This window comes from Cheilinus undulatus, linkage group 20 (assembly GCF_018320785.1).
Source record: "Cheilinus undulatus linkage group 20, ASM1832078v1, whole genome shotgun sequence".
NCBI classification, from domain to species: domain Eukaryota; kingdom Metazoa; phylum Chordata; class Actinopteri; order Labriformes; family Labridae; genus Cheilinus; species Cheilinus undulatus.
Window position 1 is genome coordinate 34,397,118 of NC_054884.1, and position 288,358 is coordinate 34,685,475.

Genomic DNA, 288,358 nt, shown 5'->3' on the forward strand with positions numbered 1-288,358 from the left:
TTTGTCTGCAGGACATGGCATAAGTTGTTTCTAAAGAGAATTTCAAATTTTGATTTGTCTGACCACAGAACAGTTTTCCATTTATCCTCAATTCATTTTAATGACCTTTGGCTCATTAGGAGGTCTTTCTGGATTGTCTTCATGTATAACTTCTTCTTTGCATGATATAGCTTCAACATGCATTTGTGTATGGCATGGCCAAATGGTCAGACAGTGATTTTGGAAATGTTTCTGATGCCTGTTTTTAAGGCAGTGTGAGATCCAGAACATCCAATATTGACCTTCAGCCTTGTCCCTTGCACACAGAATTCTCCAGGTTCTTTGAATCTTTTTGTACTGTAGGTACCAGATAGTACAATTTTCAGAGTCTTCACACTTTTACATTGAGGAAAGTTTTCAGAAATTGTTCGTTTTTAGACAACTTTATGACTGGTGAACCTCTACCCATCTCTACTTCTGAAAGACTCTGCCTCTCTAAATTGTTCTTTTTATACCCAGTCATGTCACTGACTTGTTGCCAATCAACCTAATTAGTTGCAAAATGCTCCTCCAGCTGTTTTCCATTAGTGCCATTTACTTTTCCAGCCTTTTGCTTTGATATGTTTATGTTTTATTGTGGATAAAATATTACATTTTACAGAGCACTCCTACATTTTTGAAATTGAGATTGTGAAACAGCACAAGTTCACCTTTAGTTAGGGATGCACAGATGCATTGGTTTAACATCAGTATCTGTCAATAGATGTCAGCTACCAGTGTTGCTCTGTTATGTCCAATCACTTATATGCTGGGGTTTGATATATTTCGCTGCTGAATCAGATTAGATTTTTTATAGGAGAGAATGACATGTTTGACAAACTCTGATCTGATTTCATGGTCAAATGTGAAAGAAAATGCTGGCATACTGGGAGTGTTAGATCAACAATCAGAGCATCTGTACTTCCTATAATTTAAGTCTTACAAGGAAAAAAAACAAAAAGGAGTGGTCATGATGTATTTGTCTGTACATAACCCAGACATAAAAACATGTAAAATCTACCCTGATTAATTGGAAGGGGCTGCAGAAGAGAGCATGTTATTGAGATTAGTTTGAAATCATACAAAGACTCTCTGGCACCTTGCATGATAAATGTGTTGATGGTAAAAGTTGTAGTAGCTGTAGAGTATTTTAGAGACTTTAAACATATGAACCAGTCTTCTAACCATCGGCACTGTTACCATGTAAACTTCAAATTTTCTCAACTTGTAAGAGACAACACAAAATTCTTAAAATACAAAATATTTATTTTGAAAATGTCCTTTATAAGAGAAAAACAAACAAAAAAATTAAAACCAAATCAAAACCATACAAATTGTTTGGTTACTAGCATACCACACTAGTGCTAGGAACTAACAATGAAGAATTGCTCACTCAGGGATAACTCACAGACGTTCAGAGGCGATGATGAAAACATCTCCACCTCCGCCCTCCGATTTCATATTGCACCCAAAGAGTGAGGCAAACTGAAGCGCCGAAAAAGTGGCACTAGTGGTGAAATGGCATCCTGTCTGTTCAAGTGAACTGACACAAGTAGGGCGGGCAGACATGTGGCAACCATCTGATTCTTTCTTTTTTTTTTTAAACAAAAACACAAAACCAAAACAAATAAAGTGTTTAATACATATCTGAAATACAGCGGGTACTTAACTGTTGGCATTGATATGGTGAGAGGGGAAAATAAAAAAGCTAGAGGGCGCTCTTTGACAAAAATTCAGAATCCTAAGGAGTAACCCAACCTTCCAAAAAACTGAACAGTGTGCTTCTGAAAGTTATGAAGAAGAGGAAAGCCTCGTGTCCGCGTACACAGGTGGCAGCAGAGCATGAGGCCGCAGAGGTCTATGTTGAGCCTGTGAGGTTGCAGTGGAGTCAGCTTTAAGGCCTGGTTAGCCCAACCTTATAGCAGATATAAACATATATGTATTCTTAAACCTTTTAATCTTTTATTGTGGTTGTACAATATTCCCTGATGGCCTGATTTGGCCGCTGAGTGTTACACAGAATCCTGAAGAGATATCAAAATTAAAGAAGAAAAAAAAAAAACAGACAAGAAGTGATGACATTGTCCATAGAGGGGGAGAGGGGGGTTTGATGGGGGAATCCTGTTTGTTGCAGTTTGTGGGACTCTTTGTTGCTCTCCCTTGTCCCCTTCTTAAAATGTTACACACGCTGGTCAAACACACACAGTTCCTCCATCGTACTGCCATGGTAATCTGCTCTGTGGAGAAAGAAAAAACATTTAGTGAAGAAGAAATGACAGCAAAGAAGCTCGATCTCCTCCCTTAATGGGAATTCTTTGTACCTATGTCAGCTTCTTGGCTTTGTTGTAAAGTGAATCCACGACTTTGCTCATGTTCTGAATTGTTTCCAAGGCTGCTTCGTATGTTTTGTCCACTGGAGGTTCTTCAAATATGATCAACACGCCTTCCCCTTGGTCAAGGATTCCTGCAACAATGTCCAAAACACAAATTACAGCAGACTGATGACAGAATTTGACGTTCATTTTTATAGGGAAAGGATATTTCATTTACCGTGAAACTTTTTGTCCAGAATCATCTGTGATAATTTCCTCTCCACATCCCCCTAAAAAGAAAGCAACAAAGATATAGGAATAAAACACTTTCAATACATCCAAATACAAATATACCTTAGGACAAAGCTGTTTAGTGAAAACAGACATACCTTTGACAGTTTGATTAGACCTGATATGTGTTCTATCTGAAAACAGAAAGAAGTTTAGATTTAGTACAGGATTTCAAGCAGAAAATCTACAGATAATCAACATGGAACAAGCTCATTGTAAACCCTAATGAGAGCTCAGACTATGTAAATACACACAAGCTCGGCTCTTATAAAGAACAATAAAGTATGAACCAGAAGGCATCTTTAAAGAAAGATTACCACCGGGTAATTAACTGCGAATAGTAGTCTCAGTAGAGTGTGTTTATGTGGTGAAATGTTTATTAATTTGGCCTACAGTTGCATCTAAAAAATAGAATATCTTGTAAAAATTCATTTTTTTCCTGGGATCTACTTTAAAAAGTTACATTTTTATAAATTCTTGATACAGCTCATACAAATTGAAATATTCTAAGACTTTTTTTTTGTTTGAATCTTGACAATTCCTGCTTACATCTCAAAAAGATTTCTAAAATCCACCATCTTAAAATATTGTGGAAAAGTCCAATTTGCAAATGTTTTCCTCTCGCTCTGGTTTATTCCCCACAGCTGCAATCATGGGGAAGACTGCTGACTCGAGGACAATCACTGACACCCTCCATAAGGAGGGTAAGCCACAGAAGGTCACAGTTAAAAGGGCAGGCTGATTTTTGTGAGCTGTAAGCTGCAATTATCAATGGTAAAACACAAGAAGTCGTAAAATATTTTTGTTTGTATGAGATGGATCTAGATTATATGGAAGTTTCATTTCTTGAAATAAATCACAGGAAGATTACCTCTGTCATGATATTCTATTTTTTAAGATGCACCTGTACATGTTACCACACTGCATGCCAATTTAATGGCAAAGGTTACATCTATACACATAATTAGGATGCAGCGCTGTGTCCTACTACCAGAGTGTCCATAATAGCATTAAGAATGCTGACACACTTGTCATTAAAACTACAGGTACAGCCTACACCATCACACAATGCACATGACCTTGCACAGATGAAAATTCACATATGTTTGTAAAGTGCAAGTGGCCACTCTGCTGCTCAACATGTGCTAAGATACATAAAGACGCCACTTGTTAGACATATTTTCCCTCTAATTTGGTCATTATCCAGCATTTAAAGGTGGCATACTGTTTAGGAAATAATACTTGATGGTTGATCAAAAAGACTCTTCAGTTTACTTGCAGGATGTAACACAGGCAACCCAAAACATTTTTGGAGTTGGAAGTCACTGTTCTTTCTCAACTTATCTGGGCAACATTGGAACTGATGTTGCAGAATTATTATCTAATATAGATATTATTAGCAGCCAACAAAAAAACATTAACACAGAAATAATTTCAGTCCATACCTTCAACAAAGGCTGACTTGATAGTCAAATTGTATTTAAAGTATGGAAATAATGACTTTTCACTTACTCTAGGGGAAGAACATTTTTGCAAAACTGTGAGAAATTGATTGTTTTTGTAACTTTTGGAAATGCTAAATGTCCTTGTTTTGTATTAATAAAGTATGAAGAAAAGACTCCTCAGTTTACAACAGTTGATCAGTGAAGGTGGGCAAAACAACTTGCTACAGATCCAGGCACTATGTCTGTATTTTACAACTATCAACATTACTATTGGCTGAGCGTTTATCTACTGGAACTAGCAGGAGTACAAGCGCCACATGGTGGAAACGGATAGTACTAAAAGAGCTACATATCTGCAAAGAAACAGCATGTTGTAGACTTGCCTGAGCTTAATGGAAATGATCATGCAGTAAGACCCCTTGTACGTTTTTCTCTCTCTGAGAGACTCCTCAAAAGACTGTCTGATACACCAGTGCAACTTAAACTCCATGTTGTATGGTAATCAGTAAACATGATTTGTAAATGTAAGAATTCATAACCAGGTTATAAATATAATTCATATTTATGTATTATAGTAATAAATTTACTTTCCAAAGCTGGGATAGCCTTTGCTTACCTGTACTCTGGAAAAGGGTTCAATAACTCGGATGAGGTTCTGTTCCAGCAGGTTGTCGTACAGCTTGGCCAGGTGAGTGTTGATGATGGGATCGTCCCTCAGTTCTGCTCTGTACTCTGTGAGGGCCTGGAAGAAGTGAAACTCTGATTTACCCTTAAAGTCCTGTGTGCATACAAGCTAAAAACTTTTTTTCATTGAACCTATAATCGTTCGGCACGTGTCATCTCTGTTTGTTGCACATGAAGAAACAGTAATACACAGGAAAGAAGAGCCACAAAGGAAGTTTGTCCTTTCTGAAAACAATAAACACAGATGTGGTTGGACTAAAAGGATTCTTACCTTTTCAAAGTCTGCTAATGATCTGTTCTTGCTTGCTTGTGCGACACATTTCAGTGCTTCTGTCTGGATAGAAAATAACAGAACATCTCAATGTCAATCTATAGCCACAGCCGAATGCAACAGTTTACTCCATTAAAAAGAGAGCAAAAGTTAAGCTCAGTAAAACTAATTATCTTTGATAATGCTCAGGAAAGCTGTGATGTAGTGTTGTTCCCGTAGAGTGGTGCAGTAATGAGTCCTAAAACTCAGAAATGAGCGTGCATATTAGCACTTCTGGAGTCATTGTTGCAAAGACTATGGGATCCCTGAAATAAGGTCTGTGGCAAACACAAGCTTCAATGTTTTTCTTCAACATAAAAAAGTAGGTGCTTACAAACGACTAACTAGGACTGGAGAGTTCGTTGGGGATTTTAAACGTCATCACACCAAACATGTCAAGTCATCAACTAGTCCACTTTCAAGCTAAAAATTACTCAAACTGTGCATTTAAGGTGTCAAAATAAGAAGGAAGTCTTAAATAGAAAAGGGTCCATAATAAAAGTTGCAAGCTAATTGCTTTCTTTTTTAGCTTTTTACTTGAGCATATTGCATTTATGCTTCAAAAATCAGGAAAGTACTGTTCATTTGGGAAGATTATTTACAACAAAACATGTTAAGAGTTATAAAGTATTTATCCCAATTTTTAACTTTAGAAATAATCCAGAAACTTCTGGAAAAAAATAATCCACAGGCTTTTTGATGATGGAACCTGCATAATGCTAACGTATGGATTGGCCTTCAAATTACATCATTACTGCACCAATCTTGTAAGATAATCAAAATCAACCAAAGACAAAAATAAGTGAAAACTTTGGCTATTTTTCCAAGTCTAACTAAAGGCACAAATGAATGAAAACAAATTAAATACATTGCCTCGTCTTGTACAAGAAGAATATTTACCTGTCGGCCAGCGTATCGCAAAGCCAGTTTACCGCTGATCAGGGCTTGAACCTCCTCTGGTCTGAAACAGAAAAACAGTCAGATATTTTCACTTGGTTATGGTTGCATTTGAATGTATGAACACTCATATTCACATGAATTTTAGAGGGGGAAAAGGTGAAATGTTAGAAAAAGTAGGACTTACGAATTAAGAACGATTTTGCACAGAAGCATGTATTTGAGCGCCGTGATGGCTCTCGGGCTGTCGATGGAGTCGTAGCCCTCGAATGCCTCGAAGAAGTAAGAGTAGGCCGTCTTCCAATCCTTCTCCTCTGCTGCATGGATGATCCCTGCAATACACAGCATGATAGATAAAGCCTCTATAACCAAAACAAACTGCAGCAGTCAGTCGCCTTGAAATGTGAAATATCAACAGAAACAAGAGAAACGGCTTGGCTGCAGATCAACTCTGCAGCTGCTGTTTGAGAAATATTAGAACAATGTGCTGACTTTCACAAGGTCACCAAATGTCACAGAGTTATGAATCACAGAAGCAGGAGTAACAGGCTGGTTCTGCCTTCAAGTTCACCTAGAGCTGTGGTCATATGGAGTATGATACAATCAAGCCTTGCAGGTCGTTGACTTCAAACTGGCAAGATGAGATGATTATCAGAACAAGATTGCGTTTGAGTAAAATAAGTAGCTTCCTGTGCACTTTTAAAGTCTTTAAATATCTTTATTGTGACTAGTTACTTTTGCAACATTTTCTTAAATGCCTCTTCACTCAACTCTCACTACTCTGCAGGTGTTAAGTACTTCTTAACTGTGATTACTCAGATGTAAGAAGCAGATATTTTTAGTTGTCACTGTATAATCAAGTATAGATAATGTTAAAAATAGTACAGAACCTTGGGAGACAATTTATACGATTAGTGTGTAGAAGCTTCCTATAGTTTGCTTTGTGGGCACAGTCTGCCATTACAGGTGGCCACAATAACTACAGTGGAAACTGCAGTGACTCTACCACCCAACAGTGTGTGCTACCATCAGAGATAGTTGTATTAGAAACATCAGACAGCTACTGATAAGAAAAACTTAAATTATTTTATCTCGAGTTAGATTTACATATCAGACATGGTTTACAAATGCTTGATTCATGTAATATCTATTTCAGAAACTGAGAAAAATATAGCATGACTGCCCAACACATTCTTGTGATGAAGCAATATTGTATCTATGACTTTTTTTTTTTAATTCAACGCAATTCTCACTAAATTGACTGAATTTATCGACTTTTAATACTTTTTAAAGATCCTGTGGATACCTTGTGTCCCGGCTGTAATATATAATCGTAAGAAACTGCTATGAACTTTAATTTAACAGACATTTTTTTAATACTGCTTGGCGCTTCCTAGTGGGGTGATAAAAACAAGTAAATGTGATAAAATAAAATGATTACCTCATTTTCTTTAAAAGAGAGACTTTTGATGTCTAAAGAATCATGAAACATGGGACGTGATGTTAAGTCATTATTGGTTTAAAATCAATCAAAATATATTGGATTTATGATGAATACTCTCATCCTGATGTCACTGATGAATGGTGCACCTGCTCAGAGATTGGTATCTGACATTATTGGTTTCCATACATGAACCAGCAAGGCAAGAGATTAACTACTGCATTTTAGTGAGTAAAAATGAGCCCTTTTCCCTGCAGACAAAATCTGGACCACTTCACTGCAGCATTACCGAAGAATTTAAGAAAGGGAACACATCTGACCTGACTGCATGTCCAGAGCTGCCTGGAGCTTTGGAGGACAGTAGATGGCATTGGCGGTGGTCCTGGCTGAGGTGAGAGCTGCTCTGGCCTTCGGGAGGTTACTGAGAGCGTGGTACGTCTTACTTTCAAGCAGCTGAACCTCCACCAAGAGAGCTTTGTCATCCATCTTTTTTAGCTCCTGGAGCAACTGGGAGCCTGAGGGGGAGGAGAATGAATGAAAGCTTAAGTAAGAACTTTGTGCACCATCTAAAAAACAGCCATGGGGGACTTTTTTTTTCTTTTCTTTTAAAGTACAACGTGTCTGATTGATGTGCCAAGTCAGTTTGGCAGATTCTACAAAAATCCCCCAGATTTTAATAAAATAAAAATCCTCACACTTGTCACACTGCAGGGGCATAAGACTGTGACAATAAAATACAGATTTTAAAAACTTAAGTGTTTATAGCAGACTAAAAAACATATTTGTGGGTTGCATGTTTGAAAAACAACCCTGAGCCAATGGCTATGTCTTTTTTTTTGTAAAGTCACTGAAGCAGAAGATAGATGCTGCCAAAGATAAAAATGTACTGTATCAAAACACTCACCGAGCGCCAAGGCCTCCTGGTATCGTTTGGTGTCAAAATAGAGTGAGATCAGTCGAGCCTGAAAGAGAGGAAAGTGTTATTAGAGAATCAGAGAGCAGCTGGGCCCATCTGTTGCCGTGTAGAAAGGCTGCAAATAAATCACAGACCTCAAAGACACAAAGGTACCAGCACTTTGGTTATCATCAAATGTTAAAAGACAGCAACATTTCCTTGAAAATTCAGTATTAGAAAGACTAATGTTGGTCCTACTTTTGGGAGTTTTGCCTATTTTCTTAAACAATTCCCTTATTTTTCAAAAGCTGTATTATTGTTCATATTTTTCAGTCAAAGACGGTACAAATCCTTCATGTTTTTCTGGTTTGTAACATCCTTTTCGGTGTAGGTTCTTGCATTTAATTGTCAGCAACATACAAAAAATACTGATTTCATAAAAAGAGAAGATATGCATCAGGATAGGCCATGCAAATTCCCCTTGATGCTTTGTTTTAATCAGTGACATTTTAGACTATGCAGAGCTCAAACTAAGTGTCCTAAATTTAACTGAACATGATGCCGGTACATACACTTTTGTACCTGATGGAGTAAACACCTTTTAATAAGTCTCCTGGTGCTTTAAAATGTCAGTTGTTATGGAGGAATTCATGGGGAAAAGTATGTCGAAATGCCACTTTGTGAAAGAACATACTAAATTACAGTTCGCACATTTCCAAGAATCATTCTTTTACCTTAAGAGCAGAAAAGAGGAGGTGAAGCAGCTGCTCTCAAAGCTGGAACACTTACACATTTCTGTGATAACCACTTTACATGAGACACAGACTCCTGGGGTTACATTACATTTTGGTTAGCACATGTTTTTAAGAGTCAGCTGCTAAAGCATGAGCAGAAACTTTGGGTTCATGACTTTAGGAGGCAGCATCTTTACATAAACAGATGTGAGGGTATGTTCCAGTTTCTCAAAATCACAAAGAAGTATACTGGCCAAGCATAGAAAGTTAAAAGCAGGAAGGTTATGCATTTTTAGAGTAAGACTGCAGTGCCAAAATAGACTTAAAAACACCTGGCAAAAATTTAAACATTGTTAATAAAGCTGCATTCTGAGTGAGAAGAATCATGCTATTTGTGTTTATTCTAAATGTTCTAAACTATTTTGGAAGCTCTTAAAAATAATAAAAAATAGTACAAAAGGACTCTGCTCTTTTTCAATATGCAGCATGGTGCTATTAACAATGCCCAAAATCATTTGTACACTTCTCATATTGCTTATAAAGAGCATTACGAGTCGCAAAGCTAACCACAGCATGTCACTAAAGCATCAGCATCTCAGCTTTCACTCTTTCATGCAGACCAGTTTCATTTCTTAGTTTTTTCTTCTATATTCTAGTATCAATACTTACTCAAAATCTTCTTGATCCTGTATTTTGTAATTTAGCCAAAAGCTGCCGATATTGCCGGCTGTGAGTGTGAACCTGCTGGCAGTCACTTGGCCACAAAGCCCATTTTGGCTGCTCTAGCAGGATGATGTCATCTTGGATGGAAGCTACATTAGATGAATTAACATCTCCGGCTGTCATTCTGCTCAGGCAAAGTTAACGAATGTGCTTCATCACAATTCTCAAGCTTCCTGTTTTCAAATGGTTTTAAAACACAAAGTACTACCATAGCGGTGGTGTCATGTTTCTTAGTGCTGACAACCAAATGCTCTTCCATAATCTGCCTGAGATCACAGCATCTCCTACTTGATCTGTCAGAAAATGATAATATATGATCCTCCTAAATAAACGCTGATGCTTCTGTTTAAGGATATCACTTCTATTTTCACTAGCATTAATCATAATTAGTGATGTACACGGGTCTACACCAATCAGACACAAAAAGAAAATATTTAGCTAGCTTGGCAATATAAAATACTTCACTTAATACCTACTGCAAAAAGTAAATCTGTGTTGTGTGAAAGCTGTCACGAACTCAAACTGCAGCACTTCACAGTTGCTCCTGAAGATAAATGTTCTAACAATATTTATGTTCAGAATTCAATATCCCTCCTTAGAACTGATGAACAAATCCAGCCTTCTGATATCAATCCAGTTGATACTGATGTGATCTAATACCAGTGTTAAATCAATAACCTTAATTCTTCACTTTGCTGCTGAGACTAGGAATCATCTATGCGGGTGACAGCATCAGGTTGTACATTGTATTCACAATTTGCCCCACACTGCCCCACAATCTAAATGATAAACGAGGGGGCCACTGATTATTGACCTGGCCAATTAGCGAGACTGATATTTGACATTTGGCCTATTATCAGTATCGACATTTTATTTTACAGATAACCTGTGAAATTAATCAACCAAAAAGTGTGCTACTTTTGCCCCACTGCAAGGCGCGTCTTCCCCTATGGCTTTAGTTTCCCTCTCTATAGTCTCACCAAATGTCCTGCATAACAATCAGATTGGCTGGATGTCACATGAGCACTAGCCAAGAAACACTTAAGCCTGGAAGTCCCTGTGAGAGGATGGCATCACTTCCTTTTTTCCTGCTGCAACTGTGTTGCTGTCCCGTTTCTAGTGCCGACAGAGCTAGGGGTACATTGTTTGTCTTACTTCATTTTTACTTTTGGTGCATTAAATACATCTAATGTCCTGATAAATGCGGTTCAAAATATCGGTTAATGAACCCCTACGTTATACCTATATTCATAACATCACTCACCCTCTGCTGTCACCCCAAATCCTGGTTTAACAGTAGTGTATGTACAAAGCAGCCAGAGCTGCACACTCCTTTACTTTCCATAGTTTTTACATGTTGCTAACTTTGTCTCTCACACTTAAGTTAACCGGTAAAGTGTTTCCTTGATAGCAAGTGAAGTTTCTAGTGTGTGATTCTTGCAAGTTTTTAGCTTGTAGCACTTTACTGTACAGTAATGTCAAAGCTCTTGGTATCTGTTGTAATGCTTACAGCTTTCACATTAAACAATTCTGATGATAGATAATCTCATCAGTCTTGCAGAGGCCAAGCAGAACACTCAGGAAACATTAACGTGATATTGTAAGTGACTACTCATAAACGTGTTTGCATGCAAACATCATCTAAATCCAAACTACTTAGCCTTTCTAATCAGCTTTCTCCATGCTACGTTGGCTTCCCATAGCAACTTGGAAAGGCCTACCAGCACACATGAGCTTTCTGTCGCTACACATTATAGCATAGAACTGAGTTGTACAGATGGGCCTCAAGGACTGTCCAAATGGATCAACCCACCGTAACAGATATCTGATCTAGCTATCCGAGTCAAGAGCAGCCTAATATTTAACGCCAGTATTGGATAGAGCATTCCTATTCCATGACTTTATCCATATGAAGGAGTTGTAGTGGTCAGAAGACAAATTAGCTCAAATGCAGAATCCTAGTAATAAAGCATGTTTGTGTTGGAATGTTTGTTTGTTTGTTTTTTTCAGAAAATAAATCTGATTTTCATTTACACAATTTAATAGGAGTCTTAAATTTATTCTGTCTTACCTCCAGAGCCTGTCTGAGAAAGGTTCTCTTCTCTGCTTTCGCCCATTCAATGCACTCAAGACACAGCTCGACCTCCTGCCCTGTTGCTGCTTCCATGTCAAGGAAGAGGTCCAGTAAAGAGCGAACCAGTCGGGCTGCCTTGGCCTTGCTGATGGAAATCAGGAAAGGCCTCACAAATTTCAGCAGACCCCCAAGTTCTGGGGAGCACAAGAAAAGAAAATTGAATAAACAAATACTTCAAAAAGAAGAGACAAAAAAATAAATATCACTAAATTATCCAAAGCATTAGTTGAAAAAAAAAAAATCTTTACCTGCGGCCTGTCCGGTTTTGGCCAGGAGTGTCCCCAGCTCCAGGATGCTCTGTTCTTTGACCCTGACAGCTTCCTCATCATTCTCTTGAACGTCTCTCCTCACTGTTAAGGAAAGAAAGGGTGATTATTAAAACTGAACACCTAGCATAACAGTGCTAATATATGATAAAGATGTCATTTTACATGACATGACATAAAGTTCAGAAACTACAGACTTTCATGTTGGAAAATCCATTTAATTTGCATAATATAACTGTAACTCAAAACTGTGTCTATACATCCATCTTCCAGGTAAGACTATTCGTCACGTTTTGTCATTTTTAAAAAAGCCCAGTAAGGAAAACGAATACATATTAGATTTCTGCCAATATCTGATATACCGATATTTCAAAGTCATTCTTGCTAATTCCATTACCGGTGTCACACATTTGTGTTTGTAAAGTATGTCACTGTTCTTGTTAAATAATATATATGTTTTCGAGACAGACATAAAACAATACAAAACTATTCAATACTACAAGCAATGATGGATTAATTCTTTTCAAATACAGACCCTGTGAAATGGAAAACAAAAAGTTTTTGGACTATATAAACATTGTATAAATGTACTTTTAATGGTAAAAATAAGAACAAGTTTCATGGGCCTTTTCGAGAGCTACAAAAGCATTCCTACTGACACACAGTAAGCTTTGTAGAACACTGAATTAAACAGTGCCCCTTTGTATTGGTGCTCATACTTTCAAATTAAAATGATTTCTCCTGATCAAACGACCAGTTTTCAGGGTGGTTGAAAGAGACAATCCAGAACAAGTCCAAAAATTAAGCTATATACAGTTCAGGCCTAAAACTTTAGTCCTTAAAACCCAGCATAAGTTTAGGAAAAGAGGATTTAAAAAAAGGAAAACTCAGCTGAGTTAGGGTAATGATACCAATTTGTGCAACTGATATATGCAGAGAAATTCTCACAACAAGTATAGATAATTAACTCATGGAAGTATAATCTGCTGATACCAATATCACACAATAGTATCTTGCATTACTGCTTTTTTAACTTTAATTTTACAAAGTCAGGTCAGGTATGGAAGCCTCTGCTGGTTTGGCATTTAGCTGAAGTAAATTACTGTACTGGCAGATAAGAAAATTTCTGCCAATATTTACAACTGATATTTTGGTTATTACAAGCCACCTATATCAGCTGTAAATTTTGGTATTACAAACAAATGGGTTTGTGTCTTTCGGTAAGATCGTCAGACATACATCAGCTGAAATCTTTCTCTTTCTTTCATTCTTTACACTTTAAAAGTGTTTGAAGGACTGAAATTTTTTATTTGTTTGTCCTCAAACTTTAAATTGTGTGTTTTCATAAGGAAGTTTTAGGTGTGAACTACTTTTAAATATCAATATTGGCTAAAATTGAATTGTAAATATTGGCACATCAAATACAGGGAAAAATCTGATGTGAATCCCTACTTCTTTTCATTTAAAACATACTGATGAAAATACTGACATACTTTATATGCACAGAAAAGAATTATCATTTATTTTGACAGTCCAGCACTAACATTTAGTCTCATTCTAATCTGCTTGACGAATACTAAACTTACTTTTTGTCAGTTTTCATCACCAAAGCTCTAGTTGTAGCTTGTTTTAAGTCTTGTCTTCCTCATGGAAAAAGGTAGCCAACCAACATGTTAGTCATACCACTTTAGTCATACTTATAGTCTAACTAACACTGAAATAGCCTGTGTTTATTGCTCTTAGTTTGGACAACAGCCACTTTCTATGGCTTCTTGTTTATAAACCTCTTTCTCTGGGGAAACTTTAGCTAAAAGTTCATCACAAAAAGATATAATGTGGTTTATAAATGTGTAAAGTACACAAAATCAGATGATGACATTAAAACTTCAGTCATACTCTGTAAATATGTATTTAGAAAGTAAAACTACTACATGTTAAGGCACAGCATTAATATTTAAACAAGAAGTGTTGCAAAACCGCTTGACAGCTAGTGGACTGTAGTGACAAGGCAATTTGAGGACATGTCTATGGGAAATATAAGAACTGTTTACAGCAGTCTACAGTAACACAGCTTCAAATGACGTGATTTTACTCAACGATATATACACAACTGAACTTGGTTAAATAATCATAGACATCCTTTGGATAAGAAAAAATGTTATAAGTTTTGTCTCTGTGAGCGCTTTATCTTCCACTATGTTGATCAAATCGATAGTGACAACAAGCTAATGACGTTAGCCACAACAGCTAAGGTGACAGTCTTTCGTAAAGGTAACGGTTAAAATTTGTGGACAATGGCGCAGCAACAAAAGACCAAAATTCACTGACTAGGACACAAAATTTTATATAACTGCTTCAAATTATACGCATAGGCCTACGGTTAGCACAGCTGCTATCGTGCTAGCATCCATTAGCAGTTGCCGTTGCCCACCGTTCTACAGTGAGTCAGCACGGCTCACAACCGGCTCTCGCTATTCAACGCCACTAGCTAGTATGCTAACCTGGCTGCCCAACACCGAGCGAGTGATGACAAATCACCGAGGTGAGAGGACTAACGTCCATCTCAAAACCCGAGCCGAACACCTACCTATTGAATGGAGAATGTCGATAGAGGCGTTGCGGTCCGTGCTAATGAGAGACTGGGCTCTCTGAAATTCAACCACTGCTGCAGCCGCCATCTTCCTTATTCAAAATGCTGCCTGAATGAAACTTACGTGAGGCGACTACGTTACTTAGCGTGGGTGACGTCACGGTTCGGACGTTGGTGATTTTATTGCATTATGGGAGACGCAGTCATGTTGGAAAGAAGGTCACGAACGCTTTCATGGGAAGATCCCCTTTTTAATCAAATTTGGTATGAAGATATAAATACATTTTTATTTAGTTTTAAAGACGGTCTGCAGCATACACAAAATGAGTCCTTAAGTTTACAAAATGTGGCAGAGATAGTAAATATTTAAGTGGCCCAAACCATTTATGTCAAAATACGATAGATTAATGTGACAAAAAGCTAATATAATATATTAAATTTTATCATACATAATAACATAATAAAATAATAATATTTGACCTTATTGTTACCTTTATTTTTAAATGGAAAAAAGATATTTACTGAAAGGGGTAAACAGGATGAAATACCTTTTAATTTTGACCAAATGCTGATATATTACAATTTTTTAAATATATTATTATAAAATAATATAATATTTAAAATTATTTCATCTTTACTTTAAATTGACAAAAAATGTATACACAGTTAGGGGGACTGTTTTTCAATATATATATGATTATTATTATTATTACTTTTTTTTTTAAAGCAGCGATATCTGCCCAAATGGAAACAGCCTTAATGATGCAATCGTCTGACAATAATCACAATAGGGTATCACAGACACTCACCCACCAGAGAAGTAGAAAAATTACTATATTATCGTGATATTACAATGTTTAATAGGATTATATAGAAAAATAAACTTGTTAAATTGGCTCGAATTATTATATTATTATACAAAAGACTCATATGGAAAATTGTGAATTAAGGAATAAGAAATACACATGTCTAATAATATTGTTTGTTTCCCTCGTTAATAGTCTGTCTGCAGTCTACAGGGGTCAACTCCATCGTATTGATACTGGAGATTTAATTAATAAGCAGCGGTATCAGTATCATTACCTAGCAATGGTTATCAGTGCTGTAAGGAGACTATCATATTTGTTGAGATAGCTCTACTAGCCTGTAGAGGATCAGTCAGATGGTAAGGTGTGTCTGCCTGTAGAAATATAGATCCTGCCAACATGCTGCCTACATACGTAGTGCATATAGATGCCTGCTGGTTGGTGGTTATGGTGAAGAAAACCATCCTATGAGTTCACTGGGTTCAGTTTCCATGCATGCCTGTTGTGTGTGGCTATAGGCGGAGTAATTTCCCGGCAGAGACAGCAGCGCACACAGAGCACAGAGCGGCGCCCCACCACCGCCTTTGCGTCAACCAGCCCAACCACACAGCCAGTGACACAACACATCAGCCTGAGCTCGCAGCATCCGCATCTCACGGACCAGGGAGGACCAGGAGCACATCTTCATCCCAGCATCCATTCCACAACTGCCTGTCGTCGTCTGCGCACCGCAGACTCCAGGCGTGCTCATCCTCAGATCGCTTTTTTTTTTCCTCGCTCGATTGGGATTATTTTTCTTTGTTGCATTTGCATTTCTCCGAGATGGTTTGATGTTTTAATCGCGTTTTTGGGAGGAAACACGGGATCTGGACGCGGCACATCACCATTGCAGTACGATTAAATTCTCATCGAGAGGGAAATCTGGTGAGTTTGCTTTCATTTTGTGTGCGTAAACTCAAGAAGCTAAAACAGATTTGAGAATCTTTATACTTGAAAACAGAAAATACGCAGCGATCTAATTAGGAAATAAGACTTCAGAGTGGTAGATGATGTGGAATTGAAGATATGGACGATCAAATCCAGCAACATATTAACGGATTGAAGAGTAAAGATGACGATTTTAATGTTTTAATGCTACCTCTGTTTACGCCCATCGTTTCTGCTTCGACGCAGACGCTCAGTTTCAGCACCACGGAGAGCAACCAATGTGCACTACTCCTCCCAACAGCCAGAACCCCCCTGCATGCTTTAATTTATCCCCCTTAAGCCCCATTAAAAGCTGCTGTTTCGGAATCTCCCCCCCATAATAGATGAATGAGATTGATAAGAGGGTGAAGGAATGAAGGGTCGAGCTGCTTGAATCCTGCGCATGTCGATCCATCGTCTCTCTTTATAAATGCAGAGGTAGACTACTGCAGTGAGGGCGAAAACATGTCGTGCAAAGAAAGAAATCTCACATTTCTCTTTGCTGATCTATTTTTGTATCTACCGTACACGAAACGCCATCAGATTTGTATTCTAATGAGCCCAATTCCATCTGCACCAACTCGACCTTCACCTGGTATTAAGGTGTTTACGTTTCTGTCTCCCATTTTAGTGAGAAGGGTGGCTCACGCGTGGTTCACTCGTCGGCCATTGCCCATAAAATATGAATCTCTCATTATGAAATATTAATGAATTTACAATATAAGATCCATTTATACCCAATGTGCTGCAGTATTCCTTTAAATAGTTGATGCACAATCACACATTTATTATTTTCTCTATTTTCCTTGATGATTTTCTGCATTTTAACTTATAGATCGTGCATAAAATCAAACTAAAATGTTCATAATGTTAGTATTGATTGATGGAATACTGCTTGGAGGATCTATAATGTTTGAATTCATTAGCCTGAGCTAAAGGCTGATCCATTCCAGCGCTTACTGAGCCAGATCAATGCTGCTTATCAGCCGGAGATAGGGGAGACCGGGGACAACTGTGACACGTTTTCACCATTTCCCTCATAAAGCAAAGATTTATTCAGCTATACTCGTAATCTTTCAATGCAGGACTCACACAATTAACAAAGCTATTTCTGTCATTTTTAAGCTTATAAGGACATGACTGTTCAAATTTAGTGAAATAAGTCAATATGGTACAATTAAGGCAATTTCAACAGTGAAAATATACCATTTTTAGGTCAAAAATAAAAGCCTGCCCCATATTTATTACAATCATACCATTTTAAACAATATGTTACCTAAGATTTATTTTGCATTTGCTTGAAATTCTTGTTGATTTCAGATATTTTAGAAATTCAACGCAAAGTATATCAAATTTTGCAGATAGCCAGGCAACAACTTAAGCGTTTCCTATTTGAATTTAGTTCATTTTACTTAAAATGCATTGATTGGATGAATGGAAACCATCTCTGGCCAAAGTTTAAGGAAACGGTAAAGCCAGAGTTGTTTACAAAATAACACAGTAAGACTGTGTGAAGATAATTATTTTTTTAAGGGTAAGAAGTAACATATCCAGGCTGTTATTTCATTTAAAATATGTGATAAGGATATTTAATTTTCTTGGCATAATAATTATAATGCCTACCAGCAAAGAAAAAGCTAAACATAACTAAATATATTCAGTATTACTGTTACAAATGCCCTGATAAAATCTGTAAACTAGCTAGCACGAACCATGTTAGCATAACTGAAAATGCTAATTTGAAGATTAGATTGATTTCCCTCTAAACTCACAGCAATCTAACCTTCACAAATAACAAGAAAAAATACTTACTCTAGTGTTTTCCTGTCTTTCTCAAAGGAGGAAGTGAGTTTGTTGCAATTTGCGCCCTGTTACAGTCAACCCCGGTCTCCCCTACAGTCAGACAGAGCACACACTGGAGCTGATTACTGTAATATTATCTAATGTAAACTGGATGATTATGAATTTGATATAAATATCAGACACTTTTGAGTGTTATTTGTAAACACAAGTGATAATTAAAAGATAAAATTGAACTTTCATTGATTCTTTTTCTGATTATTGATGTTTTTTTGCCCCCAGCAGACGCAGACAGAGAGCTGACATCCAGCAGACACTGTTCAAAGGACACATCTCCTCAGCTTTAAATGCCCAGCTGCAGCCTGTAGCCCGGGACCTTCAGCTCCCACAAGCACCGAGGCTCTGAGACCCTCAGGACCCCCTCTGGTAGACGCTTCTCTGACCCAGTGCGGCTGAAGCCCCTGGACGTCCCCCCAGCTCCGCCATGGGAACCGTGCTGTCTTTGTCCCCCAGCTACAGGAAGGCGGCCCTGTTTGAGGATGGACCCGCCACAGTGGGCCACTACACGGCTGTCCAGAACAGCAAGAACGCCAAAGACAAGAACCTGAAGCGGCACTCGCTCATCAACGTGCTGCCATGGAAACGGATTGTAGCGGTGTCAGCCAAAAAGAAAGGCTCCAAGAAGGTGCAGCCCAACGGGACCTACCAGAACAATGTCACCCACCTGAACAACGAGAACCTGAAGAAGTCGCAGTCATGCGCCAATCTGTCCACCTTCACCCAGGATCAGAGCACCCCTGCTCTCACCAAGAACTCCAACAACACAGCTTCATCCGTGAAAAAGGCCCCTCTTACCAACTCTAATGTGGCCCCCGGGACCCCAAAGAGAGTGATTGTGCAGGCCTCTACCAGTGAGCTGCTGCGCTGCCTTGGGGAGTTCCTGTGCCGGCGCTGTTACCGGCTCAAACACCTGTCACCCACTGACCCGGTGTTGTGGCTGCGCAGCGTGGACCGCTCCCTGCTCCTGCAGGGTTGGCAGGACCAGGGCTTCATCACCCCCGCAAACGTGGTCTTTGTCTACATGCTGTGCCGCGACGTGGTCTCCTCTGAGGTGGCCACAGAGCATGAGCTGCAGGCCGTGCTGCTCACCTGCCTCTACCTGTCCTACTCCTACATGGGCAACGAGATCTCCTACCCACTGAAGCCCTTCCTGGTGGAGAGCTCCAAGGAGACCTTCTGGGACCGCTGCCTGTCCATCATCAACCTAATGAGCGCCAAGATGCTGCAGATCAACTCGGACCCGCACTACTTCACTCAGGTGTTTGCAGACCTGAAGAACGAGAGCCAGAAGGAGGAGGAGAGGAGCCGCCTGCTCATCGGCCTGGACCGGTGAGGGGATGCTGGGGGGAGGGGGGAGCACAGGGGCGCAGGGGAGGTGGGGCATACTCTAGTCTGGCATTTTTAGAAGTTTGGAAGGGTATTTGTGAGAATTTTTTTATAAATGTAGGAAGACAAGGACAGGTGGGAATATTTGACATTCATAACAAATTGGTAGCATACCCAGCTAGACTTAATAATGAAGAACATCATATAAAGCACTATTTTTACTAAGAGATGTAGCTCAAAGTGCTTAAAATGAGGGAAATGAACACACATGAGCAAAGAATGGGGTTAAAAACAAGGATAGAGTCCCCTTATAATTATAAATAGACTGAAACAAGTAAGACCAATTTGATTTGAACAATGACAACCTAGCATACTAGCATGGGAAAAACAACCTTACTCAGAATAATAATGACAAAAATTATATTAGGATACATAGCTTGGGCAAAGCCTTAAAAATAAGTATTTAAACAGTTCTGTAAACATCTAAAAACAGCATAATGGCTTTATGAGAGTCATAGCTAAGCTAGCCTACTGAGGCTGTGTCCAAAACCGTATCTATCAGACTGCCTATACTGCACACTGTGTACCAAGGCAGCCATTAGCAACATGCTAAACTACAGTTACATGACTTTGTCGGACATGTACTTACCGCCTTAGCATTGTTTGCTAAGCTAGCAACAAGTTAGCACAATCAATGGTCTGCTAATAGAATTAAAAAATACATGTTTAATACAGGTACTTAGTAATTTGAGTGTTAATTGACAGCAGTTAAAACTGAGATGAGCGCTATTAACTTAGCTAAACAGCTAAGTACAGATTCCTTTGTTATCTGCACCTGAATTATGAGTCGGATAAACCACTTATATATACATATATATTATTTATTTATTTATTTTTTCTTCAGTTCAGGCCCACAATGTAAGTCAAACACTTCATCTTCACTGTAAGGCAGCTACCACTCTTCTGAAATACTACCTGCCTTGCTGCCAACGAGCTTTAATCTGATGTAAACAACTGCTAGCATCCCGTAGGAACGGCATGGTTTTAGCCATGTTTGATCTAGAGAATGGGGAAGAGGCTGTACATAGGCTGTGTCAGGTACTGCTCACATATAACCAAAGTATTGTGTGATGATATTCTGCTCAGGAATGTGGAGGGTAACCTGCAAAAATGAATAAAGGCCTGTGGTGCTAGCACTGCTAACATCAGCCACATTCTGCTAACCAACTTCACTATGTTACGGTGACATTTTACTGTTGCAGTTTGAAACTGGTATTTACTTGATATAAACTAGCTGGCTAAACACTGTTTTATTTGGGTATTAATCAGATAATAAATTAAACACAAAGTAACATCGCTAATTTAAAACAGCAATGTTACTTTTACGCCGCTTGTTGGCTAGCTGGCTAGCTCTGTCTGAAGGCTGCAGTGCATTTAGGGCCAGTTTAGTATGACTAGTAAGATCATTTTTCATCTGAAAAATTCTGGAAACTCTAGGAAACATCCTAGGAGCCCTCACAAACACAAATTCGGAAACTATGACTTAAAATTCCTATCATACTTTTTATAAATGGTATGCTAGTATGCGGTTTTGGACATAGTCTTAGTCTTTTCCAAGGTCATATAGCATGCTAAGGTAAACGTGGAATATCACTAACATTCATGTTGGTGTGTTTTGTGTCATGCTAGCTATGTTGTTTTACATGGATAACATGGCTAACTGTTTTGAGGCTAGCTGTGTATCATTAAGATGCCTAAGTTAACTTTGTGCATCCATATTTAACGCTGAGGACGTCTCAGTCTGACACTGTGGGAAAGAACAGGTACAGCTAGCTAAAGTGAGGAGCTTTGTTTTAAGCTAGCTGGCCTCCCTGCAAGCATAAACAATTTTTAGAGTTTGCAGTGTTTGACTTTTAACAGTTTCTGTAGTGACCTAGAAATGAGAGGTGAGGTTTAAAGGCAGGTATTTGCCTCTTAAACACATAAAATAATCAAGGCCAAATTCTATTTTTAAGCAAGCAAAGAATGGATTATCTTTAGCCTGAGAATGAAAGCTTTTTTGACTGTTGAAAGAACAAAAAATGCCAGACTTGGGTAAATCCTTTGCTTACATACAGATATATATCTATTTAATCTTACAAAAACATTCAGACAAAAGACTGAGCAAAATAAACATTAGAAAAGGGAGTAAACATCAACAGCAATGAATGTGGACAGGACTGAGGCTGCAGCAGCCCACCAGTGACCTTCTGACTGTTTGACGATGTGATGTGCACTGCCTACTGCAGGAGGGTGAGGGCCATCGCCTGACTGGCTTTCTTCATGCATCACGGATGAGCGAGCATCCTCGGCTGCAAAACCCCGGCTCTCTGGAACACCAACACCAACGGCCCCCCCCTCCATTAACACGGATACGACTGGACATTTTCTGCTGCGATGCATATCTGAAAGAACAGCAGCGACCATTAATGCTGGATCCATGTTTTTGCTGGACTTTTACTGTACGAGGAAAGATTGGATGGACTTTAAGGGCACATTGCATTGTGGGACTTTTGATAAGAGGACAACAGCCGGAGGAGGTATGGCCAAAGTGAGTGGCCATACTGTGTGTCAGAACTTTATTTTCATCTAGAAAAAATACAAGTTAATGGATGTTTTACTCCCCAGAGGCTAACCCCGATGGAGGCTTATTTATTGCTTTTCTGGAACAAGTTTTCTTTCATTTTTGTTCTTTTTTACTTAGAAATGTAATGTTTTGCACGTGTGCCATGCATTTTTTTTTCCAGGAGGAGGGCAGGAGCAATTATTCTATCTCTTCTTTTTACTTGATTTTAAAACCAACTGCATCTGCATTAGAGAATGCTGTGAACAAAGTGACACTAGTTTTTTTTTTAGCTATGCTTGCTAAAATAGGCTATTTGTTTAACCAGGGAACTTCTTTTTGTACTTTTGTCGATAGGTTGTGTTGCAACCACTCTGGAATGATGTTTTTTTAATTTGTGCTTATGATTCAGCATAGAAAATGTTAAAAACAGTGCCATATCTTTGATGAAAACCCTGTAAGTCTGAGAACTACTGAACTGTTTGTCCTGCTGGTGGTTGATGGAGGGGATTTTCATCTACTAATAACTACTTACTGACACCTAATTTATTACCATTTATGTATTTATTTAGGCACATTTAATGTAAGTTAAAGGAGACTTTGCAAAGGGAAGGACATGACAAGGAGGTTAGGTGTGCTTATCTTTGGTGGGAATGAAGATTGATCTGGTTTATGCAAATGAACGTTGCAGGAATTTATTGATCGAAGTGTAATTGAAAAGCCCTTAGATCAAAACCAATGCTTAATCTGACCATCACCAAAGTGACATCATCAAGGACACCTTGAGGAACACAACTTTGACCTTAACGCCCTGAGAACATCTCTTAATCCTGCAACGCCGGATCTAACCCGACCTGCTGTCCCACATATCACAAACAGGAAGCACATGCATCTTTTTCATGGGAATTTTCAATGATGCTCGTTCTGCAGAAAAGCACAGCTTACCTTGAGGATAATCCATCTGCATCACCTCTTTAGGTGACATCACATTCGTGCAGAGGCTGTAGCAGATCAGGGGTAATCACATTTCAGAAAGCACTCGACTAAAATGATGAGCAGGAGTGTGAAATAGGGATGCCATTACAACTGAAATAGTAAGCATGCAGCTCGATTCAGATGTGTACTTTTGTTTGGAGCTCCTCTTCTGCAGCTTTTCTCTATCTCTATAATGTCTCTCAATCCTGGGGAACTTCAGTATTTCTATTACGAGGAAGCAGTTTTCCCTTATCATCTCCTAACAGGCTAATTCTGCAGACTCTTCAGCAGTGTTAATGGACTGGGCGTGCCAACAAAAGGCTTCTGTCATGTTTTTAAAGTTGTTCCAGGAGAGTGGAAGGCTTCCCCGTCTGCTGTGTTAGTGTGAGTCAGAGGAAATGAGCAGCTCAGATTGTCACATCCTGGAGTTAGATCAATAAAGGAAAGTTCATTTGGAGAGCTTTTACCGGCACAAAAGGGGGGCGGCACACTTTGGATGGGCGTCTGCTCTGGCAGGAAAAAGCAGGGCATTGGGGTAAAGGGCCTCAAAGGAAAAAAAGAGAATCCTTTTCTCTCTGTCCACCTGCCCCGACTCACTTGAAATGTGCCATTTTTTTCCACTTTGCATCATTGAGTAGTTGTTTGAGACTTTCAAAAGCTTATTAAATATGAAAAAAGACTCAAGTGATAGTTAAAGATTTCTGTCAAATTCTTTTCTGTATCTTGTTGCGTACTTTGTAGATAAAAACAGTGGTTAAGAAGTTCAAAAAGGGAGGCATTCGAGGGCTGCATGTGTGCGTGGATGTGCGTGAGCGTGTGTGAATGACAGCGTTTTATTTGTACAGAAGAATGTGTGACACATTGTTTTCTTATGGACTTGGAGCAAACACAGATCACACTGGTACTAGGACTTGGTTTTCCCTTCGCTGTGGTGAGGGAGGGGTGTCGATGCTGTTCAATAAAACTGTTCTTTTTGAAAAAGACAAAAAAGCTCTCGCTGTAATTGAACATTTTTTCAGTTAGTTTCTGCTTATTTTAATTTATTTTTGTACTGTGATGGAAAAATAAAAATGCACTGATCGTTCAAGACGTCCGTTTGTCTTTCTGTGCTTCAACCAGGGGCCATATTTATTTTCCTGTAGGTCTCTATAGAGTTCAACGGTGTGGTTCTGGGAGTAAAATTCCCATTCATTTTCTCTGTAGGGGATTTGATTATTTGCCTTGTTGTCAGAAGTAGCAAAGTTAGACTTACTCCGAGCTACCTGAGCGAGACATAAAGTACACAAAACTGTTTCTGGTAAAGGCTGATGTCAATTTTTGCTTAAAATAATGGACATCAGCAATCAGCAAGACAAGTATTTTGGAAAATTTTGTTATAAGAATAAAGAATCTAGTCTTAATCATCTTTATTATTGGGTCTTGTATTTAAACCACCCATGGAGTCCAGAAATCAGTGACATTGTTGGATAAGGATGGATACAGAAGCTAGGAGCTGGACCTGCATAACAAATGAGAGCCAGTAGATGTAAATGGGATGGCAACAGGTTGCACTGAAACCCAAATTAAACCAAAAGGTAACTATAAAGAAGCAAAATACAGTTTGAAATAGGCAAGATTATTGTCTGTTGGTGGCTAAAAAACAAAAACACCTTTGATCAGGAAAAATAGGAAGAGAAGAAAGAATGAATGATACATGCAGACACCGTTCCTGCTGCATCATAATTACTGTGACTGGAAAGTACAATTCTCTCAAGGCGCACTCACTCATCTTCATATTGTGTTCACTGCTAACAAATGACTCAGGTCTGTGGGAGGCTTTTCCTGTGCACTCAGCCTTAGCTGAAATCATATAAAATATTCAAAAGATCAAAGATAGATTATGCTCAACTGTGTTCCCATATGTGTATGTGTGTGCTTATATGTAAACGACACTCTGTCTTTTATCTCAAAAAGTATGCCCCGATTGGAAATGAGCACTAACATGTGGTTGGTTTCTGACAAAAGAGAAAGACAAACGACCTATACCAATTTAAACCATAGTCCTATGTATAGGTTCACTAATATGCAGACAATAAACTATTTTACATCTTCAAACATATTTTTCTGGTGGTATATCATCAAATACACTGAAATCCTCCATGCAGATAGACTATTATGGGCTAATTAAGTCTTTACCAATCACTTTCTGGCCATATATTCCAATATATCCAATTAACATGTCAACTAGTCCCTACAAGCATCAAATTAGACTGTATTATTGGATACGTGTTAGGCATGTAGGGTGCTAAGCATACACAGTGAGGCCTGACATGCCACAACCTGGGCTGGAGATGGGGGGCAGGGTCGAGCCCGATGCATGTCAACATGTGTCGCTTTGCAGCCAAGGTCAAGCTCAATGGTATCTCTTTTGTCCAGGCATTTTCATTCCTATAATAATATGCCTGGAGACCACTGGCATATTGGTGCATCCACAGCACATTTAGGGACTTGTGGCAACTCTACTACCCCATCATAAGGTACCCCAGGCCATGCTAACTCACCACATCCACCCCTTTCTGTGCCTTAAAGGTGTGGACTACGTCATTTATTCAACAGATTATTTTCATATGCCCCTGGAAATATGCAAGGACATCCAGAGCACAACTGGGGTTGTGTCAGTCCTAACTCATCACATCTACACATTCATTTAGCTAAATTTTTGGCCCAAACATGCCTTAAAGTTCTTCATAGCACTCTATGTATTTTAATATGCAGATGATACACTGTCTTACATTCAAGAACATCTTTCTGTCCACTAAGTGAAATTCATTTTATCACCAGGTCAGTCAGTCCCATTAAGGATCCTATTAAACTGTAATCTATCATATATATGTCTATATGCAGATGATACACTGCCCTTCTCTCCAAAAGTATTCCTCAGGTTGGTTGACTGTCAACATATTACTTTGCATTCTGGTTTATTCAGCGACCTGGCCAGTCTGTCTTTATCAAGACTTCATTGAACTGTAATCTTAAAAATGTGTTAATATGCAGACGATACACCGTCTTATATCACCAAAATATTTCCCAGGTAGTAAATCAGCACTTTATCTCAAAATTTACTGAGCACCCCCATGCAGGTAGATTATTTTGGGTCAGTTTATCTCTCACAAATCACTTCCTGTCCATGAATTCTAGTTCATTTTACCAGTCAGCTGGTCAGGCCCAATCAACGTCATATTTAAGTATAATTGTGCGTATGTCTAAGTTAGTTTGCAGATAATACACAGCCAAATCTCTTCAATATTATTCCTCAGGTTGAGAGTCACTGCTCTATCTCTGAGAGCCCCCATGCAGGCAGATTATTTTGGATCACTTCCTTCTCCACCTATCACTCTCCGTCTATTAATTCCAACTTATTTAACTGACTGCTCGGTCAGTCCCGCCTTACTTACAAACTGCCCTTTGGGAAAAGGAGTCATCCTACTCTTTGCCGCCAATGGTCATCCATCAGCAAGTGGATTAAAACCCCTGCTGAGGTAGCTCCCGATAGCTGACACAGTAGGAGTGGGAGGCGGCGTTGTCATGCCGACTGCAGGGGTTTAGTTCTTCACCACGTCACTCAGTAAAACAGCTGCTAGTGGGTGGATTAACTTTGAGCTTTGGCCAGCTATTACCACACTGCATGTTAAAGAGTACAGCCAACCTCGGGGAGAAAAGTCGACCTGACATTATATTAGTGTTTGCATCATAATCATATTAACATTTATCCACTCCCTACGCATAAATATTCACACATACAAATAGAAAACAGCATTTTAAGTCCCAAGATAAGAAAACGGCTTAAAGAGTCAGCTGTTGAAGCAAATAAATTTATTAATAAAACGATTAATGACATATTTTCCTTACTGAACATCATGGAATACATCATCTGCATTTATACAGAATACATTTGCACAAAAATAGTATTACAACAATGAAGTTCCCTTTAGTCTTCATCAGGATATTACAGTATATCTATGGAATGTAATCACAAAAATGCAAAATATAAACTTAATACAAAATAAGGCACTTATTGAATGAAAGGTGTGTGCATACATATTTTTCTCTAAGCAACAGAAATAAATTATTGAGAAGATAATGGAATGTGTTACCTTTGGCTAACAATGACGGGCATAATAATGTGGTTCTTGTGTAGGTATAGAACAAAAATCTCATATTAAACTGCACAGAACAGAGTAGGGCAGAAGACAATGGCACACCTCTCCTAGTGTTAACAATTACAATAGTCATTCTTTCATGCCTATTAGAAAATGGGTAATTGGGAACGGCTAGGGGGATAATTTGATTATTAAACTAGTGTTAAAGTGAATAATGGAGAAGGAAAAGTAATCATAGCTGAACAAAACAAATAATTTAAGAGTCAGTCTGGTGGTGTTCCATATTTAGGTCATAGTTAACATAAAAAACCTTGAATTGACTCAACTAATAAGAACTATGAGTGTATTTATTGATGCCAAAGAGCCATACAAAGCACAACATTCAGCCAAATCATGAACAAAGAGACATTTTTCTATACAGTCTTGAAATAAAACAATCCCACTGCCCTATACCTGTTCTAAATTTCGTGCATCCCTCACTCTGGCACTATATTTTAGATTACTTGAGGTCTAGATCGCCACAGCAACAAAAAAAGCTGGCCATTACAGGCTGTAATGGCTGCAATATATTCTGTCAAGGCCAATGCACCTGGACAAGCAATGCCCGCTACAGTTCAAGACAGTCTGGCAGCAGACAGTTCATCTCTGACTGCCACTCTCACACACCATCATCTGAGATGCTGTATATCTCTGAATGGAAATACACGCTAAAAATGTTGAAATAAAATTGGATTAAACTTTTAGGGAATGTTGAAAACTTGGCCTGCAAAACCTGATTTCAAAATTTTTGCTAAACTGAGTGAACAGTCTGCTTACAGGAAAATAGCTCATAAAACACTAACACAGCAAGCATAGCTTCATAACTCCATTAATTACGAAGATAACATAGCTACGTAGCTTACGCAGCTAAAGCTAAGCACACAAAGCAGAAATGTATCTATCTAGGTAAGTTAGCGTTGGCTATGTTTGTTAAAGCTCACATTACTGAAGGTAACATAGCTACATAGCTAATGTGGCAATGTTGCTAAAGTTAAGCTCACAAAGCAACTGTAGAAGCTACATAGATATGTTATCTACATAGCTACATGAGCTTTAGCCATGTTTGCTAAAGCTCATGTTGCTACAGCTAACTAATCATGTAGTTAGGGTAGCTATATGAGCTGTAGCTAAATCTAACAAAGCTACAGCGAGCCACCGCTTGTGTTATTACTCCTAAAGCGGGTCTTTTACAAAATTTAATTCTAGATGGAACCTCTCAGTTTCATTTATAAAATGTTTCTTAGTCTGTAATGTTTGCAACGTGGTTATTTCATGAATGAAACTACCAGACTTCGTTTATGAATAAAGCTGGTTTGACGATACGCCGTTAGAGTGAACTACATGGCACTTCCTTTCTGACATAGACGGTATCTCAGATGAACAGTCTGTGAGCGTGGCCAACAGAGATGTATGGTCTGCTGTCAGACCTTTCTCCTAAAGTTCTTGTGTTTTTTTTTTTTTTTTTTTAAACATTTACAGACTCATATTTAAGCTAAGTATCCAACAACAGTGCATAAAGGTTTGACATAACAGTGGACCTGATTTTAGAGAGTAAGATGCCTTCTTTGGAACTGGAAATGACCAACACATTGTGCTCTCTAAAGTCACCACAGCAACTTTGGTGTGATTTATAGTTCTACATCAAATCTAAACTGCAGTGGCCTCTGCTGTCATGATCGCTACATACTTGTGCGTTGAAGTGACTGTGTAACTCTTCAATCTCCTGCCCAAACTTCTAGTCAGAAGTGCAACTACTAGTTATGATTTTTGGTTTAAATGGAAAAAGGAAAATCTAAATATGAGCAGATTTTTTTCATGGTGATAGACAGAAAAAAACAGCTTTATGTTTAATGCAACTTAATCTATTACAATTCTCATATATTTTTAAATGTGTCTATAGAAAGTTAATTTCCTGATTTAGATCTTAGTAGAAAGATGAAGGCTGGATACTGAGATATAGATTAATGATGTGTTCAGATCAAACTTGGTGCCAGTTTTTCAGCCCACCTTAGTCTTTTAGAGAGTCAATGCAGACTTGGACAAGACACAGCTTAAGCATCTAGCATAGCATTAGTTCAGGCAGGCCACAGAGTCAAGCGCTGCCATATCACAGAGATCAGCTGATCTCTGCAAGACCTCATCAGCTGATGACCAGCTGATGTGCTCTAAGCATGCCATTGGTTAATTGCTATCATTCTGCCTTATTTAAACGGCTCTTGCCTGGCTATGCTCTGCCACCCCCTCTACGAGCTGCTATTGTTACCCTCCTCCACCCCAGCTCCTCCTTTATTCTCTTTCTGACTTACTCAGTGTGTTTCTGTCGTCATTGATGCCTGCTCTGCTCTGGAGATTTTGTGGCTTCTCTCCTTATGCTTTCCTTATTGGCAGGGAAGAGCAGGAACGTGTGCTGGTTCAGCCACAATGCCAAATACAAATAACAGTAATAGATGCTAATTAATAACTGCTAATAAAGAAATATTCATAGCTGCAAATCATGGGGGTTTCTTGACAAAGTGGTCCTGACTGAAATAGCCTCTATGAGAGGTGAAATTTTCTACTTCAGGGAAAAACTTGTGCATGCCCTTGCCAAGAAAGCCTATGTGGTTTTAAGTTCTGTCTTCAGGCACAGTGATACATCATCTTCATTGCACAAAGACTGAACAAAAAAGTCAGAGGGTTTAAAAGAGCGCAATCAAATATTGGCAGGTTGTAAAATACTCACTGATAATGGCATTTACATTTGATCTGAACATCCATTGGCACTTTTTGATGATTTCTTTTTACAATAATAAAGATTGGGATTAGCCTGTTCTTGATGCTAAATAGGTTTGAGATCAACTGGTTGAAATGAGCATTTTAGGTCTTATTTTTAAAGGTTTTCTTCCTCCCTGATCATCCTATTGTCTTATATGCTTTGTGTCTACTCAATACTCTTTTTGCTGGATATTTCTTGTTGCTGGTGTTGTTTCCCTTTTTATTTCCACGCCTCCCGGGCACAGGATGACTGAAGGAAGAGAAAAAACGAAAAATAGGAAAACCTTCAGTGCCCTGCAGGACGGTAGAGACAGCCCAAGTGGGCGAGGAGCGAAGTGATTTGACAGAGGAAGAAGAGTGGAAAAAAAGGGAAAGAGAAAGGGAGGGGTGGAGGAGAGAAGAAGAAGGGGAGGCCAAGTGAGGCTTTGTTCACAAACCCCCTTTAGCCTTAAGAAAGCAGAGAGGGAAGCGCTGAAGTGAGGAGTGACACGGAGTCCATCCTAATGATGAGCGGTGAATAGTTGAGCAGAGAGGAGGAGAGGCCCTGTGGGAGATTACACCGCTGAAGGGTACGGAGAAGCTGCAGCGTTCAAGTCCACACACACTTAAACACACACTCATCAAAAGCAGCCTCTGCGCCTGAGCTCCTCTGAAAATCGCCTATTAACGCTACCCATGTCACTTCCTTAATCCACACTATGAACGCACCAGTTTCCCCCAAACGACTCCTCTCTGCATCAAAGTGTTTCTTTAAGTCGAGCAACAGGACGAGGTCAGCCGCCGCCAGCGCGCTGCCAGGCAGGATGGAGATTTACTTCAGGAGCGCTCGCAAACTAATTAAGATAAACGACTTGTTCAGACAAACACTCAGGCACAATGCTACTGTGGCTAAAATGACTACAAATGCTCTGTCCTTCCTGGTGAATTAGAGTCAACTAGAGTGGCTCTGCCTCTTCAACTAGGCCACACATCAAGCGAGCTCTGATTTTTGACCTTGAGCTGTCGATCTCCAGCCCACAGTCGCTGCTCTTTATTCTGTCTTTCTGCACAGAGAGAACAGCAAATCTCTCCAGGGAATAAGAGAGACCATTTCTGCTTTCATGTCATCAGAATTCCTGTCATATGTCTGTCATAATATCACGAAGACTGCAGTAGGACTCAGTTTTTCAGTACTTTGGGCTTTTTAGCATTTCCACTTTTATGCTGACATCCATAAAACCGACTCTGAGCAGAGGAAAAGACAATAGACAATAGACAATATCTCACCTGCTATCAGGCTTTAAATTACTTTCAATTTACTTCTTCAGTTTGCTTTTAAGTGTAGATTTTTTAAATTTACATTTTAACTGAATTTTCTACTCAACTTCTAAGTCAGTGACCTGTTGCTTTTCAGTGGGTCTTGAAGGTGTGCCCTGGAGAAAAAATGTGCAAAAAAGTCAATGATACTATTTAAAACATGCTTGTTGTGTCCAGTTTCTTTGTTTTTCACATTCCAAACTGTACTCTGTATCATTTAAAAAATCTGATTGATCGAAACATTTCATAATTTTAGGTTGCTAATTCTCATTGAGGGGTTGACAGTTGGATCTGAGGCCTGACGAGGTGAGAACCATCGTTGCAGAAGCACTACCATGACTGATTCAAAAAGAGGAGTGTTGAGAAATGGCTTCATCAACCCAGTGAGTAACTGGGGTTACACTGGCATCACATTAATAAACCATTCTTCATAATGTTTGGATTGACAGACAAATACAGTATAATTTGAACAAATAACATTTGTGATGAGCCTCAAATTAGCAAGATCTGGCTGTAGACATCTAGAGTGGGGTGTTCTGCTGCAGACCTCTACAATGGGATGACCTCAACCATGGGGCGAGAGGTGATGTACATTACCCAGGCCAAAAGCCTTTCTGCTCGCTGTCGGAGGTTACGGTAAATGTCTATTTTTCACAACAGCAGAATTTTATGAACAAAAATCAAAAATAAAATGAGAGGGATCAATTTAAATTTCACATGCCACAAAACTAAGATGAACACAAAGACAGTTAGGGTTAAACACCCAAATCTTAAAGGTTAGAGTTCCCCTAAAGGTTAAGGTCAGAGGGATAAAATAAATAATAACACACCAGAAACTAAGGAAAAACCCAAACAGGGTTAGGATTAGGCCCCTAAACCCTAAAGGTAAGGGTTAAGGAGACAAAATAAATGATAAAACACCACAAAATAAGAAAAACCCAAAGAGGGTTAGGGTTAGGCACCCGAACCCTAAAATTTAGGGTAAGGCTCAGGCAAAGGAGGATAAGATTAAAAATAACACCATAAACTAAGGAAAACCCCAACAAGGGTTACTAGGTCACTTCCTACTCCACTGTCGAGGTCGCCCCATTGTGAAGGTCTACAACAGATGGGCCCAAATCTCCATCATAGAGGTCTCTCAATCCTAAAGTCAGACTTAAAATCACGTAGTGTGCGGCCAACATCAGCAGGGGTTTTTGACAGCAATCTCATCCTGATGTCTTTTAACAGTAGAAGGTATTCCTCACTTTGAATAGAAACCTGTTCCTGCAGTATGCTGTTAGTTGTCTCACCTTACACCTACCTCACAGCTGGGTGTGCAGCTCTTAAAAATAACTAGGCGATTTAGAAATGATCAGTCTTATTGCTGATGGCCTGGTTTGTTTCTTAAGGTCACAATGAGACATCAGTATCAATTTCAATACGTTTTATAACCACTTAGAAAGTCCTCAGAAGTCTTTTGGTCATTCTGTGTAAATGCTGCTCAAGCTCAAATATTACACAAATTTAGTAAGATTTCTGCACCAATTATGAATTGAAAATCATCTTGAAAGTGTTAACCTTTGGGAAAACCACAAACAAGTTTAGAGAGAGCACTATATAAATACTTTAAGCTGTTTTAACTTATTTGGTTCATCCAGAAAGAACTGTCAGCATACTTTTCAACCTCTGTAAAGCAGTCGTGGTCTGTTAGAGTTTTTCTCCCTCTGTCAGGATTACTGAATGAAATTAACAACAATCACTGGAGCAAAATGAAAGAGAAATCCCATAGCATTTAAAGTAAAATGAAGCTAGAGGGGCACATGGCGTAGTGTTACACGTGGCTCTTTGATGCTAACTCATAGTGAGTTTGTTTCTGAACTGATTAATAAGTGAATTAATCAAATAAGCTCCAGGACTAATGTGGCGCTGCATCACTGAGGAGTCTCAGTGCCTAAAATGTCACTTTGCTGCGCTTGATAATTCGGAGCCCTGGAGTGTTCAAGCTGTTTTTTGTTTTCTTCATTTTGCTCTCTTCGACTCTGCCCCTGCTCTGCTTGGTGTGGATGTGCGTGTTCCTGCCTTTCTGTGAACTTTTAACCTTGTAGTAAAGTCATGATGGTTATGAAGCAATGCAAAATGAGTAGTAACAAAGTTCTGCTGTCATTATGGGTTTGTTCTGACACACTGCATCCATAACAAGGTAATATTGGTGTCTCAGAGTGTGGTTTTAAATTGTGTTTCGGGGTTATGGAGGCATGTGAGGTGTAAACAAACATTGCAGGCTTCACAACTATGCAGTGCTGTTCCATCCTGCTGGCTCTGATGTTAAAATTTGTGACTATCTTGCTCCAATACATCTGTTACTTCCTCTGATAGTGGATGACAACTTTGCCCCACCATTCCAACCTCATTCTTTACAGAAAAAGACAAGACGTAGTAACAACCTTTGGTGTTTTTAACACTCAAAAATAAGCTCTTCTGGGCCTCGGTTGTGGGATTGATTCCTTATCTTGGTACATGTTTGATGCATGTCCTTAAAGGCAAAAAACCCAAACATAAAAAAAACCAAACATGTTTTTGTCCATCGTCTTATGTTACCTCTGTGATGACCTGTGGCTTGTGCAACTGGCTGGGGCATAATGTTAATTTTTCAAAGATTTACTTTTGGGCCTTTTTTGGATAGAGTCGGAAAGCGGGAAGAGAGCAGGGCAAAGGGCCACAGGCTGGATTTGAACCTGGCCGCCGCGTACATGGGAGGCGCCTTATACCACTAAGCCATCTGCTCGCCCGAAACATAATGTTAATTTAATGAGATTAACAACCTGGCGTCCATGCATCCTGTTGTATTTTGAAGCTGACTGGATGATCTGTGCCCTCTTGTTCCTGATTGGGCCAATGTGCCCTATGTAGATTGATACGTTTTGGCTGCAACCGCTGCAAAAAAAAGTAGGCATGCATCTCGACTATAGCAGAGAGGAGCAGTGCTTCTGGCACACACCAGAGACAGACCAGAGCACATGCTGTGAAACTGCAAAGACTGATTTGCATGTGCATCACTGTGGAGACCGAGTATGTGGAACTTGAGTTTGAGAGCTACATAACTGAAAGAAAAAGACTTCAGCTGATTTAGGTGTGTTGGTCCTTCCTAAAACTCCATGAACTTCTCCACACATAATGCTGATATTTACAGCTGATATAGGCCAATGATCACAGTTGATGTATTGGATTTAAATAAAGGTAGAAATGCTCATACCCACCAATACTGCAGCTATCATGATAATAATATCCTGCATCCTCATTTGAGACTGTGCATTGGCTTCAATATTGGGTGACACCACTCAGACTTTCTCCAAAACTTCCTCCAGTCTGCAGTGTGAATGTCCCAACTTGAACTGACAGTATGGAAAGGGCTACAGATTAAATCTGAACTCCTCCCTCTCACTAGTTACTGCACTGGTGGACATTTTTGTGCAATTGCAAAGAATGTATTGCAAAGTGCTTGCTCCCTGCAGAGTCGACAACCTGTGAGAACAAAATAAACCAAACTCTGAAGGTTCAAGTGCTGATGATAAGATTTTAGGTGAACTGGCTGCAGAAAAATGAATGGAGTTCAGCAGCGTCAGATGAAAATCTAGCCTCAAAGATCCTGTGTTCACACAGAAAGTCGCTCCCATCATTGAGCAGGGAGGTAAAGTAGGACAGCAGTCTGATTACAGGCTTCACAGCCGTCTGCCTGCACTGCTTCTCTGTGGCCATTAGCCAGACTCTCAGCGCCAGAGCCAAGAACAGGAGGGCTAATACACACATACAGTACACACTCTCACACACTCTGTTTTCTCTGGTGAAGGGGATATTTGTCAAATGGAGGTCTAGTCCAAACGACCGAGGGCCACTACAAGTCATTAGCCTATTCACGCAACACAAAGACAGCAAATGAGGTTGTGTTCAGGGGGTGGAGTTCACGTGGGATAACACAGTACTGACCACAAACACTCAGCTGCTAAACTAGAGAGGATGAACTTTGGTTATTGTCATATTTGTAGTCTGTCATTCAGGTGTATTTCAGCGCTGAATAAACTATTTTCTACCTTTAAATGTACAAGCAGTATCATAGAGTTTTATATAAAGTAAAGAGGCGGCAGTAGAGATTACAAAAAGCATGATTTAAATAATAATAATCAGGATTAAACTGCGATATTCAGGATATGCTCAACACATCCTCTAACTAACAAACTAACAATTAGACACTGACTGAAACCTCTGAATCACATTTTTATTCTGGCTGTTCTCACATGTGATTGTAAACATTTATTTAACGCTGCATTATCACACAGGAAGTCTTCAATTCTGGTCATTTACGCCATTATTCCTTAGAATATACTTCAAAAAAAGCTTTTTTTTGCTATTCTACTACACATGAATATCATCTCACTTCATTTTCAGGGATCATTTTTGATCTGGCTCCTGCACAGGGAGCTGCAGGGATTATAACTTCCTGCAAAGCCTTTGGATTTTTTTCCAATTATGCAACATCAGCGGTTCAGGGAACAGTTGCAGCGTAATCTCTTCTCACCTTGATGATATACCATCGAAACATTGCACGAATAAAACCTAAATTTGGGTTTTTAACTCAAAAGAAAGCTGCTTTGGTGGATTATCCTTTAGTGCATAAAAATCTATTTAGATTTTGAAAATAGGCATTTTTGCACACTTCCTGTTATTTCACATAGATATCTACAAAAAAAAAATAAAGATCAAATTTGGCATGGCTTTGCATTTTCGAGGATTCAATTAAACAAATCCTCCCCCAGAGCTGCTATCTGAGTCCTCAGATAATCAGCAGCTCTGCAAAAACACAAGTGAATCAGACATGAATCATCATCATCATCATCATCACCCTGTCTTGGTATGGATTTAGCTGTCGGCTATTTTTTCCCACTTTTGGCCCATCTCTAGTTGCCAGGGACGGCCAAGATGTAACCAGATCGGCTCTTGGTGAAGTCTGGCTGAGATTGGTTGATCTTGGGCTCCACGATGACCGTGCACTTCCTGCCGTTCATGCTGCACTGGATGGGGCTGGAGATGTTCACCTGCAGCTTCCTCTTCTCACTGCAGAAATGAAAGAAAAGACAGAAGGAAAAAAAGATGTTAATGGATACCTGAGGTTTATCAGTGTAATGCTTTCGGGTCTGTTTAGGAACTGGATTTTACATATGCAATAGAATGAATGGGAACAAACTCCCACAGAAACACCCCAAAACTTTGTGTAAAGCCTTCCAAGAAGAGTGGAGGCTGTTATAACAGAAAAAGGGGGTCCGACTCCATATTAAAGTAAATGTGGTTGAATACAGCGCTATCATAATCCCTATTGGTGTAACGGGCAGGCAGCAGAATACTTTTGTCCATATAGCGTACCTTTTATACTTTGCTGTTCTCGCTCTGAGAGTGCAAATCTTCACATGTGAAGGGTATGAGGCACAAGAATCTCCTGCTTTATATATAAATCCTATCTGATCGTGTCAGTGTGGAGATTTTAATAATAATTGAGTATCTCATGTGGAAGTCTTGACCTTGTTTTTTGGTCATTTCTAATGTTGTGGGAATGCTTCAGTGAACTAATACAGCATACTCAAGACAGTGCCCTGTGTGTGAAAGGAGACATCTTTGAACAACATTGCACTCCCTAGTATGTGTGCTTCCAAAACACACCCATGTATAACCAAGCCACTTAATTCAAGCTGTTTGTGCTCTGTGTCCGGGTTCATATATGAATATGCTTCAAATTGTTGTGTGCCACTCATTTTAGACAGCGCATCTGTGCTATGAAAATAGGACTCTAAATAGTGTAAGTCAATCTAAAAAAGTACATTTTTACTTCATACTCCACACAGAGCAGACCCAGAGCCACTGAAGCCTCTCATTTTGAAAGCACATATCAGATAACATCATTAGGGGCCATAATCAAAGTTTCTCATATAGTCTTATTACTGCAACTCTAATATATTCACAGCCTGCTTCAGTGGCTTCATATTACACTCAGTTATGGTTTAATGCACAGAAATAAAATATGCAGAGCCATTAGTGACCCTCCTGTATTTCTGTGTGCGTGAGAGAAAGAAAGAGTAAGAGCAAAACTAAGGGAGGCTGTTAAGGCCATAAATCATTCTGGCTCTCATGCAGCATCATAATCTCACAAATACAGCACATTCATCTCCACACAGGTTACAGTGTACACTTTCATATGCACAGTCATACTCAAGCATAGTCAGTGCTGCTCTGGGGCCATAAATCAGCCTTGCTCACACAAAGACACACAACTGCACTGTAATATAAATTCAATCTTCCTCAGCCATGCATACTATCACTCTCTTTCTTACATACAAACACTCTCAAATCATTTTACTCTTTAGAATTACAGTCAAACGGGGGATAATAAACAGGGAAGAGTGGTTTTGTTTGTGAATAGAGCTCTATGATGTGGGAGAAGAGTAGAGCAATAATGTGTGTGAAGGGAAGTTATCAGTATTTCAGTGGGGATCTTTTACACCTTTTATGAAAGTTGTTTTGCAATCATGTGATCCTAAATGTCCATCAGAGGTCAGGAAGAGAGGGAAAGGCATCAAGAAGGAATGGGAACGGAGAAAAGTAAGCACTTTACAGCTCTAGATGAACATGGAAATTTCTACATACATTGAGTAGGATCCCTACAATTTACAAAACAGTGTTTACCTAACATGGAGGGGATCAAAATCATAAATTACTCAGTCCTGCAGACCTCCTGGTGTCTGGCGTCATAAAGTCGGTGGGGGGGGACAAGAGTCTGGAGGAGCTAAGAGTCTAGCTGAGCCTCTTTAACATATAAAAACATCCTTATTTTGTCACAAACATGCTTTTAATTGAAACGGTGATATACTATAAACCCTGTTTGAGTGCCGGTTTCCTTTCCTCCATTCTTTGTCGTTACTTAATCAATGTTTAAAAGGCCAAAGTGGTACCAAATGAAGAGCCATTTAGGAGCCAAACAACCAGCTCCTAGTGGATTAAGGCGCACCCCACACGTTCACACGTTCCTGTTCTTCCTTTTGTGGCGATGTCGACTACTCTGGTTTTATTTTGGTGGTTTCCGGTTCCATTTTGCTGCCTGTTGGGCAACGTCACCATGCTGCTGCGAGGCTCTCTCCCTTCCCCCCGGAGGCGCTGAGGCTGATCTGACACACCTGAGGCTCATCTACAATCAGCTTACCCTGAAGTAGGCTGTAGACTCTCTCCTCGGCGCCAATCTATTACGACCTCTCACAGTGGTACGTTGGCTCCTCTGAGTTATCTCTTGTGATTAACTTTGAGTAATTTCTTGTGAATGTTTTTGACCTTTTGACTAACCGTGCCTCTCCTCCCTCTCTTCCAGTGCCTCACTCCTGCCTCTCGTCAGCCCCAAACCCAGCATGCTCTCATTGGATCCTCTCACTCCTCTGGACTCACAGATCCCCCCCACCTGCACTATATTATCTCCAATAAACCTGTTAAAACTATCTTCCTCCTCTGCAGCTGGGTTGAAATCACACTCCACACGTAACAAAAATAAAAGCATAAGGCACGGAGAGAAGCAGTAGAAACCCCAGAGCAGAGCAGGCAGAAAAGGTAACAGAATGACACTGACTAAGTCAGAAGCAGAATAAAGGAGGAGCTTGGGTGGAGGAGGGTCGCAAGAGCAGCTTGCAGAGAGAGTGGCAGAGCGTAGCCAGGCAAGAGCAGTTTAAATAAGGCAGAATGAGAGCGATTAGCCGATAGCGTACTGAGAACAAATTAGCTTGCCGTCGGCTGATGAGGGCTTGCGTCAGATCAGCTGATCTCAATTGTGGCAGAGCTTGACTCCATGGTCTGTCTGAACTAATGCTATACACTTAATTTAATGGCTAACAGGCAAATGGACAATAATTTCCAGGTTTTTAGGGATGCCAGTGAGATTGAAGAGGGCCCTGTTTGGCCCCAGCTATCAGGCTCAGCCCCTGGAATGTTATTGGTATTGCTATTTGCTGCTGAAGTGAGAAAACAAGATACTTGCCAATATGTTTACCATGTACAGTGTTGTTTCAATTTATACCGACCTTACACAAGAGGACTTCGCTAAAACTCTTAAAAGACTATAAAAGACTGACATCTGAGACTCTCTGACATCTAAACACAATTTGTTGGCAAGATTCCTTTTGAGATTATTTCCCATCATGCATCTGGTGCAGGATCTGACAGCAGCTCTGAGCAAAAAAGAGTTCTAAGCGGACATTCAGCTGCTCTAGAATGATCTACGCTCATGTTCATATTTTGAAGGATGAAGTGAATTAATATGCTTACGCACAACACCGGCTCCCATTGGTCATGGACGACAGTCGCTTCACTGAGAGACACAATATGCGTACGACCAGACTAAAGACTTATGACAAAATTAAACACATTTACTATTATCGTCACACCAAGACTGAAGAAAGACTACCTAAAAATGTCTAAAATCGAGTCTTATGACTGCCTTACACCTAATGACTGAGACAACAGACATGAGTTGCGACTTTAGCAAGACTCTCATGATTTTACAATGACCATGGGATATTGTCCGCGTCTTTGAAATCAGAGGAACAGTCTTTCAGTGTAGTGCTGCCTTAAGTCATGAAAAACAGCAATACATTCTTCCTGACAAGAAGAACAGCAATACATTCTTCTTGTCAAGATGTTTGTTTACAGAATTAGCATGGCAGCATGTTGCTAAAACGATGAAGTAAAGTACAATTAAGCGCAAGCTTCATTTTCAAATGTGGGCCATATTTCATTTTAGTCTTTGAATTTGTGGTGGGCCAATCAAAATTGGACCCTGGGCCATAGTTTGGACATCCCTGCTGTAATGGATTGAATTGATTTTGAGATAATGTGCAGTTTTTTTTTGTCTAAATACCCCTACAAGTTATCGATTGGTTGGTGCATGGATACAATTTTTCTCTGCTTGACTGCAGGCCTAGTATTCTGACTTTATAAATGGTGGTCTAGTCCATGACAGAGATCAGATTTAAGAGTCAATGATAAGTCAAGCTACACAGCTACAGTATTAGCCCTACAGTATTATTTACCTTACAGACATGGGAGTGATGTAAACTTTTAATCCAACCTTCTCTAAGAAAACTCCTGCTAGCATTATAGAGTTTAATCTTCACTTCCCGTTTGGCCCAAATCTTTCTTGAAAATAAAAGATAACCTGCTGAACAGCATGGTTAAAGCTTAAAGTTTATGATTCTGCATAACAAGAGATTACGTTATATATTTTTCTATGAGAATGTTTGTAGGAGAGTATGGTGGAGGTGTATGACGGTGCATGTGGATGTAGAAGTGAGTGGGAGAGAGGAAGCGTGAGAGCAGGATTATGCTAACGACCGTAAGGGCAGGGTGTATATATGTGTGTGCATGTTTCATCTCACAGAGTGAGAAAATTAAGATGAATACCAGCGGAGAAATGAAGCCTCAGAGCTGTTGGAGTAATGATCAGTGTGGCGTTGCCGGGCTGCAGAGCTGCAGAGGATTGGTTTTTAGTGGCTGTCACATCCAGTTAGAGGCTTTCTGGGTGAACGGCTGCTTTGCCTCGTTTGCTCTTAAACAGGATCGATGACGGGAATGAGAAAGAGAGAGTGAGGAGAAAACGAGAATGTAAAGTGAGATGATGACGGCGTGATGATTGGAAAAGAAAGAGAGAAGATGTAAATGTAAAGATACTCAGAGAGGAGGGCGTTTATTTCTGCACTGTCAACTTCTCTTGGTGACACACTTTCTCTTTGGCACAGTTTCCCATCATGGCCGCCTGTCTCATCAGTAAACAAATCCATTAACCGCAATTACTGTCGAAATCCCACAATGCCGCCAATTTTTTTTTTTTTCCACTTGAGTCTAAAGTTAGGAGACAAGCCGAGGACTTGATGACACAAACTGACTTGTTGCGCAACAACAATAAGTCATAAACAACAAGCAAACAGCTCATACTACCCACACGCACTCCTCTGCAGAGCATGTGTGCAGCTCTCTGCAGCTCGGCTTATGCAGAGCGTAGCACTGATGCTGGTTTCCATGGTAACCCCCCATGAACCAAACTCCCCCATCTGTCATGGCCGCCAGCCAGCCAATGGTACGCTGGCTCTGTGTGTGTTTGTGTGTGCATTTGTGTAGGGATCTGTCTCCTTCTCTGTGCGTCTCTCATCCTGTTACTTCTCCATCTCGCTGGAAATGCCAGAGGGGATTCTGCGCTTCGGTCTGTGTGAAGGGCAAACTGGGTTGGGCTCATATTCACAGAAATATACTCAAGAAACTGAAATACACACTTCAAAAATGCTACCAAACCCGGTCTTCAACACCTTCCCAATCTGTAAGCCAAAGCTCTCCTCTGACGTCCTGATCATCATCTCCGAATAAAAACCATCATCGGTGGAGTCTTAAGGTCACCGCTTGGCCTTTCCAATCCAGAGCTGGACCGAGCCGGTCTGAGCCCCGAGGGCAGACTTAGTCCTTCCACTGGACAGCCTCTCCAGCAGCACTGGAAAATCAATTCTTCCGTTTTTCCCCTGCCCCGCCCCCCCCGCTCCCTTTGTGAGTCTTTGCCCTTCATGCCATGTGAGTCCAGGCTCACTTGCTCCCAAAAGGACCTCCTCCTCGTTTTGGGAGGATGGAGAGTTTAAGAGGAGATGGGAGGATGGGATGAACAAGTGAAAGTAGAAGTTAAGGAGAGAAATCTCAGACTTGTGAAGGAGTTAGAAGGGATTTTTGGTTGAGCTTTAACCTTGAAGAAACAATGCTGAGGTGCCAGTTTATCTCAACAGACGTTGCAGTTTTTAAGACAATGGTCACATAGTTTCACTGCAAGACTCATCCTTTCAATGGATGTCTACCACAGCTATCAATCAGCTACCAAACCAAGCAAAGAAAGCCCAAAAAATAGTTTTGAAAGATACTATTATGGTCCCCAAAATTCTCCTTAGTGTTGCAGACAAAATCAGTCAAATAAGATGGAAATTAAATCTCTCCCTCACTGGTGGAATGTGGCTTTTTTATTACGTTGCATTTTTGTTCTTCTATTATCAATTCTTTATCACAGACTTTTGTTTTCAAACTTTCATTACCATATATTTTACTCTTAGTTATTTCATATTTCAATTTGGAAATATATTCAAACTTAAAAGGACAAATACAATGTTCACAAAATAAAGGGTACAGTTTGGACTTTTTGCTTCTTTTTTTGATTAATTCTTGTTTTATTTCCTTTACCAGATCGGAAAGTTAGAGATGAACAGTGTATATACACCATATTGCCAAAAGAATTCGCTCACCTGCCTTGACTCACATATGAACTTAAGTGACATCCCATTCTTAATCCATAGGGTTTAATATGAAGTCGGTCCACCCTTTGCAGCTATAACTGCTTCAACTCTTCTTGGAAGGCCACAAGGTTTAGGAGTGTGTTTATGGGGATTTTTGGCCATTCTTCCAGAAGTGCATTTGTGAGGTCACACACTGATGTTGGACAAGAAGGCCTGGCTCTCAGTCTCCACTCTAATTCATCCCAAAGGTGTTCTATCGGGTTTAAGTCAGGACTCTGTGCAGGCCAGTCAAGTTTATCCACACCAAACTCTCTCATCCATGTCTTTATGGACCTTGCTTTGTGCAATGTTGCACAGTCATGTTAGAACAGGAAGGGGCCATCCCCAAACTGTTCCCACAAAGTTGGGTGCATGGAATTGTCCAAAATCTCTTGGCATGCTGAAGCATTCAGAGTTCCTTTCACTGGAACTAAGGGGCCAAGCCCAGCTCCTGAAAAACAACCCCACACCATAATCCCCCCTCCACCAAACCCTACACTTGGCACAACGCAGTCAGACAAACACCGTTCACCCAGACTGGTCCATCAGATTGCCAGATGGAGAAGCGCGATTTGTCACTCTAGAGAACGCGTCTCCACTGCTCTAGAGTCCAGTGGCGGCGTGCTTTATACCACTGCATCCGACGCTTCGCATTGCACTTGGCGATGTATGGCTTGGATGCAGCTGCTCGGCCATGGAAACCCATTCCATAAAGCTCTCTATGCACTGTTCTTGAGCTAATCTGAAGGCCACATGAAGTTTGGAGGTCTGTAGTGACTGACTCTGCAGAAAGTTGGCCACCTCTGCGCACTATGCGCCTCAGCATTTGCTGAACCCACTCCATCATTTTACGTGGCCTACCACTTCATGGCTGAGTTTCTGTCATTCCCAATCGCTTCCACTTTGCTATAATACCACTGACAGTTGACTGTGGAATATTTAGGGGCGAGGAAATTTCAAAACTGGACTTGTTGCACAGATGGCATCCTATCGCAGTACCACGCTGGAATTCACTGAGCTCCTGAGAGTGACCCATTCTTTCACAAATGTTTAAAGAAACAGTCTGCATGCCTAGGTGCTTGATTTTATACACTTGTGGCCATGGAAGTGACTGGAATACTTTTGGCAATATAGTGTATGTAGCGAGAGAGTGGGGGAAGACATGCACCGGGACTGAGAATCAATCCCACTATGATTTTGAAGACTTCAGCCTCAGTATATGGGTGCCTCCTCTACAAACTGAGCTTAACCAGTGCCTCAGTTCAGATATTTTAAAACCAGGATTACTACGTAATGTCATTAGTGAGTTACTGATGACAGGTATCTAACATTATTATCTTCAGTAGATAACCCCACTGCAGCTGATTGGCCTTGAAACTCATTCCATGAAGCTCCCACTGCACAGTTTTGGTGTTTACATTAATGCCAGTGGAAGTTCAGAAGTTTTCAGCTATGGAATCAGTGGAGTGTTGATGACTTTTATTACCCATCCATCTTAGCACTTGTTGACCCTGCTCTTTGATTTCACATAGTCTTCTGCTTTGTTGCTGCTGTTCCTTAACACTTCCACTTTCTAATAACATCTCTTACAGTTGATTGTGGAATATCCAGCAGGGAAATTTCGCAAATTGTCTTATTGCAAAGGTGGCATCCATCACAGCGCTACGCTTAAAGTCACAAAGCTCTTCAGAACGACCCACTTAGTATCACCAATGTTTGCAAATAGAGTCTGCATGGATAGGTGCTCATTTCTATACACCTGTGGAAACAATTTACAGGTGTGGCACTGCTGTGGATGGGCTCTCAGGAAAAGAAAAGGCACCATGGAAATTCTTACTGTTTTGCTGATTTATCTTTCTTGTAGACAACTCTTTCCTCTGGAACTACATCATTTATCTGCACAAATTTTATGTTCTCACACAAACTTTTGTTTGGCTGATCTAATAATAGTTAGGATTTAGAACGGAGAGCGTTCCCTGTTTGGAGACAGTAGACATACAGAAGGATAGAAGCATGACATAATGTAATAACCCCCCAAAAAAGTGTCACCCATACATGTCAGCACCACCTGAGTGGTGCTTGGTGTTTTTGAACATTGACGTTGCCGTGCAATGCAGTAAGACAGCCCACATGTTGATTATCTTTATCTTAAGTTTGTGCTTTTTAATGCTTGTTGTGCACAGTTACATAGTAAAGTTGTATCTGTATGGGTCTGATACTGTTGTTTTTATATGGGCCTTTGTTCTTTAATATGCTTTGCTCCAACCCTGCACACAGCGGTGCATAGCTCAGCCTCTGTGTTGTTTCCTTGGCTGGATTTTTCAAACAGAAACTGACATCTATCTATTGTTGCTGTTAAATTAATTTACATAAGTATCTCATATAAAAACTCTGTACTATCCCTTTAATGGTGTCGGTAAAGAGTCTATACTTCTAGGACTTAGCACTCAAAAAGTATAGGATGAAAGAAATTGTGCACAGAGAAGTTTAAATGGTAAGAAATGAGCTGAGAGATGAGAATAGGGGCAGAGAAGCAGGAGAGGACGATCCCCGCTATTTCTCAGGTCGAGGACCCAGGATTACCTCCGGTCTGTGAAGCCATCCGTCCCTCCTCTGAGTCATCCCTCTAATAGTGTACCTGGCTCTCCCCCAAGCTCTCCACTGCTGAAAAATATATGAGCGCTGCAGGTGGGGAGGAGGAGAGGAGAGGAGAGGGACGCTCTGCAAAGATGACTGGCTATGAAGACTTTGAGGAGATGATCAAAGTCGGATCTTCTCTCACTTCTGAGTGTGATGACAGAGCGGTTTTAGGATGGGGGAAAATCACAGCTCGTTACATCAGCTACTAAAGGAGCCAAAACACTGAGAGGGGAAAAAATCTTGTTTCTAAAAAAGCTGGTTCATTCCCACTCTGATGAAAAACTTTTATAGCAGGGCTTGAAAACATCTGAAGACCAAATCTGGAGTTTGATGTTGAGCACACATTTGGTCAGAGCTCATGAGATGCAGTCATCTCATTTCCACTGCATCAACAGCTTTTGAGCCTCAGACTCTCTCTGTCTTACAGCCAAAGACGCCATTTATGTTATTGGAGTAATCCTATTTAATGCCTTTAATGGCATTTTCATAAAGCTTACCCTTTTATTTATATCTAGGCTTAAAGTTACTCCAAATGAAGAAAGAAGCCGCTTTAAGTGACATGCAGCTGCTGCTTTCACCTCAGCTGACATCTTTGTTCATCTTGTTCAAACAGACCATCTGAGAGCCATCTTTGCCACAACTTTTTCAGGAAGGGAAATTCTGTTATTTTTTACCCTTTAGCAAGTGCCTGTTCTGATAGGACACTAAGGTGTCCACTTTTTTATCCAGCTTATTACTCCCTCCCTCTCCCCAAAATATTGCGGCCCCAACGAGACAAGGTTTTGGTTTCATAGATGAATTTTTTATAAGGAGGGAGAAAAGCTGTTAAAAGTTTTCTTCCTGTTTTGCAAGTAGCTCGCAGAGTGAACCAAAAGGGCCATTTTTTCATTTTTAAGGATGTATTATTGGGCTTGTAATGCCTTTATTCATAGAGGAGGGCAGTGGCCAGAGTTAAAAACAGGGATCAGAGAGCGGGGGAAGGACATGCAGGAAAGGAGCCACAGGCTGGGCTTGGACATGGGGCGCAACCTAAACCCCTAGGCCAATGGATCCCAACCTTGGGGTCTTGGCATCCCGAGGGGTCAAAGATCTCAGGGGGGTGCAGGACTCTGTCTGCTCTGCAATGTCAAAATTACATGTATATATATTTTTTTAAGAATGATGACAAGAAAAAAAATATAATGGCATATTATGGCTCAAAAAAGTGAGAATCTGTTAATTCATATACAAATTTATACATACAAATAAAATGGGGAAAACTTAGAAATTTGTAAAATTTTTAAAGTTTGATATTCACAACAAAGCAAACTCAGAATTTCAGAGTTTAAAAAGTCAGATATTAATGAGAAAAACTCAAAATTTCCAAGTTTAAAAAGTCTTAAATACTGTCATTAGAAACTCAAATATTTATAGTTTTTTAAAATAGTAAATGTAGAACAGTGTAATGCCAAAAAATGTGCAAGAAACCAAACTGAAAACAGTTGTTGGATCTTTGACTTGTTGACTTTAAAATCTCAAAAATTCTAAGTGTTAGTTCACATTCAAATACAACTTTTAAAGTAAAAAAAGTATGTTTTTTCCTTGCAACTGAACAGCTTTTTAAACCTGACAATAAGTTTAAAAAGATTTTTTTATTGAAAATAAACAGCTCCCCTTATTATCATAGACTGTTGTGACAATGGATAGTTTATAGATCAGATATTTTGTCAAGTTCAAGTGTATGAAGGCCTGTTATGTTGGTATTTTGTAAATGAGAACAATTAAAACTGATGTTGAATTTTTCCATGTGGGTCCTTATCTTTTCTTAGATACAAGTAGGGGGGCCCTAAGAAAAAAAAGGTTACTCTAGGCCATCTCCACTCAGAAGGGTAACTTTTACCTGATTTTCTATAGAGATGGGTGGAGCTGAACAGTGCTGGTCTCTAATCATCATGTTATTTAACACACTACAGTGTTCCTCACACTCTTTTAAAGGTAGACAAGTTTAAGTTAGGACTGATTTAGTTTTATTTCACTCCACTACTGTGCATGTTGGTGTGCCTCAACTCTTGAATTTCTCACTCTCTTTTTTTAAAAAATCTGTTGAAAAAATAATCAAACAAGTAACAGATTCAAGAAGAATATCTGCTTGCTTCTGCTTTGTCTGGCAGTATTGTGAGACTGAAAGTCAAAACACTCCAATGTGCCAAAAATAGCTGAAAATAAGCACCCGTTTGGGATACATGGTGCATTGAGAATCTGAATGAACTGATAATGAATTTTGGATCAAATGGTGACCCTGAGAACCAAAATCCAATCATGAGATACTGAAAGAGTCACAAACTTGTTCAACGTGTTCTTATAGCATTTTTTCTAGCTACTGAAAATAACAACTTCAGTCAATCAGCACCAAAATGAGAATCCAAATCAAGCTCTTTGAGTACACAGAATCTTTGCAGCCAGTTTACTAATTAGCCTTGAACACAAACTGCATAGTCCTTCAAAACACACCTCCATTCCTTGCCTTTGCCATGTTGCGCTCTTTAACCGCTTTTCCTCAAACCGATGTTGCAATTTAAAATCTTTGTATGTCCTATTGTTTTAAATCAGTTTAAGTACTTTACCAGTGTTGTTCTGTACATTTTTGTACAGCACTTAAGTCATTTTTAGATATTTTAGAATGAGTTTTATTGGGTTGGATCTATTACTTTGCCAGCTAAGTGCCTTCACCACTATTTTTTCCCGATATTCTCACTCTCTTGTCAAAATTTGGTCACATGATGCCTCAGAAACCAAAACAAACCTTATAAAAGGACAACATAGATATGGCTGCTTCATACTTCTTCTGCAAAGTCTACAATCTGGACTTAAAAAGGATGCAGCTTTTGAGCCAAAGCATGCAGAAAGAAAGCAAGAATGCCCTCCAACCTGAAGAAATGGACTGTGGAAATACACAAAAGATGTCCAGGCTGGTGCAGACAGGCGATGAACCCTGACTGTTTAACTGTCAGAGACTCAGAGCTGATCTCAGCTCACAGATACAAACATGCACATCTCTGACCAAGAGTGCCACTTTCTCTTTTTAAGAAGAACCTACAGTGTGCTCGCATCAATATTTCAGCATGTGGGACCACACTGAGATAAAGACAGAAAAAGCTAGGAGTGAGGAGAGAGCAGACACACATGTACTGAATACTGTATATTTTCTCCTCTCAGAGAGAGTGTATGAAGGTCAGGCACCATGGGGCAGCGCTGTGAGAGCTCACACTGCAGAAGGAGCCATGCTGATTGATGGATGGATTTTCTGCAGACTCCTTGCGCAAATTACAGCCAACATCTCGACATGAATTTCCTCAGCGACAGTGGGATCAGATACACAAAATCTTTAAAACTATAAACACTGATATCATTAACAGGATGGACAAAGCTTATTTCAAAAGATAGGAGTCCTGTAAACCACATTAGAGGACATGGAAAGCAATATTGTAGTTAAACATTTGAGAAAGAAAGTTTCTCAAATTTGGAAGCTACACCAGATACATCGGTTTAAAAAAACAATTATGCTTTTCCTGCTTTCCTGAGCGAGGCCGGCATCAAGATGAATGACATAGTGACAGTCAGGACTTCCAAGTTAATTCTGAGCTGCTTCAGAGGAAGTACATGGCCGTCGATGTCCTGAACCCCAGAAATGCCACTGTCTCCAAGACTGAAACCAGGAAAACTCCTGCCAAGATGTACAAAACCACACCTCAGGTCGTGTTCATGTTTGGCTTCAGGACCCAGACAACAGGCTTTGCCATGGCCTACGACTCCTTAGACTATGCTAAGAATAAGAGCCCAAATACAGGCTGGTCAGGCACGGTCTCTATGAGAAAAAGAGGACTTCAAGAGAAAAACATAAAGAACACAGAACAGATTGATGAAAACATGAGGCATCAAGAAAGCCAGTATTCATAAAAAGTGATCTCGATCAGCCTGGAAAGGGTCTACTAGCTCCAGTGGGAGGGAGATGCAAGAGGAGAGATAAGATATGAGATAAATTAATGGCTGTCCTGGCCGTAACTCTCAGATCTTTTGTCTTGGATATGGCTATGATGTGAGTAAAAATGGTGCCAATATGTGAAGAATTCACCGTAATAGCCATGTTTGATAGAGGACTGAACATGCTACTATTAGCATTAGCAACTAAGAATACATTTAAATGGAGAAGGCTGGTACTGGTAACCTTGCAAAGCTGATGGATTGTCCAGATTCCATGTCTGTCATTGGACAAACCCATCTCGCTAACTGGACGACATCTGCACCTTTTGATATCGAACACTTACTTTTATACTGTTACTTTATTTCATTTTCTATCCATACCAAGTCCTTTTTTCCTGAGGTTAAGTTTCTTTCAAAATAAAAGCAAGGCAGTATCCAAAGAGGAAGTCAATTACCCTTTGTTTAAGACAGCAGAAAAATCCAAATTGAACAAAAAAGTTTCAAATTGCTGCCATTTGGCTGAAACCTCCTATCTCCATTTTTCATTACTGTAATTCTTTCAGTGAATCTGGAGTTTTGGTCATCCTTTACATCTGTCAGTGAGCTTTACAGACTTTAACCCAATAGGAAGTGTCAAAAAGGTGGTGACCATGACCATTTAGTGTTGAAAATACTTCTAAAAATACATTTTCCCCCTTCCCTTTAAAGTGGTGATTTTGGATACAGGAGGTACAAAATAGTGGAATTTCAAAATGCAACCAAATAGGAGATTAATCTCTTCTACAACAGAAATTCACAGATTCATTGTGATTTAAAAACTGAACCATTTGACAGCTCTAACTTTAACAATTGCAGATTATAATAAAGCACACCTCAGGCTGCTGATGTCTCCATTTGATCAGTTATTTTCTATTAATTTTCAATTCTGACCAACAAAATGAAAAGCCACTAAAATAATTAGAATTCATCCTGAGGGAAATCAGAATTTTTATCAGAAGTTTTGCAGCTAATTGTTCAAAAGGTTTACCACAAACTTAAAGCTACAAAAGCATGCAAGGTTTACTTCTTTTGATACATAAACCTATAAGTTTATGCTTGCTAAATATCCAGAAAATGCCACAAGCTTACAAAAGGGAAATGTGTCATTGTCTAGTAGTTTTGCATGTAAAAATGTGTTGTGCTTCTGGATACAAAGGTTTAAGCTTCCTTTGTTGATCACCGTCTGTATCTGTGTAAAGACAAAAGAAAAATTCTCTCCAAGTGTGGCTGGACCAACATATGGCATAAACAAAGAAGCAGTTCAGATACATTTACAGTCCTCATTCCTTCATCGTCTCTCTTCCTCTCTTCCTCCTTCCACCCACTCCACATGGATTTGCATTTAACACCAGACCTGACACAGCATCTCTTCCTCTCGCAGTCACACCCTTTCTGTGTCTCACATGGCTGCATCACACGTCTCACGTGCTCTGCTTTCGAACCGAGGAGGAAGATGCTCTGAGAGCGGCGAGAAGAAACAAACCTCCATTAGAGTGAAACTACACCTGAATGAGCTTTAATGATCATCACAGAGGGAGAATTCACTAGAAAACATCTTAACCACTGTAGATGGATGGCATGGAAATCAGTCCCAGTTTGAAGCAGCTGTGGTCGGACTGGTTCAAAGAATGAAAACTGCATCTCTGAGTGCAACGCTTTAATTAGCATTGCTGTGTGCAAGTTGTACAGTTTTGAAAGGTCTGCATCTGCAGATGTTGAGTATGAATAATAGAGAAAATGCAGCAGGACAGGCAGATCTGAAGCACATTGGCAGCACAGAGAGTACACTGAAGTTTGAGATGCTGTAAAATACAGAAAAACAAGTCAAAACCGCTGTGACCTAGAGATACTTTCTTTTTAATTCCTCCTGTTTACCTCTTTAAAAATGATCTGCAAACATTTTGAGACACGTTCTGACAGAAGCTTCTTAAATGTGCACACTTTTTCTCATTTCTCTTCACATCTACTAAGACTGGTGGTGCATCGCTGTAAATATAAGGTCAAGCTGAAGATGCTGGAACTATTTAGACCTGCAGACGCTTTCTTTTATGCCTTTGTCCCACTGCTAGCCAAGGCGAGAGGTGTTATGTTTACAGGTTGTCTGTTCAGACATCAGCACGTCCGTCTGGGCTTCAAAATATCTCAAGAATGCTTTGACAGAATTTCATCAAACTTTGCAGAAATAGTCACCCCGACCCAATGCTGAATTCAAGAGATTTTGAGGGACATAGGTCAAAGGTCATAGTCATGAGTCTCATGTTCAACCCTTGCTTCCCAGGTGATTCTTGTGAATACAATATCTTCTGACCATCTTCAGGAATTGTCTTAAAAATGTGCACAAATGCTCATCCTTTCTGTTGGTCTGCTTTCACGTTAGTAACATGGATCTGTGCCTGAGCACACGTGCACCTCTACACAGTCCCATAGTTGGTTTGAAAATCCACAAAGCAGTGTTAATTTCAACAACTAAAACTAAAGGTTACTAATGACTTGATGTCACTAAAACTACAGAACACTTCAATCTTAAGACCAAAACTAAATTTGAAATAGCTGCCACAAATTTACACTGCCACCAAAAATGTTCTTCTATTTTGAGACGCCAGCATTGACCCTCTTCCTTCTTCCAAATCTGCAGAGCACTTAAGAGGCCCGGTGCTCTGCAAGACAGAGGACATTTCTAATTGTCAATAAACCTCTTTGAACTAATTTAATCAGCCAAATCATAAAACATTCTGGGCACGTCCGGCTGGGAGGAGACTTCGGGGAAGACCCAGGACTCACTGGGGGGATTACGTATCCTGTCTGGTCTGGGAATGCCTAAGGATCCCCCAGCAGGAATTGGAAAGTGTCACTGGGGAAAGGGACATTTGGGTGGAATTGCTTAGCCTGTTAGCCCCACGACCCAGCTCCGGATAAGCAGATGAAGATGGATAGGAAGTTGAAATTATAAAACAAATACAAAATTTAGAACACTCGTATTAATACACTGACAATACTTTGATTGATTTAACCCTCTGAGCTCTCAGCTATTTTTAACCATTGTGTCTTACCTGGACTTTTTCTCTTAAAAGCCCTGTGGTACACAGTCAGGCTATAAACATCCTTTTCTTCAGGACAACCTGGGCTTAAAGAACATGTAATGCTCTTGAATTACATGTAGAACAGTAATGCCACTTGAATTTTTAAAAAAGTTATGAAACCATAAAGACAAAAGAAAAAACAAACAGAAACTCTAATAAACAAACAATGACTAAGACTTATTTGCTCTCCCATCTCTTTGGGATTAAAGAATTAAAAAAGAATCATTCTGTGACAAAAATTCCTCAAAATAATCACATTTTTACAAAAAAGTCCTTACTCTTTTGGGAATTTGAGTCATTATTCAAACTGCAGTGACTCTGGGCAACACACCACGGCCTCTCTGTGTCTCTTTCTCTCAGTGACGAGTCATTCAGGCTCTCTTCTCCAGTTTCTAAGTCTGTGCACATGCCGGTTCAGTGAATCATGATGTGAAGATGGTACAGCCTGCCATTGGTTGACACAACCCAGTCATAATGCATTCTGGGATACAAACAGACAATATGGTGGCAGGAAAATGGCCTACAGCAGGAACGATCTAAAAATGGATAATAAATGGATAAAAAGGCATCCAATATTGGAGTTAATGGTGTGGACTGAATCTTTAAGGACCCCAGAAAATCAGCCAAGTTCCAGGCTTGCTAGAAAACGTTCTCTAAGAGCTACTAAGGCGTGGACAGCATCATTAGAATGGCAAGTGAGTGTCTACAATTTACAATTCAAAAGTCACTTTAAAAAACACCTCTCTCTTCTCATTGTATATGACAATGCTGCCCTCAGATTTAAAAAAATATGGGACATAAAATTAATCATAACTTTGACTCAACAACACATAAGAAGACAAAAAATGCATTTTAAACACGCAGCCCCAGGATGTCCATATAAGGAGTGGTGCATTATTCCCATTGCAATTTACCAAGGGTGTACCTGGTACAGACCTGTTGGAGCTCTATGGGTTAATCATCAAAAAGCTATCCTGAGCTAGTGTTAAGTTTGTGAGATGCACATAATAGTGACAAAATGGCTTGATTGTCATTTGGCTGACATGTTAACAAATCAAAGCTTTCAGACTGCCTGTCTTAGCGTCCCAATCTTGGTGCATTGAGGAGAATCTAGAGAATAGAGGGCTCACATTTTTTCCCCACACTGTTTGTAGACAGGAGCGGACACGCAGTCTTCATGGGAAAAAAGGTAGTCTACAAACTTTTTCATCACAACTGCTTAAAAACACCTCTTAGGTCACACTTGAGCAGAGTGCCTGAGTCTGGTATGGGGTCAAGTGTTCTCAGATCCCAGTCAGAGCCCAAAACCAGCATTAATCTTGCAAGAAAAAAAAAGGTGTCTCTGCTCTTCTTCAAACAATTCAACTGAACATTGTGGCTTGGTGGCTTTTTAAAGTATTTTACCAACAATTTAATCCTCATACTTTCAAACTCCTTTGTTGGTAAAAGACATCTTCTTCAGTGTTGTAGATACAGAGGACACAGCTGCAAACTACAGAGGATAAAAATGTTTTAAAGGCAAGAAAAGCACCCCAAAGACCAGATCAAATACAGCACCAAAAGCCCTCTGCTGCAGCCATAAGGCAGACTTTTTCTCGCTGTATTTACTAAGCTGTGAAAGTACAACAAATCCAGCCACAGATATCTCTTTTAATGTCTTTTTACCCCCCTCCCTCTAATTGTGGGCTCCCCTTCTCCGCTGTTATCTCTTCTTTTGGCTGCTGCAAAAGAGCAGCTCTCACCACAGGAGAGATTACTAAGTAGGTCATTTAGAGAGCGGGGTAAAAATGCACTAACAGTGGGGAGGGTATCGATTAAAACGTGTTAAGAGGAGGGGGAGAAGAGAAGGGAGGTCAGTCTTTAGTGTGCGTGGAGAAGAGGAAGTCAGAGGTGGAGATGCCTGAGCGAGAATTACATCAAAGAAGAAGAGACTGAGCATCTGTGCAGCTGCAGGCCTCTGCAGCAGACAAAGAAAAAGGTCAGGAGTAAACCTACATGATCATCACACTCTCAAACATGTGAATCCCACCAGACGGAGTCTTCCTAACAATATTAGGAGTCTCAAGTGCTCCCATGAGCTTCCACTTGAAGCTGGATCCGGCAAAAACAAGCTTAAAGACGTCGTCTTGTTAATATTCTGAGCTGGTATTTTGCCATCTTTATGCACACTAAGCGAGATGAGAACTGCTGCAGAGAGGAAACAGAGGAGCTGACTATCGAGGGTCCCCGAGGTGTCTTAAATAAAATGCCTTTTGTGATCCTCAAGTGTGAATTAATAAATATTTCATACATTTCTTTCCCCAGTCGTCTGGTTTGGGTTGAAATGGCTGAAAGAGAAAACACATGCAGTGTGAAAGAAGTGATGTAGCTGCTGTGCTATCAGATGGAAGCAGTAAGAGCTCAGTTAGGCTGTTTTTTATCTGCTCTTCACCCGACATGCAGAGATTTAAAGATACTAAAGAGAGGACTACTGATGTGAAAAATGCAGCTAAGTACTGATAGCAGGCAGAATCTAACAAACAGGGATTCTAATCAGAGGTTATTATCTTATAAATGAATCTGCAGGAGAGAGGGGAGTTCTGAATCGAATCTATGCTGATGCAGACTGCAAGCCCTGACTCTTAGCTGTGCACAACAGGGGGTTCTCAACCTCTTCAGCCCCCCAAAATAAAGCTGCCAGAGACCGGGGACCCCCACTGTACCTGAAGGTGGTTGAAACAGCCATGCATATTCAAGAATAGTCATGTTCAGACAAGGTCGTCCATAAGGGGGGATAAAGGGGCGATCCCAATCCAAGTGTGGGCCCACTGAGGTCAGAAAAATCATAGCACATTGTAAAGTATATAGTATATACTGGCAATAATGGATCAAGAGAGGCAACAACAGGCGGAAAGAGGCAAAAATTGGTGTGGAAGTGGCAAAAACAGGAGAAAAAGCAATGGAAAGGGTTTAAAATTGACAAATAAGGGTTTAAAGTAGCAAGAATGTGTTAAACTTTGCAAAAACATGCATATAAAGTAGTAAAAGGGGATTAAAAGGGGCAGAACTGGGTGGAAAATTTGGTAAAAAGCGATTGAAGTGGAAAAAAGTGGTTTAAACTGGAACAAATGGGGTAACTGAGGCAGAAAAATAGGCAGAAGCTGGCAAAAATGGGCATAACAGACAATGAAATGTGGTCAAAATGGGCAAAAATGGGTTTAAAAAGACAGGCAACAACAGGCAGAAAGAGGCAAATTTGACATAGAAGTGGCAAAAACTGGAAAAAAGTAGCAAAAATGTATTAAAATGGTCAAAAATAGGTGGGAAAAAGTGATAAAAATTGGTTAAAATTTTGCAAAATTGGGTATAAAGTGGGAAAAATCAGTAAAAAAAGAAAAAATGGTCCGAATTCTGCAAAAACTGAAAAGTCAACCAAGTTGGAGGCCTGCTAGAAAAGCCTCTGTAAGGGATTTGAAGGCATGGGTAGCATTACTGGAAAGGAGCTTTCCTTGAAGCTAACTTTAAGAGGAGGAAAAAAGGAAGAAGCCATGGTTTATTGTTCAAAAGCCCCAGACAGGCCAACAGAGACGCTTTGCAAAGTGAGGACACTCACTACGTTACTGTTACAACAGACATCAGACTTGGAGAGAGAGGAGCATATAACTTACCTGTTACTGTCCTGCATGTTAAATACAACAGCATAACTAGGTGACATTTAGCTGCTCATAATGCTAGAAACATGCTGATGACCGGACTCAGACTGAGCTGTTGTCTGTCACTCTCCTGCTTTAATGGTGGCATCCATTATCCTTTTTGTGTGCAATACAACACATGTGTGATACATGTTATAAACATTGTCCACGAGCCGATGGTTCTGTTTTCATGCCTCCAGGGGCAGCCACAACTGTGCAACACATTCTATTATGCTGCGTTGTTTAGCATTTTACAGTGGGCTTTTGCCTGATTGATGCCATTTTACCTTTTTGTTTCTGCCTTTTGAGAGTGAGTTTTCCTTGCTACAGTAACTGCCTAATGTTGGGTCTTTATAAAAAATATACCAGAGAACAGTCTGGATGTGCCCTTATTTAAAGTGTCTTGAGATAACTTTATGATGCAGATAATGACTGATTTATTTCTGTCATCTCTTTGGCTTTCTCACTTTTCAAAGCAAGCATGGTACAGGCTGTGGCTCCAGCTGCTCCTCACTTAAATTAAAGTGAGAGCTAAGAAGGACAGGTGCACTCCATTTACCAAACACCAAAAAACATGTGGACAACGGGGGTAAAACAAGACAGCACAATGCTTTGATAATCTGGATGACCTTTTTCATGATCACGTGATGCTACAGTCGTATACAGAGGTACATTTTTTAATCAACAAATAAAGGTTTGCAAAAGAGGAAACTGGGGCCACGCACGTTTAAGATTTCATCTTGCTGAACCTGACAGAAATGGGATTAAAAAAGCACTGTTAAGCACCAGTATAAATCCTACAAATGTGGCACCTGCGCCAAAATTGCCTCTTAACACTGACCTCTTCTGGGGGCTTGGCAAAGATGAGCCTCTTTTGTCCAGACTACATAATTCCTTGTAACACTCAGGAGAACAGAAGAAGAATGGAATGGCAGCACATATAGCCCACATGACATCTGGAGGTAAATTCTCCCGATTCCCAGAGGATGCTGGGTAAATGATGGCTATCAATAACGTCTTCTAGTGCAAGCTGCTGAGTCCAGTGTTCACAGATGCTCTGGTCAAACAAAAGCACACAAATCTCACCTCCACTTTTCCCTGGTTAAAAGATCAGTGGGAGATGAAACAGAGGTGGAAATGTTCTAAGAACGGCCGCGGTCTCTAGGGGGAACTGCAGTTACTCCACAGATGGAGGAGGAGATCTCACACTGCTGAGCCATAATAGATGCACAGCAGGAGGGTTAAACAAGCCGGTGTTTATGTGCAGGAGGTCAGCTGAGTGCTCATTGTTCTGCTCCCTGTACTCAGGGAACCAGTGAGCTGGATCTTACTCACTCATCAGCTGTATCCTCAGCTTTACGGACGGACTGTGCAGCAGCTCAGGCCTGAATAAATCTGCCTTAAAAATACATCAGGAGGATCAATACGCTGCCTCGCAGTGAGTCACAACAAAAAGAGAGACAGGCTGCCTCAATTAGTTGCTCATTACTGAAGGGAGACCGCTCACTTCTCAAGTGGAGACGCCTCCAATTCTGTTCATTAAAGTGGATCAATACATCAATCAAAGGTTCATCTGTTCTCATCTGCTGACATCTTACTGATTTCTCTTCAGTGGTAGGAGGGTCAAACTGTTCAGATTCATCCTCTGGGAGAGACCAGACCAACAGTTCCTCCATCCCTCTCTCTCTGGGTGCTTCAACAGTGCATTTCCAGAGCAGTGCCACACTAAAGACACATTAAGACTGTTCTCACCTGTTCTAATTTCTGATAGTCTCTGTTACCACCTCTAAAGCCAGCACAGATGGGGATCATTTCATCCCCCTATTACACCTCACTTCAGTGAAAATGAAACAGCACAGCGGCGTTTATATAAGCCAGGCCCGCCCACAAAATTGGCTGAACCCCTGAAAAAACCCACAGAACGGGCTCTCCTCAGTTGGGATTTGTTGATAATACCAGTGACTGTGTTGAAACAGAAGCACTGGCGCTAGCATCCTGGCTAACAGTTCCCTCGTTTTGGAGCTGAAAAGTGTGTCAAACTATTACCGGGTTCTGACATTCAGATCTTTCATTCAAGCCGATTTCACACTCCTCTCCATCAGTGTTCAGTGTTTCATCAACTAATTTTGCTACTGTGGTCAATTTTCAATTCTTTTCAATCTCTTTCACTATTTTAACCACCCATTATTGCCCCTTTTAACCACTTTTTAACTGCTTTTCACCTTTTTTATTGCCTTTTTTGCTTTTACCCATTTTTTTCATCTTTTCAACAAATTTTGGCCACTTTTTTGACTGCTTTTCACCATTTTTACCACCTGTTTTTGCAACTTTTTCATTTGATTAACAACATTTTCTGCTTTAACCCCTATCAACCTCTTTTAACCTGTTTTTGCCACTCTTCAATCACTTTTTCTTTTGTTCCACATTTAACCAATTTTGCCTTTATTTTCCAATTATTTTTTCTTCCCATCTGACAGTCTGAAATCTGACAGTGTTTTCCAAATGCTTTCATCAGTGTGTTTGTCCACATTGTTAACATTACTAATAAAAAGGTAATTCTGTTTGAAGAAAATGGGTTTTAATCTTGGAAAAGGCTATATCATGCTACGCATAAATAAATTTAAAAATGTTTTGTTTCCTCACGTTGCTGTTATTACATATTAAACTTGGAGAGAATACATTTGACCTCGGTGCCTCATGTTAATTGAACTGACAAACACAGGATGTTTGGCTTGTTATCTGGCTGCTCTATAGGTCAGAGTGAAAGATGCTGATGACTGGACTCAGACTGAGCTGATGTCTATCAAATATCACTCTGCTACACTAAAGGCATTTGAACGGGTGATGACGGTATTACAAAAATCAATTCTGTGGCAGAAATTTTACTGTTACGAGTATTGATATCAGTTTACTGCCCACCAGATTCTTCAAATTCTAATTTTGTCTACTTTTACTGTTTTATGAAATTTCCTTACTGCTCACTTGACCTATTCACTGAGTGAATGATGTCCTGAAGAGTTAATGCTCTTATCTCTGGTTTAAAGTATTGTTAAACTGTCATTAATGGCAGCTACTAATGCAGCTGAAAGGGAGGTTGAGTTTCCTTTCCTACAGAGCCTCAGGGCTTGGGGTCTGTTCCTCGTTGCCCTTAAATCATTGCACATAAAAACACCTACGAATGAAAGATCTGTGCTGGGGTAGTACTCCTGACACTGCAGTGGTTACGCAAGCTGCATGTCACATGAAGGCGGCGGGGGAAGGCCCTTGGGGCCCTTGCTGCTGGATGAGGAGGAATTCCTTTGGCAACAAGTGTTGATCAGAAAAATCGAACAATGCTGTTGGTCTCTTGACCAGCTCTCTTGAGTCTTTGTGGGTCTTCGCCTGGAACGGGACACCTCTTCAGGAGAACCCTTGCATACCTGTGAACTTGAGGTAGGTGGCTCAGCTTAAGATTGCTGTTGTTGTCTGCGGTGAGGTGCCCTGGTACTGGCAGGACTAATGAGGGTGGATACGCTTCCTACTGGTCAGGTCGTGCTGATGGACGCCACACTGAGTGAGGTAGTGCTGGCAGTTCTGAGCCTACTGGGCCTTGATACTGGAGATAAGGCTGTCGATGACCGATTCATCGGGTCGGTCTCGTTTGTCGCGGTCTATGCTCCAACAAAGGTGAGTGACCTCTCTGCAAAGGAAGCCCTCTTCACCAGATGAAGTTAACTTTGTAAATCATAGTCCCATTTTAGGTAAAATACACAATTTAACAGGGTACCCTTTAGATAATACCGGATCTTTTGTTGTCCTTTGTGGTATATAAAACTGTCTGGATAAAATACACAAGTTTAGCAGTGCAACCCTGAAAAAACATTCCTCCAAAATCAACTAAATTAGAAAAAGTCCTGCATGTCATTTTTGTCGTCTCCATTATTTATTGTGTCGCTGAATTGCTGAGTAAAATGTCCCTGTGAACATTGTTATTTAAATAAAGTAGACTGAGTTTTCTAGCTTCAATGATGTGCTGATTGATGCAGAACAAGCAGTCTATACATCTCCTTTCTTCTCAAACTAGACAGCTTTGTGCAAGTAATAAACCTGGACTTTATTCTTTATTCCAGGGACAATAAGATGGCACTGAAGCACTTCTTCAGATCTTACAATCTTCAGAAAACCTAAACCATCCATTTAAATGTAATCTGTGATGTTTTCTGAATCTCTTTGTGCCTTCAGACGTAAATGTTTTAGTATTTGTCACATCAGCGTAGCGTTCTTTTGTTGTGAGGAGTTAATTTCCTGAAGGCTGGGCATGAAATAAAGTAAAAACTGAGAAAAGAAAAGATGAACTTGAAGGAAATGCTGCAGGGAGGCTGCAGGATGAGGTCAAAAAAGAAGAAGGGATAGATGGAGGTGTGATAATTGAGTGATGTGAAGGAGATTAAAGTAAAGCTGAAAGGATGGAGGGAGAAAAAGGGTGGAAGAGATGGAGGCTTGATGAAAAGACGTCAGGTGGGGAGATTAATGTCAAGTTGAAATTGAAGAGAGGATGCAGGGACAGAAAACCAGATCAAGAGGAGGAAAGGAAAGGAGAGGAAAGGAGGAGTTGTAGGAGGCCGAGGAGGGAGGAGAGAGCATGCTGAGGCTAATCATAATTGGCCTGACAGTGGGAGACAGCGTGGTGCTGTTGCTGGGTGGAACATGTGTGTTTGGGGGAGGGGATGGGGGTAAAAGTGGAGGTCAGGAAGGAGATGGAGACTATAAAATACCCCAGCTCCTTTTGCTATCATGTAAACTGTGGAGCACTTAACTGATGCTTTTATCCGGAGTGACGGGGCGATGGTGGACAGTACAGTAAGTGCAGACGTCATAGACGTGCACAGCTCCTGTGGGACTGCAGAAACAGATACTCTGACTCTAAATGGACGAACAGTGGATTAAAAATAGCCCACACCATCAAATGCACATCCATATACAGTATATGCATGCCATTTTAGTCACTATATATAGGACATTTTCTACAAAGAGGTTTAAGTGGAACTAAAAAAAGCTTAGGATAGACTGCCGTATATCTGTTGCATGGATATAATTCACATTCATCTGGGAAAGCTCTCATAAAAAGTGTTTGGGAAGGGCAGGACTTTTAAGAGAATTCTTGGTAGGTGATTGGATGAACATTCTGCCTGTCACTATTTATGAGCCAAACAGAACAAGATAAAATAAAGTTGTATAAGCAGCAAACACTGCCATAGTAAATGAACAGTGGAAAATGACTTATGCTGCATAGAAGGTTACAGTGTGGCTCTTAGCTCTAGATTTGATAAGGAAATGAGACACAATTCTGCTATAACTTTTCTACAGCTAAATCTGAGCTACAAGCTGTACTGAATCAAACCAGACTGTATGGGAATGCTCTCTGACTCTGTTTCTATGGATGCACAATATTAACTGCATGATATCAGAATCAGCAGATATTACCTTTAAAAGTCAAACATTATTATGAGAAGATATGAAAGATTCTGATGTTTAATGCTAAAATATATTGGCCTTGCATATCTACACAACTGTACCATCATTTTTGGTAGTTGTCTAGGGCACTACACACTCAAGGTGGTCCATCATGACCTCTGAACATTTTGAATGAAGCCCCAAATGTAACACAACTACCTGACTGTCTACTACCTACCTTCTTCTAGCTCTGCTTGGCTCAGCCTCTCTTTGCAGTGGAGACACTTGGTACTCGTTACAATAAAAAAAAAAAGTGTAAAATGAGCCAAAATGAGCTTAGAAATATTGGCATATGAGATATTGGCAAAACCTCCAAATCATGCATCATCTATTTCAAGTTGTTGTTTTTTCTCTGCAACTTGGGAAATGGTCTGATTTAAATAGCCATAGTACATACTGTTGTTTTTGCTTGTCCTCTTGTGTTCTTTTCTGCAAGTTTTGAAGAGTGCACATTTAAAAAAGGCTTTAGTGTACACATCCAGCATCTATGGAGCTCAATCATGAAAAAAAATCAATATTGTACTCCTCAGGAACATGCCTGGCTCTGTACGGAGAAGTTTAAGTATTTATGCAATGCAGCAGACCACATATAGCTCAAACCATCAAATACACACGTGCTATCTGTGCTGACGACTTTAGATGCAACAGAGAAGCTCATGTGGAACTAAAAATAACTTACATAGTGTGCACAGGCAGAATATATGTTTAGTCATTAAATATTTCTGATCTGATACAAGATATTTGTGTTCACTGATGTTTAAAAATTAAAATTAGCTAGCACCTGCTTGTGTTTGTGCAGATGGTTTTAAGTTTTTATGCTGCACTGAGTGGCCATGCAGCAGATTACATAGAGCTCAAAGCATTATATGCACATTTGCAATAATGCATACCACTTTAGATACTATATATAGTCCAGGCTACATGAAACGGTTCAAGTGGGACTAAAAAAAAGCTGCTTACATAGTGTGCACATGCAGCATTTATGGCAGTCGGTCAAGGAAATATCGTAATCTGAGGGAATTAGTGACTTGTGAGTTAGGATTAAATCATTTGTCTTAAAATGATCAAAAGTTGTAATTCCCTGAAACCTGCTTGTATTTGTGCAGAGGGTTTAAAGTTTTCATGAGGCTCTGAGTGGCCCTGCAGCAGATTACAAATAGCACAAACCATCATATATGCATGTGCACCATTTAAGACAGTAGGGAACATTCCCATAAAGAACTTCAAGTAGAGGTAAAAAAGCAGCTTATATAGTGTGCTCATGCAGCATTTATGATGTTAAATCTAGGAAAATTTCACATCCAGGGATGAGTGATGTAAGCATTAGAGTAGTCTGAGTTAAAATAATCACATTATGACTGTGCTGTAACTGTTTTACAGCTTCAATTTTGCCTTTTACGTCACACACCCTTACAAATATCTCATCTGAAATAAATAACTCATATTTAACAGGATAAAAGTTATTTGTGTTCAGAAATGTTTGCTGTAATTCCCTCTGGTCTGTGTGTTTGTACAGAGGATTTCTAGTTTAAATGCAGTGGGGGTTTTACTAAAGCAGAACACATATTTGCCTCCTCTGGCAGTGTGTTTGATTTGGAAACATGCCTATTTTGCCTGAAATTTACAGTAACAGCATCGTGAATACCTGCATCCATTAATAAATGGTGCTATTAATTATATATTGTGCAGATGTTGTACTCCTGTGAATGATTAAAGTGTACTCAGTGGTTAAAATAGACAACACTGTTACCACTTCACACCAATATTACCAAAAGTTAACCCTTTTTCATCAATTTTTAACACCAATTTTGCCAAATTTAACACATTTTTCCACTTAAAAACCATATTTTTCAATTTGAAACCCTTTCAATCACTTTTTTCTGCCTGTTTTTGCCACTTCTAAACCAATTCTTGTCACTTTCTGCCTATCGTTGCCTCTGTTGACCCATTATTGCCTCTATCAACCCTTTTGTACATCCCTTTTTACCCATTTTAACCACATACACCCATTTTTTGCCAATTTTTATCAATTTTTCAGTCCCATTCCACGTAATTTCCATAAATTTTTGCACTTAAAGGCCATTTCAGCCACTTTTAAATCCTCTCTCACCACTTTTTGTGCCAATTTTTGCCACTTCAACCCTTTTTTGGTTGTTTTTTGTTGCCACCTTTAACTCATTTATGTTCTTTAAAACCCAATTTCATCACATTTTTGCCATTGTTAACCATTTCTTAGCAATTTTAACCCATTTAGATTATTTTTTTAACAAAAGTCTTTTCACCTAAATCAGGCTAAATGAATGAATAAAGATTTTTGTTTCTTTGATAAGAGTGTTAATTATTCAGGTCAAACGTAAATATGGTTTTCACAGCTGTACTTCACAATGGTTTTGCTGACCTCATTGGGCCCCCAGTTTGGCTGAGTCCCAGAAACCTCCCCCTTTATCCCCCCTTATGGTTGGCCTTGTCTGCACACGACTATTCTTATGTATTCCTTGCTGTTCAACCACCTTCAGATACAGTGGGGGGGTCCCTGGTCTCTGGCACCTTTATTTTGGGGGTTGCATGCTGAAAATGTTAAGAACCACTGCCTTAGTTAATGTAACAGCATTTAAAGTATTGAGGAGTTTAGTTTCTCAAAGTTTCCACATAAGGGTTAACAAACATAGATTTTCAGAAGGAACTAGTCTTTTTTATTTCAAATTGTTCTGTCTTAAGCTAAGACTAATCTAATTCCTGTTTATATTAAAAAAAAAAAATCAGCTTTAATTGTGAAACTAAATTAAAAGAACATCTAGTAGTCACAGCATTAGCTTAACTCTTGAAAAAGAGTTTGCCATGGATGGAAAAGTGAAAGAAAATTGCTAAATTGAAAGGTAAAAAGTGTATGTTTGATATCATTAGGTGCAGAATACTTTTGATTTGTCCACTGAGCTGTCTTTAAAAGTGAAACGAGACAGTGAAAGGCGCCGTAGCATAAATGTAATAATCTTTTAGATCAAGATTAATGTGATGTATAAAAATAGGGGAATTAATCACCTCTTTCACATCAGAATCAATGCATCCATGCTGACACTCCTATTTAAAACACTCCCATCCAGTGTCAAAAACGAACAAACCCTCACATTTAAGACTCACATTCAAGAAGCTGAAATCTTAGCAGCTTGAATGGTTAGTACGTTATGTAATCCAGGATTCACAGCTGAATCTCAGAGGTGTTGGGGTTTATTGGCAAAACTTTGCAAAAGGCGGCTGCAAAGTTGATAAACCAGAAGACGCCATCGCTTATGGGACCACCCTACAAGTTTCATTAATACAACTGAGGAATAGCATCATTCTAATCGAACTGCTACTGTTTTCCTCATTATTTCCCCATGCAAAAAGGTCTAAATTATAACCTCAATTAGTTTTTAGACAATTAAATGCACTGCATACATATTAAAATCTGCAAAAACATGACTATTAACTCTTCATGCCATTAACTATTTATGCACAATAACTCTGAATTTAAATATCAACCAAATACTTCACGTTTGTTACAAAAGCAAACGAGTAGCTGATTAACTGCATAGAAGCATGAGTCAAATTTGCACTTCTTCCACTTTGCAATCTCTTAGTAATTAGACTTTGATTTACTGACACAGAAACTAATTATGCAATCAACAACTGAGACCTCGTTCAAAAGCATGTGAAGACTTTTAAAGGAGACCCGAAAAGGCCGAGATCAGAGTTGGAGTTTATCTTCAATCAACAAGCCCATAAAGGAGTAAAAAAGTCGTGAAAATCCATGAAACAGAAACGCTCATTAATGAAGTCACGGCCTGCTGAATAATCACGATAATAAATGCAAGGCTGCAATTAAACTTCAGAGGCGGAGGATTTTCCACGCAAAACTGATCCTCCCTAAGAGTGTGAGCTCGAGTAAATCCATCGACCCTTTTATCTCCTCCCATTAGTATGAATGTGAAATGAGGGTTCATAAATCTGTCCCCGAGTGCTGCATGTGTCAGAGGTTCATGGCTAATTACAAGTGTGCATTTTTCTTCTCATGTATCAGGAAATTTCAAGCATTAGGGCGATGTTTCAGACTGTAATGATGTCTGCAACACATGGCTGATAGGATGACTTCTGTGCAACATGATACTACAGATCTATCAGCTGTTTTATTGAATGTATTGTATTTGAATTATGTTGAATATGTTTGACATTCATGCACAGCGAATCACTTTGAAGATTAATCAATAACATGAATAGTTAGCCAGAAGCTTCTGTTTATGTTACAGATCATACATGGTATTCAGACATGCATTATCCCATCATTATTTCAATTTTTTTGCAGAAAAATATGCCCATATCATTAATTCTTGCACTTGTAAACTCTGATATTGATTAAAAGAAAGCACTCTCACACATTACAGTATGTAAAATAGAATTAGTTTTCTGTTTGACAAGAGCAAAAGCCCTACTGTGAAGTTCTTTTGTCCAAACTGCAGCAGCAGGGAAGGTGCATCAGGTTCAAGCCTGTCCTGTGGCTCCTTTCCAGCATGTTATTCCCTAGTCTATTATCTGTCTCTGACTCCATCCTCCTCTACATGTAGAATAAAAGCCCAAAAGCAGATCTTTTAAAAAACATATAATCATTTTGAGTCATCTTTGTTTGGTTTGAATTCATATAACATTTATTTGGCTCTTCAGGATCCATAATCAGGAGAGAGGAAGACATTCAGGAAAGCCAAAAACAAATCTTTGAACTAGAGGTAGGCAATTTAGTTTTAAGCCGTCGGTGCAAATTCTCTCTGGAGTTTCGCTTCTCCCAATATCTACTTAATGCCTCTCTCGTGGCATGCAGCACACCCCCTGGAAAACTCTCCTCAACAGCCAAACCAAGAAAACAAAGACAGTATTGTGTTCAGAAGTATTTGGTTCAGAAGAAGCACTGAATCTGTCACCTGCCGATGTTTCAGATTTCCAAAGGAAGACATCAAACAAACCGCTGTAATCAGTAAAATATGCCGCATGATTACGAGGAGATCACAGCAGCAGTAACAACACATCGCCAAAGGCATGTCCCCAGTAAATGTTGAGAACCCAGGATTTAAAAATCTCATAAAGACACTCAACACTATGTACGGTTTTGCTTTGGTACCATATTTTTAGCTGAAAACTCCCTGCCAGAGTTATCCATATCAGTAAGAGGAAAGGAGGCCCAGCAGCTACAGATGTGTAGTCTAAAATTGCATTACGTTGATAACTGGGGGAGATCCCTGCCCCTCCTCTTGGACCCAGGCCAGGTCAGGCTTGAGAGGAGTCAAAGACGTCCTTCAGCCATAGAAGCATCATTACATCAATCCTAGTTTTCTGAGGGTTTTTTTTGGTCTATTTTCTTGTAATACATTCATAACAACTTCCTTTGATACAGACCCACCACACCAGTTATTACTATGGATGAGCTTCTCAACTCAGCTGGTCCTGTTTCTTGAACTACAAGTTATTTTCATAAAAACTACACTAAAAAAAATTAATTTACTCCAAATTTACTGAAATTTACTTTCTTTCTGTAAATGTATGTTTTTTGACATAATGAGGGAGAAAAGCTGTTAAAAGCAGCGCTGAAGTCCACCCCACAACCACACAGTTGGGGACAAATGAAGGAGGAGAGCATAATTAAATACAAGAGGAGGAAAAGAAGCAAAGAAATTCAATTGATCATCTGTTTTAATGTGTGTTCAGTGCATGTTGACATCTTTGAATGCACTTAAAACAGAAATAGTACAAACTTCCCCTACCAGAACCCAGAACCCTTGACACAAGGTCTTAATTTCTACATACATCCGTGAATATAGAGATCAGCCACCGACTTGCTTGTACCTGCAGAAAGCCTCTGAAGAGAATGAAACTGTTTTCTTCCATCTGCAGCTTTCTGAGGTTAACCAGGGAGGATGAAAGGCAACAAAACAACCTCTTTAACTTTTAATCATGATGAATATTTAAATGTTGCTTCATTTGCTTGGCACGAGTGATTAAATGAATTATTCAGAGCACAAAGCACCTGAGTTCATTCACAAATTCACACGCCAGTAAGAACATATTACAAATCCTTTGTATCGTCTAATACCAGCGTTCCTTAGCTAGATGTTCGGTTGATTGCTGTGTGAAGTAAACATGACAAAAATCCAAATATAACCAGTGTATTGTTTACATTATCTGTTCAGTTATAGGAATAAGTGCTGAATATCTGCAAAACACTTGCTGTAAGTCAATCATCAGGAGAAGTTTATAAGCTTTGATTTAATTCTAGTAAGAATCAAATATCTGCGCCTGTTTTCATAGCACTTGGGGCACAATAGAAGTCTTACGAACCTTATATATTGGGTAATATCTTGCTTTTAATTATTAATACAAGGCAGACAAACTCCTGTGCACTTGCTACATTTTGCTAATTTTCCAGTACAGAATATTTTGCCACTTAATCTGTGAAGTTTAGACATGCTCTTTCACTTTCTCTGCAGATGTTGTTGCTATACAGTCCAGCAGTTTTGCTCCAACCAGAGGCGAGCAACCTTGCAGACAGCAAGCAGATTTAAGTGCAACCATGAGCAGGGTGAGACGAGAGGCCACAGGAGAACTACGAGTTCACACAGAGATAGGGATCAACAGTGGATTATTTTGCCTTTTGGGGTGAATTCTGTCATTTTGACATGACTCCATGATTTTATTGCTTCTGCCATGTTTATGTTTGCTACAAAGGATGTGTGGTTTCATGCAACTTTTTTCTCTTTTTCAGTGGCACTGTAGAAGCTCTGTGACCCACTGACCTCTCAATGACCTTTGTCGTGTGCTAAAGAATGGGACTTAATGCTGATATAGTGATGATTTCCAATCAGGAGTCCATGCATTGTGATGTATTTAGATGCTGGCCAGATATTTGCATGTTCTCCCAGCTGTTTGGATGGATCTGAGCTATGCGGACTGACGTGTTTTGTCAGCAGGTGGCGCTGAAAATAGACTTGCTGTATATTTCCAGTGAAGTAGACTGGGGTGGTCCTGAGCCAGACTGGAGTATGGGCAGTGACACTGCTCTGACTAACTTTGCTCTGCCATGCAATTCGCTGCTGGATCACGGTTCTATGTGGAAAATGGAGGTTTGGGCTTTTCTGTTTTGGTGACAAAAACATATTTCTAGTAATTAAAGTGCAGAGCTAAAAGCCTACAGCAATCTTCACAAAAACAAAAAAATGATCTAGGTACTCTAATGGATTATTTTTCAACAGGTTACGGCCAACTCTGGTCATAAGCATGAGTTCACCAGCAGAGCACTATATGTAATTGCAGCATGCCATGTAACAAAAACACAACATGGTATTTATAGTGAGGTTAAGACTTCTGTGACACATTCACCAGGTGTTTTTGTCCTTGTGTGTGTGAGGTAAATAGAAGAGAGAGAAAGGTCGTTTGGCAGAGAATCAGGCCGGCTGTAGAGGAAAAGTAGGTCAGAGCGAGTCGCACGGCAAGCGTACACACCCTTTTCTCTTCACTCAAACACAACCTCTGACACATATTGTGCAATTTTCACACCTTTTAATATTACCGGCGGTGTGTACTTCCACAGGCGGCAGGTGTAAACACATCCTCACAGTCACACAAGCACACTCAGGCCTGGCCACTCGCCATCCATCACTCCACCCAGCCAGCCCCTCCTCTTCCTCTGGGCTGCAGCGCGGTGCCAGAGAGATGAGCAGGACTCCCCTCAGGCCCACATAACAATGACTCTGAGTGTCTGCGTTTGTGAGTCTGCTGCTGCTGCATGTGTGGGGCTGAATCTGGGAACTTGCATGCTTCTTGGATTTGCAAATTGGAAGTTATATAACAATTATGCAGAAAGATTGTCCTTGAAGAATGCATATTTTCCTCTAGTTATGCATGAAAGTAAATGACAATGACTGACTGTGGTGTAAACATTCCTTTACTGTGGAAAGACAACTCTTTTTTATACTTTGCTTATAAATGAAAAACATGTTGTTTTGTTCTAAAGATGACAGTGATATTCTGTTGCATCCAAATAAGACATCTTTTCCAGAAACTAAAGTAGTTTATCTTTGATCATTCTAATGCTATAAAACAAAGGTCTGCATGCAAGTAGAATATAATTATTTCTAGTAGTGTCAAAACAATATCTTCAAAGGGTGCTTAGTCACATTGCCAATGTTTTGCATGAAAGTTACAGACATTTTTTGTCTATTTCACAAACAATTCCAACATATCTTTAAAAACCTTACTTTTAAAAAGGTACATATGAATACAGGTTATCTATCAAGATGTTTATTCCTCCACATTAGCAACAGCTGAGAGCAAAAAAATTCAGTAAACGGGTTGTCTGTAAGTCCATCTGAGCCTTTCTAGACACAGGTGATGCAGCACACTTTTTAAAACCAAACTTCAGACTTTTAAAGACATTTTAAGACTCAATCAAAGTCGAATTAAGACCATTTTTCCACAGCATGTGTCTTTTGGATTTCATGTGGGACTCAAGTGCTTTGATTTAATTTTTAAAGTTTAAATTTGTTTTCGTACATCATGCAAGTTGTCTAATAATTGTTTCCCCCTGCCATCCATAACCTGAATTATTCAACCTAAAGCAATATGTACTTTAACTTCCATTTCTTAGGCTTCCTTTCTTTTAATGAACTAGAGCAGTGGTTCTCAACTGGTCAGTCAGGACCCAAAAGTGGGTCGGGAAGCTCTTTTCAACGGGTCGTGAAAGTAGGCATAAAATGGCAAAAAGTGGGTGAAAAGTGAAAAAACAGGGAGAATACGTGGGAAAAATGTGGCAGAAAGTGGCAAAAATGGGTGAGAAGTTACCAAAAAATGAGTTACAGGCCAAAAAACAGCAAAAACATGGCAAAAAAAAGAGTGTACAAGTGACATAAATGGGCAAAAATGTGGGAAAAATGGTCAAAAAGCAACAGACTGGCAAGAATGCTTAAAACAGTAGCATTTAATGGCAAAAAGCAGATTAAATGGGTGAAAAGTGGAAAAATTGGCAAAAAAGGGAAAGAAATTGCAAATAGCAGATAGCAGGATAAAAGAGGCAAAAAAACTGGTGGCAAAAATAGATAGAAATAGTAAAAACAGGCAAAAAGGGGCAAAAAGAAATGGCAAACGTGGGCTTAAAGCAGTGAAAATGGATTCAAAGTGGCAAGAAATTGAAAAAAATTGGCCAAAATTTCCAATTAAGGGCAATGGAAATATACAGACAAAAAATAAATGTCGACAAATAAAGCCAACTGTATACATTTGGGGATTCAAACTGATTAATGTGACTTGCAATGGATAATTTCTGAGGTCAGAAGGTTTTCTGGGGGAATAATAATTCAAATTAAGACATAAAAGAGCCACAAATCATCACAAAAGAGCCACATGTGGCCTTAAGAATTATGCTGAGTATCACTGGTCTAAACCATACACTTCACTTATTTTACTAAACATCAGTATTTCTGGTGCAGAGATAGTAAACTGGTATCTTTATTGGTTGGGTTCAACCAGTATCACATCAAAGCTTAACATTCAGGTCACATGACAACTCCACCGTCTGAATCTACGAGGAGCTTGCCTGAATATAATCCTCTTCAGTTCGTATTTTAATTGGGAAGAAGCTAAAGAGAAAACACTTTCAGAAGACACAGACATCCCTCAAAGTTTTTGATGCAGTCAGCACCCAGAAGTAAAGAGGACTGAGATCCTGCCCTTCTCTCTGTGTCTTAGAACTCCTCTCTTTCTCATCGTTCTTTCTCTCTAATCTCCACATCCCTCCTCCTCTCCACTTTTTGGTTTCTTTCACGTGTCTCTGTGTTCCTCAGTCTGGGACGAGCTGTGCCGTTATTATCTCAAGCCAGCAGGGTTATTAATGGATCGCATACCGTATCAGACAAACATGGATCCAATGGTTGCCATGGGAACTGCATCCGCAGCGCCCCAGAAAGGAGGGAGAGAGGGAGATGAAGCTGGGGGGAGGGAAGGAGGGAGGGAGGAGAGGAGGAATGTGAAGTGAAAAACAAGAAGAGGGGGAGGGGGAGGAGAAGAAGGAGAGGAGGTGATTAATGGAAGAGGAGGAAATAGGGAAGGAGGGATGGAGAGAAAGAGGAGAAGAGAGGAGCCCACTTCTATCAGTCTGAAATATTTGATTCAGCAGAAAGAGGTGACCTTGAAGAGGAAGACAAAGGCAGCCTGGCTCTCTCTCTGTCTGAGCCTCCATCTCTCTCTCTCTCTCTGTAATAAACAATAACGTTAGTGCATCTCCAGATACACAGAGAGGGCTCTTTGGCACATTTATTGGCAACAGTTTTCTTCTTAAGTATTTATTTCTCTCAGCAGGAGCAACACTCATCAACAGTTATAATTATCTCACCAAGAGTGAAAACAGAAATGGAGAGAGATCATTATCTTCCAGCTTTTTATATCAGTGCTTTCTTTTAAATCAGGATCTGATACCTAATTTCTTCTTTCCATGTCCTAATGGTCTTGAATAATCCTCCTTGAGTACCTGATTTGGCAAAGCTGATGAACACTTCTATACATCTGTGTGGGAATTATGAACAAAACTGGAAAAACACCTTAACTAATCTATTATTCATTTTCATTTGCATGCTATGTCTCTTATTTGGGTGTCATTGCAGCAAGGTTCATTTTATTTATTCAGTAGAGGCTGAATGATTTAAAAAAATGTAATTGCTATGATCTTGACTCACATTGCAGATGCAGTATTAATTTTTGAATAAAAGGAAATGACTGCATAATGTGTAAAACATAATGTCTGTTCAGTCCAAAATTGTATTAAAGGAAAACTGCAGCAGGCTGTTTTGCAATTTAATCCTCATTCTGATTAACTGATAAGCCTTAATTCAGAGTTTAATCTCACAAAAAGAGAAACTATATATACGTTTAGGCATGTTTGGGCCAAAAAACTGAGGCTGGAGTAAGGTGTAGATGTGGTAAGTTGAAGCCTGGGGGCGCCATTGAAGGAAGAGGATCAACACAACCCCCAGTCATGCTCTGGACGTCCTTGCAAATTACCAGGGGAAATGATCTGTTAAAAGCCCACATCTTTAGGGTGGAGTAAGGGAGGTCCAAAGATATGGTCCCTGGTTGTGCTGTGGTTGGAGGTCACAAGGACCTGAACCACCAGCAGTCTCTGGGAGTTTTACCTCGGGCCTGGACAAAAAAGATGCTGTCGAGCTCGACCTTAGTGACGTGCGTGCCAACATGAGTCAAGCTTGACTCTAGCCACCTCCCACCCTCTCCAGCCCCGGGTTGTTACATCAGGGCGGCTGATATATCCTTAGTGACTTGCATGCATAAAACTTATGCACATTACTGTATATGATCCAAAACATTTATTTTCTTTTATGTTCTATATTGCTCTTTTTGGCACATAAGTAACTCAGCAGCAGATATAATTCTTCCTTCAACATCTCTGGCGTCCTTCTTCTAATAAACCACCGACTTTGTAAGCTGTTAAATAAAAATGCAACCTTGCAGGCTTTCAAATGAAAATCAATGATTATATATTGTGTAGCACTAACGCAGAAGGATCTCTGTGCAGGTAATGTAACTGCTTGTTAGATTTTCTTTTCATCAGTATGTTTTGCTCTGCTCTTTTGTTAATGAAATTGTGCTGAAGAAGAAGAAATATTAATTTAAAGGCATAAAATCTGATTTTAGCAGAGTAGAACAGACTGTATAGCTCATTCGCCATGTGCTGATTCCTCTGACCCACTCATAGCTAAGCAAAATGGCAAAAATACATTTTTGATACCAAAATAACACTCTCAAGAATGGCTTAGACGTATGGCTGTATGGATGGTAGAAAAAACTACAAAAGAAATCTTATTAACCCTATTTTTAATAAAATAAGTGACAATACTTCCTACACAATCCATTCAGCAAACTTTGTTTGAAAAATTGGGTTTAATTAATTTAAAATTAAGGTGGAAAATTCAATATCTAGTGCACTGGAGCTTTTTAAATAGGACGAGGCATGAGCCATGTCATCTTTTATCATGACTTTCTTTGTTGCTGTAATTATTAAATATCCTCTGCTCCTTTCAGTCACTGTGGGCTGCATACTCAGTTGTTTGTCACAACAATCACTGGCCTTATGTAACTTTAAATAAAAATAATTCCAATTAAGTCCAAGCAGTTATGTAAGCAGATTTAAAATTTGGGGAAAAGAGAGCAGTGGTGTTTTGGGATCAGCGTTCTGTATCTGCAGAGTTTAGAGCTATGATGAATAATTTCACAGAGGAGAAAATGCTGGATCAGTGCATCTCTCATCACAGGCTGCCTTTGGGTTTTCAGTGAGATCTCTACAGCATATTAATATGATGACATTATTGCTGTGTTTTACTGCAGATTTAAGGGCAACCAGTGTGTGGAGTCATCTTTATTGCTGTGAACAATGATGATTTTTCACTTCCATTGCTGGAGTTGCACACTTAATTTTGCAGGTTTTTTTAAACAACTACCAAGCAAGAGTGAGAGTTGTGACTGCAGTTTTAAGTTCTGGAAAGGCAGCAGGATGCTCCTTTTTATCTCTTATTAATTGTTGATGCGTGTGTGTTGATAAAGGAGTGTCCAGAGTGGTGTGAACATATCTTGAGCTTGCAGCTCCAGAGTGCATTCAAAGTGGCGTGCATGGTTCTGATTTAATCTGCTTTGTTTAATTAAACTAATATCTGTTTGCAGACTGCTAGCCTGACATTTTCTTACAAAACCTTGGCTCTCCTAATAGAACTCAAACAAAGCTGCATGCAATGAGCCACACCAAAAAAGTGAACTTGTAGTTTGATGAGAACAATAAAAAAAATTAGGGTTATAAGAAAAAGTAAAGTAAAACAGACAACATAGAGGTGTAATTGAAGATAAATAGTTAAAGAATTCTGTACTTGAATTCATAAATACCTCTGGAATTCTAAAAAATGCATTTCAATTTACATCTATTGCTCAGGACCTGTTTGAATGTTTGAAGTTGTAGGATCCTTAAGTTCTGCCTTTGCTGTATTTCTCTAAAATGATAAAGGCCATTATCGCAAATCAATGTGGATCAGGGTTTGGCAGTGATAAGGTAATACAGTATCCTTTCTTGAATAACATGGAAGTAGTATAACACAGAAAAATGTAGAGAGGGCATAATGGTTTCAAAAATGGGATACAGCCCAATCCTAAATGCTTATCAAGGTCAGATCAAATTAACCCAAAAAACTGGTTCCTATTACAGTTTTCTTACAGCTTGCAAACAAAGCAACGCAATGCAAAGAGCTGCTTCTGCCCGGATGCCCTGTTTGGTGAAGAAAAAGGAATGGAAAACCTGAAATTTAAGGAAAAAGAAAGATAAAGAGAAGGAAAGAAAGAAAAATTACACTGCACGCAACCCAACCTAAAAATGTGCACATGTTGCAAAAATAGCGACTTGGTCCTTTAAAATTCTTAATTCATGTTGGAGCATTGGAAGAAGGAAGAGGACAAACCCCGGAATGAAAAATGTGACAAAAACATCCGTCTGATTCTGACTAATCTGACAGGAAAATAACAAACAGAATGACGCCAACATGTCTGCGGTGAGTCTGATGACAACAGCTCACTGCTGCAGAGGTTACCTAAACCAGGAGTGAATCAGACTGGACTTAAGCCGATCAATAAGAGAGTGCTTCTTTCTTTCCCATACATAACATCCTCTACATCTCTGTGCATCGTTTGCAGTCTCTTTCTTCCCTCTCTGTCTCTCCTCCCTCCCTCTCCTAATGCTCACTATTCCTGTCACACTCCCCCCTAACACTTTCAGTGTTTCCTCCTCTGATATAAATCCACTTTTTCCCCTCGAGCAGTCTGGCTAACAATCCCCCTGATCCCCTCTGCAGTGTCAGAATGAGACAGGAGCGGGCTAAACGTTCACATCTTCGGGGGCAGAAACAGAATATGACCACATCACTCTGAGCGATCGATGCAGAGCTGTGTACTGCATGCTGCTGCTGACTCATACTGTAGCGAGGGTGGGGTTTATGGGCCGGGTGAGGATGGGGGGGAGGAGGAGAGGAGATGAAGTATGGGAGTGAGTGGGAGGTAGACAGAGAAGGACAAAGGGCGGTGGTGGAGGTTAGAGGAGAGTAAGACAGAGGAATTATGAATGGGTGTAGCTAGGGTTGGGCGGTATGGAGCTTGATTTTTTTTTAACTGTGCAGCCATGCATCATTTAAATCAATATTTTTATCTGTACAGTCAAAATACCGTAAGTCATAAATAGTTGTCAAAGTACCAAAATCATAAAGTATATAGTTCTAATAAAAGCAAACTATACTGAAACCTCAGCAGAGAAAAGGGAAGCCCTGACAACCAGAATAGAGAATTTTTTTTGTCTTTTATTATGAAAAGTTGCTCAAAAATTCCTACTCACTGTCTTCATTGCATATAAAGATTGGCAACAATTGCATATCATGGAGCTGGCAGAATTTACAACACACTTTAATACCAAATACTTAAATAACTTACATGCGTGTTTCAGAATGATGAAATTTCCATTAATTTACTGATCAGAAAAATCGCAAAAACATTAAAAATATTGGTTTAAATACTTTTATCTAACAGAGAAAGAGCACTGCCACATTGTCAAGAGCCCAGTTATGTTGGTAATGTTCGTAACAGTGCGTGGAAATAAGGAAACGTAGCAAAGAGTAAGGAAAACCCTCGCTCCTTGCTATGTTGCCAATGCATTTGTGCAATTTGGACAATGCAAGAGTTTGCCTGGTGATTAAAAACAATAAATTGCCCATAATTGGGTATCTAGGACTTCTATTTTTGTCACCTTGATGTCTGGCAGGTATCAACATCCTGTGATTTTTACAAAGAAAATAAATGCTCGAAAATCAAATATCAGGACAAACATTTCCGATGGATTACCCTGTGGTGAACAAGCAATAAGCACTACTGTTAGTAGTTTGTACTGTAAACAGTCCTTTCATTGTAAATCAGGTTTTAATAAGGATGTTTATGCATTGGCCAGTTGGTCTAATGGGCAGTGGGGTACAATAGAAACACAGGAATTAAAGCAACTTCCTGCTTTTTGGCGAATCCATCTTGCAAGCTTAAACACTTGTTCCCGGTCAGAAAATGACTGGACCAATCAGTGTCATTTAAGGACAAAGATGCTTTTAATTGTAAATCAGGTCTGCACAATTTGTTATCCCCATTACCATAAACATGAAGTTGTAATGGTTTAGGCCCACTTCAAACACAATTACCAGTGGTATTGCAATGTTTGGTCTGCGCCTGTAAGCTCTGAGAAAATGAACAAAATACAGACAAAATCATCAATCAATACATATGACTTAATTGTATGGCAATTTTGCCTCACCAATGATGGATTAGCTCTTAACATTGACATCTTTATCATAAAAAGGTATCTAGGAAACAAGAACTTGTACATCTCTTAATGTACAACCCCAATTCCAAAAAAGCTGGGGTGTTACTATGTAACTAGTAACTTGCTGTGGTAGATGTAAACAAAAACAGAATGCACTGATCTGCAAATCACAATAGAAGCTAAACAACATATAAGATGTTGAAACCGAGACATTTTATGAGTGCATTAAAAACATGAGCTCATTTTGAATTTCATGGCTGCATCGCGGCTCAAAAAAAGTAGGGACAGGGCAACAAAAGGCTGAACAAGCATCATTGCCTGTCAAAACGGTTCATCTCACCATCCACAAATGCAAGTTAAAGCTGTATCATGCAAAGAAGAAGCCACAGGTGGACATGATCCTGAAACACCGCAATTTTCTCTGGGTTAAAGCTTATTTAAAATGGACTGAGGCAAGGAAAACTGTTCTGTGGTCAGATGAGTCTAAATGTGAAATTCTTCTTGAAAACCATGGACGCTGTGCCATGTGGACTAAAGAGGAGAAGGACCATCCAGCGTGTTATCAGTGCATGGTTCAAAAGCCTGGATCTCTGATGGTATGGGGTTGTTAGTGTCTATGGCGTGGGCAGCTTATACATCTTTAAAGGCACTATCAATGCTGAAAAGCAGGTTTTAGAGCAACATATTTTCCCATCCAGACATCTCTTTCAGGGAGGGCCTTGCATATTTCAGCAAGACAAAGCTAAACTACATACCATATCTGTCACAACAGCATGGCTTCACTATACAGAAGAGTCCGGGTACTGAACTGGCCTGTCTGCAGTCCAGAATTTTCAATAATTGCAAATATTTACCCTGTCCCTAGTTTTTTGAGATGTGTTGCTGCCATCAAATTCAAAATGAACTAATATTTCTCATGAAGTGGTAAAATGTCTCAGTTTCAGCATCTGATATGTTGTTTATGCTCTATTCTATTACAATATGGGTTTATGAGATTTAACTCTATTTTGAATTACATTTTACACACCACCCTGACTTTTTTGGAAGCGGGCTGACTTTATTGTTCAATTACTCCTTAAAGGTTGCAGAATTTTCGTGTTAAAAATGTCCCAGAATTTCAAATAGATGCCATATAAAATGTGAATATAAGGTCATTGTTAAATTTGTTTTTCTAAACGTAAGTAATCTTGCTTTTTACGTGTTCTGAGATCATTAAATTGTGTTTTCTGACCCTGCTTATAAACGTATCTCTATAAATCCTCAGTGCATTGACAAATCAATTCATCATTTAAGCCAGAGAGCCATAAATCTATTGGATGCCCACAGAGGACAGCAGCCCAGGGTTAATGAAATCGTGTCAGTGACTCCTGTCACCCACCCACACGCGCACATGTGCACTCACAGACTCTCAATCTCTGCGCCAGCTTTTTCATTAGTCGCTGTGGACGCTGACAGCGGTGGTAACAGTCAAAACGAAGCTGTTGCTACAGAAACAATCCAGTGTTTCTTTTCTAAGAAACCAATTCCAGCTGCTTACACAACACAGAAACTACAAGAGGAAAACAGAGAAGATTAAAGGAGATTATAAGAGTTGGACACGGGGAAACTTTGTCATTAGGTCAAGCCTGAAAGAAAAACTGAGGAAAGAAGAGGAAGAAAATGCATTTGACCCATTTTTACATTTTAAAACACATTTAAAGTCACATTAACCAGTCTAAACATCTGCCTTGTCCTACTTTAAAGACAGCAGAACATTTCTGTATAGCAGTAAAGTTGTGTTACATTATACAGAGATCTAAATACAGCTTTACAGCAGCACCACCTGTGAGAATACAGACTGTAGATGAATAATTCATCACTGAACTATTTTTATAGTCAGATCTCAGAGGGAAAAGTGTGATACACAGCAGAAGGGTGTGATACAGAGCTGACTGACACATAAAACACCAGAAATGTTGCAAAAACTGAATGGCAAGAAACAAAAATAGTGGAGCCACACACAAAGAATCACAATTCAGGCACTACTTTAAGTTTGCTTCACTTGGACGTAGTTTTTCTTTATCTCCCTTGTCATCAATATTCCTTCTTTATTGGGCTGATCAGGTTAATTTGGCATCTATTTAAAAAATGTGGATGTTCATGTAAGAAATTCAGTAAGAAGTGGATGCAGCCTCTGCACTGACCAGTTGGTGACTGCATGCCTGTAAACAATAACGGCTGTTCAAGAGATTAGCATGAATGCAGTTAAAGTGGCAGTTTTATGACATTTCTTTATTGATGAAAGAGCAAAGAAAGCATGCATTACAGATGACTCACTACTGTTTATGATAATCAGAGCAGTCAGGATGAGGAGCAGATGCACAGACTCAACTATGCACTGAATGTGCATAGCTGTTTGGAAAGTATCAGTCTGTTAACAAAGACTACAGTCTTCTCTGCTCTTCACTCACTTCATTGGTTAACTGAGTTGCATTAAAACACATGATCAGTTGAAGTATTTGCTTCTTTTTCCTCCACTTGTGTGTGATTGCGCTTACCCAACCCCCTCCTGGTGTTTCCCTATCTGCTCGTGGAGTTGAGGAGGATGGCAGTGCAACTTTTTAACAGCTTTTCTCCCTCATTATGTCAAAGATATTTGGTTAAAAGGGAAATGGACTTGAGCTCTGCATTCACACACTGATGGTAAAGACTGCTAGGGAGAATTAGCTATCAGTATGAACAAATCCCAGTCATAATCCTCCACACACATTTTCACAGCACTGATACAAGGGGCAATTTGGAGGACACAACCACATGTGCCTGTAGAAGCTGGGGATCAATTTCACGACTTTCCAGATGCAATCACCAACTCTTCCTGCTGAGCCACAGCTGCCCCATTTAAAGAAAACAGGGATAAAACGCTTAGTAAATAAACCACTTGGGGTGTTGTTTTGAAAGGATTTTGAATTCAAGAACTCCGACCAGTGACCTGACCAGTGAGTCTCATAATTAGCAAATTAAAGGAAGGTTGTTCTGAAATAGAAAATTAATAATTAAAAAAAAAAAAAGAAAAACTGACCAGAACCCTCAATAATATAAGGTAAATACATAGTAATGCTCCCATGTCTGACTGGGCGTCTATGGCACCCCTCAAGCAGACCTGGCCAAGGCCTGAGGGTAGGGTTGGGGATCCAAGCCCAACCCAATTGTAGACAATGGGTCATGTTGGGCTAGTCTTGGGCAGCAAATCTAACCTCTACTTTCGGGTGATAGCACACACTTATAACTTATAACACTTATATTATACCACAAGCCGGGCTGGAGAGGGCAGAGAGTGTTGACACATGTTGACCTTGTTGTAGGTTTTTTTGGCCCTTAGAGCATCCACAGCCAACCAGGGGCTTGTGGAAACCCTCCTACCTACACTGACAGTACCAAAGGCTGTGCTAACTCCCCACATCCACCCCTTACTCCGCACATAGGGTGTGGACTTTGCTATTTTTTTTAACAGATAACTTTCCCATCCCCCCTGGTAATGGGCAAGGACTTCCAGAGCACAACTGGGGTTGTGTCAAGCCTCCATTCTACCTAATTGTGCCCTCAGATTAGGCTTGAGCCTGAAGATACGTTGTGTTTTGACGGATTTTCCAACAGCGGAGAAAAATCATGGACTTTAAATGTCTGATGAAAACTATATTACATTTTAGTCCTGTTTAAGTCTCCTTGATGAAAACTAAACTTAGTTTTATCACCTAAGACCTGATTTTAGCTGGTCTTAGTCTCGTCTTTCTCAGTAAGGACATGCACCTTACAGGGAAAGAAGATAGGGATGCACGTTTGACAAAGACACCAAAGCTAAAACAACAAATTAAATCTGTCTAAACTGGAGATAAAATCCTGCCTCCTTTATGTGGCTGACATCCTCTCTAACTGCAGACTTTACAGTAATCAATAGGAGAGGGTATGGAGGAACATATAGTCAGATTTAGTAGCTGGCATGAATGTCTTCATTGATTTTGCAGTTTGTGTGTGACAGACGCCAAGTGTCTGCTCTGCTATCCTGGCAGCGGATGGTGGGAGTGCTGCATTCGCTGCTGCGTGGGGTGCATGTCAACACACACAAGAGAGAGAGAGACGGTGAGAGAGGGGGGTGGCTCCGTCTCATCTAAATATAGGCCTCAGCAGCAGCAGCAGTCTTAAATATTTCATCGCCTCCTCTCCTGAAATGAAGACGAGGGGGAGCTGGGGGAGAAAAAGCGAAAGATTTGGAGAGAGGAGAGGAAGAGGAGGGGGCCGCAGGGGGTTCAAGTGAGACTGTGAAAAGCACAAAAGGGATGTAGTCAAAAATAGGAAGCATGAAAGAGGCAGAGGGGAAGAGGAAGGATGGAGGGGGGAGGCTGAAGGCATGGGAATCTAATCCTACCCCCCCTTTATTTATGCAAAACAAGAATGAGGTATTTCTGAATTTCTCTAGACAACTGGTGCGTCATGGCCGATAAGAGGGTTATCTTCTTATGTATGCAACTCTGAATCACTTGAATTTAAAGCAACTTTGTGTGCTATTGATAAATTTCTGCTTTAAAGGAAGTCAAAAATATGGCAGCTTTGACATAATCTCAAAATAAAAACCCACTCCACTCCTCAGTAAAAAAATCAGAATTCATAACAACATAAAAAAGCAGATTAATGCAGAGCAGATTTGGAAAGTGTCAAAAACAAATCGCTCCTCTAACAAAGTGAAGTATGGAGCCACGGCTCTGACAGGGAGAGGGTTTATTCCCAGCAGTGCTGTCGCTCTGCCTCGGCCTGGCTGTCACTGTGAGGAGGATAAAGTGTTGCTTTGTTGCTGCTGTAAGCTGCCCCTCTCACTGCTCGCTGCTTTTGTGCGTATTGTGCACTGTGCAGCATGTTGAAGGAGAGATAAAGGTTAAAGCCACATCTACGGGGAGCTGAAGCTGAGGACAATGCATGCAGAAGATTATACAATACCGATACACAAACATGAGCACAGTCACATGCAGGATGGCTCGCTGCTGTCCGCTATAATGCAAAAGTGTGTAAGGAAACAAGACCGAGTCTCTGATGACCCTTTAGTTTTGTTTAAAAAGAGCATAATGATCCACAGAGGTCCCCTCATGTCTAAAATAGACCAACCTGGGGATGAAGACTGTTTAATCACTAAGGAACCTGTTTCAGGTGAAAAGTCCATATTCTGAGAAATAAAAAAACATAGAAAGTACAACAAAAAAAAAAAAAGAAACAACAACATGGTAGACAGAGGTTTAGCTTCTCTAAATGTGGCTTTATTTTACTAGTACATCATGCCAAAATACAGCAACAACATTACGGCGGCTCATGTCTGCTGCACCTGCAGGATATTAGCTGTCAGCAGGAAGGGAAATATAAAGATGATTGTGTGCATCAAAGAAATACTTGTGCAACCATGGGTGGCTGGTGGCAGCTGCATCCAAGCCATACATCACCAAGTGCAATGCAAAGCGTCGGATGCAGTGGTGTAAAGCACACCGCCCCTGGACTCTAGAGCAGTGGAGACGCATTCTCTGGAGTGACCAATCACGTTTCTCCATCTGCCAATCTGATGGATGATTCCAGGTTCGGCGGTTGGCAGGAGAGCGGTACTTGTCTGACTGCATTGTGCCAAGTGTAAAGTTTGGTGGAGGGGGGATTATGGTGTGGGCTTGTTTTTCAGGAGCTGGGCTTGGCCCCTTAGTTCCAATGAACGGAACTCTGAATGCTTCAGCATACCAAGAGATTTTGGACAATTCCATGCTCCCAACTTTGTGGGAACAGTTTGGGGATGGTCCCTTCCTGTTCCAACATGACTGTGCACCAGTGCACAAAGCAAGGTCCATAAAGACTTGGATGAGAGAGTCTGGTGTGGATGAACTTGACTGGCCTGCACAGAGTCCTGACCTCAACCCAAGAGAACACCTTTGGGATGAATTAGAGTGGAGACTGAGAGCCAGGCCTTCTCATCCAACATCAGTGTGTGACCTCACAAATGCACTTCTGGAAGAATGGTCAAAAATTCCCATAAACACACTCCTAAACCTTGTGGAAAGCCTTCCCAGAAGAGTTGAAGCTGTTATAGCTGCAAAGGGTGGACCCACGTCATATTAAACCCTATGGATTAAGAATGGGATGTTACTTAAGTTCATGTGCGAGTCAAGGCAGGTGAGCCAATACTTTTGGCCATATGGTGTATAAAAATTGATAGTAGCATTTATCAAGGAGCTTTGAGACTTAGAGATCCTGACCTACAGTTAATTTCAGCTTCAGAAATGTTGTTCCTTTCTCATGACATTTTGCTGTCCTAACCTGCGGCTTCATCGGCAAATATTCCATCAAAGCACGTGAATCTGTGGGCAAAACAATAAACAAGATGCATGAACCATACCAATTTCTGTTAAAAAATTATTTTAAAATTTATCTTAAAAATAAATAAAGCTTTTATTTAGTTAAAGCTACTTTGAACAAATGACAACTACTGACATAGTGTATCAGTCAGAAGGGGGGACAAAAATGGTCCCCTATTTGTACTGGCCTGAGAAATAGAAACAGAGGCAAGAACAGGATCAGAGGAGCCAGCATGACTGTGTATATGGAGCTCTAGCTAGGCTGTGCTATCCCCCTTTCCTGCAACGGCAAAAAGCACTGTCAAGTGCAGTCAAGTTTATTCAAAAACTAAGAAAAGATAGCACCAACATATTCAATACAACATACAATTTTTTAAAGTGAGGTTTGAGGAAAAAAAAGACAATAAAACATGGTGAATTAATAGAGAGGGATACCAAGTATCAATAAAAATGTCTCGACACAGCTTTGTTGTGGCACTGCTGCAGGAATGCAATGAGGAAGCATCTCATATGATATCTGACAGACTTTTATTTTGAAGCGTAAAATAAGAAGTGCTGTTTTTTTTGTATTGTAAATAAGTTGATGGCAATGGAAAAATAAAGTTTGGACCATCTTCTCTCCACCTCTGCAAAGGCTTTCTTCATATTCACACAGTTTAGGAGTCACTAATAACCACTGGCTACATTATCATCTTGTTTCATTCAGAACTGGGATTAGAAGCACTGATTAGCAGCACACAGTGTGAAACATATTTGGCCTGAGTGTTATTTTTGCATCATCTTTCTGAATGTTCAGGTAAACTCCTTGTTTGCTGACACTCTAACCACCCCTGATGGAGCCACACCTTCATAAACATGACTACTTCCATGCATAAAGAAGGCAAAAAGGTGACAGTGATGAAGTATTCTCTCTGGGATTGTCGAGTCTATCGCACTAATGCAGTACTGAAACACTAACAGACAAAGATGACAGAAAGAAGCACATGCATATTTGCACATACTCTGTGCTCTTTGTTCTCTCTGTGTTTTACAGTGATGGATGAGTCGAGACGAAAAGCACATGGAGGGTCATTACACGAGGCCCACTGGAGGCCTTTCACAGCCCGACACCTACAGAGAAATGAGCTCCACAAAGGAGCGAGATACCATCACAGAATGGCAATGATGAAGCGAAGGCACACCTACCCCACATCCAGGCAAAGCTACACGCATCCATACTGAGACAAGTGGACTAAGACACACAGTTTGCTCTCTTTCTTTCTCTAACGCACATGCCACTATGCAAACAAAGGGAGACAAACATGAGCAAACAGATCAATAAATATGCCAGACTATTGTCCCAGAAGTCAATCCGATAACCAGTGAATGGAGTGATGTCAGCAATACAAAAACACGATTTATCAAAACAGCGATCAGAGCAGCAGAGTGATCAAATAAAGCGTGTTGAAAGGTCAGAAATCAACACAGACTAATTTTCAACTCACTGATCTGATTTTACAGATTGTTTTGGCAGAATTAGGCCATGTCTCATTCTGCAAGACTGGATTTGTCTTGGACTGTCTTATTTTGCTTTATATACTTTAGATAATCACTTCTTCTGTGTAAGTTATTGTTTATATAAAAAACTGTGGACTTTCATAAACAAGCATCTGTTCAAACACCTACATATGGAGAAGTGATGTTCTCGGGCGCACTGATTTGCATGTTTGTGGATCTAGAAAATCAATATTTTTCTACTGACTGTTGGAAAGGAAAAATGACTCCTAAACTAACATTCACTCTACCAAAAACTGTGCCTGAAATATGTTTGCAACGCCCAGTTAGCAACAAAGTTCTTGATGATGTTGTTCTTTCGATGGTGGGTTAACCACCACTCCAGACAGCTCTATATGCTTCTTTTAGATGATTTGCAAGTAAAGAAAGTCTAAAATGCCCATCTAAGAGCAACAGAAAGCAGCAGGATATAAATCAAATCAATGGCACACAACTGTAACACAAAATTAAAGTTAAGTCATGTACAAAGACTTGACAAACCCAAAAAAGCATGTTAAGTATCTAAATCTAAACCCTCATCAGCCATACAACCAATGCTAATGCTATTTCTGCACCATAAGCACTGAATAATGTTGCTAATTTTTGCATGCTAACATGCTAAATTCATATAATGATCATGATGAGCGACAGCTATAAATACAAAACTGCATTAAAGTATTAAACTTGCAATAAGAAGCATCGTAAATATAGTCATGTGCATACATTTTTAGCACTGTCCTGGCCTTTTGACCCCAGCCAGTGGTTTTTGGATCCTTGGGACATCCAAAGCATGACCAGAGTTCAAGGCAACCCTGTTACCTGCCCAGATAGTATCCTAGGCCATGCTTACTTGCCACATCCAAACCTTACTGTGACCTAAAGGGGTGGACCTTGTTATTTTTTCAACAGATTGTTTTCCCACTTCCCTGGTTATATGCAAGGACATCCAGAGCACGGCTGGCATTGTGTTAATCCTCCTTCCCACCTGATATTGCCCTAAGGCAGCCAACTTGCCACATTTATGCCTACTTTAGCCTTAATTTCTGGCACAAAAATGCCTAGAATTTCTGCACAGTATTGTAGTTGCTAACTTTCTTACCAGGTATCTTTTACACTACAGGGATGCACCGACCATGGTTAACTGAAAATTTTTATCAGCTGATATTGATTCCATGCATCAGTTTCATGCTGGCAAGCTAGTAATTACTTCCTGGTTGCCACACTGTGGAGATCTTCGAGGCACATCCAAGTGGGAGGAGACCTCTGGGAAGACTCAGAGCTTGCTGGAGAGACTATTTCAAAAATCTGAATATGTAAAAGTGATTTACTTTAGAAAGTCATAATCATTGACAACCTCCATGGGGAGGGTAAGCCACAGAAGGACAATCTGTTCTCAGAGGCTGTATCAAGCATATTCATGGAATGCTGACAGGAAGGGAAAAGTGTGGTAAGAAAAGGAGCAGAAGCAACAACAAAGAAGATTCAAGAACTTAGGGGAGCTTCACATGGAGTGGACTGAGGCTGGAGTCAGTGGATCAAGAGCCACCACACAGACGGATCCAGTAGATGGGTTACCAGTGTTGTGGTCCCAGTGTGGAGACACTCCTGAACCACAGATGACATCAGTGTCTCCCCTGGGCTAAAGAGAAAAAGAACTGGGCCAGTGCTCAGTGGTCCAACTTCCTGTTTTCAGATGAAACTAAATTCTGCATGTCATTTGAAAATCAAGGTCTTGGAAGAAAGAATGGATCAAAATTAATCCTGAACGTTGTGTATGTCTACCAGGAATGCTTGGTTGAGGTAATTGCTGCAATTAAAAATATTATAATATAATTATATTACAATTATTTAAGTGGTATTAGGTTAAGCATTGTTTGTCTTTACTTGTAACAGATATGATCACTTTTGACTACCAATTAATGCAGAAAAGAGATGCTTTTTGTTTTGCCACTGTATCTTAGTATTAGTCCCGCTGGTGAAAGTGTATTTTTAAATAATTTCAGATACAACAGATGAGTCCAAATCTGCTCTTAAACCTGGAATTTTGGGAGCAAAAACATGTAAAAAGGATGTGATATGTTTCCAACATCCTATAGTCAGAGCATATTTGAGTCACTATAGAGAAAGTGTAGCTTAAACTTGTCTGAACCGGCTTTGTTATGCAACTACAGCAGTCGCTGTCCATTGCAGACCCAATCTGTATCTGCAGCGTGCATGCATGTTTTCTGACCAACACCACATTTCCCACCTGCCGTCGTCTACACAGAGTCAAAAGGTCTAAACAAAATCAGTTAGAGCCTAAAGGGCAAATCAGCAAATTAAACAAGAATGAGGGGAGTCGACAACGGGTACATGTAATTAATTTTAGGCAGCACAGCTGGATTTAATCACAAATCCAATGCAATGAACCTAATAAAGAGCACTGGGTTTAATTGGGGACAAGAGGCCTAGCTGGTACAGTAACTTTTTTAATTCAGTGAATCAAAGCAGAAAAAGTGCCCTCCATCGAAGCCTCTCAACACAAACAGAGCATTTCAATCATCAAACATGACCCTGAAAGACCGATGCACAACATAAGGACTCTCAGAGAGGTCGATAGCGTTTATAAGTGCTATATTGTGCTCTATATAGCGCAGATTTTTCTTTCTTGCTATATTAGTTTGTCTTCTCTTTACCAATGCGTCAGGTCTCTGTATGTGTGTATTCACTGCTGCTAACTCAAGTGACAGTCATCTTCTCCTGGGATTAAACTCCAGCATTAAAGCGGAGAGAAAATGGATGAATGGAATAGCTTTTTATTCATATAATTTCTGCAGGAACTGCTTTTTTAAGTACCTTTCAAATGCTGTTAGAACTGAAAAGAACTGAAGAGATTATTCTAACATAAAGCCACGTGTAACGGGGAAACTATACTTCCCAACATGGGCCGAATATTTGAATAAGACAGTAAATATAATGTGGCAGCATCTTACTTTCTTACATAACAGAACAAAATTTACTTGAACTAAAAGGTCATTTTAGCCATCTATGACAAGAATAGAAAAGGTGCTCTGAGCACAACTCAGGGTCATTTAGGTGTAACAGGAAGTGTGTGGGTGTTTGATTTCACTGATTGAAAGTGTGGAGGATGAGCAGACACACTGCTGTGAGATAAACTTAGCTAAAGCTCAGGATAAATACACAAAATCAGCCCTTATTCACGTTTCAATATCCTTGATTATTGAAAGAGGACGTTTTGCAGACAGCACTCTGTCATCTAAAGTACAAAAACAAAATACTTGGGTCTTTGTGCCAGGATTGTGCATGTGATTATATCCAAAAGGATTATTTCATGATTATGTGTTTTATAATTTCTGGGACAAATATGACAAAGAGTTGTGAATAACACAGAAAAGAAACTGTTTGACTCAGTGCATCCATCTCTTTCACTTCCTAGGGAGCTTGGTGATGAAATTAATGGTTGCCTTCAGAGTGTCATGCCCTTAGGAGAGCTTTAACCTCAGATTAAATGAATGAAATCGTTCAAGTTAGGATGGCTGTGACTGTGCACTCCATCACGTCTCTTAATCCTGCTGCCACAGGTCATATCGGCTGTTAGCACACGAGTGTTTGGACGATGTTAGTAGGGGTGCGAGAGTGTCAGGAATTCTGTTATCCCCGCAAAAAAAACATTAGTGTGTCTGCAGGAATGTGTCATGTTCATTTTGACTTACCCAAAGGCATTACCTGCATTAACTAGGGCTGTCAAACGATTAATTTTTCATAGTGATTAATCTCAGAGTTTTGTGGTGATTAATCTTATTGTAATCGCATTTTGAAATACAACTGTTTGCATACAGATTCTGATTCCCCCTTGCAACCAAAGTCAACAAAAGACAGATCCTCTGATAATTCTAAAGATTATCCTGCAAGGTTGTCCAGAACTACTGGTTTTTATAATGACAGAAATCATTAATCATGACAGCTCACTAAAAAGCAAAGTTTTGGAGATATTCAACAAGAAAAACATATTTCCTATCATACTAGATGTTGTAAATGCACCACACAGGACTTACGTGTGGTAAATTTAAAACTCTTTTGGTCTGCTACCCTAGGAAACAATGGGTACTCAGTTTCAGTGGGGAGAGAAATATAAGACATCCTTGACCTTCACCTTGGTATCAAACACGCTGTTATTTACACTTTCTAAGCATTTCAGCAGATGGAAATACTAAGGCGGGGCTGCACGGTGGTGCAGGTATTAGTGCTGTTGCCTCACAGCAAGAAGGTTCCTGGTTTGCTTTCTGGTCAGGGCCTTTCTGTGCAGAGTTTACATGGCCTCCCTGTGCATGCGTGGGTTCTCTCTGGGTACTCCGGCTTCCTCCCACCACCAAAAACATGCTCATTAGGTTAATTGGGGACTCTTAAATTGGCTGTAGGTGTGTGTGTGAGTGTGCCTGGTTGTCTGTCTCTCTATGTCAGCCCTGCAATTGACTGGCAACAAGTCCAGGGCATACCCCCCCCCAGCCCACGACCCCGAACGGGATAAGCTGTACAGAACATGGATGGATGGAAATACCAAGGGCGACGACATTGTAATTCAGCTCCAAACACTTGTTCCTCCACCTCTTACCTCTTGAAGTGGCTGAGCAGGGTGCCAACCAGTTCCCCGATGCGACTCTCATTGGCGGGCACCATGCCCTGCAGGCACACCACCAGATCACGGCTGTCCTTGGTGTGGAACACGACCAGCTGGTCCTTCCCTGGAGACACACTCATGCCGGTCACCTGGGACAGAGAAAGAGAGAGACGATGCACAATTAAACACAGATAAACATGTGCATACGAGAAACACAAACATGTGAAGAGGCAGGAAACTTAATCATCTGTAAAGGAGATAAACACAGACAACATGCATGTCGAAATTTAATCTGTCAGAGAACATAAATTCACAGGGGATGTTCGAAAGGGAAAACCTGAGGTGTTAAAAATGAAACCGTTTCCAACAAAAGCCAAGAAATCCTTATTACAGAGATAAAGATTTGGCACCAAGAAGATGAGCCCAGGATACTGGGAGTCAGTGCGGATCCCTCTGGAGATATCGTGGGCTCATCAGTGAAACATTGAGGGCAGAAGGTGCCCACTTCATATCCTGTAAGGTGCCACCATTCACCGGAACAACCTGCAAGTCTAATGTGTTCAATTAAGAGATACTTAACAGACCCAATAAAATGGACCACTAAACCAATAGAAATTATATCACTGGAGACTGTCAAGTTTGAAACTTGTTTAAAAACTGGAGTGAAGAAAACATGAAAAACTGAAAAGAAGGGGCAAGTAACCCAAAACCTGGTGTCTATTGGTGCATTGAGTTTCTCCATCTCAAGGCTCAAATCAGCGGTTGCAGTAAAGATTTATTGATCAGCCTCCCAAAGCCACGATTGACTTCTTCCACTCCAAACGAAAAAAACCAGCAGAGAGAAGCTGGGGCTAAAAGGGGAATCCCAGTTTTTGTGGTTGGATTGTTTTCGCTTTAGAGGTCTCTGAAGCAGACACAACAGGAAGAAACCGATATCTTCACGTGTAAACACATCTAAGGAAGAGAGAAGCTCATTAACGTGTCTCTTCTATCCTCTTTAAAGTTGTTATTTCTCTCTCTTTAAGCCTCTTCAGCTCCTCCTTGTGCGTTTCAGCCGTTTATTTCTCTTTTAGTTTGTCTTTCAGGCGCCGTTTGTAGAGGAAACAGCCACAGGGCAAGCAGTCAGGTGCATTAATATCCTCTCAGCAGAGTGCGATGCTGAGACTAATTCACCATCAGCGGAGGACAGGTTGTTACCGCCGGCTAAACAACCAGCTAGCTTATTCAGCTCCAACATGTTGCCTGTGACTTCCCAAACAAACACTTCACATAATCACCATGAATTAGAGCCTGAAGCCGGGCCTCTCCGTCGAGCAATCCTCCCGCAGTTAATTACAAGGAGACGATTACATTTACATTTATATTAAAGGCTTAATTGATTGGAACGACAGTCGGTGTCCTAATGAGCTGCGTAATGATACGTTCTCATTCGTTTCCTTGTCTAATTTTTTGTCTTGATTCACCAAATTAGTTTTAGAAAGTTGGAAGTCTTTAAGAGGCATTTATCTGCCTGGCCATCTGTTCAAGTGTTTGTCTGTCCGAGACGCATAAATCCTGCAAAAATCAAGGACCATGATACGTTTCATCAGAGCAATCTGATTTATTTCTGCACATTTGTGTTGATAACTGAAGGCTTCTGCAGACTAAGGGAGTTATGATGGTGCAGGGGGCTTTTTCTGCTCTGATTGAGACGGATCTTGTTAAATATTTGTCTCTATCTGCATTAGCGGATGCAAATTTTGATTCACAGGCATTTAGATTAATAAGAGGTGGAGAAAAACAAACTATCTGAGACTGTTCCTGTTCATTTTCCAACAAATTTGCCACACATATTTCTATTTCAGCTTCTTAGTTCTGAGGATTATCTGCTTTTCTTTGCTTCTATAATAGTCTATTGAATAAATTTGGATTTTTTTACTTTGAAAGGCAGCTAAACTGAAGAAATCGCTAGTCATTTCACTACTTTTTACATGTCAAAGCAATTTTATGACCAAAAAAAGTATTTTTAAATTAATAAACATTAGGTTTACGCTGTTAAAGGGCTGCCCATGAGAATATTCTACATAAAATGGGACTTTATCCTTTATTTGGAATTCATTTTCAGTTTCCACTTTTTTGGGATTAGTAGGACCTGATAAATCTAAAACCTCAACCTTGACTTTAAATTTGTCTTTTTGAGAGAGGTATGCTGCTGTCATTTTCTTGTTGTTTGAACAATGGAAAACAAGGACTTGTGAAGGCCAAGCATGGACAAAATTTCCACTAAAAGGTTCTGAAATTTTCCTTAAAAAAAAAAACAACACAAATAAATACAATTTCTGTTAAAGTTCTTAAACACATTTTTAACTTATCCCTCAAAAAAGTACCCCAAAAATCTCTTCAAATATTACCAAAATATTTCAGTGAAACTTTATCATTTTGTCTAAACCTTTTAATAGTGATGTAGTACTCAAGAACGGTCTTGGTCTTGAGACCAGTCTCAAGACACATTTTGAATGCCTTGGTCTTGTCTCTGACTCAGACTGGCCGGAGTCGCGATTTTCCATCAAGACTGGTGGAGACCAGCACTGATCTGCTATTGTTTGACTTCATTAATGTGATAATAAGGAGAAAAACTTGCTAAAACAACAAATAGCTACACCTGCAAAAACTCAGCCGTCAGTCTTATCTTATTTCTAGTCACAAATACGTCTGAACACTTTATGCCTCATTCACCTGACAAATCTAGACAGGTCACTGGTTCGCTTCACAGTCAGGGCCTTTCTGTGTGGAGTTTGTATGTTCTCCCCGTGCACATGTGGTGTTTCTCCGGGTACTCCGGCTTCCTCCCACCATCAAAAACATGCTCATTAGGTTAATTCTTGATTCTAAAATTGGCCATAGGTGTGAGTGTGAGAGTGCCTGGTTGTCTGTCTCTCTATGTCAGCCCTGTGATTGACTGGCAACAAGTCCAGGGTGTATCCCCCCCGCGACCCCGAACGGGATAAGCAGTACAGAAAATGGATGGATGGAAATACCAAGGACGATGACATAGTAGTTCAGCTCCAATGCTCTTCAACTGTTCAACCTTGTCGTGGTTTTTAAAAATTGATTTTTATGGCCTTGGTCTCTGGCAAGTCTTGGTCTCTGATAGTGTGTTCTTGGGTACAACACTATATTCCAATAAAAAAAAAAATCCCCCAAATTCCACGTAAATTCCAGAAAATTTCAAAGCAAATTCATTGTACAATTGTACTTACTTTCCCAAAATTTACAAATACAACTCCCAAATTCCATGAAGAAATGGAAAATTCCCCCAAATATCCCAAAAAATTCCCAGAAACTTTCAAAGCAAATTCGCCCACAAAAATCTAAATTAAACTTCCAAAATTTACAAATACTTTTTCCAAATCTCTACGAAAAAGCATAAGGATTTCCAGAGAACTATTGGGTAACACTTTCTATGGCCCTCTCTATAATAAATAATAACATATTATAATTATACTTATAACTATGGTTATACAGCCCTATAGATGTGTTATGACACACAAGCATTCATGACTATTTGTCATGCCTTATAATAGTAATCATAATATTATAAGGCCAGTGTCTATAATGACTTATTATATGTTATAGTGTGCATTTAGTTATAAGTCATTATAAACACTGGCATTATAATAGTTATCATTACTGTTATACAGCATTATAAATAGTATTGCATGCTTATAACTCTGGTTATACAGCATTATAGATGTGTGATAACACATTATAAGTATACTTATATGTTATATTGCATTATAGAGGAGGGCAAAGAAAGTGTTACTAAAAAGTCCCTCAAACATCCAAATTCCCATGAAAAAAAAAAACCCAAAACTTCCAACTGAACTCCAAAACACAAACACAACCCCCATAATACTTTTAAAATTCCAAACAAATGACTTAAATATCTATGAAAATCTTAGTCAACTGTCTCAAAAATTCAAATCACAGAAATCATAGCGATGTTGTAAGAAAGTCAAAATATAATGTCCTCATGTGTACACATGGGGTCTTAAGAGGATACAACCTTCAGCCTTCACCTTCACACAGGCAAAAGCTGAGGCCTGAGGCACTATGTTTACATGTTCTAATATACAAGGATAAAATTTAAGCTTCACTCTAGCTACATCCAAGCTAATCGCTGAAGCTACCACCAAAATCTCCTCAAACGACACTGATTGGTCAGAACTGTTTCTGGTTTAGAACAAACGTTGTGGATTGGAGCTGACAGACTGGCAAATCCATCTGCTTTGCAAGGTTATAAGCATTGTGCATGCTATAAGATAATCAAGCCGATCTTTGTTCTTATTCCCTCTTTCCAACCAAAGTCAGCAAAGGCCTGATAATCTGATAGTTCTTAAGATTTTCTTAAATGATTTCCCTGTAGTGTGCCGTGTGTTAACAGTGATTGTTCCCTCTCCAATCTTCCCAGAGGATGATCAGAGCTGCTCTGACTTGAATATGAACGATCAGAAATCCTGTTGTGCGGGGGGAGAACACTGAGGACAGCCAAGCAAGCATGAGCAGGATTGTTTTTTGGAATAACCAATCAGGAAGCCAAATGACCAATGGAGGAAGCACAACAAACACAGCCAAGGCCATGACAGTAAACATGGAGACTAAAGATTAATGGATGTTGGGAAGTTTTTGATTTGTGGCAACATCACTAGTGTTTATATGGGATCTACAGAAAAACTACAATTAAATTAACAAACGGAGTTGGCTTGAATATTGCTACTATAATGGATGTAGCATGCTGCTAACAGCTAGCCACGTTTTACTTGTTTACTCAAAAGTCAGGTTTGACTATGCAAAAACTATTTTTGCCTTTATTTTGATAGGACAGCTGAAGACAGACAGGAAATATGGCAGAAAGAGTAGGGGAAGACATGCAACAAACAGCCAGGATCAGGAATTGATCTTGCTACAGCAGGTTGAGGACTGTAGTTTCTGCATACGTGTACCTGCTCTAACAACTGAGGTAAACCAGCACCCCAAAATCAGTTAAGACTTTACAAATCTTTCAGGGTGTACTGGGTTTGTATACAGGTTTTTGCTTCTTTATAAGATCAAAGTTTTAGATGGTAACCACAGATTTCTTGTTTCTCTCTCATGTCTGGAGTCTTTCAGAGCCTTAGGGCTCAACTTTTAGTTGTTTTTAACGGGTAGACTGTGTAGGCTGCAGCACAAATGCCTCTTATCTTTGTAATTTTTATTCTGTTCCTGTGTTGACCCTTGAGTAAACACAACGTTCAATGCCTTCTTGTTCTTGTAAACTATCTGATACTCAATGTTCAGAGAAGAAGAGATTACTATGCAGCTCACATCCTTGCTTTTTTCTCTTTAAGTCTTTGCTAAAGTGAGACACATGGTCTCAAAGAGGGTATTAAAGTTTCTATCCAAAACAAATTGACCCATGAGGACTGTTCGCTAATGTCTCGTTAGCATTTATAAATGCCACGATCCCAAACATTAACACCTGTGGGTCTACTTCGGTGAGAGCGCTTGTGAGTTAAATCCTTCCTACTGTTCAACGAGCCGACAGGAGCACAAAGGTTTAAGTCTTCTGCTCCCTGCTCTGAGCCGCTCAGCTCTGTTGTCATGAGGACTTTAATTTAAACAGCAGGTTCTCCCCTTGGAGTCTTGGGGGAACAACTTATTGGTTATATAACACCCACAACACAACAGTCCTGCTAAAATAGAAAGGGGAAAAAGCGGTTAAAGCAAAAAGCTGGGGGCTCTGCAATTAAATGATGACAATATAATGAGATATCCGAGGCTAAGAGGGCACCAGTGAGCTGGTTTGTCCTGTTTACAGGGCAAAAAATAGTCTCATTGCCCTTTAGATTTATGAATATTTTAACAAAATTGCTATTTATGCTTCATCACCTTCTAATTCTGATCTTTGTGTGCTGTTTGCATAATTATAGAGCTATTTTCAGACACTTGGAGCCTCTTTTGTTCAGCGTATTCTTTCTACAACCTGGTAAAGTATAACAAACCACGGCTGCACATGTGCAGCATTTATCTGATTTAATAAAGTCTATACAGTCGCCCTGCAGCTGTGGGTGGTAGGTGAAGAAAAGAAATCACCTATGTGAAAGGATAAATGTGGGGAACCAGTGAAAAGAAAGGCGAAGAAGAGTAAGCGCCACAGGGATCACAAACAAACCACACTGGGAAAAAAAGGGGGAGGAAGTTAAAAGAAGCAAGAGAGGGGGAGAGAGCGTGCACATGCCTGAACGACACCAGACATCAGCTGATCTGCCCTGCCGCTCGGTATCCATGACAACACTGTCTCCCGGGAAGTTGGCATGACAACAACGGGGATGGGAGAAGCGGCGGCAGGGAGGAAGACGAGAGAGGGAAAAAGAAGGGAGGGGGCGAGGTGAAGAGGCAGGAATATGAGGGATATAAAGGAATAAGAAAAGATGATTAAAAGCAGGGAGATGAGTCACACATGCATCATTTTATTTAACTGAATTTGTTTTATTTAACAACTAGAACCATAAACGAGTCTCCGTTTGGCTGCACAAGCAACTCTTAGTGCAGAAATCCCACTGCAGCAGCAGTAAATACACTTAGTAGGGCAGCCAGGGGATGCTGGGGTGTTAGCCTATCAATGCTAATCAACAACAAGCTAACAGCTTTCCCCTCTGGGTGACCTTCTTGGATCGATAACTCCTTGTCACGCTGCTGTGGCTCTCACCCTACAGCACATCTCTATCACTTCCTCCTCCACCTCTCTCTCTCTCTGCATGTTTTCTCACCCACCTTTGCACCTTTTCACCTCCAGACTCACTCTGAGTTTGACATTTCCCGAGTAAAGAATGGGCACAAGTAAGAAGGAAGTAAATGATGGTAAGGTGGTGACTTTAAAGATGAATCATAAAGTTATCAACATTTCTCAGATGTTTTAAACAATCCACAATGCCACTGGTTGACAGACCCTCACATAGGGAAAACAATATGATGGTTAGCATTCAAGCTAGCCGTAATAAATGATCGTAAATTGATTAAAATTGGACAAAAGACATTTAATATCGAGTTTACTGGTGTGGATTTCATATTCAAAGTCCCGAAAAGTCACCTGAGTTCCATGTCTGCTAGAAATGCTGCCACAAGGGATTCAGAGGCATGGAGAGCATCATTAGGATGGCACAATGGCTAGCTTCAAGAGGAAAAGCAAGTAAGACATTACCTTTGGTTATTGAGTTATTTTTATTTAACTCTTAATAAACTGTGTCACTTCCTGTCGTTTATGACAACACTGGTTTGGAAGGTTTTTAACAAACATTCAGAGAAAAACTGTCACGCAGCCTCCAAACTTTGCTGCAGCAGTGGATCCTTTGGTTCCTCTTTGCTGCTCTCAAACGGTAGCTCTTGCATGCAGTGATTTTTCTGCAGCTAGGAGGAACTGATTTCAGGTTAATAACACTAACATTTAGGATGGCTAAACAAAGCAAAATATAAAGTTAAAACGATATCGGATCGGTGCATCAACACGTGTACTCACTGATGTCAATACCTTCAATGCTGGTATCGGAACTACAACAACTCTAATCCTGGCAGCCCCATTGGAAACCCTCCAATGTGGATCAAAACTGAGTTTACAAACTAAATTATTTGTTTAAGTTGTACTATCAGATTTTAGATGATTAAAATGAATTTACTCCAGTATAAAAATGTTCTAAAAATAAATTCCTGCCACCTATCCTACTTTTAATTACCATAGCAAGAATTTCTTTACATCACTGTTAACTCCTAACCAACACACCTCTGTTATGATGTGGCCCCACTAGACATTTTACGAATCAAGTAGAGATGCACTGATCAGCACCACCTCAACTTGACCTTCTTGTGGTGCAAGAAATCCTAGAAAGCATTGCTTGTTCTTGATATTAGAGTCAGAAGGTGAAAAATGTTTCCACCCAATAGCAAATTTTGGTCACATTTCAAAATGCTAATCTCTGTGTCAAGTGTAAAACTTGTGTCATCCCCAATGTGTTAAATCTGCAAACCTCAAGTCGGGCCGCCCCATCCTCCTACAACACTGATGGCTCTCCATATGCCACATGAGCCTCATCCATCAGCTCAGTGTGTGTCTCAGTGAATGAACAATGACTAAAAACCCCTCTAACTCACGCTGCTCTCTCTCTCTGCCACCATCTGTCTGGTCTTCATCTCCACATTTCACCTGCAGCTGCAGACATTCAGACTTCAGGTGTGTCTCTAATTCCCTCCTGTCACTCTGCCAGGTTGAACACCAGGGCGCCGTGTCGCAGTCGTCACTGCACACAGAGCTTCATATCTCACTCATATCGGCTGACGACGGGGGCGTCCCCGCCTCAGAGATTAATGTATTACACCTTCACTTCCTCTCTCATCACAGGCTCACCTCCAAGGTCAAAGGAGCAGGGAGACTGCGTAAGCAATATTTGAGTCATATCAGAGCAGGAGAGGCTTGCTTCATGTCTCTTTTTCTGTCTTAAAGAAGATTCATTTACCTTCAGCAGCAAAATCAGTTTAAAAGTCTAATTCAGGATTATTTTTTTTGTTTATGTTTACCTTTAAAAGGAGATTTCAGAATTTTTGAAGTTGGGCCATATGAGGTACCTAGCAGTAGAAATGGCATTAGCCTCCAGGGACTTCAGTGAGCATTGTTTCTTTAAGAAGGACTTGCTGGTTGTACCGGCATGGAAGCTTGGCTATACAGCATAACAGATGGGTACAGTTTCTCCCCTGAATTTAGCGAGTTTTTGGTAAAAATGGGCCACAAATGGCCTTAAACGTCTGCACTAAGTACTTCATCTTGAATCCAGAAAGCCTCTGGGTTTGTCACTATTTTGCAATGCAGGTTTTTTGCTACCGGTTCCATGCTCTTGCATCTAGCATTTCTTTTTAAAAACAAGAGCATAGAGTCCCACCAAAAACTTGTCTTGGCAGAGAAGACATTCTTGCACATCTCCTGACCAGCCTTGGCATTAATTTTATTCATAGAGAAGCTCCGCCATCAAAGATCTACAGCAGCGGTAACCTATCAGCTCAAAAGTAGCACATGCGCACAACGTCATTTTGTTATGTCGCTCTGATTGGCCAGTCATGAATGTGACAGAAAGTTCCTCCAATCACCTTCAGAGAATCTTCTGAAAAGTTCTATGGGATCTTTCCCAGAATAACGTGAAATATACCCATGCAATGGATATTTGAAATAGTCTGTCTGGTGTGTCAGATTAGTTGATGACTGGACTCTGCCTGAGCTGTTGTCTGTCACATATCACTCTGCCATGCTAATGGTATGGCATCAGTTATGCCTTGTATATACTACAACACAATGCCTGCATTTACCAGTGATGATGGTGTTGCAAAAATCTATTCTTTGGCAGAAATTTTACCAGTGATGCTGATTAACCTTTTTTCCCTACTCAGCTTTGCAAATTTAGTAGATTTAGTAAATTTCCTACTGTTTATGGAGGGCTTGCAAAGAAATTAGATGAGAAGATTGATACTACTTTTTAATATATATTACATTTGCAGCTACAGCTAAAAAAAGGGGAAATATTGACATAAAAATAGGAGCTAACAGAGGATCAAACCCCTTGGCAAGTCCATTTAATTTACTCCTTAAATGCAACTGTTTTAATCTCCTTAGAAGCTGAAGTTTTCAGACAATAATTTTGTATTTTTTCCAAGAATTTTTCTAAGACAGGCAAATTGATTTCCTACCGTTGTTTCTTTTACCTGAAACCTCAAAACAACAAACTGGAGTTTTAATGAGAAAAATATCAATCTTTGCATTTAACTCTCAAATAGAAAGCGAACATGACTATGTCCTCAAACCTCAAACTATTTTTGCCTTTTCAGGTCACACTAAAGGGTATTATTGAAAAGGACATGCAATTAATTCACGTTTATATGAGGAAATATAAAAAAGGATAAACTAAAGTTAAAAAGAGAGAATTAAACCTTAAATGCAGCAAGTTTCATCAGTGCTTGTAAAAAACAAACAAGTATCATGAAGTCAACATGCACATAAAATCAGACACACAGGGACACATTTACCATAGAAACAGGCTTATGTGCAGGGTGCATGTGGCAGCCTTAATGGGCCTATCACAGACTGAACATGAATTAAAACCAGCCAATTGTGGAGCTGAATGCGATCCGTGCATATTGACATGCTGCTACACAATAAGAGGGTGGAGAGAGATAAGAGCACTGTCACCTCAAACACAGCTTCAGGAACATGCTACCTGAATACTGATGTAATGTCATATGTCATATACATGCTCATGCTGTTCATCTGAAACATATTTTTCACTTTTGGCCTTTTAAAAGCATCATATAGCCCTCTACAGTGGGCTTAAATGGACAAAAATTCATAGTACTGTACAGTATGGGAGGGTTATGGAACATAATCCTTTTACTTCACTGGATCTTCAATAATTAAACTGGACCATTCATACATTTTATTCCATTAGAGTTGACTCTAAGAGCTCTCAAGCTGATATTCAGTAAAGTCTGAGCATAATGAGATAGTCTTTGTAATTAATCTTCCCCAGCAGCAGTATAGTCCATAATATAGAGTAAATCCTAACCACTGATTACTGAAGTTAATTTATGAACTTCTTATAGCTGAGGATTAAAACACGTCTCTGCCTGTGGTTTATTGTTTTAGGATCAGACAGCAAACACTGACCAGCAGTATTTAGTTGTTAGAACTGGATCATACTGAAGATGTTGTACATTTTCATCTTGATTTGTACTCACTGTGCATTGATTTTTTCGGGCCCAGAATGCCCAAATATGGCATGTTTGCATTCACAACGACAAAATGGAGCAGGACTTTGGGGTTGAATTGTGCTCAGATCCGAACCTAGGCCCTCAATGTGAAACCACCCTGACTCAAGGGTAAACTGATTCAGTTTTGTAGGTCATAGGTCAAAGGTCAAGGTCATTAGGCCTCAAGATCAGCCCTTTCTTGTGAATTTGATAACTAATGAACTCTGAGGGATTTTCTTCAAACTGCAATAATCCACTTGGACTCAAGTATGACTGATGAGATTTTAAAGTCAAAGGCAGGCTACCTTAAACTTCCTACAAATTTTCAAAAGAGTGACTGTGTTTACTGAGGTTTAATGCAGGCTAAAAATAACTCATTTACCTTGTTGTTCATACATGAATATTTTGACATGAAAAACACTTTAAGAAAGCAGCCTTTCTGAGTAATACAATATAGGATATTTCATTTTAAAGCTGCTCAAGTGTGGGATACATTTTACAGCTCAAACTTTCATCAAACCTCTCTGACGTTGAAGATCAGTTCTGCATTTATAGTAACTACATTAGACTCCTGCTCTGCTGTGAAAATCTGCACTAAAATGTTGTTAAACGAAGATTTTATCAATGCACTCTGTTTACTATCCTGTTTGAGATAAATTAAGAAATGTGAAAGTAAAAGTTGCATCATACGTTGTAGAGCGGGATGCTCTTCATTGGTTTGTACTGCTTCAGGGGGTCCATCTTGTACAGGTGGCGGTCGGTGATGAGCACGGTCCGGTCCTCCGCCTTGTGGAAACGGTTGATCTGGGAAACACAAAGCTGTTCATTAATCACACTGCAGGATCAGAGCGAACATCCAAACACCCTGCAGGGAGAATGTGCCGGGCAGGAGCAGCATGGCTTGTTTGTTTGTTTGTGCAGACGAGTACGTGTGGTGACTCTGTGTGTGTGGTTAGTGGAGCCCTAAAGGACTCCTACCTTTCGCACGTTGCAGGAGAATAAAACCCTCATGAACTTGTCTTTCCGCTGCAGCTCGCTGGAGACGAGTGTGAACGACGACGCTGTGTCAGGACTGTCTCGCTTCTGGAGGCCGAAAAGGAAACAGAAAAGAGTTGAAGCACAAAATTTAAAGAGGCTTAATAACCTTCAAAGAGCTCCTCTCTTTATGTGCATTTTTTCAGCTTGGTTTCAAGTTAAAATTACTCTCACTGAAAAATTCATTTCCCTCACAGACTGCAAAAAACATTTAAACGTGAGTCTGTTTACATGGTTAGGAGCTAAACTTTAAGACAAAGAATAGTCTCAGCATTTTAACTGTGTATTCTATTAGTACCTTCTCTGACTATGTGCTGCATGACCTTGGATAAGTTGGCCTATGTTTGTAGCAACTTCGTGTTTTATGCCGTGTTTTAAGTGACATTTTTGTTCAAGCACACCTGTCTATATGCATAGTCTGATACAGTAGATGGTGAATATGCATGCATGGTTTGCAAATCCATCAAGAAGAAGAAAGAAGAAGAGGCAATCATGAGAACCACTTGTGTCAACATTTATCTAAGCTCCATGTGGAGATCTGAGTCCATCTTGCAGGCCTCTATAGATGTTTTTATCATTTTGGACATGCAAACAACAGTCCCTGTCATAATACAACATCTACCCTACAGCTCAGAGGATGGAATGGGTCCAGGCTATATGGATATGACATATAAGATATGTCAAGAGCTGCCTCTACAACTCTCTATCCGGTTCGGTCCACTTGCACTTACACTGACCAAAAGGAATCAAGCTTTGGGGTCAGTTGTACTTGGATCTGGGCCTGGGTCCTTAATGTGCAACCATGCTGATTGTTTTACACATTTGTTGCTTTGGGATGACTGTTTTGTGCATTTGCTTTGTTGCTTTATTTTTCCCAGCATTCTGGTTAATTTACCTATAAAGTCCTCAGGAGTATTATAACAGTGGTTGAATATCAATCTCTCTATTACTCACAGAAGTAAACGAGACATCATTGTAAGACTGACTATTTTTTATGATAATTTCTGATGCCTGAAAGCCCTGCTGGGGGTAGGTTTCAGGCAAAGTGATAAACAGCATGCTACCAAACACTTTTTTCTCATTCCAGCACAAAGATTTCTGATGTATGATGGTCACCAGCCAATCACAAATAAGCAAAACATAAATAAACAGTCATCTGCATGAGTTTTAGATATGGTTCACTGCAGGGCTGAGTGTGCCACAACAATCAGCCCTGGGGTAGACACAAGCTTCAAAAGGTCATGCTCAACAGCATCTCTTTTGTACATTTTTAAAGCTTGGCAATACACCAGCAGTTTTCAGGCTCCTGAAATGGGTTTTGTGGCAACCCATCTGGACAGTTCTCTAGGCTGTGCTTACTAGCCACATTCAGCTCTCTTACTTCACCTTAAAGGTCTAGACTTTGTAATTTTTTAAAAAAGATTATTTTCTCATGCCCCTGGCAATATGCAAGTACATCCAGAGCACGACCAGGGTTGTGTCTATCCTCCTTCCTGTCCTTTAGTTAGCTTACTGGCCACATCCATACCTTACTTCAGCCTCAATTTTTTGCCCAAACACACCTAAAAGTTCTGCACAGTACTGGATATTGAAGAAAAAGGAATACCACATTGGCAAGCAAGCTTTGCCAAGTTTTAGAACAGTGGTTCTCAGCTGGTCGGACATCAGGACTCATCACCACCTCCTCAAGAGAAATGGTGACCCAAATTTTAGAAAATTTTAAATCACTAAAATTTATCCAATAATGAATGTGGCAGTTTGGACTCTAAATGGATATACACAATCAATCAAAGAGCAAGGCCAAAATAACAATTTTCAAAAGAAGAGCAATACATAAGGGAATGTATGCATGCATTTAATTTTACCCCATTTTCCCAAGATAGCATGGAAATTTGGTAATTTCATCAATATCTTGTTTCATCAATACCTACTTGTTACTGAAAGAAACTGAGATAAATAAGTTGAAATCTTGCTTGGTTATTCCCTGGCACACATTTTGTGACCCACTTTTGGTTCCTGACCCACCAGTTGAGAACCACTGTTTTAGAAGATGAGAACTGACACTTTCATGTCCATGCAGTAGATATAATTGCACCACCAAAGCAGCTAGTCAGCTTAGCTTAGCACAAAAACTAGAAACAAGGAAAACAGATAGCCTGGATTTGTCCAAATTTGGAATAAAAAGCAAATTTTTGTATCTCAGAAGCACCGAAAGCCAGATAGCATTAATTATCTATGCATGGGTAACCTTGAAAATCTTGCTTCACAAAGAATAAGCCTGATAACATTTTCTCTTCATAAGCTCTTAAGCTATGGAAGTCACAAAAGTATATGCATCTATGAATTATATAATGGTTCTAATTTCTTGTGAGAAAAGACTAAGTTCATTTTTGTTTTCTTATGGTTCTGGGAAAAATTAACTCATTATCACAGGAAAAAAAAACAGAACTGTTATCCCAAGAATGAGTGAAGAGTCAAACTATTGAGGAAAAAACTACGACTGACTAATCATAGAATAAAAGGGTGAAATAAAATGTATGTATGCTTAGGGCTTCAGTAGAAAATCAAATTTCCATGTGAAGTGTGCATGGATTGGACCAGGTTATTTTCTAAACTTGTCTTTGTTTCTTTTTGCAATGCAAAGATGCACATATCACTGTTATTTACGTCTTCCAGACCACCTACTCACCAGGTAGTTTCCTTCCCAGGCTCTCTGCAGACCTAAATCAGCCCTGTGGCCCTTCAGAGCCTCGAGGCAGGCTACCTTGGCTCTCACCTGCAGGGCCTCTTCTGGAGACAGGCCTTTGATCATCGTCCACGCCCACCACCTGGAGGCAGACGCATCAAAACACACAAAAGGAAAAATGTCAGCGGAGGAAATCGACTTTCCTTTTTAAGACGACTGAACAGGGCCTCGACGTTTCAGTCCGCAGACCCCAGCTGTGCTCAGCTTATTGGCCTTTCACTCACGGGTCCTGACAGGCAACATCATTCTGTAGGAAGCCGGTTTTCTTACTGTGCTCGGCTTCAAATGAGGAAAAACAAACAAACATACTGGGATGAAAGGCAGTGATGAGTCTTTGAAGGAGGACGAGAAATCAATGCCCAGTGTGAGCCAGAGGCAGGAGGAAACATGTGGAAGTTTCTTCAAATGGACACATCTGGATGTGAAATAACACCAGAGGCTACACGCTCCCTCCTGTCTCTACTTTCAATTACTTTTGAATCCCCACCAGTCTGTGTTTTAATTTTGACATGAATTCAAAGGGCTCATGATCTAGCTCTGTTTTAACTACATATATGAGAGCAGCTGGATTATTGTCAAACACTGGAATGTAGTTCGATTTGAACTGTTAGATATTAAAGATATGGCATCCGTCCCATTTCCACAGAGTGCCACAGTTTCCTGCTTTCAGTACAGTGAAACTCTAGGATCAGACTGCAATTCTCTTCTCTTATTTCATTTAAAAATATGTCATTACAACTATGAAACTAGCAAAATTTTACTTGTTTAGTATCGTGAATTGAGGTATACACACTAATTTAGTACATTTTATTAAAGGAGACTTTTAGAAGTTTTGCTTGTTTCATCGGCAGATACTTTTTCAAGTACAAAAACACTTCTTGGCATGATTTTGTTATTGCTATATCATAAAATAAAATTTTTATTTTGGCATGCCTGGTAAATTTGGATTTTAACAAGAGTAATGAAACATTTTTTACTTTAAATAAGAACAATCCACTTGCTAAGATTCAAGATTTTGTTGATCTGTACCGGTGTTAATTGGTTATAAGTATCCCTTTGATTTTCCAACATATGTTCAATTTTAAGGTAAAATATCCGTGTCTAAACACTGCAGGTTGTCTGTGTACCTGTTATAGATGTTCCTGAGAGCTTCCTCAAATTTCCGCAGGACTTTCGGAGGTGTTGGCCACTTAACATGTCTGCCGTAGTCCTTCATAGATCGCACGTTCTTGAAGCGTCGGTTCACCTCCTTGATGTAGGACTTGACTTTGTAGCGTCGGTATGCTCGCAGGATGATAAGGGCTGCTTTCATCCGTCGGTATCTCATCCTGGCTAGGGTGCCCCTCCATACCTAGAGAAACAAGACAAAAAAAGAACTGGTATGTAACTGTTTCAAATATAGACTCTGTTTATAAGACGCTTTGGGCTTCTGCATGCTTCAAACTCAAGAGTTACACTGAATCAAGTCCTGATAGGCAGATCCATGTTACACAACAGGACCCTACCTACTCCAGGTAAATTTTTCAACCAATAGCATGTCCTGAAAGCTTGCAAGTGTCAGATCTGGCCTTGTATTACATAGCTTTTGATTCTTGCTGTAAACTTGTGGTGCTTTAGATCTACTTTCCTCATCAATGTCAACCCATGCAGTAAATAGAAACAGAGTGCAGGGGTAAAGATGGTGTGTTGCATCATTCTGCCTTGTGCTGCATTGCTGGTATGCTGTTAAGATGGCCTGTTTGGAATCCATTGAAAAAACCTGATTTTGTCATCAATGATGGCTTGCATAGCATGCTGTTCTCACACACTGTAAAGCTGTCAAGACATCATAACTTTAAACTTCAATGCAACATTAGTAAATAAAAATAGAAGTCCTAGGTTAAAAAAAAGTAAAACTACAAGTTTTCAACAATCAAAAATCTGCAATTCAAATCCTGCACACCGTCTAAATTGTACAAATACATTGGCACATATGGACACAATTTATTGGTGAAATTAAGACAGTTTAAGAGTTTACTTGCAATTTTTTTATCGATTCATTCCAATGTGTCTAACAAATAAAGATGCATTGTTTTTGAGGTTCAGTACTTTTACAGTCATTCATAAGAATGCCAGATTGTTTAGTTCAAAAACACGGCGTCAAAGTATCAAGAATGTTGACAATCCTTTTTTGAACAAAAGCTGCAACATCGTAAACTTTCAAAGCCAATGCATTGACCAGATTCCTTGTCTGCCATCAGTTGGATCCATCTTGCAAAGATGATCCATTTGTTTACAGTCAAAGAATGACTGGATAAATCAGCATCACTTGACGGGAGAAAGGCAGCAGCTTCTGGTGAGGGTTAAGTTTTGCACGCACGAAACCAATGGCAGCTGGTGAAGAGATTTGATAAATCTAAAGCAGAACTGGACAACATCTTTATCAAAGAAGAGCGGGGTGCAGGTGTGGGTAGAGCAGGTGCCCATATACTGAGGCTATAGTCCTCAACACACAGGTTGCAGGATTGATTCCAAGTCTTGGCACATGTTTGGTGCATGTGTTCCCCGTTCTCTGTCCCTATTATTCCTCTCTCTCTCGCTGGATGGCCTGTGTAATAAAGGCAACCCTGCCCCCTACTTCCAAAAAAAGAAGCGCAAAGAACCACATTGAAAACTTTTCTTGGAGAACACATGTTTTTGTGCTTCTTCTCACCAGCTTTGCAAGAGTTTGAGTCAGTAACTGGCTCCAAGAATCCTGAAAAGAACTACAGAAACTTCCTGTTGAGCTCCTACCATGTAGTTACTCTACTCCAGTGTAAATCTATTCTGCCATATTTAGTTGCACTGCCTGAAATAAATGTGACAGACTCTTCATCCAATAACTCTCTGAGATTTGTTTTTGAAAGGTTCTGCCCTGTAACCTGGCATGCCAGATGCATTTGTTTTACACATCCATCTGGTAAACTACTCATAGACGGCATTTGGGAAAGGGCAGAGCCCTTGAAAAAAAAAATCGAAGGGTGATTAGATGAACGTTCTGTCTGGCACATCTTTACGGGCCAATCAGAGCAACAAAGCACGTGATGTAGCTGCTACCGAAGGAGTAAACTCCATAAAGAAACAGATAACGCGAAGCATGGCAACTGTAGACATTTCAGTACACGACTTTTGTCATTTTTGAAAAGAAAACAACTCACTGCTGTTCTTTGTTCTTCTCTTACCGAAGAAAAGTTGTCAAGTTCCAATAAAACTGGCGCTTTAGCAGCATCCATGCTAATCTCTTCCACCATAATTGCACCGGCCTCTTGCTGCTGCTTGCTTATGTCATGACTCTGCTGCGCCCAAAAGTACTGCCCCTCGGCGCTGACTTGTCCTGTCACTTTCTAATCAGGCCCAAACGGTTCAGAGGGGAGTTTTGCAAGATGGATTCGCCAGTGAGAAACACGGAAACAGGCGAATCCATCTGCTTTGCGAGGTTATCTGCCCTGAGGAGAGTGAAAAATCCCATTAGCTATGCCAAACAGTCCATCTAGTGTGCCAGGTTAGCAACAATAAGTTAGACGATTAAATTAATATGTGAAACTTGTGAAATGGCCAAAAAACTACGAAATTTACTCAAAATTGTCTGTAGTGCGCCTCCTGGAAATTTTAGACTAAGGTACTAACGGACATTTTTTGTCATGGAGTCATGAAACACATGTGATCTAATTTTCATACAGGTAAATCAATCCAGTGGGCAGGGCCAAAGGGCCGTTTGGGGCCATTTATCGGCATGCACAAAACCACCAGAAAACAAAGGGTTTTTTTCCCAGAACCAAACAAGCTGTGAAATTTGGTGAGTTTTGGGGCCGGTTTAGGTCCCCATAATGGCATTTCAAAGTGTGGAATAATCAAACTAATAATAATTCCTTCAATTTCAATAGGGTCCTTGCTTCAGTGCTTGAGTCCTGGTAAATGTTAATGGAGCAAAGATCAGTTAATAACCAAATTTTCCACTGATCAATTCATCATTTCATTTTCTATCAGAAGAAATGAGCAAATCAGAAAGCTCCATCTTATAAACTGTAAGACTTATATGTTTTCTTATCTCACTACAGACTCTGAATATTGCAAAAAGCATTGTTGACACTAGTTTTGACAATTTGAGGACTTAATAACCGATATCTGCAGAAAACAAACCCAAACTGTAACTGTCTTTAATTATAAATACATTACAGTTAGTATCTTACTGCTCCCAGTTTAATTTAAGTGACTTTAGGGCACCTTTATCTCCTGTAAAAAATTTACAAGCACAAAGAGGTCAAAGAATATTTAGATCTACTGTATATTCATTTTATTGATGTGGTCATTTAAGGCCCTAAATGCTGTGATTAATAGCCCACTATAAAGAGGCTCAACTGCTGCACGTGAATAAGAATTATGAGGAGTGAAAGTACCAAATAAAGCCATAAATTCAGCTGGATATTGCTGTAATAAGTAATGTTTTAATGTTTGTTTCAGTGTGTCACAGGGCCATTTTCATTATTTACAGTTACTAAGAGAAAATGCCTCTAATAACTCAACATTAAAATATCCTTTTACACATTTATCTGTTATGCATCAACGAAAACATGGATGCAGACCAAAATAAAAGGTAAATAAAGGACCCCTGAGCCTGTCTGTGGCCATACATAGGCTGAGTGGCTATCAGACCCTCTAAAACATGAATAATAGATGTAAGTGGGACCCCAGGGAGCCATAACTCCTGATCCCCCACCTCAATAAAATCACCACCATATGCTGGCCCTTTTACTGTATCGTCCCCTCCTTTGCACGCACATTGTGTTAATTATTTACACGATTTCCTGGTTAAATGTAGTCAAACATCAGTAAAAGAGTGCATTTAGAGTCACAAACCCAGAGTCACAAATTAAAGCACACTGGAGGCTCACTGCTGTAAATTTAATCTAAGTGTGGAGCAAAATAATCAGGGAGAACAATTTAATCTCTCAGAGTGTGGGGGTGGCCAAAGGCTCTGAAAAGGATTTCTTGCATTTGCATATTAAAAGTGTGGAGGATTCAGTTTTCACGTGATGAGACTGGTACGGTAATAATTGGCAGAGAGGATGAGAAGTCATGCAGCAGTGGGTAAGAGACGCGTCAGGTTTATTCATGTGATTTATATAACCTTTTTCAAATCATGTCTGCAGCAGATATGTTGAAAGTTGGACTCTGAAAGGATGCTTTTTTTTATCTGCAGAAATAAAGCAAAAGGCTCCATCCAAGATCTAGTTCAGGTCATGTCATGTTGCTAAAAAAAAGATGGGTATTTGAATCTTTTATGCCTCAGAGTTTATGTAATAATGTGCTAAATCTACTAATCTTAGATCAGCTCTTACAGCCTACAAAGTTGAGAATGATGCCCTTGTGTTAACTCGGAAGATTAAAAGACGACTGACCTGCTTTCTGGTGCAGCAAACTCTCAACTCATTCACTTTTTTCGACTAAAACGTGTAAATTTCAGTGGGTAAAAGACAGAAATAGCAGGGCATGAGAAAGCACACTCCTGCTAAAGTATAAAGTCACCATATTCCTTGTGCTTGTTTGTATTTGTGGTAGTGGTTTGGCAGTAAACAGGGTAACAGGAATAGATATGGCTGTTCCCATTCCTTTTTTAAAATCAAATTTGATTAATCGGACAAAATCTTGCATCTCTGTTCTTTCCTCCTGTTTATAAGAATCTGTTCAAGTCTAAAAATAGCTCCTCCCTTGCTGTGTTACTGTAAGTCCTAAATGTTACTTCTCTGTTTAAAGGGCAGCAGACGACCTTCTCCTCCTCTTCCGCTTCCTCCTTGCTGCTCGTTCTCTAATACATAATGGATGAGAGTGAGAAAAGAGGAGCAGCTACATATGCATCACCAATCGACCCCTGCAATGACTCTCCCACATGCTCACGATGGCAGGAGAGAGAGGAGTGAGCAGGTTTTTACTGCTTAGACTGCTGATGACTTCGCCGTTTCACTGAACAAGGTGAAAAGTTACTCTCATTGAAATTCAGGCTATATCCGGAGGGTTACAGTAAATTAGGCAGAGTTTTAGAGAAGACAGTGGGTCAGGAATTACTGTCAGAAGGGCCTAGGAAGTGTGGTAGTCTCTGCCTGCCTGAAATATCCTGATTTTTTGTCTCAGAATCCTCATTAATCGGCCCGCCAATTAATCGGTCGGGCTCTAATCAGAAACTTTCCAATCCTGAAAGTCCTGCCCCAAATTTCTAAAATTGTGGAAATAACCAAAGCTCAAAAAAATATTGTTTGGACTTGATTTTGGCCCTCTTTCTTACCAATGTCTACGATGTCTGTCTAAAACTCTCAAATGGACACATTTTTATCATCAAAACTCCTAGGACTTAAAAAAATGGAAAATAATGACTTTTTTTGCAATTGCATGCTAGTTTTTTTTTATTACCTGGCAACTTGGTATTACCATTTGGGCATTTCACTTTGAAGTTTAAAATTAAACCTAAATACATTTAAATGGACGGACTGTTTGTAGTGGTATGTTTTTGAGCTCCATTATAAATTCATGTCACTATTTCAATCTTATCTTAATTCCTTTTTTTCCAATCATAAGCAGCTTTATAATCATAATTTCCACCTGGATTTCCAAAGATCATTTCCTCTTAATATCATGCTTCAGAAAGCAGCAGTTTGGGTGATTTATTTTTTAGGCATTAAAGAAAATTAGAAGGAAACCGGGCATCTACTTCACCTGCTGAACACCAACTCTATCAACAATAATCTAAGATATTGTATAAAAAAACACAATCACAGTTATATCTGTAATCTGTAACATTCTGTAGGCTGGAATTACCAATGACAATATTAATACAAAGCTTTATAATCACAAGTCTAATCTAACTTACTTAGTAAATGCATTCCAGTTTTTTTATTCACACAAAAAATCATATTTTGTGGTTGTCTTAGATTTTAATATCAACTATTTTAAATATTAATTTTTTTATTATTGTTTATCAGACAGGCTTGTTGCAACAAGTGAAAGATTTGACTGTGCCTTTTATTTATTCCTGAGTGTACTAAATCAAAGTTAGTAACAGAATAACCAGTTGATTTAACTTATTACTTGGGCTGTCAAGATTAATCACATTAATCAGGATCAAGGAAGTTCCACAATTAGAGCATTAATTTCTAAAATTGTGATAAATCTCATGCTTTATTGTCACTTTCAGCTCACTTTATGTAAGCCATTGTAGCCACAGTAATGTAAAACATGTCCACCACTGCTCCTTAATGTCTTATTTCTTTCAACCCCTCTACACCTTTAATTATCAAACATTTACATTTTACTTTTTACTTTCCATTTCAGTCCAGAACAGGTTCCTTTTTCTTTGGTTAAGTTAATTTAATAGTCTTTGATCTAACTATACAGGGAGTGTAAGTATCCAGACAGGAGGCATATTAGGTTTATTTTAAGATAGTAGAAAAATCTAATGTTACATAAACAGCTTTAAATGCAATAAAGTGACATTTTAAAATGAAACAAAAGGGGGTGAGTAATTGTGATTAACTGCATGAATTCTGAGATTAATTGCAATTTTTGAAAATTAATCTTTTGATATCCCTACATATTCATAACATGCAGATGTGAAAGACGTATGAGAATATTGTACTTCAGTAAAAGTACAGTAACTTTGGTCGAATTTTACTTAAGTAGAAGTAAAATTACAGGTCTCCAAATCTACTTTAGTAAAAGTATGGATCATTCAAAATTTTATCAAAGTACGGAGTACTGAATAGCTATTTTTGTTACCCAAGGGACATTTAAAGTGAAATATTATCTATTCTTAATGTGCATTAACTACAAGAGAATTCATATCTCCAACCAGGCTGTTTACTGTGAGATGCAACTTACCCCAAGGTAAAAAGCAACAGTTATTATGGGACAAAATGTGGAATCGATCCCTCTCTATGTGCTACTGACTATCATGTGTAATCCAAGTTTAACTACTTAGCATATTTATGCTGCTAACAGTATGCATTGACCTTCTCATGCTGGCTTTAAGTGTGTATTTTTTTACTAAGTACTTCATGCTAATAAAAACTGAGAAAATATACTCAAGTAAAGGTTGATTTTTGAAACTACTCAAAAAGTAAAGTTGCACAAAAATTTCTCAATCACAGTGATTTAGGCAAGTTAATTAAATTCCACTCCTGCTAATTTGTTTCTAAATGTTTGCCCAGTCAAATGTTGTGTCAAAGCTGTAACGCAGACACCCACCACTAGATGGCAGCAGCTCTGGTTAATGGGTCTGCTCTCTCAGTTCTACTGCTTGGCTCTAAAGCAGAAAAGAAGACAGACAGCATCTCTTAGAGTAAGGACGGTTCGGTAAAATCTTAATTCAGACACGGGAGAAAATGTATATCACACACTGCTAATGTTAGCCTTTCCATGAGGAAAATAAACACTGTATGGCTAAAGCCAGCAGCTGTGCAACTAAGCATATCACCCTAAATTTGTTCTTTAGCATGGACTACACCAACCCCTTGGGTTATGATCTTCTTGGGCTGCTGGGGTCACCCATACCTTCGGACTTTACAGAAAGAGCTTCAGATTGATCTACAAATCACGCAACTAAGAAAACTAAGACAACATGACACCCCAGATAGACTATTTCACACAACCATGGCATGGAATATGTTTCAAATTTATCCGAGAACACTCTGTAGGCTTGAGATTCATTATGGTCTATTAGAGCAACAAAATATATGACTCAGGAGGCTTATGCCACCCTTGGTAATAAACTACAAAATGCAAACTTGACAGGTAATCACTGTGAACTACCAGTGGAGCCAGCTGGTGAATCAAACTCTTGCTGAAGTGAGTCAGCAGACAGCAAAATAACATCTTTTCCTTCAAAGAAAGCTTTCAGTGCAGTTCTGATTAAACTGCTGCTTCTACTGCATCCATGCAAATCTCCACCCTGGCAGCCATTGTTTGCAGGCTTGCAGTCACTTCAGTTAAACCACGCCTGTAGCAGATGGATCCACCTGATGACGGACATGGAACCTTGACAATCCATCAGCTTTGAAAGACTACTTGTTTATAAGTCTGAATTTTAAATTCAGTTTCTGAAAAGAAAAATTCAGACACTAGGAACATCCATAGTTATTGCCTGCAGTGGCTCTTGTCTAAAGAGTTTGCTTCATGGTTTGGAGCTGTAAACTGTTGAAACAGCACAGGAATCAAACCTCTCTTCAGATGGTGAATAAAAACCTCATGACAGGTCATACTAACTGTTTTTTACATCTATTCAATCAAGTCAAAACCAGTAAACTACTCCATAATTGAGTTTTTCTTCCATTTAAACCCAGTTTTTCAGGATGAACTCATTTCCCTACCCCATTACCCCGACTCAGTGTCCCACCACATATGTGCTCATAGGAAACACTAGATAACAAAGCAAAAAAGTAGCCAAATGACATCTCCAGTGAGAGCTTGGCTATGATGTTGCCTGCATCATTTCCACATGGTGCACATGTCTGTGCCAGATCAACAACTGTGTTTGTCTTCACCACAAATCACTAATTGCACCATGAGGCTCTGAGGCTGAGGGAGGAGCCAGGAGGAGATAAAAACCTCCATAAAGACACAATGAATCACATAAAACATCTCCACTGTCTTCATTAAGGTGTGTGACAGGTGGAAAGTGGCGAGGGCTTGAAATTATGATGGAGCCGTGCCGCCGCCCACACACACACACACACACGTGCAATAAACACGTTTCCAAACAGGCTGCGATGACGCTGCTGAGCCGATGAAGATGACACTCGGGGGAACGCTGATAAATCAGGCCAATAACAAGGCCCCTGACGGTCTGCCCCCGTCCTCTCCAGGCCAATAAAGCCATCTGATCATCCTTTCAGAGGCTCTGCCATCATGAAGCCCGCCCTTGCCGCCGCCCCGGGATTTACGAGCTCATCAAAGCCAGATTGGGGGATCATACGTCGCAACAAAGCGGGACAGATTGCTGAGGTTATTATTTGAGGGGCCCGTTGGTTTGAAATGCATACTGGGTAAAAGAAAGCATTCACAAATCAAACACGTGCCAGGGCAACTGGTTTGTGCTGTCGAGCTGAGGAGGACACAGACGGGCTCCACTGACCATGTTCACACGGCAGCCATTTTCCTCACCTTCACTTTCCATTCATTTCCTCAGTAAATTGAAAGGTTGTAGGCAGTTATGCTGTCCTTCTGCTTTGCTCCAGATGTAAAGTTTAAAAATAACTAAAATCCAACAATTTATCATAATTTTTCAATTCAAAACAGACCTCTGACTGACAGACAGAGGATTTCAAAAGGAAGTCGTGGCCATATTTCAGTTAAAACCTGTCAAAACCTTGTCATCTATGAGAAGTTGGAGATCAGTTGGAGAGCAGTGACGCCAAAGTCAACAATAAAACAAAACAAAACAAAAAAAACAACATATCTATACTGCAAGGAGCTGGCTAACATTACATCCTGTTGAATCAACACTTCTGCAGTAGTTATTGGTACCAGGAAATCCTGGGATCCAGGAAAATTAAGAGAGGATCTACCATGCATGGGAGTAGGACCTATGATCCTCATGTTAAGAAAAATGGGTGACATAAGAATCAGGAAAGGTTGTCATTCTACTTAATAATAACACTAACAACATAATAACAAGGGTTTCCACTAGAAGTGAAAAAAAAGAAAGAAATGCTTTGAATTAATAACAGAAAATAAATCATATATTTCTTACTTTGCATGTGGTTATTGAGTAATGCTACACTGTTCTCATCTTATCTTCATATCATTCAGTCCATTTTTTCCAAACAATTCTGCCTTTGTATGACTAAAAAAAAAAAAATTAATAATAACTGATCAAACTACCTTTAAACAAAGTCTTAAATATAACTGTCATCAATATAATTAATGGAGTCATGGGGTAAATCAGTCTGGAGCTGTCAGCGACTCCACACTTCATCCAGATGTGTGGAGACAGTTAAGAGTCGTTATGCATAAAGCCATGCACTCCAGTCCATTGGTGTTTACTTCTATTGTTCTAATTCGTTACTGCAGGGGCAGCTAGCTGTGTGCAGTGATGGAGTCCAACACTATCATATTCTATCCAGTCCTGCGCACAGAACTGGATGGGCCTAAGACAAACCCAGTGAATGGACCCTCCCCAGTTGCAGTTTATTGATATGCATGTGTCTTAGATGAGTAGCGTTGTTGCCATCATCCTGGCAAACAGTTACTTCATTTTGGAGGCCATTTTTTCCATGGTTTTCCCCACATTTTTCTACTTCAATCCTATCATAGCCACTTTTAAGCCACTTTTCACCATTTTCCATTCCCATTTTGCCCTCCTTGACCTATTTTTACCTCTTTCAATCAAGTTTTGCCACTTTTTAACCACTTTTAACCATTTTCCCTCCCATTTTTTGCCCCTTTGTTTTGCCCTACCTGACAAATTTTTGCATCTTTTAACAATTTTCTGCACTTTTTATACTTTCCACCATTTCCCACAAGTTATTACCTTTCTGGGCCCATTTTTGCATCTTTTCAGCAATTGTTACCACTTTTCACCATTTTCAAGTTCATTTGTGCCCTTTTTTTGCATCTTAAAACCCATTTTTCTTACCAATGTTTAAACATTTTTTTCCTGCTTTTCAACATTTTCCATCCCTTTTTGCCTTTCTTGAAACCCTTTTTGCATCTTTCAACCCATCTGTACCAGCTTTTCACTGCTTTTCATCATTTTCTCATCCATGTCAGCCACTTTTTGCCTGTCTTAACCCATTTTTTCCACTTCTATCCAATTTAAGCCACATTGTAACCACTTGCCAAAATTTTCCTACCCATTTTTTGCCCCTTTATGACTTTCTTGACCCATTTTTTGTGTCTTAATCATTTTTTTCCATTTAACCCCAATTATTTCATTATCTGTCCCTTAAATATTTGAGCTCCCTCTACTTTATCTTCTTTATTTGTGCACATCATGGCTTACCTATGAAGTCTGACATTGCTTTCCAAAATTTTGATTAGACTATAATGATATAAAAATATACTAAAATAATGATAAAATAATTATATACTAATGCAAAAATAAAGGTAAGTGTTTGTTGCTTTGATAAGAATGGTTATCATTTATCATTTAGGTATATGAAAACAAGCAAACTTCTAATATTTTGCAAGTATGTAAAAAACTACAAACAGTTTTTGCTTCAAAATTTTTATTATCTACTTTTACAATAAGCATTAACCTTTAATCCAACAGCTGTGGTTAACAAAGACCATTGATTCCTCTTCAGGCTTGGCTTTTCAATCCAACACACACACACTAAAGCCCACTAAAAGGACCTTTAACCTTGCTGTCACCTCCACCTATATTCCAGCATGGAAAAGACAGATCGGTTGGCCTGTGCCATTGACACACTTGACTGCAATCCACTGCAGAACGCCTGACTTTCCACATCCTCTGGGGATATTGAGCCGGTTTTCCAGCAACATGCTCAATGCACACGGTGGGCGGAGGGGGCAGGGCCGAATCAAAAGTGTGTGACACAATTTAGTGAGGCTGCAACGTGCTCTGACCACGCGCTGTCACAGAGAGACACTGGGCCAAGGCTCAGGCCAGCAGCCATTAGCATAAATCAATACAGAGCTTCAATGAGCAGCATGCACCAGAAACGCCACCACGCTCACTGTGACGCTCGTTCCTTCAGTCAAGCTCTCAGTGTAATGTCATTTAAACATCAAGCTCTGCAGTAATGCACAGGACAGAGACATGAAAGTGTTCAAACAGATCTCTAACGCTACAGTCTAATTAGGAAGGACAGGACTGAGGCTATAATTGAATGGCTCTGAATGGCCCATCCATCAATTAGATGGGAGTGGACTGAATAGATCGGAGGAATATTGCCACCGGTCAGCAGGAAGAGCTTAAAGTTACACACATCATTCAAACATGTATGAAGGACAGACAATAACATCAAAGCAGGAGAACAGAAGAGCTGAAACCAGCAATAATTTCCATTGTATGTCACTCCAATATGTTTAGCATGATAAATCGATGTCTTGTTTTGTCTACAACCCAAATTTACTCAGTTTACAGTGATAGAAAGGGAATTAAAGTGTATATTCACATTAGAGAAGCCTGGATGGGATAATATAAATATTTTTGATATAAAAATGTTCTGTAGTGAGAAATGCATAATCAAAATGGTGATAAACTTAACATCAATCCATCCATTTTCTGTTTGTTAATCCAGGGTTGGGTCACACTGGCAGCGGGCTGAGCAAGTCAACCCAGGCATCCCTCTCCCCAGCAACCTTTTTGAGCTCTTCCTCTGGATTCCAAGGCATTCCCAGGCCAGATGAGGTATATAATCCCTCCAGCGAGTCCTGGTTCTACCCTGGGGGCTCCAGTCAGAGGTGCCCCCAGAAGGAATCCACTGGAAGGCATCCTAGTCAGACACCTGGACCACCTTAACTGGCTCCTTTGGACATGAAGGAACAGCAGGTCTACTCTAAGCTCCATCTGGATATCCGAGCTTCTCTAACTGAGGAGGGTGATCTCAGTCTTTGAGTCATTACCCAGACTTCATTACCATAGGTGAGGGTTGGAATGAAGATTGACTAGTAAATTGAGAGCTTTGCCTTCCAGCTCAGCTCCCTCTCCCGGTCTGGTACAACGCCTGCAGCACTGCTGATACTGTACCAATCAGCCTGTCAATCTCAAAGTCCATTCTACCCTAACATACTTGAACACCTTCACCTGAGGCAGAGACTCACTCCCCACCTAATTCATTGTTTCCCAGCAGAGAACCATGTCCTCAGACTTGGAGGTGCTGGCCCCATTACAACTGCTTCACATAAACTGCTCCAGTGCCTGCTGGAGATCCCCATCAGAAGAAGCTAACAGGACTACATCATCTGCAAAAAGCAGACATGAAATTCTGAGCTCACCGAACCAAAAATACTCCTCTCCCTGACTGAGCCTTGAGATCCTGACCATGAAAATCACAAACAGAATTGGAGAAAAGAGGCAGCCCTGGTGGGGACCAACACGCCAGCACCCTGGCACAGTGGATAGAACCAGAAACAGGGATGAGAAAGAAGGAAATGACATGCAATGAAAGAGCCAAAGACCGGACTTGGACCCTGGCTGATTGCATGGGATGCGACCTAACTACTAGGCAATCTGGGCCCCACTGTGTTGTATTTTGGAGATCTCTGCATGTTCTTCCTTCTTTTTGGGTCGATCTTCTCTTAATAAATGGCAGTTTTTCCAGTAGCCTCTGCCAAAAACAGAGCAGGCGGGTATTTTGAACAGAGCAGAGCTGAGTGGCAAGTACCAGAGACAGACCAGAGCACATGCAATGGAATTTGCTCCACAGTTCATTTTGTATGTGGATCGTTGAGTATGTAAAATTTGAGGCTCACTATTCTTTATAAATTTCTTAGCTATAAGACGCTGAATGCTATGGTGTATTTAACCCTGTTTCTTTGTGGAGCAATTTGGGCTCCATGCTGAAAATACTTAACCTTGCAAAGCAGATGGATTGGCCAGATGTCATGTCTGTCATTGGGCAAATCTTATTTTGTGCATAACAGAACACAGTTCAGGACAGGAGAAGAACAAGACGGTAGCTACAGCGGGGTTTAGTTGTACTGAAAGCCATTAGCAATGGCTGCCATTAGTGAGGTGATAAGCTCGGATGTAGCTGTAGCAGCAGTTTAATCAGAAATGGACTACATTTCTTTAGCAGGGAGCCACATAGAAACCTTTACTTGGTGGCGATGGCCCCAACTGGCTTCCACATGAATTTTATTTACCCAGAAACTCTGCTATTTCCACACTACAGCGGCATTAGACTGGTGAGCTCAGGTTACTAACAGAGCTGCGCATGTCTACTGCCTCATTTTGTCTTGTCGCTCTGGTTGGCCAGTCATGAATGAGATGGACAAGGCGTTCGTCCAATCACCTTGTGATAATTTTTTGAAAAGTCCTGCCGTTTCCCAGATGAAAGTGAAATACATCCATGCAATGGATATTTGAAACAGTCAATGTGGCACATCAGGTAAAAAATACTATGTAAATAAATGATGTGACTTGGGGTTGTTCTTAAATACAACTCTCTAAAACGAGTTCTCAACCTTTTCAGCCTGCGATCCTCAAAATAAAGATGCCAGGGACTGGGGACCCCCACTCTACCTGAAGGTGGCTGAACACAGCCATGGGAATTCAAGAATAGTCATGTGCAGACAAGGCCGCCCATAAGGGGGGGATAAATGGGAGAACTTTCTGGTGTCCAGCCAAACTGGAGGTCCATGGAGGTCAGCAAAATCATGACCCATTTTAAAGTTAAGTTCCATATTTTATATTTAACCTGATAAAATAACCACTCTTATCAAAGAAACAAATATTTTTTCAATCATTTGTGTAGTAAATAGCCTTCTTAAAAATGTAAATTCCTTCTGTTGTAAAAAAAAATAAATAAATAAAATGGGTTAAAAATCGCTAAAATGGGTTAATAATGGCAAAGAAATGTGGAAAAAGTGGTGAAATTGGATTTTAAAAGTATCAGAAATTGGTTAGAAGTGGCAACACTTAAATAAATATGGCAAAAATGGGCATAAATAGTGGTAAAAAGGAGTTAGAAATGGCTTTAAGTTGGCAAAAACGTGTGAAATTTGGTAAAATGGGATAAATAATTGATATAAACTGGCAAAAAAGTGTAAACTGAGAGAGAGAAAATATGCAGATATTGGCAGAAATTGGTTCAACTAGCAAATATGGGCGTATCAGATAGTGAAATGTGGGTAAAACGGGAAAAAATGGGTGTGAAAAGTGGTAAAAAGGGGTTAATAGTGGCAATAATGGGTCAACAGAGGCAACGTTAGGCTTAGGTGGTGAGAATTGGTTTAGAAGTGGCAAAAACAGGCAGAAAAAAGTGGTGGAAAGGAAAAAAGTGGTGGGTTGAAATTGGTCTTAAGTGGCAACAGTGTAATTTAAAAAATATTCTTAGTTTTATATGGGGAATCTGGGGAACCCCTCTCAGGGTCTCGCAACCCCCAAGAGGGTCCCAACCCCAAGGTTCAGAACCACTGCTCTAAAATACTAGTGCAAGCTACCATCTCTATCTGATGTAATCTTTACATTAATAAGTAGAATGTTTTGATTATTTTTGGGGACATTTAGCTCTTTCTCTCATTTTCCATGCCTTTTTTATGACTGAAAATTTGCACTGATTTTCAGGCTTTGGATCCCTAATTGTTCTAAATCTTCAAAGCAAAATTTAAAAATGTTCCAATGCAACAAAGACTTCAGATTGGACTCCAGAAAGAAGGATTCCATGGTCAGCATCCTTAAACCTTTCTCCAACAGTCATAACATTTTACTTTTTTAGTGTGTTTTTGTGTCTGTGGGTTTATAAGGAAAATAAATCAGTTGAATCACTTTGGCGGTGAGCCACATCAGTTTCCATGGAGAGAAATATGAAGGTTATACACTTTCAGAGTTAATCTTGCTGAAACTTTTGTGCACTGTGTTATTTTAAGACTTTAGCTTTAATTAGAACCTCATGTAACTTTAGAAAGATGTTATGAAACGTAGCTTTTCTTTGGAAATTCACTGAACGCATTGAAACACCTCATAAAGTGTGCCCACAAAATGCTTTCTACCATGAAAGAGAAGCACTTGAGTCAAAAAAAAAAAGAAAATGTCAGCGTTTTCTTTAAAAAAAGAGAAAAAAGCATCAATCTAAACTCAAGAAGTGTGTTTAACTATTTAAAATCTATCTGTATGATTGAAACATAAACCTATCCATCCTTCTTTATCCTCCTGCATTGCTCTTACATATGAGGTTTTGCAGAAGTGATTGCCTCTGATGAAACACTCTGCAGGTTGAGGAGGGATCGAAGGATTAGAGATCATGTTTCTGCTGAGGTTGAGCAACAGACGGATCAGTTCTGGACAGGCAAGCACTGAAGAGGCAGAGCTAGTAAGAATCCTGTTATTCACAAGAGGGCTGCACATATAGATTATTACATTTCCATGTCCATCATACTCGAAAACCTAAGAGGTCATCCATTCCTGCACAATCAATTGTCCTATGCAATTTAAATAAGAAAATGAGGCTTTTGATTCTCATCACATGAAGCTTTAACCCTCCTGTGGCTGAGGTGTGAAAGCTGACTACCCAAGACACAACACCCCACGTCTGATAGACCCACGGCTGCACAGAGACCATGTAAAGCTTTGGAAAGCAATTAAGGCGGCGGCTCTGAATACACGAGGGGGGAGTCTCCCCTTCCTGTCATCATCGCTGCTCTGACAAGCGCAGACACTTAATGTGATGTGGATGGCTGAGCTTGGATTTATGAAATATTCATTTTCACCGCACAGAGGAGGTGGGGGTGGCCTATGTTTAATTTATAACATCTGTATTTATGTTCAATTGTGTGCTTTTTTCCCAGTTGCTATTCTTTAAGTGGTAATTATTTGATTGCTTTGTAAAGGGGACTGTAGACGGAGGATTGCACGCCGGAGGATGCAGAGCAATCACTGGTAAGGCTGGAGTGCAATGAAATCATGTCAAGAACAGGAAGGCTGGCTGTAGGAGCACAAAAGAGTGATTTTGTACAAAGAACATGCTACGAGGCCTGTTGAAACAAGCCTGAAAGGAGTAACCACCCCCCCCCCCCCCCCCAGCATGGATTTAGAGGGAGCTGCATGAAAGAAGATTCATTTATGAAGTAAAAAGCACCTGTGCTAGATAGCTCTAATCATCCACTTCAGAGTGAGTTTGAGCTTTTGCCCTCAGGCCGTCGTTTCAGCTGGGTGTCTGTGAGGAAATAAAGCGACTCCAGGTCTCATTTATTCATTATATACTAAATACCAATTAGCCCTCAGGTTGGTCTTCTTGCACTTTCATGGCACATCTGCACACCTTAACTCGGCACAGTGCATTACTTCATAGAAATGTCCCTTCCTGCAGCATTTTAATTTTGCTAGTATTGTTAGTATTCTATTTATGTTTGACTTCAAGGTGTGTCTTTTTTAATCAGGTTTTAAAAAAAAGCAACCAGAAATTAATTAAAGCCCAAAATATGCAACACGTCCACTTTGATTTTAGAGCAAAGCAGGCAGAAGGTTGCAAATACTAAGTAGATGTGGCAACCGTAAGATTGAAGGGCTGAGTATAGAGGAGGATTAGTGATTTTGGAAGGTGCTTCCTCTCATCCTCTTGCTCTAAACCCCTTCCTCTAGATACTTGCCCTCATCGCAGCAGGTTATGAGAGGTTATGGCTATTTAAAGGGGTTAAATGAGCTGCTACATTCGTGTGTTTCTCAAATGGTTGTATTTTCAGAGTTGCGATCAGTGTGCACCTGATTCAAGCTGTATGAAAACTACGGATGCTAGCAGGTGTTATTTTCCAAAAACTAAGGATGCACAACACTGGATTTAGCTAATAACTGATAGGACAACATTTGCAAGTTCATTTAAGCTGATATCGATAACAATACCAATATATAAATGTAGTTCAGCCCTTAAAACACACTTTAGAGTTTAAGAATAGACAAAGAAAAGACTTCTGCTGAAACTGATGCCATGCAGGTTATACTGTGCATTCCTACCCATAACAAAGGCTGTGTTTATATCTTATCATGTAGCATGGTTCCATATTGTATCATCCATCTTCTTATGTTGGGCCAGGTCAAGTTGGTAGCAGGCCAAGCAACCCAACCCAGACAACCCCCTCCCCAGCGACACTTTCCAACTCCTTCTGAGGAATCCTAAAGCATTCCCAGACCAGATGAGATATAAAATCTCTCCAGTGTATTCTCAGTTGGCGCCGGGGTCTTCTTCCAGCCAGGCATGCCTGGAAAACCTCCAAAGGGAGGCACCCAGGAGGCATCATGATCAGGTGCCCAAACCACCTTAACCGGCTCCTTTCGATGCGTAGGAGCAGCAGCTCTACTGCTAGCTCCCTCTGGATTTCTGAACTTCTCACTCTATCACTGAGTCTGAGCCCAGCCACCCTCCGGAGAAAGCTCATTTCAGCTGCTTGTATCTACGATCTCATTCTTTCGGTCATTACCCAGAGTTCATGACCATAAAATCAAGAGCTTTGCCTTTCTGCTCAGTCCCCTCTTCACCACAACAGTCCAGCACAACATCTGCAAAACACTGCAAGACCCCGAGACACTTGAACTCCTTCACCTGAGGCAGAGACTCCCTCCCCACCCAGAGGAAGAAATGCACTGTTTTTCAGCAGAGATCCATGGCCTTGGACTTGCTGATTCTGACTCTCATCCTGACTACTTCACACTCTGCTGCACACTTTCCCAATGCCTGCTGGAGCTCCCCAGCTTAGCAAGCCAATAGAACTACATCATCTGCAAACAGCAGCGATGGAATTCTGTATCATATTGTGTCATATTGTGTTGTATCATGCACTATGGAGAATATGAAGTTATGTCATACTGTGTAGCATGCTTGGCCACTTGATCCAAAATTGTGCTAAAACAACTCTGCCCATTTATTTAGCCAAAAACTGCAAAAATCATGATCCTTTGTCAGACTGCTGCATTACAGAGTGCCAAAGCAGACCACATAACCAATCTGGCACTCTAAAATTTTCCCCCTAGTTAAACACAAAGAAAGGGACACAGGCTGCAAGTGCTGCGGTAACACTTGATTTTCCCCATGGAGATCAATAAAGGATGATAGACATCATAGACCCAAATATTAAATCATAGCCAGCCTCAAGTAGATTTGTTTTTAAAGCTTTGTATCTTGTCTGGTTTAAGTCATGCAGAATTTAATCTTAGCCTCAGAGGACAGCTGTGCTGTTGCACTCCTCTGGCTTGTGAGTTTGCATATTTAACACTCCTTCACTGCAAAACGGCTCATGAGCTTCCACTGATTTACAGGATTTAAACCCAGCAAAGTGTAAGCACTCAGTCCAAATCAAGGTAGTTAGCAATGTCTGGATATTTGACTGGTGGGTCATCAAGGCTGAATTCAGTTAAAAACTTCTAACTTACATAGATTTATCATTTGTGATAAACATTTCCATCCATTTTTATTTGTTTCAGACTAAAACTGAGTTATTTCTAAATCCTTTTAGAGTCATTTTGATTTCCCTATCATTTTTCCAGTTCCTCCTTTTAAAATCATATTAAAGATTTTCTTTCAGTACATTTCAGAAATGCCAGGTCACTCAATAAAACAAACCCGTAAAAGATGGCATCTGCAACCCAGCATGCTTTACATACTCCGTTATATCTTGTTGTATCATATTATATAATGACGGAGATCACTGATTTTATTGATATTAGGGATAAACTTTACTGTCTCCTGAGGGAAATTTAGAACTTAAGGTTATGATAATAAAAAAATCAAATCAATTGCTTTTTCATTAGGAATGCACTGCATTTAACTCAAACGCATGGACCTTCTTGGGATATTTTAAACAAGCAGGGCACAAACGAGAGGGATTGCATTTCTCAATGAATTGCAAAATGTTTAAAACTGTAATCACTGCGATAAGCAGATTGAACTATATTGCACATACCCATTGTGCAAAATGGCAATACACCTGAAATGAAAATAAAAGAAAGCACATAATGATGATTTAACCCAGTAAAAACCAAAACAGGTTGAGAGGTGCAATTACAATTAAAATGAGATACTAATGAAAATTAGATGAGTAAGTTGAAATCAGGTATAGGCACGGCAACTTTTTTCCATGGTTAAGAGTGAAATGCAGCGTCTGAATTCAGGGTTGTTGCTCCTCAAATGTAAACTTACATTACTCTTTTGTCTTTTCCTTTCTTACATTGCCACATGACTGACTGAAAAAATGAAACATCTCTCATGAGCAAATGTCAGACTTTTTGAGACATTTTACAGTCCTGAATTTTATAAACTGACAACTCTTTAAGGATCTGCAAGGCTCATAAAAAGAAGGCAAACTCTTGATAATTAAGTCATTAGTTGCCTTGGTTTGTAATGTTTCTGACATGTGTGAACTCAGGAAATCAAGAAAAAGCATTTTCTCAGACTTTTTAAGTTGTTTTGACTTAAAGGAAGCTTCTTGTAAATATTTGTAACTGAAACAAATTTCTTTGATTCAGTTTTTCTCCATTTTTCACCCCCCTTGAAAGGAAGCAGACTGCAGTTTCAGATAAATTCAGTCTGGTGGCAGAAAATCTGCAGGAGGCCACTCGACCTGCCTTGAGGAAGTGAGCCGATCACAGATTGTGTTTATTTTTGTTTGATGGGGCACATTGGGTATTATTATAAATCCACAAGGCAAACAGAGTGAGAAGTCGCATGTCTGAGCCTCTGACAGTCCTGGCGCTGTGGTCTCGACTGGCATAAGGCGGCGTGGTGTGCCAGGTGCTGATAAGGGGATTTCTTGGCGCAGTAGATCAGACTGGGGCTCGGATGTTTGTGTAACAGCCTGGTAGATACAAGAGTCAATTCTGCTGTCACACCACTATTTGATTGTGTGTGTCAGTGTGTGCATACATTTCATGTGTGGAGCATATAAAGCACGGCCGGCCTTCACATTGATGGAGGGGATGATTAAATACTGCTGCACTGACACCTCGGCCGAGCTGTGATGTTTGTTTTGGTGCAAGTCCTCTGGGCTTTCCCTTCGTTATCAAAGTCTGCTTATCCTGCAAGATACAAGATAAGACTCTCCGCAGGGAGCAGAGGAAGAACGGCCGTCTGGTGTGTCTGTGGGAACTGCCCACAAAGGGTCACGCAGATCAATACGGAGGTCAGCCAATCAATCCACAACAGGAGTCAATTTGGCCGGAGAACCGTTTCATGTCTGGGAGTGGGGAGATACTCCCTGGGAAAGGTAGACACAAAACAACAAGGTGTGCAGGAATTTGACAACATGGCTGCGATTAAAGTTGTTCCAATACAGATATCAATAACAGAAGCCCTCAGAAAAAAACACGAAAGGGTTATGGTGAATGTGCCGCCAGCCTGATACAAAGTGAGTTATTTCTCCTTCTCCAAAAAAAGGAAAATCTTCACAGTGTTTATATTTTTCTGACACTTTCAACCACTATACATGAAGCTAGGAATGAAGAAGCTGTAAAGTGTAACCCCGTTTTAGGCTAGCAAAATTACAGTAAATATGGTATATAGAATTTCTGCACCAAAATGTCTAAAATTGCCCATTTCTATGTTACATGTATATAAATACATTTTGATTGAAGTCTTACAAAATCTTAAATATTTCCTATAGTTTTCAGTTTCAGTTATTAATTTTAAGTTACAATGAGACATCTTTTTATGGGGGCTGCCTTAGGTTATAATTTCAATCAGCCAAACTCACCTCTGTAAGATGGAAACCCCCATTCTGCATTACCAGAAAGTTAAGACCAGCACTGCTGAGCACTGCCCCCTTCTCAATACTATTTCTTCTGAAATGAGAACTCTCATAAGGCAAACTGACCAAACAGAAAACATCTGTTTTGTTTTTAATTCTTAAATTTCTCATGATGAAGAAGAAATGCACTGAAAAAAGGCACTTACACGTTCTGCTGAAGTGGTCCCAGAATGTGCATGTGCTCTAGCGTCACTTCCAGTGCAAATATGCATTCTGGGGCCGCTTCCAGCATGAATCGGAAGTGCCTTTTTTAAGTGCATTTCTCTCTCATTATGAGAGATTTATGAATGAAAACAAATTGTCAGTTTTGAGTCCTCAATTCAAAACAAGAGCCTTCTTTTCAATATGGTAAATTACTGTGTTGTTTAAAAGCACTTTAATGATGAAATGAGGGAGAAAAGCTGTTAAAGAGACACTGCTAGCCTCTTAGCTTACTAGTTTGCCCCATTTATTCTTATTGCCAGGAGCCTCACTGCACACAGTATGTAGGGATACCAGGCTTGATAAGAGAGCCATGAAAATGATAAAGGGACTGTTGTTTGCAAAAGAACCAGGCAAGCAAGTTCAGAAATCAGGTCATCGTTGAAAATGTTTTGTTGTGTGACCTAAAGAGAGGTCAATTTGCATGTGAATGCAAAATGTTAAGGAGGAACTATATTACCCAAACAGCTCTGTGAGACTAGCTCAGCTTGTTGATGTTTGTAAAAGCTTGTAAATTTTATCAATCCTTGTCCTGTCACATGTTTTTGGACTGTTTTCTTAGGTTTAATCCAGAACATACAGATGTAAATGAAGACAACATTTCATAGAGGACATCACACCAACAGTCAAACATGATGGTGGTAGTGTGATGGTCTGGAGCTGCTTTTTTGCATCAGAACTTGGACCACTTGCCATAATTGATGGAACCATGAATTCTGCTCTCTACCAGAAAATCCTGATGGAGTACGTCCAACCATAGGTTTATAACCTCAAGCTTAAGCACACTAGAAGCAGAACAATGAAACACAACAGCAAGTCCACCACTGAATGACTTAAAATGAAGGTTTTAGAGTGACCTAGTCAAAGTCCAGACTTAAATCTGATTGAGATGCTGTGGCATGAATTTAAACGGACCGTTAATGCAGGAAAACCCTCCACTGTGGCTGAATTAAAAATTCTGCAAACAAGAGTGGGCTAAATCCATCCACAGTGATCTAAAAGACTTCAGGGTTTTTAATGCAAGACTGCACAACAATAAGAGCAATCAAACCACATTCTCACAGGTTTAGTGTTACACATCAAACACTCAAGACTGTATTGGGTAGAGAGAGTGGTCCTATAATTCTCATGTAATGACAAGATGGGGGGAAATGTTTGATTGTCACTCACATGGCTCCCAGGTGCAGGATATTGTCCCTTAAGTGCTCAGATGATGAATGCAGAGTGTGCACAATCACTTCCTGTCAGTCAGAGATTACACTTGAAGCATCCAGAAGATTTGCATAAAGCAATCTCTGACAGCCAAACCGAGTTGCACACCACATTTACAAATCTCCACAGATCTACAGATTACAGATCTCCATCTATCAAAGCCACAGTGTTCGCTTTGTACACAGATCTGACATGTGTACGCATGAGCACCACAATCAAGTATACATTCCTGCATGAAAGTGTCAACAAAATGACATATGACTGGTTCACCAGGAGCTAAGATTTGCTGTCAGATCAGCACTGACATCAAATCTTTAAAAATGTCTAGCTAAATGGAATTAATGATGGACTGGTTAAAGACTAATTAGGCCTAAACAGGAGTCAGTATTTTTCTTGGATAATGTTTTCTGCAAGTTGTTTATCTGAAGCATTGTTAACTGCTGCCTGTCTTGGTCAGAGCACTCTAAGTATTGAGATCCAGAATCCAGCACTGATTTGAACGGTTATAAACGGTTCAGGACAGCTGTATGATGGAAAGATGTTGAGGCATTCTACAGCAGAAGTTTGAAATCATCGGAAAAGATGGAAATCTAATGCAAATCTGTAGTTATTTCTGAAGCATTAAGATCTAACAAAGATGGATTATTTCTTTATATTATTATATGTTTGCCCTGAAGCTAACAACCTACATTAATATGCCTTTTATGTAATTGTCTCCCTCATGTTTGATGTTCTATCATTTAACCAAGCACTGCTGTTGCTACTTTACCATCACAAACATGTTCTGGACTAATGACAAACCCTCATAAATCCTTGAACATCTCACATTATAAGTCTGAGAAACACTTATCTGTGAACTTTAAGAAAGCCGTGTATGAGAGGAGAAAGAGACATTCACCCTGAGAGTTGTCAGAGACTAATGCCAATAATACTAGATCAGATTAGCTTAAAAAGACCTCAGAGCTCATATAACTTGTGTGAAAATGAGTCTCAAAGGTTATTCATATGCAGAACAGCTGCTGAATTTCAATGAGAATGAAACTCGGGCCTTGAAACCAGAACATCCTCAAGTTCTAATATAACTCTTGTCGAATAATAGCTTTTGATTAGTGGCACTTAGAGGTATTCACGATGACAAATGTTCACAAATAGGAGCTCTTTCACCATTATCAAATACTGAAAAATAGATTTGCCTGGTTTGGCGAATTGGTTTAAGTTCAAGGCAAAATTAAGAAGAGGAAAACGTGACTCAGAGAAGAAAGAAATGTAATCAAAAGCAGCAGGGGGCTTCCAAATAGCTTTGCTGCTCACACCAGGAAGGGAAAGTATTATAGGCAGTACATTTTATGTGGTTTTAGTGCGATAATCTAGCAATAATGTGCAGTTTAAAGCTGCCACAGCTACATCTTAGCTCAAAATCTGTAATGAGATGGTCAGTCTCACCTTCTGGAGGAAGAGTACAATCCTCTGGACCATCTCTGCCCGCTGCTCCTCCAGGCTGAAGAGGGTTCGTGGAGTACGGATGAAGACTTTGGTTTTACCATACGCCGTGTCGTGGTCAAATCCACAGCCCTGCATGAGCCTCTTCACAGCATCCTTGTCTGATGGAAGGTCATGGTTTGGCCATGTGAACTCTGAGATCATCTTGTATCTGCAAAAAGGATAAATAGAGTGGGAAATACATCAGGATATGGCCAAATGAAGAGTAAATAGAGAAAGAATAAGCCTGCAAACTTGCAAGAAGCAGCTTGAAGCAATAAAAGGATTCATGTGAATACTAGCAATATGTTTTTCAAGGGGCAACTGCATGACAAAACTATGTCTTAAAAATCTACTGCAAGAACATTTTGAGAATATGTTTGATTGTTTGAAAAATGCTTAATGCTTGAACTTTCCAGGGGAATTAAAAAAAACTTTCTGTGCACTTTTTTCATGAGGAATGAACAATGCACATTTACAGGGAATAAGTGTGCATTGCTATTGAAAAAAGCACAGTAAAAGCATGATAAAAGTGTCTCAAGCTGCAGAATGCACACAGTATCGTTACCTTGAGGTCTTATATCATCATGAAGGATCTAAACAAACTCAGAACAACCTGGTTGTCATAAGCCTCTGCAACTTATATGATTGTCAGACCTTGAAAGAAGAGTGGTGGTTATCGTTACAATATGGTATAAGGTCACTGCAACCTCACAACATATATCTCACAGCATAAATCCTTATCAGGTTATCCTTTCGTCGGGATTGAAATTAAGGTTGCTTTCACATTAGGCCCAGTTGTTTCGAACCGCGCCGCGGTGCGATTCCTCCCCCTCCCCCTTGCTTTCACACTAGCAATATCGAACCGTGCCTTGGCGCACTTGCATATTTACTCAGTCTGAAACAGCAGGTGGCGGTATGCACGTAGCTGGTTTACAACCCCGCAAAGGAGGAGAAAGAAGAAGAAGCTACAATGGCAAACACTGGGGTCATGACCTGAGCGAAGACTGTTTTTGTTTCCCAGCAAAAAGTCCCTCCTGCAGCCATGGATGATTAAAATCACTTTTTAAGATGCCAGCAACTTCGCTCTTCGTATCTGCACATCTATGTGCAGCTCAGAGGATTAAATGGGCTCACGCTGTGCAGATACAGCGGTTTTTGAGGTGACAAGAGACTTTTATTGCCTTTGCACCTCCTCTCACTGACTCCAACTTGTGTTCATCTGTAAAGTGAGTCATAGCAGACCGTTTGCTTGCTGGATTCTGATGATTTCCGCTTTTTATTGAGGAAAAATGTGAATAAATTGCCGCGCTGTTGAAAGAAGTTTAGTTTTTACGATGACATCATAAAGCTGATAGACGTTCTGTCCCGTATCCGGGCGCGGTTGCATTCACATCTCATCCAAACCGTGCCAGAGTCCACTTGAATTGCGCCTGAGACCACCTCCCCAAGTGGTCCCGGGCCCGCTGCCCGGGTGCGGTGCATTCACACTACCAAAACGAACTGGACTTTGGGCTCTAGTGCACTCGTATCCGGGTGGGGGGCCCCTAGTGTGAAAGTCACCTAACAGATCGTTGAGCTCAGAGACTTTAAGCGTGGTGCTATGATGGATGTCATCTTTGCAGTAAGACTGTGAAATATAATCCCTGCTGGATATTTCACATTCAACTGTTAGTGATTCTATTTGAAAGTGGAAGCGTTTAGGAACAACAGAAACTCTGTCACAAGTGGAAAACCATAAAAAAAATCAGGCAGCTGGGTCACATGGTGCGTGAAAGCCGCTTTTCAAACTTCAACTAGCATTACTGTCAGCACAAAAACGGTTTGGTGGGAGCTTCATAGAATGGGTTGACACAGCCAAGCAGCTGCATGCAAGCCACACATCACCAAGTCTAATGCCAAGCATCAGATTGAAAGGTATAAAACATTTATACTGGACTGTGGAGCAGTGGAAACGAGTTCTGTGGGATGATGAATCAGGCTTCTCTGTGTGGCAGTCATATGGGTAAATCTGGGTCCAGTGGATGCCAGGAGAACAATGTCTGACTACATTGTGCCAACTGTGAAGTTTGGTGGAGATGGGATAATGGTATGGGGCTATTTTTCAGGGTTTGGGCTCAGCCCCTCATCTCCAGTGAAGGCCAATCTTAATGTTTCAGCATACCAAGACATTTTGTACAATGCTTTGCTCCCAACTTAGTGGCAACAGTTTGGACAAGGCCCTTTTACATTCCAACATGACTGTGCCCCAGTGCACAAAGCAAGGACTATAAAGACATGGTTTGATGAGTTTGGTGTGGAAGAACTTGACTGCCCTGCACAGAACCCTGACCTCAACCCACTGTGCACCTTTGCAATGAACTAGAATGGAGATTGCAAGCCAGGCCTTCTCGTCCAACATCAGTGCCTGACCTCATAAATGCTCTACAGAATGAATGGGTGCAACTTCCAAAATCTTGTGGACAGCCTTCCAAGAATGGTGGAGTTTGCATATGTTTTAGATACCTTTGAATGAAATTCAGCGTTTTAACTGTGGCGCAATCTTAACCTTTCTAGCTGCAAAGTACCCCCACTTTAGAAACTGAGTGAATACTACCATGCTTCAAAGATAAACTTAAAAGGTTAACATAGTAAATATTGTATGTGCAGAGCATCATCATGTTAAAGTTCAGTTCATGACCTCACTGCACCAAAAAGCAGCTTCACAGAGCTGCTAGCATGGCTGTTATTACTCCTTTATAGGGTTTTATTGCTTTTATGAGGTTCATTCAGAAAGAGCAGCACAGACATTTTCAGTGACTGAATTTTAATCTTTTACTCCCACTTTAACTCGTAAATATCCGTCTTTCATTATGCTTTATTGCTGTGTTTTTTATTGCTTTTTTAAATAGTATTCTTTTTCATTGTTCTGTAAATGCCTTTAAATTGCATCAGTGTATGAAATGAGCTGTACAAATAAAGCTGCCTTGCTTTGCCTTGCATAACTTTAAATCAAGACTTTAGAAGTGAATAATTGATGTCTTCTGTGTGCTGGTTTAATATGACTTTCAGTCATTTCCTTTGGATCATATTAAATCTAAGAAGAAAAACTGGCCCACGGTACATGTATAGGGCTGTATCTTTCTATCTGAGCCAGCATGAAACTTAACAGCACGCTACCATGGAAATCATATCAGCTAATACATGAGAAAGGAAATTAATCATTGTGTAGAGCTCCTGGAGCCTGATGCAGGGTAAAAGAGGGTTAAATTATTCTCATAAGAGGCAGAGCTTTTAATCAGTGGAGTTTTTGCACCTTCACAGCAAGTATTTTAAGGCCCTGTATTTCTTTTCTTAATCATCAGCATGATTTTTACAAAGCCTATTAAAATGTTTGTAGCATCAAGACTAAATCTCATCACAAGCATGGTGAAAGTTGGATCCAAACAAGTCTAGTGTGTGGCCAGCCTAAGGGATGTATTTAACTCTTTCTGTGTGCTTTGTGAACCAGACCAGTGGTTCCCAGTTAATGGATCGAGACCCAAAAGTGGGCCATGAAGCCATTGTCAGTGGGTTGTGTAGGTGTACCTGGTACAATTGTAGAATAATTTAAAGCAGTTTTTTGAATTGTGACATGTTTTTTTTTTATCTGCTGACATCCAAAACCTTTTCCTTTAACCCTTCAAGTCTTAAGCTTTTCTTTTAAACCATTTTGTCTCTCCTGGACTTATCATCTTAAAAGGCTTGTAAAACATTAACCATGTGGTGCACAGTCAAGCTCTAAACATCCTTTTCTTCAGGACGACCTGGGCTTTAACAATGTGCTGCAGTAATGTCACTTGAATGTTACAAGGCAATGGGGCTTTAGAAACAAAAGACAAATCTAAACAACTAAAACTCAAAGATTTTCATGTGCGGCACACAGAAGACAATAATGACTTTTTCCCACAAGCTTGTTCTTCTATCATTTGGTGATGAAAACGTGACAAAAAAAATATGTCAAATATTCACATATTTACAAAAAAGAAAATTTTCCTTGAGAAGTTCCTGTCTGCACTGACACAGAGGGCCACATCACGGGCTCTCTGTCTCTCTCTGTCTCTCTCTCTCCATTATGAGGCCGTCTCCATTGTGATCTCAGTAGTTAGTGCAGTGCAGCTTTACAAACCACGACGCAACAATAGAATGGCCCGCCATTGGTTGCCCAGGCCTGTCACAAAGCATTGTGGCACACAAATGGCTGCTAGCATTAGCCACTAGTGCCAGAAACGATCAAAAACAGATTAAAAATGGAAAAAAGGCATCCAATACTGGAGTCGCTCGTGCGGATTTAACCTCTAAAGATCCTTGAAAGTCACTCAAGTCCCAGGCTCACTAGAAAAGCTTCCATAAGGGCTACGCAGGCATGGATAGCATCATTAGAATGGCAAACGACAGGCTGGAAGATGAAAAAAAAAAGCGAGAAGCTATGATTTAAGGTACAAAAATTCTTGGACTTTTTATAACCCATTTCTACTCTTGACATATGCAACAATTTCAGTCTCAATTAATCTGATTGACAGCAATGTTAATTTTGATGACTAAAACTATGACTAAAAATGTTTGTTGACAGCCTTTTTTTTCCATGACAAAAACTAGACTAAGACTAACAAAAATAGATCTGTGATGACTAAAACTAAAATGTAATTTAGTTTTTGTCGGACATTCAAAATCCGTGATATTTCTCCACTGTGGGCAAATCCGTCAACAAAACAACGTAGCTGAGCTATTCTGCTCCTCAGCTGTAAAAAGCAGGGACCCCAGGTTTGGCAGGGTGCCAGATTTAGGTAAGAAAATAAATGCTTGACTGAAAGTAAAGACTAAAATGTGAGGACTTTTTATGAATAAAACTAGCTGAAAATGGTTTGAGTTTTCGTTGACTAAAACTAGACTAAAACTGAAAAGGGTAGAAATGACTAAAATGTGACTAAAACTAAAATGTATTTCATTTAAAGACTAAAACTAAGACTAAAATTAAAAATGGCTGCCAAAATTAACACTGATTGACAGAACATTTCAAGAAATTTTAAATGGAGTTTATTTTGGGTCCTGGGGCTAGAGCAGCTGAGAAAGACTGAACTAAACCGTTGTCCTTGTGTAGCCTTGTCTGAAGATGACTGAACAAATCAGCTGTAGGAACGAGGTGCTAGCAAAAGCAAGGTTTAGATTTACTGCAAGCCAGTAAACAATCATGACAGGTGAAGAAATTAGCTCAGATGTAGTTATAGTGGCTGTTTTACCCTCACAGCACAGCATTTCTTCATTGAAAGAAGAGCAAAGAACCACACTGAGAGCTTTTATCGGTGAAAAGATGTTTTTGTTCTGGTAACAAGCAGCTTGGCAAGGATCTGACAGAGCAGACAGTGGGCCGTCATTACCATACCACTGTTCCACTGAGCTCCAAAGTAAATGTTTAGCTCTAGGAAAGTTGGCTAACTTAAGCAACACTAGGGTCAAGTAGCTGCTATTTTGCAATTACATTTCTTCTTGTATCACTCTGTTATAAACATATAGCACAGTTTTTGTGTATTTCTGCTGTTCTGACATTGAAGATCACTCTCCAGGAGGAGTAAGAGCATAGAGGATGACATGAGTAAAAGCTGCTAAAACATCATGATGAAAGTTTATTAATAGTCCCCAATGATCCTTGGAGAAAAGCCTTAAATTCACATAAATCCTAAAATAATACAGATTATTTGGCTATTTGGAGTCATCTCTCTGTCTTTGAGGATTTGAACAGACTGTATCCCCCCCGTGTCACTTCACAGCCGACCCACTGGCGAGGCCGTGATGTAATACCAAGACTAAATACATCACAGAGAGGGGGATTGGAGTGACATTGGAGTCGGATTTCTTTTTAGCGTGTTATGCAAAAGACTCATTATCTAATCCTCCGTCCAACATGACGGTTTACGTGAGGGCAGTGTGCAAATGTGACAGCTGGGGAATAAGGACGAAGCCGCAACAAGTGTGTGTTTACTATCTGTTTATGTGAACGTGTCAGTGGCCGTGAAGACGAGAAAATCCTCCAATCACATCAAATTACAGGATGATGTATGGTGACTGAGAGGCTTGTACAAGAAAGAGTATCATGAAAGGAAGAAATTAGGAGCAGCCGTAGATTTCATCTGTTACACAATGGGCATCTTATGTGTGGAGGGACAATTTAAGAGCAAAGCATTCTGGGTCTTCTCTGATGTGAGCAAGATTGCGCATCAACACTGGGGTTGTAGCATGGCTTGTTTTCTGCAGGGAAACATGAAGTGACGTTTGAGACTCCAAGGACTCACATCTGTCCGCTGATATTTTAGAAAGTGTGGCCCTGATCTGACAGAAAACAGCTTTGACTCTCTTTTTCCTTCTGTCTCTTTTTGTTACAAGCCAAGAAAGAAAAAAACACTTCTATAGAAGGCAATGACATAAGCTGAAATGGGTTCAAGAAGTGCAGTTCAACGTTATATGAACATTGGCTTTAAGAGACACCAGATATTAGAAATCCCACAGCATAAAATTGAACTATAAAGTATTTGGCCACACCTGTAAATTATTAAATTCAGGTTTTACAATCAGACCTGTTGCCACAGGTGTTAAAAATTAAACCCCTAGTCATGCAGTCTCCATTTGCAGACATTTGTGATCCTAAATGTGTTGTTCCGAAGAGCTCAGTAACTTCAAGCTTGGTACTGTGATGGATGCTACCTTTGCAATAAGACGGATTGTGGAATTTCATCCCTGCTGGATATTCCACAGTCAGCTGTAAGTGATATTAGAAAATGGAAGCATTTAGGAACAACAGCAACTCAGCCATAAAGTGGAACACCCTATAAAAATTACAGAGTTGGGTTGATGACTCCTGAGGTGCATGGGGCGTGAAACTCTAGAACGCCCTGCTGATTCCAAAGCTAAAGAGTTCTGAACTTCCACAGGCCTCAATGTAAGCACTAAAACTGTGCAGCAGGAGCTTCATGGAACGAGTTTCCATGGCTGAGAGCTGCATGCAAGCCTCACATCAACCAGTCCAGCGTCAAGTATCAGATTGAGTGGTATAAAGCACACCGACACTGGGCTGTGAATGAGTGGAAATGTGTTCTGTAGGGTGGTGAATCACACTTCTCTGTGTGGCAGTTAGATGGGTGAGTTCAGAACATTGCCTACCTGATTGCATTGTGCCAACTGTGAAGTTTGGTGGAGGAGGGATAATGATATGAGGCTGTTTTTCAGGATTTTGGCTCGGCCACTCTTAATGCTTCAGCATACCAAGAAATTTTGGACAATGCTATGCTTCCAGCTGTGTGGCAGCAGTTTGAGGAAGGCCCTTTTCTGTTCCAACATGACGGTACCCCAGTGCACAAAGCAAAGGACTATAAAGACATAGTCTGACAAGTTTGGAAGAAGTTGCCTGGTCCGCCATGAGCCCTGAACTCAACCCCATCCAGCAGCTTTGGGATGAACTGGAATGGAGATTGCAAGCCAGATTTTCTTGTCCAACATCAGTGCATGACCTCATAAGTGCATTACAGGATGAATGGGCACAAATTCCCACAAAACACTCCAATGTCCCGTGGAAAGCCTTGCAGGAAGAGTGGAAAAGATCTGTTATAGCTGCAAAAGGGGGGACAACTTTATATTAAAGTACATAGATTTGAAAACAATGTCATAAGAGACCCTGTGGGTGTAATAGTTAGGCACCCAAAGACTTCTGTCCACATAAATCTGCCAGCCCCAAAAGCCTACCATAGATACAGGCCCTTATTGTTGATCTCCTGTATACTTCTAATCTGCTTCCCCTTTAAAAATGTTTTATCAGTATTTTCCAGAACCTCTGGAGACAGCTGAAATAACTGGCACCATTACAGTTGTAATTTATTACTGCAGTTGTATGCAACATGACATTTTCTTCCTCATCATTTATCAAATAAAACAAAAATTAAGAAGGAAATTACTTTATTTAGTTTTTAAAGCTCCTGTGAGGTAAATCGGAGTATGTGTTGATTCTAGCACCCTGCTGTGGACAAAGTTGTTCTTATCTCTCTGATGATCTTCAACAAGTGCACAAAATGTCTTCTTGCAAAAAATGTCATCCCCCTTTCTTTAATAGTCAAACATATCACTGACTGTGAATCTTTGTCATGGAAAATGCAAAAAGATGCCATATCTGCATTATGGAAAATCATCTTATCTCACATAATTTCAGGCATTAATATTAACTAAACAGTAATATCAATGTCATCGCTGATGATCGTCCTTGTTTTTGTGGATCATATAGACAACTTTTAGCAGCTTAAGAGTGTTCTGTCACCATGAAATGAAGTCTGACCAGATTTTCCAACCTCTACTTTAGCTTGAGAAGCTGACCAAAAGATGGATGGATTCACTGAGACGTAACCCCCTTGAAACTGCAAATTTTGGATTTTACAAAAGTTTCTTTGGTTTAAAATCTCCTTAAAGAAAGTAAAAGTAAACTGAGGGAAAAATATACAAAATATTAGCCAAAAATGTTGAAATGTCTTCATCTTTAAAATAGATATTGTTGTGAGCTTCTGAAATCCATTATCAGCACTCTGCTTGCGGGCAAATTAGAGCCAATTTGGATAAACAAACATGTCTGGTGTTGGAGCTTCAGTATGAATAAAACATGAGTTATTAGCACAGGTCACTGACTGGTAGCTGTTTGCTGATTTTCTACATGAAAACTGTAATTCTCTCAGCAATTTTAATGTTTTACTACAACGCCTGTGTTTTGTAATTACAACCGCTGTGTTTTTAATCAGGGTCAGAGGAGAGGATGTTATTGTTGTAAAAATAACTAACCTGGTGTAAAAACACAAAGATGACAGTAATGAAGGAGTTACTGAGAACGGCTGCAGGAGACGAAGCTCAATAAAGGATAGATTACATGAAAGTTGATGAGAGTTACACAACAAACATTTACACCCTGCAGTCGGGACTTGTCTTATCATATCCCATCAGTGCTGTCCAGTGTGAAGCAACAGGGTTCAAGTTAGTCCAGAATACAATTACATAAATGTGGCATTTGTTTAACTCAGTGGCTTCTACCCAGGGTTTAAAACCATAGCATGTAAATAAGATCCAACCACTCCACTGCTCAATTTCTGTGTTTAATTCAGGACTCTGGTGCTTTACTGGTGGTTAGTAAATACACTTCATGGAGTTTTTATAAGCAGAGATCTGGCTTTAAAACTAGAAGTAAGTGTCTGAGATAGTTCGCAGGTCTGTAATAATTTGGAAATGTCTAGTGGGACCACATTGTTTTTGGCAGTTGCAGGATTAAGAGGAGGAACTATGTTAAGGGGGCATTTTGTCGACAGAACCTGCAATACAATACAAGGACTTCATTTATCCCCGAAGGGAAATTCAATCGTCTGGGAGTCTCATCTGTTTACTTTAGAATTATACAGTCTAATTGCTGATGGTATGAAAGATTTTCTAAATCTTTCTGTCCTGCAGCGCAGGGATAGGAGCTGTCCACCACTGTTGTTTCTTTGCTCATTGAGGGAGATATGAAGTGGATGATCCATGTTTCTCAGAATGGCCTCCACCTTGCTCTCTCCACCTCATCCTCCAATGAGTTCAATTTGATTCTGACCACAGAGCCAGCTTTTTTTAAACCAGTTTGTTCAGACGCCTTGCATCCTTGTGTTTTACACTGCCTCCCCAGCAGACTGCAGCATAAAACAGAACACTTGCCACCACAGACTGATAAAACATCTGCAGAATCTTACTGCAGATGTCTATAGATTGGAGTCTTCTGAGGCAAAAGAGGCGGCTCTGCCCCTTTTTGTAGATGAAGTCTATGTTTTTAGACCACTCCAACTTATTATCCAGGTGTACACCTAAATATTTATATGGTGTCACCACCTCGATGTCCACACCACAAGTGTTCACTGGCTGAAGTGGGGGTTTGGATCTGCGGAAATCTATGATCATTTCCTTTGTCTTTGAGGTGTTGAGTAGCAGGCAGTTTTTGTGACTCCAGTCACTGAAGGCACTTATCAATCATGGTGGCAGTCATGACAAGAAACCAGCCGTAAAACTATTTTTTCTTTTTAATTTCCTGCCTTTACAACTACTGGAAATATTCAAGGTTGTGTAAGTACTTAACTAAAAATAGATACAGCATAGAGTAGTCTTTTATGTCACTATACACATTCCAGTGCAAAAAGTCAACATGTTGTACCTTTAAATTAGACCTTAAAATAAAGATTTAGCCCTTTAATCATTGGTTCTGAACAGATTTAGTCTGAGGACCCACCACCACCTCCTTACTGGTCCCTAAAGGAAAGTGTTGCACATTGAAACTTAGATGGAACAAAAAACAAGGTTTCGAAAAGAGATAGGACAAAACAATTACGTTTTAAAATTGTATCATAACAGAAAAAACTGAAACCCTGGGAGGAAATGCATAGATCTGACATACTCAGTTTCCTGTAATAACAGTTAAATTGAGGTTGTTTTCTGGAGAGCTAGAAAAATAACCCCAACAGAATGGAAAAAGCAAACCAACCAAAACGTACCCATTATAAAGGCAAAACAGAGTGAAATGAAAAAATAAGGATAAGGATTCACCACGGAGCCCAATGTAGAAAGACCCAGGGCTGGAAGGGGCGGCCGGCTAGGTCAAGCTCAACACATGTCCACACGTGTGTCGTTTAACAGCCAAGGTCACACTCAGCATGACTCTTGTCCAGGTCTTTTTAACTCTGGTAATACGCCAGGGCACTGCCAGCAGTTTTGGGCCCTTGCGACATCAACAGGATGACCAGGGCCTTGTTGTAACCCCACTATCTGCCCCGATCGTACCCTGGTAGGGTTTGGTATCGTTAGGGTTTGAGTTAGTATAGTTTCACCCCCACTCTTAAACTAATGAGCAAACAACCAGTTCATGCTCTGCTGAAATAAAAAAAATACAGGCCAACACGAATGACTTTCATTCTAGATGGTGTTTGTGCCTTTCATTTGGAGTGGCAGGCATGTCAGGTGGTACGGTACCAAAAAAGCACCAAAATCTATGTTGAGGATTCGGTTGGAAAAGTTGGCACTGGTGTCGCGCTGGTACTGGATTTCAGTACTTATCCCTATATCCTAGGCTGTGCTTACTTGCCACATCCACCCCTCGCTCTACCCTTAAGGTTTGGACTTTTTCAACAATTTGTTTCCCCATGCCCCTGATAATATGCAAGGACATCCAGAGCATGATTGGGGTTGCGTCAATCCTCCTTATTTGATGGTGTCTTCAGGCAGGCTTATTCCCCATTTCACACATTAATTCAGCCTCAATTTTTGGCCCAAGCATATCTAAAAGTTCTTCACAGTACCGTTGTCCAACTGGGGTTTACATTCACCATAAACTTTTTTTCCAGGCGTTCTTTTCTGGCCCACTGGAGGCAGCTCTGCAACTTGGTTTTAGGTCCCAATCTAAGAACTACTGCTTTAAATCAAAAAGCTAACATGATTCTACAATGAATCAAACACTGAAATACTCCTTTAATATTGGAAAGTTCTAAATAAAAGCAATACAGTTAATTCATCAATTGTAGACACAAACAAAAACAATAAATATCATCCCTAAAAAGCTTCAATTCACTGGATTTGATGTTTTCCTGACAGTAAGAACTCTAATTTGCTGTCAAAATAACAAGTTTCCATAAATTCAGTTAGTTACAACTTTGGCCTTCTAAATCTATTTTTATATGTTTTATTGATAAATCTGTGATTTGCATTAGTTTCTGGGTTGATTTTGAGGAAAGAGTTTGATCTGTAAATAATTTAATGGTTTATGATAATGTCTCTTTGCTTTGGAGATAATCCACTGTACGGTTGGATTAGCACTCTAATCCAGTTGGCTGTGATCATATCTGTGTGTGGCAGTGAGATTTACAAACACCTGCATCTGTATGATTGCTCTGTAACTCATACTGGGCCAATTTGTGTTGTGAAACATTGCATTTTTTATGAAATAGAAGCAAAATTGATCAGTCAAATGGCTTTTTTAACTTTTAAAAAATGGTCAAATGTGCCTTCAATGTGGACATTTTCTGCTGTCATCCAAAATACATGAAAATAATTTAATCTTTTTAGGTTTTAGACTTTTACTTCAGATACAAACAGAGGTGTTATGAGTGAAATGTCTGATTCACATTGCTCTCATTGCTGTCTTTGTACTGCTGTATAACTCAAACTCTTCTATACTCTTCCATAGTATGTTGTCTCAATGCCAGCAAAACTTGGAACAAAACTCCTTAATGTGATAAGAAGGATCAGATTGAGAACTGGGTTGCCTCACAATGACAGACCCAGATTAAGGTTTTATACTTTTAGGGTATCCTATCGGAAAAATACTCATGAACGGACTATTACATAACCCATTGGAATACGTTTTTTTAAAGTAGCTGTTGTTACCTCTGTAGGAAGCGAGGGTACGTCTGTCTGTAGGCGAAGCCGGCCCGTCGCACTCTGACGTTCTCCAGCAGACCGAGGTACTCCACCTGATGTTTGCAGCGCTCCTGCTCGAACAGCAGAGGAGACTTCACATCGTTGGGTTTGATGCAGCGAACGTAGTACGGCTCCTGCAGAGAGGAACAGTGTGTTAATGACTGCTGAACATGAATCTAATCTGCACAAACCTGCTATGGATTGATAGAATTTGCTGTGGCCTCAGCCTTTCTCCAGGTATTGTAAAGTGAAACCTTTGAGGACATTAGTGACATCCCTAACCTTCAGGTTGTCACTGCAGACTTGTAAACAGGGAGGAAATACACCAATTCATATTCTACTTGGCAAGGTACCTGTCGAAATACACAGAAGTCCTAAGAAGACAAATATTTGCAGATTTAATTTGTTTATTTTTTGTATAATTAATAAATTCTGCCTGTTTTATTACTTCTTTTGTTGTTATCACGGGCTAAAAAAGTTCATGTCATGGATAAAAGGAGACTTTTCTGGCAATCTAGAAGAGTGGTCTCCAAAATGGTTGGTGGGACCCCTTAAAGGGTTGCGAGACACTCAGTGGGGGGCTATGTGATGCCTTAAAAAAATGGATCATTTTAAAATGACTTCAAATAATACACTTTACCCATTATTTTAAAATATATACATAAAATGGGGTCAGATCTATGCAGAATGAAAGATATGTCTGAGAATACATTTGTTCTTATGTGTTTGGAAAGCCTAAGGCAAACATGCATGGCTGCTTTAACCACCTCCAGGGACTGTGGGGGTCTCCAGTCTCTGGCACCATTATTTCAGGGGTCACAGCCTGAAAAGTTTGGGTACCACTTATCTGACATGTCATGCTGCCATTGTCAATAATAATGAGGCAAGTTTGGTCTGTTTGTTTGCTTCATTTATTGCTTTTGTAACTAAGAATCACTGTCAGGATCCCAAAAAAACAACCAAAGAATATTTTTTCTTGTAGGAAAAGGAGTAAATAAAATGTATGGATGCATGTTTGCTTAAGGCTGGACAACATATAAGTGGAGTTTAATTTTATATTAGACAAGCCAAGATAAGTTGTTCAAGGAATAATGTGTAACTCTTGCATGATGAAAACAAATAAAAATGGTAAGAGGGCCGTTGCTTTGATACAACCAAAGTGAGAGGTGTGAGAGTTTAGTGACTTCTGCTTTTTGCAGATGATGTGGTTCTGTCGGCTACTTCAGAAGGTGATCTCCATCAGGCATTGGGGCGGTGTGTTGCTGAGATTGCTGCAGCAGGAATGAGGGTCAGCTCCTACAAATCCAAGGCCATGGGTCTCTGACGGAAAATGGTGTACTGCTCTGGTGGGTGGGGTGTAAGATGTTATCCCAGGAGAAGAAGTCCAAGTAGCTCAGGGTCTTGTCTACGGTACAAACATTGTACCAAACTGTCATGGGAAAAAGGGAGCCGAGCCAGAAGGCAAAGCTTTCGATTTACTGGTTGATCTTTGTTCCTACACTCACCCATGGTCAATAGCTTTGGGAAATGGCTGAAAGAATGAGATCACGGACAGTAGCTTTGCTCAGCCTTGGGGATAGGGTGAGGAGCTCAGTCATTCAAGGAGAGCTCGGACTGGAGCTGTTGCTTCTTCACATTGAAAGTAGTATGTTGAGGTGGCTGGTGCACCAGAACTCGCTAGAGGGATTGTACATTTATCCCACCTGGACTGGGAACTCTTTAAAAGTGCCGCTGGGGAAAGGAAATATAGGCTGACTTGATTTGTCTGCTGTAGCTGCAGGCTGGCACCGGATAAGCAGAAGAAAATGGGTACATGGGTTTGTTTTGTCTGAAAGACAGAAATACATCCTGGCAGCACCCCTAATATCTCTGTCACAGCTCTTCTTCCCCTACTGGTCATTGCACAGAAATGCATTACACTAAAATGCATAGCCAAGACTCCAAAAAGAAAAAGGAAATGCATGGCAGCCATGATCCATGCGCACAGTAAACAGCAAGTATATTGCTGGTGTAACAGTGCCTGGAATAAACCTCAAGTTGTGCTTTATAAGTAGCTGGATAATAACTAAGTCTGTGTTTGTGTTTTATCATTCTATTTAGCACATTTTCAAAATGCATTCTTCTTCCCTGTTTGATGCCCGGGGTAGCTGTGTGGGATGGTCCTGAAAGTCGACAGTTTAAAAGGGTAAAACAGCACAAAAGCAGAAAATTCAGTACAAACTTGAAGAGCCCGGCTTCATACGAGGGCACAAACAGCTTTAAAGTGATGTGAAGTGTTAGAAAACCCTCTTTCAGAATTTTGAAGTTGGCTGAATGGCATTTGGACTTCTCTACAGCCCTGCATAGAAGGCTTTTCAAAACTTTTTTTCCAGCTCAAAGTCCTCACCTTGCTGGCCAGGTTCTCAACCAGCGAGATCATGGAGTTTTTGAAGAGCGTTGCAGCCGTCAGCGGGCGTTTGGTGACCTCAGTGATGCTCAGTTTACCCTCAGGCCACATTCCCTTCAGCACTGGGTTAGAACTGGACAGGAAAAAAGAAGAAAAGTTAAATAACAACGCTGTGTTGGTCCTTCAAGCACATCAAGTGCTATCATAAGTATCATCACAGAGGTTCATTCTTGGTATCTGAATGACTCCTACATTGTAAAATTTAAATTTAATTGAAAATCAGAACAATAAAATGGTGCTTCCTTTAAACTATTAGCACCCTTGTTCAAACATTTTTGGCTACAGTCCAGATTACATCCTGTTGACCCGTATAAAGAGCCTTATAAAAGGAACATTAGACAGGTCAGGAATTACTAGACCTCACATTTATATTCAGCAGAGGAAAAACACCAGAGGATTGAAGAGGAGGAGGAGGAGGATAAGAGCCAGCTGAGAGAGGATTAGTCGTAGCTCTGCGTGTGTGTTTTTTTATTTCAGGGGGGTTTTCATGTAATTAAAGTGCAGCAGGAGGGTGATTGAAGCTCGGTGTGTTGTTACCTGTTGTACAGCAGCCTTTTAAAATCCTGAAACAGAGTGTCTTTGTTCTTATCGATGAAGCCGACCACTGAGTACCTGCAAGGACGGAGGGAGGAAGGTTAATGAATTTACATGCAAACATTAAAAAACATCTAAAACTATTTAATTATCCTCAAAATCGGCTGTATCTGACTATCTCATTCCAATTATTTTGATTCTTATTGCACATGCAGTGTGGATTGTTGTATTGAAGGGAACAGTCAGTTTAAAGTCATTTTATTTTAACAAGAAAAACAAACAAGAAAAAGAAAAGTTCAATTTTTTGCACAATATTCTAGAAAAATTTGACACTTGAATGTTTGCATGATGTGCAGAGCAGAAGATTTTTGCTGCAAATATATCAAACTGGCATTATTACACACATTTCAGATGAAGGAAATATTGCACTTCCTGCAATTGAAAATTACAATAGTAAGCCATGCTGTGATTCAATCTAAATCTTAATTACAGCCCAGCCTTACTCATATTAACTTTGTTACTTGTCTTAACCAGTGATGCACAGGTGCTCACTTAAAAATTATGATGCCATGGAAAAGTTCTTTTTTTTTTTTGCTCTGTAATTTAATTGAAAACGTAAAACTTTCATATTTAGAGTTAAAAAAGTGAATGATTTGCAGCTGTTCTTTAGTTTTATCTTGCTGATTGTGGTTTACAACACCTGAAAATCCAGTCCAAAATCAAGTCTCAACTATTACAACATTGCCAAAAAAACAACAAAACACATTTACAATACAGAAATGTCAACTGTTTTTCTCTTTCAAAATAACTTGAGTGAATGCCATGGCTCCCACTGCTCTTCATTTAAATTAAAATGAGAGCAGGTTTGCTGGGGGGGGGGGGGGGCAGAGCACTCACTGTGCTGTAAGACAGAGACCACGTTTGATGAAACCTTTGGACAAAACCAGCCCAGCATGGTATGCAAAAGAATTACCATTTAATCTTGATTATCATCTTTTTATGATCATGGGTTAGCCGCTCAAATAATCACCCAGCACTACATGGCACTGATCCCTCATTTTTCTTAACAGATTTGGTTAAATAGCCTACTAGTGTTTTAGCTGGCTTTTTTTTTACTCTGGAAAACTATTTAAGTGGAGAGTGAAACTAACCTTCTTTTTCAAAGTTCTAGTCTTGGTTTTATGGAGCTTTTATTGTCACAGAACTGTTTGCAAATGCATACAATGATCTATACACAAACCTGTAAATGTGTAGATAAACTGCAAATGCATACAGAAATCTACAAATGTGTGCACAGATCTGCAAATGCGTGCAAAGATTTACGAATCCGTAAAAAGATTAGCCAATTTGTACAATGATACACAAATGCATGCACAAATCTGCAAATGTGTAGAGCAATTTGTAATTTGGGACTTTGTTTTGGTCCAGAAAACGTACTCTTTTTTGCTTCAAGTTGTCAAAATGCTCATAAGTCTTCAGTTACAACTGAAGACTCTCAGTTGGCTGTCATACACATGTGTATCATTTGCATTTGTGTACCTTTGTACATATTTGCAGATCTGTACACAGATCTTTGTATGCTTTTGCAAATAGTTTTGCAACAATTCTAGCTCCATATACTTTCAGCAGTGACAACACACTAAAAATATGTCATTACTGGAGGTTTTTTTAAATTATTTTTATTATGTAGAGCCTTTTAAGAGACCTAAGGATGCTCTTTATGTTAAAACGTTAGCATTTATCATGACGCTTTAAAGCTGTTGGTTCTGAGATTGGCATCGAGCTAATTCTTGTGATTCATGCATGCAAACAGGACAGATAAGGAAGTTGTGTAAGTGGAGTGATGCCTGCAGGATATTCAAAGCTGGGCGTACACTGTGTGAATTTCTTTTGATTCAGACATGATTTTTTGAGTCATCAGGCGTCATCTGCCCTCCAGCACTGTTATTTCTTTAAGCAATGTGACATCTGATGGCTTCTATGGATTTTTATTGACTCTGATTTTTACCATATAAAACTTTCATTCAATTTCATAGATATATTAAAATATATGAACTGTGGAAGCTAAACTGAAGACAAGAACTGATGAAAACTGTCCAGATCAGTGTATAATGATTGCATGATTGTACAGTAAGGAGACTGGAGACTGAAATTTAGTCAAAGGGATTTTTCTCCAGCACAGATGTGTGGAAAGACAGACGATTCACACTCATCATAATAGTCCTGAGGCTGGTACCTTAACATGGCTGCCATATAATGTTTATTATTGTTTTCACAGCAGGCATTGTTGGTTTTCAGTGTGAAACTTTGACTTTTGTAAATGCAACCATTGCAAAAAGAATCACTGGGGAGGATTTTGTGCCAACTTCAGAGCAGAGCAGATCCTTTTTGCCACCATTTGTTTAGAAATCTGGTGTACAACAAGTACCTGCAAGCTAAAAGTTATTGAGAACTTGCTGCTCTTGAATCTGCCAAATGTAGACAAGACAAAAGGGAAGATGAGCATGTTTACCAAACAAACTGATTGCATATAAGCTAGCTGTCAAAGCCACACACTCATATTCCCTTAGAGTGAATTTGTCCTGTTAGGGATGATCCTGCTGTTCTACCCCCTGCTGTGAGATGATGTAAGAATCACTCTAAGTGGCTCTGGGATCAATCAGGGCAGCCGGGCTTCCCCCGGGGGGCACGCTCACTTATGGGCTCAACATGTTTTCCTGAGAGCTTTTTTTGGGGACTTATCGTGTCTGATTTATTCATTTGAATGATGTCCAAGTACTCCGGGGATTGGAATTGCTGCTGTTATTTTTGTGGATGTCCTTCAGTGAAGAAGTTGTTGAACTGACTGACTGTGTGTACCATGAGTGTTTCTGAGTCTTTAAGAGTGTGAGCCTTTGTGTTTTGAATCTGAAGTGGGCTGGAATTGTTTGTTTTTCCACTCAATGCGTTTTGAAGAGAGTATTTCTGAATGCCAGTCAATTCTAGTAATGCTCTTCTGCAGGCTACTTCATGAAAAGGAAAAATATTAGCACTTAGCCATCACTGTCATCAAATATGTGCCTTGAATTAGAAACTAAACTCCTGAAATGTGGAGCCATGTTGGATTTCAGTTCATAAAACATGCTTTGATCATTTTTCTTCATTCACATTAATCAACATTAGTCCACATTTCCATGTTGAGTTATTTGAAGTCATGGCTTCTTTCTGCAGAAAATGAGAGGATTAAAATTCAACATGCAGTCGTCAAATGGAGCAGTTTAGGGTTCATAAGAGATGACTCGTATTCAGGCACTGGCAGACATTTATTTAAAGCTCACTTGGCAAGATATCATAAATGTAGCAGTCAGAGTGTGCCCTCAAACTGACATTTCTCTCAGGCGTGATCATAACATTTTGACAGCCGCTGGAACTGAAACTGCAGCTTTTTTTACACTGACTTACTGAAACTATTGAGAAGAGCGTTTCTGATTTAATACAATTTTTATGGGGATAAAACCCCCTGAAATCACACAGAAATTAATCATACAATGCAACTATAGTCTGGACATGTATTGTTATTAGGGCTGTCGACTTATTATATTTTTTAATCGTGATTAATCTCTGAATTTCTCTGGTTTATTGTGACCAATCTCATCTTTTTGCCACATATTGAAATCACAATATTTACAATAAAGAAGTGTTTTTACTTTCTGTATGGATACAGTAAGTTAACTACAGAAAAAATGAACTTGTTATGTATTGAAAGAGTTTTTTAGAGTAAAACGAGACATTAAGGAGCAAAGAGTACTGAAAATGACAATAAAGCATGTGATTATTGCAATTTAAAATGTTTGCAATAACTGTGGACCTTAATTGCATCACGATTAGCGCATTAATGCTGGCAGCCCTGAATGTTATACATCTGTTATCTATCTATAGGCTGGAGCCAATTGCATCCGTCATTTAGAGAGATTGGGTGCAAATAATGTTGAAAAGCAGATGAATTATTGGCCAGATTCCATGTCTATCATCCAGCAGAATGATCTTGCAAAGCTTCAAGCTGATACGGCTGTTTCCAGTCAGACGATAGCCAAACCAATGAGCGTCATCTGAAGAGAAAGAGGCAGTAGCAACAGACTTGGTTTCGTGGCATAAACATGCCATGTGGCACAGTAATCTTCTAGTTTAGATTATCTTGTGTTTATGGAAAGGTAAAGTTGTAGTGCTGACACTAGCAGCAACTGAACACACAGTTACTACATACTTTTGAATAATCTTAATTTTAAAACCCACCACCAGCTAACTTGGCATCATCCTCACCAAGTTGATTAAAGAGGTTCTTGGGAAACTGGTCTCAGCCCTCTGAACATCATCAACAGCTCAGCAGAGTCACTCAAACATGCCATTGTAAAACCCTTATTAAACAAGACTAGGTTAAAACCTAAAATATGAAATGCTAGACTGAATTGTTTGTTCTGGCAGATTATTTTTGGGGTTTGTAATTGTACTGTCCCTAATGTCTGTGGGTTGGGAATTGAAGGGTCCTTAAAGTTTCAAACAGCCCTGTTGCGCAGAAAAATGGCAACTAAAAATATGAATCTTTTGACAGAAGTTGCTTCTAAACAAAGCAAAAAAGAAGGATTTAAATCAAATTTATATTGTCCCCCCAAAAATTAAAATTGGATAATAATGTGTCTTATTAAGACTAAAATGTATGACCTATAAGACCCTAAAGGAAAAAAAACATCATCTGTGGTGTTTCCCAAACTGATGTGAAATATTTCCCATGCTATAGATCTAGAAAACAGTCTATTTTGTGTCTCAGGTTAGGGTACACTCTACAGGGTATCAGTCAATCATAGGCTGACTCACACCTATGGGCAATTTAGAGTCATCAGTTAACCTCACAAGTGTTTGTGCTGAATTATTTTAATGGTCTGTGTGGGGCAGACACCATGAAATCTGGAATAGAAGCTGCAGTCTGTTGTTAAATAAGTGGTCCATATCACAGGTTTCAAATCTGGCCAGACTATATGAATGAGTGTAGTTCCCAAGTCTCCAGTAAAACCAGCTTTGATTTACAACCCAGCCGTTCATTTCCTATTCAAATAGCCAAAAGGAACACTGTGTGGTTTCAGAGTGCCGCTCTGAGGCATGAATATCTAAAAACGTGGAAAAGAGCGTGAATCACAGTTAAAAGCTCTCCCTGAATAAATAAAACTTTAAGATACTTACACCACATCTCCTGCGTAGTGCCTGATGCGAAAGTCTCTGTCAAACTCCAGGCTCTTGTCGGTGGGCGAGAGCTGCAGAGACAGACAGAGCAGAGAGTGAGCGATGGCAAAGCCTTTAGTCAGAGAAAACACTGTCAACATTTATCTGAAACATGTCGGCATCCTTGAGTCCTGATGAGAAAACTGAAAGACAAATCCGATCCCTTCAGGACTCGCTCCGTCTTTTTATTTATTACATAACAAACCATATCAGACAGGAACAGAACTTTCACTTTTTTACCTTTTCAGAACCATTTTTAACATTTATTTGCCCTCTTCCTCTGTTTTCTGCGTACTTTTTATTCAAAATAATGTCTACCCTGTACATCAGTGTTTTCCAGATAACATCAGGGACCATCTTCATTTTGCTGCTGTCAAACCTGCAAGATCACCTCTCCTCATTATAATATTTATCAGAGTGACAATTTCGTTTCTCTTGGACACTTTAAGACAATCTCAAACCCCTTTATTTCACTGTGTAGATGTATTTCCATCATCCTTTCATGTTTGTTTGTACGGATTATTTTTGTATCTCTATGTTATTCAAAATAAGGGAAACCACATTGATTTTGATGCTTAAAGGTTGAATAAAGCTCTGTGTCCATTGCTGCTGCTTTGTTTGTACTAGCAGAGCTAATCTAAGATTCAAATCCAGCGTGGTTCAATGTAAACAACCTCAGCATGAGCTGTTTGTTGTGGCCACTGCACTAATAGTGCTCCAAAAACTTAAGATCTATTTATTAAAATGCAAAAATAGAAATTGACACTGATTTTATATTTCCCAGGTGAGTGTACAGGTGGATTAATGACGTATCAGACTTACATCAACAGATAAGATACAGGTAAATATAATGGTTGAAAATAGAGAGAATGGCACAGGAAGCCTCTCCTCAGTGCAAAACACACAAAAGCCAACTTGGCTTTTACATGGAGGTGAAACCCTTGGCAAACTCTAAACAGGCCATAAACCCAGATCAGTGGAGGGCTGACAGTGATGGTTGTCCCTCTGGAACTCTGTCCCATCTCCACACAGGATCTCTGGAGCTCAGTCAGAGTGACCATCAGGTCGCCTCTCTTACTAATGGTCTCCTCCCCCAATTGCTCAGTTTGGCCAGAGGTCCAGCTCTTGGCAGAGTCCTGGTTGTGCCAAACTTCTTCCATTTGAGAATCATGGAGGCTGCTGTGCTCTTGGAAACCTTTGGTGTAGCAGAATGTTTTTGTAGCCTTCCCCAGATCGGTTCCTTGCAACGATCTCCACTCTGAGCTCTGCAGGCATTTCCTTTGACCTCATGGCTTGGTTTTTGCTCCGTCAGCTGTGAGGCCCTCTACAGAGAATCCAATCAGTTTAATTTACCACAGGTGGACTCCAATCAAAGTGAAGAAACAAGTCAGCAAAGACCCAGAGAAATGGGAGGGACCTGAGCTACATTTCAAGTGTTTTTGCAAAGTGTCCAAAATGGATTTTTGTCCATTTTCACAAATTTGTAAAGACTTCTAAATTAATGTTTCACTTTGCCATCATGGGGTAACGACTGTAGCATCAGGATGCAACATGAAACAGAAAAAAGTGACTGAATACTTTCTGAATGCACTGCATATTATTATTGCATTAAGGCATCGTTTCCAAACCGGGCGTCTTGGATCCCAAAGATCTCTGTCTGCTCTGAGATTGTCAAAGATACATACACATATTGACTTAAATTATGGCAGAATCCCTGTTAAACAGTTTATAATAAAGTATTCTGTTAAGAACAATATGTATGGACCTATTTTCTTGAGGTTTTGCCAATGAAAAGTTAAACTGATGTTGATTTCTCACAGCAATGTGGCACTATTATTGAGAGGGCCCTTTGGGGGTTTAGCTTCTCTTGGGTAGTGAAGCTCGGAGGAAGGAGAGGTTGGGAAACAGTGGTTTATCGTATATTATCATGACTTTAGAGGTACGCTTAATGGTAAGAGATGTAACAGCAACCAAAGGAGCAATGAAAAATGTAATCAAAATGTCAATTTAAACATCTATTATAGTGCAGAAGTCTCCTTGATTAATACTGAGTCCAGACCAGTATCTACTTTACAATCATAGCCAGTGTCTTGTTTCCCTTTCCCCTCCCAGGCATGCTGAACATCCCTAACCAGACATAACCCCTCCCAACCTTCCCATAGACCATCACGATCATAACATAGTCCAGTCCCCTTGATTGTTAATAATTCAAATTCAATCGAGTTATGATACTGTAGAATACAGCCAATCCTATTTTGAGTGAAACCATGCCTCTTGAAGCAGAGTTACAAGGGACAGTGATGAAATCACTGAGGACTGTTTGAGCTCCACAGAAGTCTTAGATAGTCATCAACAGCGTTACGTAAAGAGATAGCGCAACAATATCAGACATTTCTACCAAGAGGGATGCAACATTAAATAAAAACATTACACTGTTTTGGTTAGTCTCAAATCTGGGAGGCATTCTGGGTGATTTCCCATAACACTTGGTTTGGAGTGTCAGGTCCGGTGAGGTACAGGAGCAGTGAGGTACTTTGCAGTGTCCTGTACTGCTCTGGCCTCCTGAAGGCAATCCTCCAGGCCTGCACCAGATCCATGCACTATCTCCAGGTAACCAACCAGCTGCTCCCTCTACAACACACATGGTCACCCTGGCATCTGGACCAGCCAACTGGGTCTTGGACACCTAGTATGTGTTGAGCGACGATACTCACAAGAGCGCAGTAAGACTAGAAGGACCAAGACCGAAAGACTGACTTATGCCTGAGTGTTTAGATACCAGGATTGCCACACTGTCATGCTCAGTGAATCCATCACCCAGGCGGATTGATGGATTATGCTGCCAAGGTAGATGAACTGCTCTATGCTCTCACCATTCACAGACACAGATTTGACTGCAGCATCCAAGGCATCCCCTTGGTTTGGAGAGTGCTTCTGGAAAACCACAGCAAGAATCAGGACAACCAACCCTAAGATATGAACACGCTAAACTCAGGAAAAGGGCTAAGTAGTGGGGCGAGGGGTGTGCTGGAATTGAGCCAAAGTTTTAAGGCCTTGAGTCTTGTGACTTAAACCTAATTCCAGTTCAGCTCTCATCTCTACATCTTTGGCCTAGCCATAGAAAAGTTTGAGCTGACATGTCGAGTAAATAGGAGGAGTCTCATTCAGATGAAATGTGACCAACTGTGCAGCAGGAGAAAACTCCACTAATGAATGCTTGCTGAAGTTTTGCTTCAGTGTTACTTTTTCCATTTTTACTACCAACTAAGTTGTGGTTCTTCTACATTTTTAAGATTTTCCATCTAGGGAATTTAAGCCAAATTGATTTCTCTGCACAAAGCCCTGTTTCATAAGTACATACAGATGGGATAAAATGCTAAGAATGATTTGCAAAACTGCTGTAGAGAGTGTAATAGTAGAAGCAGTGATGCAGAAAACCCTGTCAGGAAGGATAAAGTCTCACAGAGAAGAGGAGGGAAACACAAGCGGAGGAGAAGGAGTGCAGGGTGATGTGATGAATAAAATTTAAGAGACAGTTAGAGAGGGACCGAGAAAGAGGAGGAGAGGTGAGATAGCGTGAGGAGAAAAGACAAGAAAGAGAAAAAAGTGTGAAGTATGTGTGATAGTGGAGCCTGTATGTAGGCCAGTTAGAAGGAGAGGATGGAGGGAAGAAGCATGAATGGAAAAGGAGAGAAAACCACCACGTTGTCTTATCGTCGCTCTTCTTTCATCCTCATCTGCAGAGCTGCCTGTGGTGAGATTGTGATGTGGCGTGCGGGGTAGAGTAAAGTTGTGTATGAGTGTGTGATTCACTAAAAGAATTACGCTGACATCAGAGATTAGAGGGAGACAGAAGTGGAGAGAGGTATCCTGAGCTCTCATAACAATCCCAAAGAGAGAGGAGTGATTAACATATCAGACTGATAGTCAGCGAGGCAGAGCAGCACGATTAAAGCTTCTGATAACAAGGAGGAGGAAAAACACTGCTAAAACTCCAAGAAAATATGACTCAAACGATGAAAAAACACAAAAATAAAGCAGGTGAGCATTCCCTTATATGCTATAAGCTTCTCTATAAACTACAGCTTCCTCTAACAGTCCAAAAACATACTCAGAGTTGTTTCCATGGATGTAAATGTGGGTTGTTTGTCTCCATAAGTCAGCTTTCTGATCGACCAGAGATGGTTCAGGGGTTCTGTTGAGCATTCCACTACTTTTCCAAGACTTTTCTTGCTGTGTCCCAACTTTTGTGGGATGGTAGAGGCATCAAATTCAGGATGTCTGTGTAATTAAAAAAAAGCTAACATTTGAAGATTACATACCTTGTTTTTGTGCTTTATTTGATTGAATAAAGGTTTAAAAGGATGAGCAAATCACAGTAATATGTTTTTGTTCACATTTTACCTGATGTCCCAACTTTTTTGGAATTTGTTTTTTACGTGAAAACAAGACAAAACTGTGACTTTTTTTTTTTTTTAACTAAATTAAAAAAAAAGGTAGAGAAACTAGCTGTTAACTCCTTTTTCTAGTCCCTCATTGTCCTGCCAGGTTGGTTTCAGGTGAAGTGAGTTACAGCACCGTGCTAAAACGGCTGCTGTTGACATTTTCAACAGCAAAGATACACAGAAAGTGATACATCTGACAGCTAAAATATAGCTATCATATCATATAGCTATTCATATACAGGACAAATCGGAAAAAAGTGATGCTATTTGTCCCTGTGGGGCGCAAAAATCAACCCAATCTAAAGTTTAGCAGCACAGCAACAATGATGGCCTTACAATAACGTGTGAAATGTACAAGTTTCCATCAGTTTTGGCCATGCTGCAGACCCAGAGATGCATCAAAACTGGACACTGAGATGGAAAAATAAGGGAAAAACAAGACATAACACCACGGTCAATAAATAAAAGTTTTAAAGCCGCACTGACTTTTACCTCAACGCTATTTCTGTCAGCCGGGCCGATACACTCTGTTCCATCACTCTGAGTCTTTGTGAAAACGTCTATGAGTCATCGGAGGGCTCAGCGCTCTCAAACACACACTCAAACTCACACACTTTTACACAAGCACAGACAATGAACGAAGGAAGAGCCTCATATAGAAGAAAATACACCAAACACAATGAAAACCTCTCAGAAACTGGCAGGTTTTACTTTGGAGGGCTGAATGAATCACTCAGCTTTGTTTGAGGTCCAAACAATCAAAACCTCTCAGGGCTTCACAGTAAATCTTGACAGAGCCCAGAAAAACTATTTACCTCCACAAATCTACGCAAGGATTCAAGGACTACCAGAAAAGATTTTAGAGTCAACAATAAAGACTTCAGTTTTCATAGGAGGGAAACGTTCAAAAGGATGATTTCATAAAATCAGGAATAGTTCTAAAAATACTCCGCAGCTTTTTTTAGTGGCCTTAACACCATATCGATTGAAAGAGTTGTTCCAATGCACCAGCATGCAGTTACCTCTGATCCAGCCTTAAAACCAGGGTTAAAAGGTCATATATGGAACCAATCTCTGGATATCTAAACAGGAAGTGGCACTGATCTGGTATCTATAGATTTACAGAGAACAATGAAGAAATCATGTAAGGTAGGTTATCGAGCAATGGCAGTAAATGGCGACAACATACTGTAAGCAGAGAAAGTAATGTGGATTATTGGACTAGAAAAGATTAGGCCTGCACTAATAATGTCGATATGACAATATATCACCACATGCGACTTGCTGATTTGTGTATCAATACAGATGTTACGGAATCTACTGTTTTAAAACACACACTCTGTGGTGCAGTTCACAAAAAAGCCAAAAAGTGGCAGCAGATGGTTTAACTGCATGATTTTGATCACAGCAAACTACCAGTAATATCGATGAGGAATACTGCCAGCAAGACTGAAAGCAAAGATACCTGACGTGAGTCATGCAATATGCATGCACTGCAAAAAACAAGGTAAAATACTGCAGCAACACCAATCTGTATCAACACATGACAAGACACATGGTTACTTAGCAGTGTGAGTATGCTATTATGGTCTGTTTTACTATGAATGGCACAGTATTTAGAAAAATTAACTTATGCTAAACTAGGTGATGTGTTAAACTTGTCAAATAAAAACAACAGTGTTGGAAACCAAAGAGACAGAGAGAGCTGGATTAAATTCACAAAAAGGAGCTATAGTCCAGATGTGATTCAAGGCGGCCTCTGTAGATGGCCTGCATGGCTACCAGGGCCCCACATTTTTTTTTCTATCTGGTTGTATATTTGATTGTAAAACTAAACTAAGAGGGAAGGTTTAATAACACTCTTTAATTTATTTAAGATTTACAAAAAGGTTTAACCTGAGCCATTCATGCAGAGTTAGTAATATGCATGGAGTAATATTAACTACAGGATTATGCATTCATGTTTTAATCTAGCTGGTGGTAGAAAAGTTTGGACTGAATACTTTAAATGTCTAAAATCTAACAACTGTTCCAGTTTAGGATGATAAATTAACACACTTTTAGGTCATAAATACAGCTTATTGTTGCAGGACACACATGCATTAATGACAAAAACACACAAACAAACAAGAGAGAGACAAACAGATGCACCATCAGACAGACAGACTGCATCTGCTGGAAGCCGCTCTGCTCCTCATCCATCTCAATCAGTTACACTCCAGCACACAAACACACACACACACACATAGGCACACAAGAGCAGATGCACACGTCTTGGCAGCTTTATCATTAGCACCTCCTCTGTGTTTGGGATTACGCCTAATGTTTCGATGGAGGGAGTGATGGTTATGGCTGGGTTTTGTTTGTTTGTTTGTTTGTACTGGAGACAAACAAACAGAAACAGAACAAGGTCAGAATAATGAAAAAGGAGGAAAAGAATCATCAGGAGCGATGAGACTTTCAATTCCGAGCATGACATCAAAGAAAACAATATACATCTATCCTTCTCTTTTATTCTCCATCCTTTCTTTGTCTGAGTAATTATGACCAGAAGAATAAGCACAATTGTCCCTGGAAACACTGGCAGAGGTGCTTTCAGAGCTGAAACAAGAAAATGAAACACTGCCATACAACAGAAGAAAACATTTTTGTTTAAAGTAGAAGGCTGCTTCAAAAGTGAATTGTTGTTCCCTTTCTTTGTTTTTAATTGTCATGAATTACATATATTTGCTTAGGGACTCAAAATGGAAAAAATAATTAACCACAGGGATCATTTTCTACTGGTGAAGAGTCATTCCTCCTAATTTCTAGATAATGTACGGACTAATTTATTGATAAATGTACAGTTAAAGAGCTGTTAGGTGTAGCCCGTATTGTCTTACATTATTTTTCTTGTTGATGCCAGCACAAACGTAAGTGATTGTTACACAGTCTAACTGAATTTCAGCAATTTAATTCTGAGAGATGTCTGAAATATGTGTCTGGGGTGCACAGTGGTGAAACGGTTAGCACTGCTGCCTCATAGCAAGAAGGTTTCTGGTTTGAACCCCAACTGGATATGCTTTACTGCTTTGTCCCATCCTGCATATGTCTGTTCTCTCCTGTCATTTCAGCTTCCTGGAGAAAAAGTGGCTTACTCTGCTTGTCTTCTCACTCTGTCTCTCCCCACTCTGCATCTCACCCCACACTCTTAAGATCTTCCCCTTTCTGCATCCCCTCCCTCTGTATTTCTGAATTTCCCTTGTTCTGTTTTCTGCATCCCTATTTCTATTTATGTTTCTCCATTCTCTTTTGTCTGCATATTCCTCTTCTCTATTAGTGCATGTTCCTTCTCTCTTTTTTAATTGCATTTCCCCCTTAATTTCTTTCCAATGTTATTTTTCTGCACCCTTCTACACTCTTTCTACATGTCCCTCTTCTCTTTTTCTATTCCCTCCTTTTCTCTCTTTTTCTGCATCTTTCTCCTCTCTATATCTGCATCCTCCTTCTCTCTAATTTTGCATCCTCCTACAACTGATTTCTGCAACCTCCTCTTCTCTATTCTATTCCTGCATCATCCTCCACCCAATTTCTACATCCTCCTCTCGATTTCTGCAATTTCCTCTTCTTTCTTACCGTAGCTCCATCTTCATTGGTTTCTGCATCTCCTTCTTTTCACCCTACTTTTATCCCCCTATTTTCTGTGTCTGAATCTCTCTCTTTCCCTCTTCAACCCCAACAAAGCTTGAGCAGATGGCTGTCCAGTGCGGGTCTGGTTCTGCTCAAGGTTTCTGCCAATTGAAGGAAGTTTTTCCTTGCCACTGTAACTTTTCTAAATGTTTCTCAGTGCTTAGATAGATCATGTTTGATTGGTGGTGGCTTTATATACAAGTACAGTCTAAAGCTGTGCTCTTAGCGATGTGTATAAGATAACTTGGTTCAAATTATTGCTATACAGATAAAGATTGATGAATTGATTGAATATAATTGTGGCCAATCTAATCCTCAATCCTAGCTGCTTAAATTTGGACAAAAACAAAAACAAAAAACGATTGGTCCTTATTTCCAACGTAACTGCAGCGACTTACACGTCTACAGTATTTCCAGTAGAAAAGCTTGTGATGCTAATTCAGTCAGTAAAAGTCAGTGAATATTCTGAGCTCCGGGCGGATTGCTGCGTGAATGTAAAGCAGGGTTAGAGCCGAAAAAGAGCAACTTCAGCAAACCCTCCCTGCACCAGCAGAGCAAACAAAATAAAACTCCAGTATCAGTGCAGAAGCAGGAGTATTTTCCTCATTAATGGATTTGTTCATTAAAATTTAAGACTGCAGGGGAAATCCTGCTGGTGGACATCGCTGAGGCTCACAGTTTCATACAGCCTGAGGTGATCGTGGTCATTAGGAACTAGTGAGAAAAAGACATTTATATCTGCAGTTAAACAAAACACAATCACATGACTGAAGAAGACTGAAGCATTTTTGCTCGATAAAATGACTAATTTGACCAAGTTTAGTTACCGATACTCTTCTAATCAATTGGCCAAAGATAGTCTTATTTTATCTGACATCCAGTCCTCTTCAGTGGTTTTGGCCTTCAAAAACTTCAAAACTCCGAACTATAACTGACAGCCATCTTAGCCCCATTATCCTCCTGCAGTCGCTCCTGTGTTAAAACCTTTTGTACCCCTTCTTACACACTGCTTTTACCCTTTCTTAGAAAATATTTGATGATTTTTTTCATTTAGGGATGATGAAAACAGGCTTTTAAATCAATTCTATACACTGGTTCTGAGTGTTATTAAATAAAATAAGTACAAAGGCAGAAAGCGGGGAAACAGAAACATGAACTGCACACAAACAACCAAGGAGGAGTGTGATCAGAGCGAGAGGCGAGGTGAGAGGGTGAGAGACTGAAAAGGAGAGAAAATAACAAGAACATGGTGGACCAATGCTGAAATACACAACAGAGTTAAAGTGAAGATCACACTTAAGCGCTTAAGATTCACTTTTTGCTCTTCTTATTTGTCTGCAGAGAGAAAACTGTTTTCAACAACCACAGGTCACTTTGACTGTGGAGACAAACAGACCCTTCCTCTACTCTCCTTTGTGTAAAATTCACCTGTACAAACAGGTATACAGAAGCTACATGTGGACACTAGCAAAAACATTATTTTTACTTCACTTTCCATTGTTCCTTGCTTTATTTTTCTCACAGCAGTTTCCAGAGCGTTGAAAAATGAAGCCAGTGTGAAAATGTAAGGAACGGCAGTTCCCCAACTGTCCACTAGAGCAGTGGTTCCCAAACTGGGGGTTGGGACCCCCTGGGGGGTCACAAGACACTGAGTTGGGGTCGCGAGATGCTTTCCAAGAGAGTATTTTTAAATGGGTTTAAACTGTATATTTTGCACACTTCTGTGAAATATATGCACAAAATAGGTTCAATTAAAAAAAAAACATTTTGCTTTTTTGCTTATTTGTTGAAATTTATGCTGAAATCCAAGCAATTAAAAGAAAAACTCCTTCACTGGACAGTTCTTAGATCAACTATGTTCAACTATGCCACAACCAATCTTCAGGACAGTGGGGGTCCCCGGTCTTCATCACCATTATTTTAAGGGTCGCGGGCTGAAAAGTTTGGGAACCTCTGCACTAGAGCCTGGCTGCACAAGTCCAAGGAACCACATAGACATCCCATGTTGAAATCTCCATTTCTACAGTGAAAGTAAGGATTTTTAACCTTGCAAAACAGATGGATGCGCCCGCTTCCTTGTTTCTCACTTTGTTAGAAAGTGACAGGACCAATCAGCGTCGAGGGGCAGTACTTCCGGGTGCGGTGGAGTCGTGACGTGTGCAAGCAGCGACAAGAGGCCAGTGCAATTATGGTGGAAGACATTAGCGTGTATTCTGCCAGGTTTATCAGAACTTGACATTTCTTTGTTAAAAGAAGAACAAAGAAGAGCATTGAGTTATTTTCTTTTCAAAAATGACAAAAGTCATGCAGCTCTCTATAGAGTTTACTCCTTCGGTAGCAGCTATGTCACGTGTTTTGTTGCTCTGATTGGCCCTTAAAAGATGTGACAGACAGACTGCTCATCCAATCACCCTCTGAGATTTTTTTCAAAGGCTCTGCCCTTTCCAAAACGCTGAGTGGTTGTCCAGATGGATGTGTGAAACAAATCCAAATAGCGTGCCGGATTAACCTTCCCCAATTTACCTGGGAATACGGTATTATCACCAGCCAGGGGTGAAGTTAGGGATTTAGGACCCCCCCAAAAATATATAACACAGGGCCCCCATTTACCGGCTAGTCAAGCAACAAATGTTTTGTCATTTCTACAAATATCCATGCATTTTGATGTATTTCTTAACCATAATTTCTCCATTTATGAGCAATATTTTTAATATGGTTAAATTACATTTACTAGCCTTATTTTGCAGCACTGGACTATACAAGTTGGACATTTTAAGGAAGGAGCAGGGGCCCACTGATTCAATGACACTAATTATCAAGAAAAAATAAAGACCCTTTTCATGACAGGTTTCTCAAGGGCGCCTCCCGACTGTGGGCCTTGGTAATCAGTACCCTTTTTCCCTCTGAGCTTAGCCCATGCCACCAGTCATACAAAACTCGTGTTAAACAAGCATTTGCCAGTGTGCACGCGCAAACACAACAAGCAGAGCTCACCTTGGCATGAATTTTATTCAGTCTTTTCACAAATGCTTCCAGTCTGCAAAAAGTAAAAATGGCTACTGTGCACTCATCTCTCCCATTGTTAAGAGGACAGAGATAGGCCTAATATATCATTTATTTTCTTGATAAGCAGCATCGCCAGCTCTGTCCTGCTGCAGGTTCGCTTTCCGGGAGGCTTATTACAAATTACAGACTACTTTAGTTATTTCAATATGGTGCACACTGTGCACTATTTTCTCCCCCTGCTTAGTCTCACTGGAGTGCAACGTTATCAGGTAAGGTCAGGTATGGGAGCATCTGCCGGTTTGGCACTTTGCCACATCACCTTGGAATGAACAGCTGCTGAATTGCTTTTTACAGCATGTAACAGGGCCATTTAGAGCTTCATGTCAGAATTGTGCTCTTGAAGAAACAGTATGTTTGAATGGGATTATTTTTGGAAATGGAGGAGGAAACTCCTTTTTAAAAAAATACCTGCTTATGGGCCTTAGTTTCTATTATTAAGACTGCACAAATTGCTAAACATCATGCAAATCTAGACTGTTTTTTCTATTCAGCCAGTTTGAAACCTCAAGGAAGTATGCAAAGCTAAATGCAGCTACATTAGACAGTCTGAGGCCCAATTCTGGACCAGTTTGACCCGCCACAATTGCATGTCCATGGCCTTAATTTGACACTGGTTGGGACTGATTTAATAGTCCAAATAATCCTTGAGAGTGTTTAACTACGACTGACTTTGGTCTTCCATTTGAATCAGATTATCCCTGATCTTGAGCAGTAAATATCCACAATGTATCCAAAAATGCTGAAAACCAGTCTGAACTGTCCTTATGTCCGTGGTCTACCATGGATTTTAAATTGGTCATGGTCTGGAAACTGTCCTGTTTGCAGCCAATCATTCAAACCCTCTGATGACTTGGAATCTCTCTGGTTGGTCTGATTGTCCACATGCATGGATTATTTTGACCTCCCTTATAACCACCACTGTAATCTGACCCTCCCAGTCTCCTGTAGATTTCTTTCTGTCCTGCTTGCCACCTGTGCCCTCCAACAGACATCTATGTGGGTCTGAGCCAGGCCTCCTGAGGTTCAGTGTCTGACTGTCTTCAAACGTGTCAGAAGCTCACAGTGGGGACCTTGGGAGATAATCCAGGCAGCAGATGAGGAGAATGACTGACCGGCAGATGTCAGGGTCAAAGAAAGCATCAAGTATGAAGTCATATCTGTGATTTAGATGAACATTAAACTCTTTATCCACCTCTTCTGGCCACTTAATTCCCTGCATTGTGCCCTTAGTCATTTATTATTCCTCTCATTGTGTCCTTGCTGCTCGTGCTAACCTTCACCTCGCTGCAGCTAACGAGCAGAGCACCACTGTGATTAGCATCAGCGACACATGGCCCATGAAAGCTTTACCACTTAGCAAAGACCCCCAACATGAACACACACATGTAGCAGCAGGCGATTCACACAATCACATCCTATTAGCATGCATCCTGCACCTGTACACGCCACGTGCACAGACGTAGGAGGAAAGTAAATTGGTGGAAAAGTGATAAAAGGAAGTGAAGAGTACAAAGAGCCACGGGAAGGACGATGAGAAAGAAAAGTGAGGCGAGGTAAGGAAATGAAGCAGCCATGACGGATGTTGGAAAAGGAACAACCGTGTCAGCGAATGATTAAAAGAAAAAAGAGAGGCACATCTGGGAGGATCAAAGAAACATGAAGCGAGAGGTGGAGAGAACGAGGAGCGTTAGGATATAAAGACAGGCAGAAATAATTACTTTTAAAGCAAAGAAGAGCTAATGTTCCACTTTATAAAAGACTAAAACCAATGGACTAGCTGCAAATTATCTATCATTTCTGACTGTGCAGTTCTATTTTGGGTACTTATGAAACCATGTTGGCCTCTACTGGGCAAAAAAAAAAAAAATGTTTCTTAGCCCATATAACTTTTTCAATTGCTTCACAGAATATTTCTAAACAGAGAAATAAATGCAACATGGGCTTGCAGAGGCGTGGCTTGTCAATGATAGGTTGCATGTTTGCTTCATTTTATCATTTGTGTTTATCATTCTCTAAATTTTGCTTAATCAATGGTGTTTTTATATTATGCTTACCTGGCAATCATTATTAAAAAACAAAGTAAACATTACATATCCGTGGTTCATTCTCTGCTGTCTCTGGTGCACTGGAGAGTTTAACTGCAGCAATATGGTGTATGAAGACTTGGATGAAAATAATCTGAAGCTCACATGCTAGGTTTAATTAGACAAAATGTCACCTTTTGCAGCAGTGATCCACTGGTGTGCGTGCAGCCAGCAGCTGTTGCTAGTGGCAACAACTTCTGGAGCAGCTGCGGTTTCACTTGTGCCACAGTGACAGTCTGGGTGAATATAATGACTAGTGTCATTTCCTTGGCTGTTTAATTTAAAGGGGACATATTATGCAAAAATCACCTTTTCAGGCTTTTCTAACACAAATATGTGTCCCTGGCTTGTCCACAATCCCCTCAAGTACCAGAAAAATCCATTTCCTCTCCCTCTCTCTTTCTCCACCTTTCAGAAAATGTGTGCAGAAACAAGTCGTTCTCAGATTTTACATCTAGTGACCTCACCAGGGGCCTCGATGGTTCGAATCCAAGTCTAAACTTTGGAAAAAAAAAAGTGTCTGTAATAGTACGAGTGCTGCATCCACGTCATGAGAGGGGTGTGGTCAGGGGTGGCGCCAGACAGCTAATTACCATTCAAAGCCACAGAAACGGCTTGTCCTGAGAAGGGCTGAAACAGAGGGGTTTTTAGACATGAAAAAATCCAATACTGGAGTGTTTTTTCAGCAACAAACTTCACAGGCATGTTTCGGGGACCTCTGAGACCAATATAAACTTGTCTTTAAGGGGTAAAATATGTCCCCTTTAAGTTGTTGGACAATAAAGTGTAGACACTTTCTTAATAGACCTAACACTATCATGAGATGCTAATTTTGCTCCTTTAACCTTATCTTTATACAGCATATCCAGGGTAAAACCTCACAACAAGCAGAAGTTACTCCTGCACGTTGCTGATGAATCTGGCCCCATTGATCAGTAAACATCTATTGTCAAAATGTAAAAGCCTGTTATACAGTCTGAGCCAAAAACTGATTTCAGAGCTCCACAGCAGAAATCCATCTATCCACTTCCTTTCCTCTATTTTCATTTACTTTCCAATCTGTAGCAAGTTCTTCATTCAGTGGTTGAGCTTCTGTAGGCATCTTCAATTGACCAGAACGTCCCCATTAAATTACAAAACAGAAGCGGATTATTATCTGAACAGGAAGTGATCTTAGCTCAAAACTGGACCAATACAACCACAATTCCAAAAAAGTTGGGGCACTGTGTAAATTGTAAATAAAAACAGACTTGCAAATCTCATAAACCCATGTTTTATTCACAATGCAAAATATAAAACATAGAAGATGCTCATTTGGAATTCGATGGCAGCATCACATCCCAAAAAAGTAGGGACAGGGTCATGTTTATCATTGTGTAGCATCCCCTCTTCTTTTAACAACAGTTTATAAATGTCTGGGAAGTGAGGAGATCAGTTGCTGGTGTTTTGGAAGAGGAATGTTGTCCCACTCTTATCTGATGTGCGATTCTAGCTGCTCAACAGTCCTGGTCATCTTTGGCTGATTTTTTTTTAGGATGCCTCAAATGTTTCCGTTGGTGGTCCGTTGGTGATCCGGACTGCAGGCAGGCCAGTTCAGTTGTCTGAATAGGAGCATTTGTTGCTCTAAACCTCTATCTGCTTTTCTGCAGTGATAGTGCCTTTCCAGATGTGTAAGCTTCCCACGCCATAGACACTAATGCAACCCTATACCATCAGAGATACATGCTTTAGAACTGTTCCCTGATAACAAGCTGCATGGTCCCTCTCCTCTTCAGTCCACAGGACACCGTGTCTGTGATTTTTGAGAGGAATTTCAAATTTGATTAATCTGACCACAGAACAGTTTTCCATTTTGCCTCAGTCCATTTAAATGAGCTTTAGCTCAGAGAAGACACCGGTGTTTCTGGATTGTGTTTACATATGGCTTCTTCTTTGCGTGATACAGCTTTACAACACAAGCCAGCCTTGTTGACAATGATTTCTGGAAGAGTTCCTGAGCTCACGCAGTGATTTCCAGTACAAAATCATGCCTGTTTTTACCGCAATGTCACCCGAGACCACGAGTATCCATTATTAACCTTCAGCCTTGTCAATTATGCATGGAGATTTCTCCACATTCTCTGAATCCTTTTAAGACATTATGGACTGTAGATCCTGGGATATTCATAGGCTTTGCAAATTTTCTGAAATTTTTTAGGCAGAATATTTTCACAGAGAGGTAAACCTCTGTCCATCTTAACTTCAGAGAGACTCTGCCTCTCTTAAATGATCCTTTTACACCCAGTCATGCTACTGCCCTTTTGTCAATTAACCTAATTAGTTGCAAAATGCTCCTCCAGCTGTTTTTCTTTTGTACTGCTTACTTTTCTCACATTTTGTTGCCCCGTCCCTACTTTTTTTTAATGTTGTTGGTCCTATCAGATTCCAAATAGGCTATTATTATTCATGAAATGGTAAAATGTCTCAGTTTCAATGTCTTATATGTTATATATACTCTATTCTGAATTAAATATGGCTTTATGAGATTCGTAATCGTTGCAGTCTGTTTTTAATTCACATTTTACACAGTGCCCTAACTTCTTTGGAATTAGCGTTGGACAAAGTAAATCATGACAAAGAACAGTTTCTTGAGAAAATCTCCTAATTCAAACTAAACTCAAAAGAAAAAAAAAGTGTTATGTATCAACCAGAAATCATTGGACATCAGTGAGTTATTTTGTACATGCCCTCCAGCATATGTCTTTAGAAGTAACCCCGTTAAGCAGTGCATTTGAAATAAGCATTAAGCCCATTGATTCACATTGTCAACATGGGCTTTAAGATTTGTTTTGAAAAGCAAAACATTTGAATCCTAAACACGCCAAAAAAAAGGTTTAACTGCAATAATTTATAGGAATGTAGGGACTGATCATGATTCAAAAAGAAGCGCCTGACAGCCCTAGTTCATGCCCGGTGGTTCAGAAGACACAGCTACAATAATAGAATGAGACAAGAAAAACAAACAATATCTCCATCCGGTCTGTTTGTGGTGCAGTGACCTAAAAAGCTGAGTTAAAAGCTGAATGACTCCACTAAAAAGTATCCAGATCGCTGGAAGTTAGTCAGCAGGAGTAAAACATTTATGAAGCGACTCAAACATCAGAGCAATCACTAACCTGAAACGAACAACTGCAAAAAAACATATTTTTCAAACTGCATCATTGCATCTGCTGCGTATCCAATCCTATCATTTCCCTCTAGGTAAGAGACGCTGTGTAAACAAACCCGTGCCTCACAAACCCGTGGATCCTTTGCATCAAAAACATCTGATTAATTCAGAACAAGGATGAGAAGCCTGGAAACAAATAAAAGAAAATTTTTAACAACAAACCCAAGCAACATGGCATACTGAGATGTGAAGACAGCACAGGAGGACGTCTCTGTCAGATATACAAACTTCGCCTCCTCTTTTCCTCTATTTTTCATATCTAATGAGATTATTTCAGAGCTCTACCAACACGTGTATCTGTATGTAAGCGTTTGCTCTGCTCTGACAGCCATTAGTCATTCAATGTGAGCATGTGATGTAAATCCTGAAAGTTTCCATTGATCGAACGATTAGACCACAATAACAGTGAGGACGGAAAGTGCTTCTGCACACAGATGGACAAAGGGTAAAGACAGAGTGTAGCATCCTTCAGACATGCAGCACAGATCGCGTTACAGGAATAGATCTCTGACTCAGTCACTTCCTTCTGCATCCTCTTTCAATTTCTTTGTCTCCTCGCTTCTCTGGGCTGATGCTCACATGCAAATCTGAAACACTTTGGAGCAGAGATTTTAACTGTATGTATTTTTTTGTTTGTCTTGTGGAGGTGGTGGCAGTGAGAGACGGGTGCTGGCAGGGCTCAAAAGTCACTCAGAGTTGCTCAGCAACTGAGATTTTCTTCATCAAGCTACAGTGCTGTTTTATCAAGAAACACATGTTGCTGGAGTTTGTGTGAAATTAGCTCTCCAATTCTACTTGACATTTAGCCACAGAAATCTCACACCTACACTAATGAGGAAAACAGAGGCTCTGTTTTATTCTGGATTAACGCCTCTGTGTGAGAAATATTTGTGTCTTTAGAAAAAGTTTCTCTGGACTTACATTTGAACTTGTTTTAAAAGATGATATATGGTAAATATTTGACATGCCTTTTCAGATATCAGATCTGTGTACATGTCAAAGGCGGGTTCTTTCAAATGCATCCTCTTTTTGGCCTCCTAACAGACAGGGAAAGGATCGTATGGTTGCATATCATAGCATGAGGTCAGAGGAACTGCCTGCAGAGCTCAGAGACAGGATGTTGCAAGGCACAGATCTGAAGAAGGCTACTAAAAACTTCTGTAGCACTGAAGGTTGCCAAGAGCGCAGTGGCCACCATGGTTCTGGAAGCAAAATATCATTAATTTTCTCCATAGTGGAAAAATGAATAGAAATATCAAAGTTAGACTTGCCACAAGCTACCTAAGTGTGCAACGAGGGTATATACTCCTGCAGAGGCCAGAAGTTCTCAAGGTATCAACCTCGTTTTAAGAAAAACATGGTTTATTCGCAATCCTAGCCTCAATCCTTGAGTGTCAAAGCAACGCTGCTGATTGGTGGAGTCCCTGGTTACTATGGAAATGTCTACCAAGTCGTGAATGAAGTCTGTCAACTGATGATGATGATAATATGTGCCGCCAGCAAATAAAACTATGACATACACTGCATGTCACAACCTCGATTTAACTCAGAAAATAGATAAGAGACTCCCATTGGATAATTACTGCAGATCTTGGCAAAAAACGAATGCAACTCTAGGCAGAAATAAATGTTGTGACATTGCAGAAGCATAATGAAATGATGCCACAGCAAATGCCTGCAGTAATCAAAGCTAAAGGCAGCCCGATGAAATATTAGAGTGTGTGACTTTTTTTTGGAAGGGTCAGTGCATTACTACATCATAATTTCAAATATAATCACTTCATTATGTGTAGAAAAAAGGTACATTTTTTTGTTTGAAAACTTGAAAATGTATCATTTACAATAAATAAAATTAATCACAAAGCATTGTGGAAGTTGTAGTTCCTTATTCCTTGTAAATAAATACATACACAGTCTTGTATGTTTGCCTTTTTCTCTGTTTTCATCTTTGAAAGCCATTTTTGCACCAAGTCAAATGTTTTATACTCATGAGTACTCAGGTAGCTGGTTTGCTTGATTCATGTATTAAAAACACTGTAATGAGGGTTTTATGAAAATGTCTAAGAAGGATTTAAATGGTAAATTTCACTTCTGAAAGATGTGCTGCTGTAAAAGTGGGTGTCCACTATTCTCAAATGGAAGAGGTTCTGCACAACAAGGACTCTTCCGAAAGCTGGACGCTTAGCCAAACTGAGCAATCGAGGGAGAAGGGACCTTAGCAAGAGAGGTGACCAAGAACCTGATGGTCACTCTGACAGAGCTCCAGAGATCCTGAGTGGAGACGGGACAGAGTTCCTGAGGGATAACCATCACTGTAAACCTCCACTGATCTGGGCTTTATGGTGGAGTGGCTAGACAGAAGTCTCTCCTCAGTGCAAAACAAGAGAGCCCACTTTGCTTTCATTTGGAAATTTTTTTTGTAAACTCCAAACCACAATCTTGTGGAGAAAACATGTAAAAAAAAAATAAACATGCAAATTGCAGAGATCCAAGAAGGCAGCTTCCATGGAGGGGACCCTCCCTATGTATGTATAGTAGGCTTATTCTAAGTTAATAAAAAGAAAAAAAAGTATATCCAGGTGATTAAACACTGATTTAGAAAGGCCTATTTCTACATATCATGTTACATTTTTACCAAATTCATTCTCCTAAATGCTATTAGCCTAAATATTACACACTGCACCTCAATGGAGAACGGTGAGTCTGCTAGGCTAACAGCTGACCCCCTGCTGATGCACAGATGTCGCCCTTTCTTGAGTTAGCATAAGTTACTGAGTCAGTGTTCTGGGCCTAGTTTGCACTGTTTATCCTGATACATAGGCTTAATACTTTTTCAGCATGTATTATATCTACTTTTCTTTTTGCATTACTGTTTGGGAGGTTACTGCTCTGTTCAACCAAGTCAGTAAAAGCATGCCGTTGGCTCAATAAGGATGACTTTTGTACTGCTTTTATCAGGTTATGCTGCCAGTTGCAGGGATTCCCAGTGCACTACTGGCCAAATAGACTGATCAACCATGAAACCAGCTGATTTATCAAAACACAAACATAATCAATACTGGAACCATTATTGGCTGATCTCACTCATCGGTGATTGGTATGGGCTACATAAAACCTGCCCAAGGTATCCCTAGTTTCAACTTAATCAAATATCACCTGTGGGATTTCAGCAGTTCACATCTTCACTAATAACACTGAAAAATACCCATTATGATGTTTAATTCTTCTGTGTGTGATCCAGCCAGAAGCTAACTTTCTATGTCTGCCATATGGTGCTGTGCAAAGAGTGTACACTGGGTTAACTGAAGCTTATCAAAGCAGCTGGTTGATCCTGGAAAGGAGTTGGTTGAGAGGAAAGTCTGAGAAGGAAATAAGCAACCGATACTTGATGAAGAAGAACTGCTGATGTAATTTTTGCAATTCAGTTTTATAAGCCGCTCATTCACATGTTGCACTGATTTAAAAGAAAAAAAAGATTAAAATGCATCACTAATTAAGAATATGCATTAAACATCAGCATCTACCCTGATTTCCTGTCCTGATTTTCATCCTCCATCCTGCCTCTAAACCCTTCCTCTCCCTTGACGTGCATCTCTGACCACCTCTCACATGGAAGTCCCAGTCTCTCCTTGCACACCTCTCCTCCTCTCTGCAATCTCTCCCTCTCACACAGCATCTTTTTTTCCCACCTTCGCACCCTCTTCCTGGCAGACAGACGTGAAGAGATGGAGATGGTGGTGGAGAGCAGCAGTGGGTGTTAAAAGTCTGCACAGCTCCTGTGAACACTTCGTACCCTCACAGCCCTGAATATTTTCATCAGCTTAGCCGAGAGCTGATTTACATCATGAGTGTAGGTTAGGATGTCTATTTTAGGTCACATTTATGTAAACACAGAGATGATTTTCTGCGTTTTTCTTTAGTAGAGTCATTCAAGGTTTCACTGCTCGTCTGCAATAAAGGAACTGTATTGAAGGCATTTTCAGAGTGATAAAGATAAAATATATATGCTAGGATGGTTATTTTAGAGAGACAGTCTTTGTACGCTGATCCTGAGTCGTGCAATTTTGTTTCACTGTATGTATGAAACATAAATATGTATAAAATAAAAGACAAATGAGCTTGGACTCTAACTCAATTGGGTCACATTCATTTCAGATTATGCAAAAGCTCCAGATTCTCAGATGCAAGCATGCAATTTACTTTTCCACAGAATGCTTGCGTCACAAGAACACCCATAGAGACTCACAGTGAGTGTATTCGTTTCAACTAAAACCAAAGTATTTAATCTAAATTGTAAGAATTTTACAAACTGCAGAAAAAGCAAGATGGCAAATATAACTACAACCACCAGGTGGTGCTAAAAACAAAAGAGCTAATTAAAAGTAGAAGGTTTAAGTACATGGTAAGTAGACAGAATTGTACTGAAAACGTTGACTACTGTTACCGTGCTCTACAAATGAATAAAACTGTTTGCTCTATTGTTTACATATTTGCAGAACTTAGTCTATTTCAAATGAAATGCATGTTATATATAGTTCCATCCCTGCATCTCGCCTCATGAAAATGAACCGGATAGACCAAAATCAAGACCAACAGAAAGAGTCAGCAAACATAAAATAAACTTATAAATAATTAAGTCAAGTGACAGAAACTAACGATATTGTAACTGCAAATATCCCGTAGAGAAGCCAGGCTTTTATTGTGACAGATGAGAACCCCTGTCCCCAGAGACTGCTGTTCTGCTGAATGCACTGTTACACAATGATAAGAACTTATTCCCCCTCCTTCATAATCCTCTTTTGACCATGTTTGTGGAGATGTAAACCTGGCAAACTTTTGAGGAAATGGGATGGGTTACACTAAGAGGAGGCCAGGGTAGGGAGAATATGATTTCGCCACATCAACCTCAGTCCTGTACTGGTCACCCAGTGAGCTGGATCATGCCGCTGACCCTTCCCACCCTTGCTCTCCTGAGCATGTCAGCATTAGCTGTCTTGGAATTGTAAATGATTCACAGAAGTATTTTTTAAAGTATGTCAGTAAAACATGGGAAAAGACATGGAAAACAGTGTAACCTCTTCATAAAAGAGGCTCAAGGAAAATTCATAAACTGGCATTACCTCAGAGACAAATTATTGAGTAAATGTGTGGGTCAAAGTGATTATTTCTTGGTAGGAAAATGCAAGCAGAGCAGAGACATTACTCAACACAGCAACACAATTTTAAGACATTCATGCACTGCTGAAATAAAGACAGTTTACATAACCACAAATATCCACAGCATATTTCTTGTCTTTTTTTCCGGGGGCAGAGGATGGCTTTGGGATGGCGGGATATTGAACTGAAGTATCAATATCTGTGTTGTAATTCGGTCCGGTAGGCATTGGATGTGTTGGTACCATTCCATGTTGGTGCTGCATTTCGATACCCATCCCGAGTCAACAATACCCAAAAATGCACCAAAGAGAAGTTGCCACAAAGGATTCCAGTCTGCACCTCTGGCCATCAGTCAACATCCAGGCTTTACAAGAGTATAGTAAGACCAGGAGGACCAGGGACTGAAAGACTTTCATCCGCATACTCATGCTGTTGTTGACCAGCAGTCTCTCCGGGTCGGTGCCTGGAATTGAACACCCATGGGATGCTGTTCTTCTTCATAATCACATTATTGGATTAGCAAGAGATCAGTAACACGGTTTATTTTGATGTTTGGCTAGTTTCTGTGCAATGTTGGATCCATTAATTATATCATATCACTGTTTTATGTAAAATAAATGATGGATTTTTTAAAATCACTGTCTTGAAAGATAAGCAGTAAAATCAACTTCAAAGCATTTAAAGGTTTTGTGCAGTGTCTGATCTACAGCTCATCACCTTAATAAGCCCTTTCAGTTCCTATTTAGTCCAATCATACACCACATTGTAATCTATCAGGCACTGCAGAAAAGAATTTTGTATTCTGTACATATGAGGAACACATAAAAGTTGAGTTAAACTCTATATAATAAAGGATGAAGGCCTGATTGTATTTTTTAAATGATGATCTTGGGTAGTTAAAGATTAGAAGCAAAATTAGTTTTGATGCATTATTAGTTATTGTGCACCATCTAATTTTGTCCCATTACACAACACATTTTTCAAATATTACAGCCATATTATCACGATGTAATGTCATGGCTAAACTTTGCAGCAAAATAGTGATAATAATAAATTCTACCATTTGCCTCTAGATGACAGAAATTTCCAAGTGTAACAGAGGGTTAACCTTAAATAAGTGAAGAAGTGCTCACATTCAGACGAGTGTTAATATTTGTGAGACAATCAGCCTGGTTACACATAGTTCTTACATTTACATTGTATCTTTATGAGGATTGTTAGACTTTTTACGAAAGAAAAACAATAAAATGTCCTCAAATCTGCTCATAGCTGCATGTGCGAAACAAATAATGAGTTGATTTGATGCTGCTTGTGAATTCAATATCAAGGAAGGCGAGTCCCTCCCCTGATCCGTCAGTTTATTTCAGCTATAATATAATAAGAGCTTTGTCTGTAATGCACTAAGGACAAGTTAGCAGACATGATTGTTAATTTTAATGGCAACCCAAGCCGTCCATCCCCCTCAAAAATGCTCCTGAGAGCCACTAAAGCCCCCAACAATTTGCACTACATCCTGATTGAAGGTCCATTATGTTAATGTTACCTGGCAACAAGACTCCAGACAGTAGGGCTGCAGAGGAATAAAAAAATAATCTCGGGCTTATATTGATTCATTTGTTCCAGGAAGTAACAGCTGGATCGCTGCAAGTTTTAAGGCTTTATTTTCTTTTCAAAGCATGCTGCAGGAGAAGGAGGAGGAGGTCAGAGAGCAGCAGCAGAAGGGCGACAGCAGGGAGCGGATTGACTCCAAGATTGAAGGGAAGCCTCATGAATCAATACACCCTGCAGCACAGCACAATCTTTACCCCGTGTTGGCTCTTCCTCTGTACTCTCTCTTTATTGTGTGCTCGACTCACTTTAAGAAGTAGCAGCGCCCATCGAGCTGGCTCAATATTCTCTCTTTGCATGGGAACATGGAGTTGCCAGGAAGCGGTTGAATAGGCTTTCTTGTTAAGGTGCAGCCTGTTGCTTTCAGTATTTAAAACATACAGGATGCAGAAGTTTACCTTTCATTCCCCACTGCATCACCATCTCACTCTCCATCTTTCCCCACACTTTTCTCCTCATAAATGTGTTAAAACATCCCCTTCACCTCCCTCCTCCAACACCAGCTTTAACACAGCAGAGCAGCAGCTCCATACTCTCCCATTGGCTGGCAGTGACATCACTTCTACAAAGTGTCGAGTCAGACTCACTCTGGCTCTCCAGGATGGCTAGTGCCACCTTGTGTTTGCAGAGAAAACTGCAGCCTTGTAGAGATAAACAAAGCTATAGTTTGAACACCACTTATCAGGCCGTTACATCTGCAGCAGCTCTAGATCAGCGTTTGATGGCCGACTTTCTCCTTATCTCCGTCATCTGATCCCTAAACAGACTGGATGGATGTTAGCAGAGTAAATCGGCTTATATCTGTCTGGCCGTACGCACCATTAGAGTGAATTAGCCCGTGATCCATCCTGATTATCAAAACTAACAGGATCATGTTCACTCTCCTTGCTCTCTCTGTGTCTAATGGTTACATACAGCATGGTGAAATCTGCCCTCTGCTGTTCTCAGGTTACTGAAGCAACTTCCTGCATCAACACTATCTGATTTACTGCTTCAAGTTTAAATTAAAGGTCAAGGTCTTTTTAATTGTTTCAATGCTGTATAATGCCATTGATAGATGTAAATATTGTTGTTTAGGTTTATTTCTTATAATCTTATGTTGTTATTCTTCATATATTTATCCAATAAGGGTGTCAGAGTACACAAACATTAAGTTCAAAAGACAGAAAAATCAAGGGCTTTCAAGAACAGAAGAAAATTTGATTAGAAGAACCAAGACTTGTTCAGGCACTTACAGGTCAGAGATTTAAAAAAAAAAAAAAGAAAAAGAGGTTAAACTGGGGACTGGAGCCTATCCTACTATCATTTAGCGAGAGGAGGTGTACACCCATTGACTGGTCGCCAGTCAATTGCAGGGCTGACATATAGAGACAAACAACCAGGCAGTCTCACATCTACAGCTAATTTAGCGTCACCAATTAACCTAACGAGCATGTCTTTGGTGGTGGGAGGAAGCCGGAAGAGAACCCATGCATGCACAGGGAGAACATGCAAACTCTGCACAAAAAAGGCCCTGACTGGGAAGTGAACTAGGAACCTTCTTGCTGGGAGGCAAAAGCACTAAACCCTGCACCACTGCGCAACAACTGCACAATTTCCTTTACCCCTAAGACAGTCACTGAAACTCTTGAGCTAACTGAGAATGATCAGCATGATAGCTGTATTGGTGGATATTAGTTTAAAAAGTTAAGTATAAGTTTGTTTTTTTTCTGCAGAACCAGCAGCTATTTCTCAGCTGAAGTTTTTGTATTTTTCATTTCTTTAATTTTCTTGAACTTTTTTTAACTTTAATAACCAAGAGGAAAAACTGAGTCGCAGTGGAGAAAAGACTCGTCCTTTATGTCAAAGAAAATCACCAGCCATGCTCCTTCTGATATTTCAAGTTAAAATAAGTGATATATTCATAGTTTCCTACCTTGCGGCTGGTGTAGTGTGCATGTTTGGCCAGTTTCCCATTGAGTCCTTGGAGAAAAACCTCGTCTGTCACTTTTCCCACATTCATGCAGGCTTCATCCAGCACAGAGAAGATCCCTTTGTGCTGCTGCTCCACCAGATCCACAATGATCTGGTTATTAAAGTAATCAATCTGAAAACACAGGGGGAACAGGGTTAAAGACACCATAAATAAAGAGTAGTGTTAATAACTTTCCATATAATTTCTTGAGGTCTTTGGAAATCTACAGCATAAATCAAACTAAAATTTGGTGCCCTCTACTACTTTATAATACTGAGGAATATTGATTTAATACAACCTTAAAGGGTAGCATTTTCAATACAAATGTGTCCCAAACTTAATTTAAGCACAGTATGTACAAAAATACGCTTCTTACATGTTTCCAGGGGATTCCTTCTCGTTGATACTCTTCCTGTTCCTGCTTTAGCACCAGCTGGATGAACAGCTGCTGCAGCTTCTCGTTACAGTAGTTGATGCAGAACTGCTCAAAGCTGCAGAACAAAACAGAGGCATGAGTGAGTTTAAAATGTACAATGAACACTTTCCTTCTCTTTCTATTGCACAGGGCTGCACAATCATCCAGGATGCAATATTGTTTTGTTGTTTTAAACTGTGTTGAAATGATGTGCATCATCCAAACCTGTTGTTCTGGAAAATCTCAAATCCATAGATGTCCAGCACTCCGATGACGGTGTTCTTCCCATGGATTCTGGCGTCGTAGTTTTTCACTTCAATGATGTCATTAATTCGTCCCACAATCCAGCAGAACAGTCGCTCGTACATGGCCTAGGAACAACAAAAAATCCACATAGTACAGGGGAAACAAAGAACACCTAAAAGACAGCCGCAACCACATGCAATACTAGCTTTTGCTTTGTGGACAACTGCTGTACTAAGGAGCATTTTGGAAGTGAATTTTGGGGCAAGAGCTGACCATATTTGCATAAAAGGGGTTAATATTCATTCATTTATATTCAATTTTACTCTAACAGGGCTCATATTTATAAAATTGACCATCCTGCTGTTGTAAAGCAGATTAAAACCTATATATTGACACCAAAGAATTATGTTAAATGTCTTATCCTGGGTATTTGATCAAATGAAAGTAGGTGAAGTGTTCATCCAGAAGCATTACTGTGGTTTTCAACCAGCGGAGTCGCCCTCTGCTGTTCAAAGGATGGACTGCAGGTTTAAGGGCCTCATAAACAAAACTAAAACCAAATGTTAGTTTCGTGTTAACAGCTTGTTTCTGCAGCTTCTCCAGTGGCCACAAAAATCCCTACAGCAGGTTTTGAAATTAAAGGATAGTAGACTTATAATCCATTGATTTGAATCTTTTCATAAAGTATAATATTAGATTTATCAAATGTTTCCTTGCTTTAAGAGTAATTATTTCTATTTCTTAATGTACCTGGCTTTCTAACCTAACACTCCTTGCTCTTTCCTCCTCTCACACCATGCTGCTTTCAAGCTTACAGATCTGCCTCACTTTTTTTCTGTAATCATTTGTGGACAGGGTTCTTTTCAAACATTCATCATAGCTGCTTCCTTTCTCTGCCTTTCCTTACTCTGTACTTTTCTTCCTCACAGTCCTTCCCTCAGTAGCTCTTTGTAGTCTTCACTTCCTTTTTCCTTCATCACTTTTCCACCAATTACTCTCCATCTGTTCCACGTGGCGTGTACAGGTGCAGGATGCATGCTAATAGGATGTGAATTGTGTGTGTGTGTGTGCATGTGTGTCTTCATCTGCTGCTACATGTGTGTTCATGTTGGGGGTCTGTGCTAAGCGGTAAAGCTTTCATGGGCCATGTGATGCTGCTGCTGATCACAGTGGTGCTCTGCTCATTAGAGCAGAAATAAAGGTGTTTACAGTCTAGTTTGAAAGCAGTTAAGTATAGGGCTGGGTTCAAAAAATCTATTTTCCGATTCAGATCGATATTTTATTTAAATTTTCGATATCGATTCATTTTTTTCAAAGATTGATCTTTTAATACTGACTGTTAAGTCGCACTTTATTATGTTGATTGATCAAATGTGTTGGTCAATAAAAAGTATTTTCAGGAAAGAAGTTTGGGGTCAGTTTTTAGTGTGAACTTTAATATTTTAAATATTGGGCCTAGTTAGAAGGTTTCTTATTAATTATTCAACTGAAAGTATAATTTCTGCCATTAGTTCTCTAAGACCCCCTTGCATATTCAAGCAAAACAGGTACTGAAATATCCCTCAATGAATCGATATTGAATCGGAAATCAAATCGATTCATTGAGGGACCATGTGAATCGAAATTGAATCGATTCAGGAAATCAGTGGCAATACCCAGCCCTAGTTAAGTATCAAAGCTTGTGTTTTCATTTGCATACATGGTATTAGGATGTTTTGTTACAGTGCATTCAGACGTCTTCAATTTTTCAGTTTTGTTATGTTGCAGCATGATGCAACAATTGCTTAAATTCATGTTTCCTCTTTAATCTACATTCAGTTCTGCATAATGACAATGTTAAAGCAGAATTTTTATTCTTTTGCACATTCAGTAAAAAGAAAACACTGAAATATCACAATCAGATCCTCTACCCAGTATTTAGTTGAAGCACCTTGGCAACAATTACAGTCTTGAGTTTTTCTGGGCGCAACAATTTTTGCACACCTGGATTGGAGGATTTTCTGCCATTCATCTTTGCAAATCTGAAGCTCAGTCAGGTTGAATAGGGACCGATAGGGTTCAAGTCCAGGCTCTGGCTAGGTCAATCTAAAACATTCACAGATTTGTCCCCAAGACACAACTGTGTTGCCTTGGCTGCATGCTTACAGTCCTTATCAGGGTGGGGGGTGAACCTTTGGCCCAGTCTGAGGTCCTGAGCACTGCAGGACACATTTTCATTGAGGATATCTCTGCATTTTGCTCCATTAAGCTTTCCCTAAACTGGTCTTCCAGTCCCTGCTGTTGAAAAGCACCCCCACAGCATGATGCTGCCACCACCATGCTTCACTGTTCGGATGATATTGGACAGGTGATGAGCGGTGCTCGGTTTTCTTCATTTAGAATTAAGGACAAACAGGTCAATCTTGGTTTTTATCAGACCAGAGCATCTTGTTTCTTACAGTCTGAGAGTCTTTCGGGGTCTTTTCCAAACTCTTAAGTGGGCTCTCATGCATTTTGCATGAGGAGAGGCTTCCATCCAGCCACTCTGCCCTAAAGCCCAGATTGGTGGAGAGCTGCAGTGATAGTTGTCCCTCTGGAACTTTGTCCCATCTCCACACAGGATCTCTGGAGCTCAGTCAGAGTGACCATCAGATTTGTGGTCCCCTCTCTTACACAGGCCTTATCCCCCCATAGCTCAGTTTGGTTGGATGTCCAGTGCTTAAAAGAGTCTTGGTTGATCCAAACTTCATCCATTTCAGAATTATGAAGCCGACTGTGCTCTCGGGAACCTTCAGTGTAGCAGACATTTTTTTGCATCCTCCCCCAGATCTGTGCCTGGCAACAATCCTGTCTCTGAGCTCTGCAGGCAGTTCCTTTTACCTTGTGGTTTGGTTTGACCTTCATAGAGAGGTGTGTACCTTTGCCAACCACGTCCAATCAGTTTAATTTACCAAATGTGGAGTCTAATGAAGGTGTAGAAACATCTCAGCAAAGATTGAGAGATAGGAGGAACCTGAGCTAATTTTCAAGCATTGTTGCAAAGACTCTGGATATTCATGTCAGTGTGATATTTCAGTTTTTTCTTTTTAAAAAATTTGTAAAAATTCCTAAAATTCTGTTTTCACTTTTCCATGCTGAGGCACTGAATGTAGATTAATTGGAAAAAATATATTAATTGACTGTAGCATCAGGCTGCAACATAACAAAATTGAGAAAAGCGAAGGGAGTCTGAATAATTTTCTGCACATAAAATTGCAGTTTGCCTGCAATTTTTGGTGCAAAACATTAAATCACCCAATATCAGGTGCTTCAGACTTCCATTTTTGTTGTTTCAGTACCAAAACAAGGATAAATGTTGATTGATTTTTACTTGTTTCACCTCAAAGTTTGAAACTCGGGGAGTATGGCAACCCTACTCAGTTGTTCTCATTGTAATTTACCCTTTAACCATGCATTCCTACCATCCATTTTATCAAAACAAACATAAGCATAAAGAGCACATTCAACAGGTGTCTGTTCGCTTGGTCAATGCATTGTCTTGGAGTGTAGTAGCTCAACTGGCTGGTAGCCGGTGACCAGCAGCCTCCCTCTGTGTCACAGAGCAGTCTTGCACACACATAATGAACTGTTTGCAGATGGCTACTGGGAGAGAAATGTCACACTACCAGTGAGTCAGACTGAAGCTCTCAGCCCACAGTCCTGCTCTTCAAATCTGCCTACACGCATTTCTTCCTGCAGTCTCCAGTCTCTGTCTGGAGTCACAACATTGTGACTCATGCTTGTGTGAATCGTGGTAAAAATGTGCCAAGCACTTAACAAAATGTCACAACTCCGGAGGGTAGCAGAAGTTGTTTTTTTGTCTCTGTGCCACCCACAGCAGAGAGATTCTTTTAAAAAGTTCTAAATTCTCTGTAAATACCTTGGCTAGAGCGTCCCGTCCGTAGCTGGCCTCTTGTGCCGTGTGCTGCTTCTCGATGACGTCTCGTCCCGTAGCGACAGTGCGGTACAGCAGGGCCTTCTCCACGTTTTCTTCTTTGGTGGACAGCAGATCTTTGATCACAGACACCAGCTTTTTGTTCTCTATCAGCGTCACATCACCGTCAACACCGAATGTCAAGTTCCCCTGCAAGAAACCAGAGAGGATAGGATTATTTTTCATTGAATCCCTTTAATCTTTGCTGCCAAAACCCTAGACAAGGTATGCACTGATTGAGTAAACAGCAGCTGTAAAGAGCAAATAAAAGACACAAATAAAAAAAGCATTTCTAATCCTTAAACTCACAATCTTGGCGAGGATAATCGTCCACTTTGCCAACATGGCACTCACTTATTTAACATCTACACAAAGTGTTCATATTAGGTCACAGCTGGTGTGATAGATGAGCAAAGATTTGATATTATCAAGTGGTACCAGATGCAGGATGGTGGCCAGGATCTTGTAAACAGTTTGGATCTCATCCGCTGTGAAGCCGATCACTTTCATGGCATCTGCTACAGCTTTGAATTCTGCTCCGTCATTGATGCAAGACTGCATGGGAAATGAAAAACAAACAACTGTGATAAAACAAGTTAAACTGATGTTTTTCATTAGCTTTTAAAAATCTGATTTTCTTTAACTTTGAAAAGTGGCTAAATTTCTGCAGAAGCAAACATTAAATTGCATGACCAGCGTGTTTGGTGCATTGTTTGTCCTGGATATTTCCTTTCTCTTCCAATTACTCTAACCAGGATATCACAGTTGATTTAATTACAACCTGCTGTCGAGTTGTAATGTCTGGATGTAAAAATAGAAGCAGCTGAGGCAAACAAAACACAAACCACCACCTCAGCTGTTTGTACGCAGGATGCTCCATGACATCAGTAGTTTTGTTCTCACTCGTTAAGCGCGTTTGAGGATGGTGGTGCAAAGAAAGATCCAACTTAAAAACAAGTTGATCACTGTACAGTAGCAAATATATGAAGATCAAGACAGGAAGCATTGACTAGTTGTGGTGCTTCATAGCACTCCATATCTGAGCTTTTCTGGTTGTTTAAAGAAAAAAAACATTTGTGAATCATAATTGGATGTTTCCTCACTCCTTCTGTTTCCCTGTTTGTATTGAGGTGAGTTGTGTGTACACTGTCAGGACTACCTTAATCTGGCCTCCAACTTTGATGTAGTTGTATGCTGTCGGATCTTTCTGGACGTGAAGAGAGCGCAGCAGAGAGTCTGGAGCTCCTCTGAGCAGCTGGTGGAGAACAAGAAACAAATGTACTTTACTCACAACAATTCATACAACACCTGTCTGCCTCCTAATGCTCCATGAAGATATTTTAAAGATGCAGGGTTGTCCTGGCTGCAGCTTTCAAAACCAGTTTTTAGCAGTGGCTACGTAAATTAGGGGCACTTGGGACACAACATCCTGCAGCCATTGGCAAAAAAAAAAAAAAAAAAAGAAGACTTAAAATAACTCAAAAATTAATAAAAATAGGTTTCAAATTGTCCTGGTTGATTTCTAAGTGAATGCAAATGGTCTATTTCATAACTGCAGGATGCAGTTGGATGCAAGTCCTCCAATTTTTGCAAAATGAAGCTTCCCTCTTATTCGTTCATCTACTGGGTGAAGCCCTCCCACTTTCCCACACACATCCCAGACACTCTCACTTTCACTGACTGATAGTTTTGTTGACAAATGTCATTCCTACGCTTCAACCAAGTGACCATTGACTCAACTGTAGTGTTACAGACTTATAAAGATTCTAAGAAACAATCGGAATCTCTACTTACGAAACTGTTTCAACTAAGTCAAATCAGTTGTTTCATTACCCTCCCGCTGGGTCACCGACGAACCCAAGTGGTAGTGCAAGACGGATCTTCATTGCAAGCTTACCTTTGGGCCAATCTAAGGACAGCTCCTGGCATTAAATCCCTTCCACAACGTTTTTAATCCAGGTGCAGAGTGCATATACATACATATACACATTGCTAAATCCACGTTAATGACTGTTACATTTTCTGCAATGTAAAACTTTGCAGTGTTGCTGTGAGTCAAAGACAACAATTCCCTGTTAGTCTTTCAGTCAATTACGATGCTCCAATCTCTTCTTCTATTGTTTCTTTGTGCTTGTGACCAATCAGGGTCAGCTAAAGATCAACAAGAGATGAGATAAGAGTCTGCCAGTTTGGAAAGTTCAGACAAAAAATTGTTCTCTATGACCCAATTTTTGGAAAGAGGACGATTGTGCTCTTAAAATGGGATTCATGCACATTTTACACACTAGAACACAACTTTCATACAAAATATGAACTGGTTTTATGGGATAAATGATAGTGATAGTTTCTGTTGTGTGTTTGTTAGAAAGCTATTTATTCTCCTGATAAACAAGGCCTGTAGGAACTAAATGCAGATGTAAACAGACTTGTTCATCGGTGATCTGGGTGTGATTTATATAAAGTCCGATGTTTATTCTTTTACCTGGTCTTTTTTGTCATAGAACTCTTGTTACATTCATCTTAGAGCTTACATATTCTGAAAGTCCAGGTTGTCCCGAATAAATAGATGTCTATAACATGATTGTGCTCAAAAGGACTGAGATTGTACATGTAGTTTTGCAAAAAAAACAAAAAAACAGACTGACCAAAAATAGCAAAAACTGGCTTGGAGTTCCAGGGATCATTTTTAATGACCACAATGACAATGCTAGTTGTGTTAGCCTATTAAAGGTAGTAGACATCATGAGTTAGCATCAAGCTAACATCTATATCCTGGCTTATCTGTAAGAAATTCTACCCCTCTTCACAGTAATGCTACGGCTGTTTCTAGTTTGTACGTGAGCTTTAGCTGTTAGGTCTAATGTTGGGTAAGCCTTAAAGCTTCTGCTTGAAGGATAAATGGCTTAGAGATGTTTTCAACCAATATAATCCAAAAATACAGCAAGAAAAAAAGAGATTTAAGAGGGCTGGAATGTTTCCAAAAATCTGAAAACACTCATTCAGAATGTTTTTTAACTGTATTTTGAAGGCTTTCCATTTGAGAACACTAAAAATAGCAACTACACAGTATCTTTGTTTTTTGGATCAGTATATACACAATCATAGGCCTACAACACACACTTTATGGCATGGTGTAAACTGTAATTTCTGACATGTTTACTGACATGTCCCATCCTGAGTCATAATGATAAACATCTTAGAAAGAACTGAAGGACAAAAAACATCCACAGATCTCTATAATCAGCACCGACATGATGGGACAAAAAGCCTCTTGATGACTCAGATATGCAACAAGGGTTCATCTTGAATGCATCACCAACAAAAATAATTGCATGCTGAGCACATACAAACACACTAGCATATTTACCTGGTAGAATGAATGAAAGCTCCTCTCTCCAGGCTGCTGGACAATGACCCTGCACTGTTTAGGGGAAAAGATAAAAAAAAAACAGGTCAGAGAAACACAGAGTCACTTCAGCAGTCCTGAAGAAAATGTTTATGAAGGACCCAAGCTCATAAATTAAAATGTTTCTTACTTCTGAGACTCTAAAGAACAGATATACTTCCAATAAAGGAGGTATAGCTGTATCTGGTTTATGCAACTTCTTTAGTTTAAATGAATCATACAACTCCCAGGGCATCCAGACCCTGAGCTTCGTCACCTCTTCTACAGTTTCTACAGTCTCAGAGATGGCTAAAACTCAGAGTGCAATTAGAAGAAATGTTTGGCTAAAAACCTTTGAAATAACAGAAAACATCTATTTTTTTCCTGTTAGGTAAGAAAAATGTATATAGCTAGTAATCATGCAGATAATCTAAACAGAATTGTGGTCCAGTAGGTGAAAGGTGAGACTATCCTGATAATTTGCCCATCTTTACCTTTTCCAGCAGGTAGTTGTTGATGTGGCCTCCAATAGGATCTCCCTTGAAGTCAAAGTTGATGTCCATGTATTTGCCGAAGCGGCTGGAGTTGTCGTTGCGGTTTGTCTTGGCATTCCCGAAGGCCTCCAAGACACAGTTGGATTTAAGCAGCATGTTTTTCACCCTGTAGGGGAACAAGAAGATTTTGAATAATGAGAGTTTAAGTAACGAGAGTCGGGCAAAAACAGAGACTCTTTTCATGAAGACATGCGATTAAGAGCCTACATCAACCCATACAGCTTTACCTTAGATTGATACTTGGCAACCCCACAATACATCTGGTGCAGTAACAAGGCAATCTGATGTAAGATTTCAACATAAAAGTCTTCCCAAATATGCCATATTCACTGTGCAACTGCCTAACTTTAAATTGAAATAATTAAGAAAATAGCTACCTAAATTTAATATAATATTTAGGAAACCTCCTGTTACCACAGACTTATTCTACCTTAGAGTGATACTTGGCAAACCCACAATGCATCTGGTGCAGTAACAAGGCAATCTGATTTAAGATTTGCATGCATCAAAGCCTTCTCAAATATGCCATATTCATTGTGCAACTGCCTAACTTTCAATTGTGCACAAATTCCACACAAAATTGTGAGGAAAAAATTCAAAAAAATATGAGATAAAAATAAATTAATGAGATTAAAAGAGAAAATTATGAGATAACTTTTTATCTCTGACTTAGGAATCTTTATCTTTTTCTTTAGAATTGCCTAATTTTCACATTTTTGTTTTTTAAGTAGCAGAAATGGACTTCCATAGTTATGACTGTGTGAATCAAATCTGGGTCATCTTGTTGGAACACTACCTTCTGGACTTAGTGCACAATCTAGCTGCTATGGCAGTGTTCCCAAACCTTTGATTATTCAAACCCAGAGTCCCACCTACAAGAATCTAAGACAAGTTGAGCACCCACCAAGGGCCCTCATGGAAAACAAAAAAAAAAACAAAAAAAAAAAAGGGAAGGGAAGAGACATGCAGGAAATAGTGCCATGGGCCGGATTCGAACCCAGGTTGCCTGTGTACATGGTGCGCGCCTTAACCACTTGACTACTGGCGCGCCCCTTAAATTCCAATCTTAAGTATAGATTGAAATGCAGTTCTACTCCTGTTATCTTGTCATTGCTGTTTCTTGTAGGAACAGAGATCCTTCATCTGGGTCAACACTGCTGCATTAATACAAAAATACACTGCAAAATTACTTCTAGGATTTTAAAAATAGGGTGCGCCTATTCATTTTAAATCAAAATGATTACAAAACTCTACAACTCAAATGAACAACACTCCTCTCTTCTACCTCATCTCCATTGATTTATATCATTCAGTGTTTGCAGTTAAAGAGAGAAGCAGTGGTAAACAGCAGTGTAGATATTACTACATGGTACATGTCATCCGTTATTATAAAGTTGACCTACAAACCTTTTTACTGCACAGATCTTAACTTAATCTCTGACCTACTGTACATGATGTGAACTTTAAATCAAAGTTAATCTCTTGGTTTTCACATCTAGACACTTACACATGCTGTTTCTTTGTAATATGGAGCACTTCACCCTAGATCTGAGGGGTTTTGCTGCTTCGTTATTAGTGGTGTTGTCTTAAGCTGGGAGTTCAAAGTACTGTTTATCGAGCCATGATCTAAGAGACTTTTATTACTAGATTACGATAGCGGCTCACATTTACAGTAAGTAGAGTAGACTACATAAGGAGACCTTTTTCACACCTGACTGCAACATTAAGTAAAAAAGACTGAGCTGCACTTTTCTCACAAGTCAATCAAGGCAATAACATCGTTTTTAAGGGGGAGAGAAAGGAAAATATACTGAAAACAGAGCACAATGTATCATGGTTGTCTGGGAATCTTATCTGGTAGTGCAATGTGCACATGTTTTGTAGTGCAAACATTACTATCAGAAGCAACGATGCAGAAAAACAGAAGTCCACATAAAAACTCCTCAGTAACTAAAATAGATGTAAACTAATGGTACTATGGGTAACAGAAAAGTTTTTAAAGCATTATTATTTTTGTAATACAAACTTGAAGAGTCTCAGTGCATTCGTTGTGTTTAATTACACTGGGTTCTGACAATGATTGGGCAGTATGTAGTTTTTAATTCCATTTAACTGCCCATAACAATGACTGAGTAACAATCTGTACAAGAGAAAGGCTGGTGAGCAGTGAAAGTACATCAAATCCTGCTGGTGATGCTGCTCAGTCTGCTCGCTCTCATTAGCCGTTGTGGGTATTCCATCAGAGGCATTACTACCTAGAATCGTAAATATCAAACGTGTTTGACATTTAAGAGAAACGCGTTGACACCACACACTTGGGGATAACCACGCTCACGTTGTCAAAGTAGTCAAAAGTCGCATCTGTGTGCAACTTAAGTGTAACCCCAGTCCAAGTCTCAAACTTTAGACACCAGTGAACCTGCATGCTCTGCAGTTTATAAGATTTACAGAGTTTATAAGAGTCATAAAACCAACAACTCACCTTTCGACCTCGGCCCTCTGATTGGGATTGGTGATAGCAGCGATGTATTGCATTATGTACTTGCTGGCTTCTGTCTTTCCTGCTCCACTTTCCCCTGAAATAAAAGAAAAAATATGTTCTTGATGCTTACCTTGCAAATGAAAAGAGCTGGGCAAAAATCGGCTATTATAAGTGTTTTTTCTCAGCAAGGGCCCTGAAACTGACATAAATTAGACCATGGACCCCCACTGTAAAAGAGAAAATAGATTTAAGTTTAATTCGATCATAGAGAGCATATGCATATGAAGATATATCTCTTACTATGGTATAGGTAGAATTGAGGTAAAAAGGGACAGCTGAAGCCCTCTCAAAGGCCCTTGCAATTCCCAGACCAGTCTTAGATAAAATCTAAGTGAATTAAACCACATTTAAATGCAGCTAAACCTATAAAAATTCAAATCCACAATATAAAATTGTCATTTTCAGCGTAATTCTTGACTCAAATAGGTTATAAAAGCCTGAATCAATCTTATTTTTTCAAACTGACCCCAAAATTTAAATAAACCACACAACCTTTAACCCCTCAGTGAGGTTATGAGACCATGCTTGCTGTCATATGTAGACTCATAAGGGTTGTCTGGAGGAGGCTCAGCTCCCATCTGATCACTGGGTGGTGCTGTATCCTCTGTGTGACTCCTCCAGACAGCCACACAGCTTGTGACCACATGAAGTATTTGTTTTTCTATTTAAAAAAAGCTTTTATTTTTAACTCAACAATATTTCTAAAGTAAGGATCTGTTCTCCAGAACATTTCAAAGGATTAAAAATATCGAAGTATAAATGGAAACACCAGATCATCACAGCAGGAATTTATTTTTAGATTCTGGACAAAAATACCTCAAACGAACAAGATGCCTGACCTTTGCTGTTGTATTTAAACCATTCAGTCCATGACAGGGTAAAATGTGTTTTTGTGTGGCCCATGCAGGGGGTCGTCCCGTGTTACCTGAGATGACGATACAGGTGTCTTTGTTCCTCCTCTTCATGGCTTTGTAAGCAGCGTCAGCGATGGCGAAAAGGTGCGGTGGCCTCTCGTACAGCTCGCGGCCCTTGTACTGCTCGATGGTGTCGCGGCCGTAGATGTTCATGGCACGGTAAGGATTGACGGACACCACCACCTCCCCGATGTAGCTGTAGATCCTCCCTTTCTCAAACCTGAGGACGCACAAAGACGTTTAGGATTAATTAACATAAGATATGGAAGAAAATCCTTTATATGTATTTGAGGATTATCATAAAGAGTGCAACTTTAGGGCAGTGTTTTTCTTAAGGGTGTTTTTTTGTGTTCAAGCAGGTAAAACAACGATAAAAGTCTTGAAACAACACATTTGACTTCCTGTTTCTCCAAATGACTGTCTATTTCCCAGCAACATAAAACACCCCCTTAAATTGCTTCCTTAGTTCAACAGTTTTTCATAACCCCCAAAAAGACTGCTTACTGTCAAATGTATTCATATTACTGAATTTATCTAACCAGAGTTCAAGAGTGTCCCACCCAAAACAGGTAGCAGCACATTAGAGCAACAGACAAAAAAAAAAAAGAAAAAAAAAAACATTAAAAAAACAAATGCAAACACAGGTCAACCAGATCTTGAGTCACAACCCAAACAACTGCAACCAAACGCATCCCCCTCCTATTTTTTCTAGCTGATTTTATAAAGATTTAAAGACAGCAGCTCCCCAAGACACCAAGTCTGATGCAGCAGATTGCAGCCTGCAGGAGCGGCATACCTTAAACATTTCAAGATGAACTTAAGGACAGACAGCAAAAGTAAGTCTTGAGACCAAGAGCAAAGACTGTTGCTTTCAGCACTTTCACATGAATAAATGACACAAGTGTGAAGGAAGCCTTTTCAATAAGGATATACTGATGATTTGACCTATAAGTGGTCAACTGAAGGCCAACCAACTCAATCATTCAGAATACAATAAGTTACTGATTACTAAAGAATTGTTATAAACCTCAGTTAAGAGATTTAAGGCATTGAGAAGATGTATTTATAAAACTTCACTCTAATGGATCAGTGGCCTTAAAGCGGCCACAAAAACAAAGACTTTACTGAAATAAAAACACAGTTAACTTCTTTACAAGTTGCTTAATATGGAGCTCAAAAGACGGCAAGTCGCCAGTCAAGAAAACAAGATATTTACAACGCGACACCTACTCAATCACATCACCCTGAGGTGTAATAATAAAGCAGGTTCAGTGTCTTTCCTTTGAGTTTAAAAACATCATGAGTTTGGTGTTTATCAGGATTCAGAATCAATGTTAACTCATGCAGAGTGCGCTCTCCAGTAGGGGTCTACCGATGCAGGGTTTTCAGGGCTGATACCATATTGATTATTAGTAGTTTGTGAGGCCAGTGACTGGAATTTGGAATAGATACGCATTTATTATGATGTACAAAATGCACTTAACGTGGCAAAAGTAAAATTGCAGGATCAAAAAATAGGAGGATAATGAACAATTTAACCCTAGAACTCTGAGCAGGAGAAATGGTACAGAGCAACACAGTAGCAGCGGGAAAACAGAAAGGGATGCTCACTGATAGTGAGCGTATTGCATCCCTAACATTAAGCCATCATCAGAGTTCTGAACTTTTACTAGCATTCATGTAAATACTTAAGCTGTGCAGTGAGAGCTGCATGCAAGCCTCACATCACCAAGTCAAATGCCGAGCTTCAGATGGAGTGGTGTTAAGCACACCGACACTGGACTGTGGAGCAGTGGAAACGTGTTCTGTGGAGTGAAGAATCATGCTTCTCTGTTCAGCAGTCAGATGGGGGAGTCTGGGTTTGGTGGACATGAAGAGAACGTTACCAGCCTGACTGTACTGTGCCAACTGTGAAGTTTGGTGGAGGAGGGATAATGGTATGGGGCTGCTTTTCAGGGTTTGGGCTAGAGACCTTATCTCCAGTGAAGGTGAATCTTAATGCTTCAGCATACCAAGGCATCTTGGGCAATGCTATGCTTCCATCTTTGTGTCAACAGTTTGGGGAAGGCCTTTTTCTACTGCAACATGACTTTGTCCCAGCGCACAAAGCAAAAACTATAAACACATGGTTTGATGAGTTTGGTGTGGAAGAACTTGACTGTCCTGCACAGAGCCCTGATCTGAACGTCATTGAGCAGCTTTGGGATGAACTGGAGCAGAGATTGTGAGCCAGGCTTTCTCATCCATCACCAGTTCTCTGATTTACAGAATGAAGGGGCACAAATTCCCACAGAAACACTCCAAGATCTCATGAAAAACCTTCCAAGAAGAGTGGGCCTACACCATATTTAAAGTCCATGTTTTTCAATACAAGTCCTTAAACTTGTTCAGGCTATTAAAAGCAAACAAGCATGTTAAATAAAAATCAATGTCATGTGTCTCTGAGGATGCCTGCACAACTACTAAAACAACACACAGCTGTAAGGTGTTGGTAGCAGAAGTCACTGTACTCCCAGAGTTCATTCAAGGTTATCCATCATAACGGAAACCCCTATAAAGGTCAACAGAAGTTCATAATTACCTTTACTAAAACATTAAACTATCTGTGATCTTTAACTTTGTAACATCAGCACTCTTTACTTTTAAAGTTAAATATTAGCCAGTATTAGTTGTTCATTAAGCAGTAATTTATTTTTATTAAATAAAAATAAACTTTATTAAAATATAAAAGCCGTAAATATTATGACACTGAATTCCTGTTTGCCATCTATCAGTGAGCTCAAACTGCATGTTACAGTTTCACTGCCTTTGCCATTAACAAGGAAGTAAAACAAAAATCCAGAGAGGAAAACACCTGGTTTCTGCTCCTCTCCACCCTTTCACACTCTGTGACAATAGCAAGCTTCAAGTTTTGTGTCAACACTTCCCATGCTTCTTCCTGCTACATGACAATGCCTGTGTGCTCAAAACTCAAGAGCAGAAAGCGTTTCCAGTTGATGAATACCTGGAGCAAATTCTGCGAACAAAACCTGGTGACTGGAAATTAGTGCTGGAGAGAAGAGGACAGGGCCGCACTATACTTTAGTCTAATTTACCCTTGGAGCTGAAGGTGAAAGGTCACATTGATCTTAGACTGCTAGGGCACAGCAGCCTATTCTTCATGGAGATGTACAATCTCGAGGTGGTAGCTCTAGTTCTGAATATTTACCTGACAAAGACAGTGTCCAGACATTCTTACTTTAAACATGTTTTGCTTGCTTCTCATTTTTTCCTTCACTCTGATTATCCTGCATCATGTGTGACACACATACATCTACCTTTTTCCTGAACTTGTGTCCAGGCTGTAAATCACTTCGTCTAGCCGTTCGCTTCTCTCCTTTCTGTCTCACCGCTCACACCGTCACCCTTTCTCTTCTCTCTCATAGCTCTCGTTGCCTCGGGCCGCCTGCCTGACTTCCTTCCTCTCCAAAGAGAACCAGGATCCCAGTTTTCTCTCCACAGAAGAATGGGTTCTTTCTTCACAGCTGTCTGCTGCTTCTGCTCTGCACACAAGGCCCAAAGCTTTTTTACTCCATAACAATTCAAGTAGAAACATCTGAAGGATTTGGGTTTTAATGTCAGATGAAACCAATGGAGTGAGACTTCACAGATATTGATTATGTTTTAATTTTAAATACTTAGAGCTAAAAATAAAGACGGAGCAATTTTACCCTGGATGTTACTGAATGTTTTGCCAACATAAACAGCCTTGAGTTAGAAACTCAACATGAAGGTTAAAGCTGTCAGCAGATGTCCATGACACTCTTCTTGTTTATCAGTGTTTCCTAAACATGGGCGCTGTAAAAGGATACAACCTTGGCTCTAACATCTATCTCCCTGCATCCTTCTACAAACCTTTTAAGGTCACTCTCACATATCAAGTTTGGTGGACATAACCTGGCATGCCAGTTCAACTGTTTCAAATCTCCACTGCATGGATTTATTTCACATTCATCTGGGAAAGCTCCCATTGAAAGCGTTTGAGAAGGGCAAGACTTTTCAAAAAATTCTGCCAAGATGATTGCATGAATGTTCTGTCTGCAACATTCATGATGAGCCAATCAGAGCAACCTGACAAAATGGTGTATGTATGTGCTTCTTTTGAGCTGACAGGCTACCGCTGCTGTAGATTGTTAACGGCGGAGCCTCACTGTGAATAAAATTGATGCCAAGGCCGATCAGAGATGTACAAAAATGTCCTCTCTGCCAATACAAGCTTTCAGTGTGAATCTTTGCTCTTGTTTTATAAAGAAATGTGCTCCAGTTCCAATTAAACTGCAGCTACCAATAGCTAGTAGCTACCATGGCAGCAGCCTTCGGATACACCGGCAAACCCCACCTCAAATGATCGCAAACCGATGCCGAAGCAGACCGGAAGAAGAGCAGAAACATCGATAACACTTTATTTAAAGTTTTATTCATAAGACTAACATTATGCTGTCATAATCATGACATGGCACCTGTCATTAACATGAATAGGGCTTCATGAATGTTGCGGTTAAGTGTCATTCGCTAAATTATGACACCTTTACCACAAATGTCAAGTTATCATGATTATGCCTTCCGAAAAAATGTCAACTGTGCGGTAAAGGTGTCATAAATTAGCGAATGACGCTTAATGACACTTAATGGCAACATTCATGAAGCCCTATTCATGTTAATAGCAGGTGTCATGCCATGATTATGACAGCATGATTTCAGTCTAACTCAAGGCTATTTATGTTGGCTAAACATCTTTCCTATCATTAATACATTTTAGTGTTGTTTTTATTCTTTATTTCATGCAGAAATGTGCTAAAGTTTTACAAAAAATTAATGCTACATTAGAGCTATATTTGAGCTAATCACTGCACTGGAGACAGCCATTGCAAATGGCCTTCAGTATAACCAAACCCAGCCCATAGCTACTGCCTCGTTCTTCTTAAATGATGCTGATAGTCCCAAACCGTGTTCGGTTCAGCACAAACGTTGTGGATTGATGGCAGAGACAGAGTCTGGCAAATCCATCTGCTCAGTAAGGTTAGTGGAGTGAAGTTGCACCTAATTTGGTTCAGTTACCTTTTACACAAGGCAGTTTGCTTTCCCTTCCACAGTCAAACAAACTGTGGTGGACATAGACATAAACTCAGATCTCCCATTTCAAGCAGAGCAGAAATGGGTTCTTTGGTTGTGGAATAGGGATGAACACTACATCGTATTTCTATCAAAATGGCCAAGTGTGCATGCACAATAGTCACTTGCAAGGATGTGCTCAGGCTAAGAAAGTCTTCTGTAATTAGGTTGTTTCTCTGTATACTTGTACTTTTTTGAGTACATTTTAAAATCAGTACTTTTAATTCTACTTAAGTAAGTTTCAACCAAAGTACCTGCACTTTTAATTGAGTATAATAGTCTTGTACTTTCTCCACCTCTTGTTTACCACACAGTAGCAAATCCCACCCATAAAAACAGCAAAAACTGGAGTGATAACTAACAAAGTGTGATCTTGAGCTGGTACTCACTAATAAACTATCAGTTCATGGAAGGGACCTGCCGAGTGTTTATTTTGCAACTTGACCATGTATAATGCAGCGTGACAGCCACAGCAGCTCGACCCGGTGAGCATACCGTTAACCATCTCTTGGGCCTTTCATGCCAGCTAAAGTAACTTACCAGTCGCTCCATCTACCTACCAGAATAAACTAGAAACAGACCAAACAGCTCCGGTAGCATTGACAAAACCAAGCTACTGTGGTGGTTCTCATGTACTACAGGATGCTCCTGCAGCAGCTGGACACAACAATGCTTCACCACAATTCACAAAAAGACCAGAGCATGTTTAGATTAACTGTGTTCAGATATGTGAGAGAGTATTCATACTAGAAGTCAGAATGTGCACAAACTGGCACGGCTGCCTGACAAAGACTGTCCACATAGGATGCACATGTGTAGCTTCCGTGCTGCAGCTAGCAGATCATGTTGAATGTTTAACTGTTAAATGTCACACATTTCTATCACAGGATCAACTGTCCAAATTGGCAGATTTCTACCATGTTAAGCCTCTTAAGCAGAGATAATGTGCATATTACAATAAAGCAGATTGTTTCCCTGACTGTAGAGCTATGTTGTAGCGTTTCTTTCCAGTTTTGAGCTGCTCTTGGTCTCCATTATTTAAGAGATGAAGCAGACAGGTCAAATTCAAGTCTGCTGCATTTACTCTAAGGATAGACTTGAACTTTTCTGTCTTTCTTCAACTTTTCACATGAAGAAAAGGTAGAAAACTGTCTTTCTGTAACAATACCTCCCTTCTACCCTTCTATACAATCCATTATAGCAACATGAGTTTAATTCACCGGCTCTACATTCATTGTAAAGCCAAAGGGTGAGGCCAGGGGAGCTACAAAATAACCAGTTAGAGTCCTCAGATTACTCTTAGTTCAAATGCAATACAAGTTAAGTAACATAACACAACTTTTGAAACAAGATGTAACACACCTTAACATAACATAATGTAACGTTACATAGTGTAACATAATACACTACCTGGCCAAAAAAAAAAAAAGTCGCCACCTGGATTTAACGAAGTAAATACTGCATGGGCGATTATCTTTCAGCTGGCAATAAGTTATTTAACCCCAGCTGATGCAATGAATAACTTCTCATCTCTTAAACAACCATGTCGAAAGACACATCCTGTGGTCGTGGAAAAGATGCTAGTCTGTTTAAGAAGGGTCAAATCATTGGCATGCAAAAAACGGCTTCAGTTTGCTAGGATTGGACTCTGGAGGAATGGAAGAAGGTCATGTAGTCTGATGGGTCCAGATTAACCCTGTTCCAGAGTGATGGGCGCATCAGGGTAAGAAGAGAGGCAGGGGAAGTGATGCACCCATCATGCCTAGTGCCTACTGTACAAGCCTGTGGGGGCAGAGCTATGATCTGGGGTTGCTGCAGTTGGTCAGGTCTAGGTTCAGCAACATTATGTGCCCAAAGAATGAGGTCAGCTGACTACCTGAATATACTGAATGACCAGGTTATTCCATCAATGGATTTTTTCTTCCCTAATGGCACTGGCATATTCCAAGACGACAATGCCAGGATTCATCGGGCTCAAATTGTGAAAGAGTGGTTCAGGGAGCATGAGACATCATTTTCACACATGGATTGGCCACCACAGAGTCCAGACCTTAACCCCATTGAGAATCTTTGGGATGTGCTGGAGAAGGCTTTGCACAGTGGTCAGACTCTCCCATCATCAATATTAAAATTAATGCAACACTGGATGGAAATAAATCTTGTGACATTGCAGAAGCTTATCGAAACACTGCCACAGCGAATGCGTGCTGTAATCAAAGCTAAAGGCGGTCCAACCAAATATTAGAGTGTGTGACCTTTTTTGGTGGCAACGTTTTGTTTTTTTTGGCCAGGCAGTGTAGATTGCTTAATTACACACTTCCAATGTAAGTATAATGCATAGGCTGTCTGACCAATCATGATAAGATTTAACTTAATCAGAGTATGTCTATTAAAAAGAACCTTTTCTGTTTCCCACAGTTTCTAACTGACTGAAGTAGAGGAGGAATACAACAAAAAGTAAAAATCATTTAAAAGTAAGTTTGTAAAACATCACAGGCATTTTGTTTTTTTCTCATAAGCTTTTGAATATATTTTGCACAAAAAAGGTCATCTTCAAGGCAAGTAGATAAGGCAAAAAAATTAGTGACATTACTTCCATTAAGTTAAGTATTAAAATTAAAACCAGACACAAAGAAATTAAGCAAACAGAAGACATCCATTTGTAAGTGTCACGTCAAGATGTCTAGCATCATGCTTACTTGCATAAACTGCCTTGAATAAGCACATTAACAACAATGTGTCAGAGCAGCTAAGCTAACTCTTCCTCCTCTGATGTTACAGAAAAAGATCCATTGTGCCCTACGGTCTCTCGGTCAGGAGGCTGCTGTGTGCCCGCTCCATTGTTCACACGTCAATTGGAGGTCTTTGTCTCAGTTTGACCCTCCATCTCCCCCTACACAACCAGACACAGCAACGAGCTGCCCACTTAACACTCATGTACAATAGCTTCTAGGTAAACCACAATGGTTTACACTATAGGAGGGTTTATCTGGAGAAGCAGCTGGGTATGAAGAGAGAGAAGATGCTATCAAGGACAAAATCATCTGCAGGGACGAACATGAGCAACAAGTGGCACAAATAAAGGCTTATTAGCAATGTTCATTTGTGATATATCAATCTATTCTACCCGTTTGAAGCCAAATGAGGAGGATAAGTCATTTCGCTAGACAGTGAATACTGAGGTAGTCGCTCCTTACTTTACTATCTTACTTTATCTGAACTCAGATAATAAAGGGATGTTCAGGCCTTTCCGCTCTTTAGCTTGACACTCTGCTTGTTTGATATTTATTGGGCTCCATCTTTTATTAGTATGCTGTCATAAATGCTGTCTACTTTGCCCTGCTGCCCTCTGGCCTTGTTAAAGCCCCTTTGATAAAGTTAATTTTTGTAACTTGTTCTGTTTTTATGGTTGTCTGTCTTTTGTTCCGTTTGTTTTACTGTATCTAGGCTGCACAGAGCCGTAGATTTTCTCTGCCTTTTTGCCCCAGGCAAATTTCTCCTTTGGGACTGTAAAGTATTTCTAAACTAATCTGATTTTACAACATGATGTTCTTCCATTTACATCAAAACTCTAACATGTCTGGTATTCAAGCATCCTCTAAATACTCCAGCTGTTATAGCAAGTATGAGTAAATCCTATTAATATCAATGTCTGTCAAGGTAATTCAAAACAGACTCCTGACTTACTACAACCATAGGAAGAAATCTGAGCAGATATTCCTTTCTTTGTGGATTAAAACTGCAAGACTTTGCTGCAAAATTTACACACGGTTCGGAAGAACTTCATGCAAGTGATAATTGCACAAATTATACACTTATGAGTGTTTGGTGGCATCATGGCAATATAAAACAAGGGAAAAACAAGATATGAGGAGAAAAGAAGAGAAGAATCAATCATTGGGAGCGTGTCTGATCCATCTGTTCATCTCTCATTTAGGAGGATTTAAAATGACAAACAGGGACAGAGATTAGAGAACGTCACGGTTCACATCAGCTTTCGAAAAAGTTATTTATAGCTGTGTGGAAAATGATCAGATTTAAATTTGGAAACACACTCGTTTGTCCATTTATTTTATTGCTCTGACTGATTTATGCAGTGACTTATGTAGATAAAGGCTATCACATGTTTAAGGAGTTTTAAAGTACATAAAAGTGGAGGAGAGTGTTCGTCATACATCCATAAATCATGAGGTGCAGTAGTGAACTCCCTCTAAATCATCATTCTGATGGTCCAGCCGTGAAAGGAAGTGAGCCTGAACCGCTCTGACCTGCAGCCCTGTGATCTGTTTCCAAAAATGACCCCTCCCAAATGCTGCCAGGAAATGAGAGAGAGAGGGAGAGAAAGATAGGAAGAGAGGATGAATGATTGTACCAAAAAAGCAGATAAAGATGATTCATAGAAGTCCACCTCCCATCCCAGGATGTGCTGGTATCAGATGCTTTCATGCCACAGTTATGCAGCTAAATTTATCGCAGGAATCATCAAAGTTTTCTGAAATCTGAGCCAAATATAGGCAGTAAGCCTGCACAGTGGTCAACAATGATTCAGGAAAGGTAAGAAAACCAAACCCACAAGAATTCATCTATCAGTCTGTATTAAATACAATATTTTGAAGGATGCAATGGTGATATGGTTGATGGGAAATATGATCATGTTTGCAGCACATTTTTACTTCAAGTGTGATGACTGCCGGGGTCCTGCATTGGTCCAGTTGCATTTTAGAACACATTTCCTCCAGTCTGAGGTTTATTAGTTTCAATTCCAGCATGATATGATAAAAATGTGTGATAATATTGTTCATGATTAGATTAGCACTGTGAGGTATTATCAAGGGAAAAAAGCCACCCAAACCTACCTGGCCCTGTGTGAAAAGTCACTGACCCCCTTGTTAAATCATGAATTAACTGTGATTAATCACATTTGTTGGAAAGCTAAGCTCACTTTCACTAGCCACAGCCAGGTCTGATTACTGCCGGACCTGTTAAATCAAAAATCCCTTCAATAGAACCTGTCTGACAAAATGAAGTAGGCTAACAGATCTCAAAAGGCAATGGCGCCATCTAAAGAAATTCAAGAACAGATGAGAAAAAGAGTCACTGACATCTATTAGTCAGGAAAAAGGCTGGGACTTCAAGGTGAGAGCCATTACACACAAATGGAGAAAACTTAGAACAGTGGAGTTGCCGGCCTACTAAAACTACACCAAGAGCACATCAACGACTCATCCAGGAGGTCCCAAAAGAACGCAGAACAACATCTATAGAGCTGCAGGCCTCGCTTGACTCTGTTAAGGTCAGAGTTCATTATTTAACAATAAGAAAGAGACTGGGCAAAAGGCCTTGTGGGGGCGGTCTGTTCCGCTTTGCCAGCAGCACGGACGAACCAGTCAGGAGATCCTATTGCGATGACCTCATCAGTTCCTCATTGAAATCTCGTCTCAGGAAGATCTCGGAGAGATTCCCAACGAAACGTTTTCATCAGTTTACAGTCGAATTCCAATTTTTCCAAGATTACTGCCACATACGTTTATCTTGCGGTTTGAAAATTTACATACGTGAAGTATGGACACCCAACATTGTGACTTTATATTTATGTTTTTAAAATCAGAAAAGTATAATACCCTCTCTTTAAACAAGCAGGAAAACCCTCCAATGTGGCTGAATTTAAACAATTCTGCAAACAAGAGTGGGCCAAAATTCCTCCACAGTGTTGTGAAAGACTGCCAGTTATTGCCAGTTTTGCCTTCCACAGTACAACTGTATTACAAGAACATAAGGCAAAGCAGTACTTCCACTAGACAACATTTGACATTTAATTGACTATAAAAACAGAACAGAGCTTGTCTAAACGGTGACTTCTAGTGCCCAGTGAAAAACATGAACTCTTCTTTGATTCAGCAGGTGCTAATTGATACCCTACAACCAATTAAAAATGACTACTGATGCCAGTTCATGCCACATTATTTGCAGTTTTTGTTAACACGCCTGCTGTCACCAATATACATCAAAAATGATATCAAGAATAGCCCTAATAAAGATCTTTATGCAGCACTAACAACAATCCCATTCTCTGTCCTATTGATTCAACTCTGTATCTAAAACACTAAGAAGCATTTAGAGAAAACAACACTGCAGTAGCACCACAATCTGAATATACTGTGGTAAAGCACAGTCGAGCCTCATTCAGACATAAAGAACAAAATAAGATAAAGACAAATGTGTGAAGATGTTTAATTATAAGATTCATTCTGCATAAAAAAAAAAAAAAAAGAGGACAACATGACAAATGTTTTCCTCATTCTTCCAGGAACTGTCTGCCCAAAAAATACCAGAGGATCCCTAATACTAGCCCACACTGATGCTCAAACCTATGACATGCTCTGTGCACTCACTCCCCTCAGATGTGAATTACAGAGCAGAGCCCAGCACAACCACCGTCTCCAGTCTTGTTTGGGTGGGTCTGTTTTATGGTTAACTTAAGGAGGAGCGCCGGCGGTTTATGACATTTTCTCACCAACAATCCTTTTCCTCTGCACACAAGACACAAAATAAAATCTTCAGAAAAGAATTAAAGGGCAAAAAGTGAGTGAAATAACAATGTGAGACTCCCAACCCTACATCTCTACCCTGAGGCTGGAAACACGGCTGTAATTATGACATTTTATACGACTGTTTGTCTCTGCTTGCAACTGCAGGCATAATAAACGGTAAGACATTATTTTATGGGAGGTGTTTTATGTTATCGTCCAAGATAAAAATGTTATCAGCTTCTTAGCAGCTGCTTTAAAGTCCAACTCAGCATGCAGACTCCCTGATTCTGTATTGTGCCCTATATTGCTGCTATACTGTGGCCCATATTCGTGTGGACTGATCCCACATGTGCCGTCATCATTATGTGTTTGAACTTCAGGGTCAGTCCAGGAATTATAAAGGCAAAGGAGATAATCTGTGTGTGTTCCACTTTTATCTGCAGTTCATTATCACTGCTCTTGTTTGGACTAATAGCAGTATGCTTCAGGGCTTATCTCCACGGCTGCTGCCTAAAGGACGTCTCCTCTTTCAGATATTTTTTCTTATACGGCAGCAGACAACTTTTTTGAATTCACTATCCTGCAAGATGGGAGGTGGGAGTCTCAGGTGGCAAAAAAGCACTTTAAGTATACTTGGGTAGATCAAGTATGATCTGCTCAGACTGACATGCCCAGTTTGACAAAGCAATGAGTAACAGTGGAAAAGCATGCCATTGGTTTTAACAGCCCATTTGACAAAACAACATAGTGGCTATTGCTAAGCTAGCATCAGAAACGATCAAAAATGGATTAAAATGAAGAAAAAAGACGTTCAGCATTAGAGTAACTAGAATGGATTTAATCTTCAAATGCCCCAGAAAGTCATCCAAGTTCCAGGTTCACTATATAAGCATCCATAAGGGCTATGGAGGCATGGATAGCGTCATTAGAATGGCACAATGGAGGGCTTCCAGAGGGGATGGTTTAAAAGGTATTGAACTTCTTGTAATTTGTGTCTCCTCTTATCAATTAGACAGGGTAATCTATTATCATTGCCTTAAAACAAGGGAGTCATCCATTAAAACACCTTTAAACAGTTGTTTGAATCATTATGAAATCCATGCAGCGCTGGGCCATAGACAAGCCAGGTCAATGCGTTGCAGCACACGCTTGAGCTATAGCTCTGGTCAGGCCAACAGAGATGCTTTGCAAAGCTGACGCCCTTGCTGTATGTTGCTGTTGTCACACACATTAAACTTGGAGAAGAGAGAACGCGTTTTGGCTCATTGCTGTGCTTCACGTTAATTACAGTGGCACAACCAGGTTACATTTGGATTAGGGCTGGAATGATTAGTCGCCATAATCGTTTATGTCGACAATAAAAATTAGTCGACACGGAAATTCAAGTGTCAACGCATCGTATTATTGTTTTTGATATTGGTAAAATCAAATCCCGGCCGGTAGAAACTCATCTGTACTCGCAGTTCACTACTCAAAGAAAAGAGCCAGCCTCACACCAGAACATGTTGACACGTTCACGTTCCTTCACTTAAAGAAATTATAATCTATTGTTCAGTCACCTGGGCTGGAAGTTTGATTTCTTTACATGAAGCTTTATTTGTACTTTTGGGCTTTGGATGGGCAATTTGCTTTATTTACTTTTATGGACATACTAGTCACTTTAAGGAAAGCCATCCTTTAGTTATTTGTAACCTGCAAAGCAGGTGAACTGCTTCTATTTAAATTGCTACTATTTATGTAAAATGGGGATCAAAATAGTATGCCAAATAACCGTGATCAATCGACTAATCGGAATACTTATCGATGGATTAGTCGACATAAAAAAATTATCATTAGTTGCAGCCCTAGTTTGGATTGTTACCTGCCTGATTGTTAGAACCATGCAAAGTATGCTGAGGATGGGGCTCTGGATAAGCTGTTGTCCATCACATATCACTCTCCTACGCTAAAAGTAGCACTGGTTATTCCTTGTATGTGCACTACAATGCAGCGCCCTTGCTAATGACAGTACGGATGCCGGTTCTCTACTTGTTTCCTAGCTTTATATGCCAAACCATTTTGATATTTGTTAATAATTCAAGATTCTATTATTTGAATGTTTTAAGATGTATAAAAGTAGAAAAAGTCATGCCTTTTTAGCAAGAAATCAGATCAATGTTTTCTTAAATATCTGTAGAAGCATCAAATGCATGCTGCTGTCCAAGAAACTAGGAGATATGTAAGTTATTGCAGTAAATCTGAAAGTTTTTTTCCTGGATGTAGAGCAGTTAGTGTAGCAGGTGTAGCTGATTCATAGCTAAACTTAGCCTGTTATTGTACATTATATGATGTCTACAGAAGCTGCTCGTTGATCGTCACTGTGACAGATATTCCTCCCTCATGGCTCATAAAGACTTTCTCTGCTGCAGAGAAAGTTCAAGTTTACTCTTAGCTTTGTTCTTAGAAATTTCACTGAATTAAGCACACTCACTCGCAATTAGTCAAACATTACTCTATACTCTACTTTCCTCTCTTTTATGTGGAGTGTGACACAGGCCTCCTTCACACTCTGCAGCCCTCAGACATCTGGGCTCTAGGTTCAGGGGATTTTTCCGCTGCTTTGTGAACACGCTCGGTGCCTAACAGCAGCTCCCAGACTGTCTGACGGAGACGCAGCCCATCAACACCCTACACATCCAGCCTCCCTCAGGCCCACATCAATCTTCTCCTGCCGTCAGAGGAGGAAGTTTCCTGCACTAATACAGCTGGAAGAGGGAGATGGATTACGTCAGATACATAGGAGTTCCTGCTATGTTTGCAAAAAAGCAGGATTTAGAACAAAGACTTCATCCATCTAGAATATAACAGTGACATAAGAGGAAATGACAACTACGCAGTGATGATTATGTCATATTTTTATGTCCTCATGACACCGCTTTAACTAAATCCTTTATCATCTAATGGCTCTGGCTTGAAAACAAAACTCAACCCATTTTCCCACTGGTAACAATACCATGTCAGGTCAATGTAAGAGATATAATGCTCTCTAGTTGGGAAAAAGAGAGGGGATAGAGGCACGATCCCATCTGTCAGCACAACAAAAAAGCCAAAAAAAAGAGGATGTGCCAGATGTGAAACAAACCAGCACAAATGATGAGGTTTTGCCTTGACTAATCAGTTCCCAAAGCCAAACAGGCCAAACTGTTTCAGAGCAACTTTAAAGCAGACTAGGCTTTTTATAGCAACGTCTAAATAAATCAGGGTTGACTTCAGACACATGGACATGATTTATAACATCAAAAACTTCCCAAACATGTTTGGAAAACTGTTAAAAGCATCGTTTGTATTTATTTCATCTGTAAAACCCATTTTTATGCCTAAAGGCCGGTAATAGCCAAACTCCATATCTCAGGAAGGTTTCAAGGGATTTCATTCAAACTTTGCACACATGTCCACTCTGCCTCAAGGATTAACTGTTTCAGTTTCAGAGTTCATAGGTCAGAGGTCAAGGTCATCGGGCCTCATGATCATCCCTTGTTCCATAGTGGAATACCTCAAGCACACTTTGAGAAACTCTCATCTCATAACATCCTATATAGGTCAAGGATGATTCAATAAGTAGACTCTGTAGATGATGTTTGGAAGGGCAGAGCCACTCAAAAATAACTCACTGGGTGATTAGATGAACATTCTGTCCGTCACAGTCATTACGAGCCAATCAGAGCAACAAAACATATGGCATAGTTGGCATACACCACTACAGAGAAGTAAACTATACAGCCTAGCTCAGCAGGCAGCCAATGGCATGCCAAACTCTTCCCAAAGGCAGTCAGGAGAAGGGCAGAAACATCTTTTTCACCAAGAAAATCTTCCAGTGTGGTTCTTTGCACTTCTTTTGGTAGAGAAAAGTTGTCCAGTTCTACAGCTATAGCTGCATCCATGTTTATCTACCTGCAGTTACTTCAACTAAATCAGGCCTGTAGCTATGGCAACCATTCCCCCGAAATCAAGCTGATGTTATGCATTACAAAACTATGCCATCATTCAAGTGTAATTTTTTTTTAAACAGTCTAGAAAAAATCCTACTTTCTTCATTTTTTGTACTTTTTACTTACTAAATATGAGAATGACATAAAAATGATCACCCCCTTCAATGCAACATTTCATATCCTATTTGCAATACGAGTTAAAATCATCACAATGAGGTAGTTTTTCAAATCTGTTCAGCTCTAGTTTAATCTAGTATTGTGTTGGTTATGATATAGAGGGATTCATTGCTTGTGTTAGATGAGGGACTTAAGGAATAATCACATTTCAAGTCTAATTGCAATATTCGTTAAAAAAAATCACAATTTGATTATTTTCCCAAATCATTCAGCCCTACTTTTAAGAGCTTCTTAATACAGAAATAACAGCAGCCTTTTATGTGATTATGTTACACCCTAAGATTACTTGTTACTACCAGAAAATGGAGTAAAATAAGCTGTATGGATGCTTGTACACCTTGGGCTCCATTTATGATGAGAATGAACACAGTCATCAATATTTAAAGGAAATGATTTAGGAATATTCAACCTCAACAATCTTCTAAGCACTTTGTAGGACTTTAGGAACACCAGTTTAACATCAGTAACACCCAAAGACAAAGTCCATTCTTCAGCAGTGTTTAGCACCATGTGTTCCTCCCTTTAACACTACAGGATGTTCCCATGAGGCTGCAGCTCCGATACTTAAAGGGAAATGGGAGCCATGTGCAAACAGGCCGGCTGCAGATCAGGTGTCTGACCCTCCTTTCTTTGTGGACTGGGAGCACAGCCACCCACCACACCCCCTTTAAACACATATAAACACAACCAGCAGCCTGTTACTGTACCTACGTATGACTCTGAAGTCTGATTAAATCTCCAAATCTGAATTTAAAAGTGAAGACGTCTGAGTCAGGGCCTGTTTATGCTTTAACACAGCGGTCAGCCGCGGCTGCTGTAAAAATCACAGAGGGCTCAGTTATGAAAGAAAAAGGATGAGTGGATGGACTTGGAGAGAGAGGAGAAGAAAAAAGAGAAATGGACCCAGACATTACTCAACAGGCTATTTCAGGAAGCCATTATGATTTCTATCAGGGCTAAAAGACGGGCAGAGAGGAGCACAAAAACAGACAGATGGACAGAGTCAAAAGAGACAGAGGAAATAGAAGGGACAGAAACAATAGGATTAACAACTTCCAAGAGCAACGACTCAGACCTAGACAGGCTTTGGAGGTAAAAGTAAAATCCTGACTTTAGCAGCAACAAAAAAGCTTTATTACTAGCAAAGGTCCAACTACCTCTACCTTTAAAGTACCTCTACTTAAATACAGGTACAAGACTAGTCTTTCTCCCCTGTGAAAGATGGTTTATTAAAATCGAAACTCCAGAAAAGTTGGGGCACTGTGTAAAATGAAGGCAATGATTTTTGAATCACATAAACTTATTTTATTCACAATAGAACATAAACAATACATCAGATGTTCAAATAGAGACATTTTAACATTTCATGAAAAATATTAGTTCATTTTGAATGTCATGGCAGCAACACATTTCAAAAAAGTTGGGACAGGGCCATATTCACCATGTGTAGCATCCCCTCTCCTTTTAACAATAGTCTATAAACTTCTGGGAAGTGAGGAGACCAGTTGCTGGAGTTTTGGGAGAGGAATGTTGTCCCATTCTTATCTGATGTAAGATTCTAGCTGCTCAACAGTCTTCTCTGGGCCAAAGCTCATTTAAATTAGACAGAGGCAAAATGAATAACTGCTCTGTGGTCAGATGAATAAAAATGGACTAAAGAGGAGGGGGACCATCCAGCTTTTTATCAATGCACGGTTCATGGTATGGATTATTTGCTTGAAATTTTGGGAGAGGAATGTTGTCCCGTTCTTGTCTTATGTGCGCTTCTAGCTGCTCAACAACCCTGAGTCTTCTCTGCCAGATTTTATGTTTTCCATTGATAAAAAGTCTGAACTGCAGGCAGGCCAGTTCAGCACCTGGACTCTTCTTCTGTGAAGCCATGCTGTTGTGATAGGTGTCGTATGTGGTTCAGCATCGTCTCACTTAAATATCTAACGCCTTCCCTGAAAGAGACGTTGTCTAGATGGGAGCATATGTTGATCTTAAACCTCTATCTACTTTTCAGCATTGATAGTCTCTTTCCACATGTGGAAGCTGCCCACAGCACAGGCACTAATGCAACCCATACCATCAGAGATGCAGGCTTTTAAAGAATGCTCTGATAACAAACTGGATGGTCCCTCTCCTCTTTAGTCTGCAGGACTCTGCATCCATGGTTTCCTAAAAGAATTTCAAATTTTGTTTCATCTGACCACAGAACAGTTTTCCATTTTTCCTCAGTGCATTTTAAATTAGCTTTGGCCCAGAGAAGACAGCAGCAGTTCTGGATCATGTTAACATATGGCTTCTTCTTTGCATGATACAGCTTTAGCAAGTATTTGTGGATGACACAGCAATGATTTCTAGAAGTGTTCCTGAGCCAATGCAGTGACTACCAGAACAGAATCATGCCTGTTTTTAGTAGAGTGCTGCCTGAGGGCCCAAAGAGCATTTGCATCCAGTATTGACCTTCAACCTTGTCCCTGGCACACAGAGATTTCAACCAGATTCTTTGAATCTTTAGATATTCTGGACTGTAGATGGTAAGAAATTCAAGAGATCATAATTTTACATTGAGGAAAATTTTTCTCAAACTGTTCCACAAAGTTTAGACTTTTTTTTTTTTTTTTTTTGCAAATTTGTGAACCTTTGCTCATCTTTACTTTTTAGGGACTCTGCTTCTCTAAATGCTCCTTTTATACCCAGTCATGTCACTGACCTGTTGCCAATCAACCAAATTAGCTGCAAAATGCTCCTCCAGCTGTTTTTCATCAGTGCCACTTACTTTCCAGCCTTTTTGGTGTCCTGTCCCAACTTTTATGAGAAGTGTTGCTGCCATCAAGTTCAAAAAGAGCTTAATGAAATGGTCAGATGTCTCACTTTCAACATCTGATATTTTGTTAATGTTATATCATCAAAATAATATGGGTTATGAGATTTGCAAATCAGTGCATTTTGTTTTAATTTACATTTTACATAGTGTCCCAACTTTTGTGGAAATAGGGTTGTGTGCAACGATAGATGATTGCCCAAGGGTTCAAAGACTGCAGGACTCTAAACAAGACAATATGCCTTTCTAAATATAATATCAGGAAAACTGTCATGGGATTATGGTAGATTAAAATTGAACCTGTAAACAAAAATGTTTAGGTAATCAAAGAGTGGAATCTACAATCGTATTTATCTCTGCATAATCCATCTGAACCAAACCATGCTTTAAATGGTTTTATTTTACCTTATAAACTTGTGCAATCACAGGCCAATAACAGTGTCTAAAAGACATACAGATGCTGTAATAGTGGGATAGATTGTCATGGTAAATAATCCAGTATGTGTGGTTGAATGTGAGGCGCTGGCTGTGAAAGTGAGTAAGCCGTTCCTCCCCCACGGCGGCTCAGGGCTCGGCTCCAGCAGGTGGACAAGAGAACAATACAACACTGGGGGAAGAGAGGATGACATCACAGCCACCTGGGACACACAAACACAATGACAACACCCGTACGCTCACACAAACGCTGCATCAGCTGTCTGAGTCACACCGGGTTTCATTAGGGATTCCCAAACATGACGCCATGTAAGCTAAACCCTGAACAAAATAACACTCATTTACTCCAGATCAGAGATAGCAGCCCACTATGAATGTCTCGTATGTGTGTGGGCTGGGAGAAAAGGCTTCTGGGAAGTTGTGTCTGGGGTTAATGTTGCAGACAAAGGATGCGGTTGGTTGTTAAACATGAGCCAGACAGCTTTAATGCGACACCTAACAACGTGAAATTTTCTACTGAGACTGCAGCGCTGAAGGCCGGGAGGAGGACTGCTTAGTTATGGTGATTGTTGTAAAAGATAGACAATCTTAGCATGAGAATCACAACTTTACCCTCTTTTACACAATCCTGGGACTGGTTATCAGTTTTGGTACTAAAACAAATGAAACACCAAAAAAAAAACCATCCATTTCCTACAAGGAAATTCAACTACCATCAGTATTGTAGGAGATTGAGCCATGGTATGCAGGTAGCAGCTAATGTTAACTGAATGCAGGAGCAGGTGACAAAGACCTAAAGCATTACTTCTTCATACTCCACATTACTTTAATTTCAATTTTCAAGTCTTCAGATGGACTCTGACTCAAGTGGAATCACTGAAGGCAACTAAAACTCCCATGCAGTCCCCTCTGCAGCCACAGAAAGCTTTGCAGATTCTTTCTAAACTTCGGCGCTGACTTAGAGACTATACAATCTAAGCAGACCCTAAAACAGTCATGGTGGAATGGCTGAATCGTTTGTGACGCACAACCAACGCAAACTATAGGAATGCACGACCTGAATGTCCTCACTGGAAGAGTGAATTTGGGACCGACTGTGACAAATGTCAATAAAGTTTCCTTTGAAAAAGTCTCAAACAAGGAAGTTGATGTCACGTCTATTGACTCATTTTCATGCTTTAAACACCTGCAAAAAGCACAAAATCTATCTTGCTCTTTCACTCACACACAGTTAACAGCAAACACCACAAGCAGCTAAATAGTAATATTTTTCTGCTCATTTATTTCCCTCATTGAAAGTATGGAACATGGGTGTTCCTGTTGTTTTTTTATGGTGACTGAAGATGTTGTCTGATAATTTATAGAGGAAAAAATCCACAATGTTGTTAAGCATTGTCAGCAATCACGACAAGCATCTAGATAACAACAAATGTTCTGTCTGCTGGAACGTTGGCCCATTTCCTACTCTGTCATTTGCCTAATTATAAGGATGGCACATTAGTGTTCCTGCTGCTTGCTTAGTGATGAAGACGTCTGGCAATTTATGAAGGGAAAAATGCCACAAAGTTGAGGATTCTGCTTGTGGTTCCGCTCTCACTGTTCAAGTGAGTGTAAGAATGTTAAACAAATCCATTGAACCAGTCGGGGAGCAGCTGGTCTAGCCGTGGTTGGCTGTCTTGTTCCCCGTACGCAGCACGACAAATGATGCCCAATCAGATCGAAAGGCCTGATTTCCAAGTTCTTTTAATAAATTTTTTGTTTCATTCAATAAACCAAACAAAACTGTTACTATCCAACACAAAACTTCCAACCCTGAATAAAAAGATAAAAGAAGAACAAACTTGTATCTGCTCTATTTTATTTTTTAACCTAAATTTAACCAGATAAAGATCCACTGAGATCGAGATCTCTTTTACAAGGTTGCCCTGGCCAAGAGGTCAGCAACACACATCACAATAAATAAGTCTTCAGAAAACATTAATCAAATTTATTTAAGCTGCAGGCCAAAACAGCCATATCACTGAAATCACTTCCTAAACCCTGATTCGGGTTACACCAAATCCCAAAACCAATGTCATGCCACCATGACACAAAACAAAAGTTAGCTTGTTTAATCGTACTTCCTCAACATGCTAGCTTAAAATGCAATTTTAAGTTCTCCTCTAAAAGTCTTTTCAACCCTGAAGTGACCAGGACCAGGGATTCATATATCCTCTTTTCACTATTAAGATGCTAATGATCTGGGTGGTCACCTGAGAGTCCTTGACCCCTTTTGGGTGTGTCCCCTGGGTCTTTATTAGTTTGCTAGGGTTACATGGTCTTGGGTCATGTGATCCTGTGTGAAGGTGTTGTTTAGATTGTTAGCCCTGGTCCCAGCCACTTTTAGAACTAAAGAAGCTGTCCTGGAGAAAGGAAACATGTTCAAAAACCTTACCCAAGTTTTGCTGCCCCTTTGGATTAAGCTTTGGATCTTCAAAGTGATTGAGAACCAACACAGACATATAAGCAAGGGTAAACATCAGGCACAATGACCTTGACCTATGACCTCCAAAATCTAAGCTGGTTAACCTGGAGTCAAAATGGAAATTGACACAATGTTTGAAGAAAAGCTTTTGCAAGAATGAGCCAGATGGATGGAGGGATGGATGGATGGACATCCAAAAAATAATGTCTCCGGCCTTGTCTGTCACTAGTGAGGGAGCATAATAACAAGTCTGTAGAGCGCTCATGAAAACCTAAAATCTGAGCATCTGGAAATCTGTACAGTAAACTAACATCAACATAGAAAACCTGGGCTTCAAGTCAGTCCTCAAGTGTAGTTAACAACATCTTTGAGAAGAATGATCTTTGAACAGTGAAGAAGTAAAAAGGCCTTTGACTCCTTTAGTTCTATACTAAAACATTGCAATGTGATGCTGCAGTGATATTTGGGTCAGTAGGCTGATGAAGAACAATGAAAAAGTATAAGTAACATAGCATTGAAGGCATGAAGTTTTAAGAAAAAAAAAAACGCCAAGAAACTGTGGCTGAAAAAGGCAAAAACAGAAGAATGGGGGTAAAAAGCTGCACTGATCGTTGTGTTCTGCTCTCAACCCCGCCTGCCAGCTCAGTCAGTCCACAAATGAGACGTCTCTGTGAGCTGGTGAACTTATTTTAGAGGGGAATAAAGCTCCACAGGCACAGCCCCTGTTTATGTAAGGATGGTAATGTGTTTCAGATTACAGACGCTCGTATGGAAATTCCTGTGGTGAGACTGGACTTTTCACTGCTGGATTGAAGGGGAGCAGGCCTGCGAGGTAAAAACCCCTGTATGGGGAGACTCTTTCATTATTAACAGGAAAAATCCTGGAAAGATACAACTGCAGACAAAACACAGAAGAAGCATTTTTAGTGGCAATATTTGCACCTAAAGTCTGCATCTATCAGCCTTGAAAGTCTCACTGTACCTTGTCTAGACGTGGATAAATCTGTGCAGGAGACTTTCTATCTTAGTCATCATCTCTAAATATTTCTCCACAAATCCCTGACCAATGCCTCTCAGAAAAACTTTAATAAGCAGGTTGGGATTAAATATTCTTAGAGGCTCTGCTGCACAGGATCATCTGTTTTCATCTTTGTGGCGGAGCACGGACGTGTCAGTCTGAACTGTGTGTTCTGCACATGGACTTTGGTTTTATTGCTGAGGAGAAAAGAAAGCAAACGTCTGTTCTGGGTGAGGAGAGGACTCCGGGCTGACATGTTCCTGTGCCAAATGACAAAACATTAAAGTCTGAAGGCATTTCTGACACATCAACACACTTTGGGACCAGGGTGGCAACAGCAACCTAGTTCAGAAAGTATGCTTGACTTCCTGAGAAAATATTATGTTTAAAAACTATGACTGCTCAGTAGGGCTGTTACTTTACACTCAACTTGCTGAACTCAGTCAACCCAAGATTCTGGGCTCATAATTAGAATGAAATGTCTGCATGAATCAAAACATAACCATTCCTCAGTGACATAGATTGCTTTGAGTTACCTCAAACATTTCTTACAATTTATAAAGCCAAACTAATCCTTAATTTTGATATTTATAACATGCAGTGTTGTTGAGACGCCAGCCATGACAGAGCTGACATCATGAGGCACATAAATAAAGTGTACCTCAATCATCCTGTCCCCAACCCCTGCAGCCATGAGGCCCTACTAGATATTCAAGTTGATCAGAGGCATGAAAGGCTGCTTTTAATACAGGTATAAAACCTCTGTTTTTATTTCATGGATGAACTTCATGAGGGAGAAAAGCTGTTAAAAGTACCCCTCCTGGTTTGCAGTACAAGAAGTCCCAGAATGCTTTGGTAGTAGCTGCAGCACAAACTAGAAGGAACACTTTTAACAGCTTTTCTCCCCCATTATATGAAATTCATCCATAAAATGACAACAGGGGTTTACTTTATAAACATTTTAGGGAGGGAATTTTTTGTTTAAGAGACTCTCCATTTACAAAACAAGCAGCAGAGGTGGGCGGAGCTTGGCAGGGCATCTCTACTTGTGATCTTTCATTATTGTTCTGATTAAAAATAAAAAAAAACAGAACATCCCTTTAATAATTCATAATTGTAATCATAAGAATAAGTCACACTTTAAATTTGAGGCTGCATAGTCACTAATGTGTGCTGGTCAGGATTTTTGTATCCTTCATCACCATGTATTGTCTGTGTTTTATTTGCTCATCTAGTGTGCACTCCTGCTTTTAAACAAGGCGGTGCCAAATCTTCACTCGCTCCTTCATGTCTAAACATTTCTCATCTTTAGCTACTGACATAGAACAAGAAGCCAAAAGTGGCTAAACAATGAAATCATAGGTATTTGCATGAGTTTTTAATCATATTGTGAATGAATAAATGAATGAAGGTTTTTGTTTTTTTTTTTTAGTTTCAGTGACGTACATATTACCGCTTTACATGAAATTAGTCAAACAGTTAATAGGGCTGGGAAATTAATCACAAATTAGATTAAATCTCAATATGGCCTGCTGCAATTCGCAATATTGCAAAAAAGGTGCAACATTTCTTTAAATTGAAATGTGTCAGAATACCAGTTTCATACTTTTTGCAGCAGAGAATTTATGCTCATAATGCAAACATTTAAGGATTTTTTAGGAAAAAAATCCCTGCTTCACTAATGAATATGTTTTTCTTATTTAAATTGAGATCAAAATAAAAATGATCATCCTCTTCAATATAGCAACTGATATCAAATTTGCAACATGAGCCAAAATAATCTTAATAAGATGTTTGTTTAAATTTTTTTTTGCCCCAGTATATTCTATCTAATATGAGAAACCTAAAAATTATCACACCTTAAATTGCAATTGCAATATTGGGGGAAAAAATCACAATTAGATTATTTTCACGATTGTTCAGCCCTACCAGGAATAAGCTGAAGCTTGTAGATTGTTTGCCTATCATGTGCCATCCAAAGAAAAACCCTTAAATCTGCAATACAAAGAAAAATAAAGATACTTAAAGTTGAATTTAAACTGTCTTACAATGTCATACTTTTCATCATGAATAAAGAATGTCATTTTTATTCATTAAACTTTAGGTATACTTACAGAACGTAAGTAAGTAAGTATGGAGAGCATACCTCTGAAACTTTAGGTGTAAGATATTTTTACATTTCCACCTGGTCTTATTAAACAGACTTCTTCCTGTAAAATCTCTGACAGTAGGAGCAGAAAGTCTGTCCTTTATCTGAACCTTTTAGCGCTTTGATTCCTTTCAGGTCTGCACGAGGAAAAGTCAGGCTGTTACTTTTCTACTACAAGTTCTAGTCTACTTCAACTGCATTAAAACCAGGAGGAACATTGTTCCCAAAACAGCAGATAAATCCATGAAACAGCAGAAATGGAAAGACAAAGTGGCTTTAAAGCTTTGCATTATGAGTTATGCAACTCTTCTGAGCATGCAAGAATAAAATCACAGTTTCCCTGTCTGTGTGCGGGATTCCCAACTAGCCTTGGAAGAGGAGCTGCAGGAAACAATGAAATGTGAGGAGCAAAAGCAAGGGGAAATGCCAGCTTTCCTGCTCTGTTGGCCTGCTCCGTATTATTGGAGACTTCCTGCTCAGAGTCCTCTTTAACTCCCCATACAAGGATCCAAAGGTCAAATCACTCAGGGCAGTCACTACAGTCAAACAAACACAAGCTTTTAGAACCTCAGTCGAGGTTTTTACTCTGCAACACTTCACATTTTCCAGGTATAATTCCTGCAATATCAAGCATGAAAATGCAAAGATGCATTGCTGAGCTGGTCGTTATTAGCTATTTTTGGTCAAACGATGGTGCACATTATGTCTGGCTGCTCCGGCTTTCACATGGTGCACATATTTGGACTCTGGCAGTGTTTTTTCTGCAGGATAAGCCCCACCCGTCATGTTCTCCCAACAAGAATAAAACAAGCAACCAGTGCTGCGAAGCTGCATCAGCTTCTTCCAAACCAATTTTTATTTATCTGCATGGAAAGAGGGGAAAAATAGGTTTACCCGGCCACTGTTGTCGTCTCAAACGAACATTTGGAGAGGGAGTTTCAGCAATCACCACATAATTATTTGGGAAACATGGAGCAGTTTAGCAGGAATGTTTTTTTCCTGGATTCCAAAGCTCAGACAAAACAACACTGCCTTATAAAGTCATTCAAACTGTGGCTTGTTGGTAGCTAACACAAATACTTACAAAACCAAATTAAAAAAAGTTGGGACAGCAGCATGTTTACCACTGTGTTGCATCTCCTTTTCTTCCAACTACACTGGAAGCATCTGCAGACTAAAGACACTGATTGTTCAAGTACTGAATGTGGAATTCTTTACCATTCTTGCTTGATGCACATCTAAAGTTTCTCAACAGAGTAGGGTTTTAAATGTTGTATTTTGCGCTTCATAATTACCAATACACTTTCAGAGTCAGACAGGTCTGGACTGTATGCATTAACATTGTACCCTTGCTCTTTTATTGTGAAGCCATGCTGTTGTAACTTGTGTGACTTGACATTGTCTTGCTGAAAAAAACAGGGAAGCCCCTGAAAAGGAAGCATATGTATGCACCTCTCAGTAATAATGCTGCAGCCACAGATATGAGTTACCCGTGCCATGGGCACTAATACAACCCCACACGGTCACAGATGCTGGCTTTTGCACACTTTCCTACTTTAGATGACTCAATCTCAGATGAGCTTGGGCTCAGAGAAGTCAACAGCACTTCTAGTAGTTGTTGAGATGGTGTTGGAGATATATAGTGCATGGTAGAGTCTGAACCTGGTTTTCTGAAGTGTTCCTAAGCCCACGTGGTAGTATCCATCACAGAATGATGCCGGTTTTTGATGCAGTGCCACATGATGGATCGAAGGTCACTTGCGTGCAGGGATTTCTCCAGATTCTCAGAATCTTTTCACAATATTATTTACTACAAATGGTAAAATCTCAAAATTCTTCCTATTGAATATTGAGAACCATTGTTCATTAGCTATTGGACTAGGGCTGAATGATATATTTCTATTGCAATGGTGATGTGTGCATGTGCAATAGCCACATTGCAATGAAATGCAATAGTCAGGTGACACGTTGCACCTTAAGCAACAGCTTCTGCACTTAGGATTTTTGCCAAAATGGCACATTTCTTGATCTGTGATGAATGTGCATTAACGTCCACCTGAAATCATCATCAGAGGCCAAAAAAGTGAGCTCTGAGCAATGTAGTCTGTAATTCTGCTTACGTCAGGCTGCAGGTGACCCTGCTTCCGCATGCTGACGCTTCAGGCAGACCTTAAGTTACACCAATCCTGGGTGAGTTGATTCCCACTACATATGACGCCTCGCCCTGGTGTTTGCCAATAAGTGGACTGTTCACGGCACAGGTGTGCAGATTGTTTATTTTACAGCTTGAATGTGCACACTACAGTGTGCCAATGTGTCATGGCAGCTCTCCCATTGGAGTGTACATTTGACCATCAGTTGTACTCTTGGATCTTTTCATTATCAGCTAACTTAAAGTGTAAGTTAACCCTCAGCCCACAGGTAACTCCGCCCACTTCAGACTTTTGAAAAATGTTAAAAAAATGGGTAGTTTGGTACTGAGAAGAGAGAGGGGAAAAGGACGAGGTTTTCCAGATGAGGCAGGAATGACAGTGACGTCCCCTTGCCACTAAGTAAAAAAGAGTCCTGCAGAACTGCTGCCTCAGAACGACCTTGTGAGGTGGAGGATTTTTCCCCTCCTGAGTCCCCTGAAGCAGGCTGTAGTGGTGGTGGACCGTGTTGGTCCTGAGCGCTACCTGTTTGGGCCATTTGCTTCAGCACCGGTGTTACTAAAGCCGGAGCTCCCAGCCGAGGCAGTGCAGGTGCAGCAGAGGATGTGAGTGGTCTCTGAATGGTAAAGATGGATAGAGGCGTTACAATCTAACTTTTAAATAAATTAAGTGACATAGAAACCTACCATCTCACTACTTTCAGAAAAGATTTTTTGAAGCAGATGTCTGTTTGAGCTAATGAAAAGCCATAAAATGCAGATTTTTAACAGTTTGGTGCAAATGTCAGAATTAACACCAGCATCGATGTGTTTTATCATAGTTCAATCAGATACCTCAGTGTACACAAAAAAAAAAAAAAAAAATTTAAGTGTTCACTACCTCTTTAACTTTGAATGTCTTTAGAAATAGTTGATGGCCCTTACAGAGCAAAGTCAGAGTTTATTTGTAAAGTTGATGGAGAAACGAGTCACTCCCTCCACATGCTCTATCTCTACTCATCCTCATCCTCTGTCTGTGTCAGAGCCTCCGTCAAAGGCTGCACTATGAGATTTTCTAAATGGCATAAAGTCCCAGTCAGAGATTTCTTTTTATTTCATATTTAATAAATATGCATAAAGGCATTTTATCAATCAGGGAATATTTTATTCATTTAATTTTAAAAAATCGCAATATACATCAGAAAACTATCGCAATGTCTTTTCCAGTATCGCTCTGCCCTATATTGACTATCTGCCCATGCAATCTTTCACAAAGTGGATTCAGCTGAGCCTTTACAAAGCACTCCTTTTATAACCAATCATGGCCAGTCACCTTTTAAAAAATCAACCTACCTACCTGTTTATCATTCTAGGTCTCTTTTGTGCATTCAACAACTTTAACAGCCTTTCTTTTCCACTGCCCTGACTTTATTGGAACAAGCTGCAGGCATCAGTTCCCAAATGTGGGAATATTTCAAAAAGACAATGAAGTTGATCAGTTTGAAGATTATCATCTTTTCTTCTTGTACTCAACTGGATTGGTTGAAAATGGTGTGCAAATCCCTGTTCTCTTCTGTTATTTACATTCTACAGTGTCCCAACTTTTTTGTTAATTGAAGAAAGATAGTATCCTGATTTATGTAATGGTGCTATTAATCAGCCAAAGAAGTTGACAGCAGGATCAAATAAAAAGAAGTAATCCCATTTTAAAGGCCTATATTCAGACTGTGATTCCCTCCAGTCTGAAACCAGTTCTGTTTTTCCATCATGACTCATATTTAATCACATATCAGATGATTCTCCAGCTATAAAAAAATGGTGAAATGGGCTGTGTCGCTCAGTTTTACTCTAAGGAGTTTTAATCTGCTCGCTGGTCAAATCAGGAAAATTCCCAAGACCCTTTAGGAATTTGGCTCCAACTTTTATCCAACCAGACATCTCTACAAAGGGAGCGGGCATCAGCGGGGCTCTATTTACAGACCGGGAGACTCTGTGGAAAAGGCCACAAAGTTCAACCTCAAGTCAAACAGAGTCAATGTCAACTCGAACAACCATGTCTGACCACACAATCTTTTCCAAATCATGCCTCACATGCAGACTCTGGGGGGGGGGCTGGACGACCTCAAGAAGTAATCGCTCAAGCAGAAGAGTCATTAAATAAGGGCTGGAGGCAGAGTGAGAATCGACGTAAGACCCATTTAAAAAACAAATATAGGGGGGTTTCAGGGCTGCGTATTACTGTTGAGGATGGCTGTAAAATGAACATTGTTTAGGATAATACCCTTGGGATATTTTTAACATTTTGAGTCGATGACATTAGATAGCTGAGTTGACCGTTGTTTCTTCTCCAAAGTTTCTTCTTCTTCTATTAGGGTTGGGTATTGTTGGGGATTTTTCCAATACTGGTGCCAAATTGATACTTTTAAAAGGGCACCGGTACCTAAACACTGCCTGAGTCCAAAATATTTTGTGCCTTTCATTTGGACTGGTGGGGGTGCACTGAAGTGGCACGGCACCGTTTTGGTTCGGTTCAGTAGGTATCAGTTGTGCTGGCACTGGTGTCACGTTGGTACCAGACTTCGGCACTCATCCCCATCTTCTACTAGTAATCCGGCAGATATTGCAAAGTTTGGTGCATTGGTTGCTGCTTAAAAATGTCTGAGAGGCGTCCAAGAATGATAAAGAAACACTGCACGCTTGGGCCCTGCTCCAGAGCAGGACCATTCTGAAGCAGGACCATTCTGGAGTGGGGCCTGAGCATGGCCAAACTGGTGACGGAAAAGTAAATCAGCCTGCCTTGGTTTAGATGGGGGCTGCCAAAAGTCATGGTGGAAAAGTCCCATATGGCATTGGGACTCCAGCCAACCACACTGAGAGCCATTATCCACAAATGGAGAAAACTTGGAACAGTGGTGAACAGGGGTGGACTGATCACTGGCCTGACTGATTATTGAGGCAGATATTTGGCATTTGGACAGTTATATGCATTTTATTTTACAGATAATCGATAAAGTTCGAACAGTGCTCTACTTTGGATCCACTGCAAGGTGTGTCTTTATTGTCACTTTCCACAGTCTAAACAAATGTCCATTACACAACACAATCTGGTTGGCTAGATGGCACGAGTACTAGCCAATCAACATTTGAGCCTTGGTGCCACTGACACCATGAGCGTATGGCATCACTTCCTTCCTGTCTTCCTCCTTGTACTGTGTCACTTCGTGCTGTTTCTTCTGCTGATAGAGCTAGGCCTTAATTGTTTATTTGCCTTCATTTTTTTGATCGTGCAGTTTTCCTTTTGCCACATTATGCTCATTCTGTACATCATAATAAAAGCACATCTGTCCCAAGTACTATTTATTGGTCTAATACGCTACTTATAATCGGTATCAGCCCTGAAAAACAATATTGGTCGACATCTAACGTTGGCGCTTCTCAGAGTAGCAGGCTAACAAAATTGGAGCTTTGTCAAATGAATCTCATACTTTTAGATAGTGTAGAGGAGAGTTCTGGTCCACTGTGAGCAGTTTTCATTATACCAGACATTTACTATGAGGCTCAGATCCCAAATATAGCATTTAACACACCCAGGGGGAAGTACAGGCTACTAACAAGCTCTGTTGTCTTGTTCTGGATAACGATCCCTGGAAAAATGGTGATCATTAGATGCCTCATTCCCTCTGGATCCTTCCTTCAAGTGGTCAACTCCCCTTCAGACAAACACTTACAGACTACAGAGGGAAAAAAGGAAGCACTCCTGGCCGGTCACACCCTTTACAAATAACAATCTGCACACGCCATCTCCGGGCCGAGCTGTCTGGTTGGAGGGAAAACAAACAGGCAGAAAATGGGACAGAGTTGGGAAAATAAGGCCTGCTGCTGTCTGGGTACTCTCAGGTCTTCTTGTCTGGCTGCCAGAGCTACTGTACACACACCAGTGCAGCAGTGAGGATTATCTAATGGAAGAGGTATGGCTGCAAAAACAGAGTTAACCAGAACTGCCTCGGCCTCTGTGGTACATGCACGCTTCTTAAACCGGGGACGCTTTCCTTTTAGGAAGCTTCAGGCTGCAAGTCCTGATTATCTTCTGTAAGTATCAAGGTAAGTACTCGTTTTCTCAATTAATGACAGTAAAGTGAGAATTCAACATCCAGTTTCCACAGAGCACCCTGATTTCAGCACCATGTAACTTTGGCAATCGGCTGCAGCTTTCTCACCAGAGGGTCATATAACTTTACAGGATAAGGGTCATTTGAGATGATTTAATGAATGTTTTGTTGCCCATCAGGGGCAGACACAACCGTGTACCAAATTCTGCAAGTTATTTTATGTTATTCCTAGTCTGACTCCTCAAAACCAGAGTGGTTCCACCTAACTGAGGTCATACAATCAGACGACGTGCCATGGCTCCCTTTGCTCCTCACTCAAATTCAAGTGAGAGCTGTTTAATAGGAGGGGAAGAGCCCAGGCTGTCATGTAGAGTTGCATTTCTCTACTGCTGGGTCAGGATCCAAAAAAGGGTTGCAGAGATGTTTTCAGTGAGTCAGGAATTGGTGCCCAGAACAAAACTGTTGCAAAGCATCTAGGTTGTTGGAACCCATAGGCAGACAATATATGTTATTTACTCTGTTTAACTGGACAAGGAGTAAGTTCTGGTTGTTTTCAAACATTTTGAATAAAGCTACAAACTTTTTTTTTTTACATTATCACAGCAAAACAGAGTAAAAAGAGAGACGTTTCAATACCATCCTTTCCCTCACTATTGGATCCACCATCAGAGCAGTGAGTATCAGCCGAGTACCGATTCTACAGCAATGTAAAGTTTCTGGACCAACTGAGCTGTGGGAAACTGGCACGTTATTTTAGCCCTAAACTCAGAAGATGGCTCAGCCCGTCAGTACATCAACGGTCAAACTCCCCACCAGCCACTGCTGGGTCAGGTGTTTGATACTAGAGCCGAATGTCCACTTGGGATCGCCTCTTCGCCTCACTGGGTAGGTGAAAAAATAACAGGAGCAGTGAAATTTTACAAGCAGCCAAGGCCTCCAACTTACTCTATACCTGAAACAAAAGATCAATTGGTGCATCCTTAATAAGAACGGCTCATGCATGAACAAGAACATGCAGACAAGCGTGTTACTGACAAAATGAGCTAAAAAAACAGTTTATCATGCAATCCTTTAGAAAAATAAGTTAAGATTATGTGAATGCAAGGTTCACCGAGCTTCTGTCGTATACACTGCAAGGGAAAATCCTCAACTATTCCTAAAAAACTTCAATCTACCAACAGTTACTGTGGGCAAAACATAAGATTAGAGCTGCACACGTTGTTGCACCACTAAATTGACATCAGTTAATCTGAGAGCAGCAGAGCAACAGTTTATTTCAGCTTCATCAGATTAAATCCTGATGGTCATCACACCTGGACCATCAGGTGAAAATGTGTCAATGCAGAGTGACAAAGCATTGATTGTTTACATTAAGTACTTTGATTTATTGCAATGACTCCAGACTTTTGTAATGTATTTTGTCAGTCCTATGTTGCATTTATTTCTCAAAGGTTTATTCCAACTAAACAGCTCTACTAGTTTTAATATTTTACATCTACTGTAGCAGTAAGTCCTCCTGAGCTGCCCACCGAAGAGAAAACTGACATGAGGGATCAGTTTTCACTTTCTTTAGGCTACAGATGGCAGACTGAGGGAAGGAGGTGAAACTGATTCCAAGCCACAGCCCATCAGAAACGTAACGTTAACCCACACTGCTGCTGCTGCTGCTCCCTCCATTCACAAACCGCTCCTGACATCATGTTTGACACCGAGCCACTGACAACACAGCTGATAGAAACCTGCTGCACCAGAAGCTGCTCATAGCGTGGAGTAGATTAATACTATGAGTGTGAAACTTTGGGTGGAGTCTCCGTGCATGCTTTTATAAGAGGTGAATTACTGGTTTGATTAATAGAAAGCATTAAATGAATGCACCCTAGTCTGTCCTGCAACTTTGACACAAATAGGTTATTGTTACAGCTAACATGAGATTAAACACATGAAAGGTGAACCCAAGCACAGGTAGGGCCGGGCGATACTGATCAGAAATCCGATCTTGGTATCTTTTAAGCCAAATAACAATATTTATAACAATATTTTCATTAGAGAAATAACAAACAATTATTATAATACCAGGATTATAAACTTTGATATGATTCTAGAAAAATCAGATAATCCTGATACCTGTCTGATACCCTGTTTGAAGCTCTAGACACCCATGTTTGGACATTTTTCTTTTTAGATTATAAAAAATAGACAAACTTCTTCACATTGCCTTAATTGTTCAAAAACATTGGCAACATTTCCACATATTGAGGTAGTCTAAAATCACATTTCTCTTGAATGGAACAGGTTTCTGGATGGCGCATTCTCTATTGTTTTAGTAATAGGTGATCTTTAACCATAGATTAAGCCAAAAGAATGGAGCATTGAGTTTAATTGCTCAAACATGTTGGCAACATTGTTTGCCATTGGTGCCCCAAAAGTATGCAGCAAAAGTACCCTTAAAGATGTCCCTGTGGTGCAGAAAGATGATCAAGTGCCCTTCATGGTTCCATTCCCATCAACAAAACGTGATAAAAACACACCAGAGTTAAATCTGGGGTGCCCTTCCAGAGGACAAAACGTCATAAAGTGATATTAAGTGCACTCTAGAGTGCCTTTCCAGTGGACAAAATGTAATAAAATATGGCAAAGTCAATTTTAGGCTGTCCCTCCAGTGGACAAAAGTCCATAAAACAATGTTAAGTGCCCTTGAAGATCACCTTAAGGTGGATAATATGTTAGCAAAACATGACGAAGTGCTCTCTAGGGTGCCCTCTCATTGAACGGTATGTGACAACACTTAGGTGCCCTTTCAGCAGATAAAACAGGACTGAGAGTGATAAAGTGCCCTCTTGGTGCCTTTCAAGAAGAAGGCAAAACATAATGCAGCTCAATCTAGGGTGCCTGTCCAATAGATAAAACATGATAAAGGGCCCTTTCAGTGGACAATTTGTGAAAAAGTGCCCTTCTTGTGCACAATGTGCGTTAAAGATAGCCCTCTGGGATTCAACCAGCCAGGGTGCCCTTCCAGTGGAGAAAAGATGATAAAAGTGCAATAAAGTTCCCACTAGAGTGTTTTTCTGATGGATACGTGTGATGAAAATATGATGAAGTTTCCCTTTATGGTTCACTTCCAGAGGACAAACTGGGCAAAGCACCCCTGGGGTGCCCTCCCAGTGGACACAAAGTGACTGACTAAGCACCACAGAGTACATAAACGCCACATAGCCAGCAACAGCTGTTTAAAATGGTCATGCTCTAAACTGAAGATGATCAAGACCCAGTTCAGGAACAGATGTGGGGATGACAGGCTCTCTGACCTTATGCTGCTATCCACTGAGAGGGTCAACCAACCTGACCCAAACAAGGTCAGTATTATACAAACACATCACTCAAAAAGTGAATTATACTCTGATTTCAGCCCCCCAGGTTTCTTGGTATGAAGTTCAATTTCATGGACACCCTCACGTGTTTTTGGAAAATAAAAGACAGTTGGCAACATTTGGAAAATGGGTGGACAGAATGCAGGGGTTTACCTGCAATAGCTGATGATTGAAAATAATAAATCTGCCAATATTGGGTGTTTAGGACTTTTATTTTTGTTGACATGGTATCAAATAGACACCAACATAATTATGTCTAAATTATATGGGAGGAAAACAAAGGTAACTTCCAGTTGAGTCAATATTATTATGTCATAATCAATATTTCATTTGAAATTATATCGGTATTTCTTTAAAAATCCTTATAATACCCAGCCACTCGCATAGCTACATAGAAAATAGCATAAATAGCATTAGAGTTGTTTAAATTGAATTAGAATTCAAAGAACAAGAGAAAGTTACACCTGGGTGAGGCAGGTAGCACCTGTTGATGCGCTAAAATTGAAAACACTTCCGCCTAAAATGATGACAGAAAACACACGTAAAAAGTGAAAGCATTCGGTGACTTTCCATTCAGGTCTTATCTAAATGTGGGGCTGCTTACCTGAGTTTTAGGTTAGCCATGAATTCCTCCATAGACACATTATCCAAAAGCACAAAATCTGCTTTTCCAAACTCCAAGCTCTCGTGCTCTGCCATGCTGCTTCCTTTCGGTTACCTCAGCGCGTGGAGAAGAATTTTTTAATAACTTTCTTTGAAGTGCCGACGGCAGGTAAACATTGGCTGGCTTTTCTGAGCACCTCCTCTCCTTAGTGGACAGATGTGTAGTCGATACACATTATAAGTCGTCAAACTGTAATTTCTATCATGTTCAAAAAAATTTAAACAGCTCAAAAAGACCCTGTTGCTGTTAAAAGTGTTATCAAATGATGGCAGACGCGTGTTTTCTCGCTCAAAAGTCCCGTTTTTGTGAAAGAAAAGGAAAATAATCCCAGAATATCCTCGTATCCATACAAAGTTTTCCTCCTTTTACGCCGAGTGTATCCTCGTCCCGTTACACCGTGCGCCAGCTCCGTTTTCCTGGAGTTTCTCTCCTGTTGTCCCGGCCGACCATCCACCAATAGGATCGAAGCCGCCTCGCCGTAACCACGCCCTGCCGTCCTGCGTAGAGGTGTTGGTCAGGAAAGGCTGGAGAGCAAATAGCAAAGCAGACCGCAGCTCCACTCTCTCTGATACATATTTCTGCGATGACGGGGCCACATCTAAGTTTTAAAACACTCAGGGAGGAAAAAAAATGATTTTTGGCCCGACTTTTATGATGCCCTCTGTTACCATAAAAGGAAAAATGAGAGCTCAACAGAATTTCTCAATGGGAGATGGATGGAAAAATGTGGCTGAATGAAGCCGCTGTGTTTAACTTGGTATTAGTTTAACTATCAGGTCTGAGAGATTTCCTTTAATCTGACCACAGTGAATCTGAATGAGGCTTCAGGTAGAAAAAACCCTCCGCAAAGAGGTGGACGGACTACTCCAAGCTTAAAACGATGTTAGGGCGCCCTCTCGTGTTAGACAGCAGCATGTACCAAAAAAACCCTGAAAACAGAAAATGGGCACAGTAACTCAGGAACAGTTTGAGGGATTTTATTCAAACTTTGCACGTGATTAATCAGGATTCAACTGTGGTGAAAGGCAAAAAGGCTAAAATTTATTTATATTAAAAAAGCAACACATCATGGTGCCATCTAAATAAATTCAAGACCAGATGAGAGACAAAGTCATTGATATCAGTCTGGAAAGGGTAACAAAACTATTTCTAAGGCTTTGGGACACCAGCAAACCACAGTGAGAGCTATTGCCCACAAATGGGGAAAACTTGAAACAGTTGTGAACCTTCCTAGAAGTGGCCGTCCTACCAAAATTACTCCACAAACGCATCAACTTATCCAGGAGGTCACAAATATTTCACAGATGAATATTTTTTTTTCTTTTATTCTGATTTTGATTAGGGCCCTACGTGTAAAAGATAGATGATGAAAACTATCTTTTTTATTATATTGTTACATATTTATGCAGGAAATTATTTATTAATAAGTCCTTTATAGCAGTGCCACATTATCAGATTCATTTATGTTTTAAAATAAATATTGGCCATTTTATATATATATATATATATATATATATATATATATATATATATATATATATATATATATATATTTGGTGTTTTTAGCTTTTCTAAGAAAGAATAAATTATTGACTTTTGATATTTCTGGCTTCTCTTGAGATAAAATCTGAGAAAAATGCTTTTTTTAAGATGTGAAATATATTTCTGTTGTCTGAGGCTTCTTTTTGTGCAAAATTGTATTAAAAAAAAGTCTGAACCAATTACTATTGTAAAATCAAGTTCCTCTTTGTTTTAATGGATACAACAGACACTGAAAACACATTTTTTACTCCACTTTTACAAAAAAAAGACGATTAAACAACACCAGAAAAGTTCTTTATTGTGAATTTGTGTTAATATTGAGTATTTTACAAAACATTTAATCTGTTTGCTTTGGTTTAAAACAGTAACACACATCTTGAAGAGCAGTAACACACCTTTTTAAAAAGAAATATCATTTTTTATCTTTACATGTGGGCACAAAATGTGTTTTTGCATGAATTGGGGCACCAAGCAGACAATACAGAGCGGTGTACAGGTTTACAGTAGTTCCGTTTAAGTTTTACTAAAACATGAAAAAAGCAAAAAAACAAAAACCAACAACAACATCTAATTAACAGCGAAAACAAAGTAAACCTTTTCAGACATATCAATATAAACATCATCTAAACTGCGCGAGCAGTGAGCCTCCAAACGTGATGGTGGTGGAGGCCGCGTTGGCCCAGGAGTGTCCACAGTTGTGGGTGACGTAGACTAAAGCCCCTCTGCGTAGAAAGGTCATGTAGGTGGACAAGCTGCCGACAGACGAGGGTCGAGAGACGTGGGTGTGAGAGACGGCCACCCAGTAACCGTTGATGACCAGCCACAGGTCTGTCTTCAGACCCGTGTTGGCCGTCTGGGTGGAGAAGAAGAACTGATAGACACCTTTAACTGGAGCTCTGAAGACCCCGGTCCTTTTGTTGAAGCCTCGGCCCACGTTCACCAGAACCTTACTGTACCTGATCCGGTTCACTTTGCCCTTGAGCTGGCCGGGGTACGACACAAAGAAGTGGATCTTTCTAGAGGACACTGATGGAGGAAAGATAATCAAGTTATTTTTAGAAATGAGAGGGAAGTTCTGCTTATGGATGGGAAGGAGGTTCTAAAATCCACAATGACTTAAAGATGAATGACAGATAAGATGCTTTTAAGGTGCATTGTGGGAAATGTAGTGAATATGTGCTAGTGATTCAAAACTGTTTCTGTTGCACCTTTGACTTAATTTATGGTATATTATATAAGTCATAAATGTGGTCATGAAGGCCTTTAAACAACAGATTTTAAATGTATGCACACATTCGAGATGCTCACAGATGGTCTGAGTTCCTCTCGTTTTTGTGTAGAAATGTACTCATACATTTAAAAATAGTTGATTTGGTTTGCAAAAGAAGACTTTAAAATAAGGAACAATTATAATCTCCCAAAACGAGTTATTGGCTGCCTTTACTTGGAACTACATCTGCAGGTAAAGCCCCCTAAAGAGAAAAAACCCCAAAATAAGTCACCTCTCTTGGTCTTACACCTCCAGCTAATCTTATCTCTGCTCACACAGGACTGGTTTCTCCTGCAGCGCCCACAGACAAGAGTGTTGACATCTGAGAACAGAGAAACAGCCTCATTAAGACATCTGCCCCGTTATAAATATCATACTGCAGCCTGCAAAAAACACATAAGATATGGGGTTTAGGATTGCATCAAAATAAGAGAAATAAAAGCCGACAAGACACAGGCAGTGGACTTTATAGACTTTAGTGCAGAAGGATTAGACAGCATTTAATATTTTTAAGCTCTCAGTAAGTTATGATATGTGCAGTCATAGTAAATCATTGGACTTTATCCCAAATCAGAACTTTTTCATTTCAGATCTAAGGACTGTCTTAGCCAATAATGATTTAAGAGGTTCAGGTATCTCAGACCCAATGACAAAGAAAACTTCTGTTTTGTAATCGTAGCCTAAAGAGTGAATCTCATACATGAAAAGAAGTCTTTATTTGAAATATTACTACAAAAACGTATGTAAAAGTATGGTCACAGTTTAGACTCTGAACCTTCAAATAAGAGGCTTTTTGTAATCAAAAAATTTGAATTAACTTCCTCACTGATATAAACTGCATGTTTAAGAACTATATAATGAACTTGTCGACACTTAAAATGAATGAATGTTTTAAGGTCTTATGTTCTTTTTGTTTCCAGTCTTATATCTAAAAGGAAATGTATTTGGTAAGCCTGTACTCACTATGGTAGTATATACTCACATGCTTCTTGTCAATACATGTAATGATGAAGATGTTACAGAAATAATATGTCTGCATATGCAGTTATGGCAGTTTTGGAAACACCCTACCCCTACAGTGCAGTTAATCAGGTATCCAGGAGGTGGCAGCAGATGCTAAACTACACGATGGAAGGTGCACTTCAGACCAAAACAAACATCTAGATGAGAAAATCTTTCCACTGCAAGCAAAAGTACTGGATTATTTCACCAAAAAGTCAGGAGTTGGATGGGAGTCCTGCAACATGCAAGATGTGCAAAAACAAGGTAAAATACTGCAGCAACATGACCAACCTCCATCTACACATGAAAAGACATCATAACTATTACTGGCGAATTACAGACTGAGAGAGAAAACAGAGAGGACTTCAGGTTTAAAAAAATACTATCTAAATATCTATCATATATTTATTATTGAAGCTTCAGTGATTATTAGGGCCCTAGCACTGACCTCTCAGCAAGGACCCTATTGAAACTGAAAGAATACTTCTTCCTTTTCATATTCCAGCAAATAAACTACCACAGATGCTTCAACCCTGGGGAAAATGTACACAATCTAGTGCTTTTATGCATGTCTGTCACAAGATGGTCCCACAGGGAACCCAAATGTCCTTTTTACCCACCCCCACCCCCAGTTTAAGCTACAGGAGTGAAAATTTGTACACCTATATATCATGTTGAGACAAACAAAATACTAAAATATTATTTTTAAAACATACATACAGAAAATGAGAGTCATAAAGAGCAAATTTGGCTGTTTTTGTCGACATTTTACAGGTTGCATGTTTTAACGCTCTAGTCCAGAGGAATTTCATCAGATGGACTCCAGATTTGTTTTCCTGATTCCAGACAAGTTGGAGATCTTAAGGTGTCAAAAGCTTGAGTTTTCACCCAAGAGGCAAGGCCACAATCTAGCCCCATTGTTTGAATTATGATTATTTTTCATCTTACACCGCTTCAAACAAATATCCCCTGCACAGCATTCACCCTTAGCTTATGATTTTGGGTCTGCATATGGGGCATCACCAGACGTACAAATAAGCATTGGACCCATACCCAAAATCCCAACAGGAAGTCCTCCAGCTCCACCTTAGTTCCAAATCAAGGCCTTTAATGGTGCTAAATGGCTTTGACCTGTCATAACTTTTGGATAGATGTGTTCCTCAAAGTTTTCTTGCAAGACAACAGTACTGAAAAGGCCTACATGTAAACATCTCATTGAGGCATTCCCTACTAGCAACAGGAAGTGAAACAATATATAACACGGTCCTGATTCAGTACCTGCACAGTAGGCCAGATAGCAGGCTGATGGCGGAGTGAACTTGTAGACGTAGTAGTTTCCCTGACATTTCTTCACCTTGATGGGCGTGGACTGAAAAGCGCAGCACTTCTTCTTCCAGTGTCCACACACCTTACGGGTGACGATTCCATCCCTCCTTTTTGGGTGAGGCCCGGCTAGCCACAGTGGCGCGTGGGTGCCACATTTGTCCACAGGGACGCACCTCTCAGGCATCTGCAGGCTCTTGCCCCTGTAGTAGAGGCGGTACCAGCCTGTAAAAACGCAATAACTCAGTGAATGTGGACAGAGGGATTATTTTTATGCAGAAAACCTGTCTACCTTTCCACTTCACATTGCGGTCACACATCTTGCTCTTGGTGGTGGTGTTGGTGGCCCTCCAGTCCTGATCCAGGATGGTGTAGTGGAAGCACGGATCACCTCGTCTCCTGGAGTCTCCCTCAGAGGAGTCAAGGCTGTCCTCCTCTTCTTCTTCTTCTTCCTCTTCATCATTTGGACCATAAGTCAGGATGTTTGTTCTTGCTTCGTGAGAAATCATCCAACAGATTACATTTTATTTTGTTTTGTATGCTACACATATCCATCAAAGCTAAGGCTGAGTATTATAAGTGTATTTGTTTTACATAAAGAAGGTTATTTTTATAGACTGACCCACTTTCTGCTGCCCTCCTCTCTGATCCCTTGTCATATGCGTCTGTAAATGAATGAAATGACACATTCAGGGGGTGATATCCAGCATCCAGACAGATTATAATGAGATGATGGCGAATCTACCTGAGTCAGAGCGCTCTGCTGCTGCTGAAGTGTTGTTTGTTCACACCTCAGACTCTCCATCTCCTGGAAAACAGCACAGAGTGCAAATTTACTAAAAGTACCGAAGTGTTTGGACCTCATTTAAGAAGGAACAAATCCTGCAGATTCATCACACCTCGGGATTATTAGATAATGACCGAGATTGACACTGCAGCTCATATCAAGTCCAGAACAAGAAAATACTTTTATTTCTCTGGGTGGTCAATGGCTGAGACAAATATCTTAATTCTGCAGTGTTATATCAAAAAAAAAGGGACAAAACCTCATGAAAAAGAATAATTTGGACCATTATGGTGTGAGATATTTCATGGATGCAAAAATAACAAAAAAAGCTCAAAAGACTGAGAAGAAAACATGAGATTTAAACTTTTTTGCATCATTTTTTGGATTATGTTGACAACACTTCCCAAATTCTGGCTCTAGCTCTGGACAGAGGTGTTGGTAGTGTGGAGGCAGATTGTGCTGCAAAAAATTACAAATTACTCATCATTTATCACTCATTTTGGCATGCAGTGTTACAAGAAGTCGTGCTTGAAAATTATCTTTGTACACAATTTGTGCATCAATCATTTGGTCCATAAGAAAAAGTGTTTTTTTTTTTTCGTTTAACTTTAAAGGCGACATATTATGCAAATGCTTTCCTAACAGAAATATGTGCCCCTGGCCTGTCCACAATCCCCTCAAGAATCAGAACCCCTCCCCTCTTTCTCCACAATTCAGAAAATGTGTGCTGGAATAAGCCATTCTCAGATTTTCCCCTCATGATGTCATGTGGGGAGTTAGCCCCGCCCCCAGGTTTCGTTGGTCCTCCCTGCTTGGAGGAAAGTTCGGCCCTCCTCTCCTGAGCTTCTTCTCAGCTGAAGGGAGGATCAGGAGAGCCACATACATTTCCGGTGAGGGGCGGGGTCAGACAGCTCATTAACATTTAAAGCCACAGACACAGCTTGCTCTGAGCAGGGCTGAAACAGAGGATTTTTTAAAACATACAAAAATCCAATACTGGAGCAGTTTTTCAGCAACCAACTTCACAGACATGCTTTTGGGGACCTCTGAGACCAATATAAACTTGTCCTAAAGTGATGAAATATGTCCCCTTTGATAAACTGTTCATCTAATTATTGGCATCCCTGGCACTGCACTCAAATTGTTTACCTCTTACCTTTCCAACTGACATTTCAACATTCCTGTTGGCAGTAGTGCATCATCCTTTGTTTCTATGTTGTGGTGTTCCACAAGGCTCTACACTGGGCCCTGTGCTATCTTTCATATCTGTGTTACCTCAGGGTGTTCTGCTTCAGTCTGACTGTAGTACCTCTTACCACTGCTCTGCAGACGACATGCAGCTGTATTTCTGTTACCTCAAAATTCTCTTTCCCCTTGCTTCAGTTTCTCACTTGTGCCGTAAAACTTATTTTATTTGAAGTCAGATAAAACTGAGATCCTGCAACATTAAGAGCACCTCTAATAATATTTGTATCCTCTTTCTTCAACATTTAAACAGTGAACCACCAAATTCCAGCTTCTTTTAAAACCAAATCAAATCTAGGCTAACAGGAAAACTGAACTTTTAATAAACACCAAAATCCTCTTTTGCTTAGTTGGTTGGCTACTAGAATTCCCTCTTTTACAAGCATTTCCTATCATCACATCTACAACTGGTGCTTAGTGCTTTATCTTAAAAATCTTTAAGCCCAGCTTGTAAAAAAGGGCAGGAAGGGGTACACAGATTTCCTCCCATATGGCTGGTAAGACGGGTAAGAATCCAGCTAGAGACAGCACGCTATACAGCACCTTGTTATTGTGCATTAAAAAAAGTATAATACAAATAAAGGCTACTGTTATTATTATTATTATAAAGCTGAAAAGAGAACATATGTATCATAAACCAACTCTCAGAAATATCTGTTTTCTAACAGATCAGTCACAGTTAAAGTACACGCTGTCACCTTATACACAGCAGCCAGCTGGACAGCCATGGGCTGATCCTCCAAACTCCACAGCTTCATCTCCGTCTGTAAAAGAACCAGAGCTTGGTGTCAGCCCAGACGTTGTGAATAATCTGTTTTAGAATAAGAAATGTTCTATTCTCTTTCTGCAGACAGTCTGACAGAAGCTTGGCACATCTGGGAAACTTTGTCTGCATAATGGATGAATCTTTATCTCCCATCTGTCGTCTGGCTCCGTAACATCAACACAGATCGTACTCACAGAGTTTGTGTTCCCCGAGCAGCCGAGCAAAGACGATAAAAGCGTTACAAACAGAGCCAGAGTGAGGACCACCATCTGTAGAAGACAACATTTACACAACAGTGATGGAAAAGAGGACATTAACACAGGTGTCACTCTTTCAGTATTAAACACAATAATTTAATACAACATGCACTTCTAGTTCATCAGACATACAAACAATAAACAGATGCTTGGAAATGTAAACCCTAGATTCCTATAGTGTCACTTAGTGCTTCTGTATTTAACCTCTGGAGACCTGAGCTTTGGTTTGGAAAGAACTTTTAGTTTCTCCAACTTTATTTGGGATCATTAAGACCTGATTAGTCTAAAAGCTCAGCCTTGTCTTTGAACAGGATTTAATTTTGACTAAAAATGATGTCTGATATCAACAAAAAATCCTTAAAATTTCAAAGAAACTTGCTGAAACTTCTGTGAAAAATTCTTAAACATATTCTTACATTTTCCCATAAAAAGCACCCCAAATTTTCTTCAAATATTTATTTGATGTTTCAGCGAAACTTCATCACAAAGCACAAATTTCAATAAAATTTTCCTACAAAATTCCAATAAATTTCCCCAAGCATAAAACTATATTCCCCATGAAAATGGTGGAAAATTCTCCCAAACAACCTAAGAAATTCCTCTAAATCTGAATAGTATTCTAGAAATTAAGAAGGAAACCTTACCCCAATTCCCAATCAAATTCCCAAAATTAAAAAAATAAATTTCAATAATTTACTTGAGACCCCCCCAAAAAATCAAACAAAATTCCCCAAAGTTACAATTAAATTTCCTAATTTACACAAAAACGCTTGAAACACCCCCCTTAAAAAAAATCTGTATTTATTAATGCAAATACTCAAAAATGTCACTGCAAGTTCCCCCTAAAACTTCCAATAAGACTATTCAAGTTATACAAACCTACGCCAAATTTTCTATGAAAACACTAAAAAATTTCCCAAAATATCCATGAAAATTGCCAAACAATTTCTACAAATTTTAAATTTCCCTCTGACATCTCAAATCAATTTTCCCCTTAACATCTACAAGCGACTTTGCCAAAATGTACAATTAAACTCTTCAAGATTTTATGAAACTGATGGCAAAACATCCTACCAAATTCCCTGAAAATTCCATAAAATTCTAGAATATCTAGAAATTTTGAAGCATATTCTCACCCAAAAAATAAAATAAAATCCCACGTTAATTATAACATTTCCCAAATTTACACAAAATGCCCCCCTATTCCCCCAAAAATAAAGAAAATTGAAACAAATACTTCAAAATTTCAAATAAATCCCCCCAAAACAGCCACTAAAACTATTTGAAATATTATGTAAAATATATAAATCTAAAAATATATTCTCCAAGATTCCATTAAAATGACAGAAAATTCCTCCCCAAAATAAAATGAAACTCCCAGAAATTACAAACATATTTTTCAAATTTGCATAAAAATTTCCAAAGAAAATTCCCAAAAACATTTTTTTCCCATATTTTATGAAAATACTCAAAATCTCACAGTGACAAACTTCCAATGAAACTCTTAAAAGTATCTTTAAAAAAATTCCACAAATATTAATGAAAATTCCTGAAATTTTCAAAGCAAATGAAATTCATTCTTTAAAATAATCTGGTTTACATGGGCCTCTTTGAGGCAGCCTTAAAAAGGCTTTAAATAAAAAAAATCCTCTCAAGTATTAAAGTAGAATCCAGCTGTAGATCACAATGGCCTAAAACTTCGGTCCTTAGAGCGAACTTTAACAAACACTATCTATGGCCTAAAATATCGGCTGTAAACATTGTCAGAAATGTTCCTACCTGCTGAAACAGATATATTAGCCACTATCTGACTATATATTTAGATACAGATACACAAATATTCTAAAAGTATTTTGGGAACTATTTGCTGATTTTTGAATATTTTCAATGCACTGATCCAGTCTAAAGCTAGTAAATTACTGTGGACATATTAATGGCAAGTTCACAGATTTATTTGGGAAAAGTTTCATTCTTATTATTCTCCAAAGGAATCAGACTCCACCAATTGTGCCTCTTATATGACAAGAAGTGCCATAAATATCATACCTTGATTCGTGCGACCTACGCCTCAGATAAAAACACGAGTTTAACGGTCACAGGATGGAGGCCATGAAAATACTGTAAACAAAAAATACTGACATAAGAGGTCATTCAAAATGTGTCACTAGTCTTTAAAAACAGCAAACTTACAGAAATATATATTGACTGTAAAGCAGCTCTTACCTCTTCATATCAGCATGACGAGAAAACCCACCAGTGTCCAGTCATCTCCTTTTATACTGGGACACAGAGGAGCAGAACCAAAGAGGAAATGTCAGACTTCAGTTTAACAGCGTCTCAGTGGAGGTGTTAGTTCTCGTGGATGTGTTGCAGATGTAGACATGAAATTAGTTCAGCGTTGGCAGATTTTCAGTCTGAGTGGTCAGCAGTGAAAAACGGTTGAAGTGCGAGAAGTTGTTATTGTGTGGGTACAGTTAGTCCACAGAGTCCAGGGACGGTTTAGGTGTGAAAATGGATGCTGAAACAAACGTTCATATGAAGACTACCACTCGTGCTTTACAGACTCTGTGACTTTATTTAATATAAAAACAAGCGTTAATACCATTATTTACATATTAGCTGGATATCTAAATGTGGCTCCTTATAGACAGCTTTAACCTTTAACTTTGATGTGAAGTCTACTGATAATCTTTGTAGAGGAATGATGGAGCTGTTATTAAAGTTGTTTAATCAGGAGGGAGTGTGTCACTTTCAAAAACAGCCTTGACTTTATTCGGTTTTAATGAGTCTCTCTGTGAACGCTCAGCTCTGAATCTGTGAAAAGGAGACCAGTCAGCTGCCAGTTTGACAGCAGTTGTTTTTATTTAATTGTTTTCTTTGCTAATGCCACTTATTGTATTTCTTTGTGTCTTATATCTTACTGTTTAAATGCCTTTTTTGCTGTCTTTTCATGCTCTTATTGTTGTAAATGATCTGTTCTAAAGTCTGTAAAGCACTAGTATGAATGCTGCTATATAAACAAGTTTGCCTTGTTATTTGGCAGAGTCCATTCAACATACTCAAAAGAACAGGAACAGATATGATCTAAAGTTGTAGTCTAACCAGATCAAAATGGCAAAAATACCAATTTCATGGTTTTGTTTACTGTTAATGTAAGAAATAGTAATTTTGCTGCTCTCTCTGCAACCTGCTCTGTAACATTCCTCCACCCCAGCTCCTCCTTTATTCCGTTGTCATTGAGGCCTGCTCTGCTCTGCTGTTTTTTTTTTTTTTTTTTTGCTGCTTTTCTTACTGCTTCAGCCTTTCGTTGTAGGCACAGGAAAGGCACAGATGCACCATAAAGAGCATATGAAATGATAAAAACTGAGGCACTTTAACATAGCATGAAAAATATTAGCAAAATGAGGCAAAACGGAAAACTGTTCTGTGGTCAGATGAGTCGAAATTGCTTTTTGAAACCACAGACGACGTGTCCTGCAGACCAAAGAGGAGAGGGACCATCCAGTTTGTCACCAGTTCAAAAGCCTGCATCTCTGATGGTATGGGGTTGCATTAGTGCCTGTGACGTGAGCAGCTTACACATCTGGAAAGGCACTATCAATGCTGAAAAGTAGATTGAGGTTTTAGAGAAACAAATGCTCCCATCCAGACAACATCTCTCTCAGGGAAGGCCTTGCATATTTCAGAGAGACAATGCTAAGCTGAACTGGCCTGCCTGCAGTCCAGACCTTTCACCAACAGAAAGAGTTGGCGCACCATAAATGGAATACCCGGCATAGAAGACCCAGGACTGTTGAGCAGCAAGAATCCTACATCAGAAAAGAATGGGACAACATTCCTCTCCCAAAACTCCAGCAACTGGTCTCCTCACTTCCTGGATGTTTAGAGACTGCTGTTAAAAGAAATGGTAAACAAGGCCCCATCCCTACTTTTTTGAGATGTGTTGCAGCTGAAAAATTCTAAATGAGATCATATTTTTCATGAAATGGTAAAATGTCTCAGCTTCAACATCTGATGTGATGCTTATGTTTGATTGTAAATAAAATATGGGTTTATGGGATTTGTAAATCATTGCATTGTTTTTATGTACATTTTGTATAGCATCCCAACTTTTTTGGAGTTAGGGTTCTGTAAAAATAGGGAAAATGTGTTTTTTTTTGCAAACTATTGCAGAAAAAAGAGTCTTGCATGTTTACATGTTGGTAAAAAAAGATATGTTTATAAGTGTCCTATGAAAACTAGTGAAATTTGTGCATTATTCCTTTATATTCAGGTTCATATTCATTTATTTATGGCAGCAGCAGCACAGTCTCTAAGGACATGGTATGGGAACTGGAAAGTCACCACTCAAGTTTGAGTCTGACCAAATCTGAGGAATGGTTTTGTAGCTGGAAAGTTTCCAGTTCGTATTCTGAGAGCTGCAAAGTGCCCTTGTGCAAGGCATTGACCACCCAATCACTCTGGATGGATGCATCGTTGTTGCAGCAGCTCCTCACTGTGACCTTTCTCCATTCGTCTTGCATCCCTTTTATACATGTGCATGCATTTTAGTCTATGTGTATTATGTTCAATTACAGGGTGTAAACACTGAGTTTTTAGGTTTTTAGTGTATTCCTCCACTTTTTATTTCCTATAAGGACACATAGTGTCATGGGCAGCAAATTTACAAATTTAGAAGATAAATGTTTACATGTAGCCTTCCTTACTGACCACTAGAGGGCAACGTCAGCTCCACCTCATGTGCACCACAGACTGTAAATAGGTGAATGATATTCTAGTTTTATGTACTTGAAAAGAAAGTAGGGCAGTCCTTCAGGTTGGATTTCATGTCAGGAAGAGTAGCAGAAACTGGAGTAAAGGAAAGCTGCATCAGAGCAGCACACGCTTGAATTCAGGCCCTTACAAACATAAAATAAACATCTCCAGTGACAGAGCAACGTCAGCACTGTAACTGTAGTTAAGCTTGAACTTTTCTGCAATCATGGCCAACTGTAAATTGTTGGCTAAACAGGCTGGTATCTGTTGGCAGCTATGTTGTTGACAGTATTCCACACACAGGGGCGTGGACTCTGGCAGATGTTGTATAACAGGAGTGAGGACACAGGTCATCCAAGGATTTGACTGGGCCGAGCGGGCCTGTTTATTCAGCCTACATAGCCTCAATGGATCAATGTAGCGCTTGTCCTCTGTAGTGGTGGATTTAAAACCTTTTATTGTTCAGTGAATCCATCAGGGCCCTGCATTGATCAAGTGTTATACATACAGAAATTATATATGCTTAGCAGTATTCATATGGTTATTCAAAACAAGGAGAATTTTACTTTTAAATGAACCAAAGTTAATGTAAGCTGACAAAGACTGGATTTACCTGCAGTGGGTACACTTTTATACTACAAGTCCAGCTCCAAAAATGTATGTTTGAACCTTAATTTCCCAAATGTATGAGCCATATTTTTTTTTTACCATGGTTAAATTAAATTTACTTGCATCATTTTGCAGCACTGGACTGTACCATTTGGACATTTTTAAGGGAGGAGCAGGGGCCCGCCCGGTATTTTATTTCACTGTATTTAATACAAATTTCAGTCTGTTGACCAATTAATTTTGTTGCTTTTGATTCAATAATGATAATTATTACTAAGAATTAAATAAAAACACATAATTCATTGCAGGCTTCCCAATGGTCCCTCCCTACTGTAGGCCCGGGTACTCAGCACCCTTTTTCCGGCTGTACTATGCCCATGCTAAGAGCTGATTGTAGCTAACACAGCATAACAATGTGTTGAACCTACATTTCTTAATAGATAATAAATATTATAGGAGAAATGTTTATTTCAGAGATTCTCACACATTTATGGTATTAATTAAAACTGTTATATTAATATTTAAGTTATTCTAAAGTATTCTAGCAGAGCCTATCACAAAGGAACTCACCTCAGAGACAGCATGGTGCTAGCATTGGTATATGGGTTGCACTTCTCTAGTGTGCAGGGGCCCTGTAGAGGGCGCTCATGTTGCACAAGGTGCCAACCCAGAAACGCAGCAAATGCTAGCAAGTGGACTCACTGACTATGCTACTTTATTTTAGTAGTTAAATCATTTTTACCTCATAATGACTCATTTTAAATGCAGCACAAGATCATTAAGCCAATAAAGTTGGGTAACAGCAGGTAAGTAACACCTGTTTCGGTATCATAATGTTATGTAACTGAATGATCGCCCTCCATATGTTCCGTTTTATTGAACAGTAGTAGTCAGAAGTAGTCTTCACATTATGCACATACCATAAATGTGATGTTGTCAGGACACATTAAGATGCTGGACATGGTGTTCATGTCACTGTACCGTGAACATTTGTTCCCGTTGCCATGCTAAGTTTATCAGCCTTTTTGTTTGTCTGAGATAAGCAGAAGAGCACGGTTGGATTCTTTCCACTCCTAGATGTAGCTGTGGAGGTACAGCTGTAAACAACCTGCTTTAATGGCCGTATTTAGACAGGCTGCTGCTGGCCTCCCGTCAGTGCGTACAAACATGACACTGATAGTAAAAGGAGCCTAGCATGACGTGTGCCACCTGCAGGATCTTTTCTTTCAACAGAACCAGGAGGCAGTCCTGGGAAAAACGTGAAGTAACTTTAAATACAGTGCCACGCTACTCGAAAACAGCTTTTTTGATTCCTTTCTCTATAGCACATTTCTTTCAATCTTGAGCTGATTATCTTTGATATTTTCAGTTGAGATTAAATGTTTTGTGCCATATTTTTGTCTAAAAAAAGTGTCATTGATGATCGATTGGAGTAAATATTAGAAGAGAAATGTAGTCCAGTTACCTCAGAACCTTACTAGTACTGAGTAAATGTCCTCTATTACTCATTCTGTTTTTTAAACGTGACCTGTACTGCCTATTTCTTTCCATATAGTTCAAATATGTGACAGCCTCCTATTAATAGAGCCCCCGTAGGCCCGTACCCTTTTAGACACCACATGGCCCTGATATCAGATGACTTCAAGACCGTGACTTGTCCCTTTCCTCCTGGTGACCACTTGGCCCTCTTGGTCTCTGAGGCAGGAAAACACATTTTTGAAGTGTAATCCACCTTGACATTTGCTGTAAATAAGGTAGAACAAAAGGATAAGGAGCAGGGAGAGAGATGTTGAAGATAAAAATACTTTTCCTGGTAATGAATACAGAAAGATTTTTAGTGTCTGAGGGTCTCGTTCTTTAATTGCGGCAGAGTAGAGCTGCTGAATTTGATCTCATCACGAGATTAAAACAGTTCCAGTGACACTGATATGCTTTTCAAGATTGTTTCAACCTTTCCAACATTTCTATTTTAGTCCTACATAGCCACACCAAAGGAGTCTTGCATGTGCTGATATCATAAATCACATTTGTCCTTGAAATAAACCTTATTTTCTCTTACTATAAAGCATTTTTTTAAATTTTCTTTCTCATTTCTTTCTTATTTAGATTATGAATTAACTGTGATTGACCACATTTCTTTTGGAAGGTGGAGTTTAATTCACCATCCACACCCAAACCTGATTACTGCAAGACCTGTTGAATCATGAATCCTATAAACAGAACCTGTCTGACAGGGTAAAGTAGGCTAAAAGATCTCAAAAAGCAACACACCATGGAGCCATCTGAAGAAATTCAAGAACAGATTAGAAACAGTCACTGACATCTATCAGTCTTGAAAGGATTGCAAAGCCATTTCTAAGGCTTTGGAACTCCTAAGTGAGAGCCATTATCCCCAATGGGGAAAACTTGAAACAGTGATAAACCTTCACAATAGTGGTCAGCCTACCAAAATTACTCCACAAGCGCATCAATGACTCATCCAGGAGGTCACAAAAGAACCCAGAACATCATCTAAAGACCTGCAGGCCTCACTTGACTTATGTAAGGTCAGTGGTCATGATTCAACAATAAGAAACAGACTGGGCAAAAACTGGATCCATGGGAGAGTTCCAAGGCCAAAACCACTGCTGACAAAAAAGAACACAAAGGCTCGTCTCAATTTGACATGCTGTTCATGCTTGAAAACCCTCCAATGTGGCTGAATTAAAACAATTTTGCAAAGAAGAGTGGTTCAAAATTCGTCCACAGTGATGTGAAAGACTCATTGCTAGTTATCGCACATGCCAGAGTTGGCACAACCATTCATTAGGTTTAGGTGGCACTTACTTTTTTGCATAGGGCCACATAAGTTTGGGGGGACTTTTTTCCCTTAATAAATGAAATCCATCCATCCATCCATTTTCTATTCTGCTTATCCCGTTGGGGGTTGCAGTGGGCTGGAGCCTATCATTGGGTTAAAGGTGGGGTATAGGGCTGACAAATGAAGACAGACCACCAGGCACGCTCACATTCACACCTACGGCCAATTTAGAGTCACCAATTAACCTAACAAGCATGTTTTTAGTGGTGGGGGGCAGCTGGAAAGAACCCTCACATGCACTGCAATAAAAGAAAAACTCTTTTAAAAACTATGTTTTGTATTTATAAAGGTGATCTTTGTCTAATACTAAAACTTGTTTGATAATCTGAATCATTTAAGTGTGGCAAATATGCACCTATTGGGGCTCGTACAGTATAGTAGTTCTCACAATTTGTGATACTGAGATCACCTGAGTGCAGTGAATGTGTCTCAAGTGATTGTAGTATAAAGACACCTGTATCTGGAAGGTGCAGTCATTGGTTAATCAACATTCCTGGCTACCGTTACACCATGATGACAAAAGAACACTCTGAGCAACTCAGAGAAAGGTTATTGTTACCCGAGTTCTTCACCAGTAAAAGCTTTATGGAAGAGAGGCAAAAAGAAAGACACTGTTGAAGAAAACTCAGATTAAATCTGGACTCGAGTTCACCAGAAGGTATGAAGGAGACTCCATGGACAAGTAGAAGATGGTTCTTTAGTCTGACAACACCAAAATGGTGCTTTTTGACATTATTGTATAGACACCAAACACTGCACTTCACCACAAACACACCATCCCCACTGTGGAGCATGATGGTGGCAGCAACATGCTGTGGGGATGCTTCCTCCATTTAACTGAATATTCTGTGTAAAAATCTGTTCAAACTGACATTAAAGAGTTTTTTGTATTTTTCTTTTCAAAAAAGCCAAATTATATTGAAAATGATAGATTTATAAAACCAGGGTTAAACATCCAAGGCAGTGAATACTTTTTATAGAAAATGCTCATATGCTTAGTAGTAGTATATGATAAAATAACACAAGAGAAGCATGTTGTGTTCCATTTGTTCATTTTTTATTATCTGTGCTGTATTTACAGTATGTACAATCATTTTCAGTCACTATAAAGCTCTATAAAAATAACCTCTCACACTCTGTATGATTAAGATGAATTTAATATAAAAGAAAACTGTGTTTAACACACATGGACCCAAGGCATTTCCTCCTCCTATGGCACAGTGTAATAAAAAGCTGCGACTGGCCTTTAGCCGTATTGGATCACAGACTGTTTGAGGACTTCAACATGACATCCTCTGCCTCCTGGGGTTTAAAAACACTAGCTTCTACTGAGCTCAGCTAAGAGCATTAAACCTCCAAAGAAGCGTGGAAAATGCTCTGTAGTACATGAGAGAGAACTTGGGCCTTGTATAATGTTCAGAGTATAATACCCTTTGTATTTAATGCAAATTAATGCACAGAAAAAAAGCAGAATACATTCAGCCTGGTCTGATGCTAAGATAACACTGTATCTTATAAGACACTGCCAATACTGTGATTCTTTTTAAGAGCTGAAATGTCCAAACACATGCACAAAAATACTACGTTTGTTCCATTCTACATACCTTACTGTATTACAGTGCTTCAGTTTAACAAGGTGCAAGATGAGTTTAATTCTAAACAATTCAAGTATTTCACTTAAATGAGCCTTTGGGTGGAGTTTACACTGTAAGGCTTGGGTGACAAAATCTACAGGAAATAAAATCTGGTCCTCTTACTTGTTCAACAACAGGCTCCTCCCTGTTCAACTGAAAACCTCCTTATGGCACTCCTCAAACAGCTGCACTTATGTCCTTGGATTTTTGAATATTTTGACCTTCCCTTGTCGTGTTCAAACCAAAAGCAGAACAAGGTTCTGCCTTTCCAAACAAATCATTTTGAAATGCATGATTTTTGGGCCAAACATTTACGATGCAGTTTTAGGATGTCTAGAGACTCCCTACAATGGCTCAGCTACAACTTTCACAACCTTGATTTGTAGTAAAGCAGGATTTATGTTTCTTGCTACAGGTTCAAGCTCTCTGGACCTTGTATGTTTTCTAACCATGGAAATATTTGCCCATCTTTTGGTCTGAACACACTTTTCTTTTGCATCTTTCTGTTCCTACTCCTACTGTCGTTGCCACAGCACCTCACTCCAAACATGCCTGGTGCTGCCTCTCTCTACCTGCATGACTCCAGTTTGCACGTCCACACAAACTCCCTGCTGATGCAACCTATGACAGATCATATGGGTGTCTTTTGATAAACATCTTCAGTTAGTAAGGTTTCCTATTTTTTTATAAAACCCCAAAGGGACACAAGCTGATGAAAGCATGCTACTGCTAAATCCAGACTTGAATAACAAGGAAATGGTGTCTTTTTTTCGTCTGGAGACGTCCCTCTTTGTGGGAAAATTGTTCGTAGGCCACACCTGCCTCGACTGATAAAGATGTGGGAGTTTGAGATTCCAAAGGTGTCACGGTACATCGGCCTGATCTGGTTTTCACTTGGCCACCTTATAGCTGCTCAGATCCAGAGGCTCTTTGCTGGGTATGCACCAGTCATCGGCCTCTTGGCTTACTTTGTAGTTCTTCAAAGCAGTTTTGTTGTACACCGGCAGCCTCTCAATGGAGTCCGTGGACAGCGCCTGGAGGGACAAGAGGATGTAATTAGGAAAATTCTGTTATTCCTGCGCTGACATTTTCACATCTGCAGGGTTAAAGTTGTGCCTCAAAAAGCCGATTCCCTTCTCTAATGTCCTGCAGGCATGGCTTTTTGTCACAGTTTCATGCACGTCTGGCTTACCTTTAAGTAGATGACAGCGTCTGTGCCATGGCCCTCCATGGAGTAGAGCTGCAGGTCCCCCTGGAAGTACTTGGCATAGAGTCGAGAGATTGGCAGCCCGTAGCCGAAGCCAGCCTGCACAGAGACAGAGGGGTTTAAAAGGGCTTTGTTCACACTGAAAGCAGGGCTCATCCTTTAACAAATGGCTCTTTTGTAACCTGAGGTTTCTTCTATTGTAGGGTACTTGGTATATTTAAAGAAAAATATGCAAGGATTTCAACCTTTAACAGAAAAACAGTTGAAGTGAAAGCTTCAAATTGAGCATTTCAGAGAGATTAATCCAAACAGCATATGGTGCAATTAATAGCACCGTTACAGCTGCTGTGTAGGAGTGAAAATGAGGTAATGAAATGAATCCTGGCACAGCACCGCCTGTTTTCTGTTCTTACCAGCGGAGGCCGGGAGTGCTCTCCTATCTGTGGTGCCGGAGCGGTGGAGTACATGTAGCTGAAGAGGTTCTCAATCCTCCGAAAGGGGACACCGCCTCCCTTGTCGCTCACCTGCAGACAGCAGCATAAATGGAGAAGGGCAGAGAGTCACATGAGGGTGGGAGAACAATGCTGAGACGCACAAAGGCAGAGGAGACAGGGGCCTGCCTGTCGTAGACACTTTGCCTTTATCCTAGCATACATACTCTGGGTTTTTCATGGTAAATGTGCACATGAATCAGGCTGGGTATTAATTAAAGTCTGCTCCAGGTAGAGGGGGTATATTAGGGAAAATACAGAGCAAAGGGAATGTAGTAGCACATTAACAAATCAATGCAAGCTTTATCTATTACTTCAGGAAAGGAAAAGAAATGAGTTGGTTTAATCAAATCACCTGCAGCCTCTGAGTTCAACACTATACCTATATTTATAGTCTATATTCTCTACATATAAAATGCTTATTCAAACAAATTTTCTTTAACAATCCTTTATTTATAAGCATTTTTGCCCCTAGAGATCTTCAATTCAAAGACTAAAAGTGAACAAGTTAGCAAAAATGTAGCTTAATTCCATCCTCAGTAGACACTGGGCAACTCATTTCTCATATGGTGTCCTATTTGTGTCCACTTGATGAATGCGAGTCCAATATTTACCTTCCTATCAGCTCTGTTTAGTCTCTTTGTTTACTCCAAAGGGAGACGTATAGCTTTAAGCTGCTAATTATCTACTTTGTTCACTAGCCAGTCACACAGTTTGGCCATTTTTATGGCTGAACTCTTTAAAGTTTTAGGGATGCAGTATATTCGATTTTTGATATGCCAGTATTTACAAATTCATTTTAGTTTAGCTGATGCCGATATCTAGATTAACATGAGTGCAGATATAGCTGCAGTTTTATCAGAGCTGGGCAACATTTCTTTGAAGTTTGAAGTTATATAGTTGACCCCTTAGCGGTGGCACACACCTATTACATCATGTTTCGTTGCTCTGCTACCCTTCCCTAACATCATCTATGGGCTGTTGCCCAGAGGGATATCAAATATATTCTATGATATATTCCAAATTTATTACACAGCTGATATAAAGAAACTGTCTGGAGAAGTTCTAAGCCTCCCAGTCAAAGAGACAACAACAGTCCAGGAAACGTGATAACAATAAAGCATGAAGACCTTGGTTTATGAGTGTACAAAGTCTGTGTTATGATCTTATCAGAGTTATGTGGCTATCCTTGCCAAAAGCTTTTTACTAAATGGAGGGTGACGTTGTTATATAACAGATCTGGAAGATTTGGGCGGAAACAACAGAAAGACTGTGACGCTGTGAGCTTTAAAGCCAGCATATACCACACAGGGAAAGGCTGTATCATTAACTTATGTAACACTAAACCGATCTGAACGGGAGCAACAACAACAACAGTGTGAAAGATTAATGCAGCGCAATAATCGTACCATCACAAGCTTCATTAAACCTGTTAGACTGGTTCATATAGAGACAAAAACACACCTACAACTCCATTCACTCCTACAGGCTTTGCAGCTCTACATAATCCTTCTGCTAATAGTAAGTGTGTTAGTGTTATGGGAGGAAACGCCTGGAGATATCGCCACAACACACACATACAACACCAAGGAATGTTAAGAGTGCAGGTAAACAAAGGAGTCATTCACTGAATTACACAAAAATAAACAGAAAATTCAGAAAAAGTTCAGTCACCTTGATTGACAAGTCCTCGCCTCCGAGAGACACCAAGACTTGAACAGGTGGGAGGTTGTTGCTGTTGTCATGGGTCTCTATTGTTGCTCTCATAGCGTTCTACAACAGGAAGGCATTAAGATAAAGAAGTTTTAAACATAAGTTTAAATTAAAGCTTCACTTTAATAAGGCTTAAATCAAAACTTTAGGATGTGTCGTACCTTAAAGAGCTCAAACAGCATGTGATAAAGATGAGAGGGTACGTATACGATGCTAACTGGAAGGTTCTTCTTATTGCCTGTAGAGAGAAAACATACATTTATACATTTCAGTCTCTTTACTATAAAATATAGACTGTATAAACATGGACATAGTCTCACTGACATCACTTATTGGTTTCTAAAGACCCATTTTGAAGCCAAACATCTGCCTCTATAAAACTTATTGTTAGTCTAGTAGCAGACAAAGCTGAGGCTGGAGTCGAGGCAAGTCTTCAGCCTCTTAAAATCCACTAAACCAGTGATACTCAGCGTATAGCTCTTGAGCCAAATGTGGCTCTTTTGTGATGATTTGTGGCTCTTTTATGTCTTAATTTGAAATATTATTGCCCCAGAAAACCTTAAAAATGGAAACTCTGACCTCAGAAGTTACCCATTAATCATCACATTAATCAGTTTGTTTCACATACTTATACAGTAGGTTTTAATGGTCAAACTTGTCCACCTTTATTTTTCCATTTCCATTGCCATTATTTGCTATTTTTGTCCCTTTTTTTTAAAATTTTTTTTTTGCCACTTTTAATCCATTTCTGCTGTTTTTAGGCCATTTTTACCACTTCTTGTAGCAACTTTTAGACCATTATTGCCACTTTCATCAAATTTTTGCCATTCTTCATCAGTTTTAGCCACATTTATCCTGTTTCTGTGAAATGTTATGCCCATCTAAGCTACCTTTTGCCATCAAATGCCAATTTTTCCCCATTTTCCCTACCTTTTGACAGCTTTTTGCCCATTTTGATCACTTTTCACTCATTTTTTGCAGCTTTTTGACGGCCTGTAACTCATTTTTTGTGACTTTGTACCCATTTTGCCACTTTTCACCCAGTTTTCTCCATTGTATGACTATTTTGCCCCTTTTCCCCTCATTTTTGCCACTTTCTGCTTTCTGACCATTTTTGCCACCTTTCACTTATTTTCATTGGCACTATAACCTGTTTTTGCCACTTTTCTCCATTTAGATTGTGGCTCTTGCAAAGGTATTTTTTCAACAATTTGGCTCTTTGGTTGAGCAGAGTTGAGTAACGCTTTACTAAATAGATTCATCAGTCTATCTTGTGTCTCGTAATGTATCACATTGTATTCGTTTTCCAGCACTGGAGGTAGCTGCTTGTTTAAACTCAACATCCTCAACATTTGTGTGGTTGTTTCTCCATCATTAGCTATTATTCTGTCCTGCTCCGTTAGACAGTTTGGAGAGGAATGGGAGTACGTGTCAATATTGTCTGATGCAACCAGGCAAGCTCATTGAGCCACTTCTTCAGCTTCAGAGCTATAATTAGAGACCTCTCAGGTCCACCTGGCTGAACACTCACAGCCATACAAACATTCAAACTCTATGCACACACTGTGTCCTTGGCTCTATTTGTTAAGCAACTATTATTACATTCTCTTACGTAAACTAAGATGACATTAGGCCTTTAGGATGGCGGCTTTAAGAGCAAAAAATTGACTTCTCTTTAAGTAGAAAGATGAAATCATTGCATGCTTACTGCTCATCTCCTTTAGTACGAGGTCTGGGGAACGGAGGTAGTACTGGTCACACAGCATCTTAGCACTATGAAAGGCATCTGAATAAAACAAACAGAAAATATGATGTCAGAAATTACAATTATGAGACAAAGGTACAGGACACTGAAATAATTACAAGAGAAGACACTCATACAGTGCTTAACAAATTTATTAGACCACTCTAACCTTAACCAAAGTAAGGTTTATGCCACAGCTGCCCTAAATGAACAGCATTGGTAATTACCAAAATCATTTTTTATGTTTCTGCAATGGTTAATACACCAATATGTAGAAGCTCTTTAACCCAAATGATATTTTTAATGCTAAAATATAATTGTTATTGTTATCCATGAATTTAAAAATTTACTGATTTACAAAAAAATTAAAAAAAAAATAGTAAAGCACATTAATATTTCTTGATTAATATGTCAAATTCTAGTTATTTACTTGCATTCCTGGACAGAAAAATTAGTTTTAGTGGTTGAATGTTATGCTTGATTAATTTCTGACTTCTCAGAGAAGCCCAGTGAGTTGGCTAAAATTTGGGTGAATTCAGTTTGAAATCCCTCATTCCCATTCAAAATCGTAAACGTGGAGAGCTCAGTGAAAATGAAAGAGTCTGCATTAAAGCCCTTCATGATGCTTGATGGTCTTTGAGACAAATATGACAGGTGATCTAATAAATTTGTTAAGCACTGTAAATATACAGTATGTATTTACAACTTTCCCAAATGTGATTTTTACTGGTTCATCAGACCCATATAAAATCAAGCAAAAATTGGGATATAACAAACAGATAACATAAAATGCCAGCGATATTTACCTTGGACTACATCCCCAACTTGACAGTGAGGGTCAATGCTGCCAATGGTGTTTGGATGAACAGGGTTTGTAGTACCGTCAAAAATAAGAGCTGCAGAGAAGAAAAGAATTCGGGTTAAAGAGAGCACAAAACAGAGAGCACATTGTTAGATTTTTTTGGTACTAAAAGTCTGCCAGTTACATTCATGATATGACCACACTGCAAAGATAACAGACTAAATGACATTTCAAAAACTAGAATGGCCGTCTGAGGCGGCAGACCCACGCCTAAGCAGCGCCACTGAGGAACTTGTGCTCCTATTGATTACTATGGTGTTCAAAATTCGAAGTCCGAGAAAAACTGAATGGGTGCATGGATCATCACCAAAATCTAATCGATTCTTCCCTGTCACTATCCCAATATTTCCTGAAAGTTTGGTGAAGATCCGACTTTCCGTTCTCAAGTTATCTTGTACACATACAAACAAACAAAGATACGGAACCCTTTACATAACCCCCTGCTGATTTCATCGGCGTGGGTAATAAAACAGAAAAGGTAAGAGGTGAAAACCACGGGTAAATTATGTATAGACCTGTTTTAGAAGTAGTGACAAGAACGGTTGCTCACTTTAGCTTTGTTAGCTTTAAAGCTAACACAGCTACACAAGGTAAGTAATAACGTTACTACATGAGCCAGTGTAGCTAAATTAGCTTTAGCAATTTGAGCTGTTGCAAACATAGCTAAAGCTAACATAGCCAAGCTGATCATGTAGCTACAAAGTTATTTAGCATTTATGCAAGTTTAGCTTTAGCTCTGTTAGCTATACAGATAGTGGAGCTATGCAAGCTAAATTTGCCGCCTTGTGTTTTTATGGACTACAAGCTTTTTCCTGTAAGCAGACTATTTACTTTGCTCTATTACATGTTTTGTAATCAGGTTTTGCAGGTCATATTTTTGACTCTAGTTAAGCTAACCCTTACCTTAGCCTAACCAAAAGTTTAATTCAGTTTTATTTTGAAAGTTTAAGCATGCACTGCCATTCAGACAGAGACAGCATCTTGCATGAATGGTCTACGAGAGCAGCCATCAGAGATTTACGGTCTGCAGCCAGACCCAACACATAGTTTTAGGTGTATCAATATATCATATTGATAGAAATGAGGGCAAACTTTGCAAACATGATGTGATGTCTGCAGATAATGCAAAGCTAATGTTTATATGTTGCAGTCTGTTTAATTGCCTTTAAAAAAACATACAGTGAGTCAAATATTACCAATTTTTATATGTTACAAGTCACAATCAAACAGTATTAGTTGCTGTTTTGATACCATCGTGATGGGATGGATTGATGGATGGATGGATGGATGGAATGGATAAAATTGCATGCAAGCTCCTGCACCAACAAAATTGCACAAAAACATTGGCAAGCTACAATGTTTCCTGTATGATTTAGGCAGTGTGCAGGAGTTTGCCTGCTATTTTTGACTGATTCATTCTTGTGTATTTTTTTTTAAACCTGATTACCCTTTGGTACTATTTGTCATTAAAATTGCTGACTGTATTATAAATAAATGAAAATAAAATTATCAAACATTTTAACAATCTAATCTTAAAGCCTTTGGTGCCTGCCAGTTTAAAAAACATAAAATACTGTGTTTTGATTCATAGGCCAAATTGAAAAAAGAAGTCTTTTTTATAAAAACACCATGATATGCTGATCAAACCCCTGCCCAATTCTTCATGAATACATTGAAAAAAATGTGGAAAATTCAAACATAATTTCTACAAACTGACATATTCACATTGCTTAATTTTTCCAAACATCTATTCAAATCCATAAAACTTAATCAATCATGCTAAAAAGCAGCAGATTAGATCATTTGGAGTTACTGGAATAACAAATTGTTAGCAATGTTGGCAAAGGACTGAAAAATCTTTTTGATTTAATCCTCAGTCAATCAACAAACCTTCGCACCTCTAGCCAGAACCATCCATAAACATAAAATCCCAAAATTTATACCCCGTTTCCTATTCTCTGTGACACTTTCTAACCTCCAATCACTCAGAAACATTTGCTGCATAATGAAGCAGAAACGTTATGATGTGAAGCCTTGTCATGACTCCTTCTGCTCCCGAGGAAAACAAAAACATCCCACAGAAAGAAATCTGTCACTGATGTGACAATAAAGTTTGTGAGGCGACGTGTTTTGACTTATTGTTCCCTCTGGGTGTCGAGAAAGTGACAGTGAGCAAAGTGAGCTAAATAAAGCTGAAACACAGCCTGATAGTCACTACAAATGCAACACAGAAAGAAAAGACACAAACTGAAAGGATAGCTTGTATGTTAGGGGTGGGGTTGTATGAGGGGTTAATAGTAGGTATATCAGCAACGGGAGGAGCCAGTCAACTTGGCTACGTTAGGGAGAAACTGGTACATCAATGCCAGTGTAGGCTAGAGCTATACTTAGAGAATTTAAAGCACTTTACAGCAAAATTTACACTCATACATGCACATCTGCCTCTGGGTCTCACGTAGCACATGAGCTAACTTTAACTTTGCTTAGCAGGATCATTTCCTCTTCAACAATGGAAACAGTATTTTTCATCAAAAAGTAACTCACTGTGCTGGTTGATGAGCATTCGGATAGAGATACGGCTCATGTAGAAGCGGTCCAGAAAGTACTGGATGTTCTGGTTGGTGACTGGGTCCTGTGGGAAGGCCTCTTTGTATTCGATGATACCCTGAGCCATAGTCGGCACTACGTCATTGTGCCTGTTTCTGATCGTGACCAAGGCATCAACAAACCTGCAGAAATGAAGACATCCAGCTGTCATTAATGCTGTCTTTGTTGTAGGAGATCTTCCAAACAGGGTGCAATGATACAGTGCTTCTCGAAATTCTGAGTTCATGATACAATTTCATTATATTTTCTGCAACCGTTTGATTTTCATAAAGACTGCAGCTCATTTCTGAATAAATCTGGTTATTTTTTCAGTTCTCAGACAACAAAATTACAAAATAACCTTAATCTGACAGTAATTTACTTTAATTTACTTTAGATTGAAATTGTTGATACTTTTCTCTAGCACTTGAAGCATTTTTCTTTAGTGACTTTTTCTTGTTCTTCTTTTTCTCCTCTCTTTATTATACCTGTGATTTTGTCAATGCTTTCCTACTTTTTGTGTTTTATTAGCCCTTTTAATAGCTTACTAATATTTTCTTGTAATATTTGGTTTTTAGCCTTTTTAAAAGAACTCTGGATAGTCTTTCTGCTGAAATGTGCCATAAAAATGAATTAAAAAATTGCATATTTTTTCCAATAAAAACCCTAAAAATATCTACCACAAAACTTTTCCTTATTCTTTAAATAACAAAAGAGTATTGCTGTATATATTTTTGTCTCTTTGATTTAAATCGCCCTTTATGGGGCACAAAGTTTCTAGTTGTTTGGTGGCGCCCCATATTTGTGGGCAGCCCGGGTTCAAGTCCGGCCTGTGGCTCTTTCACTACATGTCATTTCCCTCTCTTTGTCCTTGTTTCCAGCTCTAGCCACTGTCCTTACTCTCTCTAAAAAAGGCAAAAAAGCTGCAAAATAAATCTTAATAAATAAATTAAAAACCGCCTTTGTTTTGTTTTGATTTTTAGTGGTTTTGTGATGTGCCGTCAGGTTTAGGGTTGTGATTGTACCAGCTAGTGCTGCATGATTTGATATACTAGTAATGTTCAATTGTTGTCATAATGGACAATATTGCCATTTGTGATTGACAAATGATACAATACCAAAATTGTATCATGGCTCTAGTTGCTTGGTTATCAAGGAAAATGCTGAGAAAAAATATATTTTTTAAGTGTATTTCTCAGCTCAAAACATACCAGAATTAATCAGCATGAAAAACACAAAAACTGATGTTTTTACAGTTCTACTTTCAAAGTAGCTGAATACTTTCCAAAAACTTTTCTTTAATGAAGGTACTTCTGCAAAGTCCAAATGCAGTCTCACTACTGTAGCCTTAAAGACCTTTCTGCAGACATTCTTGCAAACCTTTCAAGTTCTACTTAATACAAAAATAACTGCAGCCTTTTATGTGATTATGTAATTGCACTGCCTGGCACTGCGATTACAATTAAGATTAGACTAATTCTGCGGCACTGATACCAGAGTTGTAAACTTTGATATGATACCAGTGAAAGTAAAACAATACTGATGAATATTTGCATAGCTCAACAACAAAAATAGACACCCTAGGCGCCCAGTATTGGGTATTTCTTTGTTGTCATTTTACAAAAACTGCAGTGAAACACCTGCTCAATATTTAAACTGCACAAATACATTGGCTAATGATGGTTTTATGCAATTTAGACAGGGTTCTGGTGTTAACCTACAATTTTTGATGAATTCCTTACACCTTTCTTGAGGTATAGAAGTTTTTAAAGCCTCTGTTCTTTTTGATAATATGAATTGTAGCTTTTTTAAACACATGGTATCAAAAGTATTGGGTATTTTAACAACGTTGTCTCAAATGTAAACAAGACTTTGGTTCACATTGGGCAGTTGCTGACATCTTTATACATGTCTTTATATCTTTGCTTGAAACTTACTCTCCAAGAACTCTGTGGTCGTCTGGATTCTTGTCGAGGAATTCAAGAATCTCCATTAAACTCTGAATGTACCTGAAATAGAAAACAGATAAACATGTTCAAACACATAAAAATGCTGTAAAATACCACAGCGGCAGCTGAGTGTGCATGTAGGTGAAAGTTCACGGCTTAAAAAAACTGCATTGTAATCCATGCCAGGCTAATTTGGGTCATTCCTCAACAAAGGAAGGAAAAGAAACCCCTCCAGTAAACAGGACCATGTGACCGTGTGGCAAGAAAGTAGGGTAAAGTTCAGCGCTGAGAGCCCGTGTCTGCTCTGAGCCAGCTGGAAGGAGTACAACTTGGTCAAAGGGTGCTTATGCAGTTTAGAGCATGACGCTATCACATCGAGATACTAAACTGTCCGACTAATTGGAAGTAAACATGCCAACAGCTGTGACAGTTCACTCAGAAGAACTCATGAGAGGAAAACTGGCTTCGTAATGCTGTTTATGAGCGAGCGCAGACGGAGGGGAAGTTTGTTTTCAATGGAATCAAATGTGCCCTGTGGACATTTTTGATAGGTTATGTAACTCAGATCAGAACAATAGTTAACATCCTGCTTCCACTCACCAGCTCTGCACCATCTGCACGGAGGAAGTTGTGAGGAGTTTGTTGGGCAACAAGTTGATTTCTTTCATTATGTTTGAAAGTCGGACAGGCAGCTCCTGTCGCAAAAACACGAAGGAGGTCTTCTCACAGGCGTTTATGGAGCCTGAATGAGTGAGGAAGAGACAGGAATCAGAGCAGGAACAACTTTCACAGTCAATAATATGAACTTGTGACTTTATCAGCACATTCTTAAGCAACAATGCCCCTAACATGGTGCCTTTCATGTGTCAAAATATAAATGTTTTCTGGCTTTTTAAGCTCTTAGAAAGGAAACTGACAATGCAAGTGTTTAAAATTGTTGTTATGAAGATCCAAGTGACATTTTCCTGACTTTTTTTGACACTTTCCAGACTTGACAAACACTTAAATCTTTCAAAAATATGACAAAAATAAGCTGGATCACCAGTAAATTTAAGATTTTCTGATGCAAAAATGTTTTAATCTTATTTTTCCAACATTTTCAACCAAACCAGAAAATACTTTCAATGTAAAAGAAAAAAAGATCTTTGTCTTAGCTTGTATGTGAGTTATATACAATTTAAAAACGAGTTTATACATCCAACCAATCACGACCTTAAAACATGGCAAATGTGTCCAGAAAACACAACAAAAATCACTGTTATTGCATAAGAAACAACACAAAATAACTATAAACCAGGCAGATAATGTAAATCTCAACCAAAAAGTACTATTTTCATGTGTCAAAGTGGGAATATTTTCTACCTTTTTAAAGTCTTACAAAGCAAATTGACCTTGTCAGTGTTTTAGATGGATGTTTGATGAGTCTGACTGATATTTTCCTGACTTTTCTGACTCTAAATAGACTTGACAAACCCTAACTGTTTCAGAAATCTGACAAAAATGAGCTGAAATACCAGCATGTTTAAGACTTTTCATCTCACTTTTCAAACATTTCAATCAAACTAGACAAGATTAGAAAATATTTTTTAAGTCTGTTTTTGAATGTGAAACAAAAGGTAGACATCTGTCTGGGCTTGCATGTGCATTATAACCAATTTGAAACACAAAGTTATGCATATAACCCATTAAACACACTTAAAGATGGCAAATGTGTAATAAAAACACAAGAAAAATCACTAATACATGTTTAAAAGCACAAATATAATCACCAGCCAGGCAGATAATGTCAATAGTTACCAAGATCCTAAGAATAAATCACTTTGTATGGCTTATAATTGATGTTTGCCTTGTTGAGACTTCACCATCAAAATGACTGAATTAAGCTGTCCTATTTGTATAGTGTTTAGTGACAAAGATGCCAAAGCCTTTTAAGATCAAATACATAGAAATATAAGTAGATATATAAGTAGATGAGAAGCAGCTATGTGTCTCAATAAGGCCCCTGTAGAGCAACCAGAGCTTGCAGTTGCAGATATGATGCAATACTCAGCATTATGAGCACTATGTACGCTGTGCTCCTGCAGGCAAACCCCATACATACATGCTGTACACTATTCAAGGCTCATGTTAAACATAAGGAGGTTATTTTTGCAATACATTGCACTGCGGTTCTGTTTATGGTTCTAGCATGTATGGTAATTCTCCACACGAGCTATCACAGCCATCACACATCAATCAGAAGGGGGATCAATACTCACCGAAATCCAGAAACTGCTTCATGGACAGCGGCGAAGGAGAAAATTTAGAAAAATGCTCGATATGTTTGGGCGCACTCGCCAGGGCGGCATTTTTCATTATAAACCTCACGAACTTCATTATTGCTATAGGTCCTGCCGGCCGACCACGACCACCGAAGCTAGGCTATGGAACTCCAACCGACCAAAGCTGTTGTCATGATGGCAGGAGAGGCGGCCGCGGAACAAGTAGAACGCTCCAGCCAATGGGAGAGCGGGAATGTTATTTACCATGCATACGGACCAATCACAGACGAGAGGGGAGGGTTTAATACGTTTGGGTGCTCCCGTCAGAAATCAACAATCTTGGATTATGTAAGGAGGTAACGGATGATCAGCTGTGTCAAAAACAACCATGAATGAACTATAAAAAGATAATTAGGAGGTACTGCCTGTAACATGTGCCAGAAAATAACATTATTAGAAAACATATTTAAGTTGAAGTGATATATTTTCGTAGCTTAGTCTAACATATATTACACATTTTTGCAGCCTATTTCCCCCATTACGTTTTCCAGGGAAATACTGTGCTTTGTAATACATTGAAATAATTTAAAATAAAGTGCTATAGTAGTCTCACAATATAAAGCATATTCTTTTGAACATTTATTACATAGAAAACACATTTAACAGAACACATGATAGCACACACAATACAACACAACATGGGCTATATGACACAAAACAATATAACTAGTAATAAACTGAAACCTGCTAACATTTTATGGGACGTTTAAGGGGGGTCGGTGGAAGGGGTCCCAAAAAAGCTGCCACTTGTTCCATGCTGAGCTAACATGATGAGTCATGGGGGTAACTCAACATCTGACAGTGGGGTCTTTGGATCCTTACCCAGAACATTTTGAAATCTAGCACTTTCTTTCCTGTATTATTGAATATTATTTAATTTAAATATCAGTTTTAATGTCTTGCATTTACCTCCCACATTAGTTTTCACACTAGTGCTATCATTTACCCAGATTTGATCATGATAAGGGGATCAAGATAATACTTGATTGATTCCCAAAGGGGAAATTCTATCATTGCAGCAACACAGGACAATATAAAGAAGCTGGTAAAATGCAATAGAATGCAAATAAAGGTAAATAACATAAAAATTATGTTAAAGGTATAACAGATAAACTTTAAATGGTTCATATTTGAGAAGAAAATACTTTAAATAACCCCTGTTTTGGTCATCATGATGCTTCCACTACTAAACAGAAATCCTATCTGTGTGAACTTAACCTGTCAGTTTCTGCCTCATTGGTTCAGTTTGTGCCGACATTGTCTTATTTCTTCGTCAAATCAAATATTGTCTCTTTGATAGCAGGTTAATACTTTGGTAAGCATTTTTAACATGCTGTAAGCAAGACCTGAAAGTGATTAATATCACATAAATAATATGACACAGTATCTAGAAAAGAGATGCAGACAGAAGAGTGGACTAAAAATGAAAACAGAGCACACAGTCCTGTCCTGACATTGTCAGCCTGCTTGCCTCATCTTCCAGCTTTCCTCTCATCTTGTGCAGAGTACCGCCGTGTTCGCCCCATGAATCAGGCTGTGTTTGGCAGATCACAGAGACTGAGGGGTTGAAATTTCATATAGTAGTAGATCGTATGTGAGTAATGTGATTCATACACTATCTGACAATTTTTGTATCCCCAGACAAGCATAAAAAGACATGAATGTATGTACAGGCTGTGGATATGCCTATATGCCCATACCTAGTAGTAGTAGGGCGGGGAGTTGAGGGGGAGTTTTGGAGTGTTGGCAGATAATTTGTACAGATACCAGGTATCAGTGGTGAAACCAAGCCTAAGTGCTTGCATTCACAAAGCACTGCAGATACTGTGCTCATGTTATAACATGATGTCACCCTTATTATTTAAGTGGTTGGGCAAGTTGGAGCCATGTCTGCAGTTTGGTGATATTTTAACATAAATGAGGAGCAGGCTGCAAAAAATGCACTGATCAATTGTTGAGAGAAGTGTGGAGCATCTTATAAAAATGAAACAAACTCAAAATAATTCTAAGAATTGAAATCGTCTTATTTAATATTCATATTTGTTCTCACTATCACTGATAACCCAAATTTAAGTACTTGTTCTGGGTCTTAAAAGAGTGGTATCAGTGTGACCCTAATTATAACATCTAATCATATAATGAAACATCTACTGCAGCTACTTCACACCCCTGAAAGTCATCAGTTTGCACGGTGCAAAATGGTGCAAAATTTGCATTTAAATTGTGTGAATTGTCCTTTTAATGGTGTATGCTCTTATTTTTTGCTGTTCATTTAAAACTATTGTGGTCATGTGGTGATTTCATTGCTATCACTTTTTTATGCTCTGTTGATTATGTGTAAAGTGCTAAATACTTACATTCTTATTTTCATTTTTTTACAGGTTTTACTAACCCTGCAAAGCAAATGGATTCATCCGTTTCCGTGTTTCTCACTGGCCAATCTATCTTGCAAAGCTCCCATCTGAACAGTTTGGGCCCGGTTAGAAGGTGACAGGACCAATCAGGAGTAAGAGATGGTACTTCAGGGCTCAGCGGAGTCATAACGTTAGCAAGCAGCGGTGCAGTTATGTTTGAAGAGATTACCGTGGATGCTGCTATAGCTGCAGGTTTTTTAGAACTTGACAACATTGCTTTGTTAAAAGAAGAACAAAGAAGGCACTAATTTCTTTTCTTTGCAGAAACAATGTTTTTGCCCTTCTCTGGATTCTGCAAGAGTCTAATTGACACGTTTCGTTGTTCTGATTTGCCTGTAAAGATGCAACAGCCAGACCGTTTTTTCCAAATGGCTCTGCCCTTTCCCAAACACAGTCTATGGAAGGTTTCCATATGGATGAGTGAAACAAATCCTTCTGGTGTTTCAGGTTAAGGTTTTACAGGACTCATACAACAGAATTTATCAGTCACCAGCTGGTTGAACAGACATGTCTGTATCAGCGCAGATCCAACATCATAGACATGTAAAGAATTTTGGACTTGTCCTTTAACTTTCAGCCGTTGTAGGGTCTTTGCAGGTGGTGTCACACAGCAGCACATAACAAACCCTTGGGGGGCCAGTAGTGACTTCTCCATAAAGAAACGCTACCAAAAAGGCCATGTTTTGAGCTGTTTACAACCATGCTAGGTAAATTCGTACGCCACTTTGGTGTCCTGTATGGAAATATTCAGGCATTCAGTCATCTGTCCTGATGTTCTGTGTCTAGCTTGAGATTAAATTTGCATCAATCAGGCCACAGACTTGTGCTACAAATAGGGCCACAATTAGCTCTAATCTGCTTCTGTAACATTCTCCAGTCTCCTTGTTTTAGTCTTCAGACAGAGTTAGGATCGGTGCTGCAGGGATTTGCTCCCATTTAAACACAAGAGCATTAACTGAGGTCCAACAATGAGGTTAATTGATGAGGTCTGGCTCCAAGTGATTCACAAGGTGTTTAATGGGGTTGAGGCCAGGACGTGTTTACCAATGAAGTTCTTACACTTAAGTTCTTATTGAGAACTTGGCGATCTTACTATCGTTGTGAAACCATTGAGTGTAAATGACAATGGACAGTGCTTCTCCATCTCTTCCTCCGATTATACAGGGTTGCTGCAGGCTAAGCAAGTCCACCCATGCTCCCTTTACCAGCTCCTCATGGGGGATCCTTGAGGCTCATTTATGATCCCTTTACATACATACATTTTAAACAATACAGCTGTAACTGCCCACATACTGACATGTCTGTTACATATCCATAATCTTTGAGAGAACCTGCGGAAATATGAGAGGAAAATTAACTAAATCCACCCATATCTGTTTTAAATGCAGAACATAAATGAGCCTTTAGGATGTTCCCAGGGTAGACAGGATACATAATCATCTAGCTCCAGGTCTGCCCTGAGGTCTTGAACATGCTCAGGCCTTTAAGGGACTAGGAGACATCCTGATCACATGTTTAAACTTCTCTTTTCAATGTGAAAGAGCAATGGCTCTACTCCGGACCCACTCATCCTCTTGAGGAAACTCATTTCAGCTGCTTGAACCTTCGATCTCAGTCTTTTTGGTCATTAAAGCTCCTGACCAAAGGTGAGGGTTGAAATGTAATATGACCAGTAAACTGAAGGCTTTGCTTTTTCAGCTCAGCTTCCTCTTCAATATTACATGACTCGGCACAACTCCCACATAACTGCTGATGCTGATCCAATCTGTCAATCTCATGCTTCATATTTTCCACATGGGGGAACATCTGTCACTCTCATACAAAAATGAACCCCAAACATCCCTGCAATAGGGGTATTTTGACATGTTGCACTGGTTATGTCATTTGGAGCCGAACGAGCACAGAAGGAAGGAAACCGGTCAAACTACAGAATTTTAAAATGTTGTTATTAATTGTTTCCAAAGCACTTTGTATGAAATAAGATCGCAGGAGTGAACAGTTGATTGGTGCTTTACATTCAAAACACATGGATGCTGTCAAACTTTGAATTCATTTTATCTGATCCTGATGAACCCAGAGAATGGACCCCTGATGAACCCAGAGAATGGGCCCCTGATGAACCCAGAGAATGGACCCCTGATGAACCCAGAGAATGGACCCCTGATGAACCCAGAGAATGGGCCCCCTGATGAACCAAGAGAATGGACCCCTGATGAACCCAGAGAATGGACCCCTGATGAACCAAGAGAATGGACCCCTGATGAACCCAGAGAATGGACCCCTGATGAACCCAGAGAATGGACCCCTGATGAACCAAGAGAATGGGCCCCCTGATGAACCCAGAGAATGGGCCCCTGATGAACCCAGAGAATGGACCCCTGATGAACCCAGAGAATGGACCCCTGATGAACCAAGAGAATGGACCCCTGATGAACCCAGAGAATGGGCCCCTGATGAACCCAGAGAATGGGCCCCTGATGAACCCAGAGAATGGACCCCTGATGAACCCAGAGAATGGACCCCTGACAAACCCAGAGAATGGACCCCTGATGAACCCAGAGAATGGACCCCTGATGAACCCAGAGAATGGACCCCTGATGAACCCAGAGAATGGACCCCTGATGAACCAAGAGAATGGGCCCCTGATGAACCCAGAAAATGGACCCCTGATGAACCCAGAGAATGGACCCCTGATGAACCAAGAGAATGGACCCCTGATGAACCAAGAGAATGGACCCCTGATGAACCCAGAGAATGGACTCCTGATGAACCCAGAGAATGGACCCCTGAGGCACCTAGAGAATGGGCCCCTGACAAACCCAGAGAATGGACTCCTGATGAACTCAAAGAATGGGGCCCCGATGAACCCAGAGAATGGGCCCCTGATGAACTCAGAGAATGGGCCCCTGATGAGCTCAGAGAATGGGCCCCTGATGAACTCAGAGAATGGGCCCCTGACGAACCCAGACCATGGGTCCTCTGCCGCTGTGATCTATTGATGATGTCGGTGCCCGTTTGTTTGATCAGAAGCATTGGTGCTAGCGTCCTGGCTGACGGTTCCTTTGTTTGGAGCTGAAAAGTGTGTCAAACTGTTATTGTTTTCAAATGTTCAAAGTATTTACTTGTCCCAATTTTTAACCCCTTCTCCCACCCATTTTTGCCACTATTATTTGCCACATTTATCAATTTTGAACAATTTGTGCTTATTTTTGTACCTATATTGGCTAATTCAAACCAATGTTGCCACATTTAAACCCGTTTTCATCACTTTTTTCCCCTAAATTTTTTAAAAACATTTTAAACACGTTTCTGCCGTTTCTTGATCCCATTTCACCATGATTTCTTCCCATTTCTTCTTTGTTTAAAACATTTTTGACACTTTAAAACCCCTTCCAACATTCAGGTAAAAAAATAAATATGAATATCACAGATTCATTTTACAATGGACCATCATTTGCTGACCCCCATGGGTCCCCACAGCTTGGCTTGGTACCAGAAAGCTTGCCTCTTTATCCCCTTTATGGACGGCCTTGTTTCCACATGACTATTCTCGACTGTGCATGGCTGTGTTCAACTACCATCAGGTAAAGTGGGGTCCCCTGTCTCTGGGATCTTTATTTTGGGGTCACGGGCAGAAAAGTTTGAGAACCCTTGTCTTATAGAATTTAAGTTACAGTAAAGCAGTAGAGAGGCAGCGCAGGAATGTATAATTATGTTAGCAAAGTAACAGGATGGATTCAGTGTTGGAGTAGATGTAAAACTAGCCCATTAGCTTGTTAGCAACCTGTTAGCCAAGCTATCACTCAGTCACATGGTCTGCTGCAAAAGTAATATACTCCAGGCACTTTCTGGAGGAAACAATGATGGAGATGAGAAGTTTTTGTAGAAAAGTTGGACATCAGAGATTTCCATAAGAATGAATGGAATTAATGATTCACCTCCACAACCTTATGTACCTAAGTAGAAATGAGGGGTAATGAAGAATACAGGGCTGTATTTTCGTACGCAAAGGGAGCATGTGTGGTTCAAACATGGAAGAACAGCACCTGATAAAAGTGTGTGACCCAGATGTCTGCATTCCCTTAAGTTTTATCTAAACCGTGAACATTAGCCGCTCTGCCTTGTGCTAGTTTTAAATTATATAACATCAGTAAACATAGGAGGCCCGTCTGCCATCCGTCAACCACGCAGCTGCTGCTACTCAGGGAAAATACCAAAAAAGCCCCTCTGCAGACCGATCTGGGGTTAATTTTTATCCAATAAAGAGGTGACGGCTAATTAGGAGTCATTAAAGGTGGCATGTAGGTTTTGAAGGAGGTGACGCCGTCTGCTCCGTGTTTACCTTCGCCAGACGTTCACCCTCTGTGAATGAATCCCTGGCTGCTCGCCATCCCTCCTTCTGAATAGAAATGCCTTTGTCAGGGAACGCCGCGTCCTGCCTAAATCTCCAGTTACATAAGCGTCGGGTGTGTCAGACAGTACAGTTTGAGTTGGCCTTATAAAGCCCACTCTGCTCTGCCCTTCTAACAAAACAACATTAACAAACTTGTATGTGGAAGCAATAAAAACCTGACAGCAATATCACTGTACATGTCACAAATCTGCAAAATGTCATCTGAGCTCACGGCAGATAATACACTGATCTCTGCCAGACGATAGGAAAATAAGGCTTAGTCATATTGTTTTTTTAAATGTCAGTGTTTGGATTTCTAGTTGCTGTTGTACAACATCAGGTGCAGCTGTGCTCCAGCGGGATTCAGTTTTATTTCAGCTTCAGGATGACATCTGTGATATTATCCAAATATCATCATCCATTTCATCCAAAGAGGATGTTTTTCTGCTCAAGTTAAAATCACCCAGTTATGGATAAATGGGTAAATACTTCAGGCGGATGTGTACTTTGAAAAAGAGTACATGAGGCCTGCAGGAGCTTCTGTTATGGAGAGAAAAGTCTGAGTGAAGCTGCATTTCCACAGCAGGAGCTGTACCTCAGAACATTTGGTGCTGGTAAGTTTGCATGGATAAGTTGAGCTACAGTTATAGACTGATTAGGCCTTTTCATCGTTGTCCTAGTTTACAAACAAAGTGGAAGAATCGATTTGTTGAAATTGATTTGTCTGACTCCACTACAGTAGATGGGGGTAATTTAGTAGGACCATCCTTATGTAGACTAATTACATTGCATACCAACCGCCATCAAGCTAAATTATGTTGCCAATTGATGCAATCAGTACCCGACTTTACCAGCTTCTACTTCCTGTTTGTCTGGAATAGCTTTAAATGTATAATGGGCCCAGTTCATTGCTCCCATTATGCAGTTGGTTGTTGTTTTTGAGGTCAGTTACCTGGTTATGCGTGGTTTATCAGACCTGCACTTGAGAACCCAGCAGGTGTCCGCCAGACACTGGGCTGGAGCCTATCCCAGCTGGCCGCCAGTCAGTTGTAGGGCTGACATATAGAGACAGACAACCAGGCCCGCTCACACACACCTATGGCCAATTAAGAGTCACCAATTAACCTAACAAGAATGTCTTTGGTGGTGGGAGGAAAGCAGAGAGAACCCACTCATGCACATGCAAACTCTGCACAGAAAGGCCCCGACCTGTGAAGCGAACCAGGAACTGCTCTGTAAGCCGGCAGCGCTGACCCCTGTTCTTCCGTGCAGCCCTTCATAAATATCAAAGTTAAACATTTTGGTTTTGTAAAGTAGTGCATGATGTAACACAAGAAAAAAAAATGCAAATACTGAATTTCTGGCAAGTGCACAACAGCTTTATGTCAGCCTTGGACCTGTACTGCTTCGGCCTCCTAAAAGTCACTACCATCAGCCGCCCAGTGGTGAGCTAGATCAGGCCTGGTAACGTGAGTTGCCTGGAGAGGCGTAGCTGCCATTCCTGTATCCAGCAACCGACCCCTCCCATCTCTGCTCTCCTGAGCACATCAGCATTACCCATAATTTACACATACAACAGCTGAGCCAAACTCTGCAACTCCACAGTTTTACTGTGAGCAAACGTGAACAACCTCATACACTGAAGGTGTATCTGCAGCACTGTGCAATGCAGCACAGCCCTGATCACGGGGAACTGTGAGTTCACGCAGGAACAATATGCCAACCGCAGATTTTTGGAGTTGCCTTTTTGGGCGACCAAAATTTGCCATTCAATCCAACATGATTCCATGATTTTATTGCTTCCTCCATGGAGGAGTACATTATGAAGTTGAAAGGTTCATGTTTTCTACAAAGGATGTGCAGTTTTACGTAAAATTAAGTAATGCCATTGCAACTCTGTGACCTACTGACCTGACAGTGACCTTTTGCTTGTGCCACAGGATGTTGATACAGAGATAAATTATGATTGTTAGTCTGAGCATTGTGCTGTATTTTGACATTGACTAGGTACTTTGCAAGCTTTTCCAGCTATTTGGATGGATCTGCTCTATTTTGATTGGCACAGTTTGGCAGTGGCCAGCACCGAAAAATGGATCTGCAGCAAATCTCCAATGAAATGAAGAAGGGTTGCACTTCAGGGATTTGCAGGAGCTGGACTAGAGTGTGGGAAATGGAGCTGCTCTGACTGACTAAGGGAGAAATTTTGCTCTGCAGTATGATTCGCCAGTGGATTATGGTGTAGCTGTTGTATGTGTAAATTGGAGGTTAGGTGCATGGTCTTGAACCTTGCTTTTAGGGCAAATGATTGTCCAAGGGGTATTTTTGGACAATCAAAATCCTTTTTAATGCAAATTTTATTGACTCTCTTCCTCTTATTTACATCGAACTACACATCTCAGTCAGTGAAGGTAATTTAAGACCTCATATTTGATGCACATGATCATATTTTGAGGCCCCAGGAAATGCCCTATATCTGCCTAGTGACAAAAGCGCCTATGAGGGTCTGTAGATCGCAACATAGACAACGATAACCTTGAGGAACAATTCAGTTCATTTTTATTAGTAGATGTAAAACCTGCTGTTTGACCACTAGAGGATGACTAAAGGCAGATATAGATCATTTATGTTCACATTTGCTTGGAAAACCTATGCTAGATGTGCAGTTTATTTAACATAAATATAAAAGCTAAGATTTTTAATGTCTGGATTCAAAGCAGTGTTGTAGTACGACGTCATAAAAACACTCTATGTGGGGTAGAATTCCTCCTGAGTGCCTTAAAACACCAGAGGGGGATTTCACTTTGGCTTGTTTTGCCTGAGGCTCCATTTGAATTTGATTTGAAAGGACATTTCTGAATTTTAAAGCAGCTACCTGGGAAATGTCTCAGTGCCTGGGTGTCTGCTGTGAGGGTTTTCATTCACAGCATTTCATAGGGCCTAATGGGTTTGAAGCACCAGGGTCAGAAATCTAATATCTTTTCATTTAACCCTCTGATGGTGGTATCCACTTTATTTTTTTCCTAGCCTTAAAGAAAGGTTCTGCTTTTGTTTCCCTGTAGGTAAGCTCGGTTACGTAACAAAGTCTCACCTGGTTTCGTGACTTGTTGGAGGGTGAAGTGGTGTCGGAGAAGAATTGGTTTAATTTTAGAGCAGATCCGGATCAGACTGAAGAAGAAAGCCTTGGCAGAGGTCCGTGCTCTCCAGGTGAGCTTCTACTTATTCCAGGTTAATCCAATTTTTTGGTATTTGTTGACTCAGTCAAAAGATAATGACTCATGGTTTACTGAAATAAAGTACTTAAAACCCAATTTTAGATTCTAAAGATCCAATCTTATTCTCCTGGATACCTCAAACCCTATGCTTTCCTTTGTAACACTTACTTTACAAGTTCTGTTTTCTTCAGCACATTAAAATACCAAATAAAACAGCTACAATGGGTTCCTTGACAAAAAAAAAAACATGAAAGTATCACTGGTAAATGAATAAACACCAGCAAGACTTGGTTCAGGCTTGCCACGTATACATGCAGTTAGAAAAAAAGTTGATTTATTGTATTAGTGCGACTAAAACTGGACCAAAAATAAAGTATGGAAAAAACCCTACAAGCTCTATCAAGGTAGACTTAGCAATAAATTGCAACCCGAATGTCTCCAGTCATAACCAGTTTTCATGAAAAAAGGGGCAGTTTGGACTTGAAATAGAACATGAGCTGTGACAGAACAAGGAGGTGGTAACATATCCTTCAAAATTAAAGCACATCATGGACTATATGCCACATATTTTCCCAGGCATAAATCCACAACCCACGAAACTGATATTGTGACTTGTCATTTGAGAATCAAGGATGTAGAAGACACAAGTTTGCATTTTACCCCCTTCGTTTTAAGAAAAACATGGTTTGTTTGCAATCTTGGGCAACAGAACTACATTACCCATAATCCTGGAGCTCTGCCCCTAATTTTTTTTAGACATGTTGCTGCCATAAGATTCAAAATGAGCTAATATTTTACCTCTTTTAACCACATTATGTAAATGTCTGGGAAGTGGAGACCAGTTGCTGCAGTTTTGGGAGAGGAATGTTGTCCCATTCTTGTCTAATGTTGGATACAAGCCACTGTTTATTTTGTTGACTAAAACTATGACTAAAAAAGTTAGTCGACAGCCTTTTTTCCATGAGAAAGACTACACTAAAACTAGCCAAACATATATTTTTGAAGACTAAAACTGACTAAAAGCAGGTTTAGTTTTCATCAAGATGACTGAAACTAGATTAAAATGGAATTTTTTTTCGTCAGAAAGAAATTCATTGTTGCTGTAGAAAGCAGGGACCCCAGGAAAGAAAAGATAACCATGACTTATTATCAGATCCAGGTAAGAGAAGAAATGCTTGGACTAAAACTAAAGACTAAAATGTGAGGACTTGACTCAATATTTTTGAGTTTTCGTGGACTAAAACTAGACTAAAACTATAAAGGGGAGAAATTGCTAAAATGTGACTAAAACTTAAAGGCGTTTAATCCAAAGACTAAGACTGAGAAATAATATTAACACAAAAAAGCTGTCAAAATTAACACCGATACAAGCTACAAGCTCTCTGGGCCAAAGCTCAAAAAAAGCAAAAAGGATGGAAAACTGGAAAACTGTTCTGTGGTCAAATTTATCAAAAAATTTGAAACATGTTTTGGAAACCATAAACATCCTGTGGGCTTACGAGGAGAGGGGGCATCCAGCTTATTTTCAGCATACAGTTCAAAAGCCTGTATCTCTGATCGTATGGACAAGTTGCTGGAAATTTGGGAAAGGAATGCTATCCCATTCTTGTCTGATTTGGGGTTCTAGCTGCTCAGCAGTACTGGGTCTTCTTTGCTGGATTTTTTGTTTTATGATGCTCCAATTTTTTTTTTATTGAAAGGTCAGGACTGCAGTCAGGCCAGTTCAGCACCTGGACTCTTCTACTATGAAGCCATGCTGTTGTGATGGATGTGGTATGTGGTTTAGCATTGTCTTGATGATATAGCCCAGGCCTTTCCTGAAAGTGACATTGTCTGGATGGGAGCATATGGTGATCTTAAACCTCTTTCTGCTTGTAAGCATTGATAGTGTCTGTCTAGATATGTAAGCTGCCCACACCAAAGACACTAATGTAACCTCATACCATCAGAGATGTAGGCTGATAACAAGCTGGTTGATCCCTGTCCTCTTCGGTCCACAAGACGTGGCATCCATGGTTTCAGAAAAGAGTTTCAGATTCTGATTCATGTGACCACAGAACAGTTTTCCATTTTGCCTCAGTTAATCTTGGATTCTTCGATCCAGAGAAGATTGCAGTTTCTGGATCATGTTCATATTCCTTCTTCTCTGCACGATACAGCATTAACTTCCATTTGAGGATGGCATGATGATTTTTCACTTGAGAATCATGCCTGTTTTGAATGCAGTGCCGCCTGAGGACCTGAGATCCTGAGCAACCAGCACTGACTTTCAGCCTCGTCCCTTGCTCACACAGATTTCTCCAGACTCTCTGAACCCTTTGATGACATTATAGACTGTAGATGGTGTTTTTGCAATTTTGAGGAACGTTTTTCTGAAATTGTTCCACAATTTTTAAATACAGTTTTTCCCATATTGGTGAACTGCTGCCTATCTTTACTTCTGAGAGACTTTGCCTCTCTGAAATGCTCCTTTTATAGCCAGTCATTTTACTGGGTATTTGGAATTAACATTATTAGCTGCTCCAGTGGTTTTTCATTAGTACCACTTACTTTTCCAGCCTTTTAGTTGCCCCGTCCCTACTTTTTTGAGACATATTGCTGCCATCAAACTGAAAATCAGCAAATATTTTTCATAAAATGTCTCAGTTTCAGCATCTAATACAGAACAAAATATGGGTTTGTGAGAACTGTATTTTGTTTTAATTTACATTTTGCACAATGCCCCAACTTTTTTGGAATTGAGGCTGTATGAAACTGTGATCTCTCTATGTTTCAGCCAAGTATCATACTATATGCTTTCAATTTTTATTACTGACTCTGTGGACACATACAAAGATGAGTGCTCCACTGGTCAGGGGGTGGGGGGTGTTGGGGGTTATTTGTCGGCAACCCCCAGTACTTTTCCGCTCTCCCATCAGCCCTACATTCCTGTCGGTGGTCGGCTCCTATTCCCTACTGTCAACAAACAGCCGGGCATATCATGCAGAAATGTTGGTGCATTCTGTCTGAGCCATGTTGGACGTCGAGAAGCTGGACAACAACAACAGCTCCAGTGGAAAATTCCTCTACCTGCAGGTCGTCGGGGAGCTTTTGATGGCCCATTACGCAGAAGTGGGGTCACTTCAAATAGAAACCGCTTTGAAACGCCAACGACTCACCTTGCACGGTGAAACCTCGACGTTACACAAAATCCCTCTGATTAAAAGTTCAAATCAAATCCAATTTTTCCTGACCTCCACACACTCCCGCTCTCAGCCTGCTGTTTAAAAGAGCAGAACATTTTATTAGCAATCAGGTCTATTGCATTTTAACAATTTGTCTGCACGCTGTAATCATTGCATTATTCACAGTGTTTAGTCTCTATTCATGAAAGAGCTGATAATGGCAGAGCTACAAGATGCAGATTAGAGAAAAGAAGATCTGCTAATCAAGCATAAACAGAGCTTTTTCATCGTTATTATAATCAGTCTGGATGAGGCAGAGAGCGACGAAGAAGTACAAAAGATAGAAACTTTAGCAAAAGCCTGCATGAACTCAACTGTGTTCAAAAGCTTTTGTTGCAGTAGAAAAGAGTTCAAAAAGTGTCTTCTGCAGACTTGTGCATGATGAATTCACTGCAAAGCCCTCAGAATGAGCTGACTGATAGTTTTGAAGCCTCTGGAGGCCTTAAATTCATCCTTTAGCACTGGTGTTTTAGGTCACTTCTGAGAAGATTTTAACTTTTAAATACTTTTAAAGCAAAAAAATATATATATAATGGCACACTATATTCTTATTTTCCCCTCTGTTCACTGACAGATCAGACAACACTGTCCAGCAGCAGCAAACACCAGTTACTGCCCTGACCCTGAGCTCTTCTAACCAGCGTTCTGTCGCCCCCTGCTGTCTCTACTATATAACCCTGCACACATTCCCATTGCTCCTGTGGCAATTGTTTTATTTTTCCAGTCAAAAACAAACAAACAAACAAACAAAAAAACCAAAATGAGTTCATTTCTGCTCACTGTTTCAAAAAGGATGAAGATGTACTCTTATTTCTGTGATGTCTAAGAAAATAAAGTCACACTTGTCGATGACTCTGGCTTTTCTACATGATGTATAGGGATTGAAAGATTCATTGTGCTCTAATGTCTGAAAAATGCCACAAAAGTGCCCTCATGTATGCCACTATGGTAGATGAATATAATAAAGTGCCTTCTTTGGTGCCTTTAGAGTGTAAAACATTTGACACATTATCCTTTATGTTGCCTTCTATGAGGACAAAATTTGACAAAATGCCCCTTTCATACTCTTGAGTGAACAACCTGACAATCTGCTTTCTTTTGTGCCCACTAATTGGACACAATTGGACAAAATGTCCCCTTTTGCACCCTTTATGTGAACAAAATTTTACAACAATTACTAATTGCACCTTTTAGCAACCTCTAAAGGGAAAAACTCTGATGAATTATCCTTAAAGTGCACAAAATTTGGCAATGTGTGCTCTAAGTGAACATAAATCTGACTAATTCACATCTAAGAGCTATCCATGTGGAAAAATATTTGGCTTATTTCTTTTAAAGGGGACAAAATTTGACAAATTACCCCCATCTGTGCCCTCTCAGTGGAAAAAAATTGGCAAAATATACACTATTTGAACAAAAACTTCAAAAAAGTCCTATCTTAGGTGCTCTCTATGTTGACAGATTTGGCTTATTGCCTACTTAGTCTACAAAACCTGACAAATTGACTCCTTTCATGCACTACAAATGGAATTAAAATCAGACAAATTGCTCTGTGCTTTGCTCTCGATGTAAATTTGACAAATTGTCTTTTTCACACCCTCTAAGCCAGGGGTGTCCAAACTATGGTCCAGGGGCCAAATGTGGCCCGCAGTCCAATTTTGATTGGCCCACAGCAAAATCTAGAAATAAAATGAAATATAGCCCTGATTTGAACATGAAGCTTGTGCTTGACAGTACAGTACTTCATAGTTTCAGCACAGCTACCATGCTGATTTTGTAAACACACATCTCAGCAAGAAACATGTACTGATGTGGTTTTGGTGACTAAACTGAGACAGCACTGTACATGCTAAAATTATTGTCAATCAGAAAAATACTATCTTGTTTTCTAACTCCCTGATGAGTTTTGGCAGCAAATAGCATTAACAATAATCTTCCAAGGGCTGAGCAAGTGGCAGCTAGGGCCAAATAACGCCTCCTGAAATCTGACTGGTATCCCCAAAAACCTGTAAATGATCTATTTGGTCTATTTGCCTTGTCAGCCATTAAACCGAGCATTTAGCGTTAATTTAAGGAGGCCACAGAGTCGAGCTCTGTCCCAGTCAGCTGATCTAATGTAAGCCCTTATCAGTTGACGGCCAGCTGATTTGCTCTAAGCATGCTATTGGCTAATCACTGGCTGCCTTATTTAAACTTCTCTTGCTTGGCCAAACTCTGCTGCTCTCTCTGTTAGTGTGTCTTGCAACCCTCCTCCACCTCAGCTTCTCCTTCATACATCTTCTGACTTAATCAATGTCATATACCTCACCTTGTGGATATTAAAGTGGTCCCAATGTCCTTATTTATTTTTGTGTGTGGCCCTCAGTGGAAAAAGTGTGGACACCCCTGCTCTAAGCAGACACGGCTTGACAATTTGCCTTCTTTGGTGTTGACAAAATCAGACAAAACACCCCCTTTTACAAACTCTGCGTGGTCAAAATTTGCCCCCTTTGCACTCTTTATTTGGACAAAATTTGACAAAAAATACCCTTTTTTGGTTTAAAAGTGGACAAATTGCCCCTTTCACACTCTCTCTAACTGAACAATTGATCCTTTCAAACCCTTTCACTCCCTCTATGTGGACAAATCGACCCCTTTTGTACCTGTTTTATCCTAAAAGTTGACCAAATTTAACCAATTGAACCTTTTCACATCCTCTAAGTGGACAAAATTTGACAAACTAGCCCCATTTGTGCAGGACAAAATTTGGGTAAATGTTCCCAAATTGAACAAAACCCTTGAAAGTGCCCTCTTAAGTGCTCTCTATGTTGACATATTGGGCTCATTACATTCTTAGTGTGCAAAACTTGACCAGTTGGCTTCTTTTGCTGACCTCTGAGTGAACAGAATGTGACTTAGCGAGCTTTAAGTGGACCAAATTTGGCTCGTTGTGCTCTAAGTGAACAGAAATTTCCAAAATGTCCCCTTAGGTGCCCTCAAAGCGGGCAATAGTCGACAAAATATCCTGATCGGTGAACTTTAAAGACAAAAATTGGACAAATTGCCCTCTATGAGGACAAAATTTGCTCCTCCAAGTGGATATGACAAAGTGTCTTTAAATGGAAAAATTGTCCTCCAGGGTTGTCTTTCAGTGGACAAAACCTCATGTCCGACAGTGGACAAATGCAACGTGCAGAGAGTTAATTTTCATTGACATCCCATTGGTTTGGGGAATCAATAAACAGGTCAAACTGATAATAGTAAAGGTCAGGGTAAGTTTTGTTGCTAACGACCTGTATAACAACAGAGCATGTTTACTTTATTAATGTTCAACCAAGAAACTACAAGTTTCCCCTCAACCTCGACCGAAGTTCTTCTGTTGTCTCGTTAGTCAAACAGTAAGTGCGCTTGATGACGTTAGAGCTGCTCCGTTACGTCAAAGTCCCGGGCTTTGTGCGTCCATCACCTTTAACAGCTGATATTTAAACAAACAAGTCTGTGGGTTGGAAACAGTCTGAGCTGACTGAGTCACTGAAAAGCTTTCCTTTGGGGGCAAAGTCATGTCACTGTTTCCATTATTTGACACCGAGGTGAATGAGCAGTCAAAGAAAAATGAAACAAACTAGAGAAACTTGGCACATATCAGGTAGAGAATTAGGGAATCTACACAGAAGTGACATGTCACAAACAGAAAAGTTCGACACATCTGCACTTAGGAGCTGTATTACGAATAAGAATAAGACCTGAAGATTTCATTACAGGTTGTCATGGTCTGCATTTATGCTCCAAGTTCAAAGCTCAGTAAGACATTTTAAGACGTGAAGTTTTGCACCACTCAGACTGTTGTCAAACCTCTGATGAAAACCTTTGCTTATGACCTGAATGCTGACCACTACCTAGAAAAGTAACAGAATACACATTTACCTGCTTGTTTAAACCCACTTTTTTGGAGATGCTAACACAGTGTGGAAGTCAATTGCACTGAATTGTTAGGTCTTTACTGTTTTAGGACCTAACAGTTGCAATGGCAGAAGATAAAGGAGAAGTGTGGTGCATATTTAAAACCTTTGACAGTAATTATAACCTGTTGACAAGCACCAGAGGATCAGGTTTTCCCACACCCAGAGACAACTATCCATGGATCCATCTTGCCAAAACCAGGCCAAGGAGGATGCAAATGTTGGTCCAAAGGCTGGCTCTAGTGCTGCTGATTCAGCATTCATAGGTTTGTACTATTAGACCATGCCTGGGAAGACCCCTACAGGGGCCCTGCCATCTCTGTGGGTGGGCCTGCCATGTAGTTTGTAACATCCACTAGTGATGCAACCTGGACACATCGTCAGTGATGTTACCCAGAGTCCTCAAGTGTTTTGGGTCTTTCCAAACATCCTACAGGCGACCCAGCTGAGGGCGATCAAACCCCAGCTTGTGTCCAGGTAGCGCTTGCCTACCCACAGATCTCCTCCCTTGATCCACAGCCCCCCTGAGGCAACTTACTCCTTGGTGGCCCTTTGCCTTCTGGCCTCTGTGATGCCTAGCATGTTATATATGCAAACCCTCTGCATCCCACCTCGATGGGCTCACATCTTGCTCCCAACTGGTTGCGTTGGCACTCCTCCATCAGCTCAGCATATCTGGCCCTCTTCCTCTCATTGCCCTCCGTGATGTGGTCCTCCACATGGACAGTGGGCTCCAGGAGGTTGCTGAGATCAGGACCACATCTGGCCTAAGTGTTGCTGTGGCTACATTTCTCTGCTTTTAGCTGATGATGTGTGTTTTTGTTTGCTCCTCAAGACCCCTTGCATGTGGTGGGACGGTTTGCAGACAGGCGCAAAGTTGGTAGGGGGCAATGATGTACTGAGATTGAGCCTAAGTCTATGCTCCAGGTTCTGGAAAACTATGGATTGCTCCCTCAAGGTACAGGATTTCAAGTAAGTGTGGGTCTTGTTGACGAGTCAGATCAGATTCTGCATGGACTGCTTGTTAATCAGGATGAAGAGAGAACTAAGCCAGAAGGAAAGCTTTCAATTTATCAGTTGATCTTCGTTCCAACCCTCACTGATGGTCATGAGCTTCAGGTAGCGACTGAAAGGATGAGATCGCATGGCAATCTCTGCCAATCAGGCACCTGATTGTCAATCTCAATGCAGAGAGAGATCATGATGAGACTCTACAACCAGTAGCAATCCTGTATCTCCACAGTCTGGGACAAAACTCTATCCTCCGAGATGACAATGCTGGCCCCCACATGCGAGGTTTATCAAAGACTACCTCCAGGCACTGGCAATGACGATTTGCTTAATTTTTCATGGGTGCAACCCACATGGTCAGCTCTGCTGCTCATCCCACAAACGCATGTTCCTTACAAATGTGATGCCATTTAAAAGGGAAACAAACAGGCTTTCCAACAGTACAAGATTTATTGCGAAGAAGCATTGTTACAACAAAGAAATAATCAACCAAACACAACTTTCCTTACTTTTTTTGCCAACTTCTACCTGGCCTGGGAACACCTTGGAATTCCTCAAGAGGAGCAGTAAAGCATTGCTGAAAGGAGGGATGTCTGGGTTGATATGTTTACCACCACAACCCAGCTCAGATAAGAAGATGGATATTATTTAGTTTAAAGGTAAACTCTTCTCTTCTTTCCTGCTCTCTGCACACTGAATCAACATCAGTCCTCTCTGAATGAATAAGCAGCAGGGAAGAAAATGATTGAAGCAGTAAATTCATCACAATAAATGGCTGTGTATACATACATACAGAACATTACATAAGAAACACCCACAAGTATGTGATTTATTTGACAGAGTAAGCACACAGGGCGAGGGCTGTGGTTGTGTGATCTGCTCCTGAAGGAACAAAATGTCCCTGCAGGTTTCTTTCACATTCATTTTCATTCTTCTTTGTTTCCCTGGATCTTTTTATCTTCATCTTTTAAGGTTTCTTAGCCGCTTCATAAATAAATTATTTCTTTAAAGAAAACTTTCTCAGAAGTGCACGTAGGAGGTTTGATGTGCTTCCAGGAGATATTTCCCTAAATCAGGACAGGAGAATCTAAACAGTAGAAAGTCTTCACCTACCACACAAAAGAATTTAATACAAAGCTAACCTTTTATCCAGAAGCAGCACCGTCCGATCATTAAAACAGAGCTCAAAATAGTTTTGCCCTTTAAGATCTGCAAGTGAAACAGCATGAGGTAGTCACAAAGAAGGGTTCCAAAATATTGGTCGGTAGCCCTGGTGTTTAAACTTTTCATTACTTATTCTAAATTAATATCCACACCTGAAGTACTGGTAAAACCACGGTGATATGGTGTTATCAAAAAGTTTAGCCTCAACTTTGGATTAGACGTGAAATTTAAAAGTGCCAATTTATAACAAATGTAATTGAAAGACACTTTACCAAGAGGGCCAACATTAATCCACCATGAGCTCAGCACTAAGCAGCATTTAGAAGAGTTACCGCAGTGAGGACAAACTTCCTCCTCATGTTGAATGCCATCTGCTTCAGATAAGTTTGGGTTAAATAAAGATTGAGGGAAATACAAAAAGAGAGAAGAGGGAGATGCAGACAGAAAAGAGAAACAGAAAGCAGAAAGAGAAAGGAGAAAATGCAGAGGGAAAAGAAGAAGAAGATACAGAAAGAAGACGGAGATGTAGAAAGAGAGAAGAAGATGCAGATATTAAACAGAAAGTGGAATGAGATGCAGAGAGGGAAAGAGGGAGATTCAGAAAGAGTTAGGCTGAATCCAAATTCTCCCCATAACCCTCAATTTTACTCTCAAGCTCAACCCTCAGTCTTAACTCGCCCCTCAAAACCAAGTGTAAGGGCCATCTTGTGACTTAGAAATGGGACACCCCTTAATAGCAGTTACAATTTCAGACTGTAGAGGGCAGTAATGTGCCAAAACAGCATTGTCTGTCAACTCAAGGAAGAAGAAGAAGAACGAGAAGTGTTAATATTCAACTAAATAAGATGTATAAACACCTCAACCACGGACATATTCAGCTAAAAGTCACTGTGTAACACAGCCATTAGCTAACGCCAAACACCAGTTGTAACTTCTAACAGATAAGCGGATATGGTAGATCACACTAGAGCGGTTATTTAATAAAAATGACTGTCCGTACATTTCACGTTGCCTGTATCTTGTTAAAACAACTTAACTACATTACCACCAAGAAAATGATGTCATAGGCTAGTCTGCGATGGCACGGTTATGGGCTTACGCTGGCAAAAGTAAAAGTAAATGTTACGCTACAAAAAGGCAAATAATCCATAAAATAACATTAAATTAAGATATCGGAGTGGTTTTAGTCATTTTTAGATCTCTATTAACAAAGAAATACTCACATTGGTAGCTCGAATTCTTCCCCACATTCGCCCCCATCTTTCTTTGAGTGATAACCCTCACTACCAAGGGAGCTCCAGGAACATCTCACAATTGAGGGAGATAAAGCCCTCAAACTTACCCCTCAACTCAACTCTAAGGAGAATTGGGACAGCCCTCACACTTTGTGGGAATGCGCATTTTGAGACTGAAGATTAAGATTGAGGGTTAAGGGGATAATTGGGATTCAGCCTTAGATCCCAAAAGAAGAGGGAGATACAGAAAGATGGAGTATGGAGATGCAGAAAAGAAGGTGAAGAAAAGAGGCAAAAAAGAGGAAGAAGGAAGATGCAGATAAAAAATGAAGAAGATGCAGAAGACTGAGGGAGATGCAGAAAGAGGAGAGAGATGCAGAAAAAGAGAAGAGGGAAAAGGAAAAAGAGAGAAGGAAGATTCAGAAAGAGAAGAGGGAGATGCAGAATGAAGCGAAAATGCAGAAAGACAGAAAGGGGAGATGCAGAAAAAGAGGAGCAGAAAGAAGATGTAGAAAGAGAGAAAAGGAAGATGCAGACAGAAAAGAGGATGCAGAAAGAAGAAAATGTAGAACGACAGAAAAGGGAGTTGCCGAAAAAGAGGAAAGAGGTGCAGAAAAAAGGAGATGTAGAATTACAGAAGAGGAAGATGAAGAAAAGAGAAGCAAAAAGAGAGAGGTCTGCTGAAAGACAGAAAAGGGAGATGCAGAAAGAGAGAAGACAGAGGTGTAGAACGAAGATGTAGAAAGAGAGAAGAGGGAGATGCAGACAGAAAAGGGGGTTGCAGAAGGAGAAAGATTTACAAAGAGACAGAAGGGAGAAGAAGGGAAGGAGGAAGGAATGAATGAAGAGAGGAAGGAAGGAAGAAGATGATGCAGAAGACTGAGGGAGACAAAAAAAGGTAGAAAGAGAAAAAAGATGCAGAAAGAAAAGGGACAATGAAAAAAGAGAGAAGAAGGAAAAGCAGAAAGAGAGAAAGGAAGGAGGAAGATGCAGAAAGAAGAGAAAATGCAAGCAGCATAAAAAAGGAGATGCAGAAAGACAGAAAAGGGAGTCATTAAAAGAGAGAAAACAGAGGTGCAGAAAGAAGAAGATGTAGAAAGAGAGGAGTGGATGAAATGACATTGACTTTATCTTATCAATCTCTGTTATTTTTCTCTTAGGTGAGGGTGGAGATTTGTGCCAAGATTGGAGAAAATCCTTCACAGTTCTGAAACCTGGAAACACAAAGCCTCTGACCTTGACTATCACTGGATTAAATACATAAAATATCATGGTGATTTCTTTAGACAGTGAAAAGTATTCCTCTAAAGAGAGGCTTTTTCAGCAGCAGGATGTTGGCAGCAGTTTCTGGTTGAAGGTTTGACAGAAATGATCTTTCCTGTCATTGATTTTTTTTTTTACATTTATAGATCAAGAAGCATCAAACCAGTTCAAACTCCTCACAGGAGTGAAGGAGGACATTGTTAGACCTCTAGTTTGTTCTGAAAGACCCCAGAGTCAGAGCAGGTGGAACATCAGCATCCAGAATGTTCTATTCTTTGGGAACATAAATACTGAATGCCATCACACCAGACTTTCAGAGTGCTGTCTAAGTATGAGGAGGAGTTTCAACATCTGCTGTGGTTAAAGTCATTATGAAACACTTCTTCCACAGTGTTTCCATCTAAAAAATATCAGAATTATAATGCAATATAACATAAACTCATGACATAAGGTGATTCTGCTCCTTCTGTCAGCCTCATAATTTATGTATCCATAACAAACTGTGCATGTTTGTCTCCGCGGTAACACTTTGTGGTGAGGGAACATGAATGATTATGAATTCATGCTGTGCTTCATGCATGAAAAAGCCTGAATGTCTCATTCTGAGGTGAGGCTGCAGTTAAAGGGACAGAGCGAAGATCTGACCTGGAACCGCAGAGCAAAGGGAGTCCGGTTCATTCATCACTTTTTTATTATTTCATCATCATTTAAGGCCTTTTGAATAAAGTGGCATCATAATAAGTGACGACTCATTATTGTGAGTTAGAAAAATAATAATATCACCAGTCCTTGAAAGGTTTTGCATGACTAAATGTGGGCAGACCTTGTAAGCAGATTGTGAGCAAGCAGCTTGTGCTTTCTTTCTTTCTTGTGTTGAAAAGCAGTTTAGCATCTAATAAGAGGTCTGTGCTCTGTGAAAATCAGGTATGGAGAAATGTGAATGAGTGAGGTGTCTACAGCGGTCAGAGAAACTGAAAAGTTAGCCACTATGTGCATCTTTTAACATGCTATGAGGCAGAGATATAAGGTAGCAGCAGACGTTATGAAAGAAAATTAAAGTTAAAAAGTGAATTACATGGATAGCGATAATTAGTCATAAAACAGGCAGACAAAATAAAGAAATGATCAAGAAACAACCATTTTAGTATCGAGAAAGAGGAGGTTCTGCACCTTCAATGAGAGACGACACCACAGCTGGATCCGTAAAGAGGAAAGACTGTGCACCCGCTGCAGCCAACAGGAGGAGGAAAAAGAGCTGCACTAACCACAGGCCTTTTATACAGTGAACTCTGAGACAAGCTCTTTCCACTTTTCACCTGCAAACTCAAACAATTCACCAGCAAGAACGATGAACAGAAACTTCCATATCTGCTGAGTGACGTGCAACAGTGTGCAGATAACGCAGCAACTAATGTTAGCTGTTGTGACCAAAGAAGAATCTCAATCACCACATCAGCTCCATGAAATTGACTTTCTGCAAATAAAAATAATAATTCTTAGATTTCTAACCATGATTTAAAGTTACACTGAGTTTTTGATGTCAATTGTAATATTTTTTTCTGCTGTCATTATACATTTATACATTGCTTTGGCAATGAAAAAGATGTTTTCCATGCTAATAAAGCCAACTGAATTGAATGCTGTTAGCCTCCAGTGATTTTAGTGAGTGTTGTCCCTTCAAGGATGATGTGCTTGGTGAAGCTGGGCTATACAGCATAGCAGATGGGTATAGTTTCCCCATGTAATTTAGCAAGTTTAAGGCCCCGTCCACATGGAGACGAATTCAGGAGTATACGCTAAAGTTTTTAATGTCATATCGGTGTTTCATCCACATGAAAACAGCGTTTTGGGTGACTGTAAATGATACTTTTTGAAACCGGGTCCCAGAGTGCACAAATCAGTAAACGGCTACTGTTTTGTCTCCGTGTGGATGGCCAACCACATCTTTCTTGAAATGATTATGTCACACATCTCTTAAGATGCCTGCGCGGGTCTGACCAAAACAACAATGGCTGACTACAGGGTTGTGTTCGTGCTGCAGGAGCTACTGAGCTTGCTATGGCTTTTACAGCAAAATCTGACGCTCCTTTACCACCACCACCAAACACATACACCAGATGTTCTTAAATCCAACGTGGAGAACAACCAGAAGGGCAACTAGAAGAAAGTTTGTGCCCGTTTTCTGTGATCTTCTTCTCTCTTTTGGTGCATTTCTGTGGCAGCATTACAACGCCACATACATGCTTGGCATATGCACTACAGCATTTTCAGTTGTTTTCAGTGGTTCTGTGCTTATGCGGATATTTCCTGAAACAATCCCGTCTTTACGGAAAACTTTTTCAAAACAAAACCACAATATATGGTTTCCGTCTCTGTGTGGACCTAAGGTAAAAATGGCCAAAAAGAAAAATCAATATTGGCTCAACTATGCTTAACGCCTCTATGTTTGGCACAATTTTGCAATGCATGTTTGGCTACTGGATACGTGTAGCCTCAATGTATGTGGTCAGCTGTTTAAGAATTTGGGCTTTTTCAGAGACAACAACAAATTAAGCTTAGAGAAAACTAAACTGAGTGATTTCAACTTGATTGGCAATGACATACAATTTACTGTGGTTTCAAGAGGGTACTTGAACTTTAGTAGAGCAGGTAACAGCAGAGATCCTGAGTTACCTGCTGGTATAGGTGTGGAAACTGTGCCCATGTCCACTGAGCTACTGCACCAATCCTCCTGTCAATCTCACAGTCCATTCTACCCTCACTCGTGAAGAAGACCCCGAGATACCCGGCAAAGCTTTGTTTTCCTGGTCAATATATGTCCCAACTCTCACCTACAATCATGAACTCTGGTTGGCGATTGAAAGTATGAGATCGCGGATACAGGCAGTCAAAATGAGATTCCTTAGGAGGGTGGCTGGGCTCAGCCTTAGGGATAGGGTGAGGAGCTCAGACATCCGGAAAGATCTCGAAGTAGAACTGCTCCTCCTTCATGTTGAATGGAGCCAGTTGAGGTGGTTTGGGCATCTGATCAGGACGCCTCCCGGGCGTCTTCCTGGGGAGGTCTTCCAGGCACGTCCAACTGGGAGGAGACCCTGAGGAAGAATCAGAACTCGCTGGAGGGGTTATATATCCCATCTAGCCTGGGTGCGCCTTTGAATCCCTTAGGAGGAACTGGAAAATGTTGCAAGGGAGAGGGACGTCTAGGTTGACTTGCTTCACCTGCTACCAGCTGACCCCGGATAAGCAGAAGAAGATGGATGGATGGATGGACTTTGAGGGATTTTCTTCAAACTTTACACATCCATCCACACTGACCCAAGGATGAACTAGTCTGAGGTCAGGGGTCAAAGGAAAAGGACACCAGGCATCATGTTCAAAAATGTCCATTCTGACTCACTGGATTTTGGAGATCGCAAATCAAAGGTCAGAGTCTTTGAGCCGTATGTTTATTTCTGTCTTGTGATTGCAATACTTCAAGAACGCTTTTTAGGATTTTCTTCAAACTTTGCACAAAAGTCCGTTCTACATACAGAATAATATTTATAGATTTTTGAGCTAATAGACCAAGGTTGAAGGTCATTGGGCCTCATGTTCGTTTCTTGCTTTTTCAAGCAATATCTTGCAATAATCTTGCATGTCTATCCACTTTGGCTCAAGGATGAACTGATAAGACACTTCAGAGCGTTTCCTTCAACTTTCACAATCAGGCAGCTGTAGACCTTAAAAGGCCATATAACTGCCAGGTGGAAGTTTTAGTTTCTTACCACTACATTGTTCATTAGAGCAACCGTAAAGACCCACTTTCCATCTCAGCTCATCAGAGTGCTGCATTAACATCACTAGAAACCCAGAAATCTCAGGTAACTTAGTGCTAGTAACATATTTTCCTTATATTACGTTGCATGAGACACTGCTAAATCTTCCACATTCCTGAGGCAAATACATCCAAGCCTGAAATATTGTTCATAATTCATGATAACTCTTGTACCCTCTCTTTAAAGTGTTACCCTTCTCTATTCATGCATGCAGTCTGCTGTCTCGTCTGTTTTCACTGTTGCTCTCCCATCTTCCTCCCGGCTGCAGGAGTCTGACCCCTGATAATTGTGTCATCAAATCCTCGGATGACGCAGCTATCTTTGGGCTCGAAGCACCAGAATAGCACCCCGTCAGTTAAAGGGGAGAGCTGTGAAACGGCATGATAAGAAGCATCTCACTCTGAATGTTAAAAAAAAAAAAAAAAAAAAAAAAGATGGAGGAGACAGGTTTTGATCCCTGAGCGAGCGGTAACAGCCTGTGGTTATCCATCATGGATCCATCACTCACATCAGCTCCTGCAGGAAGTTCACTCTGACAGCACAGAAACCTGCAGAATCCTACAGAGAGGTTTTAGTGCCAGAGTCCAGGAATGATTGTTTCTTAGACTGGGTTGATGGAGTGGTGAAAAGATTCATGTCATCAGCTGGATGGTGGCTTCTCTGTGCAGCTAAGTACTGCTAATTTATGCAGACAGCTGGATGATCATTGACCTTGCATGAGTGCAGGTCTATACTTTATGCAGATGAAAGTGTGGCTGAATAAGCATGCACAGACTTCTCTCAGTAAAGCATTTATACTTTATCATAGGTTTTATCAGTTTTCTAGAGCAGAAAGGACACTAAAAAGAACAAACAAGGACAAAACAATGAGATAAATTTACATAAAGGTAGAGCGTCTTTAAAAATGTTCACCCCCTTGGATGTTTTATCCTATCTTTGATTTTATAAGTCATTCATGGTCAATATAATTTTATATTTTGATTTAACAATACAAAAAAAAATCTCTTTCATGGCAAAGTGAAACCAGATTTCTTTAAAGCAGTGATATTCAACCTGTGGCTCTGGAGCTACATGTGGCTCTTTTGTGATGATTTGTGGCCCTTTTATGTCTTCATTTGAAATATGATTCCCCAAGAAAACCTTATAAACGGGAAACTTTTTTGCCCCCTTTTCACCACTTTTTCCACTTTTCACCCATTTAAACTACCTCTTGCCATTAAATTCCACCGTTTCTCTACTTCTTGCCTATTTGACACTTTTTTGCAACTTTTTGCTATTTTTCCCAATATTTTTATCCAATGTTTGCCTTTTTCCTCCCCTTTTCTACCCATTTAATCTACCTTTTGTCATTAAATACCACTTTTTTCCCCGTTTTTGCCCATTTTAGCCACTTCTTTTTGCCACTCTTATCCCATTTTTGCCCTTTGTCACCATTTTCTCTTCACTTTCACTAATTTCATCTACCTTATGCCACAAAATACAACTTGTTTTCTTTTCTTTTTTTTGCCCATTTTTGCTACTCTTGACTGCTTTTTGCCCATTTTAGTCACTTTTCACTCTTTTTTTTGCCACTCCGGACCATTTTATGCCAATTGTAACTCATTTTTTGTCACTTCTCATTCATTTTTGCTACTTTCTCACCCTTTTTCCACATTTCCTCCCTATTTTCACTCCTTTTCACCCATCTTTTTGCTTTTTAACCATTTTTGCTATTTTTTACTTGTTATTACTACTTCAAGCTGTTTTTGCCACTTTTCACCAATTAGATTGTTGCTCTTGCAAATGTATTTTTCAACAATTTGGCTCTTTGTTTGAGCGGGGTTGAGTAACACTGCCATAAAGTAATCTCGATTAAATAAAAATTTGGAAGTTAAAATAGGTGATTGCATGAATATAAAGACACGTGTCTTGAAGGCCCAGTCACTGATCAATCAGGATTCCTGGCTACCATTACATCATGGAGACAAAAGAACACTCCAATCAATTCAGAGAAAAAAATGGTGCTTTTTTGGCCATCAGACAAGACGCCGAACACTGCACATCATCACAAACACACCATCCTCACTGTGAAGCACGGTGGTGACAGCATCATGCTGTGGGGACGCTTCTCAGCAGCTGGATCTAGAAGGCCTGTGAAGGTAGACAAATCAATATAGCAAAATATAGGAAAATCCTGGAGGACAATCTTATTTAGTCTGACAGAGAACTACGGCTTTGGAGAAGATTTATTTTCAGTGAGACAATGAGCCGAAGCATACAGAGAAAGCTACACAGAAATGGTTTAAAGACGACAAGGTGAATGTTCTGGAGTGGCCGAGTCAAGCTTTTCTTCTGCCTCTATCGGCCTCATCTTTAAAGACGTCTTAACGCAATGCAACAGTTTATTTCAGATTTATTCACACACTAAAATAAATGGTGTGCAGAAGCTCATTAAAAATCTACCATGGCATTTAACACAACAGTCAGCCTCCATCTTTACTGTGACGATTTCTAACTGGCCCTTTCCTGTTTCCATGAGACAATTCATCAGTGTCAACTAAAAAACTCTGTTTTTTAGCTTTTTGCAGAAGAACTAGACCATCCTGCACCGAGCTCTGACCTAGACTCCATCCAACAGCATTAGTGAAACTGACCGTGACCTGAACTGTACCGCCTGACTCAGGGTTTCTCCTCTCTAATGCTCGTCTGACTCCCGCATTAAAAGATTACAGGATCAATACATTGACTATCTGTCTATTTCGATATTTCATTTTCAGTTTAAATGCACTGAGAGCAGCAAAAATGGACAGGCAGGGGGGTTTCATGTAGTATTTGACATAGAAGCTGGTTTGCTCAGTCCCAACACTCCACTTGCCCCGACCAGTTAACTCTGTTTAGTGTGTTACCATGTGGAGGTAGAATGGAGGAGTAAAGGGCATTGGTGGAGGCAGAGGGTGGCTGATGTGGCTCACGCCCTGAAAGTTTTTGTAAAAGCCCAGAATCTTTCAGGTTAGCGCTGCTAAGTGTTCTGATAAAGAAAAAAAATAGATGGATGAACTTAAACAAATGAAGCCTGCTGATCACAACATGCAGATTTCACTCCTGTAACCAAAACATCTAACGTCTTAGACTTCATACACACACTGCAGAATGGAACAATTTAAACTCAAATTCCAAACTGAGACATTTTTCCTGAAAAATATTAGCTCATTTTGAATTTGATGGCAGCAATATATCTGAAAAAGTAGGGACAGGGTAATTAAAGGCTGGAAAAGTAAGTGGTACTAATGAAAAACTGCTGGAGGAGCAATTTGGCAACTAATTGGATTAATTGGCAACAGGTCAGTAACATGGCTGGGTAGAAAAAGAGCATTTGTGGGACAATTTCAGAAAAATGGTCCTCAACATTCATTTGCAAGACCTTGACTATCCAACCATCTACATACAACCCATAGTATCATCAAAAGATTCATAGAATCTGGAGAAATCTCTGTGTGCATGGGACACGGTTGAAGGTAAATATTGGATGCCCACGATCTTCAAGCCCTCAGACAGCACTGCATTAAAAACAGACATGCACTGGAAATCACTGCATGGGCTCAGGAACACTTCCAGAGATCACAGTCGACACAGTTCATTATAACATCCACAAATAACAGTTCATGTAAAGAAGAAGCCGTGTGTGAACACCAACCAGAGACGCCGTTGTCTCTGGGCCAAAGCCCTTTTAAATGAACTGAGGCAAAATGGAAAACTGTTCTGTGGTCAGATTACTCAAATTTGAAATTCTTCTTTGAAACAATGTATTCCATGTCCTGCAGACTAAAGAGGAGAGGGACCATCCAGTTTGTTATCAGTACGCAGTTAAAAAGCCTGCACCTCTGATGGTATGGGGTTGCACTGGTGTCTATGGCGTGGTCAGCTTACACATCTGGAAAGGAACTATCAATGCTGAAAAGCAGACAGAGGCTTTACAGCAACAAATGCTCCTGTCCACACAACGTCTCCTCCTGGGAAGGTCTTACATTTTTCAGGAAGACACTGCTAAACCACACACTGCATCTATCACAACAGCATGGCTTCACAGTAGAAGGCTGACTGATAGAAAATGTTTCAAGCATCATAAAACAAACAAACAAACAAACAAAAAAATCCAGCAAACAAGACCCAGGACCACTGAACAGCAAAAATCCTACGTCAAACAAGAATGGGACAACACTCCTCTCCCAAATCTCCGCCAACTTATCTCCTCACTTCTGTTTATAATTTTCATTTTACACATAAACCCAACTTTTTGGGAATTGGGCTGTATTTACAAAGGTAGGTTTGGATGGCCTAATCCCTCTGATCAATGAAGTCATCATTAAAAACTGCATTTTGTATAAAGTCATAGAAGTTTAAAGTCCCTGTAAAGTGAAACCCCAATTTTTTGTCTTAACACTCTCGATATGTTGGAATAATGTTGCTGTAAACATGTGAAAACACTGAGGTCTACATGTGATTGAATTTTGGGTTTTAGACCTTTAGAAAGCTTTTCACCTCCTGGCTGGTTTTAATTTGGGCGGGGCCAATATGTGGGCTGGTGATGTCACCAGCCACAGTGGGGAATGACCCCGCCCCTCTAAAGATACAATGATATAAAATCACAGAGCAGTTCATCTCAGTACAGTCTGTTGTTAGCTGACGTCACTGCCTTTACTGAAAGTTAACAGTCAGTTAAATGCTGTTTTTTTTTTCATTGTGAGGTAAATTTGCCAAATCTCTCAGCTACAGTGGTCTATGGATCATTTAAAGCATCATAACAGAGATTAGAGACAGAAAAAAGACTTTCTTCTTCTCTGGCACAGGGCCGATCAGATCAACATAAGGTCAAGGGGCAGGCTAATTTCTGAAATTATGAAATTTAATAGGATTGTATTTCTCCAGAGTGGGCGTGGCTTCAGCTCATTCAAAGGACACGCCCACACCATCCTGATGCGGATTTTACTGACTCATTTTTCATGATTTTTAATGATTTTTGAAGCTTAATTTTAAAAACTAAGAAATGTGTTATTTAACTTTAATTTGACCTGGGGGTTCATAACACAACAACCTGTCATACAACAAACCTGAATACAGATTTATTTTCACTTTACAGGGTCTTTAAGTAATTTGCAAGAAATGTTGAGGGAATCTGTTTTATGTTCTTGAAATCTTGGGGGGATATGTTTGTAAATTTTCAAAGTTTGATTTGAAATTGGCTTTTGGGGGTTGGGGGGTGTTGAAGTTCTATTAAGCTACTTTAAAGGTAATTTGGGGAGTTTACATGCAACTTTTTTGGGACTTAAATGGGAAATTTTGTGAGGAATTCACCTTGAAAATTTATGGATGGAAATTACGGAAATTGAATCATTTGGGTGTTTGGGGGAATTTGTTTAGAAACTAGCTGTAATTTTCCATTGAATTTTGAGGTTAAATTATTTTGAATTTTTTGGGAAGCTGATAGGAAAGATTGGAAGAAATTTGCTGTGAAATTTTTGAAAAAATGCACCAACATTTCAGGAATTTTCCATGGACATTCCAGGCCAAATTTGATCAAAATCTTTTGGGTTTTTCAGAAATCTTCGCTGAAACATTGGAGGATTATTCAAAGACATTTTTGAATTTTTTAATATTGAAAAAAAGTCAATAAATTTTTTTGCACTGTCTTGGAAGTTTTAGGGAATTTTTAGTGATTTTTTTTTTTGTTTTGTTTTGTAAATCTGTAATAATTTTAAAAACAAAGAATTTAAGAGCTTTTAGTGAGAATGAAGTTCATATCAGTCTTTTCTGGTCCATCGTCAGAAATCAGGCAACTACTTCCTGTTCAAAGACAAGGCTCAGGTTTTTTTTTATTTATCAGGTCCAACTTATCCCAAATAAATTAGAAAAACTAAAAATGTATCCCAAACAAAAGCTCAGGTCTCAGGAGGTTAAAGCGAGTTTAATGATCTGAAACATGTAAATCTGCCTAATATGCAAAAAATAAGAAATCACAGCACTGTTTACCAATATCATCAATAAAACATGCATGCATTTTCTCACGTGTGCCTAAAAAAGAGTCTATGTGACAGATTATGATCAAGGCTGTGTTTTTAAAAGCAGAGCAGTAAAATAGTTTCTAAATAGTCTTTCACACTTTGTATTGTAGCCAGAGAGACTTAGTGAGTAAAGCAGAAGGTGTGAGGAGTCTACAGAGGAGAGAGCTTTAAATATATCTGATTATTCCTCCTGTTCTTAACTCTTAAAGCCTCACAGCTCCAGTCGAGGTTATCTGAGGTAAACAGATCTAAAACAGGAATATTAGATAATCTTTTTTCTCTTAGATTCATTGGCTCTAACGGGCAGGGTGACTCAAGCAGCAGACAGAGATGTTCTCGTTAAAAGGAGAGACTGACGTTCCTATTCCCGCGACATCATCATCATCATCATCATCCCACACGAGTGTAGCTCCACGGTGAGCGGTGTGATGCTCAGTCCTGCTCAGTGTTCAGCAGCTACAGGAGCTCGTCGCTGCCACAGGAGGGGGACTGGAGCAGAGGCTTCTGGGCTTTTTATCGGACCCTTGACACGCCGTGAAAGAGGACTCTTTTTTGGGGGTGCTGTGCCCCCGCCTCCTACTCTCTCCAGCCATGGCATCAACGGATCGATCAGCGCGTGAGTTCTCCTCCTTATACGATCAATGTCTATCATGCGTGCAGAGACACGGAGCGAACATGCCTCAAAGATCGCACAGCCATGTTTGAGTCCTAGCATCAGCAGGGCTGCAGCCTCCTTTTAGGATCTACAATCAAAAATCCCCATCAGCTGTGTTTATTTTTTTTTTTTTTCTGTTTGCACGCGCAGTTTATTTGCAGCGTCCACATCCTCTTAAAGGAGACGTGGCAGCACGAGCGCAGAGACACAGAGACATGGGGGAGATGTCCTGGCCGCAGGCAACCTTCAACTTCAGCTCAGTGCTGATGGAGGGCGGTCAGCAAGTAGTCCACATCTGTCCGCTCCTTTCTCTGGCCTGCTTTTGTCGTTTCGTGTTAGTGTCCGAGTGAGTTAGGCAGAGAAAAACAGTCTGTTCAACATGAGCACAAAGACAGGCAGAGCTGGAGTCAGAGCACTGAAACCTCACTGGAAAGAACACATTTTAATCCCAGTAAAACTAAAACAACAAGTCTGGTTAAAGGCTGAAAACTAGGGCTGCCAGTTATTACATTTTAACTGTAATTAATGACTCAATTTAAATAGTTAATCACCAATCACATGATTAAAACTCACTTACTTCCTATTACAAAACAATTTCAAGTCCATACTCACAGTATGAAGCAATCCTAATCAGTGTCAGTCAGAAAGAAGCCTTTATAATGCTGACATTCAGATTGATTATTTAAATGACTGCCTGACTGCTTCACCAGTGAGCCCGTAGAAGACAGCTCTGGAGTGCTTCTGTCAAATGCACGCTTTAACACTGTGATCAGAGATGTTCCTATGCCATTTTTACCCCCCCCATACCTGAGCGTTGAGTAAAAACTGGCACATTAATTTAGCCCTATAGTGAACTCAGAACATGGCTCAACACATATGGGGCTGTACGGCATCTCTGTGACACTCAAAAGTTGTTTTTCCTGCTATTATTGTGAGTTTTAGTGCTCAGTATTAAATGATCAGAAACACTCACCAGTGATCATCAACTGGTGGCTCGGGGGCCACATCACGTCCCCCATATCTTCCTATCTGGCCCCCAGAACATGATCAAATTCAGAACATAAGCGAAAGTATTATTTATTTTTAATAAACGCCCTATAGCTATTAAAACGACTCCAAAAAACTACTGAGATTGAAAAAATGCAATCAGTAATGACTTTATGTTTCATCCATTTTTCAGAAATCCACCTGTCAGCCATTGCTAGCAAAGACACTGCTTATCAACCAGGGTTACTTCTTAACTATAAAACTGACTAAAAATATCTGACAGCCTTTTTTTCTATGACAAAAACTAGACTAAGACCAACAAAAATAGATCTGTAATGACTAAAACTGACAAAAACTAAGTTTTACTTTTTGTCAAGATGACTAAAATTAGACTAAAATGTAATGTAGTTTTAATCAGACATTTTAAATCCGTGATATTTCTCCACAATGTATCCGTAGCTATTCTGCCTCTCGGCTGTAGAAAGCAGGGACCCCAGGTTTGGCAGGGTGCGGAGAACACACTACCATGACTTGGTACCAGATTTAGGCAAGAAAATAAATGCTTGGACTAAGGGCGCATTCACAGAGCTATGAAATAATCTTGGAACATTACGAGACGGAGATGCTTTAAAGTTAAATGCAAAGCCAGAACTACACTCCAGACATGGCTGCTGCACTGTGCCACTCCACCCAGTGGTTCACTCAAAAAATAGTTCCTAGTATTTGCTTCATGTGTTGTAATGTTACATAATCATACGTTATTATTTCATAGCGTGGTGAATGTACAGATTACAACTTGTCCACGAGAACGTTTTGGAGTTGTTGGATTGTGTATTTGATGAGTTTGATGAGGGAAAGCAAAAAATACCGTCTGCTTGCATAGTGTTAGCTGTGCAGCTGGTATATCGGTATATGGCAATGGGCGAATTTGCCAAAATGTTGAAGTATCCCTTTAAAGACTAAAACTAAGTATAAAATTAAAAATAGCTGCCGAAATTAACACTGATGTTAACCCTTTATAACCCACCATAGAAGGCAAAAATGACGATAAATTGAAATTGCACTCAACTTGCAAAACGAGAGCATGCTTGTAAAAAATAAACCATGTACTGTAGTGTAATCAAATCTCTAAGTGTGCCAGATACTTATGAGCATACAAATGTATGCAAAGACCATGTTGAAACAATAACAAGTGCGACTCTTGACCTGCAAGAACACAACATGATAGGTCTTGTGCAGACAAAACGTCATCGCGTACTCGTTAACCAGGAAGTTCTGTGAAAGGCAACGGCCAGGATAATGTTATATTACATTGTTTTCGATGTGTGCACTTCCTGTGAAAGAAGGGGCGATATTTCTGGAAGGAAACAGCACTCTGGGACTCACTGAATGAGTGAATGTTAGTGTCAGTCCTCTGGTTTTATATGCAAAAAGAATTATTGCTCTATCTCGTTTGGTTACAATTTTACCCGCATTAGGAGCGCCGGTGCTCCAGCAGGTCTTAAAGGGCTACAAACGTATTTATCAGTTCATTCTTGAGGAAAACTGATGTTTTCTGCGGCAACTTTCGTGTTTTTGGGAGTGCAGCTTTCCTGCTTGGGTTTTTCCACTTATAACTACATAACATATTAGCATCAAACCCAGCGA

The 288,358-nt window shown here is 39.8% G+C and overlaps 5 protein-coding genes across 8 annotated transcripts; 1 reads left to right on the top strand and 4 right to left on the bottom strand.

Moving 5' to 3' along the window:
* Positions 1 to 1,640: 1,640 nt before the first annotated feature.
* On the bottom strand, positions 1,641 to 14,871 carry psmd11b (proteasome 26S subunit, non-ATPase 11b). 2 transcript variants are annotated; one of them, XM_041815246.1, is made up of 13 exons: positions 14,738 to 14,871; positions 12,133 to 12,234; positions 11,822 to 12,018; positions 8,303 to 8,360; positions 7,719 to 7,913; positions 6,145 to 6,289; positions 5,961 to 6,021; positions 5,022 to 5,084; positions 4,683 to 4,808; positions 2,720 to 2,755; positions 2,569 to 2,620; positions 2,340 to 2,482; positions 1,641 to 2,250 (listed from the first exon to the last, which is right to left on the bottom strand). In XM_041815246.1, the coding sequence occupies exons 1-12, from the start codon at positions 14,826 to 14,828 to the stop codon at positions 2,340 to 2,342; spliced, it is 1,269 nt and encodes a 422-aa protein (XP_041671180.1). In that variant the 5' UTR covers positions 14,829 to 14,871; the 3' UTR covers positions 1,641 to 2,250. The 2 variants fall into 2 exon arrangements, with proteins under 2 accessions (XP_041671180.1, XP_041671179.1); XM_041815245.1 differs by having other exon boundaries at positions 1,641 to 2,255.
* Positions 14,872 to 16,091: 1,220 nt separating this feature from the next.
* Positions 16,092 to 24,345, top strand: cdk5r1b (cyclin-dependent kinase 5, regulatory subunit 1b (p35)). Of its 3 annotated transcripts, none has more exons than XM_041814978.1 (3): positions 16,092 to 16,470; positions 18,595 to 19,701; positions 21,987 to 24,345. In XM_041814978.1, exons 2-3 carry the CDS (start codon positions 18,797 to 18,799, stop codon positions 22,006 to 22,008), a joined length of 927 nt encoding a protein of 308 aa, XP_041670912.1. In that variant the 5' UTR covers positions 16,092 to 16,470; positions 18,595 to 18,796; the 3' UTR covers positions 22,009 to 24,345. The 3 variants fall into 3 exon arrangements, with proteins under 3 accessions (XP_041670912.1, XP_041670913.1, XP_041670914.1); XM_041814979.1 differs by having other exon boundaries at positions 18,598 to 19,701; XM_041814980.1 differs by lacking the exon at positions 21,987 to 24,345 and having other exon boundaries at positions 18,595 to 19,705.
* A 2,767-nt stretch (positions 24,346 to 27,112) lies between these two features.
* Positions 27,113 to 222,891, bottom strand: myo1d (myosin 1D). Its single transcript, XM_041815097.1, has 22 exons — positions 222,380 to 222,891; positions 187,481 to 187,689; positions 186,496 to 186,589; positions 183,954 to 184,119; positions 183,442 to 183,495; positions 181,234 to 181,329; positions 180,513 to 180,629; positions 180,021 to 180,224; positions 176,102 to 176,247; positions 175,838 to 175,952; positions 175,423 to 175,593; positions 150,232 to 150,302; positions 145,021 to 145,095; positions 144,424 to 144,556; positions 142,005 to 142,171; positions 129,531 to 129,738; positions 105,377 to 105,600; positions 104,193 to 104,331; positions 101,447 to 101,551; positions 101,159 to 101,272; positions 89,663 to 89,817; positions 27,113 to 36,594 (listed from the first exon to the last, which is right to left on the bottom strand). Exons 1-22 carry the CDS (start codon positions 222,472 to 222,474, stop codon positions 36,438 to 36,440), a joined length of 3,015 nt encoding a protein of 1,004 aa, XP_041671031.1. The 5' UTR covers positions 222,475 to 222,891; the 3' UTR covers positions 27,113 to 36,437.
* Positions 222,892 to 224,600: 1,709 nt separating this feature from the next.
* On the bottom strand, positions 224,601 to 232,764 carry LOC121528894. Its single transcript, XM_041816539.1, has 8 exons — positions 232,678 to 232,764; positions 230,569 to 230,643; positions 230,307 to 230,372; positions 228,322 to 228,384; positions 228,199 to 228,241; positions 227,869 to 228,069; positions 227,532 to 227,801; positions 224,601 to 225,007 (listed from the first exon to the last, which is right to left on the bottom strand). Exons 2-8 carry the CDS (start codon positions 230,641 to 230,643, stop codon positions 224,601 to 224,603), a joined length of 1,125 nt encoding a protein of 374 aa, XP_041672473.1. The 5' UTR covers positions 232,678 to 232,764.
* A 7,131-nt stretch (positions 232,765 to 239,895) lies between these two features.
* Positions 239,896 to 253,505, bottom strand: pdk2a (pyruvate dehydrogenase kinase 2a). The gene is made up of 11 exons (XM_041815897.1): positions 253,300 to 253,505; positions 251,642 to 251,783; positions 251,030 to 251,101; positions 249,051 to 249,235; positions 246,451 to 246,540; positions 245,609 to 245,686; positions 244,062 to 244,138; positions 243,862 to 243,960; positions 242,110 to 242,220; positions 241,682 to 241,795; positions 239,896 to 241,523 (listed from the first exon to the last, which is right to left on the bottom strand). The coding sequence occupies exons 1-11, from the start codon at positions 253,415 to 253,417 to the stop codon at positions 241,380 to 241,382; spliced, it is 1,230 nt and encodes a 409-aa protein (XP_041671831.1). The 5' UTR covers positions 253,418 to 253,505; the 3' UTR covers positions 239,896 to 241,379.
* Between the last annotated feature and the right edge of the window lie 34,853 nt (positions 253,506 to 288,358).

Bases quoted from the DNA above. Each gene is read 5' to 3' on its own strand.
- psmd11b (XM_041815246.1), bottom strand. From the start codon at position 14,828: ATGGCGGCTGCAGCAGTGGTTGAATTTCAGAGAGCCCAGTCTCTCATT. The intron at 8,361-11,821 runs GTAAGACAGAAT...CCTCTCTTTCAG, and splicing joins TTCTCAGACAGGCTCTGGAG to GCTCGACTGATCTCACTCTA. The intron at 2,756-4,682 runs GTAAGCAAAGGC...TTCTGTTTTCAG, and splicing joins AACCCTTTTCCAGAGTACAG to ATAGAACACATATCAGGTCT.
- LOC121528894 (XM_041816539.1), bottom strand. From the start codon at position 230,643: ATGGTGGTCCTCACTCTGGCTCTGTTTGTAACGCTTTTATCGTCTTTG. The intron at 228,242-228,321 runs GTAGATTCGCCA...ATTCATTTACAG, and splicing joins AGCAGAGCGCTCTGACTCAG to ACGCATATGACAAGGGATCA. The intron at 228,070-228,198 runs GTCAGTCTATAA...TTTCTCACGAAG, and splicing joins AGGAGGGCAGCAGAAAGTGG to CAAGAACAAACATCCTGACT.
- myo1d (XM_041815097.1), bottom strand. From the start codon at position 222,474: ATGGCAGAGCACGAGAGCTTGGAGTTTGGAAAAGCAGATTTTGTGCTT. The intron at 184,120-186,495 runs GTGAGTTGTTGG...GTTCCCCTACAG, and splicing joins CAGAGGGCCGAGGTCGAAAG to GGTGAAAAACATGCTGCTTA. The intron at 104,332-105,376 runs GTACACAGACAA...GTCTGCCTCCAG, and splicing joins CTCAGGAACATCTATAACAG to GTGGTGGGCGTGGACGATGA.
- cdk5r1b (XM_041814978.1), top strand. From the start codon at position 18,797: ATGGGAACCGTGCTGTCTTTGTCCCCCAGCTACAGGAAGGCGGCCCTG. The intron at 19,702-21,986 runs GTGAGGGGATGC...TGCCTACTGCAG, and splicing joins CTGCTCATCGGCCTGGACCG to GAGGGTGAGGGCCATCGCCT.
- pdk2a (XM_041815897.1), bottom strand. From the start codon at position 253,417: ATGAAGTTCGTGAGGTTTATAATGAAAAATGCCGCCCTGGCGAGTGCG. The intron at 249,236-251,029 runs GTAAGTTTCAAG...TCATTTCTGCAG, and splicing joins GACCACAGAGTTCTTGGAGA to GTTTGTTGATGCCTTGGTCA. The intron at 241,524-241,681 runs GTAAGCCAGACG...TTGTCCCTCCAG, and splicing joins ACGCTGTCATCTACTTAAAG to GCGCTGTCCACGGACTCCAT.